Source organism: Sinohyriopsis cumingii, chromosome 3 (genome assembly GCF_028554795.1).
Source record: "Sinohyriopsis cumingii isolate HCF-2022 chromosome 3, ASM2855479v2, whole genome shotgun sequence".
Taxonomy (NCBI): Eukaryota; Metazoa; Mollusca; class Bivalvia; order Unionida; family Unionidae; genus Sinohyriopsis; species Sinohyriopsis cumingii.
Window position 1 is genome coordinate 110,205,997 of NC_142963.1, and position 229,842 is coordinate 110,435,838.

A 229,842-nucleotide genomic window follows, 5' to 3' on the forward strand; every position below is an offset into this window, starting at 1 on the left:
AATATAATGACTGTATATCTAATTAGGCATAATATAATGACTGTGCATATATTGAGGAATAATATAATGTGTGTGCATCTAATTAGGTACAATATGACTGTGCATCTAATTAGGCGTACCATTTTGACTTCGCATCTGATAACTCTATATGAGAATACCAGAATTTGTTCATATTTTAATAGTAATACTAATTTGTATCAAGTTGCATTTTTATGCTGAAGTGATTCTTTATGTATTCGTTTTCTGTGATTTACGAAAGAAACAACCAAACAAACAAAGACAAAATAAGTCCATATCAGAAATATAATTCGTAAGAATGAAAGAAAATCTCAACTTTAGAACAATCTCTGGTCTCGCATTGTTCTAAGCTTTAGAACAATCCTTGTATATAATTTGAGAGTTTACGCATATGTTAACATCATACAGACTAGAAATCCTCTTTAAGTTTGATAATTTGCAGTCTTCTATGTTGCACCATCTGCTCCTCCACCACCCCACCGGGCCCCGAGTGGCCGAGTGGTCTAAAGCGTTCGCCGTTACGGATCACTGCCATCTCACCTCTGTCTGCGCCGGTTCGAGTCTCAGATTCAGCCAATGTAGATATGTGAGAAAGCATGCCAGTAGCTTCTCGTGGGTCGGTGGTTCTTTCTGGGGTTTTCCCGGGTTCTTCCTCCACCATTAATACTGGCCGCCATATATGGCCTATCGTGTGCTGAAAAATGGCGTTAAACCCCACAACAACAACAACAACAACAACCACCCCACCACAGGATGGAGTGTATCGTACGATAGTATCCGTTGGTTTGTCAGATTTTAAGTTTGCGCAAAACTGCTTTATTTGCAGAACCTACTTATTACCCACACTTTGTGGTTGACTTTCATTTTGGATAAGAAAAAAACTTGTTGATTAGGGAGTATAAAGGTCACGGTCGTCTTGCATATAAAAGGAAAATTGTTTCTGCTCGATCAATTTAGTCACGTTGGAAAACATTAGCGTAGTTGACGTAAAGAAAAACACATGCAACTGGAGTGATGGAGAAACTAACTTAATTGGGAACAAATATTCAAGAATTAAGGTCACAGGGACCCGAATAAGAACTTCTTGACTGAGGGTCAAAGGTCACGTTAACGAACAGAAGAGTAAAGTTTGTGTTGAATAATTTTAATTGCAAAGCAAATGATGGCAACACAGATTGTAGATAATTTGCTGTTATGGGTAGGTATGACGCTATAGTTTGAGGGGCTTAGGCACCACAACGCAAAATGAAGAAACATACCTTTTGCATTATAATTTGTGCTATACAACGTGTTCTTTCAATAAGCCTCATAAATGATTTGCCTTTCAAAGCTAATAAGTCAGGCTCAAAATCACCTTTTTACCCCGTTGCTACTACAGTCATGAGCATTCCCTTCTTGTTTCCACATACAGAGCTGTTTTTGATGGTAGTCGTCAAATGCATCTTTTAAGATGCTTTTGTTAGTGTTGAGGGGATGGGAATAAAGAAAAAAAAACATCATCGATATGCATACAAAAGACAGGCGAAGAACAGAAGACAGCTCTTTCTTTATAAGAACAAACAAAAAGTGTTTGTTCGCATCATTTATCCTTTAGCTCAATGGTAGATTGTAAGAAGTTTAAGTTTGCCCCATGTTGCTAACTCGGTCTCATAGTTTGAGATATCACGAGCACAAAATTTGAACTAAAACAAAATATCCATACATTTTGTAATCTCTATAACTGTAGTCACAATAAAGGTAGAATTATCACAAATTCAGAAGTAGAATAGTACTATTCACCGTACATATTATCACAGCTTTAGCTGATATCTAAAGACTTTTGTGAAATTGTGGAATCGTAAGTTTTGTGAGCTCAGATGGTGTCGTGCCTACAGCGCAAGGTCTTCTTTGCCTTTGAATCCTGTTATATGTATGGTCATAGAGTGGGAAAAATCTGCTCCTCTTTCCGAGTACAATATGTTTAAGAATATGCTCCAAAGGCTACCACCTGTAGCCCTTTTATATGTGCTCTATGACACAACTCAATACATTTCTTCTGTTGTGTGAAACATATTTTCTTCTCATAAAAAGAAACAATCAAAATGAAGACCGTAAAGTGAAAGTCAATATGGATAAACACGGCACACCTCTGAATTCGATATATAAACTCATAAAAAAGAGAGACATCTATAGGAGAGGATACAATTATGAATAAAAGAAGGCTACAGCCTCCACGGCTCGAGTAAATCAAGTACATTAATTGGTGTATTCTACGCGGAACGCTGATATCGATACGTATACTCAGTAACAATTGACACCGCAACCACACTGGAAGAAATAATAAATGTCATATCAGCAAAGGCTCCTGGATATTCGAAGACTCTTGATTCCCATCCTGGCTGCCTGATTCACTGATTCTGTCTATGACAGTGCTATCATCATGTTCAAGAGACATATTACCCCTTCTCACACGGATAGCAGAGATCAAGGCCTCACGTACCTCCATAAGCCTCAAAAACTCCTCCTCTTCAAGGCCACATATCTTCAGGCTGAGTGATTGCAGCTCTGCAGCAGAAAGTATTTGACCAATTAAAATGTTATCAATGTAACGAACAAACAAAACAATGGAAAAAGAATAAGGAATTATGATGTTGGAATTGTGTGAAGTGTGAATGAATCCACACAGGGGTGATGTGCTTTAGTCACGCATAATCAAACCATAGAGTTACATGATCCATAAGATGAAAAAGCCTTTTGATTCTGGCAGACCTGCAAGGCCCTTTCACCCCCGAGGAATCTTAGCTAGTAAAATTATAAAATTAATGTACATTTTCCTTCAATGCCAAAACAAGCCCATATAATTTACTGTATAAAGATTCAAAGACAACTAAAACGCAACGAAGTATGTTTTTTATTCTATATAAAGAACGATCCTCCTTATTGGTTGAGGCCCGAGCCATATGATCCCCTGCCCATCACCAGTCCCAAGTGTGACAGGTAAGATACCTTGCAATTTCAATGCAAGCAACCTTTACTGTAAGACCCTCAGAACTGATTATGCTGTCACTCTCCAAGTCTAATAAGCCTTTGAAATTTGATGAAAATTCGGTCCATGTAAGTTGAGTTATTATGCAGGAACAAACAGTGTTATTTCACATCAACTGACCTGAGCCTTATTAATCAAAGGCTGAGTAAGTCTTATCCTCTGAGGTGTAATGCAGTTGTGAAGTTGATAATGGGTGAGGAACCTTGTGGAAATTGGACTTAATATTTAAAACCTAAAATGACAATTTTAACTTCTGTACACTTAAGTTTACAATCTCGATCAAAGAATCAATAGGAAGGTGTGGCTGCCTACGCATTGACTACCAATGAAGTTTAATGGCAAATGCATCCAGGAAGCTTCAATTCCAATCCACCGTTTCGTATATTCCACATTAATTAAATTTCTAAACAAAAAGTGTTTCGATTTGGGACTTTTGAGATCCTATTTTCCTTGAAGCAGAATCTGGGGATGATTGTATTGCCGTGAATCAGTTGTATTGAAGTAATTGATATGTACCATATGTTGCGGGTTGCAAGCTCAGTATGAACTACCAGTGCGTTCCAGTGCAAAACTACGCGATAAGAGAGTACGACAAGCTTCAGGAAGCAAAAATGTGTGATAAAATTTAAAATTTTGTCCGGTCAGATTTTCCTATTTTTTTATGCAAAAGGAAATGCAAGTTAAGTTAATTAAATCTTCACACAAAGACCAGAGTATGTTTAGGAAAATTCCTTTTATCAAAACAGAGACAGAGCAAAATTTCCGAATTTCGGCAACTTTTTAAGCACTTTTGCTAAAGTGCATTGAAATGGGTTCAGAATAAATCTGTCATATAAATGCTATCAAATCACCAGCTACACTGATATACTATTATTTGTATCAGACGCACAAGGTCCATGTTTTGCCGTTTTCGTTGGAAAAATTGAAAATCAGCCGTACGACATGCACGTCAGAAAGCTAAGTTTGAAGTAAATTACGTTTTTCTGCGAATACGTGCCCAATCACATTAGGTTAGGAATATTAGCCTGCTACCAAGCAAACAAACCTCCTAAAGACGAAAATCGTTTTATTCTGTCTTTTTATAATACACAAAGGGCAGTGGAGGACCATCTTGCTTTCGATATTCTATCAACAATCGAAGGTTTAAACTGTTTGTCTCGCAAGGCTGTCTGGATAAAAGCCAAGCGTGCAGAAGAAAAAGTTCCGAACAGGGACGGAACATCCACGAACGTGGTTGCTTCTGGAGATTGAGTTGGTTGGCCGGGATCTTCCTGTGAAGATATACCGCTAGATCAGATTTGGTGGATCGGTGACCCCGGACTTGTCCCATCTGAAATGGGCTATCAGAATCATCTTGCAATTCTGACCCTGTAACATTTGGAGTATTTTCGGTACAAGGACCGTGAGAGGGTAGGCAAAGGCCCATACTCCCTCTCAACTGATTGACAACGCATCCACAGCCCAAGCTTCTACGTCTGGAACGGGAGAGACGAAGGTGGGTAACTTGGGATTCCACCTCGTGGCAAAAACGTCAAATATCGGACGTCCCTAAAGTGCATTAATCCGAGTGAAGACCGATTGATAGAAAGACCATTCCGTTTGAAGGACGTGACCTCTGCTGGATAGACTGTTGGCCAAAACGTTGAGTCTGACGGGAATGTGTGTGATTTGTACGTTGATATGGAGGTTGTCGCACCAACATAAAAACTGCCAAATCAAAACACACACTTGTCAGACATAATAAGAAAGGCTTTACACACGAGAAGATCTTCCCAGAAGTAAAATGCTTTACTGACAGCCTTCAGTTACATGATGTTGATGTACAGAGGCTGTTCCCCAGGCTACCACGTACTGCTGACGGAAGCAAAGTGTGGCAACAGGTGGGCACCACAAACCTACGCACTGACGCCGATGCGTACTGTTATTTTCGCCTGGGGCTTCTCCAGTGGAATGTCCGAGGTCAGCCAACCTGGGCTGCTCCACTGACGTAGGAATGATCGAATCTCGTGCGTGATCATGATTGCTTAATGGATCGAGGAGACTTTAAAATAGGTGCCACTGTTCTAGCAATGCCATCTGTAAGTGGCGCATACAAAGACGACCGAGCGGGATCAGGTCCGCTGCCGCATTGAATAAACCGAGGCGCTGCAACATTTCTTTCGCTGAAATCCGAGTCTTGGTGGAAACGGACTCGATGTGTTCGACAAATCTGGTAACGCGAACATAATGAAGATTTAACAGATTCCGGATGGTTAATAACTCCATGCCCAGATAGACAAAGTTCTGAGATGGACGGAGGTTTGACTCTCCCCAATTCATTAAAAAGCCTAGATGATCTAAAATATGAAATAGATCGTTCCTGTCTTGAAATAGGAATGAATTTACCATGCATTTCTGTTATCATGTCATTCAGGTAAGCTGCCGTCGTTGTAGATGACGTCGACCGGAACAGGAAGACGACTCAATCCATAATCTGGCTGATGTTGATGCTAAAGGGAAAACAGTGAATTCATATACGGTTTCGCGGTAAGCAAAACTGAGAAACTTGCGGAATATGGGGTGGATTGGAACGTGAAGGTATGAGTCGATCAAGTCGAGACTGTTGGCATACCCGCCTTTTTGTGACGGAGAGGTGTATTGGCGGACCTCGCCGTCTTCATTTTGAACTTTGGAGGGGCATTTAATCTTGAGGTAACTCATGTCGATGATGGGCCTTCGCTAGCCATTTGCTTTCCGGATTAGAAACACCCGTGAATTAACCGCATGGATTGTGGTTTTTGCACAATCTCCACCTCCTGTTCTGAGATGAACGACTGTATTTCCTGTTGGAGGAAGGCGTCCTTCCCCAGATCTTCTGTGAAGAGGGGAGAGAAGAAGATGGGAGGGTGTTGGATGAATGAAGCCAGAAGCCTCTCCGAAATGACCTGGACCCCTCCATTACGAGGGAAGAGAGAGAGAGAGATTCATTGAGCTCAAAAACTCAGGAGTCGGCCACCCCCGGGTAGGCTGCCTGCATGCCTTGAGAAGGGTACGTCAATGCTTACGGTTTGGAGGCTTGAAAAAAGTCTGTTTCTTCCTGCCTCTGTACGACTGCCTCCTAGGTTGATTAGGCTGTGGTTTCCTGGCATTGGGTTGGGATCGGTATTGGTGTATATCTGACTGAGGAGATCCCCTGTCTGGGGACCGATGAGCATCCATACGCACTGGCAAGAGATGAGAGGGTCTAAACGCTTGTACAAGGAAGCGGAGTGTTGTAGGGGCAGTTCCTGAGCCGCCTGCCTCGACCTTCGTCGATTTGGCCTCCAAAAGGTAACGGAGTTCCAAATGAAGTCGTCCGTAAATCAAGTGTAAGGTGCAGTTGTTGATGTTGACGATATATATCGTCTCGTCGGATTAAGTCTAAACTGGCCAAAGCTGTCAAGTCATTAGCAACAGTAAGGTGAGTTGGTTGGTTATGGACCTGAGCGATCCTGGCCGTTGCTTCCCAGCCGTTGATATTGTTGGATTGCTGTGCGAGCCTGAATATTGCCAGTGAGGCCAAACATAACACAGACGATGTCACCATGATGTTACCAACCAGCTTATACGTATACTGGAACACGTTCATATCCACTTTGTATTATATGAATTCGACACGTTGGCGGCTACCAAATTCTTGTCGAGAGCCAGAAGGTCAGTACTGAAGGCGCTGGTGTGTGTCTGATACCAGCGAGAGGAGAAAGTCACAGGAACTTGGCTTTCCGAGAAGAACTCGTTAGAGTTCCCCGGGGGTGGTCTGGTCGGCTTCTGACTATGCATAAGTCATGCGGTTGGCATCGACTACTCTGGCCGGTCGTATTTGTCACTAGCTCTCCCTTGAGGGTAGGCTGGGAGTAATCGAAAGTCCGGCATAGCTGGCACTGTCGGCTGGTGTGAAAGGTGTGTGGTCTGCCCGGATGCTCTCAGGCAATAATCGGTACTGGCTACTGCGAAGGCCTGGCTTAACTGACAGTGATAAGATGAAGACGACGCAGCTAGACGGACGGATCTATCACTACGATCCCCGTATGAACTTTCTGATTGGAAATTTTTAATAAAATAGTACCCATGCAGCAACGGTTGGACTGCAGGAGACAGCTGGGCTGCTGGTAATGTCAGAACGGCCGGTAACGGTGCGTCCATATTAAGAGTTGGATCCAACGGATCCGGCATTAACCTTATGAGCCCAGACTTACTGGCCCGAAGGCCATCCTCGGGCATGCGTGGGGACGTACTCCCAGTGGACTGTCTAAAATTGGACGAATACTCCCCTAATGCGTCCGTAGAAGCAAGAAATCGAAAAGGGGAAAAATTACCCAGGTGTAAGGGGTTGCGTAGTAAAAGCCTGTACCAGACGTCACATTTGTTCTAACGACGGCTCTAAACCCTCCTTGTATTCTCTCCGTCTCCTAAAGTAGCTGTGGCCGTGGGTTGCACCCGACCAAATTTGGAGGGGAGGGGAACCAGCGTCCACCACAAGGCTTGCCACGGAAGTGGATTTGGGGTGAAGGCTGTGGACGTTTGTGCTATCCTTTCTTGATTTAGACCTCCTTGCTTTTCCCTTGGCTGCTCTTTGGAGCACTGCTGCCCATGTGTTATCTGACCGCGTGCTGCACATATATAAAGGTGACGGCAAAGAACAATGTATGTATACAATGCAGTCGTCAAGAGTATCCTCCCTTGTCTTGAATTTCTCGCATTTCAGACGTTTGGAAGATATTTCGCTGACACAGCACGAAAACAAATATTAAAGCTGAAACTAGTAATGTATTTAATTACTAAGACGCTCAAACACTATCATAACTAACAGAGTAGAGAAAGTTTCGAATCAAAAAATTATGGCCCTGTTAGTAGTAGGAGGAAATGGGGGTCCTCGGTCACCCATCCCCTACGTGGTGTAGGTGAGTGAGGAACCTCACAGAACTCTACTGCTGGGTTATGGGGTTCTGGCTTACCTGCTCATAGCATCCTCCTTAATTATTAGAGAGTTGCTTGTAGTATAGATGTATATTCCGTGTTATCCGTGGCATGTGGATAAGTTGGGTCCGAGCAAGGAGAGTTATGGACCCGAGTTGAAATTAAGTGAGGCAGAGTCGAAGGCCTGCTTGAAGCGTGCGAAAGGGTTAATAGCGTATGCGAATAAGGATCTGGGTTATGTGCCTTAGATGATCTATTGGGAGGATAGTGAAGAAGAGGAGAACAAGGAGTGGGTGAAACATAGTCTCAGTCATCAGCGCCCAGTGCAACGCTAAAATCAGCAGTATCACACCAAAACTAAGTTGAAGCGTTTTCATTTGTCGGAGCCCCAGCGAAATGAGTTTCATTGCACGCTGAACAAAGTGACTTGAGTGCAGTTGGTGGATCGTACAAATTTCATCAAATTTTAGTATGTGTTTAAGAGTATTTATTGAGAAGATGGGTCTTCACAAGCATGCAGTGAAATGTAAGATTGTTTTTGGAAAGAGTTTGATGGAGGATTACGATAAGATTATTTCTAAGGCGTTGTCAAGCTAGTCAGTGAAGCAGCGGGAATCCATGACTTAAAATGTTCAGGACAGCCAAACCACTTGACGAGAGATTGTTTCTCTTGGTATAGAGGACTTTTTCAACTCGGAAGACGTCCTGAGTGGTTTCTTGTAACTCTTATTCGTAAAAAGACCCTTGGATGGGTTTTCCTGAGGATTCTTAGAGGGTGTAGGTCATTGGAAAGTTTTCTTCAACGGTATCGACGACGAAAACTTCTTCCGTACAGTTGGGAGAGTATCCTTTTTCGAAAGTGGATTTTGGTCTGCTAATTCTAACGCGATCCCATACTTTGAATTTAATGGAGTTGGAATAACTGATGTTGCAAGCATGCCTACAGAAGACAAGGATCCCTGGGCGAGCTAGCAGTTGACGAGAGGCTGTTGACATTGGTGATGTTGAAAGGTAAATCTCCATTGTACATTCCATTTTGTGTCAGGGACGTCCCAACACTGAACTCCAAAATAGATTCGATGGAGGTCCATGCAATTTTCAGCAAGAGTGATACGACTCCAAAGGGTAGAGTAATTGGCTTCTATTTTAATGTTGGCTGAGAAGTCTCCGTTGACAGCGATCATTCATGAGATTTCGATGGAGATGTCGTTGATATTGTACCCCAGCAAAAGTTCGTAATCATTTTTTTAGAAACGCGATGACGTAAGATCGATTATTGTTGGCGGTGACGTTGAAGAAGCTATTCCAGATTTCGGCGGAGAGGAGAGCGATTTTGTACGACGACAGCTGTTCTATTTCCTGGGGAGGATAATACCTCACCGTGGAGGTGACCGATATCCTCCATATCGTCTGTATCAGGTCCTAGAACAAAATGCGATGCTGTTCGGAGGTGACGAACCCTTGATGCGGCAGATGATTGATGATTTTGAAAATCTCGTTATCGATGTCGACACCAAACACTACCTCCCCGACGAAGTCTTTTTCATTTGGACAGATGTTTCTTCAGTTCCTTTTTTCATTCCTTCAGTATGTTAGGACAAGTATTGGAGATAAGGAAGGCGTGATTCTTCCGCGACAAATCGTTGGTAACCTGCTCCCTTGCTTTACTTTTCATATCTCCAACAAGGTGTTCTGTGCTCATTTGTAATTTTTCTGACTGACGTGTTTGAGGGTATATTTTTCCTCTAGAGTAAGCTCGACATGTTCTCCTCCAACAGAGGCCTTGATATATTTAGCGATGAGTTTTTCTTATTTCTCGAATGTGAGGGCAGTCTCTGTGGGGATCTCTACTTCTTTGAATCGAGCGTCCTCTAATCCTGTTGGAAAGAGGGGGCGAGTTGAGCGCTCTGTAACTCATGAGGAGTGGCAAAGTAGACGGGCATCTCATCATGAGAAGTATTTAAGGTTCGACGCTTTCCTCCGCTTGTTCAACAGCTGCGAGTAGGTCAGTTTCTCAAATTCTGTCTTCATAGGAATGAGTTCCAGATATTCCTTGTCATACGTTTTTCGTTCCTCCTTGATCCATTTGTCCTGTTCTTTTTTCTTCTTTTCCTCTGGATCGACATTTTCTTCGCAGATGATTCTTCCTCGGGTTTTCTCGTGAGCGTTGAAAGACGTGACAATTCTAGAGCGCCCCTTTAGTGCTGTTCTCTATGCATGCCTTCTTCTTTCAGTGCATCTTTGTACTCTCAGAACTGAGTGACAAGACTTTTAACATGCGTTCTTTCTCAGGTCCATCAGGCTTCGTACTGGCTGAGGTGAGATTACTCTGAGTGATTGTAATGAGTACTCCAAAAGCCGCCTGACCAGTAAAATGATTTTGGTCGGGGGGATGTCGTAGTATTCACTATATCCTTGAGTATGGGAAAATCGACCTCCACAAATTTATATAGCCACACGATATTGGGTTTGCTGGGTCGTTCCCTAAACTTAACCGTGTTGTGATGAAGTCAATCGTGTCTTTATTTTATCTCACGCTGTCTTTCTTGATCCCTGGTTAAGGCCTTCCTCTTTTCCCTCCTTTCTGTGGCTGCTTCGGCTTGCGCGAACATCTCGGGAATCAAGCTTCGGGTGGGAAATTGACAAACTCCTCCGATAAATGTTGTTGCCGTTCCTGAGTCTCTTTGATCGTGTTCAGGAGCTGATCTTGCTTGTAGGTGGATTTGGCTTCGTCGAGTTTGGTTAGGATGGGCTTGAACAATTCTCCAGCCACATTGCGCTGAAAGGACTGTTGTCCCACTTTATCTGCGATGACGCGTTGACGTAAGGACGCTCACTTGTCGATTAAAGTCTGATAGACCTCATCGAGCTGACGACGCGTGCCGACTTTTTCGATAGATATGGTGGTTATACTAATGGGGCAGGTAAAATTCGTCAAATCCTTTGCGATGGCGATCAGGAATGGTCACCGCATCGCGATAAAATGTAATGAAATCGTGTGGGGAGTCAGAGTCTCTGCGACACATCAGTCTCTAAATTGGGATACGGAGATGCCATGACAGTGGTTTCTTGTGATATCCTCGATGTCTCGGTTATCCAGCCCCGAAAACAGCACGAAGGATCCCAAGTTCATCAGATAAATTTGGGGACGTCGTAGCAGGATTGTTCATGTTTTCTCTGTCGATTTTAATTTCGTCAAAGAGTCCATGTTTTCCACGGGATAAATTTCCTCTGGATCGGCGATAGTGAAGATCTCTTTTTCTGCAAGGGAATCTCCAACTTCGTTCAGCGTGTGGTATTTGTCCTGATGAGGATGAATGATTAACCAGCTGACAAGCTAAAGTGTCTTCACAGGCTGTCTACCCGCGGATTATGATGTAGCGTTGACGGGTAAATACCATAAAACGGGTTGAGTCATTGCGGGAGATGTTTCCGTGATGGGTCAGGTGACTAACGATCTTTTCATGTCCTATTTGCCGACGTCCGGAACCACCTGTAACATTTACAGACGGGGGGGGGGACTCAACCTCAGATCGACTATAATCTATCATTTGGGGATGCTGGATCATTCATCTGCGTCGATGCCAATGGAAATTATAGCCCGATCAACATGCATTCGGTTGAAGGGTTTTGCTTGAGAAATACTACGAATCAACGTCTGCTGATCGTCAACAATGCCATCAACTTGTACAGGATCACATTCGATGGAAACGAATACTTTGCGTGGATATCAAAGCCATATCGTGTGCTCAGTTAAAATCGCTCGGAGGTACCAATCTGTCTCTGACGGGTGGAACTCTTGCAGAAGACCTCGCCAAGGGAGCTTTTAAGGTAACGGGTTTACCCACGACGGGAACACCCTACCAGGACAGTGCAGTCAGTTATGAGCAAGTGACGGGCTATGCACTGGCACGTGCAGGAGAAGCCATGACAGGAGATCTAAACATGGACTACAATATAACTTTCATGCAGTCCACACCCATCAACACCATCGACGTCGACAATAAACTGTGCGTCGACGGACGCCAAGGCAAAAACAATGTGGGATTTATTCAGTCGCTGTCTGAAACAATGAATAACAGAAATGGCAATAAAGTCTCTGCCTCGTAGGAATGCTCAACGCAGCACAAAGCCTATTTCGCTTTTTCCTCCAACGTATCTCTGGCTAGTGCTGCCAGCGAATGGCCTCCCATCGGTGTCACTTCTTATTCTGGATACAAGTCCAACTTCCTTTTCCATGTCTATATAGAAACTTTACGTTCGTCAACGTGCGAGGGGCTCGGAGAGAATCCTGCCATGGCATTTCGAGGGCACCAAGCTAGACAGTACCACCGATGTGATTTACGTCAGCTCTGCTGACATTGGATTGACGACGTTAGAATGTTACGTCACCAACACCACGTTTAAGTTGTTGTTGTTCAAGGGTTTAACGCCATTTTTCAGCACAATATAGGCTATACATGGAGGCCAGTATAACTGGTGGAGAAAGAACCCTGGAAAACCCAGGGAAGAAACACCGACCCACGAGAAGCTACTGGCAAGCTTTCACACGTACCCACGCTAGCTGAGCCTTGGACTCGAACCCACGCAGACAGAGGTAAGATGGCAGTGATCCGGAACGTTGAGCGCTTTAGACCACTCGGCCATGTTTAAGTACTCCATCTTTAAGCTGTTAGCGCTGACCGCGGATCTACTAATGATGGCTTAAGCTATTTTCAGATCTTTACTGTCGACGATCTTGTATAATAGACATGGAAATCTTGCGCGTTCCCACAGAATTGTACCAGTTGCTGTTTGACGAGGAGTACAGACAGGAAGCGTCTAATGCAGGCAATGAGCAGAACGTGCTAAAGCAGACGATGGAATTGCATGGAGCGTTACACGAGGTCAGAAAAGCAGGTCATTTATGTCCGAGAGTGGCCTACGAGCATTGGAAAGAGAACGACATGGCATGGTCTCATGTGTCAGTGGGAAGCACGAGGAAGGCATAGCTCCGAGAAGCCACTGATCGATAAAATGTGGTCCACAAATTATGTAACGATCGAAAATCAGAGCGGTTAGTCAAAACCATCGAAGACCTTGTCCGGAATATCATTCAGGAATTACATTCAGGTCTCTTGGATCTCATCGTGAGCGAGGGCTAAGTCGAATGACGGCAATTTGTGCGAAAGGATGAAGCCAACAAAAAAGATCACGATTGCGTGGACAAAGTCGTCTCCCGAAAACGCTTTCGCGGAGATAGAGCTTTGCGTGGGTGTATCAACAAACATACGTATTTTCAGGAGGTCGGACTGGAATACGAGGACGTAAACAAGATCATTGCGGTGATGACACTCGACGACCGCGTAGCTGGAAGAGATGACGATGAAGTTTTTCACGATGATGCACTAGTGTTAAAATAACAAGGCTATGGAAGCAGTCTTTAACGTGCTCATGTTCAGCGTGTATGGAAATGACCGAGCTTGGTGTGCCTGCGGATTCCTACACGTATTTAAAACAGTTTCAGCCCGAGGAAATAGAACACATGTTGAGTGATGTGTTTAAGAAAGGAATTGTTCTTCCACAAGCACACTTTGTTTCCTGGCTGCTGGATACAATCAGCGATCGAGAAAAATATCGACATAAATACTGCAGTACGTGGGTTCACAGAGACAGAGCAAAGCCTTTGAAAAAGTTCATATCAACGTAGAATAAAATTGCTCTGGCGTACTATTTTCTCTACAGATATCACCGAAAAATAGCGTTCGAGTAGGATAGGTTACACGTCATAGAATCACAACGATATCCGGACCATGTGGAACTGAGAGTGACTCATGATATGCTGTCGGATCTGGTGAAATCAAATCAGCTGACAAAAATCACTCATGGCTTAAACTTATATCCGTTGTGGCTGGTGGGTGAAAAGGTATCTGAGATCAACGACGATAACGTGAATGGGCGTATCCAATTCTTAAAAGAAAACTTACTTGAATTACTGAAGGGATTAGTCGACAAAGATTGATCCTCGACTTTAACCACATCAAAGAAAAAAATTACCGACAGAGCAGCATCGTGAACTAGAAACGTACTAGCGCTATTATCATCGAAGACTCTACGTCTACAAGCACGTGTACCGACGTTACAAACGCATGATGAGAGTAATTTCGATGATTCCGTTTAACGTGATGGCGACCGGAACCATTTCCACGGAAGCACTAGTCAATATGATGTTGATTTTATCTGGAGTTGGACTTATCATGCAGACCCTGATTAAACGTCTCGAGCCACGTCTGGAGGCTAAAAAGAATATCACCAAGGAGGCTATGCTGGCCCATCAAAAAATGCTGAACAAACTCCGATCCTATCTGCACGGGGATCCTTTGGACGTGGTGTTATTGATCAGCGAATTCAGAGCCATGCACGACCTCATCGTAGACATTGTAGGCGATCAATGTACGACTCTGAGCCGATTCGGAAAAACCTACGATCAGAAATATAAAGATGAATGTCTGACGACGAAGAGATCTTTGTGACCGACGTATCTTACATCACCCGAAACTATTGTCGCCGTCTCGCAGAATCACGTGTCCGTAAACATCGAATTGACGCTGAGCAACATAGAAGGAGCATAGCGTGTGCAGGCCTTACTGACAAGAGAGAAACGTGCGGACCTGGCTCAGAGGGGTATCGTCAAATTCTACTACAACGAGAATCTGATTCGGTAGCACTGCATGCAAAGTCTGAACGAAAAAAACGCTAAAAATGATTTTAAAATTTATCTAAATAATATAGATGGAGGATGCATAAATGGCCGAGTATGACGTGGATGATATGCGATACATGACCTACGTCATAGTGGAAAATAAGGAGGATCTCAAGCAGGCCATTGTCAACGCGTTCCATCTCAGCATTGACATAAGCGTGAATCTCACGTTGGCCAAAGTCGTGGGTATAGGATTAGATCTCGTCCTACTCAAGGTGGCACAACAGAAAACACTCTACGACACGGGTACGCTCAACATGACATACGATATAAAGCTTTTGTTGAAGCATTGTATCTCCTGCATGCATCGAGAAGAGCTCCTCAATTTGCTGTATCGATCCTCATAAAATATGGATTGAAAACATGGTTTCTGGCATAAGTTTTTGCTATCTGTCAGATCTTATGTCCAAACTGCACAACCGATTATCCGATGGATCTCCGTTGAGATGAGAGGCGGAATAGCCAATGGAAATAACTCCCCGATGAGTTTCAAACACAAAACGCCCTCACTCCATGGACAAACGCGTGAACGATGGAACAGCCAGTCGTGCTAAACCACACCACATATCTGATCTTCGTGCGTATGTTACGCACCTCTCCTTCGTTCCCCTCATAACGATTATACACGGGATGTACTTTCCACTGCGTCATGCTTAACCTTAGCCATAAACAATTTGAACAGCTATGAATGGCTTTTGGATTTCTGGGTCGTTCTGGTTTTTCGTAGTAATATTTAATCGATTGGATGTTTCGTCCTCGACAGCGCTGACATATTTGGAGCTGACCTCGAACGCCGTCCGGACAGCCCAAGCAGGGCTGTCATGCTTAATCAGAGCATAGTGCTACACAAAGTATTCTCTCGTGCAGGACCTGTTGCACTTCTCCGTGCTACCCTGAGGCAGCCACACACACTTCTGTGTCCCATGCGAGGGCGATGATGCTATATAATACACATTACATTTTTATGTGAAATAAAACAAACAATTAAAGACACAACCACAGTATATTATATACCATCTCTATCGTTGCAAGGATAGATCAAAATTTTATTCTAGTAACAATGAGAAGTATATCTGATCCCAATCCAGGAAGAGATTTTTTCCTTCGTCATGATCTGTCTCGTCGATATCTGCTACTCCGATTCCCTATCCTCGATCCAATGCCACTCTGCACGAAGTCATCGAACGCGTCCGAAAAGACGTCGAGGCAATGCCCCGTCGAAAGGACAAGGTAGTAACAGGGCCAGAGATCCTCACCACGCAGCAGTATCTCAAAAACACTGCGAGACCACAGCAAATCACTCAAATGAACCACCACCGCTCCCCAAAGAACTTCTTCGACTTCATCACGACTTCCTCAGTCGATCCCGTCCAGCTTCTATCGATCCACAGCCCTTCAAAGACAACACGATAATATCACACGTCTTCCACCTCCACGACACGTTAAAAAGGCGTACGGAGGAACTTACAAATGATTCCTCTACGATCATTCCCACATTCTTCAACGAGGAATTGATCCAGCACTCCTGCAGCGACTTCTACACTTTACTGTCCAAGCAGAATCAACGCGCACACACCGCCATCAGACTCAGATTTGCCTTCCACGTTCACCTGATGAAGGAACACAAAAGCATCGACGTTTGGATCAGAGCAAAATCACTCATCGTGCATCGCGATGACCATTTCAATCGTATCGTTCACATCGCCTGGTCGATTATCTAAAGTTGTCTCGAAGATTTCGAAAGTCAGAATCCGCTTGGATTTTCGCTAGAGTCAATTCCATCTCATTTCAAACTGTCGAATTCATCCCGTTACGCGGAAGTAAGTACGTCCCACTCCCCAAGCAAATCCTGGCTACCAAAGCCTGCATTAACGTCAAAAACAACGATGACTACTGTCTTGTGTGAAGTATCCTTTCCGCACTCCATCCCTCAGCGGATAATGTCGATCGCGTCTCCATGTACAAAGCCTATTTTGATAGCATCCACACCAATGGAATCACCTTTCTAGCGTCGAGCAACGACGTTTCTCCGCTAGAATCGCTCAACGAGGGACTCTCCTTCATTGTCTTCGGACTCGATGAGCACAAAGGGGGCGATAAACAGTTCGTCCTCTATTCACTGATGATCTCCAAGACAGCCTCACAACGCAGCATCAATTTACTGCATTACCATCACCATTTTGTCTACATCAAAGACTTTAGCCGATTATATCGATCTGAGTACACCCAACATAATAATCATGGGGTATTTCTGCTATCGCTGCTTACAATGCTTGGCTCAATCCCAAAGACTGCAGAGACATCTCTCGTCGGGGTACTGCCAAGAACTACAAGTTCAGATGCCACGTGAAGAAACACTACAGTTCGAACATCACTACAAAAAAAATATTCTTGTGTTTGTCATGCCGTCTTTGACTGCGAGGCCATCCTGGAAAAAGTACAAGGACCTTCTTTTTATCCAAACTATTATTTCACTCAAGTTGAACACACGCATATCACCTGTTCTATTGGGTTTAAGGTATGCTGCCCTGTGGATGAATCCCTGTCGTCAGCGTATCAGCAGTATCGGGGTGAGGATTGCATTCCATGGTTCTTTGAGCAACTCGCCGCAAAAGTGAAACGCATTCGGGAGATTCAAAAAAATCCAGCCCCTATATTTTCATTCACCTAACCACAACTGCAACACCACAAAGAAGCGCAGCAGTGTCACATCTGCGAAGACTGCTTTCAACCCCACGATCGCAAAGTCAGAGACCACTGCCATATCACCGGTTACTATCGAGGAGCTGCTCATGCTGGTTGTAACTTACACTGAATGGATTCAGACTTCCTTCCCGTCATTGTCATTAATCTACGAGGATACGATGGACACTTCATCGTTGCAGCCCTCAGCCATCCACGCGTCAAATCAATTCATGCTGAAGTAGGAACTCAGATATAAAGCATTAACAACAACTTCGAAAAGTATATGTCAATCACCACTGGACCTTTCCGATTTATCGGCTTCTTCCAGTTTATGTCCATGTCGCTGAAAGAACTCGCCAAACACTGACCTCGGTTCACCCACCTCGACAAGGAATTAGGACATCAAGCCGGCCTTCTCAAACAGAAATGTGTTTATCCCTACGAATATATCAATTCCTCCTCACGCTTCGACGATACCTCGCTACCCCCGCAAAAAAAAAAAAAAAAAAAAAAAAAAAAAAAAAAAAAAAAAAAAAAAAAAAAACCATTTACACTGATCTCAGCCTGACAGGAATCATTGATGAAGAATACAAATACGCCAACAAGATATGGAACGACTTTGGTTACCACACTCTCAGAGATTATGGCGATGTTTATCTCAAAACTAATGTGATCCTACTCGCAGATGTCTTTGACAATTTCAGACGTACATGCTGCCTCACCAATTACCAGCTCGATCAGCTCTAGTATTTCTCCTCACCCGGACATTTCTAGGAAGTCATGCTTAAACCCGCTGGTGTGACCTTAGAACACTTCACCGATTGAGACATGTTCATGATCACTGAGCATCTGCACCATCAGCCAATAACATGCCGTTGCAAATAACAAATATATGAAACACAACAACCCTAATCAACCCTCCACCTACATACTCTGCATCGAAGAACTCGCAAAATAGATCTAAAAGAATGATGGATGCGCCTTTACGAATGCAAAATACGGCTGGATTATCGGGGGATGAACTGTTTGACCTATGCTCTTTACAGCAGCTAAGCTAAAAACTAGAGACATATAACGATGCCAAGGGAATGTAATGGGCAAGAGTTACTTTCCTTTGACTATTTGAAATAGACAGAGTAAAACGATGGTTCTCTTTTAGTAGAGCTGGATTCGTGACGTAACAGACCAATATTCCTAACGTAATTTGATTGGTGAACGTATTCGAAGGAGAAAGTGAAATTTTGTTTTAATTATGGAGCGAAACCTTGACTTATCGAGGATTCACCATCACAATTCCAGTGTCGGCTACAGTGTCCATGTTACATTCTAATAATCAATAGGGAGATGATCCTGTCCAAAATGAAAAGACAACCTATGAAATTTGACGAAAATTAGAAAAGAAAACTTGATATATCGTACAGAAAGGAAAGTCAGGCCAGTAACCTTGATCTTCGACCGAAGAAACCCCAAATCATAAGGTAAGACACACATATGATTTAGAAAAAGACCTCAGAAAACAAAAAGTTATATTTTGTAAACATCTTCTTCTATAGTCTGACGTGTACTAACAGACATACACACATGAATATCGCTTTAAGCAGCTGCATGTTTGATCAAGGGATTAAATATAAGTTCATTTCCATCTTCAGATGTTGCAAATCGGTGTTGAGAGCAGAGCAGCTGAGACTCTAGGCGGTGACCTGCATCTTTCCAAAATAACGGGTCTCGTGCTCACGTCTGAGTACGCATTATTATCATACGTGTTTGGTTGCATGTTCAACAGACTCTGGTGATAACTTTCATATGGACCGATGGTATGAATACAATACTGCAAGTTTGTCATTCTCTTGTGTCATCCATGGGCTATGGTCACTTTCAAGTAAAAAATATTCAACGCTTTTTAAAAGTGATTATAGAAGTTCATTACTGTTCTATTCAATCTTATATTAAAATAAAGAATAAAAAAAGAAATATAAATTATCATAATTTGCTTAGCGTTATCTTAAAAAGATAGTGCTGAAATCTTCAACTGAAAGGCTGCTCCGTTTTGATTAACAGTTCTACTTAAAATGTTTAAACAAGTGTCTTTGAAATTTATAGAATATTCACCAGCAGATTGTTTTATTTAAAAGAAGAAAATTGTATTTTAAGATTTGGAGACTGATGTCTACAAATCGAGTTCAAATATTTTGCATGGACTGAATTCCAATAGAGCGATAAACATTATATGAACATAAAAAGCATGTGCTAGTTACCAAGTCTGCGATCTGTTTGCAAAGAGCAGATAGACTGGACAGTGGCCACGTTGAGACGGCAGTAGAGGGAGAGTTCACTCAGATGAGAACATCGTTTCAACAGGTATAGTAGGTCATCGTCAATGGACACTTGTTTCTCTAGATGTAATGTCAACTTCTCTGTGTAGACCATGAACAAGAAGAAAGAATAAAGATAAAACTTTGGAAGGCTAGTCAAGTAAGATAAACGTACTCACTAACTATTTTGCCATTCTGCATAATTCACGAATTTCCCCGAACAAGGCCATTATATTAGGCTTTTCTCATCCTGGCATTGTGACAGTCTTCGTTCCAGTCAGATTTCCCAAGTAAATACGACAAACAAAACGCCATTACTTGATTTTGATGGACACATTTGTCAGTTATAAAAAGTAGGAATGCTTATTTCTCACATCCAAGCATACAATCATGTACAACCCATGAATAAACATGGGAAGAGTTTCAATCATCTTTTGTCGATAACTTAAGATTTTGAATTTTTATTGATATTGGGCATCAAAATGGAATATAATTAACTATTAACCGTTTTAACAACACACTCATCGAACTTGATAAGGTGCAATCAGTAAAATCTGATTAAATTCTGTCAAATATGCTTTATATGGAAAATTGTTTAGGAGTGTTGTTTTTTATTTCGATACAGATTGTCATAATTTAAACACTTTTGAAATTCTTGAATCCTTTCTATCGTATATGCTGAAATAACTACGCTTACATGCCACTTTCTTCTGCTTTACTAGATAACTTTGTAAAGGTCCCTTATAAATCTAAAAGTATGACACTAGGAAAAAGTTACTGGTAATCATCCATCTTTCTCCTATTTCTGCAGAAAGGGAGTGAATAGTATACAAACCGCAACCATTCTAATCTTTCTGCAGGAATAAAGTGACTTGTAATTACCGTCCAGCTTTCTAATATTGCTGCAAAAACTCGATTTCACCATACATATGAAACGTACTTCAAAATATTTAGGATTTCATATGTGGTCAAGTAGTTGGAAATCATTTTCCGCAAATAATTTTGCTTGAAACCTGCTTATATTTCAGAAAAAAGCGAAGCAATTGGAATTGGTAACATATTCTTACAGCTTAGAAATACGTCTCCGATTTATAATGAAAGCTTACAATATGTCAAATCGACACACGTGCAAATAGAAATAAAAAAAGATGAAGTGCAAAGGCATTAAAATGAACAAGAAAAGTTGATAAGAAGGTACTAAAATGATATAGATTTTACAGATGCATTAAAGAACATGATGTTATTAGGCCTACTTTAAGCTTTAATGAATTATTGCAGTGCCAAGTTCATATATGTCATTTGATAACAGATACAAGTACAAAAAATGTTTAAAATTGTCATTACTTTTTCCGCATATACAATCTAGTGTATTAATCAGGCGTGAACTGAAAGGTATTCGCTTAAAATGCTGCTCAGTTTTTAATAACACATTGATAACTTTCGCTCTCTTGCCCAAAAGTGTGTCAAGAAATAATTTATTGTTCTAGGAGACAATTTAAATCTACTCACTACTGTGCAACTTCGTTTATCCTGCTGGCAAATTGTTCCACGAGTATGCACTAGTTGGTATAAAAGAATTCGTTACGAAATGTAGCTTTATGAAAAAGAAACAATGTCCTCAATATTGCCTAAACGATATTACCCGATGGCTTCTACGACATTTCCTGGAAATAGCATGGAATCGCCATTAAGAAATGTAAACAAGGTCTTTAATTACTGATTTTCCCTTGTTTGGCTCAATATAATGAAACCTGTCTGCAAAGTCTGTTTTGTATCTTAACTTGGTATTTCTGTGATTATGCATGCGGGTTCTACTTATAATCTTTATAATATCATTCAAACTAAGTCACCACATCCATCACACATCCTGCTGATGTATTGCAATATATTAGCAATCGATTTCAAAAATAATTCTAAATGAATCTCTACCTGAGTGAGTTAATCAAAGTTTACCTTATTACCATCAAAAAGAGTTCTGGTAGTTGCATTCTCAACCTATTTGTGAGAGAAATTAAGTCTGTTTTCATAGTATTACATTTTCAGTAAGATATTGTCTTGACTAATCATACAGTTTCTCCAAATTATGATTCATTACCTCGTCAATTTCAGTCACATAAGGTGATATATATTTAAAAAAATGGTCTTCCGTGGAACAATTGGCAAGACGGTTCACATATTCAGCAATAAAATTAATAATATAAGAGAGCAATGGCGACAAGACTGGTCCCTGCATTGGTCGTTTAAACACAAAAACAGGAGTCAATAATTATTACCTTTTCTCTGGATTGGACGGGTAGCTCTTAAACCATTAAGGTTAACAATTGCTTATTCCATTTTCTCCTGTTTTGAATAGAAGACATCGATCTAACACCCTTTCATGTACCTTAGAAAGAGCAAAAAACACCATACAACTGATTTCATTCCTTTTTCTCGGCAAGCAACAACTATCGGATATTTTTTAAAATTGAAACACAGTGGAATTAGACGGTAGAAAGCAGTTGTGGACGTCTTTGTTTACAATCCATTCGAGTAATTTTCCAATACAGCTTAGAAGTGATGTCGGTCTCTAACTGAATACTATACACTTAGCACCCTTCTTAAACACCGGTTTCTTCGTTACGGATCACTGCCATCTCACCTCTGCCTGCGTCGGTTCGAGTCTAAGATTCAGCCAATGTGGGTATGTGAGAAAGCTTGCCAGTAGCTTCTCGTGGGTCGGTGGTTCTTTCCGGGGTTTTCCCGGGTTCTTCCTCCACCATTAATACTGGCCGCCATATATAGCCTATCGTATGCTGAAAAATGGCGTTAAACCCCACAACAACAACAAATAAACACCGGTTTGATATTAATTAGATTTCACGAACTTGGAGAGATTCCAAGGACCTAATACATGAATAACATAAAACTGGAAGAACTGAAGATGTAAATAGTACAATAGATTATGACTGATAGGACTGAGACCACCGTCTTTATTAGCATCCAAATATGTAACAGCATCGTGTTCCATATTCAAAGCAAAAACAGTACTTTCTTTAAAACTCCAAATATTAAGATCATGCTAAGTCTGATCTTGGTATTTGACTTTTAAAATTGACAAGAAGAGCGAGCTGAGAAACATCGTCTTTGCAGCGTCTTCTGATTATGCGTCAGTCTGGTTGGTAATTGGAAATATGGTATACAGTCTGTAGATTTGGTTGGTAATTGGAAATATGGTATACAGTCTGTAGATTTAGTTGGTAATTGGAAGTATGGTATACAGTCTGTAGATTTGGCTGGTAATTGGAAATATGGTATACAGTCTGTATATTTGGTTGGTAATTGGAAATATGGTATACAGTCTGTATATTTGGCTGGTAATTGGAAATATGGTATACAGTCTGTAGATTTAGTTGGTAATTGGAAATATGGTATACAGTCTGTAGATTTAGTTGGTAACACTGGTCAACAGTGAAATCATTACTGACTTGAAAAGGCCCTAATCTGTAGTATTTTGGTGTGCCGAACACGAATATAACCGTGAAAAATTTGTATTGGCTCTCGTTTTGAAGATATTCATATACCTCATTTTCTATGTTTCACTGTGTAAATTTCTCCAGTAGGACTGCAGCAACATCCGGAATAATGATGTAACATTGCATAATACCATCATGCTCACATCATCCACAGTTGATTGCATCATTTTCTGATGCAATGCAATACTAATGCCATGCGGCTGCTGAAGTAAGTTGACGTCAGCAGTGTACTATACATGTGTAGGCCTATTATACTAATGCCAGGCGGCTGCTGAAGCTGACGTAAGCAGTGTACTATATAAAGCCCAATCAGATAGGTTCAGCATTTAAAATATTTTAGACGTTGTGCGAGACAGTTCAAGCTACTGTTACATAAAACTTATTATTTTATCCATTTACGTACAATAAAGAACAGTAATGCCTCGAAAGTGTGTTAATACCGCGGACAATTTTTGCTATATTTGTGGGGAAGTGACATTTGCCAACCAGAAGAAAAGTATCAATTCTCAAGTGAAGAAGGCATATCATCTTTACTTCGGATGCAAGGTTGGTGACCAAGACAAGCCTTGGGCTCCGCATATATGCTGTGCTACATGTACAACACAGCTTTCACAGTGGTTGAATTGCAAAAGGTCATCAATGCCGTTTGCAGTCCCAATGGTGTGGAGAGAGCCAAGCAACCACCTAAATGACTGTTACTTCTGCTTGGTTCCTCCTCTTTCCGGCGGAATAACGAAGCGAAAGAAGTCGAGAATAGTCTACCCAAACATTCCGTCTGCATTGAGACCAGTTCCACATGGTGAGGGACTTCCTATTCCAGAACCTCCAGCAGAATATTCTCTTGATTCATCTGACGAAGACAAAGGTGAGTCGACCTGTTCTTCTCCTGGTCCATCAGCATGCAGTGATCCAGATTTTCACTGTGGTGCATCATCAACCCCACACAGAATAACACAGGAAGAACTAAATGACCTGATTCGTGATTTGGACTTATCAAAGAACAAGGCAGAATTGCTAGGATCAAGACTCCAACAATGGAATCTTCTAGAAGAAGATGTCACAATTACTGCATATCGAAAGCGCCACCAGCAATTGGAGCCTTTCTTCAGAAAGGAAAGTAATCTGATATTCTGTTCCGATATTGAGGGCCTCATGAATGCTTTAAAAATCACTCATGACCCACAAGAATGGAGACTATTTGTGGACTCTTCGAAACTGAGTCTCAAGGCTGTGCTTTTGCACAATGGAAACATTCTTCCATCTATTCCAGTAGCGTATGCTGTCCACATGAAAGAGACATACGATAACTTAAGGCAGCTACTGAATTCCATTAAGTATAACAAGTACAGCTGGCACCTCTGTGGTGATTTGAAGGTAGTTGCCCTTTTAATGGGACTGCAGCAAGGATATACAAAATACATGTGTTTCTTATGCGAGTGGGATAGCCGAGCAAGGGAAATGCACTACATGAGGAAGGAATGGACTCACAGGCAGAATGTAGCCATTGGAGAGAAGAATATCCAACACCCAGCTCTGGTTGAGGCTCAGAAAATCTTGCTACCACCCCTTCACATCAAACTAGGTTTGATGAAGAACTTCGTGAAAGCCATTGACCGGACTTTGCCAGCATTCCGATACCTGCATGAAAAATTCCCTCGACTCAGCGAAGCAAAGATTAAAGAGGGAGTTTTTGTGGGTCCTCAGATTCCAGAGCTTTTCAAAGATGACCGGTTCAACAACTTGCTGGAAGGTGACGCGAAACAAGCATGGAATGCTTTTCGCCTAGTTTCTACAAACTTCCTCGGAAATGTTAGGGCAGAAAACTATAAGGAACTAGTAGAAGACATGTTGATGAAGTATAAGAAACTTGGCTGCAATATGTCTCTAAAGATTCACTTCCTTCATTCCCATTTGGATTTCTTTCCTAGCAACTGTGGTATTGTTAGTGATGAACACGGCGAACGTTTTCATCAAGATATCGCAACAATGGAACAAAGATACCAGGGAAAATGGTCCACTACAATGCTGGCTGACTACTGCTGGACACTCCTCAGAGATGCTCCCGAACAGCTGTACAAGAGACAGGCGAAGAAATCTAAGATGTAGTCAATGACTTGATTTTTTATAGGTAGGCTATTACAGTTGACCTTTTACTATTGGAATGCATTTCGTTATGTAAACATTAATTTCTTGCAGATTACAAAAAAACTAGAGCCAATTTTGCAATCTGACTGTCATATTCGTGTTCAGCACATAAAAATTGATAAGAATTGACTAATTTTATTTCAGTAACATGACTTTTGTAAAAATTTGTTGTCCAGTGTATAATTGGAAATATGGTATACAGTCTGTAGATTTGGTTGGTAATTGGAAATATGGTATATAGTCTGTAGATTTAGTTTTAGTCATAAAATGACTAATTGTTTCCAATAATTTATCAAGACAGACATGTTTCGTTTTTCTTTCCAATAATTATATTCCTTTTTGAGAAATAGATTACAAAAATAAATAAAATCGAAAGCATGTATCTTGCTGCAAACAAATGTCCATATTTGTAGAAACAGTTCTGATTCTTAATTTCCAAATATAACAGAATTTGTACGAGTCTGAAATTGTACATAGCTTGTAACCGGATTGTAAAAAATGTGTACGAGTTTCAAATCGTATATCGCTTGTAACAACAAAGAATCTAGTTTAGAGTGGTGAGTGGTGTGCATGACAGACGCAATGCAATTTGATTTTGTTTATCTCAGCTAGTTTTATGTCTGTTTGTTTGCTTTTTTATTTTCATTAGGCTTTAAATAGTTTTGCTGGACGAGAGCTGATTGATGACACAATAAAGCAATTGGCATCGGAATCGAACCCGGTTCTGCTGAGTACGAATCCAGCATTCTTACCACTGAACTATCGCCCCCCCCCCCCATTCTTTTATTGTGCATCAGAGACGCAGGCGCGACCTATGATGTGCGGGCTCCAAGGCAGCAAAAGCGATGAGCGGGGGGCCACAAGCAATAAAAACTGCATTGCGGAGTTGATTTCCTGAAAGCGTGGGGCCCAGCATTTTTAGCTAGTTTGGGCTAAGCCTGCTTTAAGGTGATTTGTCTAGTTGCTTTAGTTAGTTTCTGATGGACACAACAAGTCGGCTGACTCGGCCTGGTCTGAGAATCGAACCCTATACTCATGTGTAGGAACCCAGCACGCTGCCTGCACGTCTGTACTCCACAATACATCATCATATTTGTATTTCAATATTGTGATGATTCGATATCCTTGAAACTAATTGTATATCCATAATTACTTTACATACCTAGACCGTTGTTCTTATTAACTAATTTTACATTTTTCATCAGATTTATATTTGATTATTAATTGTAATCCCTATGGAGTATATTTTTCTCCAATTGTAATACTCCAATTGAAATGTATTAGTCTTGGATTTATTTCTTTTATGTTCGATTTTACTGGAAGGGGAAAAACTGTGTGTAATCCAAAAAAGGGTGATTCTCAAATGTCCTTGTCATTTGTTATTTCCCTTGTTTTTTTATAACGAAGCAGCAGAGAGGTTGAAAAATAAAACTTCCTACAAAAATAAACAGTATAAGGTCAATAACGCCAAAACGAAGCATCTAACTGAAACCGAGAGTTTCTCTAATTGGGTTAGTTTAATTTGCTACTTTATCTTTTGTCGTTCGTGTTTTTAAAATTTGTATGTGCGTTCGTTTACCCGCCGGACGTTTCATTCAGGTTGCACACTCTGCTGCTGTTAATGTGTAATTAAATCATTATTATATCAGTCTCTAAACCAAATATTGTATCAAGACATATACGATATCGCAATCAAGGATCGTGTAAATTTCTTGTCATAAATGAATAATGTCCATATCTCCTGAACACCAAGTCTGATGAATATCTTGTAGAGAATGTGTATCGACTCCATTAAACACAACTAAAATATTACAGTTACCTCTAATCACTTTAGGTATTTGCGTATATCGCTGAGTAACATAAATCACGTCTGTATTTTTGTCTGCCTCGAAAAAATATTCTTGCTGGATTTGATTGTTTGTCCAGCATTACATCATCGTATACTACGAGATTATTAATAAATCCATCAAGGTAGTCTACAGATGGGGCTTGATCAATATCGGTGATAAAATCAATACTATCATTACCATCTTCGTCCAATAATTCTGCGTTGTCATTAAAATCTTTAAGCACCTCATAATACCTCTGATCATCAACTGACGGAGCTACTAAATACAACTGATCCAATCTGAATCATCTCATTATCAGATTAAGTAATAATTGCGTCTTACCAGACCCAGATGGACCTATGATAATTGCTGATAGAATTTGGTAGAGCTGGATGATGTTTTACTGTCTCTTGCTTTCGTGTCGCTGAGAAATCAATGATATCCATGTTATACAAATTTTATAAATAATATGGATTTATATTGTGGTCGATGTAGAGTATCCACCCCCACAAGTGGATAAACATCAATAATAACAGAAAATAAAAAGCGTGCACTTACAGGAAAGTGTGAGAAATGTGGTACAAAAAAAAAATATATATATATATATATATATATATATATATATATATATATATATATATATATATATATATATATATATATATATATATATATATATATATATATATATATATATATATTTATTTCGTCTCATATGAAGACAGGTGGTGATATCGCTGCTTCGTTATGAAATTCACCTGGAGCTCCATGGACTAAATTCCCAGGAGAAACACATCTTCCTATATATAATTACTGTGGTCCTGGAACTCGACTTGATATCCGATCTGACGAGCGAGATCAACCAAGACCTGGAGAGTATCCAATAAACTTGATTGATCAAGCATGTCACGTTCATGGTGTAGAGTATAAAAATAAGGATTTACAACAACGACATAGCAGACGTGAAGTTGAATCACTTGATAAATTCCACAAAAAAATAGATCTTACAGAGAATCATTAGCAAAATGGTTGATAAGATTTGCGATGAAAGGTAAACGAGTATTAGGGGCCAGTAATTAATCAACCGATTATTAATACTATAATGGAATCGATTTAGTATAGCCCAAGAGGATATTGGAGTGGTAGAACAGCGGTTAGTAAACTCGCTGATGCAGCAAATGTTACACGTTCTGTTGCTGAAAAATGGTTAGCACGACAGGCAATATGGCAAAGTTACCCAACAACACCTAAAAAATTCAGCATGCATATTTTGATATCAGCACTCTTAATGAAGTTCATCAAACAGATATTTTGTTTTTACCACACGATACTTTTAAAATTTAGACGTCAATCACGTACATACAAATACGCATTGACTGTTGTTGACGGTGCAAGTAGATATAAGGAAGCAGAGCCGTTATCAACTAAAAGAGCAGCTGAAGTTTATCTGCTTTTGAACGAATTTATCAACGAGGACCTTTGCGATGGCCACAATTACTACAGGTTGATCCTGGCAAAGAATTTCCTGGTGCAGTACCATCTCTGATGAAAAAAACAAAAAGTCAGAATTAGACTAGGATATACCGCAATTCATCGTGATCAGGCAATTTTTGAACCATTTTATCGAACACTTGATGAGCGGTTATTTCGATATCAGTATGCAAAGGAAATAATTCAGAAAGATATGAGACCTCGCGAATGGATTGCAAGATTACCAAGTGTGATAGCTGCGTTAAATAATGAAATTACTAGTGCGATTGCTATGAAACCTACCAATGCCATCACACACAAAAATATACACCAATACACCGACATGACTTTTTAAAACAACCAGTACTAGGTAATGTTAATGTAAGATATTTATATGAACCTGCTGAACTAGAAGGTGGTAAAAATGAGCGACTGATCCTATTTGGAGAATTACGACAGATAAAATTTCTAGCGTGATAAGATCCACGGGTAGACCTGCAATCTATAGATTAGATTCAACTGCTCCTAAACTTGGATTTGTACAATTACCACCGCATTCACTTTTATAAACTATCAACTCGACGTCGATTACATTCAAGACAGGTCAGCATCACATTTTCGCGTGTATGACCAAGACTAGTATTAATTCCGTCTACGGTAAATTGTCTTGGATTATTATTTGAATACTGCCACAACATTCTGCCGTTGCTTCAGCGTCATGATAAATTCAACATCGAGATCAAAGTCGTGCTTATTTTTTTGGCACACTGTTTATAGTTATCTAATTTTTTTCTCACTATATCATCGTTAGTTTCTTGAATTTGATTATTATTTTCTGTAATGTTTATGATAACCCCCCGTAACTGAAATATTCTTCTGACTCGAGACACTGCGAGATAAACTACGTTTGACCATTCGATACGATCATCGACGATCCAAACATTTGTATCCGAGATGGTTAATCCTTGTTATGAATGAACCGTCATTGCGTATCTTAGCTTCCATGGAGTTTTGTCCATAGTTAACGCGCTCTCAACAACAATGACAGGAACTAAACCAATATCATTTGATACAAGATTTTGTTTCTCTGACGATCCTGGTATATCAACTTCAATATTTTGTCGTCGCGTATCTGCTGGTCGATAACACAATGGTACGGTTGGATTTGAAAAGTTTTCTTTATGTAACTGAAATAATTGTTGTTGAAGTTTATCACGAATTATTCTTTTTGTTACTATCAACTATCGAATCATTTGGTTTCCATAAATTCAAAATATTGTTGATAGGGGTTTCTGAAATTATTTCACGCATTATTTCACATTCAATTTTATTCGGTTATAGTCTGATCAAATTCTTAAACTCTCGCAATTCTGGATCAAGCGCTGAATGATCATCAGTTATTTCTTCATAATAATCCACAAAATTCCTCAGCCATTTATGTGGAGAAAATCCAACAAAAGGCGGCGGTTGACCATGATCGCCACACATTATTAAAGCAGTATTTTTGTCAATAACCAATCAAGAAATATTTTTAACGTTTCTAATGAAACGGTGCATATTTCATCCCAAACAATACTTCTTGTTCTTGGAATATATTTCTCGCCTATTCGTTCAGGAGTCCATTTATCTCCATTCATTCGAAAGAATTTATGATAAGTGCATGATTTAAAATTACTTTCTCAAATTTCTCTTGCGAGTCTGTGTGTAGGTGTTAATACAACCATATCAACATAGTTTGAAGAACTCTGACGAAATAATTTAATCACACGAGTTGTTTTACCAGAACCGAAAGGCTTATTAAGATAAACTATTTTATGTCTAACTACAGGATCAAATACAGATGGTGCTGATGACAATTTTGATATTTGATTATTTTTGTAACAAATATCCTTAGTTTCAACGTCATCGAATTCAGAATAATTAAGTATATTTTCTTGTTTTATTCTTCATTCACCCCATGATGTATAAGCGCCGATATGTAGTTGTTCTAGCAATCCTGCATATATTTATTGACATAAAATGAGTCTGTCGCGACTCTGACAGCAGACTCAGAAACTCTTTTCATCATTGATAATAAATTTGTCGAAACATACGCGAGGATTGAACATCTTAAATGAGTGTACTGCGGTGACTCACCCTCAATATAACTCACAAATTGTACCTAATTTAATTCCGTCTGATGAATAACAATTACTTCGCTTATAAATGTGTTTCTATTCGTTGCATCAGCAATTATAAAATTGAGCTCAGCATCATCTATAATTAATCTTGTACAATGTCGTTTATGATCATAGGATCCTCCTTGTGTAAATTTACCGATTATTTTTCTACCAAGATCTTTTGCAATTTTATTCTCGAGCATATATAGTAATAAAACAGGTGACAACGACATTTTTTCTGAAAAATGTTTGCCAAGCCAGACATAACAAATTGGATGAAGATTTTCGACAAACTTAAAAGATTCATTACAAGAAAAGCCAGTCAGGTCAAAATCTGGTAATAATCCATTTAGCGATACTCTGGTCATCTCGTGTGTTGGATGTCCAAATCGGTCAAAATATTTAGAACACTCTTCTATTCCAAGAAAACTTCCTGGATAACATGCAACCATATCAACCGAGATAACATCCTTATAATTGTATCTGGTATTCCACAATCCACCGTGTCCGTATTCACAACAACTCGATATTATACCATCGAGAAAATCAAACCGAATTGGTTTCCACGAATTTTCTCTCTAGCCAAATGAGCCTCGACTCATGGAACGGTAAAACAATTACTCAGTAATTTTGTTCAGCATCATGGGTATATTTCAGTGCAAGATTTTTTTTCTTTTCTTCATGGAGAGATTCTTTGCGATAAATATCTCCATTAGTTCGTACAAACTGATCATAGTTTCCATCATCGGAACTCTGAAATAACCATACTGATACATGATCAATTTTACCTAGTTCGTTACAGAAACATATCACCGTTGTGAAATTTAACAGTCCGATCTCGTGGAAATATTCTTACTGCAGATGTCAAGGCATGCTCATTATGATCTATAATATTCATCGGAGCTCCTTTCGATTTGTATTTCCATTCGAATGCAATCCCTTCGGTTTTCGTTCTTACTCTTCTTTCTTTCCTAATCCAGCAACATCGTTTATTGTAGCTCCTTTATCCATGACTGATTCATCCCATTTGTTTATTTTTTTTTCTCGCCGCTGACCTGTTAAACCGTTTCCACGTATCTTGTTTGTAAAATGTTCTGTTACTCGCTCGGCAACACAATTTATTTTCGAAAATTTCATCGGCTTTAGATCATCAACGCTGGGTTTATCATTTAACGGATAAATATCATAACTAAAAGCGGTTATAGGATATGCTCGTTCATAATACGATTTGTCAATACCAGTCAACATTCCTGTTTTGGAATTTTTACTTAATACGGTGATTTTGCCTTTATGAAAGAGAGGGTCACGTTTCTCACTGATAATCCAAGTAGTGTCTACTTCTTTAATGAAATTTACTCTGAAAAAATATCTTTGACTGTCGATGTAATTAATAATCGTCGCTGCTCTTTCATCGTTCATTGTAGAATGGACACCATCGGTGTTGCGTATGATTTTAAATGCTGACCACACATGAGCTGCGCCATCTATGCGAAATTCTTTCTGAGCATCACAAATTCAGACGGTTTAATCTTAATCGGCATTATTCTTCCATATTATAATTAAGACAAATATATATTTAAATTAAAATTATATATATATATATATATATATATATATATATATATATATATATATATATATATATATATATATATATATATATAGTGTACGGAGAGGGAGTTTTGGATATAAACCGTTTTTGAAATGTGGTGTTGGAGTTAGAGGAAAAGTGAAGTTGTGTGTGCAATGTGATGGTAAAAGATACAGAGACCTGAAACAACACTGATAATAATGATAAAGTCATAAAGAGTACTGAAGATTAGATCACCAGATTTTCAAAAAAGTCATTTAGACAAATATTATTATATAAATGAAGCAAAAACATTTTTGTAAAGCATCCTATCATCAAGAATTGTGAGACATCTCGTGATGGTGTAATCAGAAATTGTCGACAAAAAGGACCAGTCGGTTATGTTGACAGTACTTCTTGTTATCTAATGGTTGGTGTTGATAGGAAGAAACAGTATTGCTGTCATAAATTTATTTACGAATGTTATCACTGAGTAATCGAAGACGGTCTTGTGATCGATCATGTTGATTAAAATCCCAAATATATTATTTAATAAATTTGCGAGTATTTCGACAGAGTCAGAATTTTCGATTTGGTAATAATAGAAAATTTAAAACAATTCCAAAGAGACCGGTTAAATTCATCAATAAAGAAACTGGTGAAGAAATAATATTTCAATCAATGAAAGCAGCTGGTAAATATTTTTATATGTGTATGCCTTCGGTGAGCGCGTCGCAGATAAAATATACAAATCAGCATTTTCGGCAAAATATAAAATATAAACAAAAGATATCTTTTCAGTGTTGTTGAAGAGAGATAATTCTGTCAGGCTCAGTTCTCTCCGGTAGAGTAATTAAGTAGTTACCTCGCGTGTTATTGCGTAATATCTATACGACTAATTAAGATTTTATTTTTTGTGTCATCGTAACTCATTATATACAATAATTTAAATGCATCTGTGGTAATTAATACAACACAGTTCAAGAAAATATTTCATTTATCTCTGTTCACTCACGAATACACTTCAAGACTGACTGTGTGAGAGCGATTCTGGCCGTCTTTTATAGCAATGAATACGCCCACGCAGAACATTCAAGAAATTATGCAGTTTCCATAATAACTCAGTTACGTGATTTCCTGGAACATTATGAAACATTCGCCAATGCAAAATGACGGAACGTTTCAGAAGGGATTTCCAGAATAACCTAGTCACGCGATTTTCTGGAATGTTCAACGTAGGCGTATTCATGACATTAAAAGACAGCCAGAATCGCTCTCTCACAGTCAGTCTGGAAGTGTATTCGGGAGTGAAAAGAGGTAAGTGAAATATTTATTTAGTACTATAAAGGATGTGTTTGTGCTATACTACACAATTATATTATATCGTTTTGGTTGAGGAATATAATTTAAATATATATTTATTATATGATGAACTACGAAAATATCAATGCTATTACTATTGCAATTAAAACATTAAAATTTGAAAATATAAACAAATATCTAATGAGCTAAATCCTGAAAAAAATTATTTACGATTCTGAATCACTACAACAGAGGAAATTTGAAGATAGATATTCACTACCAGCAGAATATAGGTTCGTTAATCTCATTCAGCAAGCTATGTTCCAATCCTTGGAGACAGTGAAAGATACAGAAGTTGAGAAATTCGTATCTCTCTAACACGCAATTAAAACATTTTAGATCAGAATTAACTAACGAATACTAAATAATAATAAAAATCTTATTAGCAGTCGTGAGGCAATTGAGAAAGAGTATGTCTGATAGTGAAAATGAAAGTAGTGTCAGTAATTGTGAAAGTGAAAGTTATGGCAGCGATCGTTTCAACTTTTTATGTTACAAAGGATTATAAAAAGATTTATTTCTGATAATAATATTTATTTATTTTATTTCTGATAATAATATTTCTTTTATGCTAAGCAGTGAATTACTTGATTTTCTAATTAAAATAATATTGATATTTCACTGTAGTGAAAAATTAATAATATTTGTTCACTACAGGAACTACTTTTGGGGGTCAGAACATACTTATCTCCCTTTGATTTTCTGTCGGTGAACTATTTTTTCCTTATGTACATGTTATTGTTTTATTAATAATCCCTGTCTATTATCACTAAAACTTGTAGTTTGTTATTCTAGAAATATCAGTTAATTTTTTTATCAATCTGATGAACTCATTTTGTGTGCAGGTACACATAGCACAGCAGAACATGTACGGTAAACAGCTGACATTACCGTAAGAAATCTGCTAATTTACTGTGTCACAAACAATCTCGTGGGTGAAAAACTCTAGTATTTTCAATCTCGAAAAAAAAAAAGGCAAATGCAACAAGAAACCAGCGATGTAAAGCAAGCAGGACCGTTCCCGAGCTCTCCTTCCCACTAATGACAGCCAACCATTCAACTGTAGGGACCTTTATGGACCCACAGATTGAGGCCAAACTATCAGGGTTCCTTGAATCCATAAAAGCCTGGGGGAGGTGACACCATCCCCTTCCCCAGGAACAACTAGCAGGCTGCGGTGCAGTCAGAAAAAGTGGCACATGCACAATTGTGCGAACGCTACTATAATTAAACTCAACAACAACATCGTGGCTTCGCCACTCGTGAAAATACTGAGTTTTTTATCCACTCGATGAAACATATCCGTTATTCACTCGTTTCAAGCAAATATCCTCTATTTATTCTCCTTCAGCCTTATAATTATTACTTTAAGTACCACATATCCCCATCAAATTATAAAATCAGTCCAATAATTATTATTTGTTATGTATCTTTTATCCCAACAAATTTGATAATCAGTGAAGAATAAGATTTTTATTTTTATTATGATAATATTTATTATCATTTCAGAAAATAATATTTTTGTTAAGTCTGATAATATTTTTTATTTTTTATTTCTGATAATATGTATCCTGATTCAGATTTATTTCTGATAATAATATTTTTTTTCCTGATAATATTTATCCTGATTCATATTTATTTCTGATAATATTTATTTTGATTCTGAAAAAAAATATTTTTTTATTCTGAAAATAATATTTATTCTGATAATAATATATTTTAATTCTGATATTTTTTATTCTGATAATATGTTTTTATTCTGATAATAATATCTATGAATGATGCTGATTTTTTTAATAAAAATCTGATATTCTCATGAAATTTAGTCAACATTCATCGTTTCTTCACTGATTTTAGTCGATTTGTTGGTAGAAAATCCGTTAAATTACTGATTTTCGAAGTGTCATACCCCACGTAGTTCTCTGATTGACTTTGATGACTTACTGATAAATTTGCTAATTTTGGTCAATTTTTAGTAGAAATTTAATCAGAAGCAGATATTTTTGTTTAACTTCAGACTGTGTTTAAGAGAATTTATCAATAAATCATCAAAATAGATTAGAAAAGTGCGTGAGGTTTGACCCATCGAAAATCAGTAATTTAACGGATTTGCAAAGATCATTCGATAATAATAATAATAATAATAATAATAATAATAATAATAATAATAATAATAATATTTATTCTGATAATAATATTTATTATGTAGTTTCCTGTTTTTAGTAGGATTTTAATAATTACGCCCAATCAAATTTGAGAATCTGTGAAGCTCCTCTTGCCACACGAGCTCGAAAGCGTATATCAATGTCAGATTGTCTAAACAAATCCAGATATTCCAGCGAAAAGTAAAAGAGCGGATATAAATTTATAAAATCTAGTAAACCAGTGTCAACATTTTGATCACGTCCCAAGTATGACATCAAACGATGATATGCAGGTGTAACATGATTATTCTGTACGTTCATTAATATGTCCTCAGCTCGTTCTTGAGCCCCGTTTATCCTTAATGAAACTTCAATAACACCAAGTGTGTCAAATATCATTATACTGAGTGTTTGTGAATTTACTCGTGAAGTATCTTGGAAAGCAATCAATATATGTCTTGGTGCAGAAACACCTTGCTGTGATGCAATATGCCAAGTAAATAAACCATTAACAGTACTTTGTACACTATCTGTAGTCATCGTCAACCATGACAATGATGATTTACCACCTGTGTTTATAAAAGAGAACAGCCATTCTTCCTCAACAAGTTCTTGAGTCATTACTGGCATCCAAGGCGAAAGTTTTGTTAATATTAATTTACCAGTCTCACCAGCAGGTCTCCAGGGTGCATCGTCCTCATTAGCCTTTCTTACAACTACAACTGTATGCTTGGCTCCAACAATGACCTTTCTAACACCTCTACAAAACCCAAAGATGTGGGACAGCAAAATAAAGCATGAAAATGTTCTGTTTCCATCTTTCAACATTGATCAACGTATTGCGAATCCTAAGCTGAATTCGGGATCAATGTTAATAATCATGTTTTCTACATCAGCGTCAGCGTTTCTAGCATGGTTTCTTGGTCGTTCTATTTCATATTGATTATTTTCAGGGTGGTCAGAAGTGTCTTAAGCAAACACTGTTGACGGACCAGCCGATCTTGTATAATCATCTGAATATAGACCCAAAATGGTCGTGGTAACATCGACGTCTTTCTGAATTGACTCAATATTTCTTCCATCGATGATATATGTAGCGATGTCGAACAACACCATAATACCATTATTAACAAAACCAACACTATCGTTAGCTCCATATTCAGTATTATCTGTCTTCAGAATTTCGCCTTCTACTTCAATAAACGTTACAGCGGGTAGAACATATATACTTGTATCCTGAAATTTCAGCTCAATTCGATCACGCTAATTTGGTTGCCGTGCGTCATAAGAATACTATTGATAATCGAGCACAGAATCATCCTTGAGAGCTGGCTCATCCATATCAAATGCGGGATCTGCATACGCTTGAACATTTTATCAGAATTGTTATCGTCTAACACAAAGACCACTTCCTGCTATCAGACTAGCAGTTATATTTTTTCTGCTTCACCAGCCAACTCTGTTAGTTTTTGATTTTCAGCTTGATTGGTTATTTTACTGATATTTGCAGGCATCACTTCAGTGCTGGGTAATTTAACTGGTCGTGGTTTTTGTCGTAATAATCGTGCTAGTCTGTCCTTGGTTGCCGAGAATTATTTACTAGCAACAGCACAAATACCTTCATCACGATAGCTTTCATTCCCATTTGCTTTGCAGTCAGTATTGCTTTTGGGGTCATCCTTCTAAATAGACGCTAAACAACATCTCCGAGTCCAATTCCGTAGTATGTTTTACATACTGGTAATCGTGAATTTATCACTCAGAACATTATATGTCTATGTTGAGTATTATGTACGATCATTTTATTTTTAGTCAATGTATTTAATTATTTTCAATCATTGTGATAATTATCGACGATTTCATCGATCAGGTAACCATAAGCATTAATGTCCATGATACCGCCTGTAAATAATCGTTGACAAATACCAGCTGCTTCATTAGTGATTTCTGGGAAATTATTTCCGGCAGGTGCAAACCCCTCCCCCCCCCCAAGTTCTAATCGTTCAACACCGGCAAGGATATTATTGGGACATGAAGTAATAAGACCACTTCCTCGAGTAACAGGGGCCCCGAGTGGCCGAGTGGTCTAAAGCGCTCTCCGTTACGGATCACTGCCATCTCACCTCTGCCTGCGTGGTGGGTTCGAGTCTCGGATTCAGCCAATATCGTATGTGGCAAAGCTTGCCAGTAGCTTCTCGTGGGTCGGTGGTTCTTTCCGGTTTTTTTCCGGGTTCTTCCTCCACCATTAATACTGGTCGCCATGTATAGACTATCGTGTGCTGAAAATGGCGTTAAACACTACAACAACCTAAAAAATCCTCGAGTAACAAGACCACGTTCGGTTGCTCCTTCTTCCTCACTTGTTGCTTTGTCTGCTTCTCCAATGTTCCTGAGACTGATTTCCATTTTGCTTTATATTTACTTGGTGAAGAATGTAATTCCCTTCTTTGTCTAATTTCTTCAAATTCCAAATCTTCTTCTTCTTCTCTTTCTTTCCTTTCTCGTTCAACCTCTTTAAGTTTCTACTTCATTTCTTTTTCTCTTTGTTTCCTATTTACCTTTGCTTTTTCAAGTTGCAACTTCATTTATTCTTCTGTTTGTCTCCTGTCCAGCAATGATTGTCTAATATGCTGATCTATTGTCTGGTTAAAAATGTTAAAATTATTCTTTATCAGATCTGAGTAGCAAAGTATCAGAATAGATGCAATATACATCCAATTGGCAGTTTTTAAAGTTTTAACATATTCGGATTTTACATATGTATCTCTATCATGATATCCAAACGCAACAATATCAATTACTTTATCTGAGTTTATGATAGCGGCAATACCTTCAAGTGTAAATTTTCGAACTCTTGGCAGAGGTTGTGGTTGAAGTTCATGTTGTGGTTGAGGAGATTGCTGGGGTGGTGATTGAGCTGCTTGAAGATGGCCAGCAATATCTTTGGTTTGGCGTTATTGACCTTATATTTTTTATTTTCGTAGGAAGCTTTTTTCTTTAAATTTAACGTTCCAGAAAAGGGTCTGTTCAACCTCTCTGCTGCTAACGGGCAAACGGTATGAATAAGTTCAAGGTGTGTTACTGAGAAGAATATGACATGATCAGAATTTAATTTCTTTGTATTCCACAAATATATAATCAGATGGAAAATGTGTGAGAGTGAAAAATGGTGTGCTAAAAGACAAAACAAATTGATTACGTAGCATACTAACTAATAAAAAGCGTTGAATTTCAGATACGAAACTACATCTGTTCAGAAGGTGATTTCTGTTTTAAACAGTGGCGTAGCAAGTGCCCAAGCAAACATTTCAAATTCCTTCATGGTAATTGTGGTATCTTCCATAGAGATTGTGCTCAGAAAACTTTGGGCGGCCGCTAGAATAGACATGTATTCGATTATGTACCTGTAATGAAATTGTGTTCCGGTGCTGCCGGACACACCAGTTATGTTATAAATATTGTTCCGACAACAGATCCAATTGGTGTAAGATAATAGTTGCCGTAGCCGCAATTTCCGCACAGCCAAGGTCATCGGATTTTGCTGAGGCGAGTCCGCATATAATATCACCGACAAACACGCGCGTTTTGTATTTTGTAAGTAATACGGTTTTCTAACTTTTTTCATCTCTTAACTGTTGTTCCGATTCAATTATTTTATCGCGTCGGTAGTTTTGAGGGTCCGTCAAGTTCTTCTATTAATAACGTTACCGAAGAATTAATATTCACGGGCAGAGCTTATCCGGACGCGTGGCGCTCTGGTGCAAGACGCACACACACTTGCAACTAAGTATTTTTCTTTACAAGTACAATTGCCATGCAATTATAAAAATATCTTCCTGAAAGAATGAACCGGACTCGCTCGCCTTTAAGATGTAACGTTGAGGCCTTTCAGAGCCATTTTAAGAGGATGGAAAGAAATCATCGATTTGTTAATCTTAAGGGTTCAGTTTTCTCCTTTAATATTCCTTGAACTTATTTCCATGAGGTTCTTACGAGTATTGGCAAGGGTAGTTCTGACAGCACCTGGGCGGCCTTTCCAGTCACATAAGAATTGATCCATTCCACTGACACACAGGTGTCTCTGATCTCCTCGTTCTCAGTGAATTTACCCTGGTTTTTCGCCATGCACCTCGCGGTCTCAAATAAGATCGTTGATGTCCGCGTTGGACGTTTGAAGTCTTCCAGTTCGATTTTCATTGGTTCCTGATGAATGCTGAACCACAGAGAAAATTCAGACACGCTTAAATTGTCAATCATCATTATACCACGAGTCTGTCCGACACCCAAACGATTAATATTTTGAAAAGCCATATGCACGTGTCTTAGTGTGCTGAAAGTTTCTTCGGTACGTATTTGCCATGTGAACTGCTGAATGGTGTTTTTTATCGAGTCTATAGTGAGCGCGAAAAATGTCAACGTTGACGTTCCTCCAGATTTCATAAACGACAACAAGCATGATTATGTGACCAGTGATTGGGTTATCATAGGCACCAACAATGTCTATTTAGACCTGATAACTTTACCATCATTGGCGCCAAAATCATGATAAATTGCATTGTTGTCATTGCCATTTCGGTTTAAAACGACTGTATTCTTGGCTCCGAAAATAACTTGGAAAACATCTCTGCAAAACCTGAATGTCACTGAGAGGAAAAGTATATGAAAACAACAACGAGTATCCATGAAATTGTACTCGATACTGCAAACGTCCTATGGCTAGCGCGATAGTATATCCAATGTGTGACATTCGGTCGTCCGCGTGAATTTCTAAATACATTTCGACGAAACGAGAACTGTTCTGAGCGACGACTGTCAAATATTAACCGCGTCCTGTGGATGTTCAATTAAAGTAGCCGAACAAAATGTGGAATCGTGTGTGCGTATGAAAATGTTCGGATCATTCCGTGTCACCAAAGAAATCATGTCTAATCTCATCATTGATTGAGTCAATCATGTACACGCCCGTGTGAAGCCCAACAACATTACACGTACCTTCTAGACCACCCTTTGTCGAGAACACAGTTGATTTATTATCGTTGAAGTCCCAACGCGATAAATTCGCAATGATACTAGTGCGAACTCGTGTGCGCGTGATTCTGTCTTGGTAAACGGTGTCGGAAAAACATTGTGTTATTCAGGTTTCGTTGACGAGATTGTAATTATCGAAGTGACTCCCGGTGATATATTTGCAAGGACGCGTCTCAACGAGAACCGCTTCTGAGTCCATCATCGGTGTCATATCGATGTCTTCAATAAGTTCGTACATTAACGCGCATAGCACCTTTGATTGCATGATGTTATGGTTGCGCAACTGCTTACTTCTGTCGCATTTTTGTAGGCGCGAATAGAACACAAGAATGTTTCCAACCGATCAACAACTTCGTTGACCTGCTGTTTGTCTAGAGACACGCATTTAAACCATCTGTGTTTAATCTCTCTCTCTCTCTCTCTCTCTCTCTCTCTCTCTCTCTCTCTGTATGCGTCATCGACAATGAGCTCCACGTCTCAAGCAGGTTTTACCAAGACCATACTTTTGGTTGTTTCCTGGGAGTGTTTTTTGATCGGCAGAGTCTTCCATGCGGAATAATATTCTTCTTCGAGAAAGAGATACTCTGGTACTTTTTCCCAAGATATTCGGATTTTTAAAAAAATATTAGCCACTGTCATTTGGCCGCTTCTGCACATTATAAATTCCGACCACATAAGAGAATCCATTGGTTTTTTAAAATTTCAACCCACACACATCCTACTTATTTATGCCGTCTGCCGTTCCGTGTGTTTATAAGCTGGGCGCGAGGCACCTGGTAATTCGTGCTTCAGCATAACTTTTACCAAGAAGTCGTTAGTAAACTTTAGCACGGCAAAGTTTTAGAGATTTATAGATTATCTGGCTTGCCCATGCATCAAACTATCGCGGTTATGTTGGCAACTCCGATGTGTACTTGGGTGGTGGTGCTGGTAGAAACTTACTGACTTATTCGTTGTCTATGATACCTTTTGTGATGGTGGTTATGGGTTTATCTAGGCCTTCTTTGATTTGCTATGGTAAGACTTCTGTGGCCGCAGCCAGGTCGTGAGTCTTCTCGCATAATCTTTTCCACTTGTGAGGCAGTTTCTTGAGCGGCGACGCAAGAGCTTCCGTTAAATCCCCGATTACATCATAACATGGATGGTGCAATAACGTACAGCCGATTCCACGTTGTTGTTGTTGTTGAGTTTAATTATAGTGGCGTGCGCACAGTTGTGCATGTGCCACTTTTTTCTGACTGATTTTCCCAGATCCGGCCGGGTCAATACTTAGCGTGCTAGTCATATTAGGAAACACGTAACCTTTTCCGTCTGAACCATGCTTGGATGGATGAGACTTTGACAACAAAGAGAAATCAATCACGATAGAATCGGACCTTGTTCTCTTTCGAGATGCCATGTTGAAGGCCGCCCACCAGTCATATACTTTTGAGAGAGTGACGCATGTAAGGTGAAGTTGTTTGCATTTGAAACATGCAAATTGGACATAATATAGGCATACTTCTATGCTACTTTGATGTAATGTGGCTGACATTTCTTTGGATATTGTACTTGTTCAAATGTATACATGATCTGAGCACACAGCTAACTAAAATGACTGTTCCCTTGTGCTCAAATAAATCGTTCTGAAGTAGTCTAATGTATGGCAACTATTAAAATAGGGATAGTGAATTTTGACAGACGAGACAGTACAAGCTTCTGAAAGTGCAATGAATGAATTACCAAATATATAGAATTTTTTCTAACAATTTATCTCTAAAGTTCTGGAAGTGAAAATGACCAAGTGTATCTAGCACTTTTATGAAGGTGCACATCTGGAGTAAGGTCAAGGTGTATGCACTATAACCCATATTACACCCATGAATCATACACCAAAATCAAGGGAATGAAAGGTTCTTTGAACAATATCTGAGATATACAAGGCCTTATTTAAATAGCTAGCATAACCAGTGAGGTGACCCCTGTAAATTTATTTTTCTTTAAAATTCTAAATATGCAAAATACGAAACTGTAGAGCGCCACCGTAAAGTCAATTGTTGTATAACTTACTATTGTGCCTTCATATTGTATGCGAAATAAGTTTACATTTGTGAGAACCTCCGGTTCTATAGGGAAAAGCCGGTGAGATCGCTGTTGATTTAAAGAAACTTCAGTGAGCACGGTGCAGTTGTTGGATTCATTTCGCCGTAAACTGGAACGATTTAATAAAGACTTGAACTGAGTCCTTAATCTGATATACGATTGGCGGTTCAGCTGCTCCATCACATCTAACCATTCTGCTTGGAACTTGTGCTGCAGCTTGCGTAGAATTAGACGGGACGGTACGTGGTTATTGACAGGAACGTTCAAGCATTATATAATTGGGTGTTTTAATGGTAGCATATAATAGTTCACTTCAAAACTTTAATAATGAATTACTTAAATGTTGCCAACGTATATCGATCTGTTGTTATATTCAACTAAGTATGCCTCCGATTTCACAGCACTGCATCCATAATATTAAACAGTTGTATATACAGAGGCAAATTGCTAGAGGAAGACACCGGGGAAAACTTCATAACACATATTCTTGTGAAGGTGTTTTGTCGTCCATTGGCGCTAGCGCCTCACACATCATAATCACAGATGCACGCATGTGGCAAACATCTTCAGTGCGGAAAACAAGTCACGTGGGAGTGGGGGTTCTGGGCTTGGAATTAAAATTGGTAAGCCTGTTTCAAACGCCCCTTATTCCTCTGTTACAATTAATGTCATAAAGAAAGAAAAAACAAGTGTAAGAAATACTGTATGAGGTATTCAAAATGGACTTCAAAGTTATTTTTCTATGGCAATATTCAGCACTCTCACCACCAGCACTGATACCCACATCGCCACAAACACACACACCATCCATCAAATCCTCTGGAATGTCTTAAACTTTCGAGTAATTTTAGTCGTTTGCTTGCTTGACATTATTCCACTTATTTCATGAATTTGATGTGAAATGACCACTTGTGTAAAGCTGTATATGTACAGTATTTCATATAAATATATCAGTTCGCACATTAATAATATTTACTACGTATCTGCTGGCACTAACGAAATCTTTCAAGGAATCAACATAGAAACAAAAGCACACCTAGCTGTATAATAGTTCTTATTGCGTGAAAAACAGCTTTAAAACTGAAGTCTTTAATTGCATTATTGATGAGAACATTCTTTATATTTGCTTTTGCAACAATAGTTACATTGGAAAAAGAAACACACATTACACAATTGAAACTGTGCCCATATTGTACGTTAGCTGTATATCCCTGATTGATTGATTGATTGATTGATTGATTGATTGATTGATTGATTGATTGATAGTGTTACCTGTACATCCCTGTTTTAATGCAGATTGACTGTTTGACTGATAGTGTTACCTGTACATACCTGTCTTAATGAAGATTGACTGATCGACTGATAGCATTCAATGGCACCAACAGTAGACAATATATTGCAATGAAAAACTTAAGTTTTCCACGTTCTACTGAAGGGTATTAAAATGGTCTCAATAGCTAAGCACCAACAAATGCATGAAAGATCACTCGTTTGAATTTTTCTTTTCTAAATCTATTGATTTAACTTGCATAACCAAATTTTACCGTACATGACGATTGTGTCTTTTAATTCCAGACCGTAATCTATATTTATAATATGATACGTAAGGATCTAACAGCAACTCACCAATGAGAGAAAACACAATACAATATCGAAAACATGCGTAAGGCTGGCTTGATGTAGATATTTCCCATCTTTCAAAGGACCCCAGGACAACATTCCGTGCCAGTATAAGAAATACGCTTCATCTAATTCAACCAACGACCACACCTAAAACGATGGTTTAATATCATGGGGCGGGGGGGCTTGCTTGATAGTAGTACGATTCATCAGTGTACTTCTTAAAGCCATAGATCAGTATTCATTGCCGTATAATACAAAAAAGACATAACATCTAATACAAACAATTATTCCTATCTTAACAGTACTAAACACTTATATGTGAGAATACTGAGAGAATTCTTTCTACTTAGAAATTAGGGAGGTGCCATTTTGCAAAAATAATCCATGCTACTATAAGTAAATTATGAAGCCTGCTCCAAGTTATTGGACAATTACTTGGTCTGAGGGATATCTTTCCGACACCATTCCCCATAATCAAATAAATGATCACTAAAATCTAACAAAGGTACAAACGGAATCGTACATAGAAATGGCACATGTCGTACGTTAATAATAATAATAATAATAATAATAATAATAATAATAATATTATTATTATTATTATTATTATTATTTGACAACTATTCATACGTAGTGATACCCATCTATGAGACCGATACAATCTCGCCATTACACGTCATTGCCATTTGGATTACTTCAGGATTTTCTGCATTCAGTCTCATCCTCTCTGAGCCCCCTCCCCCCCCCCCAAAAAAAGTGGTTAGTTCTTGAAGAAGAAAAAACAAACCAAATAAAGACAAACAAAAAACAATGCCGCTCAGACTGAACCCTATTTTAGGTTAGAACTGCAACTTTATTTATGGGGATGCGCTGCATCGTTTTCACATACATTGATTATTGAGAATTAAAAAGCAAACACTCACCTCGAATCCATCGTGTTTTACAAGATGGCTGAGTCCGATTCTAGTTTTGTCCGTAACTGTATTATAGGAGTTGTTTTGCGAAATGATTAATTTACTACTTCAGTTGCTCTGATTTCTTCAAACTCTTCGACCAATTGTTGCAGTTTCATGTCACCTAAAGCCATTGCCAAAATGCTAGAAGCATCCCACATGCCTGTGACGTAGAATGGTGAGATTGTATATAGACGAGCGTAGCAAACCGAAAGATTAACTTTATCCATACCTAGAGAGCTGGCGTAAGTGCCTCCAACATGGCGAAGAATCTTGCCCAGCTCGTCCTTACGTGGAGACAGGTCGGACCACGAGGAAATATAGCATGCCTGAATGTTCATACCAGCCACGAGGGCGGGAAGGGGGTCATTTTCAAGTGCGCTGGTATAAATATAGATTCCTATTCGTAAATCAGGACATCTGTCATGCAGAGCTTTCCATGCTTTAGAGGAAATAACTTCTCCAAACAAACGACCCTCGATTATGACATTGAGCTGTTTGAATTTGCCTCCTAATGTCTTTGCTAAGTTCTTCAAGATATCCTCCCTAACATATTTATAATTTATATGCAAAAATCTGATTGCCTGAAATCGGTTCAAAGCATTCACGTATCTAATATTTTCGTATGGTATGACACTGGTGCGGAAAACGTTTTCCAGGAATAATATTTCTAGTGTAGTTCGTGCAGAGTAGCGACCAAGAGCTTCCAAAACTCGACAACCTTCTATAAGAGTCAAGCGAGTTGATACCATATTGATCGTCTTTAACGTTCTCTGTTTTCTAAGCAAACGGCAAATAGCTGTGATCAGTTTGTTTCTTGAGAGAACAAAGGGCCAATATCGTTCAAGATTGAGTTCTTCGAATGAAATTGAATCAAGATGTACGTCTGTTCTCTTCATCAAATGACTTAGATAGGTGTCTGCAGCCATTGCTAGATCTCTGCAGGTTCGAAAAGATAGACCAGTGAATCCGATTGATAATTTCTGAAGTTGCCTGCCAAACACTCGCAGAAATGTAATTTCATGGCATGCAATTTTATCAGCTACGAGTCCTTTAAATATTATCTTTCTACATCTCCACAGAACTGGCGTCTCGAAAAGTCTTCGCCAATTTTTGCAGGCAAGAGACATACTGAGCCTGTCATTATCAGGCAAATAGGAATAAACTTCTATAAGTGCAATATCTGGTAAATTATCCCATGACTGCTTGGATGCCATATTGAAATTGAGCAGCACTAAAGTGACGTCAAAGTATGACGTCATGCTGACGCGCGGCTGATGCAGGGCTTTCCCAATATTTGATTCAGTGAGGTGTTCTCGTACCTCGTTTATTTCGAACTGAGTTTATCATGAATAGAGGTGCCAAGTTGGGGTCAAATCAAAGTAGCATTTTCGAAGATAAATTTTATGAAATTTTTATGTTTTTATAATTATCAGTATGAAATCCTAAGTTATAAGATATGTTCAAATTTTCAAATGACACAAATTACAAGTAAACGAATGTGTGGAACATCTCAAAGGTTCTGGGAAGGTTATTACATACAAAATCACTCCAATGAACAGAAATATTCATTAATTCTCGGTGATTTTAATATATAAAAATAAAAAAAATAAAAGATAAAAAATAAATAACGATCATTCACTTGTCGATACCTGCATACAATACTGAATATACACGAGAATATAAGTATGAGAGAAAAGATAGAAGTAAATTCGATGAATAACCACAGCTTGAGAAGTGGTATTAGGCGAGTTTTAACATTCAACACGCTTTAGAGATAGAAGGGTATTTGCACGTAAATATATGGTGTCATGCCATGCTTATAAGCTGAATTTTTTATAAGTAAACGAATGTGTGGAACATCTCAACGGTTCTGGGAAGGTTATTCCATACAAAATCACTACATATTATTACAGAAGGTAGGGAAAACTTTTACGACATATTTGTATAAGACAATGTACCACAGACAACGGAATATTCCGATGAGGTAGTGTTATAAGGAAACGTACAACAGAACAAGGAAAACTCCAATGAGGTAGTATTATAGATAAACATACAACACCTCACGGAAGATTTCAGTGAGATAATTATACGTGGAAACACACTACAGAACGTGGAAGGCTCCCATAATACAGCGCATGGTTGAGGAAGCAACCAGTATTTTGGGCTTCCAGATATTAGTTGAAATCGAAAAAATCTATTGTTGTAATTCCTAAAACAGTCGCACATTTCAACTACTATCAATCACTTTGGAACAAACGGGTTTTGGGTCAGTTTTAGGGATAGTTCTTGAACTTGGTATAAATAAAGCTTAGTATTTACTACAACGCATTTTTGCCGAAGCAAATATGAATTTAGGCTAGCAATCTATACTTATAAGCAATAAAAACTCAAAAAGGCCTAGAGAACACGAACAAGAGGGGTCAATTGGGTCAGTTAGAGGAACAGCCAAAATCCCTCTAGGAAAGGAAACGCGGCAAGCAAGATTTATCTACCACATCATTTTTACAGAGCGAAGCGTTACCACACCAGGGGCTAACATCGCAAGCAAGTTTTTAGCGGCAACGAGGGGACAACGAGGCAGGTCAACGTCGCAAGCAAACCTTAATGGGTCGCTTAGAGACCAACTACTTTGGCGTATTTATGGTCCACATCGTATGTAGTTGCACACCAACTTGTGATTGTGTTACACTACAGCATCAGCAATGATAACATCTCATTCCTTTGTTAGCTTCTATGCAGAAGCATTGAAAGCTGTGGTAAGTTATGCGTAATTTTAATGCAGAGCGCACAAGCATAGATTAAGCCAACTTGTAGAAACAGGACTTGCATGGGGTACGGCGAAAGCGCGTGTAGCATCTATGTCCGCTGTAATGACTGCAGTGGATGCACGGAGCGCAAAAGACTGTGGAGGACTGCAAAATCAAGGAGAAGATTTAATCTGCAGAATGTTGAAGGCTGACAGCCACAATCATGCGCATATGCATGTGACAGCGCAAAAAAGATTTCCTTCAGTTTAGGGAAGTGTTCCGCACTAACTATATCCACTTGTCCTCAGCGACATTTGTGTACCAACCAATTTATTCCCATTAGACAAAATCACCACACTAACAACAGTCCACCATGGCACACGCTATGCAAGCGTAAGAAGAAGCAAAAGGTGGAATTCAATCAACTCACAAGGTTGGGGACAAGCCATCTAGCCATCGAGGATCATCGCCAAGGGCGCCAATCACCGACGTCAGTGTCTATCTCATAGAATGAGGCCTTAACTAGATTACCATGCCCAAGAACGCGAAGGGCGTTGGAGGAGCTGTAAGCGCAGATTGTGCCAGCAATGCTAGTGCAGGAGATGGCGCGGATGAGGCTGATTAACCCCTGATCACAACGGCTAACAGTGCTACCGGCATATTGAAGCATATTGCAGCAGCCAGACTGGGAGTCACTGGACCAACGACGAGAACTGGGCGCCTCGAAGAGGCGTGTCAGAAGGTCAACAAACCCGGTGTACGTTTGCTGCGCGAACACCGTATGCGTCTGCAATGTAATCAGGCGTGAGCATGCTGGCCACCTACAGGAGCCTAAAGTGCTGACGTTTGTGAAAGAAGCACCAGAGGGATATGCAAACGAGGATGACTCCAGGGTCTTCCTTACTGTTCAACCCGTATGGTGAGCGGCTTGAGTAGCTCCTAGATTCGGAGTATGTGCGATATCAAGTTTAAATTTGCATTGACGAAGTTTGAAAAAGCTTCGAACGGCGTCGTCGTTGACAACGGTCTCGCACTTCAGCAGCAAAATTTAGACGGAGCTTGTCTCGTGGGCCTTCTCTACAATACCTAGGAACACAAAGAGCGCTGACCCAGCGCGTGATGATGCCTAAGAAACAGAAAAATGCCAATGCTTACTCGGCGAGTAGCATTAAGTCGAGTTTTAGGTAGGAGTTGGTAGTCGCTGCGATTGCTATATCTAGCAGTCATGACTGACGTTCTCTCCACGAAGGTGAGTGCAGAAGGCCTCGATAACGTTTAGTTTCTTTTCAGCGTAGCATTCAAAAAGTCCACGTACTCTGTTGTTGTTCCCACATGAAACTGGGCCCTCCCTATACTCTGACTTCTAGGTTGCTTCTCGGTCACATCATATATTTGGCCCAGTTGCATCAACATATGTTTTTCTTTAAATTTATTAATATGTATCTATTTATTTTACCACTGTCAGGCGACACACAAAACCAGCTCATCAACTGAGTATTTCTAACTATATGATGTTTCATGTGTTCGCATAGTAACGTCTCATTATTTTGTAGTTTAGAATTTTCAACCTTTTCATAATCGCAGAACTGATTTAGTTTTGATGTCTTTTATGTGGCCTACTTTAGATACTGAGGTATGTCTTGATTATTAGGGGTGCTAATTTCCTTATCAACTGTTCTGTAATTTGCGTGATTTGAATACTTGTATTGGGTCAAATATCCCTTAAAGCAAAGAAACCATTGCTGGAGTCATTAAAGAATATTATTTGAATATTTTATTTTCCTTTTTGCAATTTTGAAATGTTTTTATTCGTTGTGCTATCTTCTGAAATTATTTAAAACAGACCTAGAAACAACTTGCATTAGAACTGTTCTTTATTACTGTTAATCAGGGAAGTAAATCGTAAAGGGTAACAACCACGATAATATGTATCCCTTAGCCGTTAATCATCTTGTGAAGGAACAAAAGACAATCAATTTATTTTTGATCTACTAAATTTATAATTAAGAGGTTAGAGTGTTGTCTAGTAACCCCTCTCCCCACTATTTTAAATACAACTACCATATGACAACTGTATACATTTAATGCCTTCTGGAAAGAGAACAAAAAAAAAAGATCTCAGGATGGTTCTATGAAGAGCAACACAAAGAAGAAGGAACATCAAACCAGTATCTGTGTTCATAGAATGTATTATGACACATGCCCACTTCAAAAAAATCCAAATGTACACAGTTTAAAAAAAAACTGAATATGGAAAATGGTAGTGTGAGTTCAAAATACAATGACTTCATGTAAACGTGGCTGGCAAATTTCAAATTTCTGTATTACGTGGATCTGGCTTTGTTGACGAAGAAGGTCTATATAAAGTCTAATAATGTTCCACATTCAAAAACATAAAAATGCAGTAAAAGCATTATGATCTGGGACTATGCAAACTACTATATCTACGAAGATTCATGGCTGAAGGCTAAACACTCTTCGTGCTACGTTGCTGAAACACACACACCGTGTTGTTTTTTGTGGGTTGTTTTCTCACAAACTCAAAGTTAATATATTTTAAAAGATATAAGAAGACTGAACAAGTGCCATTATGGTTTGGAGGTCAAATAAGGTCATTTCAAAATGCAAACTAATATACCCGCAATGGTAAAAGTCTGTAAGCTTATGAGCTTTAGTGTTATCTTTCAAAATGGATGAACTAGGGTTGTTTGTTTGGGGTTTTTTTTGTTGAAAAAATTGGCATTCATAAATTAAGTGGAAAATGTAAAGATGAAAATCACAGGTTACTAGGTATTTGCATGATATAAATTACTGAGGTAATTATACTTGTTTTCTGCACACAAAATCTGTCAAAATGCTCTCACGGGGCGCTGTAAAAGAAATGGAATGTCACAAAAGTCATTAAACGGAAGGCGATCTTGTGAGATATCTGAATTTCACAACCAGACTTGGAATGATGTAAAGATTGTTTAGAAAATTAGATGGACGAATGAAACACCTTTTCTTTAGTGTCCATCTTTCCATCATTAAATTTTCAGCGATGAAAAGATGAAAGAATCTTTCTTCCATCTGTAAGGTTTCAGTGATGAAAAGATGAAAGATAGAATCATTTTCCATCTTTTCATCTTCCATCTTTCAATATGAATAGGAGACAAGATGGAATATGGTGGCGTTTGTCATACTGTCTTCTTCCATCCTTCGATTTTCAAACATTGAAGATGAATTGCTAAGCGTTGCATGGATTACTAGTATCCACTGAAGCAAACAAAAATGTCAAACGGAAGGTAGACGTTGGCTGAGGTATAGGATGACTTATGGCAGGGGAAACAACTTGCAAAGTAAACTTTGTTTCCGAACAAATTAATTACCCCTATTATTAACTGTTAATTGTAGTCATGGAGACTTAGCTCAACACTTAATGGAGCAAAGGGTAATCGAGTTCCAAAAGAAGATGGCCCAAATGGAAGGTGCTTTCCAAAACTTTAACTCAAAAACTTCTCAGTAGTAGTAGTAGTAGTAGTAAAAATAGTAGTAGTAGTATCAGCAGCAGCAGTAGTTATAGCTGTTGTTTTGCATTATGAATTAACTCGTACTACCCACAACAATGAACAAAACTTTTACACAGGGCAAACTCGTTTCTTTTAAAAATTAAAATCTGTTTTGTTTTTCATGACATCTTGTTATCACTACATATTACTTTTTAGTTATGTGACTCTTACCACTACATATTACTACTTCGTTATGTGACTCTTACCACCAAATATTACTATTTCGTTATGTGACTCTTACTACCACATATTACTTTTTGGTTATGTGACTCTTACCACCACATATTACTTTTTAGTTATGTGACTCTTACCACCACATATTCATTTTTGGTCATGTGACTCTTACCACCACATATTACTTTTTGGTTATGTTACTCTTACCACCACATATTCATTTTTGGTTATGTGACTCTTACCACCACATATTCATTTCTGGTTATGTGACTCTTACCACCACATATTCATTTTTGGTCATGTGACTCTTACCACCACATATTACTTTTTGGTTATGTGACTCTTACCACCACATATTACTTTTTGGTTATGTGACTCTTACCACCACATATTACTTTTTGGTTATGTGACTCTTACCACCACATATTACTTTTTGGTTATGTGACTCTTACCACCACATATTACATTTTAGCGCTGCCTTGAGATTTGCTTTTTAGAATGCTATACATCTCTTTTGCGGAATAATGCAGAGAATCTCAGTGACTATACCAGTAACAGTGTGACACAGATGAAAACTCTAAACCTGCGGCAAAATGTACGATTTTGTCAGTCACTGATTCTCTCTTTTATTCCAATCCAAAGCAGCGGCAGCAGGATATCAATTAATGTGTGAAAGATACGACAAAAAAGGACCCCGGCGTGATTTCAGCATGTGATGGGGACTAACAGAACAAATATACAGGATGTGAAACAACACACACACACACCTACATGCATGCACAAACACAGAATATATGTATAGTATATACGCTGTATCAATGATATACCACGAGATGTATAAATTTTTCATTGAAATGAAACGAGGCTTGCCGAGTTTCATCTGAATGAAAAATTTATACAACGAGTGATATATCATTGATATAACGTACATACCATACATATATTTTATTTATATCACATACAATACACATATTTGCCCTTTGAACGGATTTAAAATATGCTCCAGGCAACTGTGTATCGACCGAGTGAATGAACGCCTCAGATCACTGCGAGTGTGTCCGCTACAAAATGTAGTTCTATGTATTTTCTTGTTGTTCACAATCACATGTGCAAATTGATAAGTTGATTGTTTTCTTTTTTAAAGTTTCTGTTTTTATTCACATTGACTGAATCAATATGAGACACACTTATGATTTAATTGGCTTTTTGTATTGGCTTATATGTAATGTTTTGGTCTATAATATTGCTACAAAAAGATTACAAGGAGACTGTTAAAAGTACGACTTTAAACTAAAAGAAAAATGAACTAATGCAATTATTCTTTGAATGGACAATGCATTTGTTTGTTAACGATGCATGTTGATTTTTTTGTATTTTTAGAGTTTGAGAGTTTGAGAGATAGAGAGATAGAGAGATAGAGAGATAGAGAGAGTTCTACAAGTTGCAATATCTCATTTTAAGCTGAAAGAGTATTGGTAAGATGAAAATTTGTCGGTACATTTTTGACCCCCACATTTTTTACTTGACCCCTAGTTCTGACACCAAGGTTTTTATAACCCTAAATTTTACAACCCTGGGGGATACACTGTTATTAATACTTTTTATCGTTATTGTCATGCGTCATTAATGATTAATGAGTGGAAATTCATCATTGATCTATAGGCCTGCAGTTGAAAGAATATGTATATATGTGTATTATTGCGCCATGGACGGATAGTATTGGTATATCAATTTGCTTTATACCAACACTTTAAATCACACACACACACACACACATATATATATATATATATATATATATATATATATATATATATATATATATATATATATATATATATATATATATATATATATATATATATAATTCTTGTAAATTGACGATAAACTAAAATCCCCAAAGCATTGATCCAGCCAAATCAGTGCCTATCTACTCGTCACTTTGCAAGTCAGTCCAGTCTTACAGATGAGAAAATAAAATTACAAATCCAGAATCTTTCTGAGAATTAGTATGGCACAATTTGTATCGGTAGTTTCAACACCCATTTAAGTACAACATTTCTACTCCATCCTTTGTTTCAGAGTCCAGTGCTACAGTTCCCCATTAATTATTGAGGCCATTATGAGAAAAATCACATAAATCACCTGCAGTAGCAGAGCTCTTAATTATCTGAAAGTTCTCTATCGACCTCCTTGACGTATGGCGTAGTACAGACATGGCTGCCCAAGAAATGGTCCCAATTTTCAACAATAGGTTAAGATTTATGCCTTTAGTCGAATGCAGATTTACTAGCGTTAATGTGTTTGGTGGTACTGTTAATGTTGACGATATATTCTCACAATGGTGGCATAACCAGCTTTTAAAGAAGGGAGTTGTTCTGAGGCTGCTCATGGTTAGTCCTCGACTGACGCCGTTCATACATTGAAAACGTTATTGTAACAGCTAGACGGGTCAGATGATATCAGTATTCCAGTATTTGGAACACCTCTGCTGCAGTCACAATGTAATGAGCCAGTACAGAACATTTCATCGAATAATTCGGTTGTCTCGTTATGATTTCGAAATACCAATATCATGTAACGTAAAAAGAACTATTGCATGTAGAAACAGAGCCATAAAGAGTAATCACGGGCCCTGGGGTAAGAAACACCTGGGCCTCTCCAATTTCTTGTTCAAACATTTTTTTTTCTTTAATACAATGAAAAAAAAAGTGTTTTTAGTCCCGGGCCCCCTTATGGGTCCGGGCCCCGGGGATACATACCCAGTTGCCTCCCCCTCTTGTCGGCCCTGTCTATAACTAATCAGTAATTTTTTGATCTGGTTCGGGCAACGTGACTCCACTTCGGTGTATGATTCCTGTTACAGCAGTAACATAAACTTCATTACTATTATGTAGCTTTACGTATTGATTATGGATGCGATGTGAGTTTGATTTTTAACGTAGCTTTAACAATTTTTCAGTCATATCGCTACGATGTCTGCAATGTGGCAGTTTATAGTGATGTCTAGCACTGGGGCATCACGCCGCAGACATGTAGCATGATGTCCAACCCAGCCACATTACCCTGACACCAGGCCGACCAGTCCTAACACTAACCTCTTAATGCTGGACGCCATGCGAGGCAGGTGTTAGTACCATTTTTGTAAGTCTGTGGTATGACTCGGCCGGGGATCGAACCCACGACCTCCCGCATCCGAGGCGGACGCTCTAACCACTAGGCCACCGGAGCAGTCAGAGATAGATAGATAGGAGTAGTTCTTTACATATTAAATAATTTTCTTAAATACATTTCAATGGTATAATCCATTTGGAATTAAATTTCTTCTTAATAATTTATATCATTTAATATCGATACACATCTCTCCATTGGTTCAATTATTTAGTGGCATCCAGTACGATTACCCCACTAGAAATAAATCTTGTTCTTGTAGTTGTTGAGTCTTAAAATAAAAAGTTACCCATCGTCGCAGGAAATGACACGAAAATCGCTTAATATTACGCTTTTAAATCGTGGGAATAATTTTTAAAATTCCATTAAAATATTAATGGTTAATTGACCAGCAAAGCATTCCGTTTATATGGAAATTCAACAAGCCAATGCAAAGTCATTGAAACAATGTATAAATTTCATGTCAAAATTATTTTATTATCCTTGGTACATTTTAAAAATAAAACGTCAATCGGGTTCAGTTTATTGGACAAAATCGTCACCTGTAGGTTGTATTACAACAATTATTTCTGTACTCAGAGATAAGTTTACAGTTCTGATAGATTTTAATCAAGTCTTATTTAAAATATGAGCTGATAGGAAATTACAACGCAACACAACGGAGAGAAAGAAAAATACCAACTCACTGACCCTGTGGAAACAAATGAAACAAGTATTCATCGCACAGACTTGCACTAGGGTTCAGTAAACACGCCTCCTTAATATATCGGCCACTGACTGATGAACATTTCGACTTGGGTAACTCGATTCTTGTCTCGGTGTGACGTATCGCTGAGACCACACCCCCTTACTACAAATATTACTTGGAATATAAGGTGCTAATGTTTGCGTACTGTAGACATGCGAATACTTAACAGTATAACAGTAACACATACATTCACAATGAGGAACTGAAGACACCGGCCCACTGATTCAAGTGCATTCTAGTACAGATCCTTAAATACAAGTTGCAGACTTCCAGCTTCATTGGCGGTGTATATTAGGGAGTTTCAACTTGGCATTGGTTATTAAAGATTTGAAATACTCCGTCCAGTCTGTTTCAAGCGCTAGTACTGTTTACATAGACATTTGGACAATCGTTCGACTTTACCTGTGATTTTGTAGTATCACTGTGTTATAATTTTGTTATCAAGCAGATCTGCATAACATGATTCAGAGAACGTGTGTTATCATTCTGTTTCTACATGTGACATATATAGTTCATAGCAGCAGCAGCAGCAGTGAAACAAGGCGCTATGCACGTGTGGGACTTCTCAGTGATGCTCCTAAAATAGGATCTATACCCCATAGGACATCGACGGATATTTCCATGGACCCGTGTAAAGCATGTAAGTCTCTCTCTCTCTCTCTCTCTCTCTCTCTCTCTCTCTCTCTCCCGAGTGCTGTGTGTGTGCATGTGTATGTTCTCTCTCTCTTCGGGTGTGTGTGTGTGTGTGTGTGTGTGTGCAAATACAAAATTCGAAACCCGTGAATTACATAATCGTTTAAATACATATTTCAAAAGGCTGGTCTAGATTTTAGTTCTTCGCATGTTTATTTTCCATTGATGTTCATCGATGCGTATGACCATGACATTCGTTGATTCTATTCAGGTTTTTATCAGCGCCACCGTATGGAGAAATATTCATTTATAATGGAATGTTGCATTCTAGATCCAGAATCAATCTGTGACTGCATGGTACACTGCATTCCCGTACTACCCATGTTACCTGGCATATACAACCTGAGGTATTAGGCTAAAGCCAGTGTTATGTATACATTACCAATCTGATCATTGCAGAGCAGGGTCTACCCAGTTTTGCAACATGTTAATGTGTTCAGGCAATTTAACACAGTAATTTACAGTAAGATTTCGATATATCGTATTTTTACAGTGAAGTGCGGTAACGTTATTAGTAAGGTGCAAATACATTCTTGTCGGTACATGATAGCTTGATTGGCTCATATTGTATGCCCGGAAAATAAACAAGAACATACTACATTCGTATCAGTGAGGAGCAACTTAATGTTCGCATTTTCCCAGGCGTATTGAATCAAAAACGGGACTAGGTTCATGTTCGTGTCAAATGAGCCTCTAAATAAGATGCAATATCTAGTGTAGAGATTATGTTGAATGCGTACTATTACGTTGAAGCTCATCCCAGTACTTACGTAAGTCTTCACAACTTCTCTTCCAGAAATCGTACACATGTAGCGACCCAAGCACAGTACTTACGTAATTCTTCACAACTTCACTTCTAGAAATCGTACACAGCGAGCCAAGCCCAGTACTTACCTAGTTCTTCATAACCTCACTTCTAGAAGTCTTACGCAAACAGTGAGCAAAGCACACTGCCTACGTAATTATTTACAAGTTCATTTCTAGAAGTCATACACAAATAGCGAGGTGAGCACAGTACCTCCTAATTCTTCACGCCCTCACTTCTAGAAGTCGTACACAAATAGCAAACAAAACCTAGTACTTGGGCGATTCTTCATAACTTCACATCTAGAAGTTGTATACAAATAGTGAGGCTGGAGATAACGCATCAAAACGTCATGTTAATTAGCAAAGCCTGCCAGTAAATTTCATCGAAGAATCTTTTTCGTAATCATCTTAAAGAATTACACATGATTCAAGTCATTTTCCGCCTCATTTCTAATGTAATGCCAGCGATGTTTACACTTATAACTGACTTAGTATAGCAGGAAAAATAGGGTAAAAATCTCGTCCTGCTGGAGATAGATCATTTTGTTCGTCAAAGTCTGTACCACGTAATGTACATAGTAGAGATAGATTTCGTTTAAACAGCACATCGAAATAGAAATTTTAATCAAGTTGGAAAGTTTCTTTGCTGCAAGTCTTTCCGTCCTACCCTTCCTAATCCGATTTTTCGTTTTGACACAAAGCTTTGTCTTCGCTCTGACACGAAGCTTTGTCTTTTCACCTGATGGCATTCTAAACCCCGTCCCTGTCAGTTGGTTTGGTCGATTCCATCTGCTTGTTGCACACGAGTATTTGAATGTCCCGTTCCATGTGTTGTACACGAGTATTTGAATGTACAGGAGTGCTTGAATGCCCCTTTCCAGCTGATGTACACGAGGATTTTAATTTCCCTTTCCATGTGTTGTACACGAGTATTTGAATGTACAGGAGTGCTTGAATGCCCCTTTCCAGCTGATGTACACGAGGATTTTAATTTCCCTTTCCATGTGTTGTACACGAGTACTTTGATGTCCATTTCCATCGGCTGTATACGAGTTTTTGAATGTTATTTCCAGCGGCTGAACACGAGTATTTGAGTGTCCCATCCATCGGTTATACACGAGCATTTGAATGACTGTTTCAATGTGCTATGAACGAGAGTATTTGAATGACGTTTCCATCGGCGACCCGAGTGGCTGAGTGGTCTAAAGTGCTCACCGTTACGAAACATTACCATCTCACCTATCTGCGTGGGTTCGAGCCTCGGGTTCGGCCGATGTGGGTATGTGAAAAAGCTTGCCAGTAGCTTCTCTTGGGTCGGTGTTTTTTTTTCTGGGGTTTTCCCGGGGTTTTCTTCCACTATTTATACTGGCTGCCATGTATAGTCTATCTTGTGTTGACTAATGGCGTTAAACCCGACAACAACAACAACAACCTTTTCATCAGCTGTACACTGATATTTGAATGTCCATTTCTGTATGCTGTACACTAGTATTTGAATGTACCTTTTCATCTGCGGTACGCAAGTAATGTCCCTTTCTGGAGGCGTGCGCATTGTATGCAATACTTTCAAGGAAGGCAATCATTGTTTTTATTCTGATATTGCAATAACTGAATTCAAAGTCCATCTTCCACTCGTAGAACTGTTAGTATGGAGTCTGTGGATGGCAATATTCTGATTTTAAGTTGATATATAATGAGGTTTCATGTGCATGTGAGTTTTATTAACGGATCTACGCATTGTACCATGTATTATCATCATGAGCGATCGGTGGATTGTGTGATTTGTAAGCGTCTTTTTTTAATAATAAAAGTACTGGAAGTACTAGTTTCTGAAGGTTAGACGATGCGGTTATTTGGTTGTGTTTTCGCTGGTGGTGAGGACGGGGGTAAGGTTGGCGACCCTGCGATGTAGTGCTATAATTTATAAGAAATAATTTTGAGGAATTAATATTTTCAACTCTTTGGGGAAAAAACAACATATCACCTTATTCTCAAGACTCAACACTCACCATTCTGTAGTTAATGAAAAATGGTTATAAAACGGGTACTGTGACAAAGTCAGATATTGTGGTTTCCATTTAATCTAATTATTTTCTTATAGTTTTGTACCTATCTATGTATTGTTAGTTTTTGGTCTCCAATTTATTAATAATTTTTTTAATTTTATTTTTATTCTGAGCGGATGAAAACCTTTTCAAACAATACAACATATACTGGACTTAAAACTTACCTGCTGAAAAGTTTGCTGAATATATTCGTTCATCGGAAAAAATGTGATGGATGAACCATTCGCTTGGCTAGAAATGTCAACAAACTTTAATAAATCTAATAATTATGTTCATTACAAAGTTCACAAAAGATATTAGGCGCTTTTCCAAATTAGCATGTTGTTGGTAATTTATTGAGATAAAAAAACTTACAAGACATGTTTCTAAAAGTATTTGATAAATTCCTTTTGAAAGGTGGTCGGCCTGCTGGTGAGGTTACTAAGCAGAGGACGTTTATGTTGTCACTTCAAGCATTGTTTAATATGTTTATATTGTGACATATGCGCTCGCTAAGACGCAATCATCTTCCATGAAATATGGTCACGCATTTTTGCTTTGTTACGACTCTATAGTCTTAAACTAAGTAACAGTTAAGTTCTAAAACCAGGAACTTTAAAATTCAACAAATAACGTCTTACCCTTGAATAAAAGAAGAAAATTTAAAAAAGAACTTACAGTATTGTGAATTAAATCCCAAATAGTCCTCAAAGTTTATGACAAGTCCAAATGTATGAAGTTCCAACTGAATATTGCTCGTATTTCAAATAAGTTCCAATATTAAATGTGTTGATGTGCCTGTAGTCTCGAACGTGATAATGCGCGAATAGCCTGGAGTGTGATGATTTGCTAAGTATTTTGATGTATGACAATAATATAGTTGAAAAGTAGCTGTGTCTGAATTCACTATAATTCCAAATTAATGTTTCTGTCAAAGAATATTATTTATCAGCACTTTGCATTTCCAGTGAATAATAATTTGAATAAATAACTGTATCCAAATGAAAATCTGAACACAACGATAGTATTGATTCTGCTTCATAATGTTAAGGCAAGAATGAATAATTTTTCAAGTAAACAACATTATTTAAAAAGCTAAGACACAAAAATAGAACCAGGATCAAAAGTTAATTTCCAGAATATTCTAAGATGTCAACAAAATAAGGTGTAGTACTAAAATTATAATAAGGAACATGACAAACATCAGGTAAACCAGGTATTTTCATGGGGTAGGAATACAAATGTCCTAGACTCAGATTAAAATAAACATGTTTGCCTCCATTGATGATGATCATAATCTTGGCTATGTATTATGTTGTTTATAAGATCAAGGTCAATTACAGAATGCAATTATACATAACATATAATCGTGGAGAGAAAAGTCAACAAACTATACAAATTAAATGTACATAACATCATTAGGTCTGGCTTTTACTCCAAATCCAGTGGCGCGATTGCTTGTAGTTGATCTCCATATTGGTGCCGAAATAAATCAGTCTGGTTTCGCTGGGACTCGGTGGGTCGAGGTCTATACAAGTTTAGGACTAATACGACTTAGGATGACTTCAAAAACAATAAATAATCTATTAGCCGAAATGGTAAGGCTTTTCCAATTCTTTTTAGGTCAGTAAATGTTCCAGTTGTAGCTCAAAGCAGTAATCTAGTATTATCATTTACAATGCTCCAGTGGCCTAAGTGGTTAGAGCGTCCGCCTCGGATGCGGGAGGTCACAGGTTCGTACCCCGGCCGAGTCATACCAAAGACTTATTTTTTTAAAAAAAATTATACTAGCAGCTGTCTCGTTTGGCACTCAGCATTAAGAGGTTAGTGTTAGGACTGGTCGGCCTGGTGTCGGGATAATGTGTCTGCGTGGGGCATGATTTTACATGTCTGTGTTATTATGCCCCAGTCCTTAGACATCACTATAAACTGCCACACTGTAGACAAGCTTAGCGTCACCTTACACCCAGAAAAGCATCCCAAACCTCGTAAAGTGACGACACGCTCAACTAGCTTGATCTTCCCAACGTTTCCAGCGGCCGGTGTTATCACCCTCCCCTTACGGAGGCCCCGCACTTGCTCGTTGAACACGATACAAACATTTGTGCGTCATCTACTGGTTGCTTCATCCCGTCTTCTGGCATTGTGCGAGAAGAAAAGCCAATGGATATATTTAGCTATTATCTGCCTCGACCTTGAATCAAACTTTACGTCTGATTGTAAATTTTATACCCTTTTTGAACTAGTAGTACAGCACAATTACGCTCCCAGCTGGGGCTAGGCTTGTTGTGTATTCATTGGAGATTGGTCTGATTACAGCAAAGGTCAGTTTTACAACCAACTGTCGGCCAGGTCAGCCGATGATCAGGAACCCAATTGCGATCGTAAATGTCTGGGATGGTTGTAACTCAACTTCTATTTAGAAACATCTATTTATATAACACCTCTGTCTTTGTCTGTCTGTTTGTCTTTCTCTTATATATATATGCGGTATTTACAAATGTTTTCAATAGATTACATCTTGTAATTGGCATTTGCATTTTCTGCTGTATAATATACAACAAAACGCTTATATTTTAACAATCAGCAGCTACTCAGAGTAGGCCGATAATTCAGCCCCTCACCAGTGATGGTATTGACCGGCGGTTTAGTGGCTGATATCGCATATTCATTAAAACCTGCAAAAATCGGCAGCCAATCTTGTCTGCATACATCGGTGTACATTTTGTAGACTTACTGGAATTTCTCGCGGCTGTGGAGCTACTGTCTGCTGAAGGGTTGTTTTGGTGACATTTACATTATATTTCCGGAGGAATTTCTATGTTTGGTGACTTGTAAATCCACTTTGAATTTCGTGCTAGATATGGCTGTTACCAAATGCTGATAAGTGTCTGAAGTGTACGAAGATGTGTTCCGGAAAGATTCGCATGCAGCAAAATTGCACATGTTAATGAACAGGTGACATCAGACCTACATATGGTCCATCAGGATCAACACATATTTGCGGGGTTGATTTATCGGACTAATATCAGAGAACAAAGCATTAATCTAACATTATTCTTCTGCATTGCGCGAATCATGGAGCAAATCAGATGATACCGTGCCAACAACAGTCTTGTATAATCCTGTGTTGTGTTTTACAATATTTTGCTTAGTATATAAGTGTATTGACTCCTAAATATATTTGCTTGGTAAGAGAATGTTTATTATTAGTTATTAACGCGTGAGTGAAATAATGTGCTATGATTTGATTCCCCACCTGTTATGGTACTTCGATTATCGCAATCAAGGAGATGATCGACCATTGTGTAATTGTCCGGATCGAGCAAACAATAAAATTAAATATGAAACTAATGGATGGATGTAATAACAGAGATCTGACAACGTTATTGAATAGAATAGCACGAACTCCCTTTTTTAAAATATAATAATTGAATCAATTACATTAACAATTTATGCAAAATGCAATTATCCGTTCTCTTATACCAATAAAATAAATGTCATCACAGAATCGAGCGACTGATCAAACTTAAATTGCCGGCATGACTACATAACGCGTTTGCTTCCTGTCCTTTCCTAATCACCGTGGGTGACAGGTCAGCATTGCCGTATATCTCTCTCTCTCTCTCTCTCTCTCTCTCTCTCCAACCTCTTCGGGTCCTCAACCGTAACTTGGTTGCAGTCTGCACCCCTTCCCACCGTGTAGTACAGGTATGAAGCTATTTTTCCCTTTTCAATGAATATAATACGCAACCTAAATATTCGTCTCTGGCGACGAACAATATTCACACTCTTGTTATGTCAGGTACCGTCTTATCGTAACGCAACATAACGAAATTAATGTGGTTAGTTCGTAACCTGATTCTGACACACAGTCGTATGATCTTGTAATTTATGTCTTTTTCCTAGCTGCTACTCCTATTCCTAACTGGAACCATGACATAACTAGACCTCTTTGATAACTATTACGTTCCACTGTAGGCTGTAAATTACTAGCTGCACTAGGTCGGTCGATACACGGCGATTTTCATCGGTTGAGGAAATTTACAACTTAATTACATAAATTAATTAACGGACTTCACGTCTTGTAGTAACTACAGAACTGGCTAACTAGAGATTCATTGACATATACATAGTCAAATAAATTGTTAGCATACATGCTACATATCCTTTACGACAGATAATTAATTATCACAGTTCGTATCAGAGTAATGTAAGAAATTCAAACAATACTTTCTATTACTTAGAAACCACTATATCTGAACACATTCATATCAATGAAATATGATATGACATTCTTACAATACATAAACCATATTACATTCAAGACAACTTCTGAATTCATCGAAAATTTAAGCATGAATTTAAAACGAATAAATTTAACAAATAATTACAAACTTACATCAGTGAAGATATTATATGTGATTGAGACAATTCCTTTGTGCCTTTTCGCGACTGTTTAAATGCATCAGAATCTGTCTTTCCGTATCATTCAGCTTCTTCCATACATCATCCCTCGAATAATTGTAAAGAGAAAAACACTTTTGACTGATCTTTGAGCCAGCTTCCCCTTCCACAGAAAACTTGGGCTATCGAAATTTGCAAGGAAATTACTTAACACGTTGAATTTCATATGAGAACCCCCCCCCCCTTGTTTAGCTTAGTCAATCGGGACTAAGTTTATGTTGCCGCCATAATTTTAACCCATATATCGAAGTCAGGATAATTATCTCTAGACCGCCTTTATTAATAACTATTCTGGAAAATATCATTTTATGATACTTATTTAAAATGGCCCAAGATTTCCCAAATTTGTTTCTAGCTTGTCTCTGTCATTTCCTCTACATGACCTTACGTTAACGTCTCTTTCGGACCGTATCCTTGCGGGTCACAATTAAAGTCCAACTATACTCCCAAACAGAGCACATCCCAGCTTTCACAGGCTGCAGTTAATTGCGAGCCTAGTCCATACGTCAAAATATATGGTTACTTGTCACGTCGGCCGCGACAAAATGTGCTGCAAGAACCTCTGCAAAAATTTGGCACCATTATTTTAGTCTTATATTAGTGTTAAACATTTAATTAATTGCTATAAAAATATTTTATTGATCAGTGGTGTCATATCAGTGTTTAGAAAATGTCGTACAGTACAATATCGGAAATCAAAAGAAGTTATACTGTTTTAAGATTATATAGGAGAACCTGAGTAAATAGCGTTTGCAGTATAAGACATTTTTTTTTTACTGTCATGATAATGTGATTTTCATACGACGAACTTGTACATTTATGGCAATTAATGTTGAAGTAGTTGATAATAAGGAAGAATCTAATGTTAAATGAACATTATTGTCCTGTTACTTTTCTTGTTATAAAGTTTAGGATATATTTTAAATCGATAATAGGAAAGTCGTGTCCACAAGCTTTACATGTAACTCTGAATAATGCTTTCAAATGAAATATGAATGAATGCAAACACGGAAGAGGCACACTTGGCATAATCTTGTATACGTTATAACGATAAAATCGGTACTGATTTGTTCCATTTCGGTGTTAATATTTCATCTCAATAATACTCTCTCTCTCTCTCTCTCTCTCTCTCTCTCTCAGGAACTTATAAATGTCCAATTATATTATTATAATTGTCCACTATGTGTTCGAGATGCAGTAGTCGTCTGGTGCCAAACAGAGTACTGGACTCTTGATGGTCGCCGTGGCCGATGGTAATATTGATCGCATCTGGGATGTAATCTGCTGCCTTAATTTTACGGTGCCTGCCTGCCAGAATGAATAGTTCCTTGTAGATGATCAAGTGTATTGAGGGAATTATAAGGCGTCCAATTCTCATTGTGTTCTACTATCGAAGGGTCTTATTTAATGCTTACTGACCGTCATTGGTTTTGGGTTAGATACGCACAGATCTCTGTAGTTTGTTTGGCTTTGTCCACGCATAGAACATATTGAACTTGCAGTTTTTCCTGTAAGCTTGATGGACACTGTTAATAAGTCCAATTTCTTTGAGAATCTGACTTTATTTTGACACTTGGCAACCAAACAGAGTGTGAAAATAAACTAAACAGCGGGTTATATATACCCTTGCTGCTATAAATGTTAACCCTCCTTTAATCGCATTTTATCATTAACCCTACTCCGTTACAGGTGATATTATGAAATTCTTTATTCATTTATCTGTCTCTTTCTACATTCGTCACGTGTTCCCCACAGTTTGATGAATTTTATCAAGCTTGCCAACTGCTTTATTGCAGTGATGATATGATGGATGTTCAAAGGTACCATTAACTTTTATGTACTCTTCCCCAGATGCGCAAGCGAAAAAAAACCCCCAAATATATCACGATATTAGTTGCGATGGTGTTTGCTAATATTTTTAATAGATATATGTAAAAGATCGAAAACAAAACAAACTATAAGAAAGAAATATGGCAGATGTTGGGACAGGTCAAGGTATAATAATTCTCACCATCCATCTGCACACAGACAGACACATGCAATCATTTTTAAATTATTCATCTTATCGTGAATATTTTTTTTACAGAAACATACAAAAACTATGCAAGCAAAATGCTCGCATATAAATAAATGGAGAGAAATAAGTGAGGACTCCAAGTTATAGATAATTGTTTTAGCATTTATGAAACTTATAAATAATTAAATTTATAAATTTATAAATAAATAAATAAATACAAATGTTGTGCCCGTTTATTAGGGTGTCCGTATAAGGAGGTTTTGTTACTACTGGAATGTCTATATTGGGGCAAAAAATGTAACCAGTCTGCAGATGAGGCCAGGTTACAGAGCGTTCGGTTTCAAAATGTTTCACTGTTTTTTTTTATAGTTAATGTCATCGATATATGTTTATATACTTAGGCTTGAAATATATATTCGACCTATTTATTTCACCGCTCCGGTGGCCTAGTGAATAGAGCGTCCGCCCCGGAAGCGGGAGGTCGTGGTTTCGAACCTCGGCCGAGTCATACCAAAGACTTCTTAAAATGGTACTATCAGCATCCTCGCTAGGCGCTCAGCATTAAGAGGTTAGTGTTAGGACTGGTCGGCCTGGTATCAGGATAATTTGACTGGGTGGGACATCATGCTACATGTCTGCGGCATGATGCCCCAGTGCTAGACATCACTTTAAACTGCCACACTACAGACATCGCAGCGTTATGACTGGAAAATTGTTAAATCTTCGTTTGAAATCTAAATCACTCACTCACCCTATTTATTTCAAAACATTTTGTGTGCAGTGTATTTTCGAGCCATTAACTTGACGATGGGAACATTTCGAAAGTGCTCGAATGCCAATTGAAACAGCATACCTAAAGCTGACAACAGAGTGAAAATGGTTAATCGCAATGAAGAGAAATTTGCAGATAAATCAAAAGATATCGCCATATAAATATTTATTCTTCTAAGAACACAAACCCACACACTTTATACTGCGCTTTGTACTGGAAACTCAATTTTAAAAGTACACTCGATATCAGTGTACTTCCCTATCGGCTAGGTTCTACTAATGGACCTGAGTCCAGAAATACGCACAGTGTAGTTACCTCTTTTCGTGGAATTTAAGCATTTGCAAATTCAAGCAACTGGAAGGGTTGAAAGATCCATTTTTTAAAAATAAACAAAACACTGTTTCCTAATTTTCTTATCTGTTTCAGCGTTATGTTATGAATCTTCTTTGTGGTTGCTGTTGTTGTGGGTTTAATGCCGTCTTGCAAGCTTTCTCACATACCCACGTTGACTGAGCCTGAGACTCGAACCCACGCGGACAAAGGTGTGATGGCCGTGATCGGTAAAGGCGAGCACTTTAGACCACTCGAGTACCGAGGCCTCTCTTCCTGTGTAATATAGGGCATTCTAAATCAGGGATTTCAAAGCTGAAATGTTTTGTATAACAGATTTTGTATTTAGTTAACATGAGAATCTGAAGGTGTTGTATCAAGCACAAAAATGATAAATTGTTACTTAGGGCGAATACAACTGATTCACTCATAAGAAACAAGAGTCCCTGAATTGGACTGGCGCTCTACTGGCTGCAAAAGAAGAATTTCCATGAATTCAATATAAAACAATTTCTTCCCTTTAACTGCTGAGTGTTGTAACCATATTTGATAGTCTTCAGCGATAATATGATTTTCAAAATTAGCTGGTGTGGTGACATATTGAACGTCAGTTTGGAACCATTTTCACTAAGGACCAATAAGGTCTCATAAGAAGTCTTCTGGTGGAAACATTATGTGGATATGACTTTCCATTTCGGAGTAATAAAGATAACAAGATTTTCAAAATGGATGCCAAAGCAGGTTGACGCTATTTTTATTTTGTACCAACTAAACATTATACAAAGTCTTTCGCAAGAGTACAATGTGGATATGACCAGAAGTCTAGAAAAAGTAATGATAACAAGACTTTCAAGATAGCGATTGTGGCAGTCACATTAGAAGTTGGATCGGCGCCATTTTGATTTACGACCAACTAAATATCGTAGGAAGCCTTTCAGTGAAGCCCTCATGCTGATACGACCATTCATTCAGAGGAAATCGTGATGACAAAACTTCAAGTTGGCCACTGTGGCAGGCACATTGAGCACCACTAGGACCAGCTAGACATTATAAGAACTTGTTTAGTAAATTCCACATCTTAATATGACCCTAATGCAGCAAAGATTAGTTATAGCAATAATTTCAAGATGGTTGCTGTGGTGGCCATATTGGACATCTGAACCAATTTTTATTTTGGACTAGCTACACCTCAAAAAGAAGTCTTAGGTTTTAAAAAAAATGTCTATCGAGATATTACTTTTCGTTCAGGAGAAGTAGCGATAACAAGATTTTCAAGATGGCAACTGTAACGGCCATACCGGAAATCAGATCGGCACCATTTTCATTTGAGACCAACTAGACAATATAAAAGCCTTTAACTGTAAACCGCATGTTTATATGACCATCCATTCAGGAGTCTATTTAGTTCACTAAGAATCCATTTAGAAAGACTTGGATTTGACAATAATATATTTTTTTGAGACAACTAAATTTGTATCACTGTTCCCAATGGGGTTACAAACTTTGATTCCACTGAATTTTCAGGTTCGTCATTTGTCGATTTTTACATAAAAAATTCAGTTTTTTTTTCTTCAAAGCTAGTTGAAAACATTACACTAAAGACAATTAAGTCAGTGAAAACCCAACAAAGTTTATCTTCTGAGCAATATTTCTTGTTACTACCTGTTCTGCTTCCTTTGTTTTTCTGTGCTTTTTTTCTTTCTTCACAACATGTATACTAAGAACAGATAATTGGGAATATTGATGTAAACGTTATAATGCAGACATCGGAAATGTATGTGTACCATCAAGGGCAGGTTGCTTCAGCATAGTCAGAAACAATTTAGGACACATTACCTATTTTATTCCTCTAATATTTTTTGTTACCAAAAATGAGTAAAATGCCTTGATACAGAAATAAAATATATGAGAAAGTTGAAAGTCTTCACCCACTTTGGAGACGAAACCAATTAGAGACCTGATTTTTTAATCGAATTTTTACGCAAAATTTTGATGTTTCGATTTTTTAAAGTATCCCGCTTCATTATTGGTTCTTAACATTTGATAAAATTATATATTTATCAATAAAGAATCATGGAACTGATTCAGTCGCATTTTCGAAATAAATAAATACATAAATTAATAATAATAATAATAATAATAATAATAATAATAATAATAATAATAATAATAATATGCTTTGTTGGTGTAAATCATTAAATCAAATAAGTATCGTATGCTCTGTCCAGTGTATTGTCCTTTTAAAACTCTTATCCTTATGCATGATCGTGGGGAGTAGTTATTTTTTCTTCTTAAAAATATGCAGGTTATTTTATGATTTATTTAAATGTGAATGGGTCTCCACTTTGAAATTCACTTCTTAGGTGTATAGCGTTTTGGTATACATATGAAATATACGAAATTCGAAATATTCGAAATATAAAAAATACGAAATTCACCATTTAAATACTATTGTTAATATTACTTTTTCCCTTAAATATACCTTTGCATCCCAACATTATATTCCCTCAATATTGCTACCAAATTATGCTATTCTACCATGATTCTAATTTAACTGCTTTGTAGTCGGATTCAATATCATAACCTTTGTGGGTTGTAAGCTCGCGAGAAAAATAACAGCATATTGTGCATTCTTAGAACGAAGAAGGCGTTGATAATGCACGGGTAATAAACCGACAAGAAAATGTCTTCAAAAATGTATTCTCGATTTGTAAATGTAAGTGCTATAAAAGTTGCCACATGCATAATTTACATGCAGAAATATGTATCTTGATGTAAATACCGTGTAAAATTGATGAAAAATGGGAAGTGTGATTAAAGAATTCATACTAACAAACGGTACATATAGACAAATAGTCTTACGAATGGATGAAGTTTCATGGAGATAATATCGTAATTGATTTTTGAGTTATACTCTGGAAACTGAAATGTGAATGATGAATGGTTTGATAACTTCACAAACGGATGAAAACGTTCAAAATATTAAACTGAAGAATTGTAGACAACGCACATTAATGAAACAACTACCAAAGTTTATATAGATATCGTAAACGGCTTTGGGTTTTCCCCGGTAAATGAAGTATGGATGGATGGACGAATGCTTACAAATGTATTAATCTTGTTAAATTAATTTCTTTTAAATGAAGAACTTTTACGAGCCAAAGACACATCTGAAACACTATTCTATTACATGTTTCAAGTTGAAGTGAGATATCTTCTACGTTTGTGAATTTTGCTCCGGAAACAAAGTGTGAGTAATGTGTGGTTGTTGCTGTTATTTGTTTAGCGCCATTTTTTAGCAGATGATAGGTTCTACATGGCTGCCAAAATATTTTGATGGAGGAAGAAACCTGGGAAAACCTCGGGAAGAACCACCGACCTACGAGAAGTTACTGGCAAGCTTTCACATATCCACGAACGCACAACAGAGGCAAGCTATCAGTGATCTGTGAAGGTGAGCTCCGTTGACAATTCTGCCACCCGGAGCCCGATAATGATGATGGAAGAACGGATGAAAATGTAAACAGACGAAAACATGAAAATATTGACAGTGTTGGATGGTGAATAGCAAAAGACACAAATTCATAGCAATATCTTCACTGGTTTTGGAATTTAACATATAGAAGCCTAAGTTGGATGGACAAACAGATGCATGAAAGTGCTTAAAATATTACGACCGAAGATATGATCATAACAAAATGTACACCTGGTCTAATATTTCGTTATATGTACCAAGCTCCATTTAGATATCTTAAACAGCTTGAGTTATGCATGGATAATTAAAATATGAGTGCTGGATGGATGGACAGATAAATGGACCAAAACATAGAAGAATATTAAAACTGGTGAATTTTGGAGAGAAAAACCGGTACATATGGAATTCTAGTTTAATGTGTGTTCAAATTTCATGCAGATAATGCTAACGGTTCTGGAGTTATGTTCTGGAAACGACAGTGACAGACGAAGCCCATTGTTAGAACCTCCGCCAAGCGAAAACTGGCCACTTGAAGATAAAATGAGCATTCATATTAATATAATATTTACATAAAGGAAACTGATACTAGAATGTTCTTTTCGTTCTTTGGTTACAAGCACAATGAATATAACCCAAACAATCACTATGTATTACGTCCATTTGGTATTTCAGTAAACTTCTGGTGGTTTTGTATAGCGGGCAAGTGAGCGCAACAGACGGCACGGGATGAGTGTAGCACCCTAGATTAGTATATTCTCATTTTTTTCTCCGTTAACTTTGCATTGTCAGAATTGTCCAATATCTTACGATACTGAACTCGCGCTTAACTTCATATTGCACTCATAAAGGAACTACTTTCTGTTGTAAACAAACAATGGACGCAGACGCTAGCACTTTTGATTTGTAAACAAATCATGTACTGTCGCGTAGTAGGCTCTTTACGTTTTGGTTGATTAAATTTGTTTCTAAATGAACTAAAGCAGATCTTTCGTGGACTGCCACATACCAGCTGCTTTGGCACATTCTGCGTTAACTTTTTTGATACAATTTTCGGATTTAAGCTAGCTATACATTAGAGGCTAGACAGGGTCCTTACAAATAACATGCAAGTGACAATGAATAAACTTGTCTTCTTTAACTAGCAATAAGAATGGCAAAAACGTATGCTTAAAGTTTTACATCCTGAATTTCTTCAAAATGTACTTTCTTAGTTCTGCAAATCCGAATTACATGAGCCATGTCACAGGTTCTTAATCTTGATTACACATTTCGAAATTGTACTGTAATTTCGAATATAAGTGCAATTACATCCTCCTTACTGTACTCAAAATGAAATTAGCATTAAATTCCATAGCGTCTTTTTGATAATTGTAATTTAAAGACTTCGGATTTTTCCCACGATGATTTCAAACATTCGATGACAGAAACAGAAACACATTTGTAGATGTCAACACGCTTCTCCCTCGCTTCTTCAATCCGATGTATTTCATGTGGAAGTGTCACATATAAATCCAGTCCATAATCACGAAATTTCGTAGAATCGAAAACAATACCAAAATCTTTTCATTCCAGATCAAATATAAAAGTTGTTGCAATTCGCATTCATTCACAATATTGCTCCAAATTTCAATTTTGACTAGACACGCCATTTTCTTTCGAAAGTTATGTCGAGGGCGTGACTAAGTTCAAATTTATCTGGGCGGAGTTTTGTGCGCAGTAATAATGTTGTTGTTGTTGTTGTGTAATGATGAATCTGCGCTTGTGTATTTAGTTTGAAATACGGCATGCATTTAGTTACTTTGTTTCTTATAGTGTATTTTGTTAATATAATTAAGCATTAGATAGAATAAGAAAATGAGCATACAGTATAATAAAAAGGTTACTGCATTTGTATGGGAAAATATTAACTCGTTTTGTCGGATGGATACATTGCACTCCCAAGGTCGTGCAGTATTCCATTGTAAAAAACTCGTTCATATTTTCCCATACAAATGCAGTAACCTATAAGTGTTCCAACACTTGAAGTCTATGTACGTGATACGGCATCTAAGAAGAATAGCACTGTGTACGTGACCAGTGTGCTACAAGGCTGAGATCTGGCATGTTTATTGTCCCAACAATATACAAAAATGAATCCAATTTAACATTTTCCTTACTTTAATTAACAAAATATTCAGCATAACAATTTCTCTGAATGATTCAAATATTTTTTTTAAACCTTTGTTTTTACAGAATTAATATCAGCTAAAGGAATTTCATCAAATAACTCTGTCCAAAAGAGAAAAACGTGCCCTACAGTTTTTATATCACTCTTATTTGTGCAACTTCTGTAGACTAATACTGATTTACTGTTTGAAAGCTACCAGAAAGTGTTGTTTCCAAGATAGTTTGAGAATTTTGGTTTAAATTCTTTATTATCTGTTGTTTACTTTGGGATCCTGTAAAAAAAAAGTTGTTTTCGGTTTGAATTTCTTCGTTAAGTAGTAGCATCAAGTTGCAATTCTAATCTCACAGCGCAGGTACGGCCATTATTCCACGACAGTCTATGCATTGTATTCTAAATAGTTATGGACGATGTGCTACATACATACGGTATCGATCTCAAAATATCGGCCTTCAATAATTTTGGGTGACCATAATGGTCCTCAAGAGTGTGATTAAAGTCCTTGTATTGGAACTTTATAATGACATGCATATTAAACAATTTTTCTGCCGTCCACTTATCCCAGGCCAAATTAGAACTTGAACCACCGAAGAATCATTGGCGTGGCTATTGTCTGCGTGCCGTCGGTTGATTTATGACTAATTTGTCCGCGCTAATTATTGGCTCCTCGAAGCATCCGCCACGGAAGGCGGCGCAGACATCGTATGATATTTTCTATGTTGCCGGCATTTTTAGGTCCGAGTTTGATTGACTTTAGAAAACTATGTGGTAATGCTATAGCTTGCCGAACCAAAAACTTGTACGTGCTTTATTGTAATAGGCATGGTTCAACAGTAATTGGTAAGAATAGGTATAGTTGTTTGATCAGAAGTCAGTGCGAAGTATAGGCTTGCCGCTACATTTGCTGTTTTGGGTGGAAAACGATGCGTTTGATCACGATAAAATCTTTTTCGTTGTTTACAGATCTCATGAGTCTGGCAATATCTTCGGTTTTACGCAGGCTTTTGTTTTTCACTTTTACTTTGGCCGATATGTTGCAGATATGCTAATACTGCAGCAGATGTTTGCGTAAATAATTATAAAATGTAAAACATATATGACAGTGTTGTAGTTCCGGTCACTGAAATATAGCCTGTACATCTCTGTCAATATCCATTCGTACAGAGGTTAATCATTTACAAATAACATTGGTTAGAGACATGTATCCACCATTGTCTCTCCATAGTACAGTGGAATGAGTTTATGGAAATATTAAATGCTGTCGGCCTCAGACTCATTATCCAAATATCGCTGGTTTGTTTCGCACCCAGGCCAGCTCGGATCAACTGCATCGGAGTGTCTTTTGGAAATGCTATTTTCTCAGCGTTGATGAACCAGAATAGCCAATGATGTACTTATAGTACCGTTGAAACCAACATCTACATGTCATCTTTTTTAAATATCTGGATCATAGCAATATATCGAGTCGCTTCATAATTAAATTTGCATTTACCTTTGTCATCAAATATAATTCAAAATGTTATGAATTAAAAATATTTTGAAATTACAATGTAACACATATTAACCGCATGTCAAACTACTAAGTAATGGTTCTATGTCGATATTTATAAAGCTTTGTAGATCTCTTTGCAAAGTTTACGCTAAGAACATGTTCTTAACAGATCGAATAGATCTAAAATGCAACTCTCTCTCTCTCTCTCTCTCTCAAATTATAAATGGTGGGTTATGATTTTTTTAAATCAACTGCTTGAAAATGTATGAATATATATGTTTATGTGTTATTGCTAAGTAGTGTGAAATGCGCAAGGTAATGTGACTCGGGAATTCGTCACTCAAAATTCCTTTATGGTAGCACCAATTAGTTTCGTACAATTGGTAATGGGGTAAATTTTTGTTAGAAGAGACATCCATACGTTATTTTTCTCTCATTATTTAGAGCTGTGTCCAGAAGAATGATTTCGTTGTTTTATACGGGGGGGGGGGGGGGGGCGATTGTGGTGCATAAACACATTTATACTAGCATAGTAATATATTAAGCTTTCAATTATAATGTACATGGGTGGCTGTCCATTTTCTCCTAGCTCTGTTTTATGTGTTTACCATAACGTTCATAGTGATTGATTATGTGAGAAATTTGTCGTTGTATTGTTCCACTTTCCTTTCTCTTAAAGTAATAACTGATATGCAACTGCCATCACCTTATATATATATATATATATATATATATATATATATATATATATATATATATATATATATATATATATATATATATATATATATATATATATATATATATATATATATATATATATATATATATATATATATATATATATGTGTGTGTGTGTGTGTGTGTGTGTGTGTGTGTGTATGGGTGTGGGTGTGGGTGTGTGTGCGCGCGCTTTGGGGAAAGGAGAGTTAGCGTGATTATAAAGGTGGTAATCATAGCCTAGAAAGGTCAGATTTTTTATGCCAAATCTGGTTCGATTTCTCCATTCCCTTACAAGTTGGAAACATTATACACGTAGCTTCAAAGGCGAGAAAGACAGCTTCAAACATGGCTGTTTAGTTGTGCTGTATTATACTTAAATTTCTGAATATCCTGTCGCAACTTACCGCATGGTATTTAACTATTTGTCGAATAACCTTTGTATATTTATGTTTGATACGAGCATCTCTTAGCTTATCTATCTATCTTTCGTTCTAATACCCATATTATACCTACGCTTGAGATAGGCATGGCACCTGTATGTCGAATGGACGTATAATCTATCGGAGAGGTTGTTTCTCTAATAAGAGAGATGTATAATGAGATGAGACTTTTTACCAGACGCATACATAGTTTCAGTTATCAAGCCTAAAAATATAGACCTTGAAACTGCTGGAATATTTACAATGGGTTCAGAAGATTCAGTCTAACCATCCTTTTTTTATGATGTGAAGTTCAAAACTGAGAATGTTTAGCCTTTCACCCACCGCCACCCCATAAATAGTTTGATGAACTTAATCGCATTGAAATATAGTTAGAATATACTTTAGAGTTAACTGGAAGGAATTATACATTATAAAACACAATAACAGACGATGTTCATCTTAAAAACATGATAAAATAAATCGTTTAAACATTTTTCTAACGCATTAGAAATTATCTTAGACTTATTAACATTTTCTAACGCGCCTCAGTATCAGTTTAAAGCAGTAGTTGCGATACCAAACGTGTTAGAAACTAACGTGATAAAGATGGTAGTTCTGTTAATCATAATTACATTATTCTAGTAAATTTCTGAGACGTAAGGAATACTTTTCTAAATCGTTGGAAGTAAGTTTGATTGTGTTAGGGCCTTATTGTAACACATTAGTTGTACACTTTAACGCGTTCGTAAAAGATATTTTATCACTCTGAACCTTTTGTGTTTTTCTAATTGGATGATATGGGAGACTGATGCATAGCACCTGGCCGTATAAATTTTTCCTAATTTGAATAACATTGTTGACCGATATTCCAAAAGAGGTGAAAATATAAAATGAACACCAGACATGGCAGGTAAAATAAAGTGAATACTTACTCTATTGTCTCAAGTAGCTCAACCTAACTGACATTAGTGGTTTGTTAGATATCTTGATATTTGTGTGTGTGCACCGCAGGACGACTGGATAAAAAGAGATATTTACTTTATTGCAGTATCTTATGACAACATTAAATCTTCATTAAAAAAATAACATCTATCATTCTTGCAATTTCAACCTAACTACTAATGGTTGCTATGGTTTCTATCTCCGCATGCAAAATGAAGTGTTCCTTTGTGAATGAAAGCGATTAAGATATCTGTTTGATCGTATAATCTTAAAATCTCGTAATGCTCATTTCTTTATCGTCTTGCGTACTTATGCCATTTTAAATTACTGACGTCAGAAACTCATTAGAGCAAGGCAAAGAACACTACTCAAGATATCTTTATTGTGATCCTAAAGGCACACTTGCTTCCGCAGATATCTGTCAAAATAACGGAACAAAATACAGGGGACAAAAGAAAAGAAAATATGCAGAACTGAAAGAATGGTTAACTGTGCAGTCTACCCACACACTACAAAAACAATCTAGAAAATAAATTTCCGTTGAGAAAGGTCTACATAAATCACATAGATGACCAGTGGCAGAGAGACGTTGTTGACATCCAAGCATGTAAAATATAAATAGTCCAATATCGTTGCATCTTAACAGTAATGGATGACTTCTCAAAATACACTTGGGGTGATAAAGTTAAAGCGACAAAAAAGGTGGTAAGTTCCACTTGTTATGTGACCTTTCTTGGGTTTTCTGTATCAACGAGATGATCGACCACGGTTTTATTTACCAGATAGAGTAAATAAAACAACAAAATATGAAATTATTTAATGGAATAACAGAGATCTGTGTAGAGATATAAAAAAGAACAATACGAGCTCCCCTATATAAAGTATAGCAATTTAATCGATTTCATAAACAAAATCAAACTGATCATGACATTTAAATGATAAACTTTCTCTTAGAAATGAAATTAAAATGTTTATAAGATATGCAATTATCCGTTGTTATATCGATACGATTTTTGTCATGAAATCGAGTGAATGACTGAACTCATTTGCTCAACATGCCTGCCTGATCTGGAGGCTTCTGGTTCGTCCAACTGAACGTTGGTGACAGATCAGAGTCGCCGTATTCCTTTTCCTCATTCATCTATCTCTCCAGCCTTTTTTGGATCATAAACCATACCGTGGTTTTCTGCTTTCTTTTCACACTGCGTAGTGCACATATGGAGCTATTTCCCTTTAAATAAATACATAAATACGCAACCTAAATTTTTGTCAGGCTTTCTTCTGGGATCAAACAATATTGCCACTCTTCTTACGACAGTATCATCTTATCGTAATTTAACAGAAACTGAGGCTAATATGGGTCGGTTTGCTGCCTGACAGCTGATAAGCACGACCGTATCACCATAAAATGAATGCCTTTCCCTAGAGGCTAGTCGCTTTCCTTACCCGACTATGACATAACCTAGACAGAATAAACCGTACTACGCCCTACTGTTGGTTATTATCACTAACTGGAATAAGTCGGTCGGCAGGGCCAATTTCTCGATTAAAAGAATTCGCAACTTAATTAAACAAATTGTCTCTGGATTTTCTCCACTTTGTTTGTTTGTCCGCTACTTAATACAAAATTAACCTCGCCTGTCTATATCTTTAACGGTTATCTCAATTAAGATCAGTCATGCCCTAGCAAGAACATCACCCACTCCACCCCACATCGTAGGCTAGCGATTTATTGCGGGCCTAGCCCCGATGTCCATGTTCATTAATACATGTCACGCTCTCAGTTATGGTGGAGTAATCATCTTTCAAAATTCAATGTGTTACTCAAGGAGATGATATAAGATGCCATATATATATATATATATATATATATATATATATATATATATATATATATATATATATATATATATATATATATATATATAAAGAAAGAAAGTGTTAGAATATACATTCTGATGAGGAGAAAATAGTTATTCAACAGAACGTTAAATATTTGATAGGAAAAGAAAACTCTGAGCAGTTTTTCAGTTTACCTATATACAAAAGCGTTTACTGTCGAAAAGTTTAACAAGACTAGAATGTAGAAGTATTTTAATGATAATGAAACCAGAAAATGGTTTGACGTTTTTCAAAGCTAACCGAAGATTACAATAAAATTCATCACACATTAATAGACATGGCTCCAATTGAAGCGAGGAAGGCAAAGAGAGAAAAAGACAAGGGTCATTTTATTCAATTATCTGAGAACTCATACGTTTTGAACTACTAATTACAAAATCAGTGAAACAGACAGGAAGATCAAAACATGAAACAATGTTTGCATAGGTAGATCTATCTAACTTTTGTAGAGAGGCAATATTTTAGTTGGGCCATTAATTTATCTGATATAGATGTTTACAAACATGAAACCTTGAAGGGAGAGCATATTGAGGGCATGTCTTATGAACAAAAGCTATGTCATTATAGCTGATGACAAGAGGATAAATACGGAGTTGAAAAGATTTTTTAAGACCATAAGAATGAAAGGTAACCTGTATGTGAGACTAAAAGTATGTGATGCTTAGTGTTACAACTGGGAACCAACAGAAAACAATATTCCGTTAATATCAGATTCGGAAGCACAATACATAGATAGCAGTAACAAGAAGCATTAAGCTTTAAAGACAACTCTTTTCTAGAACGAAATATGTGCATAAAACACGGTATTGGAAAATGAAAGAAGATGATACACACACACCCCACACCCCACAAAACGTTGATTTTCACTATACTTCAAAACAACTGAGAAAAATAAAAAGACAAAGACAGCAAGCTGGTCAATAAGAACTTGAACAACCTGCAGGGTAATTAAGATGATGCAATGATTAGAACATTAAGATTTCGTCCCCGTAAGGAATAGTAGCTATTCACACAAATGCTCAGTGAACTGGGTATATTTGACAAAATGTTTACTTGAACGATTCCAAAAACCTTCAATCGCTAGGACATACGACCGAAATAACCAAAATCATTTCGTGTAGGAATTCCTTTTTACACGATATCGATAAGTTAACGCCAGTACAACGTTAAGAGTATGTGGATACACACATGCTGAAGATTCTGTTTTCACAGACATCTGTAGTAATTGTAGTAATTGAATTTTAACTACACAAATAAATGGTTCAACCAGTTGCACATCCGGTTTACCTCATTCGCTATGCAACGACGAAGGAATTACAATTGTAAAATGTTACGAATGCAACATGCGTATCTAATTAAATTAAATGAAAAAATGAAATGGAAATTAAAAGAGATGCAAATATTGCGTGAAAGAAACGAGAATAACATGGTATTACAGTGGAAGAGTTGCAAATCAACATAGTATTTCATGTGAATGTGAAAGTATTGTAATAGAGGTTGAATGTTTTTACACAAGAGAAGCAAATTTCATAGGGATATATGGGTTAACAAACACTATGGCTGTATTGCAGATAAACTTAGTCCAGAGTTTAAGAAAAGTAAAGAAAAAGTTAACGATACAGAAAATTCCCTTGTCCTGCTTGTCATTTACCGTACCAAGTCCACATATCAGATGTGAAAGATGCAGATCACACCGTGACATAAAATATTGACAGAATCAGCTAAACTGAGCAGTGTGAATGGCATGATCGGGATTGTCTAAAAATTGCATCTAATAGACCAAAAGAAACCAGAGAGAGAGAGAGAGAGAGAGAGAGAGAGAGAGGGATGTATGGCCTTTAGAGATGTTCATTAAAGCAGAATAATGGCTTAGATGAACAGTCAATTAAAATATTTTATTTACCTCTTGTTGGTTCGTCATTTGGCTTAGTTTCTATTCAACGTTAATTTCCATACGCCAGTACGTGAATGCCTGACAGTTCAGGTTCAGTGTACAAGAAACTAACTGTGTTTAAATCATAAGTGTATCTTATGTTGATTTAATAAATGTGATTACAAATAGAAGCTCGGAAAGAAAACAATCAACTTATCAATTTGCATATATGATTGGGAATAACAAGAAAAATGGTAGAACTATATTTTGTAGCTGGCATACATGTGGGGATGTGAGGAGTCCAATCACTGGGTCAATACACGGTTAGCAAGAGCATATCGTAACTCTATTCAATATGCAAATATGTGTATTTTGTATGTGATATAAATAAAGTATATGTATAGTATATAATTTTGTTTTTACTTCATCTAACATTTGGCTGATGCTGTATCAATGATATACCACTCGTTGTATAAATTTTTCATTAAAAGGAAACTCGGTAGGTTTATTTTGCCTGTACTGAGTGATATTATGATATCTTTCAAACATTCATATTCAGCAAGACAAAAGAAGGCATCCTATAAATAGAACACGTATAATTTTATCACTTACATCTGTAATGGCCACATTGAAGGTTTCATTAATTGATATTAGCGTGTTTTCGTTTACGTTGATTTTGTTTTTACGTCATCTAATATTTGGCTGACGCTGTGAATCGTTCTTTATCTGCAACGCTCACAGTGTTATGTATTATTGTTTCCTGTCATTGTGTTGTTCAAGCCCGTAAATTTTGTCTTAAACGTCATCATCTTTTTAATGTCTGGATCGTTGTTTGATTTTGTTCTTAAAATCTGAGATTGCAAAGCACCATGGGTTTTTTTCCCAAAGATTTTCATTTTCCCCAAAACATCTGTGTGTGTGTGTGTGTGTGTGTGTGTGCCCGCCCACGCGCGCGTGCGTGTGTGTGTGATTTGGATTTTTAATGTAGCTTTAACAATTTTTCAGTCACATCTCTACCATGTCTGCAGTGTGGCAGTTTACAGTTATGTCTAGCACTGGGGCATCATGCCCCATACATGTAGCATGATGTCCCACCCAGTCACATTATCCTGACACCAGGCTAACCAGTCCTAACAATAACCTCATAATGCTGAGCGCTAAGCAAGGGATGTGTTAGTACCATTTTTTATAAGTCTTTGGTTTGTCTCGACCGGGTTTCGAACCCGCGACCTCCCGCATCCTATGCTGACGCTCTAACCACTAGGTCATCGGTGAGGTGAAAAGCATCTGTCTAACTGATTATAAAAGTTAGACAATATCAAACATTTTGCATTCACTGATATTTGCTGCAATACAGTCTGATTAAGATCAGATCTCCACTGTCCTACGCGATGTTCTAACAGCGAACTCGTAGGGGTCAAGTTTTGGTCATCCTTGAATCACCCAGTGGAAATGCAGCTTTCGTAAACCTGAAAGTGAATCAAATTGTTTGGCAGACATTGATGCTCTTTAGCTATTGTGGCGCTCTACTTTTTCGTATTTTGCATAGTTGAAGATTTAAAGAAAATTAATTTTCCCGGTTTTCCTCACTTTTTATACTGGCTATTTAAATAAGACTTTGTATATCTTGGGTATTATTCGAAAGACTTTTAATTCCCTGTGTTTTGATGTATGATTGATGTGTGTAAAATAGGTTATAGAGCATGCAGCTTTTGGCCTTACTTCAGATGTCCACCTTTCAAACAACTGCTAACTCCGCTTGGTCAGTTTCATTTCCTGGACTTAAGATTAATATTGTACAAAAAAACATTAATAGAGCCGATAATTCTTTTACATTTGATATATTTGATAATTCATTCATTGCACTTTCAGAAGCTAGCATTGTCTAGTCTGAAAAGTTCCTTTTCCCTATTTTAAAAACTGCTAAAGACAGTGTACTTTAAACTAAATTCGGCTAATTGTTGAGCACAAGGGAGCAGTAATTTTAGTTAGCTTTATGCTTAGGTCATGTACGATTTCCACAAGTACAATACCCAAAGAAATTTCAGCCACAGAACATGAAAGTAACATAGAGGCATACCAACACTCTATCCACTGTGTATATTACAAATGAAAAACGTAACCTTACACCCGCCACTATATGAGAAATTCATAACATGTGTTGAGCGCCTTCTATACTGCTAAGTCTTCCAAATGCGAATATATGATTTCATATGATTGGCTGATAAAATTATCGAATATGATAATAACATAGCTCACTAGAACTTGACTCACTAAGCTGTCGCTGTCAGATTTTCACAAAGTTCAGTGGAGACCTGATTTTAATCAGATTGTTACAGCAAGTTACAAGCATACTGAGATTGAACACTATTAAGCGGATAAGTATTATTACGTTGACATAAGTGGTCAATAATAGTGTGGTGGAAGAAGCATTGATGAAATTGGAAGAGGATAAAACTCGTTATCTCATCTGGAGCAAACATTTACGAGAGAGAGAGAGAGAGAGACGCATTTAAAATGAAATAAAAAAAACGGTTTCTCGCAATAGTTTACAATTAACCCTGAAAAAAAGAGCAAAAGTTTAAAAGGAGTCGAAAATGAATTGACGCAGAAAAATGCGAAATATAAGTATTGCACTGGCACATATACTGGATAAATTACATTTTTTAAAATATAAATACAACTGAGTTTAAATAAGAAACTAAACAATGGTTGGACGTATATTTCGGTTCGATTTTGTCATTTTACTGGGTGTAACCTGATGACATTGAAATGTTAGAAAAAACACCAGCCCTTACAAATCGGTATATTTATCTTTTGAAACTCGCTGTCAGTCTGAAGAAACCAAAGGGTTGCGGGAACTTTTTTAAGTTCGAGACATCACTTGAGGAATTTTCGATACTTATGGATTTAATTGTTTCATCGTGTACACGAAATATGTGATTCACACAAATATCATTTAAATTGAAAATGTAAGACTTGTAGAAAACTTTTGAGTGCTTACACATTGAATCTAAATCTGATATAATAGACTTCAACATATACGTATCGGATAACAGTGAAACAAGATACTTTATGCATGAAAAATCAATTCAGAAAATGAATGTAATTTGCATAGTATATAGGAAATATGGGCATCTTTTGTATGTGAAAAATTATATATATATATATATATATATATATATATATATATATATATATATGCTCTCTCTCTCTCTCTCTCTCTCTCTCTCTGTGTATATACAGTGAATCTCTCAAGACCGAAACTTTGGTAAATTGAAATGTAACAAAATCACATCAACTCTAAAACCAGACAGAACGTCCAGTACCAGATGTCAATTGTAATCTAAAATGAAAATCATGCAACCTAAATTTAATTCCCGCAGGTGGCCGGTCAATTATATTTACAATGCCTATGGCTGAAGCTTTGCCAGGCGGACAGTTCTTGTACCCTGGCATAAACCTGTCAGTAATATCCATTAATGTAAGGTGAAGATGTAGGTAGGTCATTCTGAGTATACCAGACAAATAGGCCAATTGTGCTTTTTAGTATATTGGAACTTGTTACATTTTTAATTCACCATGGGGCCGATTGGTTGGTTGAGGGAGTGAGGTAGAGGTCTGAGCTGAAACGAGATACGAGTCGAACCCGTGTACATCACGTGTTAATGGTCATGTCTTCTCACCTCTAATGGAGGACACTTTGATTTTGTACTGTCAATCAGACTTTCTCCGTCACTTTTATGTGGGCAAGACAGATCAAGAACTAATGAACCTAACCAGACCAGATTAAATATTTGGATATCTTAAATGGATTACAATGCTTGATTAGGTTCTGGTGAGTTTTGCACGATTCTTCGGGGGGGGGGGGCTCATTTTTGAGCTTTTCGGACACATACATTTAATTTTAGATGCAAAAGCTGTGCAATCAAGTGATATGCCTACATGAATTATTACTTTGATCACGTGACTGGATTATGACGCCACTACAGCATTACAACAAATTCACGGATTTTTAAGAACTTTCTTAAGTTGTAAGTTTGTTGCAAATCCTTGCAAACATCATTAAGCAAAAATCCCCGAAATTTAAAAAAAAAAAAAGTTAAATTAAAATTTTGTCGGCATATTTATAGTAATATGAAAATTTTCTGGTTGCTCTCAAAAACAACTCTCTTTTCAAGCTACATCAAGTTTCGTGAACTTCCTCATAAAAGTGTTGGAGGAGCTAATGCGATAGATAGACAGAGGAACGGACAGACAGGTGGTGGCGATCTCAATATCCCGAAGTTATTTCATTAAAAGTGTGGAAATAAAATATACAATGCCAATTATGAATGTCATCAAGTAAAGTCTTCAATTACAGAATAAGACAGAGTTTAGGCTAAAAGAAATAAGAAGCACTTTCATCAATATTTTAAAAATATAAACATAGTACATTTAAAATGACATCCATTTTATTTCGGCGAGTCTTTGGAAGCAAAAGAGAGTGTTTTGTAGCTAAAGAAATGTTTCCAAACAAGCTTCAGATCAATCTTTAGTGGTGGTTTCCAGCCTTTGGAAGGGGTCAGTGGATGTTTTCCAAATCCTCAACCCGAGCGATAGCATTCGTATGATGCTTGATGATTACGGTGTCGTCTTAGCGCAAGCAAACATGAATGTATTAGATCTCAGAAGAAAACTGAATTTAATCACAAAGTTGATAATAGGATCCACAGGTAATCTTTGCCAAGCTCCTTTTATCGTATCCTTTGTCTGCACTATGGGTTACTGATTATCCATATAAGCTATTAAAACCTTCCATGTCAGTATTACGGAAAGGCCCTTATCGAAACAGGGATATACCGTGTATACTCGCTTATAAGTCAAGTCCAGCTGCAACAACAAAGATCCTGATCTGCCGTAGCATAATGCGCCTGCGTTTCCAGGTCCATATTGTTTTTGTGTTCTACTGATGACCCCCATGTGCTAATATTTATACTTTATGCTCCCCCTGGAAATACCATGCAGGCCGCCTGTTCCCCTCCCCCTCTGGAGGTCTGTGAACCACAAAATGGGAGCCATTTGCTCTAGACAAGGGTTGTTTTACACGAGAAAGATAAATGGTCCCCATGCCTTGACATAGCACTTTCTTCGTTGTCATTTCTGTCTGGGAGCTAAGTATGATGGAATAGTCACTCAGTACTGTTGTAAAATGAGCATTGTCTCTCCACTTCCACCTTTTGTTTTGAAACGAGTTTTCGTTGTCAGCAACATCAGTTCACCAACTCAATGAAAATTAGCAATTTACGATAACTGTCTTGTGCAAAGATATATTTTGTTTCAAACATAATGATTTTTTGTTTATTGCCCACCCTGAAAAAGACCATCATACCAAAATGTTGGACAACATTTACAAGAAACCGATAAAGAGCTTATTTTCCTGAAAATAGTGCATTTTCTTTTACAGAACCTTACTGTGAAATATAATTGACAGACTTGAAATAAAATCGACATTAATACTGTCTTCATTGTTGTCCAGTTCAAAATAAACTGTTATAGTGAATATATTTTGAAATTGTTTTAAGTTTGTACTGCAATAAACTTGAAAGAGAATATGATATGCCTAAATTTTGAGGAATATAACAGTTTGTAAACATCCAAATCTGTCCAATCTGATCAGGGGTCAAATTTTATGTCTGGAATTTTTCAGCAAAGTATGCATGAATCAGGCATCCAGCAATTCAATACTCCTGCCAATCACCCTGAAAGCCAAGAGGCTTTAGAAAGATTTCATCAAACTTTCAAAAATAGGATTCGGTCATATTGTTTAGATACCGGAAAAGATTGGGACGAAGGTGTTCATTTACTGTTGTTTGCTGTTTGGGAATCACTTCAAGAATGTTTAAGAATTAGTCTTTTTGAGCTAGTTTTTGGACATATTGTCCGTAGACCATTGAAGTTGTTAATAGAGTAACTTCTTTCTTACACAGTTGAAAAGAAAGTGATACTTGTTAGATCATTAATACTCATGGGAGACGAAAACAAAAACAGCTTTGCTATAGAAATATGTTAAAGGAGTCTGTTGATAGAGATATGCATGTTAATTATGCAGTCATTTTAGTTGTACCTGTCTCGCACAGTGAGGATTTAAGTGATGGAATGCAATCGTATTGTAGTGTCTTTGATGTGACCAATCTTCGCAACTCATAAATTATGATTGATCTGGACCAAAAACTTTCACATCTGTTGCAGTAAGAAATAAATGAACTAAAACAGCTATTATTTGAATATGAGCACGTGTTTCCAAATTTTTCCACACGAACAAATAAAATCTACTATAACAATGAAATTGTAGATTCAACACCTGTGAAACAGCATCTTGTTTGCTGGAACACTTCTCAATTCGTGCGATAAAATCTGAACAGAATCACATATTATTGTTTTGCAGTATTTCGAGTTTTGGGTGAAATTATTTAATTCAAATCATTCTTCTCTGAAAATGCAAAGTGCTTAAAAATAATATATTGGACAAAAGGACTTGGATTTATAATGAAATTCAAATAAGGACCTTTTCTTGGATTGTAGTATTGAGATCAGAGAAAAGACAGTTGGCACATTGACTCGATCAAGGCAATCACAGGCACTACAACACCTACAGCGCTGGAAATAATTTTGGAATACCACTAAAGTTTATTCAGAACTTAAATCATTAGGACTTGTGTTCGAAATTTTATGATTATTTGCCATTTAATTCGCAATACCGAATTAAAAAAAAATATATGTTTTCATTTTGGATTCTAGGGAGATAAATTATTTGCTGAATTTTACAAAACGTTTTAGTTTTCGTTCTGCAATAAAGAAGGGAAAAAGAAAGAAATACATTTATTTGAATGGAGAAACGATTGCCTTGCGCCCTTTTGGTCTCGTGCTCGATAACGCTTGAAACAGAGTCAGTAATGCTTCGACTGAGAGCGTGGAAAGAGTCTTTTACTTAACTGTAATAGAGACAGCGAGAGATCATCCATACTCAGTTCAAACAAACGAATAAAAATTAAGGAAACAATTTTAAAACATTTTTGCATGCATTAATTGCTAAGTCACAGAGGCAATTTAACAAAATTAACAGATAGCCTCATGTAACTTCTATTAGTGATTCGGTTTTTTCCCCTCCAGCTGATTATACTTTGTTTCACAAAATAGCAAAATTTCATATTTTTATATTGTCTTTAATCTCAAACCTGTACTTTTTTCTTTCCTAACCTTTAACAACTGTAGCCACCCATCCACTTCCCTATTCTTGAAGTAGTAAAATACAAAAATTATAGTTTATGGGGACGAACCTTATTAACATCGTTACATAAACATGCATTAAGATATGATACTATGTCAGTTTTTAGCTCACAATGATGTTGCCTTGTAGGTATCGCTTGTGGGTCTCTGATGCCGACTAGTAACCACGTTGCCCCACAACGTTTTAAAGTCGCTGACTGATTAAAATGGCATTGCTATATTCAAATGCCTTAAATATTTCTCGTTTTATTTTATCACATATATAATCATTATTTGATGACTCGTCGTATATTAAATGTTATTAATCACACATTTTTATGTTCATATTTGTTGATTTCGACCTTTAAGAAAATAGAAGAAGAAAAAGCAATTGCCTTGTATGTTTTTCTCTCAACCACTTCCAAATTTAATTACTGTCATTAAGCTAATTACACGAATCATCCGAACGTCAATTCTAAAAATGTTCTGACCACAAAATAGAAACAAATGAACATACAAATAAATTCTAGATTTTCTGGGGTGTTTTTTTGCCCGGTCGCATTTGTTTCGTTTATAGATATCATTTATATCGCTCCGATTTCTCGTAATATTTTAGCGCGTGCTGGTCGTAAACTAAATAGCATAACGATAGTTTCCTTTGTACTCTGTTTGCTAATAGCGGTTTGTTAAAATTTGTAAGCAAGCTATATCAATCAAAGGCAAAATTATCTGAGTAATTGTATAGAGAAAGTATACCTAAAGAAGAGTTCGACAGTCTTTTTCCGACCAACCAATCCAATATTATTGCATAAAACCGGCAACAGTCTTATTGTTTAGGCAAAATATACGATGTGCAATTAAGAATTCCAAACTTTTCTTTCCATTCCAGTGTTACTATTTGTATGAACTGGTTTCACGACCTTACATTTTTTTCAGCTACCCATGTGAGCGGTATCAGGCGAACGAGAGATTCTTGTTTGAATTTAATGTGGCTAAAACTTTAGTAACTGTACTCCCCCGTTTAAATCAGGTAATACCATTCGTAACTTCGAGGTTAATTCTACGGATCATACCTCGAACGTATAATCACGAGGAACAGCTTGGTTATTTCTGCTAAAATATGCGTCCGATACATATATTCCGTTTACCGGAAATATGTATTCGGCCTGCTTTTGGCTACTACAGCGATTGGATTGGATTGACTGTATGCTTGACCGAAGTGCTATTAAAGGAAGAAGGAAAAAAAAGTTCGATCTTTCGTAACTTTTTTGATGAATCTTTAAATAGTCAAAGTGGTCCGAATGGTAACTATCGACATACGTTTGCTGTACGATCCGTAGGATTTACCTCGAAGTTGCGAATGAAGTATGATAGCCTCGCAGTCACTCCTACAGTCAATCCAGTCGTAGAAAACTTTGAGGTAGTCGGAATATATTAAGGTTTCTTTGTTTGAAAAAAAAAACTTCTGGTAAACAAAATATATGATATTTATGTAATTATTGCACTGGCATACATCGACGTCAATGTGCGAAGAGAACGGTTAAATCATAATGGTTTTAGGTTTAAGTCTGCTTTTATTATCTATACGTAATCTTCTGGACAAAATTACGTTAATTATTTTCAGGCAATCAGCGACCTTCATTCTTTAAATATGATATTTAACAATCCACCACACATAGTCTGCTTCTGTAACTTGTAAAATAATGACTTGTCTCTGACCCAATTTTTCCCCATATTCGCCTACTCGTGACAATGTTAATGTGGATTCACCTGAAGGAGAATAACTGGAATGACAGCAACAGATAAATCCATTGTCTTGACGCCGGGGACAAGTTGTTCATGCTGCCGTTTCTCCAAGTCCCGATTAGCCGGGCACGAAACATTTTTCGCCAATCTAGCATATGGCTTTTTCTTTCAAACGAGTCAAAACTGTTGCGCGTGGAAACGTTCAAAGCGGATGAGCTGGACAGGTCGTAAGTTGAGCCGAGAAATCGCAGGGTGATCTGGAGCTATCATAGGGTGAGCTAGAGAAATAGCAGGATGAGCTGGAGAGATTGTAGGGTGAACTGGATTGATCGTAGGGTGAGCTGGAGAAATTGTAGGATGAGCTGGTGAGGACGAGTTGGAGTGTGTGTGTGTGTGTGTGTGTGTGTGTGTGTTCTTGTTTATATTAATAATACAAACGCTATATCCGAAAATTACAAAGAATTCACGAGTTAGCTCTACGAGATTTAACATCGCCTCCACTTAATGAGATTTAAATTACCGAGGATGATTTTTATATTGCCTTAGTACGTTTAAATCCATCGAAAGCATGTGGCTCTGACTTAATGCATCTTAACTTGCTGCAAAAAATTGAACAGTCAATTAAATATAGACTATGCCGCTTATTCAATATCTTCCTGCAAACTTCAATGTTTCCAGATCAATGGAAAATGGCAAACACAGTGCCTGTGCATAAGAATGGTTCTAATACCATTGTGTCCAAACTATCGTCCTACAACTATATCTTTATTATTGACTTTATCTAAAGTTTTTGAGAAGTGTATAGATAACTATTTAAACATTTATATTGTACAACACGATATAATTTGACAAATATCAGTCAGGTTTTTCACCGGCTGATTCGACAACACATCCGTTAATAGACATTTACAATATAATTTGTTCTGAGCTAGACCAAGGAAAGGAGAATATAACCGTTTTCTTCCATATTAGCAAGGCTTTCGTCAGAGTCTGGCACGAAGGCTCTCTAAATTAAAAAGTATTTGTATTCATGTAAATCTGGTATTTTGGCTCGAAAGTTAGTTAATGCAAAGAAGACAAAGAGTTATCATTAATTATAAATCGTCAGATGGTCGATGCATTAATGCTGGAGTCTCCTAGGGGTCTATTTTGGGACCACTATTATTTGTAAACTTCATCAATGATATTGTATAGAATATAGAATCATCAATCAGGATATTTGCTGACGATACAGCATTATGTATAATATACGATAACCAGATAGCAGCTGGTGAAATCTTAAACACTGATATTCAAAAGATACTTATACGATCCAGACGTTGGTTATTTACATTTAATTCAGACAAGACAGAATCAATGCTAATAACACAAAAATGGAACCAGAACCACCATCATATATTATGTATGGCCGAAACAAACCTGCAAGAGGTTTCTCAGCCCAAAAATCTGGGCATTATACTATCCAGTGATGCCACTTGGCACGCACATATTAAATACATTTCCGACAAAGATTTTGAGAAATTAAATTGTTTAAAAAAGTCTCAAAATCAAATTGTATCGATTATACGTGGATAAAATGTACAAAACTTACATTCTTCCAATTTTTTACTATGCTGATCACATTTCGGATAATTATACAATGAATGATAAATAATTCATAGAAGAAAACAAATGTCGAGGCGATGAGAATAATAAAGGGTGCAACCAAAAGTGCATCTCTTTCACAACTGTACCATGAAACTAGCTGTAAAAGCCCAAACTCTCGCCGCAATAAGCATAAACTGCTTCGGTTATTTAAAATGTACCACGGACTAGCTCCGGTATATATTCAAGACGTGATTCGACCGTTATTTACAAAGCATGAGACCTACTCCATTCGATCTTCAAACGATCTTCGACCCCCAATGTGAAGAACGACCTTGTTCTACAAGCCATTTCTACCCTCTACAATTCGAATATGGAACGTGTTGCCCGTTGATGTGAAAAACAACCTTTCAATACATAATTTTAAAGCCTACTTGAATCGCAATAAAGAAACCACTCCAAGTTACCACTATGCTGTGATAGAATGTCTCAGATCATGCATGCTACGCTAAGAACACATTTTAGTAACTACGATTTATATACGAATCACGTATCTAATAATAAGCATTGCTCCTGCAGTGAAATTGAGAATGCAAAACACTTTCTTCTAGACTGTTTCAATTATTCAGTTCTTAGAGATCCAATCTTATACACACTCCTTTTCGCTCTTACGATTGAAACATTATTATTCGGCAACCCTATGTTAACTGTAGAAACACAACACAAACAGTGTTAGCTGTGCAACATTATACTAGGATGACTAAGAGATTTATTTAATTGACTGAACTCACAACCGTTCGAATCGCAATTAATTAGTTCTTATTCATTGTTATGCTTTGTATGTAAGTGTATGCATATTTTCTGTAAAAACCATTGGTATCGGCATCGAGATCCTTGATGTTATATTTTCTTTATTACAGTTGTGGAGATAATGCCAATAAGCTCGTGTTTTCTACTGAATCCCCCATATCAATGTTTGTAATAGCATTGATAAAGTTTCTCGAATAAATATGGCTTAAACTAAAGGCAATATCACGGACTATGTTCCTTGTTTGAATTTATTTTGCGCACACCTTTTTGCCATTAGAACGGTAGTTTCATTCTAAATTTGTTTATACAGAAAAAGAAATAATGATGGCGTCTGAAAGGTAACTACTTGATGTACTATGTCTAGTGGATACTAATGAACTTCGATTTTCATTGTCTATCCCACGATCTCTCCAGCTCATCCATTGCTAACCATTTGCCGTGCCATACAATACCGTGTGATTCCGTAATCAGTAATCATCACTGGAATAACTTGTAATGCACGTCAATAACCATTATTTCTCACCAATTTGATCCCACCCCGTGTCCCTTGTCAGTCTTTAAATCAGCAATATTTTATTTCCCTGCGACCTTACCGCTAATCCTCCCTTCAAGACGAAGTAGCTACCGCAGCTGACATATATTAAATCTAATGCGATATTGCCATAGCTTTCTATCGTTATAACGCTGTTGGTTATCTTATTTTCATCGTAGTTAGTTTGTTACCGGTTCTTTAATTTGATAATTATCCAGAAGACAGCCAATATGATCTAACGTTATAATGATTTAATAGATTGGCATCGAACGATTTGATGGCTTGGCATGTAAACGTTAGAAGATTACGTTTAAGTTAGGGCCATCTTCGTGGCATAAAAAGTCGGGACAGCACATTACGATAATGTCAATGAAAGGTTGTTAGATATTGGTGTCTGAAAATGCCGTAATTGTTCGTTTGTCCATGATCTAATCATATTACACTTTGATTAATGTTTATAAATGTTTGTAAAGTAGCATTTACTGTTAGTCTTCGATATCTTAGAATTATTTTGTATCGTCTTCAAATGTCTTTGTCAGAGTGCACTTGCACATTTCTTTTCGTCATGCAGAGACTTTGGGCAAGAGGAAAAGATTGGCTGGGCAAGTAGATTTGTTCTTTATTTGCCCGTGAGCAAGTTACAAAATATGAGATCTCTCAAGCTAAATGTACTAAAACTAAATCACTGATCAAATTTTTACTTTTGAGCGAGTTTTTCAGTTTTCAACCAGGGACGTCATGATGAAACTGTGTGTATTGATAAATCTACACAGTTAATATGCAGCTGTAATAATTCCCAACTTCATAGTTACATGATTATTATCTTAGGCTACTAAATAGTGGTTAACGGGTTTGAGCCCTATCCAGAACAGCTGTGGTCGGATGTCGTGGTGAATCTCTATGCAAGGCACTTAACTTCGTTTGCATCAATCCCCCACAGCAATCTATGTTTTGTGGGCTACACCAAATGTGCTCCAGTTGGCGAGGTAATTCGTGTCTATGACTAAACATCTTGTTTAGCAGTCATGGCTGTCTGAATATATAACCATTAACAACTGCAAAAACTTGAAGTTGCTGCACATCTGTGGATCAGAATATCTTGCTCGAAGGATGCGCAGATGTAGCGTTATCACATAATGCATGCCTAAATGTTTTTGCACTATCTTTCATTGGCCACTTTACACTCGCTAACTACCATCGACTTAATTGTTATATTCACTTGTCCACCCACCCACTCCCCGACACACAATCGCGTCTTCAAGTTTGAAACTGGTACCTTTTGGAAAACAAACAATCAGGCGATATTCGAAGAAAATCACTCTTGCTAATTATTATACATAAATACAAATATGAAACATATGGGTTGGTATGTAGGTAGGTCTGTGTTTATCAGTTTGTTTGCTTGTCCGTCTGTCGGCTGCTGTATGCATTTATGGATTAAATACTGCATATACAGTAAAATAATATTTTTAATGGTATAGAAACTACACGCATTGATAAATTACATGGATTTCACTTACCAATGTCTCTATTCTTCAACGTCGTATTGATTTGAGGAAAAATAACTGTATTTTTAAATAATGCAGAAAGACAAACGACAAGTAAATAGTCTTGTCCAAGTTGATGTTTTACATATAAATTTAATACTTTCAGTTTAGAATGATCTATTTCAAGGACATTTTCCCATGTTTCACCAACGACGCGGATGAAAGAAATTCCTTTTTGAACAAAGATATCATTTTACCAGTGTATAAATGCACATAACTAGAGCATGTCTCGCATGTTAAGAGACGACGAGACCCGGATGACAAAGACATAGTTTCTTTCAGATACAATATCAAAGGTATGTTTTATAAATTTACAACGACTGCGTACAAACAGTGCTCGATTTGTAATGGTGTCCCCCTTATTTAACTTGCTAGCGTAAAATATATTTTTTTAAACAAGTATAGAACGTAGACGCCCACCAAAAGTACATTGTTGTCAGGAATATTTTCTGCATTGCCGATGTGTTTGGATACTATTATCATTGCCGATGTTGTTGGATAATATTATAATTGCCGATGTGGTTGGATACTATTATCATTGTCGATGTAGTTGGATACTATTATCATTGCCGATGTGGTTGGATATTATTATCATTGCCGATGTGGTTGGATACTATTATCATTGCTGATGTGGTTGGATACTATTATAATTGCCGATGTGGTTGGATACTATTATAATTGCCGATGTGGTTGGATACTATTATCATTGCCGATGTGGTTGGATACTATTATAATTGCCGATGTGGTTGGATACTATTATCATTGCCGATGTGGTTGGATACTATTATAATTGCCGATGTGGTTGGATACTATTATCATTGCCGATGTGGTTGGATAATATTATAATTGCCGATGTGGTTGGATACTATTATCATTGCCGATGTGGTTGGATAATATTATAATTGCCGATGTGGTTGGATACTATTATCATTGCCGATGTGGTTGGATAATATTATAATTGCCGATGTGGTTGGATACTATTATCATTGCCGATGTGGTTGGATAATATTATAATTGCCGATGTGGTTGGAAACTATTATCATTGCCGATGTGGTTGGATACTATTATCATTGCCGATGTGGTTGGATAATATTATAATTGCCGATGTGGTTGGATACTTATTGGTCCAATGTTTGACTCATAAAACTCGAGATGCAGTAGAGTGAGTAGACTGTTTTAAACTCGACTGTTCGATGAGTTCATTTATTGTTTGTTTTTTAGCACGTTCTTTTGAATTCGAACCCTTTGGCATCAGTCATCCAGAGCAAAGTATGTCAGGTGTATTTGTTTCTCTTAGAATCCAAGCAACAATTTTATCACCAAACAATGAATCTACAGAGTATTAGGACAAATTACTGTAACTGTCTAAACCAACAACAAAAAAAAGTCTGTCAATTATGCCATGATGTCTGATGACTCTTGTACATACAGCTGGTTTGCAGCTATACCAGTGTGTTCTTGGAGTTACATAATGAAATTTATTTTACACTTCTCAGTAAAAAAAAATTGAGAATTGTTTTCCATGGTAAAGAATAGGTTTTTGAAAATAGAAACGTCAGCTAACATTATGCAGTTTATTTTCATGATGAAAATAACATAAAATAAATAGTTTAGTTTGCAGTATGGATTAATACGAAGACTGCAGATGCCTCGAATTTAGTACTTCACATCATAGACAGTGGGTAGTAGGTATTTAATCACCCTTATTAGATACTCGCTAGACACGTTAAAAGCAAGCGGCCATTTGACTAGCTTCATTGCTTTTGAATTACATTAGGTCAGGAGCAATTTAAATTATAGTTATTTTGGGACTAAATTAGTGCCTTTATATTTTGTTCTTTTGAGTCTTGTAAGCTTTACTCTCCATTTTGCCATCAATGGGAAAGGTATAGAATGGCAACCGCCCCTGTAGTTAATGGTACCCTTTGAGGACTAGATCAAGCCCAGATGGCGGATTCTGACTACAACAAGCAACCAAGAGCATTTTTCAAGATTATGGCTGGTCGATTTTTTTCTTTTTAAAGTGGGGTGTACTGAATAACCTAATTTAGCGTAACAATCTATGGCCACAAAACGGCAGGCAGTTGATTTAATACAAACGTTTTGGCTTTTAGTTATCCGTACTTACAGATCTCAAAAAGGCTTCACTTATCAAATTGTTTAAAAACTTTTTAATGTAGGATTCAATTGCAACTTGGAAATCTCATATTACAGAATATTCGTACTTATTTCACCTTTAACTTAATTTAGGCTTCTCCAAGTCAAGGCACATAACGGCATCCACAAGTACCCTTATCATGACAGTATAAGAAACCAAATGAGAGTATATTGTGTTTCTGCTAGCAAAAATGCAATCAAAGTGAATGATTCTTTTCAACAACTGACTCACAGTCCATGTGGATGCTCTGACAAAAATCAACACAGTCTGTTGTTTTTTTTGTGACTATCGTTTTAGCTTACTCTTCTGACAGTTTGAACATGTTGACATGAGGTTTTTACTACAAGGACAACACATAATTGCAGAGGACACTTTAAGTCCCTAATTGAGTCTATAAATAGTAATTAAATAAATTGTAAACCAAGATACACTAGTCTGGCTGAAAACAGCTGTTTTATACTTAAAATTAGCGCACATACACAATATTTCTTTCTTGTTTGGAGTGTAATGAACTGTATCTATATCTTGGATTTTAACATCACCACATGTCGTAAAGCATGACTTCATGTCGTAAAACTTCAATTCTAACAGCGTGGTTTCATTACGAAATTACGATAAGAATGAACAATGTCCTTCTATTCCATTCATCAAACAACAATAGCATGGGGGGGGGGGGTCAGGGTTTACAACATAACTTAACAATTGATTGATATTCCAATCTCATTCCCTTCCCCGGTGTAAATTTCGTGTACTTATGACTTTTTAAAGAAGGTATTGTATTCATGACGTCATCTAAGTCTAATAAATGTTTGAAACGTACGTAAATTGGAGTTATCCCGGAACGTTTTGGAAATAAGCATTCGCTAAATACGCTCGAAACGTTCCAAAAAATGACTAATGACTAGCAAACAAATGTTCCCTATTTTTTCTTTCAGACTTTATACTTTAAGAAAACAGATGTTGCTTACGAATCTCAACAGCCAGTCATGTCTATGAGAAGTCAATTACTTATGATAAATACATTATTGTTTATACGATTACCTCGACACAATCACATGGCGTCATTTTTTATTCCATATTTCATCCATGTCATACACACATAACCTAACAGCAATAACAATTTAGAGGCTGATAAGACATGTAAAGAATACTTGCATAGTGCTTTTTTAAAAGTTGCATTATCCATTATTAACGGAATTGCCAGATTTTGGCAATTATGCTCGGTAGTAAGCTCCTTTTGTTACGCCATGATTACCGGGAAAAATTAGTTCTAGGTTTCAAACTTGTTCCAGACGCTCTGTAATATGTCAACATTAATCATTCCCATAAAATCTATAGGTAAAATTACTCTAAGCAGACAATTATATCAGTCTTCATTGCAGATAATGATGGTGGGTGGCATCAAAACAAAATCTAGGCAGCGGCTTATTCTACAGTTACGATACATGTCTGCATTTTCGTTTGAAATTGCTACACGTTGTATTCCGTTTACTCAGTGTATTCCGATATATGCAAAACAAAAGTTTGGATAACATAATATAATATCTTATAATATTTTTTGACAAATCTTTCTAATTATTTGTAGTTCACCTAGCCATAAGGGACAAGGAGCTCATGTTACGGTCCTTCGCTCGTCTGGTTAGAGCGTTCGCCTCGGATGCGGGAGGTCGTGGGTTCGATCCCCGGCCGAGTCATACCAAAGACTTACAAAAATGGTACTAACATCTGCCTCGCTTGGCGCTCAGCATTAAGAGGTTAGTGTTAGGACTGGTCGGCCTGGTGTCAGGATAATGTGACTGGGTGGGACATCATGCTATATGTCTGCGGCATGATGCCCTAGTGTTAGACATCACTATAAACTGCCACACTGCAGACATCGTAGCGATATGACTGAAAAATTGTTAAAGCTACGTTACAAATCCAAATTACACACACACACACACACACACACACACACACACACACGCGCGCGCGCGCCTTCGCTCATCGTCCGTTATAGTTATTTACAATTTCTTTTTAAAAGAAACTCAACAGAATCTGACCTGTATGATAACATCCTGGTATGAAGCTCTTTAAAACGACTCACATGATGCATATCCGCCATAACATGTAACCGCCGTTACTAAAGATATTTGAACAGTTAAACAACTTCTATTTTTTTAAATTAAATTACGCATCAGAATTTAACGCATTAACTATCGCTGCCGTTACAAAATATTGAAAAAACGTTTAAACGACTTTTCAGAAACCACCTAACAGTATTGGAACAAATTTGGTTTAAAACACCACATGAGATGAAACACTGTCACATTTGTTCAATTAATTCCGATCTAATGTGAAATATGACCGCCAGTAGTAAAAATATGAAAAAAGATTTGAACAGTTTTTCAAATTCTACTCAAGAGAATTTGACTAAATAGGAATGAAGGCAGACAAGCAGTAAGCTCTTCACATTTGATCAATGTATGCCCGTCCGCCATTAAATGTGGCTTCTAAAAAAGAAAACATTTAAACGATATCTTCTAATAAACTGCCCAACAGAATTTGACCACAGAAAGCCTCATGGTATAGGTAACTGTAAATATTGTTTAGCGGATTCGCCATCAAATATGGCCGCTGTTACTAAATAAAAAACAGAGATTTTTTTTCCTCAAACATTGCTCAACAGAATTTGAGAGAAAATCATTCTGGCATCAACAACTTTCAATTGTATTCAAATGATGTCCGTCCATCATCAAATATGACTCCCGTTTCTAAAACCAGATGAAACGTTAAACGATTTCTTCTAAGAAACTATTCAGCATTAATTAACGAGATTTGTCAGAAAACGTGTGTCACTGAGGTCTTTCAGATTTTGACAAATTATGATAATATGGCTTTAAATTTGACAGCCATTACTAAAACATCCTAATCTTTTAACCACTCGCTTTTAGAAACCGACTCACCAGAATTTGTTCAGATTTTGACAGAAACCATTGTGGCACCAAGTACTTTAAGCTTTATTCATATAATACTAATATGCCATCCAATATGGCTGGTGTTTCTTAAAATAGGAAGATCTTTTACAACTTTCTATAAAACACCACTTTATGGACTTCGGTCAAATTTGACAGAAAACGCCCATGCTTGAATTTTCAGATTTATTTAAGTAATTGTGTTAGGGTATCACATATGGCTGAGTTAGAAACAGCAGAACAGCGTTAACACAACTTTATCGCACAAAAATAACAGAAATTTACCAAGCTGGACACAGTGTGAGTTGCAATAGGAGCTTTCAATATCAGGGAAATTATGCTCAAATATATATGATAATAGAAAAACTGGAGAAACCTTGACACCCATGTTTTCATAACATAAAGAATAAACATCGTATAAAGAAATTTCATCAGAAAGCATCTTTAAAAATAGAAAACCCTATAAAATACTTATTTTAAAAATTACCTCCGCTAAATAGAAACAGACCAAAATTGACAGAATGTATCCTGGCATGGCTATGGACATTTTTCTAATTTGTTTGAACATATAATAACTATTCGCCTTCAGATATGTCCGCTTTTATTTTTAAAAAAAACAATGAAAATATCGACTTTTCCAACACCTCTCAACAAAATTTAGAGAATTACTTTTTTCATTCGGAGACATTTCCGGTCGGCCGCCGTGCTGCATCTATAAGCAAGACACATCACTCCTACTGCCCAGCAAAAACAAACTAATGTCACCACTCAAAACATCTTAAAATGGGTTTGGCCCAACTAAGCCAGAAATGTTATTGTGCGTTCGTGATGCACACCAGAAAACGCCTTGCGGGAATTTACCAATAATGCAATGTTAGCTCACCTCTAGGTTGGAGAACTAAGGGCGTATCTGACCGCACACCAATAATTTTATCTAAGTATAATATCTTCTTTACACATTTAATTATGTCCCAGAAAAGTGATTTTGCCGTTCGAAGAATATGTTTCTTGTAAGAACCATCTCCTTTTTTATTTGCGGAGAAGTATTGCTCAAGTCTTTGCAACATTTGTAATTCTTTGACAGTTTAAGAAAAGTTTGATAGCTTTGATTAAATAAATCTGACAATTCCTTGTCTTGTCATATAAAAGTGCTAGACACATTTGTTACGTATGCGTTATCACATGTATTGCGTGTAAGTTTATGGCATTTCATGTATTCAGTGCCAATTCTCACATATTATTTTTAATTTACATTTTTAAAATTGGAATTTCTTACTGAAACACTTGAAAATTGAACTACTTAGAGCAAAAGTCCCATGACCCAAGAAAATCATGAAAAATTAGGCTGTAGAGCCAGTTTGATCAGATAGTGGGACTGACTAAAACATGCAACCTTCTGGTCACATGTCCAGCTTCTTTACCAGTGAACTGCTGAAGCTTCCTTGGGTGCAGATCTCAATAGGTTCCAAGTTATGACCCCAGAGGAAGGTCCCCAGGAGGTAAAGATGGACCCAGATATCAATATTGACTGCACAGGTTATCTGCCCTGACAATTGTTACTCATTATTATTATTATTATTGCTGTTGCTTCGACTGCCATTTCTATACAAAGGATGATATTGCAACTTATTGACGTTCCTGGTCTATTGGTGTGTCAACAAAGAGCAAGGATATGTGGTTGTATTTTGCTGTTCGTAAATGTAGTTTGTGACGACGTTGAAGAAAGATCTTGCCATGAGAATGAGTTTCCCTTCGACAATACCACAACCTATTTAGCTGAGAGCAGACTGGGCTAGCAATTATTGTATTATCATACAGTGTCTGTGCGGGATGGAGCAGATTAGCGAAGGTCAAGACTCCGATATAAATCTTGCCCTCGTTGTGCTCACAATAAGGAATAATTATCCTATTAGAACAGCGGAATTACTGGTCTTAAGGACGACAAGTTGTCATCTGTCCTTGCGATGTTATCTGAATGCTGTTCTAAATATTTTATCAGCATTGTAAGTTATTGACAGAGCAATAATAGTACCGTACATATTAGCATAAACATCCACCAATGCAAGCTATAGTAGAGCCGGAGGTATTGAATGAAAGGACTGTATCACAATGGTAATACACACTCACACTCATCGGTACTTCTGCAAAGATTCGGTGCATTTTAAGATGTGTGAATTTTTTTCTTCCTGAAAATGATATAAATATTTGTCGGTTCTCAAATCCAGCAATGCTACAGGCTATATAAGACTGATATTTCTTAACTAACTTTGATTATGAAGAAAACGCAGTGGCGTCACTAGGGGGGTGCGGACCGCACCGGGTGACACCATCAGAGGGGGTGACACCAAAATGACTGTCTATAAAAGTTTGGAATTTTTGTGCATGAAGGAGGTCCATGGGGCGAGGGAGTGATACCATGAGTAACCGCACGTCACTGTCTATACAATTTTTGAATTTTTGTGCAGGAAGGAGGTCCATGGGGGTGACAACATGATTTACCTCACTGGGTGACACCAACTCTAGTGACGCCACTGAGAAAACGATTTTTTTTTCCTCAGAAGTTATTTCCAGCTGTTATTAATGTTGCCGCTGCTCCTACTCCTTCTTAAAATTTGCACGATGCTGGCTCCAAAGACTGGTTACAAGTTACGAGTATGATATATGTTACTGGTTCATTCTGTATAATCACTTGCGAAAAAATTGAGCTGTACTTGCCTAATAACAAAAATATATCACCTTCATGCTCATTAAGTACCCCGCTAAGCAAGCAGTGCAGTTCCTACACCATTTAAATATTCAGACATTGGATGTATTCCTTTTCTTTGCTTGCCTTCATAGTCCATCACACAAGCAAGGATGTGTGTATTCAAATACTGTCTCTACTCGCTTATAAGTCGAGTCAAACTGCAAAAAATATCCTGATCTGCCGTCGCATAATAAATACGCTTATATATCAGCGTATATCTTGCTTGTTTATCTGATTACTTCTAACAAGCTGCACAGACCCAGATCTGCCGGTTAATTATGCGACGGCAAATATGGGTCTGTGCAGTTTGTAGTTGAGCTGGTCTTATAAGTGGGTAAAGACGGTATTGGATTTTATATATATATATATATATATATATATATATATATATATATATATATATATATATATATATCGTTGAATACATGATGAAGAATATAATTCAAAAACCGAGTACGTGAAGGATTCCCAAAAAGTTGAACTGTTGGGGCCCTTTGCCATAAAATAGATGTAAAATGCGTTATCGAAGATACTTGTATGGCTGACCTCCAAGTACAGAATGTCACTCATTCTCTAACTGACGTTAGCGATAGCAATATCCATCGTCTGTCATAAGCAATCGCATTTACCGATAACTGCCATCACACCACTGTCCGCACAGGTTCGAGTTTTGGGCATGGCCAATTTGGGTACGTGAGAAAGCTACCAGCAGCTTCTCGTGGGGCTGTGGTTCTTACTAGTGTTTTCTCTTCTTTTTTCCCACCAGTTATACTTGCCGCCATATATAGCCTATCTTGCGCTGACAAATGGCGTTAATTTCATAAACAACAACAACTGTTTGTCATTCTCTTTTCACGAAGAATATACAGAAAAGTGAAATCTAGACTGAGCTATTTAGAATTTTATACTGTCATACGGTATGATCGTCTGTATATTAGTATTCCATATACCTGATAACTGTGATAGATCCATGTGATTCCATATACCTGATAGCTGTGATAGATCCGTGTGATTCCATATACCTGATAGTTGTGATAGATCCGTGCGATTCCATATACCTGATAGTTGTGATAGATCCGTGCGATTCCATATACCTGATAGTTGTGATAGATCGGTGTGATTCCATATACCTGATAGTTGTGATAAATCCGTGTGATTCCTTACAAATGATAATTGTGATGTGTCACTGTGAATGAACGATTCTTGGGTCACATACTGGCTTGTTTTTGTTTCCCATTTTATATCTGCCCTATGACAAAAGAAGCCTTCTCGTCTTTCACATATTTTTAAAAATATTTTTTTCTGTTTGATGTCTGTTGATCTTATTATTTTAAATAAAAATATTTATTCTATGAATGAGCATGTCCAGTTTTCATAGGAGTGGGACTTTTCTAGCTGGTGCAGGTTGGGGTTGGGCCGTTATATGCACCACCGAATAACCCTCTGCATCCTCTAGTCTTACACACGAAAACGAAAGCGCTACTGAGAGACCATTACTTAATGTTCTGTCACTGAAGGAGTTAGCCTGTGCCCCCTACAGCCTTCGGTAGCCTTAACCCCCAAAATCATTGTCCGTGCGCCTTGTTTAGTTGCATTTCATTTTCGAATTTAGTGCTTGAACTGACTTGTAAAATGGTACGTCTCTGAGAAAGACAGGACAGCCCTCGGCATTGATATGCCTTTATGTGAGAACACTGCTCATAGGCTTGAAACCAACGCCAAGAAATAGTGTTCACTGCAATGTTATAGCAGATAAAACATAAAGAAAATAGATAATCGGCAACAACACAAAAAGGCAAACAAAATAAAAATCCCTAAGAATTAATTAACTGCACTGACACAGAACAACAAAACAAATGCAAAGAATTAGTTCGCTGCAATCTCGAAACAACAGTGCCAATAAAAAAACAAAAACAAGAAACCTTAAGAATTAATTCACTGCACTGACATAGCACATACCATCAACGCTAATACCTAGTTCGCATCACTGTACTAGCACATGAAACAATTCCAAATTAGGATATGTAGATATTTAAATGCCAATTTTGTACATCTTCTTACTTATATGATGACTAAGCACAATATAATCTAATTGTGATCCAGTTAATATTTCAGTTACCCTTCATTACATATGGATAATGCATTATAGGTATAGCACAGCCATTCCGTTGTGTTGTGTAAATTTATAGCCTAGTGTAGTGACCTTCCTTTTCTGCAACAGACATAATCGATTGAGGTTGGTTGAGAACAGTTGGCAAACATTGGTATATTTTCTTTCTTTTTGCCACGAATGTAAAGACCCAACAAACAATGATGCTTATGTGGTAAGAATGGGACGTATTCCTCAATCCAATAATTTAAGTACTGATGAAATTGAGATTTTTGTTAAAAGAAAACAATGACGTAAATTGATATGCACGAAAAATAAATGATTTCACAGTAATAAGCAAAAGTGAGCAATGAATGGACTGGTTCAGAAACTGATAGAAATCTAAAGAAAACGCCTATTAACAGTTCAGGATCAGACGGGTGCACTTTCACGCTTTTTTTTATACAAGAAAATTAGATATGTAATTTTTATCTGAGATGAGTTCGGTTTTTTTCCATATTGTTTATAGGAAATTTCATCTGCTCAAATGGTAGGAATAGTAACTTTCTTTCAAAAAAAATGTAATAAACCCAAATAATTGATTCCTAAAACACCATAAAACCTATTTCCTTTTTAATGTACACTTTAAATTTTTCCTCAGCATGCCAAGCTAAATATTGAAATATATTTTACCCATTGGTGTTGAGACTAGTTTTATTTAAGGCAGACGCATTGGAGAAAACATTCGTAACGCGCATGATTTTCTGTATTATACACAAATATATCATACTAGAATTGGACTCATAGTGTACTCTATAAATGTAGGGCTCGATAGCATGGTCGTTCATTAACAAGGTTTTACATTTTTAAATGTGTTGAAAAATTATTTACATTTCTTGGATAAAATTGTTGCATAAGATTAATCTCTAGTTATTACTAATGGACAATGGTCATCGTGGTTTGAGGTCAAGACCCATGTAGACAAAAAGATTCCCTCTCTATGTATGCATTTGTAAATAGTAGCAATAGCTTGATTGCAATTACAACATATGTAATGTATGTAAAAACCAGGAATTCTAATTCGCCGGGAATCATTTGGAATACAACTTACAAGATTTGTAGTGAGTTCTTTGACATCTATGGCACTTTGGCTAAAACCTTAATCATAGTTTAAAATTCTTATGAAAAGCATAACATATAGTAAATGCAGTATTAGATGGAACGCATTTTATCTTAAACAGCTATGCATTAGGAATACAATGTATATAAGAAATCAGTTATAAGAATGATTTTATATCTCGGTAAGTGCCTTCCTAATGTTTAATTATCTTTTAAAAGTTCATCATTCTATTTTCACCAACCTTTACCTTGCATGCAATCTATCAAAACATATACTTTATGTATTTAGCGCTCACTGTAGCCGTTTGTCTTGCACGCAATCTGTACGAACAGATATATAATATGTTTAACGCTTAACGTAGCCTCTTGTCTTGCACGCAATCTATCAAAACATATATATAATGTGTCTAACGCTCACTGCAGCCATTTGCGAGTATTAGCAAAAATAAAATCTTGTGAAACCACATGTAATAAAATTTACAATCTCAGAAAATCAAACATCTTTGTCGCCTAAGTCTTAGGACGAATGCATCTTCGACACAATTTACAAACATTACAAAGATAAATGGGAGGGGCGTACATTCACCCTGTCGTATTCCACTCTCTCGTGCTTTGTTGCCAACGATTGTATTCATTCCTCTTTGATATCAGTTGTAATGCAAAAGATTTGTCAATAAACACTAACTTGAACCTTCAGAGTCCTTAACAATTTACATGTACAAGATTTGCACATAAACAAAAACTTCGACCTCCGGAGTCCGTAACAATGTATTGTACATGGCGGTAAATAGAAAATAGATATGAAGAAACAGCATGTTTTCAAGGAAAAACCTTCAAATAGAAACGACGGGAAACCATGGATCATCAAGAGTTTTATCGTATAATTTTTGCCGTGGTATTTTCTTTGTGACAGAAAAGTACCACTTCAATGACTAGTGTCTAGAGCCTACTGTCATCAAAAGAAAATAAAACATATATCAGGGATTGCAAACGAATAAATATCGTGCGTTAAAATGCAGCGTTACCGATCAACTGAACGAGACGTATGTATAACACAAAAATGTTCCTAATATTCGTGCGCTATATAACAAAGTTTTATATTGGTGAACAGTACTTCATTGCAACCTCTCCTAGTACTTCCCATGCACTTTCTACACATGTTCTCAGTCTGATTATATAATTATTAAATGCCATTTTATATTCACTTTTTGGTATGTTCTTCATCCAATGAAAAACTTCACTTCCAGCTCCATGGCTGCTTTAAAATCGTCTGCCCGTAAGCGAATGTTTGGTAACGAGAATCAGACAAAAATCAATTGGAGCTAAACTAGGGCTAAATGGACGATGTGACAACGTTTGAAAATCGGATGCTGCGCTCCTTCAAGAAAGTCCGTTACGACGCCATGTTTATGCGCCGGTGCATTGCAGTAGATGGATCCCTCAGTACGCAGACGGGTGTTCCGGTAGTGTTCCAGAAATTCTGGCAACACATTTGAGGCACGCGAATGTGCAGTAATACTAGCTGAGTCATGCACATGTACATGGACGACAGGTTCTATTGCACCGAAATATAGCATTGCAAGAAATCTTTACTGTCCGACTACTTTGAGTGATTTATGGTCTCGGCGCGTTTTCTTCGTGACAAATTTTATTATTTTCTCTTCAGTAGGGTTCCGAAATGTAAATAAACGTTTCATCACCTGTAACAATCTCATGCAAACATCTCTAGTCACGCTTTCCTATTTGGTGAGCAACTGTCTGGCGATTTCAACCCGAGTATGTTTTCATCAGCCGTCAATAAACGCGGAACCCATCTGTTTTTGAATGATTTCTCAGTATCGTAAAACAGCTGACGAATTAATGCCTGTGATAATAGAAACATCCACTGTCTATCGCGCTTCTCTGACCGTTGCCCTCGCTCCAATCACAGATAACGGTCTTATAAAGCATGTGTCATCTTCCTTGGATTCGTGACCAACTTTCAAATAAACACCTCCCCCAAAACAACCTAACTGATACGAAAGAAAATTATATCAGCAATCTTTATCCAAGTCGGCCTTGATATGTATCCGAGAGTACCCCAAGAACGTCCACATTATACTGTATAGTCTTTCCACATTAGCAGAATGGATAATTTCGACCTGTCAATCAAACTGGGCACACTGACCAACTGAAAATAGGTATCGATTTCACTGCGTAGTTACGCATGCCTATGGTGAATATTTGCTCACAAACATGAGACCACGCTTGATAACTCTCGTATTACACTGCAGAGGAATTTGAAAGTTTACGCAGAAAATCACTGAAAATTTATTTTAAAAATGGTTCGCATTAATAACATGACTATCGTTACTATGAAAGGATTCAAGAGGGATTTGGTATTAAAAAAAAGATTCACAAAACCAAACACCAATATGAAAAAATGTCTGCGGTGGAAGTGATGAATTTTTTATAACCATATTTCATATATAAATACACAAATTTGTTTTAAAATAATGAAATTATTGTTGAATACAATTTTATACTATTTTGTATACTTATGTTCAAATTGCATTACGTTCAGTAAAGAAACTGTGTGTATACGTGTTATTTACTTCTGTATGTTTATTACATTGGCTTTTTTTCTTTCTTTTAAAACTTAAATTCTGAATATTGGAATCCTGCATCATGCTTCTTTAGTGATACTTTTGTTAAAATTTTCAAAATTGATCATTTATTTGTATCTGGTGTCGGGGCCCCGAGTGGCCGAGTGGTCTAAAGCGCTCTTCGTTATGGATCACTGCCATCTCACCTCTGTCTGCGGCGGTTCGAGTCTAGGATTCAGCCAATGTGGGTATGTGAGAAAGCTTGCCAGTAGCTTCTCGTGGGTCGGTGGTTCTTTTCGGGGTTTTCCCGGGTTCTTCCTCCACCATTAATACTGGCCGCCATGTATAGCCTATCGTGTGCTGAAAAATGGCGTTAAACCCCACAACAACAACAACAACAAAAGTATCTGGTGTCAAGTTGAGAAAACACTATCCCATGCATAAAATTCTAGATTGGCATAAACCTGTTCATATCTATAATTGTAAAGTATGATTTTGACATCAATTACTTCAAAAATTTTCAATTTAATTATTTTGAATACAGTGTTTATTATGGAAGGTTTTTGGGGAAATAAAAATTATGATGAGGTGAAATTGTAATAAAATATTTATTTTGTCTTTATTAGGTTTGAGACTATAAATCAGCTATGTCCTGCCATTTATATAAACATTTTTCCTCTTGATTTCAAATAAAACTAATATCTTAAAAACTACTGTTTTTAATAAACCTGCAAAATGTTATGACATCCAACTGAGGATGCATGTTAACGCGGCGTAAAGAACGTACAAAATTCCCTTTAATCACTCAGGCAAATTTGTATAAAGCGTTTATTTATTTATTGTAACTTAAATATTTGTTTTCCAAAAAACAATGAAATTGTTACATGTAGATAAAAAAATACTTGTTCTATTCTTATATGATAATTATACATATATAATTATACATATACGATATAAATAAAATAAATACATAAAGAAAGCTTTATTTTAATTTTTTTAAAGTATTAAAGCCATACTAGAAATTCTGATAATTAATAAGTATCCCTAACTTTGCAAGAACAAAGAGATTTTGTTGTTTTGTCCTCTTCTTGCAAAATGGTGTCATCTATTTTGTCAGATGGTTCGTTCTTCTGACAGATCGTCAACAACATGTTGTAACATTGGCTTGATTTGCGTCATTAAAAAGTATCATTTCATGCATATATCCTTATGTGGTGTATTTCATGCCTTTCTTTAACACAAAGAAAGTATCCTGCAATCAGGTAGGAAGGTTTCAATGAATCTGTTGATGAGGCTACTGGATCCGCCATTTTCACGAAAGTTTGTGACCCTGAGCAACAGCAAATAAGTGGGCGGAGCTTATTGTTCGATATCGAAACTATCCACTGTTCTCTTTCTGCGAGATTTTGATATCACTGCCATTTTCTTATGTTATTTCACACGCATATATCTGCAGGTGTCCAGCCTTCTGCATAAGCAGCTGCAGCTGCAGCTGCAGATTATTTTACAGAAAAATACTTTGCCGATTTTCAGTAGAACTAATTATACTACACCTTTACACACACACACACAGACACACGTGCGCGCACACACGCGCGCGAGTTCTATGGGTTAAATGTTTTCCCCTGAGCCCCATAACATTATTAAATTCTGTATAGGTGCTTAATTAGTCCTACGAGACTGGACTACACACGTAATCGGAATAAACAAATGAAGTAATAGAATACATCACAATAAGTAAAAGAAGTCAATGAAGTAAAGTCAAAGTAAATGATAATATGTTTACGATGCGTTTTTCATTTCAGTGTGGTTTTCTTGTTTTCTTTTGCAGATGCTTTTGATGGGGACATTCCGCTATCTGAGGAAGAGTACAACGAACAAAAGTATATTGCAGAGAAAATGAACGCAACTCTTTGGGAGTTACAAGTTGATGACCCTTCGACTTTGATGACGGGTGGAAAGGGTCCTTATTCACATTTAGATAAGCTCGCCGAAAAGCAAAGTAACAAGGAGAAAGATGTTGAAGATCCGGAACCCAAATCAAAACAAAAGCATAAAAAGTGTATAAAGGGGTAAGTGTAGCTTTAATTTATTAATTTCTTTGTGGACCAGTTCGTAAACATTCTACTCAATGAACTCCTGCACTCATCTGCTCCTAATCAGTGTTAAAGGTAATGCGATGCATGGTGTGAGAGAGCTTGACATATTGATGTACACTAAATGGTTGACAATCAGTGGCATGAAGTTCATTACCTATGGCTACTTTACCACAACAAGATAATCGTGCATCTCTACTTACAACAAAATTATTAATGACCTTCGCTGGTTTCTCAAGAAAGCCATTTTAAGTTACGGAGAAGAAAAATGAAATACTTTTATGATGGGAGTACGCTAGACCAGCCATCAGTAGTACCGCCCCACTGAGGGGTTGCCTTTCTAGACGAGTGCAAGTATTATCGCTCAATTGAAGGATGGCTTCAATAGAGGAGAGCCAGTATTGCCGTCCCACTGAGGATGCCTTTCTAGGCGAGCGGCCAGTATAATTTTCAAACCCTGGTTGTTGGTGAATAGACCAAATAAAACCTTTGACATCCAGAGATTTTTTTATGAAATACAAAACAAATGTCACTAGTTTTATATTGAAATAGCTTCTTTAGGATGTTAGGGAGACTTTCAAGTATTCGTGTTCATTTTTCACCATAAAGCTCAGACTCAACGCTTACAGTTTAGTGGAAACAAGTGCTAGATTGTACTACATGTCAAAACTGAACCAGAACATACAAACAAGTTGAATTAAAGTGCCATATGCCACGATAATGATTCAACAAGTTGAATTAAAGTTTGTGCCATATGCCTCGCTAATGATTCAAAAAGTTGATTTAAAGTCTGTGCCATATGCCACGCTAAAGATTCACAAACTGTACGTGCATTTATAGAAAGATCTCTTGTAAAGAAATTTATGTTTGATATTTCTTTTTTTCCGCCTTTTCCAACGGCAATAAAAGCGACACCAATTTTAGTAATAATTTCAATATATTCAGAGGAGCGTATCGACAGTCAGGTTCAGTCATTTATGTACTATGCCAAGAAATGTTAGTCATTTGTGACGGAAACGAAAAGTAGTTTGTTCCTTGTACTTTTGAATGCATGTGTTCAACTTAACTTGTTATGGCCATATGTTAAAATTTTTTAGCTTTATCTCCTTATATTCTACAGACTCAAAAATGACATCATCGGTCCAAATGTCATTTTTATCTTTTCTTTTTTTCTTTAACGTATAATTCGTAACTGATTTAGAAATTTACCAGCTAATGCCATTATCTATTATCCGTGGTTGCTTCTGGGCGCTGATGGGCAATAGACAGTTCTGAAAAACCAAGAGCTGCATCCACTAACGCTACCTGGCTTGTATCCAATAATTACAAATCGTTTCCCGCCGTGATTTGTGTAAAGACAGCTCTTTGCTTGACAAGTCAATAGTGTCAATGGTATCGGCTAGATCTGAGATTTGCGTTTATGTAGGAAATAAGTCATTTTTATTTTCCGTCAAAGAGACAGGCATCTGAACTGGTACTTAATATAATAATAAATGATTTTAGAAAAATTATGTTTTGTGCTGTTCGTGGTTTATTTGCCCAAGCCAACGGGCTGACAAGTATACATGAATTAAGCTGTCCTCGTTAATGATCAGATACCGCATGAAAATAACGGACTCTCATTAAAATGATGTTTTGATTACTCTGCACATTTTAGGAAGGCATTTAAAATGTATTTGTTCCTCTGTTGGACACTGGCAGAATGCTTCCAAGTCGTCTCTACCAAAACCCGTTTTTCAATCTTACAGTGACCCATACTCCCGTTAAAGGGGCGACTGTACACTTTTGTAATCTCATTTCAGGTATGAGATAATAATTATTTGCAGTAAAACCATGCTAATGATTATAATAATATCGATTAAAATATAATGACCTCCCTTATGAAAAAGTAAGATTAAGTAGAATCGACATTTAAAGAGGCACATGTAATCCCCTATTGTAATGTTCGTGGCGCTGCGTGATGTTGTTTTATTATTATCCCCGTAATAGGTTGACCACTGGGTTGGGTAACATCATCCCAGGGTCACCTTACAATTAAACATTTCTGGTTATCAGATAATCTTGGAACAATACATATAGCGCACAGAAGAGGCGAAAACACACACACACACACACACACACACACACACACACACACACACACACACACACACACATCAAGAGATTGCACAAAGTGTCCAGTTGTTCACTTCTTAACATAATTCCTTGTTGAGCAAATGTGCGATAATTGGGCAATAAGGTGCACACAGTTTAGTAAGACGGTAAAAAAATTGTGAAGTAATATTGAAATCATAGCACAAAGTTTAGTAAGACTGTACAAAAAGTGCATTTGTCATTGTCTCATATGTTTATTCTTTTCCCCAAAAAATATTAGTGACAATTATTCTACGAATTAATTTAAATTAAAAACAGAGCAACTATGTTAGTACAAAGATTCGACCTGCCATAAATCTCATACCACTCCTCACTACTTATATTTTTATTTAATATATTTATCCATATTTCTTGCCATGCAGTGTGATGCCTTTTTGCCTTTTTTTTATAAAACAAATCTTTGTAAACAAACATTTTTCAATGAGTTTTGTTTATACAAGTTCATTATTTTATCCTACTGCTTATCAAACATGTTGAGAGCAAAATGTTTTTTGATTGCATCTTTCTATGAATTTGGCAATTTGGATAACAAAGAAATAGTACTTCAAAAATCGTCGCATCCAGCATTTCGTTTTATCATTTCAAAAGATAATAAACGACAGTGATCACTGTATCTTTAAGAACTTTGATTATGGCTTCTTTCAAGGATTTTTTTTATTGATAGAACATTCTAGGTGGAACAAAATTATATATATAAAAAAAAACAACTCGGGGATAAATACTCGTTTGGACCTTGCGGTTCCTTTTCCCAATTCAATACTGCCAAAATTACATCTCTCCAAAAACTGTTTTTACTGAGCTCACCAGATTCTTCTAATTTTCTCCTTCTAAACTCTAAATATCCGTTATATTTCTGAATATAGTAGTATTAACTAGGTTCTGCCAAGCTCCATCCTCGTTTTCCCGTAATCTTTTAACCCATCTTATCTTCATGTACCATATTTAGTCCTCCTTCATTCTCCGGGGATTCTAGAATATCGCGTTTAATTCTCTCTGATTTTCCATACTATACAAACTTAAATAAGATACGACTTAGTTTTGCTTCAAGTTTTGCTGATGGATTTAGACATGCTGATAAAAGTTCTATGTCTTTATGCAGAACAAGAGTTTTTACAACAATTACTTTACCTATCACTGAAAGATGTCTTTGATTCCAGCTTGCCAGTATTATGGGTTTTTTTTACCTTCGTTAGTTTCTTCCTATAATTAATTTCCACCATTTGTTATAAGTCGGGGTGGGAGTGGAAGAAATGACAAGGAGTGTAAGTTAGAAGTAGACCAATTTAGGTTCATCTTGGAACATATTCTTTCACTGGAAAATTTCTTACTTCCAATGCAAATAGAGTTTGTTTTTGTTATGTTTCATTTAAGTCCTAATAAACAAAAACAACTTGCAGGATATTCATAGTTGATTTAAGAGAATATTGAGACCCATCGAGAAGAACCAAAAGCGTCATCGCCATACTGACCCAATTTAAATTAATTGACATCAAAGATGAGTCCACGTACATCCACATATTGCTTTAAATTTAGAACTAAAATCGTATTCCTGATAATAAACAAATCAGGGACAAGAGGATCCCCTTGACGACCTCATCTTTCAAGTCAATAAAAATAACATATTTCCATTGTTTGTTAACAACTTTTAGAGTTATTACAAATGAGCCTAAACCAATTTCAAACAGAATCACCAAAGTTAAGAGACTGTAAAGCATTTCCTACAAAGCTTCAGTTAATTTAGTCGAAGGCTTTTTCAAAGTCTGTTATTAATAATAAACCATATATATTTTCATTCTCTAATTGATCCATTATATCCTATAATAGTCGTATTTTCTACGACGTGGAGTTGTCGTTATTGCCAGAGAAATGACTTTCGATAGCTGGCATATTTTGGAAATAGTATGCTTGAACTGTTTGTATCAATGTTGACTGTAGTATACCTTATACTGAAAGTCGGCAGTTAAAGTGATAAAAATACTTTAATGTACACAGTTCGTGTAAAATATTAGGATTTATTGATTTTCTCTTTTTATCATTGTGATTTATTACTCAAGTAAATTCATTCTGTTCATTTTCAACCTATATTACAGTTTTTATTGACTTTATCTCCCATGGATAAAGGTCAGAAGAGAACATTAAAGCATGTAATGCTGGGGTCAAACTAAACAATAAAGCACGTACTTCTTTTTTGAATATAAATACAGGTAGTGAGACTAAGTTCTCATGTTTTTAAAAGCGCAAAACCCGTGTTCTCTTTGGGTCTTGACTGTTACAGTCCCACGCTTGCGAATTTTCATTGAAACGATCAGACTGAAACTGCCATAACAATATTTGAAAATCATAAATGGTTTGAAAAACTTGCATTATATAGCAGATATTTTCTCGCTGTAAATGTACAATTTAAGATATTTTGCCTCGTGGCACTTCTTTACAATGGAGCCTTGCTATTGTTCATGCGGATAGTTACTTATTGTGTTTGCTGCAATCGGCTAGTAGTTTACTGTCCTCCAAATCTAACCAAGAAAGATACATGATGCTAGGTCTCGTAAAATAGTGAATGATGGTGATCCGAGGAGTGATTGACAATGGGAACCCCAATTTGAATATCTGAATAAGAATATCGATTACTACCCAGAATAGATGGTGGTATTAACATGAGAATTTCACTAAAACCACTCGTATGATTCTCTTTGGTCCTAAATGAAAGTGGTGCCGATCTGACGTCTAATATTTACGCCACAGCATCTATCTATAAAATCGTTTTATCACTTCGTCAAATTATCGGAAAGTTGTATTGACATCGGGGTTTCTCCACAATCTTCGTATTATGTCTGCTTGAACCTGAATGATAATGGTAGCTGATCTGGGGTCTTTTATGGCCGCCATAGTGTCCAGCTTGAAAATCTTTCCATAATGCACTGGATCCACGCATATTAATGACGTTATCTCGCTTATGACTGGCTGAGCTTGATAACACTCTATAGACTGTATTTTAAATACAAACTTGCTAAATCAACTTAAATCATAAAGATCATGGGTATGTACACTTAAGAACAAGATCCATCCGTATTAAAGCGGTGATTTTATATCAGGCTGGTTGAGATTGTCACTCTGTTGCCAGCTATTTTTTTTATCGAATTTAGGACATGAGCTTATAACCTTAAGATACATAACGCGTTTTTTTATCATATCATCCGCTAGATTTATGATCTTAGTAATGTGGTCTTGCATATGACTGAATGAACGTCTGCTTTTTTTGAACACTTTGAGAATGATTTTAATGGGATCTTGATATAAAAATATTTTTATTAATAGACATATGCCATAAAAATCATGGTTGTGTATGATTATAATTGAGGCTCGTGCATATGTATGATATGACCTTGCATTTGATTGGTGAGCTTGTCAAGAATGTACCAACTATATTTCTGGTCAGATTTGATAAAATCTTGTTAGATTGTCTTATGTTGTCAAGATATTCAGTGAGTTTGATTATGAGCAGATATGCACACGTTGATGGGTAATCTGAATGTAGTCAACTTTGGTCGTATTCTTTCAATACATTATAATACATTAGCCTCCTTAGTGAAAAGGTCAACTGAGAATTTATGAGTTATGTAAGGTCAGGCCCACTTGTACTTTTTGATTTTCTCGGTTTTAATAATATGCTGTTACACATTCAGGTTGAATATTTGTTTTAAATTAGTTATTGAGATTTTGTTAGAATTACCATGTAGAATGCAGTAATTTAAAAAATCTTGTTAACACAGTTTAGACTGTACTTGTTCAACACAACTTTTGAATGTTAAAAACATTTCAGATTCGGAAAAGTCCATCCGTTGAGACTCAGTTTTCACGAAACTTATCTTTAATTAGCCACCGTTTGGAAACTACAGGAAAATTTTGAAAAACGAAATAGCCTTATTTTCACAAATGACCACGAATTTGCTGGTCATGCAATTTATAGAGATATACAAATCTGTATCAATCAAACGAGAACATAGTCCTGTTGATATGTTTTGTTAACGTTGGTCAAGGCTCAGACAGTCTTCAGATGTTTAACGGATGTTGAAAAATATAGTTTAATAATATCCTTGAAATAGTTTTTCCATCCATTCTCTGTTTTTATTGGCTGACACTAATTATGCAGATAAAGCATTGGCGGCTTCCATGGGAATAATTGGGTCAGTATTTCAGCAAACAAAAGTAATCTCTTTTAAGTGATCTTGGAACTGGTATCCATTCTGTTGAACATGGAAGACAAATCAAGTCTATACAAATCAGATGGGTCACATCTGTTTACATTATTTGGCATCTGCTTCACCCCAAGTCGGTGGTGATGATGGTAAATATTTCATGATGACATCGCAGCACATATTCGAATACGAATCGAATACAGAATGCGAATATTCGAATACGAATCGAATACCGAATACGAATATTCGAATACGAATCCAATACAGGCTATGAATATTCAAATACGAATTGAATACAGGTTACGAATATTCGAATACGAATCGAATACAGGATACGAATATTCGAATAAGAATCGAATACATGGTATGGATATTCGAATATGAATCAAATATAGTCCTCAAATATTTTAATAGTACATCAGGTATTCGTTTCAGCACTAAATTTAAACTCGCAAAGTCCAGACCAGTGATTTTATTGTTCTCCTATTTACACTAACAGCAAGACACCGATATAGCTTACAAATATAATGCATCGCGTAATATAGCCTTGACATAATTGCTATACTTAGGAATTGTTGGAAATATTTTGTTTTGTTTTTATGGGTGTTGTTTTTTTGTTGTTGTTTTTAATGAAAAACACTTGAGTTGGGTGGTTTTAGGGCAAAACTAAATATTCTACCAAGAAAGTCGGACAGAAAATAGGTTTGGGGGGGGGGAGGGGCTCTTAAGGCTGCACTTTTCATCTTATCAGTAGCCTAACACCAAATAAAAACATTGACTGTCATCATCTACAATGACGGCCAATGTAAGCACTTCCTCCTGTTGCAGTCTGTAGCGGGTTCAAGCTTTTAGCTTAGACAGGATACGGGTCTGCCCTGGGGAGGCACAACTGTTGGCAGTTTGAACAGTTCTGACCCTTTCAAAACAATGAATATTATATCAGGCAGTAGGTAACTCTTAAGGTATTTTTTAAATATAAATAAGCAGTTTGTCTAACTAAATGTCTGGTTCCTAAGTCTCTCTCTCTCTCTCTCTCTCTCTCTCTCTCTCTGCGGAGTTATACTCATTGTATATAATTTAATCAGGCATGGGTTTTGCATCAATTTCAAGACATATTGCGTTGGCTTTAGTACAGGTCTGTATCAAACAGATAGACGCATATTATCATCATCTCGCTGCAACTTGGAAGCTACTGCCACTCTCATATACTTAACAGATTGATGCATGTTATCATCATTTCGCTGCATCTTGGAAGCTTCTGCCACTCACATAAATTTAACAGATTGATGCATGTTATCATCATCTCGCTGCATCTTGGAAGCTATTGCAACTCACATATATTCTTTACGAGCGGCTATGGTTTTGGAAGAAGAAAAAATAATTCACGATAGATTGAAACATTGAATTACACTGATGAGTACAGTCCAAGATGGCGTTTGTTACGTCGTTAATGATAATTTGAACTTTGCAGATCAAGGAAACAAGGAAAAGAAAAGAAAGCATTTAAAATACAGAAATATAGACCTGAACTTTTCTGAAAATTTCTTTCAACATATGCAAGTCTGCGAGGTGTGGTTAAATAACTTTGAATGGTGATCTGGATATCGTATATACTTACTTGTAAGTAGAGTCCAGCTGCAAACAAACAAATAGCCAGACCTACCGTCGCATAATACGCCGGCAGATCAAGGTCTATTTTGGTTGTTCTATTTATTACATTTAGAAAATTGTATCAACCTATATCTGCCGGTGCATTATACAACGGCAAATCTGGGTCTGTGCAGTTTACACTTGGGCTCTGCTTATAAGCGGGTATATACAGTATTTCAAGTTACTGAACATAGTAAAAGACATACACTGATAGTTGCTTATTAAGCAATGGCTTAAAAATTGGGTCGATATATATATATATATATATATATATATATATATATATATATATATATATATATATATAGATAGATAGATAGATAGATAGGTAGATAGATAGTTAGATAGATATATGTATAAATTTGAATCAAGAGTGCGCGATTTGAAATGTATTTTTGTTTGGGGAGTTGTATTCCCCATTGTCTGGTTCAATTGTTTTGATTTTTGTCGAATCATTGAAAATGGTAAAATGAAATATTCAGACTTTAACATGTCTTATCAGTCAATTATTGTGTCGGGAAAAGGTTACATGGTATCTTTGTCCTCATGCTAAAGTCACACACACACACACACACACACACACACACACACCCGACGTTTAGAAGACTCCCTCGGTCATAATTATAGGACAAACTTGGGGAAAGGACAAGAGATGGGCATTGATTATTTACTCAAGAGGAAACAGTTTATAACGAACTGACCAAAATAAAGAGTATTTTAGTAGGTTATCTTTTATTCTTGAAAACTAAAACAGGTTTGTTGCGAGATAGAATTACTAGACAGAGCAAAACAATAACATTAGTTACAGACTGCACACTCCTTTGTAAAACCTGATCGACACGTTACAGGTGTTATAGAAGGATTGCAATATAAATTAGAAACGTAACTCAGTAACGGTACATTGGTTCTGTGTCTTCTTTGAACTGGTTTTGAGTCTCATTTAAAGGCAAACATTGGAAACTGATTTTAAAGAATAACTCAGATAGACATTTTGTTATTACTGAAATAGATTAGTGAAATAATGCAACATCATTAGAGGTATCGATGCGTTAGACAAAACCCTTTATAAAGAGGCAAAAAACAAAGAATTCCTTACTTACCCATTCACCCCACCCCAGAAATTATTCCCGGCTGTAATTTAACACCCAGAATATATCCTGATATGTCTGAAGTTTGACAAACGTAATGGTTAATTTCCTAAGTAGCTAGCGTGTTTAGAAATCACAGCACAAATTAAGTTCCTTATTTCCTTTATTCCTGTACATTGTTGACGTAATTCAGGGCATGAGTTATACCTTGTGATGCACCTAGACTATTTTACTTATTTAGGGCATTAACTCTGGCACAGCATATTAACAAATATCAGCATTGGCTATTTGCAATAGTTGCATTTGAATGATTGGATTTTTTTTGGTGCAGGTGACCTTTCCAGAACCAGACCAATCAGACCCGTTTGCTTTGACATCCTGCGATATGATACAAAGTTTCACAGTACAAAATTTAAAAATAAAATAAAATAAAAATTAAACCAGCCTATAACTGGGTTAACATAAAATGGCAATCGGATCGTCCTCGGCGGTTTCTGTGAGACAAAACTTTCCCTTAGATGTATGTTGGCGCAGTGATTTGCAGAAAAATCCATTCGCAACTTCGAGGTCAGTCCTACCGATCTTACTTCGAATGTATGTGATAGTTCCCATTTGGACCACTTTGGCTATTTAAGAAAAAACAGATTGACCGAAAAGTTACGACTGATTGAAATTCTTATTTTTATTTGTAGCATCTCTGTCAATCCCCCAGTCGGTCTAATGCAGAAATAACCAATTCGGTTCTAATACATATGGATTTCTCTTTTGCCGAGAAATTTCCGGCAACAAAATGTACGATTCTTCTTTAAATTACTGCGCCGACATACATCCGAGGCAAATTTTAGTCTCGTAAAAATTTCCGAGGTGGTTCCCCAATGAGACTTTCTCCACTTTACAGAAGCCCTAATATATTCTGACACCCTCGGCTATCTCTACGACTGAGTTATATGTATGATGGACCGATGTTGGGAATGAAAAAATAGTTTCATACATTGGCAACTTCTCTGTCAGTCCTTCTTTCGTAAAAAACCGAGGTGGTCCGAATCGGCATACATTCGAGGAGCAGTATTATTGACCTCGAACTTGTGAATTCATAAAATAGATGTTGTAGGGTATTCAACATCATGATTGGTTGATAATGAAAAGTAAATGCGTGTAAAAACATCTTTGCACAGCTAAACCTATCATTTATTCAAATGCGATGCACTGTCGGCCGTTTAAAAAAAATTAGTTTATACTTGGTTTAGGAAACCTGATAATGAAAGCAGGTGTTGAGCAGGTGACACATGGTTCAAGCACGTGTAGTCTTAAACTATGCAGTAGCTAGTATGGTTTTCTTAACAAAGACGCACACATCAGCGATGGTTCTATGCAATAGGTTTGGTCCCGAATATTTAGAAATAAAATAAAAAGATAGGAAATGAAGCAGTGCCGTGTGCCCAAAGCTGATTGGCTAAAGTAGCGTAGTGTATAGAAAGTGACTCCACTTTTATATGCCCAGCAGTTGCGACTTAATTTCGAATTCACAAACCCTCTAAATCTGAGGCTGAAACTTTACTACCTTCAGAATTAATGACGATGACAGAACATTTTAAAGTACAAGTCTATATTCAATACAATATTTTGTCACATATTTTGCCACATGGCGTTTACATTAGTTTTAAAATCTGTAAAAGAAAAAAATATTTAAGCCAAAAATAAGTTGCCAAAGTCCTTTTTTGAAAACCCTATAAAATTGTTTAAATTTTAGGATCTGAATCCATAGTTTGCAAGTCTGGAAACGTTCACTTGGCTTTATTTGAGCAACAGTTGTCTTTCTGCTGTATATTTTTTTGTACTTATGGTAAACTTTTATGTTCTTAATATTACATTTTCCGTCTTCTGTAAAGATTCCAAGGGCAATCCCTAAATTGCTCAATTACCGGTGCCTTGGCCAAATTTTAGTGCCTTTACATCCAAAGAAATTGTCCTTAGTATAGTAGTTATAGGATTGGTATAGATTTGAAGGCTGATGAAAACTACAGAGCATGGACTTGAGTGCACGTGTTCACCTTTATCGTAACAGTGTAAGTTACAGTCAGTTCGCTACTTCAGCAACCCATATAAAACAATTTAATGACTGTAAGGCGAAGAAAATTTACATTCAATTTTCGCACAGTTGAATAAACCTTATTATTTAGAAACCATTTAGCGCAACTCAGTGATCTAAATGCTTCAGAACATCTTTTTCTGATAATTATATGTTTTGTTATATCGGCTTTATGAGGTATTTTTTGGTTATTTTTATACAATGACGAATGACGAATAGTGCAACATTTGTACGCCCGTCCTTTATTTAATAATAATAATAATACTAACAACAACAACAACAACAATAATAATAATAATAATAATAATAATAATAATAATAATAATAGTAATAATAATGATAATGACAACAACAACGTAACTGAGTGATCCTTTATTTATCTATGATAAAATATTAATAAAATATATAATAAATCATTTTTTCTTTCAGTAATGATAATAATAATAATAATAATAATAACAAGTAACTGAGTGATCCTTATTTATCTGTGATAAAATATCTAATAAAATATATAATAAATCATTTTTTCTTTCAGTAATAATAATAATAATAATAATTATTATTATTATTATTATTATTATTATTATTATTATTATTATTATTATTTCTAGAAAATGTACTTTATTCATCTGTAGGATCATTGGATGTAACTTTTCTTCGCTGAAATGGGCTTCATAAAAGCTCATAGATAAAACAGTCATGCACGAATTACTTTTTTAATGTCCCCTGACTCATATCTAGTTTTATAATGATGTCATTGTTTCTGAGCATCTGCACATGGGACCCCTGTCAAACGTTTAAATGATTTGTCCTATTTTGCAGTGATATACTTTGTAAAGAGCTACAAAAGAAAGGGAGAGAAGAAAAAAAGAAGGATAAAGAGAAGAGAACAAGAATCAAGCTGGAAACTAAAAAGAAACGTGAAATGGAGAGAAAAAAGCGGCGCCAGGACCGAAAAAGGCTTGCAAAATTGAAGAAAAATGTACAAGAGGTAGCTTCTAGAACAAAACGAGCCGCTACAGCGCGCCAAGAGAGACTGTGGCCATATGGCGTCATTCCTTATGAAATAGATGCCAATTTTAGCGGTAAGTTCGATAGTTTAATGTAGCATCTATGATCAAGAATTTATTATACATCACTGTAAACTGCCACACTGCAGAGATCATAGCGATATGACTGAAAAATTGTTAAAGCCACGTTAAAAATCCAAATCACACACAAATGCACATAAACAGACGCAATTAAACATGAGCATACGTAATATTTATGTTTCTTTGAACTCTTTTCTCTTTAAAAATAAGTCAATCACCTCACAAAGCATTCAAAGTGTTTCTTTTCATAGTTCAATTTCCATTTATGGCGACCATCTTCACTTTTCTTCTCCCGTCTAATTGAAGGTGCTCACAAGGCCTTATTTAAGCTGGCAATGAGACATTGGGAAAACTACACCTGTGTGACATTTGTTGAGCGGGCTTCGGAGGAGCAAGACTACATTGTGTTTACAGAGAGGCCTTGTGGGTAGGTATATAATATATAATTTATACATACGGGCTGCAACAGGCTTGACGCTCGTATCAGGTAGATTAAAACATTTGGTTTACTCAGGTCATCTTGCCTTACAAGAGTCTAATTTCGTCACCATGGAATTTCTCAAAATGAATCTGGGACAATTTTGGAAATACAGTTCCACTTGTTATTGGTTATAAATACTTAGTTCTAAAACAAAAATAGCAAACTAGAAGGATTTTCTTCGCTACCAAAGACAAAGGTCATAAAGGATAAAAACATTGTCACCTCCTCGAATGAGTCAGATAGCTGTTTTTGATTGGTTGAATGCCAGTGATGACGTCATTTTGAAATGACCAATGCCATCGATTGATACGCTTTCGGCTCTCGGATATGGTTGGACAAGATATTAATAGTGTGCTGCAACTTTATGCCAATATGTTTTTATCGACAATGTTTAGATGGACTGTCATGCAATTTCATTGTAAATGCACAAAGAGTAATATATGCAGAAAGCCACATGCTAATGATTATCTTTCACCAAACTCTTTAGTTCAATGAATTCAGGCACTACACAACCAGTGAAACTGACCTAATGTGTCAGTATGTTGATTAATGATGTCCGAGAGGCTTCTCTTTAAAGTCGCAAGTTCCTCCTCTACATACCTAGGCCGATAAATCAGCCCTTCACCCGTGATGATATTGATTTTTGGGTGAGGGGCTGATATCACCTATTCATTAAAAGCTGCAATTATCTGCATCCAAATCTGGCTGCACACATCGGTGTACATGTTATACACTTACCGGTATTTCTCGTGGCTGTGCAGCTACCGTCGGCTGAAGGGTTCTTTTGGTGACATGTAGATTATATTTCCTGAGCGAATCATATGTTTGATGACTTGTAAATCCACCTGGAATAATACAACCATCTGTCCTGTGGCCATTTTGAATTTCGCGCTTGATATGGCTGTTACCAATTACCGGTATGTGTCTAAAGTGTACGAGGGTTTGTTCCGGAATGATTTACATGCAGCAAAATTGCACATTTTAATGAACAGAAGACATCATACCCACAACATCGTCCATCAGTATCAACACAGATTTATGCGGTTGGTATATATCGGACTACTACATACCGAGTCAAATCTTGCCCAGTCTTCCTCAGGGCTGTTTCCATTTGAAACTTTGAACTTCCCACGTTTCTGAAACCTTCCTGTGAAAAGGTATATGGATCAAACAGTGAACGGCCCAAAGTTGGACTGAATTGTCTTTTTTTAAATCCATAATTACAAAATAGTATGTGAAGTTTTCTTGCACTGAACTATGGTTATCTCTCTGTAAATTAAAGTTGTCCCTATATTTATGAAACTTTGCAGTTCACAACATTTTCTTTTTTTAAAAATCTTTTCAGCATGTATCCTATTGTTTTCAGCTTAACTTTTCCATCTGTCGGCCAAGATTTTTTTCCTGCAAAGTTTTGTATTGCTAATGGTTACATTTTGGCATTCATATCTTTTTACGTGGTAAAGTTTGAACAAAACCTCTCCTGTTGAGTGAGACATATACTGTACACAAAGCTTGCACCAATATATTGCAGCTACAGGGTGGTATGCTACATGGAGAATTACTGCAAAGTAAATAAACAAACTTCAGGCTACATGTTTAATTACTACCTTTCACTAAACAAATCCCCTCCCAGTTGCAGACTTCACGAAGACATTTTGATATCCTATTTAATTCAGTATCGTAATTTCTTCTGGTAGAAAAATATATGGTCATGTGTTTAATTTCTGAAAATTCTTTTGTCTGAAAAGTAACTATTAACACGTACTACGTGATTACTACATCATTAATCACACTCAATTTCAGCCTTTTGCTGCAAAATTTAAATACGAAATAAATGTGCCTAGCTGTTGAGTCCTGGAAACGGTTATCAAAATTTAAGTATAAAAGACTGTATTTCCTATAAAACTGCATATAAGCTACTACTGTTAATTAGAGGTCTTTAGTAATTGTATATTGTATGTGATATCTGTATCAGTTTAAGCCTGTATGCTCTACGCTGAATAGCCATCTATAGTATAAATCAGATATGTCGTAAAGGCATTCAACGCCGATTATTTTATTAATGGGTGTCTCGTTTTTTTATTTGATTTTACGTTATTGCACTTTATTTGGAGCCTATATACATCCATATTCATGTGAAATATAATTATTTACCCGCCCCGAAAAGCACATACGGCAAAAACAGGGTTAAAGTATGTTGACGTTTTTGGACGAAATCAACCTAAAGGCGTGATCCAGTACAATCCAGGTTGAATGATGTCGCACGCTGTGATGTCACAATGAAGCTACGGATATTGATAAACAAATTCCCACTAACCTACTTTGTGACGATTAGACTCGACATGTTCTTTTCTTGACTCAGTTTCGTACCTGGCGACTAAAGTAAAGGTCCATAACTATCGATAATTTTCTGCTGGAAGTCTCGTTATGACAGTTAAGTTGCTGAGCATTTGATAATCAGGACTGAATAGACTTTGGTCGAAAAAAATTAGTATTAAATTTTTCAACAGCAAGTTATGTAGAATTTAAGATGAGTAAGTGCGCATGTATGACCTGTATGACTCTTTCTTCACCCAGTGTACAAAGAGATACATGTTGTTTGCACCAAGTACCAGGCCAGAGCTCAGTCTGCGAAACAAATGAACCTTTAATGTCCGTAGAGTAGGGAGCCTGAGGGGTGAGTGATGTTGGGGTAGTGTAAGCCAACTGTTTCTGATTTCTTTTGGTTGTCTTTAACGGGTCGCATTGATTGGGATTCACGTTTTAAGAAAGGTGCTACTTTTGTAGTCTAAAACAATACAGGAATAATCTTTACAGCACACAAAGGCCATTTTGTTTGATATTCAGTCCGATTTGTAAATGTAATCTATGAAATCAGATTGAGATCATGGTCAAAGTTTATTGTGAATATTTGGTTAAGACACGATTTGCTTTGTTCGAACGTTTGCCAAAACAGGATGGAAGAGTTTGAGTCTGTGTTATTTAATAATCCGCATACAGTTGTTCAAACGTTTGCCAAACATGATGGAAGAACTTGAACATAAAAGATTCACAGTCCCTCTCTGTGTTACGGTAAATGCTTGACTTCGTAACCCATATACAGTTGTAGTCAGGCTCAATACTTCGTATGCCTCTTGCTTTGCATTACTTTATACCACGACTTCGTATAGCGGAGTGTAACGCAGAGATCATACGAAGTAGGGAACCAGACAATAAACATTTGTTAAAACGTTAACCGAAACAGGAGAGAAGACACTGAGCCTAAATTCAAAGTCCTTCTTTGTGTTACGGTAAACGCTTGACTTAGTAATCCGTATACAGCTGTTATTCCAACAATTAAGTCTGTGCTCAGTTCTTTCAAAAAAGAGTTTCATGAAAACCGAAACTCAGATATAATGTGTTACTACAATATTTCAGTATAGCCTTCGTTGCAAAACAACACGGACCACTCCGGTGGCCAACTGGTTAGAGCGTCCGCCTCGGATACGGGAGGTCGTGGGTTGCATCCCCGGCCGAGTCATACCAAAGACTTACATAAATGGCGCTCAGCATTAAGAGATTAGTGTTAGGACTGGTCGGCCTGGTGTCAGGATAATGTGGCTGGGTGGAACATCATGATACATGTCTGCGGCATGATGCCCCAGTGCTAGACATCACTATAAACTGCAGACATAAGTAGCGATATGACTAAAACATTGTTAAAGCTACGTTAAAAATCCAAATCACACACACACACACACACATACACACAAAACAGCACTCGTCAAATCTGCTGGAACCAATCGAATGATGTAACAATACATTTTTACTAATCGCCTTCAGGGAGTTTTGCAACAATAAAAAAAACCCCACCATAGTCGTATAATTTCTATATTTACAATTAAGCTGATATCATATAACTGCATACATTTAACGAGCATGATCTGGTCTGAGAGTGTAAGACTAACTGATAAAAAGAGACACACGTCAAACTTCACAAATTCCGGTGTTTTCTCAAAACCAGTCACTTCTATCTTATCATTAAGAGACTGCCGTCTGAATGCCAGATTTACTTGCCTCCGAAACTGAAGAGCTTGACAACATGTAAATCTACGCACCTTGGAAACATAAGATTTGACAACGGACGTCCTTCCCCAAAAATGAGCAAAATTACATTTTGCAAGAACATGTGTTAGCACATTTTCACAAAGAATTTTATTTAGTTTAATTTATAATTTATGCATACATTAAAATGACCTTATCAAGCGATGAAAATAAAGAAAGTAGTGGGCCAAGTGTTTCGAAATATTTTGTTACTCTTAACATACAGACGTGTCCGCAGAGCTGTTGGGGTAGGAATACTATCCAAAATTGGATAGTAAATCTCCTGATAGCAGAGTCGCTTATTTAGTAACCATGGCGCAGAGTGAGATACACATGTCAAGGGCTCTTGATTGTGTCTGTTCCAATAAACTCTCAGTTTGTTCCCTGCATGACTTCATTTCAATAAATTTATTTGCCATTAAATATAAAAGAGCAGTGGGTTGTGGACTACACAGTTTCACAACTAATCAAATTTCTTCTTCGTTACGAGTATCTTTCACAGACATCTAAGTACAATGGGCGGCACCGACCATGTAATGAATGCTATCAGTGGCGCAGCTAGGATATTCGGGCCGATGGACCCCTGCCTAATCAATAGTGTTAAAAACTTATTCTTGGGCTTCATTGCTTTGCACACTCTTGGTGTATGGAAGCTACTCCCCTGAATGTTATGAACATCAGACCAGTTACAAAAACAAAATCACTAGACGCCCCGATCCTACGTTCTCAGAGCCGAACATTGATTTGATATTGAAATCTCATGTCACACGCAGGCGGCATATTAGAGCAACGTAATGCTTGCAAATATTTGATAGTTATTAAACGTTTCAGGGTAAGAACATGTGACAAAAATGGGTTGTTATTACTATCGTATGATGTAAAACAGTAACTACACAATATATTATGCAAAAACACAATATTTGCAACTCATTATATATATACTTACATACACATACATGTCCGTTTAAATGCACGGTGCGTCATGCATATATATATATATATATATATATATATATATATATATATATATATATATATATCCACTCACACATGCATGGGTGTGTACGCACATATACATACCCATACATACATATAAACATACATATTTATACGTACATAAAAGTACAGACATGTATTATGGTGCACATTTCGTTGGCTATGCAATTTGTTTGTGGCTGGCAATTACATAAAGTTTGTCGTAATTACGTCAATACATTTAGCAAGACTTATTAATTTGAATAATTTATGCAGGAGAAAGTTTACCAATCCTTATTACATTAGGAATTGTACAATAATAAGTTAATAAGAATTTACAAAAAAGGACAGACATACAAATAATGAAATTCATCTGGTATCCCTATTGTACACGATACATTTTCTGTTTTGTTTTGGTATGTGGTTGCTAGTTCTAAAACTTATCAATGGCAAGTAAACATGTCTTTTTAAAGATATCAAGTACTTCTTAAAGCTTAAGTCTCATTTGAATAATTGGTAAGTCATATCTTTCAATGTAACGTCTTCTAATCTTGAATTCCATTCATTTCATTGTTGCGCAACGCACGCTTTCAGAGCTTGAGGTTTACATATCAAATGCTTGATAGAGCAGATCAATTCTTCCATCTGAAATCAAAATGTTCAAACCATTTGTAATGCCAGAATGTATATCACTCAAAACGATGTTGTATAATGTTCTGGAAATTTAGTAGCATTTTGGATTTATTATTAAGATCGAAAATCAAATCATACAGCATTTAATATAAATGTCAATTGGTTTCCTACTAAATTCTGAATACAGAAAAGTGAGTTGTTTGTTCCTGCTTGGTTTTGTTATATATCTTAGGAATTCAGGGTGAATATTTTTCATTTTGCAGGGTGTTTTCCAACCCCCAAACTTAACATGCGTAAAGCAGCAGAGGTAAAATTGTGTGATTGAACAGTTGTAATTGTAAATCTACTGGAATATGCAGATTGGTTATTCTTCAATAGATTAGATGCAGGACTTTTTCCCCTTGTTCAGTGTTGTGATTTTAAAGTTTTAATAATCGTTGCTTTGGGGGAAAACCCCCCACCTAGGTATTTAAATTCCTCGCAAATAGAAATGGTATTTCCACCCAGTTTAAATTTAAATTGAACGCAATACGCGGTCCAAAAAGTATTATTTTTGTTTTTGTAAAATTGACATTGAATTTCTAAATGTTAGTGTATTCGAAGAAAAGATAAAGGTTTCCTTGGAAAGTCTGCATCAGTTCCGAATATTACAATGCCATCTGCATATAGCAAAATCAATCGTTTCAAGTATATTTTGGTGTCAGAACCTTCTGTTTATGTTGCAATTCCTGCGCAATAATTCTCTTGCAGAAACTGCTCCATGTCAATCAAAAACCGTGAAAATGGAATCGGCGAGAGAACCTTTACGTAGGGAGATACGATGGATAAAATGATCGACTTTTTAGCTGTGCCATAAATATTAATTACTCTTGTCTATATTTGGCATATTTAAAAAGCTCGAAAAAAAAAACGTTTTTCTTACTGCGTGATTCTTTTTCAGATGTTGTTCTTTTGTTGGTAAACGTGGGAATGGAAACCAAGCCATTAGCATAGGCAAGAACTGTGATAAATTTGGTATTGTTGTCCATGAATTGGGACATGTTATCGGCTTCTGGCATGAACACACACGACCTGATCGCGATGATCACGTACAGATTAATTATAAGAACATCATGCCTGGTGAGTATAATTTTTTTTTTTTATTAAAACTTCTCGTCATACATTAGAAAACATTTCAAATGGATAATTTTTGAAAGTGTGGAGAAATTAGTTTTGTATTTCTTTAAAAATATTTTAAGCATAAATTATATCTACAAACATGTGTAACTGTCCAACTGTAAAAAGGAGGCCAAAAGACAGGTTGGTCTAGTTGCAGATCTCCTGGCGTTCATATTTGTCCTCATCCCATCATCAGGATGAGGTACGGGATATTCAGGCCCGGCCTTACGATGTGCCGGGCCCAAGGCAGCATTCTTGGCCCAAGGCAGCAAACGATGAGCGGGGCCTCCAAGCAAAAAAAAAATTGCATTGCTGAGTTGATTTCCTAAAAGCACGGGGCCCAATGCAGTTGCCTCGTTCGCCTTGCCCTAGGGCCGGGCCTGGGGATATTTTGTTAGGACAAACCTCTGCAGTCCACATGATTTAAAGGTGGAGTCTATTATGTAAATACTGGTCTTACACAGTCACTCCTTTAAAATACTCATCATCCAAATATGAAGAAAAAAAGATCCTCTATGAAACAGCCATCTGTTTCAAAAACACATTTACTTTTCTCTGGTGGTGGCCTTTAAATTCAAATGTTTACACAATTATATCGGAGCCCAAAAGTTCGGTTTCAAAACGCCATTGCATTCACTTCATTGGGAACCAAAAGGAATCTGAATACCGTTGATGGTTACGGTTTTCGACACACGAAAATGAAAAAGCCGTCTCCGAATTTGCTTTTAAGTGTGATAGTTAGTCCAGGATCCCTCTGATACATCTGAAACAGATTTAGCCTTGGATCAATAAGACACAGACGACCGATTGGATTCCGGAAATGAAACCATACTAGAACACGCTGATCACGCGTGGAGTGTCGTTGCTAACTGCTTTCTGATAGTTGATGATGAACGGGAAAACTCTTAGCTACATTTGTCGGAAAGTCACTCGGGAAGCATTTGCTTTAATCACTGTCTGACCAGTTGCGTTAGTAATATGCTGTAAATAACGATAGTGTCAAAACACAGGGAATTCATTACTGGCAACGCACCCGGCGGGACCCCATTACGGCCTCTAGAAATGAGAGTTGAACTCCCAAAACTGTAGTCCATGAAAATGTGCCTGGTTTTCCAATTTCTTTGAGACTTATTCTGTCAAGTTCAGACGATATTATCAACATTTCGGTTAGTGTCTGCTCCCTGGTGCCCCCTTAGCGAGGTATTTTTCACACACATCCCCTGGGTTCCGCGTTAATATTGTGTATCCATATGCGAACTTACACCAGTTTCACTTGTTCATAATGAAAATTAAATAGCAACTCAAAACGAATTTACAAAGAAACTGTATATACTACAATTTGAAAACAACTGACGGTAAAGCTATTGTCTGACTTGAAGTTCTGTTTCGGCTGTCAATCTCAGCTGAAGTTACTTGTGCATTTATTGTCTTTCTCTTCCTCCTCCTTATCGCTATACACCAACGCTATTACACTTACTATCGCTATTACTACTGCTATCACTACTTCTATAACTAATCAATACTACTACAGCTACTACTACTTCTATTACTACTACTCACTGCCAATACTAATACAGCTGTTGTTGCTACTACTACTACAGCTATTACTACAACTGCTACTACAACTCACTACTACTTCTACTACCACTGCTACTACTGCTATTGCTGCTACTACTTACTACTACTACTACTACCACTATTATTAGTACTCACTGCTACTACTGCTACTACTACCGTATTACTACTACTACTACCCACCACTACAATTACTACCGATGTTACTGCTACTACTACTAGTTGTATTGTGTTTTTTGGTTGTGGTTGTGGTAGTAGTAGTGGTGTGTTTTAAGTAGTATCAGTGAATTATTTTTTATGGAGCAGGTACTCGCATGCTTTAATAGTTCTTCCCTCTTGTTCTACATTTAAAGGTGAATGATTTTGTTACTGACTGTCATATTATTAATTTTTACGAGTGCTAACGTAGTGTGCGCAGAAATCAGTCGCATGTCAAATCTAAATTACATCGTGGAAAATAGGACAGAATAAGTGCCCATGTGCGCAACACAGTTAATGTTCTTTATTGTTACCAGACTAAATTTACTGGCATTAACCCATTCTTCGACTGTAATTGTATTAAAAAAATCTAGGACTAAATATGACTTGAATTGGTAACTAAGTCTAAGTTGTGGGCTACTTTGAAGTGAACTGCCTCAAAATTTAAAATGTTATTAAGAGTTGTTTAAAAAGGAGGTGGGGGTATATGGAGATGTATTTTTCTGACTTTGGAAGCATATCCCGAAAAGGTACAAACAGCAGCAAGAAATGCTAAGAAAAGATTCAGAAGTGAAGACACTGGTTGAAGAACAGATCACCACCATGAAGTTTATTTAAAGGTAACCCACTCTACTGGGTCTCTCAATCAGGTTCAACTCATTCGCTCCAATGGACCTTCTTAAAAGCTGAAACTAAATACAATTGTGTTTGGTTTAAGGTTCTTTGACTCGTTTATCGTTAGATAAACTAAGTCTTTCGTGCCGGGCGTCTTCAAACCTAACCTCTGCATACCTATTGGAGGCTGTACCTTCACCAGAATACAAAGCTTGCTGTGTCTACTGGCAATATAACACATTCTTGACGAATCTATCGGCTTTCTCCATTTGAGACAGAAGTTTTCTTTTTACAACTTTTAAAAGTAAATGTAAACTAACCTAACAAGCTTTTCTGTTGATGTACCAGCAGAGAAAATCTTGCATTTACTGAAAGAAGGTGGTTTATGTAACAGCTTGTGACCCTACAGTTTACCTATATATATATATATATATATATATATATATATATATATATATATATATATATATATATATATATATATATATATATATATATATATATATATATGTATGTATGTATGTATGTATGTATAAACACTTTTAACATCGTTACGTTATATCTTGTTTCTTGTTTGACAAAATGTTTACGTTTATTTGGAACGGTTTATACTAACAAAGCTTTTTATGCAAATTTTACCTGTACGTTTTTGAAACAACTTTTAATCGACTCTAAATATTCATGATTGTGCTTACGTGCCTTTCAATCTTATGCATACATTTTACGGTATGCCATGGCCATGGAAAGTTACATTAGTACCAAAAGATATCTGTCTGTCTTTGTCTGTCTGTCTCTGTTCTCTCTCTTATATAATTATAAACATCGCTGAATTCCCCATTTCAGGGCAAGAGTACAATTTTAACAAACTAACGGAGTCGGAGGTAAATTCATTGGGTGAAGATTATGACTATGGCAGTATCATGCACTATGCTCGAAATACTTTTGCTCGGGCGACGTATGTGGACACAATCCTGCCAAGAAAAAAAACGGGTATGGTGGTGAGACCGGAAATCGGGCAGCGAGTCAGACTGAGTCCGGGGGATATACGGCAGGCCAACAAGCTATACAGATGTCCCGGTAAGAATACATCCAGTCTTTTTTATAGTGTCTGTGTTGGGATCTAGCCTGCTACAAAAAAACTTCAACAGTTTGGCACCACATTTTCAGATGGATTCTCAATTTGGTGATCATAATTACTCCTTTTCCTGGATCGTATCAGTTCAATCGAACAATTAACTCAATCACCACCTTCTCAGCCTCACGTTTCTGTTATGTCATACTCCATTTCGTTCATTATTTCCATGTAAGCTCTGTTTCATTTTTTTCCAGTTGATGCAAATCACCTCCACTTGAATGGCTGCTTAGTGTAAAGGCAATCGCACACTCCACGAGAGTAGGCGATTGTTTTGCACATAAACTCAGGGTGAATGATGTTGAAAGATTCACTTCCGAAAGTTTTCATTGGCGGGGCTTTTATCATCGATGAAATATTTTTTAACCAAAGAAAAAATTGTCGCGTTTTATCAATGAGAATACATTCCAAAATGGATCTATAAACTTCCGGACATGAAAATTTTGTCATGTCCATATGCCAACAGCCGAGCCAGACATGCTTGCAGAAGATGTGCATTATCATGACCACAGATGCATGACACAGGCACACTTTCATGACCATTCTCGTATGACAGGGACATGCTTGCAGACGGCATACATCATGACCATTATTGCTTGACAGAGATATTCTTGCAGAAGGCACACAATCATGACTATTTTTGCTTGACAGAGACATGCTTGCAGACGGCACACTATCATGACCACTCTTGCTTGACAGAGATATTCTTGCAGAAGGCACACAATCATAACTATTTTTACTTGGCAGAGACATGTTTGCAGAAGGAACACATCATGACCATTCTTTCTTGACAGAGACATGCTTGCAGGCGACGCGCTATCATTACCAATGTTCTATGATACATGGGGTATATGAACTTGAAGTATTGACATTTTCGATTTTAGGATAATTTCAACATAAGACAAAATTTCTGTGTTTGATCAGAGAATATTGTTTTACCGACAGGATGGTTAAAGACGCAAATATTACATTTCTGTCAGGTCCATAAGTTCGCTACTAAAGTGGTCACACATCAATGCACGCAAAGGGTGCAATATCAAGTGCAGAGTAATGGTTTTATGCTAGCTAAAGCCAGTCATGTTACTCTCCACCAGAAATAAATCTGGCATTGAAATAAACGAATATTTAAAGAAGTTTTCTTTCGATTTAATAGGTATTCAGTAGTATTCAATATGCAGAACTAGTAGCGCCATTAGTGACTAACATCCCCACCATCCATGAGCAGTTTGGTTTAGTTTTGGTGTTGGGAGGACTGCTGCTAACGTCGCTCAGCCCATTATATATATTGCCTCCTAATTTAGTCAGAATACATGCCAGTCTAAACATTTGGCCATTGAAAACTATTAGATCATAACAAATCAGTTTTGTTGATGTGTCAAACAACTGGCGTCTCGTGTATAGCTGTAATAAGACGTATTTTGTTCTTACAGATGTTCGGTACAGAACCTTTTTCCGACCCAGACATAAAGTTAGATGAATGAAAATGCTGTATGTTGAACATTAACTGTTGAGATTAACTGTACAGGGGGTTCCGATACTTGGTAGAAAATCGAAGCAAGAAGAGGTTCACTGCCTGAAACTTGGCGATTACACGCCTAATCTTTCAAGTTAAATAACTGGTACTTGGGGTATTTGTGTAATGCATTGCAGCTTTATAAACTTGTTACGAATTTCTCGTCAGTCATGCCCGCCGTGACTGAAAGTATAACAATTCTTAAAGACCTCAAAAATGAAACCTTTACTAATTTTAGAACAAATTTAACAGGTATTTCAAGCGTTTAAAACTTTGGAACTATTAAAAACTTTTATGTCGGTCTATATCAAGCATGGCGTATGTTACTAAGTATTTAAAAGACAAAAATGAGAGACAAAATGTTTGGACAATCACTTGAGTACTTTAGATACGTTTTATACAAAATGGTGTAATCCAACATCAAATAGAGCGCTGTCATTAAATGCAGAGAACATACATACATGTGTATACTGAAGATGTACACTATCATTTTGAATAAAATTGGAAAATACAAGAATATCCAAACATCAAGACTTTTAATTTTGCTCAAATGATATCAATCTCTGCAATTTAACCTAGTTACTAAAAATAGATTCTTCAGCAACTTCCTCTGAAAAAAATGATGTTTAGACCTTTTGATATATTGATTCTGAGAGCATTCTGACATCAGCAGTGTTTAGAATTGTACAAACAATGCAGACCGAAATTCAGAAGAGGACCATTTTGTTAGAGAAAGTTGAAATCCCTTCCGCGCAGGTTTTCTTCCAATAATAAATTTAATCTGACAGGCATAATTGTAAAAGAAATAACTTAAATATGTCATCAAAGGTGGCTATGTTATTAAAGGTTATAAGAAAACTTGAAAAAAGTTTTAACGAACGCTCCAAAATCTGTGAAATCTTCAACAACTTGTAACCGAAATTTTGAATTTGATTGGAATCATTATGGCATTGAAGTCTGTCGCACATAATTACCTAAAAAATTGGCATCGGTCAATGTAGTCGGTGAAAGATTTCCGAATATATCCGGTGATGAGATTTTTTTTATGGAACTTTTTTTAATTTAGTTTACGTTCATTTTACCATTGTACGTTTAGATGTGAAAAAAATCAATTGATACATATTGACTCCTGGATTTGATGTTCTCACAATCTCACAGCAGCGGTGATTAGCTTGTGTAATGTAATTGGTGAGCTTTTGGAGGCTTCGCTCATATAACTCGTATTATATTTGATGCATTGACTCGTTGTTATTATATACATATAAATGATACGTACATATAAATGATACATACATATAAAAGATACATGCATATAAATGATTCATACATAGAAATGATACATAGCTACAACTAATCATTTTCAGGCAATCATATAAGGACATCTATATGACCTAATAGCATCTTCCAATTCCGCATCATCAGTCCGAAAAATTGGAACTTCTTGATGAATGCACATTAATGATCAGGGCCGGATTACGATCCTTGTAGCCCATGGGACTCTTTTTTTTAATAAAACGACTGACACTGACATGGCTCTACCTCTCTGCATTTACACTTTTCACTAACATGGTTTCATAGTCCTTACTAGGCACCGTGCCTATTGGATATCACGGCCCTGCATTAACCCACCCACTCCCCATAAGACAAATGCACACTTCTGCAAATATTATTTGACAGGATTGAAACGCACTTTTTTTTTTCTCCAATAAATATTCAATTTACAAATTTGTTCAGGAACATAAGTCCACACATCTTTCTGGCAACGTTAAAAGGTACACCCAACTGCACACAAAAATTATTTTTAGTGGAGATTGCGGATCTTCTTTGAGTTCCCCATCTTCTTCAGCCGATTTGAATAGTTAAAATAGCATCTTCTCATAAATGTTTATGTGCCTCTTCCAAAAGGAATTCGAACGAAGGTTCAAATCTTGGATACTGTCTTTAAACAGAGTAAATTCAACATTATCCAGAAATAGGACACGATTAAAGAACGCCTTTTACTGCACTTAGTGACCTGTTATTTATTTTCTTACGCTTCAAAGAAATGTTCAAGTAATTTACTTTCAATAAATGTTATTCTTTAAAGCTATGTGATAAAAGCATAATCAGAATAGCGTGTTAACCGGAAAGGCAGTATCATCTCTAATGCACTGGGGGAAGTCAACGGGTCTCACTCGACTCTTCGCGTCTCCTTAAGATCTGCTAATATCAAATATACTCGAACTGCTACAGCTTTCGCCATCCAATATATTAATAATGCATTTGTATTGAATGACCTACCATGAGATGTAATACTTTTAACTTCTGTACTTAATCACATAGTTGCAAAGGTATTAATTTACATTAAAAAGATTACACAGTGGGTGCAATTTAACGTTGTAGTCTCCTTAGAATCAAATATTGCAATTGATGAATGAAGTTAAAACCACCATGCGTCAGATTTTTAAACAGATTAAAGAGGTAAATAAATGAATACTTAGATAAATCAGTACAGCATTGTATTTGCAAATGAAAAGAATAAATTTAATCCGTTTTATATTAAATTTGTTTTGATATGCGACATTAGTGTTCGAGAAATCCCCCCCCCCCCCATCTCTACACTCATCCTACCTTTCTGATCTGTTGCTCGTATAATCTTATGACAAGGTTTGGTAAAACTACTACAGCATGATTGAAGCAGGTGTAAGTAAATTACATTGGATACAGGTCAACATATGTGCAAAAGCTTTTAGACAAACCTAAGGTCACCGTACCTCATTAAAACACGTCCGTGCTCACACCCCAAAGAAATTGTTCTCATAATGTTAAAATACTTGTATTCATTCCCAATGGACTGTTGAGCCACAAACCGGATGTCCTACGTATTCAAAATGTTCTGTAATGCATATTATTCGCATTATGTACAATAAAAAATGAACTTCATAACATCAATAGTATCACATCCTAGAGGCAGCAGATTACGGCATGTTTATAAGTTTTTTAATATAAAATTACATTTTGGATCAAAATGTTTTACGTTTATGGTTAAAATCAGCTATGGTCGTACATGATTTAATATATTTAGGTAAGATGTTCCATATTAAAACACTACTGTGTGTAAAACTTTTAAACATATCTGTCCCGTGCTTTGGGCTACTTAATTGAATTTTTGTAGAAGAGTGGGTGATTCGACTTGTCGTCGTGGAAACTAATAGAGTTCTATCCGAAATCGATCACACGTGGATTTCTGACGATGGATTTGACTTTGAACGGCAGCAGCGGGGGTGAAAGTGTAGATAATACTGTATCAGGTAGTTTTGAACGTTGCACATGATGACTCGTTCATTGTATTTTACCCTCTTGAGTTTTGAAAAATTAAGTTTCAGTGAATGCTAAATATTTTTCATCGAAATAATTCTAAGTCTATTCTTTTTTCTATGTTGAATGAGATGAAAGGTAAGATGAACTATATCCTTAAATATCGGAACGATAATAAAAAAGGAGGTTACATCAGACACTTGTAAAAAGTAATTGTTGAATTTGGGGTTAAAACTGGTAATTCTTTTAAAATTAAATATTTGCTTTTTGAATAAGTTAGTTCTATTTCTCCAGTCTATGCGGAGAGTTGAAATTTTATACTTATGTTTTTTTTTCTTCATATTGATTGCGATATTTATATCCTCAGTCCGCCATTCTGTTATTTAAAAAAAATGTTTTACTGTCTTTTCTTGGAATTGTTCATGTTTATTCAACAATTGCAGAACTAATTTGTTCCAAGAGTAACATTATCTAACCCATTTATCAGAGACCAAGGTCCTTGCAGAATAGATTTCTTGATAAATCTATACTTAATGAAACCTTTTGTATTAGAGTTACTTTGAGATCGGTGGGTGCGTTTTCTAATAAGCGATGCATGATAGTGGTCACTAAGACCAATACATAGTACTATGTTTGTTATCACGTCCAGTGTGAAGTCCATATGAAAATTTTATTTCGTTTCCATGTGTAAACAGATGACATGTAACCGGATCAATCAAACGCTACATGGCCTTATGGCTGTTTATGGTAACAACTTTATATGCTTCACATACCTTCGCAACCACCACCACTACTACAATAATTCTACATTTACTACTATCATTACTACTACTGCTGCTACTACTCTCTTTCTCTCTCAGCACTACTGAATAGAGATCCTTTCTTAACAAAGAAGTTATGAGTTAAGTGGCAATGTTACGTATATGTTTTCTTATCTTCAATGCAACACGCACTTTTATGAGTGTAGGGAAATTAGCCACATGAAACTTATGATGAAGTTTACCTCTTTTTTGCTATCTTCTCATCTACAAAACTTAGTCTGACTCGAAACTTCAAACTTCCATGTTTTAAAGCTCATACAAAACAGGTGTTCTGATAGTTAACATAGATCGATATGATGTTGGACATGGTCCAACGAATCCTTTTAATAACAGAGGCTGATAAAGACAGCGGTGATTGGCTATGGTTAAAAGAGATAGAAAACATTGGCACAAACATCTGAAATTGATAGCTTGACATTTGGACATCAACTCGGTCTCTGTTACATAAACTGATTCCAGATTGTCAGTGCTCAAAAGAGTCAATGTCAAATGTATTTTTTATCATTGCTCAAAAAAATCAATGTCAAATGTATTATTACTAGCCTCGTTTCAGATAGGGTACAACTCTGAATGAAGATGACCATTATCTAGGCTACATATTAATTACAGTATATAAAAAAAAGAAGTAAAGAAAGTATTGTGTATATGTCAATTATTAAATGATATCATTGGAACACAATTAATAAATAAAAAAAGTGTACTGTCTTCACTCGTTTATAAGACCAGTCCAGCTGCAAACTGCATAGACCCAGATCTGCCGTCGTATAATCTGTGCAGTTTGTTAGGTGTAATCAGTAGAACAAACAACTCAGACGTGATCTGCAGGCGCATTATGCTATGGCAGATCAGGATCTTTGTTGTTTGCGGTTTGACTCGATCTATAAACGAGTATATACTGTGTTTTTTTAAAGAATCAAGATCTTGGACTATCGATAATCAGCAAGGCCCATGGACTATCAATAATAAGCAATGTCCATAATAAGCAGTGTCCATGGACTATTGATATCAAACAAGGTCCTTGTGTATTTATTATGTGTAACTATAAACGGTATATTTCAGTCTGATCCAAATTGGGATCGCAAATATGACTTCCAAACTAGCCACAAGTTCATCCAATTAGATCCGAGATTATAGTGTAATATGCCTGGATCTCGCTCATTATTGAACCCTTTCGAGGTCTTGATGATGCAAGCCCATATTTCAAGTTTGATCAAGAAAGGATCGGAAATATGGTTTCCAGTGGTATCATGCTCAGCCAATCAGATGCAAGATAGACGCATTATCCTATGTGTATCTTGTTCATTCTCAAACTTGAACAAAATCCATACTTTTGTTAGGATCGGTTTGATCCTTACTTTCCTCGGTCTGGATACAGCTTCAGTTGTTAAAACCAGTGAGCTTATGAGAGAGAGAGGGAGAGAGAGAGAGAGAGAGAGAAAGAGGCAGAGGAATTTCATTTTCTTCCAGATCTGTGAGCTCTGCTGCATCAGTTCCCTGCACTAGGTTAACATATGTGGGGCTATCAGACCATAAATAACCCTGCTTAAACCAAGTTACGTGAATTTTATTCTTTATCAGTTTGCCGGCATACGAGCATTTGTATTAACAAAAGCATTTCGGAGTACAAAAAGTCCTTAAATTAGTACTACAAGTAAGAACAAGCTGAACAGCTGACCATCAGTTATCTGAGCTTGAAAGAAATATATCAGTTAGATTGACTGATTTATTGTTTGATTGATTGTTCCATCCAGTGCATGATTTTCAAACATACATTTTGATGTGCCAAGCTGTTGAATGCTTAAGCTCTCTGTTAATTTCAATGACGATTCCATGTTTTATCAATGAATATCTACAGTTTTGGAAAGCTTCATCTATTAAACCAAGAAAAACTCAATTTACGAAAACAAATTCCAGTACTCTGGTGCCGTCCATTGGAATTCTCTGCTGTCCGTGTGTATAAACTGCAAGAAATATTAGTTTGCAAGAAATTATACATTGAACGTGCAATCACTAGCTAGTTTTAAGTTGAATAACATTCATTATACTGATTAATGATTAACTGTTTAATTGAATTGAATCACCCTCTAGTAATGAACCATTATTACTATTATTGTTATTATTATTTATTATTATTGAAATAATAATAATAATAATAATAATACAAGTTTGGTGCTTGATTAGTTAGCTCAAGAATTTACTTTATTTCTATTGTCATATGAGTAAACTATATCCCAACCTATATTTAAGTTGTCAACAAATTACATTAATGATATCTACTTTTGTGAGCAGATAAGGAAATATTTCATAAGTGAAGTGGAAATATTGTATAGTTACGAGTAGCAATATTTGGAAATACAATTTTTTTTCGTAATGAAAGCTCTGTTTTGTTATATCTACTAAAATAAACGTGTATTTTCTTTTCATTATATCTCTCTGCCGGCAATAACCATTAACTGAATGGATTCTTTCCCCATTCTGCGCAAAAGCTGTTAACGGCTGCATTACTACTTCGATATAAACAATTGTTTTCTTAATACATTAGAACATTGACTTTTTATATCTTTATGTCGTACATGATATGGCGGGTTTTGTGAATTTTTGGGACTGTTTTCTAGTACGGATTGATACGTTTAACACTGCTGGGTGGAGGTACTTTAGAATCATCACAGTGCAATCGTATGATACAGGCTTTAGAGTGTGACATACTTAAGGTGGCGCTATACAGTGTTCGCAATTCGCATAGGGTTAGAATTTTAAAGGAAAACAATTTCGGGTTTCCTCTCTATTTATACTGGCTATTTAAAAAGACATTAGGTATTTTCAAAGAACATTTAATTCCCTTTATTTTTTGGTGTATGATTGACGGGTATAGTATGTGTTATTGATTATATATCTTGGCCGTACTCCAGATGCGCACCTCCCAAAAAACTGCTGGCTGCACTTGGTCATTTTCATTTCCTTGACTTCTGAGGTAAATTCTTAAAAAAGATAGGATACATTTTAAAAAATACTTTTTATAGATAATTCATTGCACTTTCAGAAGCGGTGTGGTCTAATCTGGCAAAATTCATTTTCCCTATTTTAATAACTGCTACAAACACTGTACTTCAGACAAATTCAGGCTGATTATTTCAGCACAAGGGAGCAGTCATTTTAGTTAGCTGTGTGTTTAGATAATGTACAGTTTCCACAAGTGCAATATCCAAAAAAATGTAACCCATAGTACGTCAAAGTAGCATAGAGGTATGCCAACATTATCTCCATTGTGAATGTTCCAAATGGAAAGAACTTTACCATACATACGTCACTCCCTCAAAAGTACATAATATCTGGCGAGCGCACCCTAAATAAAAGATATTAATGATCGTGAGTTCACCCATTTAGAGTTTCGTTCTTTGTTTTCTTGATTTCTGCATTCAACCTGAATTCCGTGGTCTTGGCTGCTTGGCGTCTAATTAACAGACGCTGCACCAAAATTGAGATCGGCAATTAATTTTGGTTGGCAGTTGACGCTGATCTATCCCAGATTTCTACATGGTTTTCAGACATGATTATCAGTATGACGAGAGTTAAAATAAATAATTAAACAAGTTGTATAATTACTTAATCAGGTGTTTTGCCCTAAAATCTTGTATCGTTTGTCTTAAAGCGAAGCAGGTACTATCTAAATGGTTGGCACTAAACATAAAATAGAAAAAGGTGATGTAAGTCCAAGGCCATTTTCAAGATTCATGTGCAAAACTATTTAAATAAGTTTGTACTTGAAACCATCTTGTTGTTTGGAGTTTGCATTAGGCATTGTTTGATAGTACCTCCACATTGCTGACATAAATCAACAGTTTTAGTAGGTTTCAGGATCTCTTCATGGTAGGGAGGGGGAGAGAATACGAAAATTTTATTAGTCTTCAAAATCGAAACACAAGTTTGTCGAGAAATTGATTAGGCCAAAAAATGATACCACTTTTATCGAAACAAATATTTAAATAACAGTCATACAGGCAGATATGTTTCCAAAATGGGAAAAGAAAGTAGTTCCAAAGTTTTCTTCACCAAAGTTGCGATGCCCCTTCAATCAAAACTGAGTCTCAATTAAATTTTCTCACATTATGAAATATATAATAAATGAATATATTATCTCTATACTCTTCACGAAAATAATATGTATAAAGGAATCTGTTTTGGGTTTCACAAATTTCGCATCAGTTTTTTTCTTTTTAAATTTTGCACGTCCTTCCATTATGTCACTGAATTAAAGTCTATGTCAATATTCGTTTCAGTTAAATATTTCCTGTTGTTTTGTCTCATGTGCTCCTTAGACGGAAATTCGTTTGTCATGATACATTAGGCTGAGGTTAGTACATGATTCTACGTAATAATGTACCAACTCGTGCGATGTAGTCATCTGGCGTTTTGTAATATCATATTTGCTGCAGCATTAGGAGGATCGTGTTAGGACTGGTCGGCCTGGTGTCAGGATAATGTGGCTGGGTCGGACATCATGCTACATGTCTGCGGCATGATGCCCCAGTGCTAGACATCACTATAAACTGCCACACTGCAGACATCGTAACGATATGACTGAAAAATTGTTACAGCCACGTTAAAAATCCTACTCTCTCTCTCTCTCTCACACACACACACACACACACACACACACACACACATCTTTTGCTATCTGTAAGAATCTTTCATTTGTCCCCTACCAAATAATTTGGATCTGTTTTGCATCTTATCTCCGCATGGTAGTTGGTGTGATCACATTGTTAATACTGCAGGATAGTGTCCAGAAACGTTGTCAACTTCTTCTTGAAACCCTGGTAATTTTCATAGCTTTATAGGCATGCGTTTTAACTGCCGCAGTTTTGTTCCGTAGGTCGTTCGGCCAGATAATTTCTTGCATCGTCTGTTTTCCGGGTCACATATTTTAATTATCTCATTTGCATTCATTTTTACATGCGGTTGTTCTATGGTTATGCACTTGTTCACTGGTGGAATGCTATCATTGTCATGAATATTTATACAAACTTTGCATCAAAACGTGCACGCAGTCTCTGTACACTTTTTAGGATGCCCCGATGGCTGAGTGGTTTAAGACGCTCCCCTTTACAGGTAACCCACATATTTCACCTCTGTCTGCTTGAGTTGAAGTCTCGGCTCGGCCAACATGGAGAGGTGAAAAAAGCTTGTTAGTAGACTCCGGTGGGTCTTTTTCGGCCAAATATACTGTCGCTTGGTTCATCCTCATTTGTCATAATTACTGCACCAACAACCTCGTGGGATGTATTTCCTCGATTTAATGATATGACACTGTGGTATATTCTTTCGCTAGCCATGTTGTGTATATGGCAGAACACTGATTCACTTTAAGATTCTGTTTTGATATATTTTGCCAAAAAAGTCTTATATGTTCGCTCTCTCTCTCTCTCTCTCTCTCTCTCTCTCTCTCTCTCAGTGGCTTCGTTGATTCTGTACGCTTTAACCTGACTTGCTATATTGCAACCATTTCTTGGAGTGTGGCAGTCAAAACTGATGTTTCTGTGTACAATGCTGTAGTAAAAGAACCAAGGGCCATTCGAATTTGTGCAAGATGTCTTCCACCTTCATCTATTTAACATGTGTAGACGTGTCCCATGAAACACTGAAGTGTTTATCATAGATTATTGTAAGTTACGCTACATGTCCAGACCATGTAATAGCTTCTAAAATACAAAAGGGAGCTGTATTTGTTGATTTTGATTCCCATGCAAAATCCATGTTGAGCATTGGAATTTTGCTGATGGTACACATATTTATTGACACAGTATGGTGTACAGAAGCTGTTTGCTTGAAAAGGAGTGTTAATATCAATTGAAGCAGACTCATCCCAATTATTGTGCCGATTATCGTCCTGATTATTATGCGATTATCGTCCCAGTTATTGTGCCGATTATCGTCCTGATTATAACTATAGTATTACTGATGCCTAATATTATTTTCCACAAGATGAGTTTTGTACTATCCACATTTTTACAAATAAATTTGGTTTCTTTTTGTTTGTCGGTGTTTTTACATAAAGGCTTTTGATTCCTGTCACAGGTTGATATTCTTATACTCTCTTTCATTCATTTTGGATTGTCATACTACTAGAACATGCTTGTTTATTATTTTGAATTCTCCCATCTTTTATAATCTCACTTACGCAGTTGGTAGGAATCTAGCACAAACAGCATTGTCTCTTTAAGTGCATTCAGGAAAGCGAAACTGAATTGCATGACCTCTGTGTGGTCCAGATAAATACAGTCTGAACAGTGCTTAACTATAAGCTTCAAAGATTGATGCATGTTATGTCATTGTTGCTAAACATAATTAAATAAAGATGCTACACTAAGATTTCCAACAATTTAAAGATTTGCAGCTGGCTTTTTAAATCAGTTTGTTATCCAAAACTGATCCTAAGCCCATAATAAAAACATTGAGTCAAGGCGCCAAAATTGCAACATGCAGATAAGTGGCATTTAGTCTCACAAAAGAGCAGTATTGTATTATTTTAGGAATATTCCTCTGGCATTTTTGGGATCTACAATATTGCATTGAAGACAATAAACGGGAAGATGATAGTTCTCAAGATCCCCAGATGGAGATAAGAACAACCAGTGTCATGACATGGTAATAGAAAACAAAATCTGCCTGCCCCTTTAGTTAGCCATACCAATATAGATGATGATGATGATGATGATGATGATGATGATAATAGTGATGCTAACGATGAGGATACTACTGATATGGAAAGAAGAGGAAACAATCAGTCACCACCTGATATAGAAATATATGACTGCAGACGTTGCTTCTATAAACACACACACACACACACACATGGTTTGGACCAGTTACTGCACTGAACTGACGGCCAGTGGGGCCTGTGCAGAACCAGAATATTTGGCAAAAGAAAATTTTGACTTGCAAACGGAAGAGAGAGAGAGAGAGAGAGCAAAGGAAACATGTGGCACGAGATAGAAGTTGTGTTTTAAACAAAGTCAAAATACCGTATCCCGACCACCAGGATAACCCATTAGGTCATACATTGGTTTAAACAGATACAAATTGTCTGTCTTCACAAGAGAACTATTTACAATAAGATTTATTCACTAATTTAAATGAACGGATTATCCAAGAACACCCTTTAGTTATACATCATGAACAGCTATTGGCCATGTGCTTCTGACAACATTGGCTGTATTGATATCACATGACTGGGTCACGTGGAAGCATCTGATTCGGGTTTAAACATTATTTAAAGTGAAAATATTTGCATAGTCAACTGATAGATGCGATGCGCTGACAGTGTTAGTAGTTATTATTCATGTACTTACATATTTGACAGCAAGATATGAATCATGCAGAAGGACAAAATATCTATTTCAAATGTGCGTGAATATGGTTGAAATTGCAACCATTTCATTTATACGCTCTGCCAACTTCTTATGCTCCAATCAGGTTCGTTTTAAAAACAAAAGAGTATCGATGGCTATCGCGCGCTCTCACTAAATTCTGCATTATAGGAACAAAATAATCTCAGCACGTGGACGTTCAGGGAATTTAACACGGATGATGACAGTGAAGGGGAAGAAGGGTATGTATTCCATATTGTCAATACATGGACTATTGCTGTACGAGGACTGAATAAAGAGAAATTGCTGGTTCCAGTTCACTTAGTCATCATATTTGTGTTTAGACAAAGAATTAATAGCGGTGCGCATCATACACTTGCCCTGTCCGTTACATTGGATGAAAATTTATCATGTATGTTTTATGCATATCTAGTAACTTGCACATTTCGCGCAAACTGTATGACGGAAAGTTTGTTCCGCGATCGGAATGGAGATCTTTGGGGATTCCGTATCGGCAGATGATGGTATTAACAAACGATTTTACTACCGTTATGTGATCTTGCGCACAGACACTAACTCTACATATTTAGTTAGGTACCAGGTGAAAGCCAATACGTATATGTTTTAGATTATTTTGCAGGTTGAAAAAGCTTAAAATAGATGTAGAAAGAGAAAATGAAGAGATTGCTAAGGATCGGCATTGGTTTTACGTTTGCTCTTGCAAGACATCGGATTATATTCCTTTGTCTAGATGTTTCGAATGCTTTGATCCAGTTTATGATATTGGAGTTCAGTATATGCCAGTAGAATTTTAATAAGGTATTTAGAATGGAGGCCACGTGTTCCAATGTACAACCTGTATGAAGCTAATCATACGTTTCCTTGAGAACGAAATCATGCATAGATTACGGAGCACAAATCTGAATCCGTATCTGCTCCTTCCGAATATTCCTTTTATCCTGAGTGTACAATTGAAGTATAACCTGGTCTTGTACAAATTATGAATTTTTTTTAATGTCTCGTCTCTTTTTGCTGTCTTATGACGCTTTACCTCTCTTAAGTAGTTTCTGCACCAATTTTCTGATCTTTTATCTTTTCTCAAGCTTATTATAGATAACATTTTTTTTTGTTAATTGTTTAACCAAAGTTATTTCTGAGGAGATATGTCAACAGGTGGGTTCTGAATTATCAAGCTATATGCGAGTGTTGTCACTAGGGGCCTGTGTTCGTTGCCAGTAGTTTCGTAAGACGGCAGCTCGCTTAATTACGAGCAAGTGCTTGGCGGATCGTGTTCTGCTTAAAACCACCCGTATTTAGGTTAGGGCTTCCTGGACAGTATTTAACCTCGAAACTGTAAGACTACAGCAAGGTTTGCAACTTTTCTTACTGGTTCTTTCATGGTCAGTGCCATTATAAGGCACAGTTGTGGGCATAATCCTCGAAAGTAGAATGCTGAAGGTAGCAAACAAGATTTTTTACACCGCGAATTTTTCGTAGAAGGGGAAAAACATGAATTATCAAGCTATATATGAGTGAACAACTGATTTAGTATCTGAGTTATTTTGTTGGTACATACATACATACATACATATCTGAGTTATTTTGCTCTGGCACATCTTTGTCCTCTTCGAAAGTATAACATTTGGCTCTGTAGTGATAAATATACGAATCTGCTTTCTTTAAACTTTCACACTCTGGCATGAGACTTTTCGGCCTTTTGGAGGATTTCCGAATATATGATCTAATTATGTCGTATAGCCAGCCTGCGCTAGCTGGTGTTCGGAATTAGTCGGCCTTCTTCACACACACACACACACACACACACACACACACACACATTAGAATCATTTGACGTCAAAAAAACCACCGTTAAAAGGGGAAAAGTAAATGTTAAAGATACTGACCGAGATATGAAAAATGTATGGCAATGGAAATGGATTTAGCAGGAAATTGACGGGGAAATATTTGGACAGATTTTACGAAAAGTTAATGTTCTCGGAAAAGCGTACTGGCTGAGGACCATATCTTTCCGTCTACCAGTTGTCGCTATAGTCTATGATAGGGACTCCACGAATATTTACGTATTGTGTATATCCTGGGATTATTTCGGGAGGTACATTTAAAGGTTTCGACATCGGTTAATTCACATGACTTATGGACAGAGTACGTTATTTCTTATGAGCCATTTGCGAGATATTAGTACTGTCGCACTCGGCGAGAACTGCTCCTTTGACAGTGCTAAAGGATGTTTGAAGGACGTAAATTATGCACACACACACACACACACACCACAAAATGAAACATAAAATTTAAAGACAATCAGTAAATAAATAATATTAAAATTAAATGATAGGGGATTTGCCCCTCAGATGCTAACTGGGGGAGCGCCACCAGACATTCTTCTAATTTAAGACTTGTTTTCGATTCAATCTAGTGTGATGTCTGCGAAGTTAAGTGGCAATTACTTTAAATTACGAAGTTCATGGACTTTATTTTCTATGTTAACCTGTCACATCGACATAGTTGCTAGTACCCACGACGAGTGTTGGCTGGTGAAAATGACTTTAGACCCAAAATCTCATTAATGAGTAATTTACTTTTTATTCTGTGCACCGCTGTATCTATTTTCTTAGAACTATTTAACACCTCGGGTAAATAACAAAAATAAAAAATCGCAGGCTTTTTTCATCAAGTCCATAACCGTTCCATATTTATTCCAGAAATCTTTACCCAGAATAATCTCTGTCCCTAAATCAGGTACGATGTAAAAATTAACATCAAGAACTAAACAACCAAAAGTATAACAAACTTTCCAGTGATAAGAAACCTTTCTGTACTTGCCATGACAATGAAATTTTTATCTGACATCATCAATTTCCACTGTACCTATTTTCCCTGAAACAACTGTACATATACAATTACAGGGACGAGCAACTGTTTCAACTTACTCGTCTCAAGGACGAGTGCTTGGAAATGTTTTTCTTGAGTCCTACTTTCCTAATAAGTGTGCATTTTTCCATGCACATGATTATATGCACTGACACCATCACTGTCAAAAGGGCTGCCAATGTATATGATTGCTGCAACACCGAGAAGGCGTCCCACGATGAACTAGGCAATTGAGTGTTCCTTTTGAGGACAGTTATGATGGATGTGATCAACCTCACCACCAAGGTAGGGTATCTTGGCTTTATTCCGCTGCTTATCGTCTCGTTAATATTCAACACTTTCGGTTGACCTTGTCCGGTCTTCTCAAATAGTTGGCATTCTTTGTTGATCCTTTGTTGTATTCTTTGCATGGTAAGTTGGTCCATGGATTCCAACAACTTTGTTAGGGCTGTAGATTGTTATTTTATTTCGTCCAGCACTAGAGACAACTTTTTTTCTGTATGGGTGGACGTTTTACCTATGTTGACTTATTGAATAAGCGGGCGGCCTGAGCGGTTTTATTCCAGATCTTGGAATTCTGTTGAATTACATTCGCAACAGATGGGAGAAGGTCTCAAACAAATCATATCATTGGATCTTTTACGGATATTTGGAGAACACTCGATTCGTTTCGAAGTCACTGAGGTAGCGTTCCAGAGATACTCTATGTCACATTCTCTTGCCATATATATATATATATATATATATATATATATATATATATATATATAGAGAGAGAGAGAGAGAGAGAGAGAGAGAGAGAGAGAGAGAGAGAGAGAGAGAGAGAAAGAGAGAGAGAGAGAGAGAGGGGGGGGGAGATGGCACAGTTGCATCAACTTACCATTAGTCTTGCTAATGGAAACTGTTTCACATGTTAACATACTTATTTAATGTGTTTGAGATCATAAATAAAATAATAATCGAACAATTTCATTTTTGGGGGGACTTCTTTGTTATCCGTCAGATTTTCACCAGTTGACCACCTATGACCAGAAACGTATCCATCGTGTTTCTCATTATCCTACTCTTCACAGTAAGTTCCCCGGCACTTAACTGGTTTCACCTGTATATACCGTTGTTGTGATCTCTGTAAATACAGGTGTCAAAACAATGGGTAGAACAAAGTGCATGGGGCGTTCGCGTTTTAAGGTGGCAGAAGATAAATATGTTACATGTCTCAAATATATTAAGTGCAATTTGGGTCATACCTGCGACATATGCACACGATGGTCGAAAAATGTGGGGGCGATCGTCTTGACCAAACATATTAATGGGAATCTAGAGAGCTCTGAAACGTACCACAAGCGACATGTACTCCATCAGTATCGCTGTTGATGGTACTTCAGTTAATAGCTTCCTGTTAGTACCGTCAAGACAGCGAGCTTACGATCAGATCACACAGTCTTTTCATACATGTCCTCGCCTTTACGACCCGAACAGGATTTTTGCAGCATTACCTCGATTGATGATAGTACCGTCTTGGTACGGCACATCGTCTAAACCAGAGATACGTATTCCAACACTTCCCAGTACTCTTTCCAGGAAAGCCAGTATTGGACTTTGGCATCTGATGTTAATTGACTATGGACAACACCAACTCTGACACTGCCGCAGTCTACGCCTGAGGATCCCGGGACTGGATACGGTGATCGACTTTCCCAATATATAAACAGTCCTGGCTTCATGAAAAAATATTTCCCAACATCTGGAATTGCTGATCCCAGCACCCGCTCTAGTTCAGACTTCCAGCAGCCAGCAGAGAAAAACGAATGGCCTCTATCAAATACAGGCCACCATACATATTGCGTACCAACACCGGGCAGTTTCAGCAACTGTCCTTGTTCCATCACGAACCGGCACCGTTAGTGGCAACGTTTTAGTGCCGGACACTCGGTACAACTCCAGGACCATCTACTATTGTTCGCTCCGGAACGTCTAGAGGCGACAGTGTCTCAATATGGATGGATCACCAGTCTACTTCATCTCATTCTTGCCTGATTTCGCTTGCTTCGTCACAGGAATAACAGAGGAGACGTCGATGTCACCCTGTTCTTATGTGTTCGAGGACTGACGCTCATAGCTCTTCTATGCGGGATCGGACGATGCACAGAGGAGACTCATTCTTCGGCGCATCGAAAAAATGTTTCATGTCTTCTGCCGCCCACGTTTTGTCATCCTGCTTCTACGACATTGTTGGCAACATACAAGTATCCACATCTATCGATCTATTGGCAAATAAAAACCAGCCGACATTCAAACAGCTGATGATTTATTACATTTTTTAGATGAGCTGCTTAAAGACACAAGTGTCTACAGACCATTCTTTTCGATTCGTTTCTGCTACTCTCGTGCTGTTATAAAAATTCTTTCTTTAAGATGCCGTCACCTAATTTTCGAAATGAGGTCCCAGTCATAGATAGACACATTATAGGCCTGAAAGTTACAAAATCCGACGTCAGTTGGTATAGACCAAAAGTACTTTCTAGACAAACAACAACTGGCTCGAAATGTCATTTCAGCAGAATATATTATTGCTGTAATATCCATATCTTAATTGCAACAATTCGAACAATGCCTGGACCGTCCGTCAGTAGCCTCGCTGGTCCCGTTCAGGGGTCATTCTTGTGAACGCGATAGCGCAATCAGTGCTTGACAGATCCATAGCAGAATCAGTGAACCTACAGCTTACGGAGAGAGATGCCTTTCTTTTACCGTCCGCTTTCTTTAATAACACAATAACACCGTAAAGTCATACTTAGATTACAGCCACTGTCGTTCAGCTTGCTCGTTCATGTTCATGTATTTATAGTTCGGAAACGGATTGCCATATAGACAATCTTTGCGCAGGACCAACGTTCGAGAGCTGTCATAGTTCCACAGTAGAGATCAGAGAAACGGGAAGGACCCCTGCCGAGGACACCTCAACAGAAAAATAGCCATACAAGTCATCAGACAAGAACAGTTTCTGGGGCCACAGATGACAAAAGGTGTGGAGATTAAGATCGCGTCTGTGACAGTTTCTTTCTCCGTCGGCCTCTCTCCCGTCTTCTCGCTATTCCCGGTTGAGGTTGAGGGGTCAGGGATAAAGATTCAAACACTTCGGCTCGAAACGGGAAAGTCTCTGACAAATCATCTCAGTGAGCCTTCATATTACGTTCAGTTCCCTCCCATCGTCGTCAAGAGCTGCCTTTGCTACTCATGTCCCATGAAACCCGTACATAGCACTTGGTCTACAGCAAGAGATAGAGTCTCCTCTCAAAAACGGCGGTAGATATGGTTCAAAAGGCAGACTCACAAACAATTTACTCCACGCTGTTACTGGTGTCAAAGCCAATGACAGAATTCGGCCGGCCACAGACCAAACTCCCTTTCATTCGGGCACCATGGTTCAAAATATAGAAACTGGGTTTGTCTCATCTCCTCGCAGGAAGGAAATTTCACAATCAGTTTCGATCTTCAAATGCACCTTCATATTCCAATCCACAAGCCTTCTTGGAAATTCCTGTGGTTTTAGCATTCAGGAATATGACGTATCACTTAATTATACTCCATTTCGGGTTTAGACATCGCTAATTCTCAAGAATTATGGGCAGAATCAGTTATTCGTTGTGGAACCTCTTTCCTCGTTGAGCCCTTTACTTCAGGTGGTATATAAATCGAACAGAGCTGATGAGAAGAAAATTTAATTTATTTCTGGTGTTTACAGAAGGAAAGAAAGATAATTCAGCTCAAGCTCTAACGTCCTGGATATGATTATTCACTCTGATAATACCCAATTAGAATACCCAGCCTCCCCATATTTTTTTTTACGTTGTAAGACATGCTAGAGCCGTCAACTCCGGTGGTAACTGCTGTATGGATATGATCTTGCGACGTTCACTTTGTCCATGGAGATATCACTCTTGTCAGGCTTTCGCCAGGGTGAGCAGGGTAAGTATTATAGAATACACAATTTACTCCAAAACAAGGTTTCTCCAAGTCTGGAATTTTTATATCCATCTTACTCCAGAACGTGGTTTCTCCAAGTCTGGAATTGTTATATCCAAGAGACTGGATCGCCATTCCGAAAGCCAGAGAATAACGAAGGCGGAAAATTAACATCAAGGTCCAAATCCATGGTTACTATTTTCTTATCAGAATGCAAATTCGAATTAATCAGTTCGTGCGTATGCAGAGTCTGTGAAATTTGATCCGCGAATCATCACGTGTAATCCTTAAGTTAGCGGATTTAAAATTCGTGTTGATATACTCCAGATTTCTTCACAAATGCTATGTACTTCTTGTTACTTGCATGTGTAATATACAAACAGCTTAAGTAACTGGCTTAACATCTGGGCATCAATTCAATCCTTGTTGCGTTTACTAATTGTGAAATGATCAGTGTTCAGAAGAGTGAGTGGCGAGCGAGGAATCCGTAATAATAGATACAGGTGTAAATCCGTAACAATAGATTCAGGTGTGAACAGAGAAAGGTCCACGTCTCTCAGCGAAACGTTCCTTACAAATATGGACTTTAAAGAATAAAATGGTTGAGTGTAAGTTTCAACTGCAGTTCATGTTTCATCGTCTTCTTGCTAGGTTAAATTGAGTGGAAGACTTTTGAAAGCGCACCTGCACCGCAGTTTGACTTTAATACCTGTAAATGATCATACTTTCAATGGAAATTACTTGATTTGTATCTAAACAGGGTTAGATCTTGACTGGCAAAACTTAACGTTAGGTAATATGTTCGAAAGTTTACACTGTACACAACGACTTGCACGTGATCAAGATGGTACATTATTCATTAAGACAAACAACCTTATCGCTGAGCCTGTTTTAAATGTATGAAAGAAGATTGATAAAGAAACTTAGGTAGATATATTGATATATTAAATATTTACATTCATTCTACATATACGAAAGGCTTCTTACCTAACATAGCTACAAAGATCCATGTGCATAGGGATGGATCAAATGTCGTGTCACTTTCAATCTGCTTTCATGTTAGAATTCATTGCGCGTATATACAACCTCGGTAATGATTTGTCAGAATCTACAGGTGTTAGTAACCTTCTCAAGCCTTCCATTCCATAACTGCCGTCAATCCAACAATCGCTGCGTATTCAAAGACAGTATAAATGCTGGATAGAGTGTATTCAAAACGGAGATGAAGTAAACCGAGACCAACGTTTTCTATCAACGTCGATCTCAACACCGTCTCCACCCCTACCTTTTTTATTTTCGCCGCAATGTTTGTATATCATCATATGTATATACACCCATGTCAAGTTTTATAATTCTGTGAGCTGTGGTAGAAAACGTGTTCCTTTGCTGTTTGGTAGTAGAAAACATGTGTTCCTCCGCTAACCTTTTGGCCTTCGAATATTGATTTCCATTGTGCTGAAATAGCTTTTACCAACAGGAATAATCCAACCATGTCTCCTTCCTTTCATAAATTTCTAAACCCTTGTGATTTCCAATTTTCATCAAAATGTTGAATTGAAATAAAACATGAAAGACGTCAAGTACTTAAACGTCGTTTTGGTAACGAGGAAAAAGGTTGCCTCAACTTAGTTGATACTCCAGTGCTCTTCATTTTCTTTTTGTCCTTTTCATACTCAATTTTAAAGTTGGTATCTAAGTTTCAGTAATAAGGGATTTATGGACTTCGCATTATATACAGGTATACAGACTAGCTTTCCATTGTATCGATGCCTCACTATTTTCTTTCCTACTTTTAAACCTCTACTGGTCGCAGACCCGAAAAGCTTATGGAGTGACCTGTTATCGGTCATCCGTCGACCGACGTCAATCAGTCAGTTAGTACAAGTTTGTTATCACTATTCCTACTAAACTAATTGGACGATTACCATGAACTTTACATTCGCATTCATCCCAAGGTCTAGGTAGTCCTAAATAGTGTTGATTATACATCCAATATGGCCGCCACAGCAGCCATCTTGAAAGTATTGTTATCGCTACTTCTCCTGAATTTATGGTCAGATCAAAATGAGGGTTTACTAATGACATTTAGTTGGTTCGAAACAAAATTATGAAAATATAATGTCCAATATGGCCTCCACGGCAGCCACCTTTAAAATCTTGTTATCACTACTTCTCTTGAATGGAAATACCTATCAACTTGGAATTTTTACCAGAAGACTTCGTATGATGTCTAGTTGGTCCTTGATAAAGACATCCAATATGGCCGCCATAACGACTGCCTTGCAAATCTTATTGGTACTCTTATTAGTTGTTATCGCTACTCATCCTGAATGGATTGTCATTTCAACATGGGGGTTGCATTAAGAGACTTCTTATGGTTTCTAGTTAGTTCTAATTCATAGCAGTGCCAGTTTGACTTCCAACATGGCCACCACGTAACCATCTTGAAATTCATGTTATCGCTACTTCTTCTGAATGGAAAGTGATATTGGCGTGGGTTCTAAATAACAATGGTACTGCCTAGATATCCAGTATAGCCACCACAGTGGCAGTCTTAAAAAGTCTTTTAATCACTACTCTTTCTAGATTGATGGTATTTTCAGAATGGAGTCTGTATTTTAAGACTCCTTATGATGTCTGGTTGGTCTTCAAAGAAGTGGTGCCGATCTGACATTTTGATATAAGCACAAGAGCAGCTATTTTGAAAATCTTACTCCTCCTGAACGGTAAATCATATCAGCATAGATTTTTTACCAGAAGTCTTCTTATGATTTCGAGTTGTTCTGAACTACACATTGTGGCGATCTAATGTGTCAAATGGTTGTTACAACTGCCATCTTTAAAATAGTGCCGCTACTCCTCTTAGATGGAAAGTCATATCAATATTGGGTTTCACCAGAAGACTTCTTATGATGTTTATTGGTAATAAATGGAAATAGTGCCTATCTGACACCTACTGTAGCCACTGTACCAACACAATCTTGAAAATCATGTTATTGCTACTCCTCCTAAACAGAGAGTCATTTGAACAGTGGGTTTTCACCAGACGACTAGTTATGATACCTGGTTGGTTCTGAATGAAAATGGTTCTGATATGGCTGCCACAATGAACAAGTTGAAATTCTTGATTCTATTTCTCCAGAATGGGTGGTTATATATACGGGTGGAGGGGGAGTCACCAAAAGTCTTCGTAGGGCTGACTAATTTGTTGAACTGAAACTGGTGCCAATCATTCATGCCAATATGTCTTCCTTAGTGGTACAGATCTTACATCCCAATATGACTGACACAGTGGTGCCGATCTTACATTCCCAATATGACTTCCTTAGTGGTACAGATCTTACATCCCAATATGACTGACACAGTGATGCCGATCTTACATTCCCAATATGACTGACACAGCGGTGCCGATCTTACATCCCAGTATGACCGCCACAGTGGTGCCGATCTTACATTCCCAATATGACTGACACAGTGGTGCCGATCTTACATCCAGTATGACCGTCACAGTGGTGCCGATCTTACATCCCAATATGACTGCCACAGTGGTACAGATCTTACATCCCAATATGACTGACACAGTGGTGCCGATCTAATATCCCAATATGACTGACATAGTGGTGCCGATCTTACATCCCAATATGACTGACACAGTGGTGCCGATCTTACATCCCAGTATGACTGCCACAGTGGTGCCGATCTTACATTCCCAATATGACTGCCACAACGGTTAATTTGAAAATCTCACCGCTCATGAATATCAGAGATGGTTTCAGTGTTCGGCATTTAATAGGAAGAATGGTAATATTATTGAATTTCTGTAAATTCTTTACGGATAGTAGAACGTCAATCCTTTCAAGGGACGTTTGAGGAGACAAATTTGTATATATCGTGGTAGTTTTATTCTTTTGCAATCCCAACTGTGCTGAATTACGTAACTATTGATGGAATAACAGATTGCCAATATCAATAAACTAATTGATGCTTTTAATGGTAAATGATCTTTTGTTCTTCGCTAAATATAAATCTAGCTTTTTCTGTTAATCATGTTCTTTCTTTATATTACTCTTTGTATATTCATTCCGTGCTTTGTAGTAAACAAAGCTGTACGTAAATAATCATTGAGCTATATGTAGTTACAGGACTTTATGATTTTTGAAATGCAGAATTAAAACAAAGCACTAATATGTGTGTGTGTGTGTGTGTGTGTGTGTGTGTGTGTGTGTGTGTAGTTAATCACAGTCAAGCCTCTCTAATTATGCTTATTAAAATTAAAAATTATATTAGACAGCATTGGACTAACTATTGCATACAAGCTTGGTTCTATGGACATGCTTTACATAGGGAATCTCTTCGCAATATTTTCCAGCTTGCGGGAGGACACTGCAAGAACCCAGTGGTATTTTCTCCCATTCTCCCAAACCGGCTAAGGAGGAGCTGTGTCGGTGGAGAATCTCAGCGACCCACGGAGAAAAGATCGTGCTTAATATAACAGCCCTCGACATCCCCAAGACCACCTCGGTGACTGGCATACAGTGTGATAGCGACTATCTGGAAGTCAGGGACGGCCACTACGTTCTGTCGCATCTACTCGGTATGCAAACACTACTGTTATCAGATCATCGGCATCACTCAAGTAGTGATAATAGTAAATATTCAGCAAGTGAACAGATACAAGACTGTCAAAGAAGGGAACGTGTTTCAAGTCAAGCAAGACCTAGCCATGTCTCAGAAAATAAAAAAAGGACCTTCATGACTTGATATCTAATTAGGATTTTGTCATCTACTTTATCTGTGTTACCATTTCAGAAACTTGAATTTAGATAGAATTTACGTTTTTAATGTAAAACTGTTATTCTTCATTGACTTTGTCTAATTTGTTAACTGCGTCCAATAACTCGTTTGCAGACATTTTTCTATGACATTGCCAGCGAATTCAGTAAATACATCTTCGATTTTGCACTGCAAGATAAATGTCCCTGTTGTGGGTTAAATGTTTGAATGAAAAGTGATTGCGCAGTCAACTAATCCTATCGTAATTGCGATTGCTTTATGTGTTACAGGCCGATTTTGTGGAGACAATATTCCTCCCAGTCTGATCTCCTCGGACAGCCGGCTGTGGATAGAGTACCGGACTAGCAAGGGGCAGGGAAAGGGATTCGAGGCTAAATACGAAGGTATAAATTCAGCAATTAATGGAAACTTTACAAACACAAAAGTAATACTGCAGATAAAATGTTTACTACATGTAAATTAATTATGTAAAATATAGTTTTAACAACTGAATAATTGTGAAAAGAAAAACTTTTAAAATACATCGGTATATATGAGCCTTGCTACTCCATTAGATTTGAAGACAATTATACAATTCCATTTTTAACCTTTTTATATAAAATTTACAATGTAAAACGTTTTATCCTTACTCTATTACAGTATGTTAAATTTAATCTTGTTGACTCCATCTAAAGGCCAGTATTATACTGAGAGCAGTAAAGTATGAGGGGAAATCGACGTCCTACTTAAAAGAGGGGTAATCGTGGTAACTGAGTGGTAGAGCGTCCGCCTCGTAATCTAAAGATCGCAGGTTCGATACCTGCCCAGAGCGGCTGCCTCAATCTTTCCTTGGGAAAGGGACTTAGCTCCCATTTCTTTATCGTGATATAGCCAATTATTGTGTTAAACGTGTCCTTAAATCAACATAAATACTCTCTCTCTCTCTCACACACACACACACACACACACACACGCACAATCAACGTAAACACATACACACACGTGCCCTTAAATCAACATAAATAAACACACACACATACACACAAATGCGCCATTAAATAAACATAAATACGCACTCACACACACACACACACACACACATTCCCTTCAATCAATAAAAACACGCACACTCATGCATATAAGAAAAAACACTAACAAAGACTGATTAACAGACAGTCTGACCTAGTACAGTCAGAAGTTATATGCCTTCCTATGACAGCTTCAGACAGTCCGTCGCATCCAAACTTGTGTAATTTAATAGCGTTGTATTATAATATATACATATACTGTATTGCTTTCTACTTTAGATTTGTATTCATCCTGATGGAGATACTGGACACGCTAGCATTTTTGTCGAGTGTTGAGTGTCGCGATTGTCATAAAAGTGAATCATGGTTGAAAATTTATAACTAAAACAAATTTATCATAATCCTACGAAGAAAAAACGCGCTAATTCAAGAAATTTACCTCTGCCACGTGAATATTATTCCTTAAGGAAACGTTTATGATTTTGAAATGTTCACGGAGGCCATTAAATGAAATGATTAGAATATTGCGTCAGACATGACTCAAGTAAGCTTATCACTGCATGGAAAGAATCATTCACTTGCATCTTCGTTTCAAAAATGCTAAAAGCCAATGAACACTTGCTACCAGTTCAAGCTGCTGTCATGTGCTCCGTACCTACCATGCCAAATTTCTGAAAGGAATTTGATACAAAGCAAACGACCTGTTTTTGACCTTGCAGTTCAAAAGATTGTTTTGAAACATATGACGGGAATTTAAAACACAAACTTTAGCTAGAAATAATTGGTTTGTAAGATAGAAAACCTTCTTTACTAAGAAAAGCTAGCAGTCATCTGGAACTGAAATAAACGATTATTAAGTCTTTGTAGATAGTGAGATTGGCGTGGTTTGAGTATTTTGTGTAGAGTGCTGACATTGTTTATGGTAGATTTCGACTCTGGCCCTCAATTGTATGAGTGTACTCGCTATTAAAAGCATTATCTCCATTATCAGTGTTTCGAAACTGTGCCTGATGTTAACCAAAAACAAATTGCAACGGTTCAAACGTGTCTACCATTAGAACAGAAATTTATCGCTAATGTAGAATATCTGCACCACCCGTAGAGGCGTCATGAAAATTAACAGGTAGTCTGGATTTTTTCAACTAGATATAACGTGCAATGCGTCATTCCTCATTAAGGAGATTATTTTCCATTTCTTTGACCGTGCCTTAAGAACTACCGTTGCAGGAGCGAATGCAGAGACGCAGGAGGTGGGGTTGGTTGAGAGCAGACCCCACCCCCACCCCAATAAACGTGGAACAACTGGAATTTTACTTCGAGAAAATTGTACTCTTTATATTTCCATGGTTAAAAGTATGCTCTGGAAACGTTTAACATGCAGGCGGTTGGAGGAAGGGGTGGGGGCGTGACTTCGCCATGAGCTCCCACCAAGAGTAGTTACGTCCTACAGATCCATTTCCTACTTGCTTACTCCCCTCCCCCACAATATTCCTTGATCCGCCATGTGTTGTGACAGTGACATCAGGCCTGTAGGAAGTGAGAAACTTTTTATTCTAAGACAGTGCATTGGTTACTAAAGGTTCATTTCTTCAATAATCTTAAATAAGGGACCAACCATTGAATGTTGAAGATAATCTTAAATAAGGGACCAACCATTGAATGTTGAAGATAATCTTAAATAAGGGACCAACCATTGAATGTTGAAGATAATCTTAAATAAGGGACCAACCATTGAATGTTGAAGATAATCTTAAATAAGGGACCAAACATTGAATGTTGAAGATAGGTGGTTGCTTCATAGTGGTAGCCTTTAAGACAGGCTCAGCAGAATTCTCAGGCCCACGAAATCAACATATACACACATTCTAAGAAAACTCTCATTCCAGTCTGTACTCTTGAATTTTGTTTCCAAAAGTAATATGTGGACTGGTTTACAAAACAATTATTGTGATACTTCATATAATTTCTTTTGAAGATATTTGCCATCTCAAACACATTCTGTTTATACCTTCGTCTGCTGCAGACATCACAGTTTAGACTAACGTGATCTTATGCTCCGATTTCTGCACTTATTTACCGAACATTTAATGGATGTTTCATATACATTGATAAGTTTTGGCATTATTCCTGTTCTTTAATTGCAAAGACTGAATTCGTGGTGGAGAAATATGGCTTAGATTGTAGTTCTTTTTCTACACAGAGCTCAGAAAATTATCAAGTTACGTCAGTTTAATTACTCCGGGAGACTGATGTGGCACCGCAATTTTTCTTTTTGCACGACAGTTATGAATGTTAATTAATATTTACAGCCACTAGATAATAAACTGCAAATTTATGTATTTGATCTTGCAAGACAAAAGCTGCAATTCTTTTTAGAAGGGGATGAGAGAGGCTTTAGAGTCTAACCGCTTACGACATGTTCAGCCAATAACTCCGTTCATATTGCTCGCATAGACTGTTGGTTTACAAGTACACATGGTTTTAATCGGAATAAATCTGGTTTTTATAATGACCTTCAACTTTATAAAATGGGGAAATGGTGATAGGACTGAAGAGATATGCATTATAATAAGGGAAGAGGGGTTAGGATTGTAAAGGTGCATATTAATACGGAGGGGTTATGACTATAAAGATGCACTGTTCCTTGGTTTGAGGGGTTATAATGTGCTTTAGATTTAGAAAGTGGAGTTAATCATTAAGTATGTCAGGAATTAATTCTATTCGATACGCGTATATAGTCCTGAATATACACAGGAATTAATTATATTCGATACGCGTATATAGTCCTGAATTTACACAGGAATTAATTATATTCGATACGCGTATATAGTCCTGAATATACACAAGATTATAAGTATAAGAGAAAGAGAAGAATATAAATTGGATTAATGAACAGGTTCGATTTAATATTACAGATTAGGTATACATATATGATTACAATAAAATCAGATTAAATAAACATACTTTATAACAAACAAAATCACAGATTAAATATTCATATTTGATACCAATAAAATCACAGATTCAGTGTTCATATTTGACAGCAATAAAATTAAAGATTAAATATTCATATTTGATACCAATAAAATCACAGATTAAATATTAATATTTGATAATAATAAAATCACAGATTAAATAATCATATTTGATAACAATAAACTCACAGATTAAATATTCATATTTGATAATAATAAAATCACAGATTCAGTGTTCATATTTGACAGCAATAAAATTAAAGATTAAATATTCATATTTGATACCAATAAAATCACAGATTAAATATTAATATTTGATAATAATAAAATCACAGATTAAATATTCATATTTGAAAGCAATAAAATCAAAGATTAAATATTCATATTTGATAATAATAAAATCACAAATTAAATATTCATATTTGATAATAATAAAATCACAGATTAAATATTCATATTTGATAACAATAAAATCACAGATTAAATATTCATATTTGATAACAATAAAATCACAGATTAAATATTCATATTTGATAACAAAATCACAGATTAAATATTCATATTTGATAACAATAAAATCACAGATTAAATATTCATATTTGATAATGATAACACTAAAATCATTGATTAAATAGTCATATTTGATAGCAGTAAAATCAAAGATTAAGTGTACATATTTAATAGCATTAAACATATGAAACACGCTTAATTTTCACCGCTCTAGTGGCCCAAGTGGTTAAAGACTTTTTAAAAATAAAAAATGACACTGGCAGCTCCCTCGCTTGGCGGTTACCATTAAGAGGTTAGTACTGGTCGGTCTGGAATCAGGATAACGTTTCCGGGGGGTGGGGGTGGCATGATGCTACGTGTCTGCGGCACGATGCCCCAGTGCTAGACATCACTATAAACTGCTACACTGCAGACATCATAGCGGTATGACGGAAAAACTGTTAAAGCTACGTTAAAAATCCAAATCACACACATACACACATACGTGCACTTCATTTTCAATTTGATCGAGCTCACAGTTTGAAGAGTAAGATAATCCCTCACGGTTAGTGTAAATGACTTCAATCATAATATCACCATCAATATAAAAAAAAAAGTTGAAATAATTTTATCCAATATATAAAATCGCAGGTATTTTCAATCTCATGTATATACTTCTTTAACTCTTTCCTAAAACACAATAAAATCCGACCGGATGAAATGTTTCCCTTTTGAAATTAGATTTTTAGTGGAAAAGAAGGATTCAGTAAATTGATGTTATCTAAAACATTTAATTTTGTTTCTGCTTGTTTCAATAAATCAAAGTTATTTATAAAGACAACAAAAAAATCTGGTAAAATTAGTTTATCCTTTAAACTACAAATATTTATAAACCCTGCTTCAAAGACTTCTTTCGCTTCAAGGTTTTCCTTTGAAATTGGCAATATTTCATTCCGTTGTTTGTTTTTTCAACGTCAATAGTACGAATGCTTTTACAATTAGAACCAGTCGTAGTAGTCTTAAGATAAACATTTTTTAAACAGATTATTGTTATTGCCCTTATTCCTTTTATCCATTGACCTCCCTAAGCGTCATCCATGATAGCTTCTGCAGTCGGGTTGTGATTTACTAGTGCAGAAAATCAGTTGATACTACGGAATGATGATGTTCCTGACTGATAGACGTGAGCACGTGCTTTTCAGTGCGGTTTGGTGTCGGTTATGTTGCTTTAAATAACACTGTCTCTAATGAATTTGGGGGTCACTATGGTAGTGTTCAAACCATTGAAAAGTGCGGAGATGCTTCCTGGAATGTTGAACATATTCTTCAGTGTCTGTATTCGCGGTCAGAAGGCCTTACTCACAAGATTAACTTTATTGCTAGGATTCCGTTTTGCTTCCTGAAACCGGGAAATGACAATACAGTTCTTTCATTAATTTATTGAAGGTACCGTTCTTTCACGCCAAAACGTATTTCCAAAACGTAGTTTTTATTTGGGCGGCAGTTCTTATCAATTCTCTATTAATAAACCGCGAGAACATCGCTACAGTGGCCTGTGTTTTCATGTTACATTTGGGCTTTTTGGGGTTTTCGAGTTGTCTAATTTACAAGGCGATAAACCCACGGATATTCGATGTTAGTTTTAATTTTAGTTATTCTTTCATAGGAGACTTGAAGATTGTGTTAGTAGCTTGAGTTGGGGGCGGGGGCGTCTAAAACTTGCACTTTGAAGGTTTTGTTCTTTTCCTCGAGTATATATATTTCGCTTGATAAGTATTTAAATGTCATTTTGGTTTCTACTCTCATGCTGAAATTAGTCGAATGAAGTTTGTTTGGTTTTTATTTCTTTTATTACCCCTTGAAGATCTTCATATTTGGAATTTACGGATTCTTATCAGCAAGAACGAAGTCAAGTTCCGTATTTGAGATTTACAAAGTAATGTGGGATCTGTTTTCGTGTTTGATTCTGCATTGATGCGTCGTTATTATTCTCATCACTTTTAAGACTTTTCACTTCACTGGTACTGAATACGTTTGTATCATGCTACATATAGCTATTATTGATCAGGCTGGCACGTTTGGTAGTAGCCTTGTCTTGGGACAAAGCATTTCGTCCTCAAGAATTGGTTACGATTCTTTAATTTTTCTTTTCTGACTTTGTTTGAAGCTGGACTTCTTACCCATCTTTTGTGATCTCCTTTAAGATGTTTTATTTTCACTTGAATGTATGTAATTCTGACGATCCCATATTCGAACGATAAATTTTTGAATTTTATTGTCTGCCTCGTTTTTAAAGCTTTGTTGATGTTACACATACACGAAAATACAGTTTCTCTAGCAGAGGTCAGCTGTCCTAAAATAAATAGTTGTAGCTTACCTAATGAGTGGCCCTTGTTTCAGCAATTTGTGGCGGTGCAATAAACAAAGAGCAGGGTCAGTTGACGAGTCCAAATTACCCTGACGACTATAAGCCCAACAAGGAATGTGTCTGGAAAATCACTGTCCCAAAAGAGTACTCCGTAGCAGTCAAGTTTCAGTCTTTTGAGGTTTGTATGGTGTTTTAGAATCGTGTATGTATGTATGTATGTATGCATGTATGTATGTATGTATGTATGTATGTGTGTTATGTATGTATGTATGTATGTGTGTGTTTGCGTGCGTGCGTGCGTGCGTGCATGCATGCATGTATGTATGTATGTACTTGTGGTATCTCATTCTATCACCATAAAGTAAACTGACTGGTTTGCGTATCATATAATAAAAATTAAGTATTTCATTATAAATTTAATTCCCTTCAGATCGAGAATCATGATAACTGTGTGTACGATTACCTGGAAGTTCGTGATGGTCACGAGGAGAGCTCACCGCTGATTGGTAAATTCTGTGGCTACAAGATTCCCGACGACATTAAGTCTACTGGAAATAAGCTGTATGTGAAATTCGTATCCGATGGATCGGTACAGAAAGCAGGATTTGCCGCCAGTTTTGTGAAAGGTATTTTTCTATGTTTCATCTCATCAGAATACGCTGGTAGGGTACAGGTAGTGGGGAAAAAAAATGTATTCTATCTTGATAGAGAAAAATAGCAAACACATAACTTAATGTTTGTCAATTTTGGGAACTATTAGAAACACGTGTTAGTCTTTATATGTTGATACAAACGAGTTATATATATATATATATATATATATATATATATATATATATATATATATATATATATATATATATATATATATATATGTGGTTTTTTATACATTGGTTGTTGTTGTTGCTGTAGTTGTTGTTGTTGTTGTTGTGGGGTTTAACGCCATATTTCAGCACACGATAGGCTATGCATGGCGGCCAGTATTAATGGTGGAGGAAGAACCCGAGAAAACCCCGAGAAAAACCACCGACCCACGAGAAGGTACTGGCAAGCTTTCTCGCATACCCACGTTAGCCGAATCCTAGACTAGAACCCACGCAGACAGAGGTGAGATGGCAGTGATCCGTAACGGAGAGCGCTTTAGACCACTCGGCTTTATACATTGGTAAACATGGTTAGCTCTTTTGGTTCCGTTAGCGATTGTTGACATGACCACATAGCGAATGCCACTTTTGTCATGCTCTCAATATATGGGCTTCAATTTGTCGTGGATAAAGCCCCGTTGTTTTAAAAAATTGAGTAAATTTTTTAAAAAAATCATCATCTTATATATAAACACCCACATTTTCGCAAGTTTCAAAACTCGCGGCAGCATCCCAAATTCATTTCTTTTGGTGTTATTTTTATGTTTAAACTTTCATTTAAACTCGCTCATCCCAATTTTTTTAACTTGTTTTGAATACGTTTTTTTAATGCTGGTCCTTGGACGGGCAATCAACCAAGTTACTAATAATTTAATTCGCTGTTGACTCCGGTGTCACTTGCACGAGCTTTTATTATTGCCTGCGTCACTTTTCACTGGCTTAATACTCTCAGTTCGTCGAGGCTAATGAAGTTTTGTCTGAAACAGAATCGGGTTAAAATTAGATCTCCAAAGTCGTACCTGAAGATCTGATGAACACCACTAAGAGGCCATGTTCTGTTGATCTTACAGTTCACCAGACAAATCAGAACTTTTTTTTAGTTTTGAAAGTGACACGCGTCATTTGGAACATATCGTTATTAACGATAACTCTCCCTAACTCGAATTAGTAATGCTTTATCTGATTGGCTAATAAAAGTAAGTGGACTGAGATTTCCAAAGGTCACGAAAAGACGACCTTTTATCAGTGTCTGTCAGATCTGCATACACGACAGTGGAGACTGATTCTAATCAGATTTGTCTGAGGCTCGTAAGATACGCACTGATGTGCCTGCGTGGAGAAAATGAACCCCAACAAACCAATTAACCTCCATGACGATAAAAAAAATACAGAGAATTTTACAACTTTAAGAACAATCTTACGTTTGTGCCTTTGGACGTATGATTGAGATTATTGTTTTGTTGATAATGAATCCACTCGTTTTTCAGAGTATGACGAATGCGCCACGGACATCCATGGATGCGACCATATTTGTGTCAATACACTTGGGAGCTTTAAATGTGAATGCAAGATTGGCTATGAACTTCATTCTGACGGCAAAAAGTGTGAAGGTAACTTAAAACGGATCTACTTTCTATATGTATGCAAATTATTTCCCTTCGTTCTGAGCTTTCTATAGTTTTTATCACAGCGTTTCAAATGCCTCAGACGAGTAATAACGTAGGAAATATGAATAATAAATATTTGAGAAGGGCAGCCGTTTGGGGACTGTAAATACTTTCCTCCTGCTCTGACCTGTATAGAATTACACTAGGTTCTTACATTTTTATGTTTCTTGGTAAGTTTATAGGGTCCAGCCTCATCCCCCTTTACAATTCAATGGAGTTCTTTTCTTTGATGATGGTGAATATCCCACCCCGTCGTTGATTGACCATATACTTCGTCACTTGACTCCATCCTCTTTATTCTTTATAAATGATAATGTGCAAGAAAAAATGCATGATTTTATATTTATTTAAAGTGAGTATTATGAACATCCAACGCAAGAAGTACTCAGGTCTTGTATACACACATAAGTACATACATTTACATACATAAAGGTACGTTATGTTTCAATAACTTAATGAGTTGTAACGATAAACACGATACATAGATTTCAGCAAATTATTTTACGTATAATTTCAATGAATTTACTGTAATTTCTTCTCGTGTAAGATGCATGTGGTGGTTACATCGACCAGGCGAATGGGACCCTACAGAGCCCGTCGTTCCCTGAGCTGTACCCGCCAAACAAGAACTGTGTCTGGCAGATCGTGGCGCCCAAACAACACCGCATAACACTCAATTTCACCCATTTTGACCTGGAGGGTAACAACGTAAGTAGTTAAGCAAGGAACACGGGGAGACATCTTTCAGATTGACATACTTGATATATTTTCGGACTCCTTGATACCGACATTTCATTTGATCACTAAAAGCGCTTTTTATATTTACACACAAAACATTGACACATATTACTAGGGAATCAATGAAAAATTCTATCAATTGCTAATGTTCAATTTTCCCATTATAAACGTTTGCACGAATGTTATAGTTATTTTTAATAATAATAAAAGTAATTGAACTCGGTGATTCATGGAAATACAGATTGATATCTATCTGATCATGCTTAGAATTTATTTATTTACTCACTTGACAAAAAATAATCTGATAATAACTTGACCGCGCTTGTTGCAGCCGACGCATACCATTATGTGCTTAATGAAGGCAGTACTTTTCAGGTGCTCCGAAAAGGCCGTGTCCGTGTCCAACTAGTCAAAACCACTGCATGACTAACTTTACTAGCTGTAAATATGGCGACAATCGAGGCAGATGCACTTTTAATGGTACCGAGACAAGTGGTTAGTTTTTGCAGGGAGCACGATTTGAAAGAATGGCCTAACTTCCGCCCGTCCGGCCCAAAAATGGGGGAGGGGAAGGAAACGCCACTGATATGAACTAAACGTTTAGTTGATTGTGAGGAAATGTAGTTTTGGGCAAGAGGTCTTCTCGGCAAACTTCTGAGTGTTGTGTATTACAAAGATTGTGCAAATGAAACGCTGAATAGCGGCATTTATTGGATGTAGGCACGTTTTGGTCAGTTAACCTTGTCTTTTGAAAGCGTTACATGGCAGCTATAATCTGGCTCGTCAGTAATGCTGGATATGGCATATCAGCGTCATGTTTGCTTAAGTCCTTGCCGCAGTCGACACCAACGTTTCACCCCATTTTGCCACACTCTGGTCGCTATAGCCAATTTTTGCCGAAAGATATCGAGCGTTCAACTTGGGACACCTGCATCTTGCATTGGGCAGCTTAAGTGGATATATAACCGGACCTTTCATGATACATGTGTGTCCCCTTTTGAAAACATTCAGGTTACTCTCAACATTTTCTGCCACGATGTACGTCAACTTTTGAACCTTAGGTGGACAAAGACAGTGGTGAACGAGACACCATATTCTTTGAAGCGTTTGATATCTTAAATTTAATTTTATCTAGAAAATGCAGTCTGAATGAAAGGAATATTATCAACTTGAACCTGATTTATCTTATTGCTGCACTGAAAATTAGACAAATTTTGAAATTCGTTTTGATGTTGTTGTTCTGGTGTTTAACGCCATTTTTCAGCACAAGATAGGCTATACATGGCGGCCAGTATAACTGGTGGAGGAAGAACCCTGGAAAACCCAGGGAAGAACCACCGACACATGAGAAGCTACTGGCAAGCTTTCCCACGTACCCACGCTAGCCGAGCCTTGGACTCGAACCCACGCAGACAGAGGTGAGATGGCAGTGATCCGGAACGGTGAGCGCTTTAGACCACTCGGCCACTCGGGGACCCTGAAATTCGTTTTGAAGAATCGTCTGTATATTTTTTTGGGGTGGTGGTGGTGGTGGATTGGGGGGTGGGGCGTTGGTGCGTTTTTTCTTCTTCTTCACGCACACGAAACAAATTTAATCAAATACATTTAAAAAGATTCAGAAGACATGCGTTATTCATAACTGAAAAGTCCATTTATTGTTTATTTTTTATGGAAAATTTATAGAAATATAAAAATGATCAAGATATAAATAATACGTGTATGATATGATTTAATCCATACATAACATTTTTTACTTTACTTTCAGCAAGATTGCGAATACGATTCAGTGCGTATCACGAGCGGTACGAGCCCAGACGCAGCTGCCAATGGGGTCTTCTGCGGATCCACTCTGCCGATGCCAATCACGTCTGAAGGGAATACATTACGGATCGAATTCAACTCGGATAACTCCGTCCAGAAAACCGGCTTTAGTGCCATGTTTTTTACAGGTGGGAAAATTGAAGCCCTTTCCATTAAATTCTTCGTATTACTCTCTGATTCATTTCAGTTCGAACTTACGAAACCAGAGTATGATGATACAAGAGAAACAAAATGAACGAAAAACGTTTGCGTGACACGCATAACGTCATATGGTTATTAATGAAGTAAAGATTTGATAGATTCACACTGTGATGCCTAATTCATATGGTTATTAACGAAGTAAACGTTTTATAGATTCACAATGAGATGCGTAACGTCAATGGTTATTAATGAAGTAAAGACTTGATCGATTCCATTGAGATGCGTAATGTCGTATGGGTTCTTCGTGAATTAAAGACTCAGTAGATTCACACACGTAGGGTTTTTTGAGGAAATTTTTAAAAGTTTGAATCGGGATCAAAAAGGCAATATTAGACATCAGCTATACAAGTTTTGCAATTCTAGAAGACACAGGCGCTATGGGAAAGAAGGGGTTGATGAACTCGGAGCACATCACAGTCTGTGGATAAGCAATTGGTAATAGTTTTCATGTGTCGGTGCAGGTGATCGAACTCTAGTAAACGGATATTCACGCTTCTTTACTATGCTCTCCCTATAAAAATAAGTTTTTCATGAACTTGTGTGGTTAACCACGGTTCCGACATTCGTTACCGAGAGGATTAAACATCATGAATTCTATAAGCTCAAATTGTATAAACTGTAGTGGTAAATTAAAAACACTGATATAAATGTTTGAGGCAATATTTTAAACATATTTCATTAAACATTTTTATTTCTTTTCACAGACAAAGATGAATGTGCTGTGAATAACGGTGGCTGTCAGCACATTTGCAAAAACACAGTTGGCAGCTACGAATGTGCTTGTCACAATGGTTTTACTTTGCATGAAAATCAACACGATTGTAAAGAAGGTAAATATAATATTTTTACTGTATTTCACGTGAATCGTAAATCTCCAGAATTAAACCGACTAGTTTGTTCGAAATTGAAAATATTATTGGCTTTCCTAAGATAACAGGCTAACATAACTTCAAACTTGTGTCATGTCTAATATAAAGTGTACATCTTCTGGTTGTTCAGGTCACCACATTATCTTCGTAGAACAGGTATCTACATTGAACGTTGGTGGGAGCTAGAATTAATAAATCGCTGATAAATTCATCTTTTGACTGTAATATCATTTTGACATTAGGTGGCTGTCAGCACGAGATTAACACCGCAGAAGGCGAGATTAGCAGCCCTAATTGGCCCGAGTTCTACCCAAGTCGGAAAGACTGTGTTTGGCATTTCACCACAGTTCCAGGCCATAGAGTCAAGGTCATATTCCAAAGCTTTGAGATAGAACAGCATCAAGAGTGTACATACGATCACATTGAGATATTTGACGGAGACAGCATTAATGACCGCAGCCTGGGGCGATTCTGTGGCTCCAAGGTACCACATCCAATCATATCAGGGAGCAACAGACTATACATGGTCTTCTACTCAGACGCGTCAGTTCAAAGAAAGGGTTTCCATGCCACGCACACGACAGGTAGGAAAGATTTATCCTTGATGTTCCTGTTTGGCTTGTGTCATTTCGATTTCCTTGAATGATATTCGCGTCTCTCTCCGTACTCCGTCGTAATTATACTGCGTGCTTCCTTGCTCTGTCGAGGTTTATTTCTGCATATGAATCTAACGAAACATAACATACATGAATCGGCATCCACTTACCCATGTAGATATTGCTAGAACTAGTCAAATATATTTAGTGTCTTCACAGAACACAATTGTTTAGAGATTAAATCCCAAATTCTATGACAAATGTGTATTTTCTTGTCCTTGGAGACAAGGGTGTAAACGCTTTACGAAAATTATCCGGCTAACAAATGTGGGTAATAACCATACAAATGAAATTAATTTATTCTTACCAATTTCCTCACATGTTCAGTTCCATGTTTTTCGGAATTGGTCTGTTTATATAGATGGTACGTTTTCGTATGCGGTAAACGCATAGAACTCGCTAAATGTTTATTGTCTCTCTTGCTAAGAAAATCGCAAAGTTTGGGCTGTCCAATCTCGCTAGCCATTCTTGTTTCGCTTGGAACGTTAAAATGCTTAACCCTTGGTAAATGGCAACACTACAGAAGTTTTTTAAACTTTTCGAATCCATACATCTTCATGTATTTTATAATTAAAAATATTACATGTTCGTTTATGATGAGGGTTATTTAAAATGCCATAAACTTCGAAATGCAACATCTAGTTATTGTTTTTAATGTTTAAATTATTTTTTTATACTCCAACACCCATCCACAGAAACAAGTTTGATATAAACTTGTCGGTTTTCTTTTTATTGATGCTAATAAAGTCCATGACTACCAGGTTTATTTTCATGTTATGAGCGTATAAAAGCAGGCAAGTGGTGTACTTGTTGATTCTTTAAGTGTTGCGTCATGGTGACGAGGCGGTATACATACGCTATTACGGCAAAGCAATGAGCAGTTTGATATGCAGAAAATAAATTTCGTATTTAAGTTGCATGAAGAAGGTAATTGAGATTAATTTGCACCCATAATTATTTTTACATTTCTACACCATTTTTGTCAGTAAATTTGAACATCCTGCATGTGTGCGATTATGACCTGTACCTCTGCCACACAAAAACAATGAACAATAAAGCAAATAGGATTCCAAAAATGCATCATGAAATAAATTGAGATAATGGAGAAAAAAATTCACATGCAAATTAAATGTATTAATTGTTTATTCGGGTGTTTCTAAGGAAAATTGGATACTAATTTTAGTTGTCTGTAATTCCATATTACAGGTTTTGTTTGTTATTACTACTTCTTTACGGTAATTGGAAGATAAACATCTTTGTACAAGCGATTCTCATACGTAGTTTTATGTAGCACATCTAGCCATAAAGGCCATGAAAACGTATTATATGGTCTTAGGTCCACTCACAGTTGTTATTTACAATTTCTTCTGACAAATCGCCGAACATAATTTGACCAAATTTGACAGCAAGCATCAGGTAAGAAAATTTGTTCTTTTTTTAGATGATGCGTATGAAACATGGCCGCAGTTACTAATAATAGAAACACACACACACACACACACACACACACACACTGAAAACGTTTAAACGATATCATATAACAAAACCGCTCAGCAAAGTTTGGTGCTGGTGAAATTTTAAACCAAGCATACTGGTATATATGGCTTTCATCTTTCTTTTTAACGAATGATGCCTATCCGTCGTTAAATATGGACGCCGTTTCTGCAAGTAGAAAACCCTGAAAGATTTATTCTGAAAAACCACTTCGCAGAATTTGACCAATCTTGACGGAAAACCATTCTGATATAAAGGCATTTCAGGGTTATCCAAATGATGTCGTCAGATAGGCCACTGTTACTAAACATATGTTTAATAAAAGAAAACATTAAGTGACTCCTCAGACATTTCTCATCAGAATGTCATCAAATTTGACAGAAAGCATTCTGGCATGAAGGGCTTTGAAATTAGCATATATGATGTTTCCAAAAAGACATTCAAAAGGATTTCACAGATTTGACAGAAATCAACTTGACATAACCAGTTTTAAAGTTTATCCAAATGATACCAATTTTGCATCAAATATGATTGTTGCTACTAAAAATAGACAAATTTATTAACTTCTTCTAAAACACTGCTTTACAGAATTTTACCAAATCTGGCAGAAAGAGCTCTAGCTTGAAAACTTTTCACGTTTCTAGAAATACCCATTCACCGTGGCCTTTTATGTCCTTTACTGAATATAGAAACACATATAAATCCTTAAGATGATTTGATAAACTTTGAGAGAAAGGATCCTGGCATAGAGGCTCATTAACATCTGGCACACGATACTGATGTGCCATTAAATATAGATCAAGATATGCCGACTGGAAAGGTCTAAAAAAGCATATCCAGCTAACAGCATAGGAATAAATTCTGAACAAGAATGCAACATAAGAATCCAGATATTTTGGCCTATTAGGATGATATCAGACAAGTGATCTATCTCCAGCTTTCCATGGCCTTTTGTGATGAAAATGATATAAGACGATACATGGAAATTGTGTGTGTGTGTGTGTGTGTGTGAGAGAGAGAGAGAGAGAGAAGGGGAGAGGAATATTGAAAAATCCGTGCGTGTTTCCTTTTCACGTCATGTTTTTATCGCGCCAATGCATGAGCTGACGTCACATATATAGACTATTACGAATGTCAGACGTCAGGTGATGCTGCATAGTCTGTATTCAGACAACTGGATATTTCTAGTCAGTATATGAACAACTTGTCAGACTCAGCACGTATGTTATGTGTCTATTTAACCGTTGCTGTGATTGGATAAATGCTTAAACTTTTTCATTTATGACGTCATAGCGTGCACTCATCCTCCATACGCTGAGCTTTACATAGATCGGGTAAAGCATAGCAGCAGACACCAACATAATATTTGTCGATGTTAACTTCATTTTAAAGAAAATAAATTAAATCACTACATTCAGAGTTAAGTAAAATAAGAGTAAAAGAAAATAACCCTTTTAAAGCAATATAAAATTCAATAGCGATCGGTTTTCGTTTTAACAGAAGTAAATTATTAATCTTTGTTAAGGAAGTATCCAAGCGGAGCTAATCTTGTTGAAATACATTTATAACTAATTCTGTATTTAAAAAAATCCAGTATAAATATCGTTTTATAGTTAGTATGTAATTCTAAAAGAGTGACCGGTATAAGATGAAGTTTTTTATCATTGGCAACATGCACAGTGGAGAGAAGGTTGGCATACCTCTATGCTATTTTAATGTACTGTGATTAAAATTTCTTTACAGGCGGTCATTATGGAAACTATGTGATATCTAAAGCAGACATCTGATAAAAAGGCTGCACTCGTGTGCTCATCAGAATATGGCTAAACTAGTCTATAGTATAACTTTAGTAGTTATTAAAATAGGGAAAACTAATTTTGTCAGTTTAGACAAAAGTTATCGGCTAGTTTTTCTTCCAATTTACCTTTGAAGTCCAGGAAGTGAAAATTACCAAGCGGAGTTAGCAGTCCTGAGACATGCACATCTGAAGTAAGGCTGAGATGTATATTCTATAGCCCAAACCACAGCCATGATCATGCACCAAAATAAAAGGAATTAAGAGTTATTTTAACAATACCTGAGATACACAAGGTCTATTTTAAAAACCAAGATAACTAGTGAAGAAAGTCTAAACATTATTTTTAATTGAAAATCAAACTTTATGCAGAATACGAAACTGTAGAGCACAACGGAATTGTTAAAACAGTCTCGTTCTGTAGGAAATGCGTATAATCTAGGGCAGACTGAGTACATTCATGAAGTATCCACGTAACCGTTACTTTGATTGGATGTAGTGTGTGTGTGTGTGTGTGTGTGTGTGTATTTGGTGTAAACCGAGGACATTCATGAGATTACACACCAACATACCGAGGACACACCTCCAACCGAGGACGCCCTCGCTTGGAAAAATGGTAAAATCTTGCTTCTCCCAACTATTTTAGCCTAGAATAACGTTAAATCAATATTTGTAGGAAGGTCCCCATTTACACCCTTGGTACTTGTTTCGCGATTTGGAGTGTATCTTTCTTCCAAAGCTGGCGATACACACACGCCCGAAACCATGTCCTCGATTGCCCGGTGGAAAACATGTAGAGATATCTCCGATATCAAATTACACGTTGCAAAAACGTATTATCGCCCTTTAGATCTAAGCATTGGGTACAAACTACTTTGCTAAACAATAAGATAAGCTGGTACATATAACAGTCCTTGGTATTTTATTATCAATATTTCATGTATGTAAGACAATATTGTTGGGAAACTCACGATACATTCATACCATACACGTCCAATCTACGATATGTACGAAAGAATTACATCAAAATGCTATTGGAAATACGCATGAATTCATTGTAGAGTTGTACCAAAATTGCTAATTATCCGACCCATCTGTAAAGTTAAAACGACCTGTTTGCGGCGAGATTTTACACACGTAAAGATATTGAAAAGACATCCTTGATATGCAAAAATTATTTTATGTTTATTAAAGGAGCTATATCCACCACTGTTTCGTTATTTGCCTACTTAGTATTCAAACAGGACAGAACATATGTGAATCAAGTGAAATATCACGTTAAGGTGCGATCGAATTATCACTAACCGAATTGAAGTTACACCCAAAGAACTTCAGTAAATATATAGAAAGATAAACATATTATACAGAAGTCAAACATTTATCATCAAGATGATCATTCCCAAAATGAAACATTTAATTACAGCAATATGTTTTTCATTATCGCGCTCTTAAGACCTGCCACTAAACGTGCAAGCAATCATAAATTGTTGAATGCATTCAATGTTCTTTTAAATGTATATACATGTACTTGCTTCAGTTGGTGATTGGATGACTTTGCTGAACATATCATGAATTATATTTGTATCGATAGTTCTTTTGTAAACGAAGTCTTATTAAAACAACACACAACATGTAAAAACAAGGCGTCAATCTATATTGCTCTTCCAAATTTAAAGAGGTTTTTAACAATAGCCAAAACGCTCAGGATGTTCTACTGGACCAACTGGTATTTATAACTTGACAGAACATTTATTTAGAGCTGCATTAGACTGTACTATTCTTACTCATTTAGTCTTTTTTTCAGTACGTTTTATACAGAAGGCGACGCGGGAAAAAAAAAAACTGTGTCAAACTTCCAATCAGCGATACAAAACACATTTACGTGGTACCTTGAATTAGCAAATTATAAACTAAGTGATTTGGAAGATGAACCAAAGGAATGTTGTACCATTAAAGTATATTCTTATTCATTCATGGCTCCAAAACAATAAAACATGATAAACTGTTTGTAAAAAAAGTATTAGAAAATTATCCCCATCCACTAACTCTATACATACATATACTGTCATAGTACCATGTACTTCAATTCTGTAGTTACTGAACTTTAAAGCTATTTAGGAGGTTTCAATTCACTTAACATAGATAAGTTATTGTCCTTGTTTTTAGTCTATCATTATTCTTTGTGTTGAGGTTGAGATAAAACACTATACATATTACAACAGAAATAATGTTGTATGCATCATCGATTTATTCAACCAAAGTGACTTGAAAAATACAAAGTCTCCGTGAAATACACAAAATGGGTAACACAAACATTCGTTCTTATTTTTAACATTACATATGCACATGCGAGAGAGAGAGAGAGAGAGAGAGAGATTCGTACGCGTATTATGCCACGAAGATATTACTCTGTTTTGTCAAAAATAGAATACTCATTGCCGATAAGGCGAGTTTCCTGACAAAAATGCTCAAATCCAGCCAAATAGTATTGCTACAAGCCAGGGGTATTTGCTTTTCTGAGTGGTGTCAACCCCTGGCGCGATTACGCTAGAAGTCATAAGTTTACCCCAAATTTCCAAAGACTTCTATACAACTTCATATGTAAATTAGAAAGCCTGACATGTCCATTCTATACATAAATTTTTCGCTAATCAATGCAAGACCACAGATCTCAAATTTGCCAAATACAAATATCTATCAACCGCACATTCGCATGGTTTCTCTTTATAAACTCTCTGTACCGTCAGCAGTCCACGCCGTAGAAACTGTACAACTATCCTCTAACACAGGAAACTATTTTTACTACGCTACCTTAGGCCAGTCAATTCATGGTTTCAAAGCACATTTCGCCAGTTCAACTGCGTCATATTTGCCACCATATCGACATAAACGGTATCTGCCAAGTCCCTTCTTGTTTATTCCTTTGTGTAATTTACCGGTCTCCTACCGTAAATACTGCCACTGCAGTCACACCACCAATGTACACCATTAGGTTTTAATAGGAACTATATTACTAAAGGGACACTCATGCGGTTTTGGCCTGAATTCACTAGAAGTCAACCATGGCATCATGGAAACTCACTAACACTTCAGTCCGTGACGATTGTTCCTACTAATTGGCTAATGATTTCGGGCTAAGGAATATTTCCATTGCACCTAGTTCCAATGATCAAACAAGTAATCACACAAATCTAAAAATCCTTAAAACGGGGCGCTAAAACCAAATGCGCATACTCCAAATTTATTACAATATGATCTCCAAAGCGGTGGATTAGTTCGAAGCGTGTTATGTCGTACTAAAGTCAAATTGCAGGACAATCAGTCAATCAATAAATTCATCAGTCAGTCAATAACAAGATATATATTCAAATAATAATGTAATTGCCCTAAAGAACAGTTGTAGACGAAACCCTTATGGAGGTTACAGTTACTTAATACTAGTATATGATTTAGATTTGATTTTAAGGTACCTTTAACAATCTTTCAGTCATATTGCTACGATGTCTGCAGTGTGGCAGTTTATAGTGATGTTGAGCATTGGGGCATTACGCCGCAGACATGTAGCATGATGTCCCACGCAGTCACATTATTTGGACACCAGGTCGACTAGTCATAACACTAACCTCTTAATGATGAGCGCCTAGCGAGGCAGCTGTTAGTACCATTTTCATGTCTTTGTTATGACTCGGCCTTGGTTCGAACCCACAGCCTTTCCGCATCAGAGGCGGACGCTCTAACCTCTAGGCCACATGAGAGGTCGTATTGATTCTGAAAACTAGACTAGATATGCAAACATGTCCTTGTTGGTCATAATGTACCAATGTCCACGGTCTCCGTGATTTTGTCAAATAGTGTCCGTCCTAAGTTTGCATGGATTATTTAGAATATTTGTGCAAACGTTTGCGACCTCGCTTGCATTGCTAAATTTCATATTCCTTAGAATTGATAATACAGTTCCCTCCTTGATACATCACCATTTGCTATTAATTTACTGCTTCAAACAGTATTTCTTTTCGCTCTAACATCACCAGAACAAATGTCCTCGGTACGCGGTTTCATATGCAAGTCCTCGATATCCACCAAATGTAAGTGTGTGTGTGTGTGTGTGTGATTTGGATTTTTAACGTAGCTTAACAATTTTTAAGCCATATCGCTATGATGTCTCCAGTGATTCAGTTCATACTGATGTTTAGCACTTAGGCATCATGCATCCTACATCTAGCATGATGTCCCACCCAGTCACACTGTCATGACACAAGGACGACCAGTCCTAACACTAACTCTTAATGCTGATCGCCAAGCGAGACATCTGATTATATCATTTTTATAAATCTTTCATATAACTTGCTCGGGGTTCAAACCTGCGACATTCCGCGTCCGAGGCGGACGCTCTTCAACTTAGGCCACCGAAGCGATGGATTGAAATTTGTTAAAAACGTTTTTATCTATGACATCATATTGTTGAACCATACCTTTTAAATACATAATGGGACAGCCTAGCAACAGACAACAACATAACAAGAATGGTCGACGTTAAATTAATTTTGAAGGAAATAAATTAAATCACTTCATCCAAAGTTAAATAAAATGAGAAGAAAAAGCAACTTTCGCAGCAATAATATAATTATTTTGGCCGTAGTCCGGTTTGATAAAAATAAAGGCATTCATCACATAACTTAATACCTATCGGGAGTAAATCTTGATTAAATATTTTTTTAAAAAAAATAGGAGATCCCTTTTTAAAAGAGAAAAAATAATAACCATAATAGTGTCATTCCGTCTGTGAGAATGATATACAGTTGTATGTATAGTCTAGATTCTGCTTAATGTCGGTATCTATGGAATGCTATCGGACTTTGCACATTGATTCAGCAAAAGCCATTGGTTGATCACATGGTAAATTTCTATGACATTCATCGCAGACGAGAAAAATCTAAAATCTTGATTTTAACTACATTTACTGCAAATTGTTTCAACCACTTGCCTTATCGCTTATTGTATGTAATGATATACATGTTGTTATAATTAGGATTTTATTTTTGTCTCGCATGTAGGTCTTGACTTTGTCTCATATCTAGATCTTGGCTTTGTATCGTATGTAGATATTGACTTTGTCTCGTATGTAGGTCTTGACTTTGTCTCGTATCTAGGTATTGGCTTGTGTCGTATGTAGGTATTGACTTTGTCTCGTACGTATGTATTGACTTTGTCTCGTATGTAGGTCTTGACTTTGTCTCGTATCTAGGTCTTGGCTTGTGTCGTATGTAGGTATTGACTTTGTCTCGTATGTATGTATTGACTTTGTCTCGTATGTAGGTCTTGACTTTGTCTCGTATCTAGGTATTGGCTTGTGTCGTATGTAGGTATTTACTTTGTCTCGTATGATGTTCTTGACTTTGTCTCGTATCAAGGTCTTCACTTTGTGTCGTATGTAGGTCTTGACTTTGTCCCGTGTCTATGTCTTTGTCCCGTATCTAGGTCTTGACATTGTCTCGTACCTAGGTCTTGGCTTTGTGTCGTATGTAGGTCTTGACTTTGTCCCGTGTCTATGTCTTTGTCCCGTATCTAGGTCTTGACATTGTCTCGTACCTAGGTCTTGGCTTTGTGTCGTATGTAGGTCTTGACTTTGTCCCGTGTCTATGTCTTTGTCCCGTATCTAGGTATTGACATTGTCTCGTACCTAGGTCTTGGCTTTGTGTCGTATGTAGGTCTTGACTTTGTGTCTTTTGTTGGTCTTGACTTCGTCTCGTATGTAGGTCTGACTTTCAAATTCTCCTACTTTGTCGACTTGTGCACGAGCTTCTTTTAATACTTTTAGTATGTGGCGGACAGCTGGTGGCTACCAACACCCAGCAACTGTTGTACTCCCATGCCAAATATGGCGACCAGAACTATGACAACAAGGTAGAATGTGAATGGACGGTGGAAGCTCGAGAGGGATACAAAATACGCTTCTACTTCAACGCTTTTGAGATAGAAGACGAGACAGACTGTGGGTAAGTTCTACTCTGCAAAGAACGAAGTATCTTTTTATGTGATTTTGTCCTAGAATAGGCTGCTTTTCAATCCCAAAATTACATTGCAGTAAGTCAGACCATTTTCATATATTTTTGCACAAATCAGCACTGAACATCTCGAAAATCCACCCTTAAAGTGTGAAATCGTTGACAAACATGACGGTACCTCCGTAAAATTTACTCCAAGAATCGCCGTACGAAATGATAAGTTTTCAAACAAAAAATCGCAATATGCTCCACTGTTCTTTGCACGAGAATGATAACTTTTGAACATATTTCAAAACGGATCTTTGCTTATGATGCTATATGGTCATCCGAAAATTTCATCAGGATGGACCTAGTATTCAGATTAGCACAGACGGTAAAGTGATCAGAAATTCCACAAAGGTCTCGAGATAGAAACCCAAGGAATATATTATTTTTATTTCATTGCATTCTGATCTGACAGAATCAAGTGGAATCGTTTTACTCTTTCAATAATTCAAATCACATACGGTTTTCAGTATGTCGCTTTTTGTTAAAAAAATATTCAGAAAAATGGGATATAGTATCATTTATTTTTCTGTCTGATAATATATGTAGCCCTGTAAGAAGTGTGTTAGTGATCTCGTTCTCAGTTTGCCGTGATATCGACAAAGCACCTCTAGATATGCCATCAGTTAGACAAAAAGCATTCGGACCATTTCTGCTATTCTGCGAGATACAAATTAGCCTCGGATTTATGTTGGCGAGGTAATTTGCAAGAAAAATCTTACATTTTGTCCGCCAGAAATTTCTCAGCACAAAAAATTACCGTAATATATTCGGACCATCTCTGCATTTAATACTTTTTGAGTGACTATATGATTGATTGAGAAGTTCTGAGTGAAAAATAATTCCATGCAATCGCATTCTCGATCAATTCTTATTTTGTAAATATGAAAATTGCAGCTGTGTGCATACATTTTACGTATGATCCGTAGGACTGACCGAGAAGTTTCAAATAAAGCATAGATTATTATCCTCGGCCATTTCCATCGCATGCCGGAAAAAGATCACAATGAATAAATAATGTGCCATCACTAACAGCAACTCAAGCAATAGCTGTAGACAATTGAAACGGAATATTTCTTTAATTCATTAATTGCACAACTGCAGGATTGCCATACAAAATTAAATGTGCAGATATTTTATTCATTGTTGAAATGTTGAATGTTATTTTTAATATTTATCATGTTATAATACTGTTCTTCGCACATCTAGCTGGATGTTCGTCCGACGAAACATTACCAGTTTGGGAAATATCACTAAGATTACCTCCGAGCGGCTTTCAAAGGATCGATTTGACTTGCATGGGAAAAAGACTAGGATCTTCCGACTGAGGCATAGCTCTGTCAGTGACGTTCCATCATCACATTGCCTTGTCCTTTTGCATTTATTATTACTGTAATTGACCATCCATGTCATTCATTTGCCTGTAGGGTAACCTCTTGCAGCAATGAACCTGGTGGCATAAATTTCTTCAAACTCACACATGAATCCCTATTTCTAATATGATTTTTGCAAGTCTGTGCATATATATATATATATATATATATATATATATATATATATATATATATATATATATATATATATATATATATATATATACACACACACACACTTGCCTATCATCAGAAAATTACAGCATTACTTGCACGTTTATGACCTTCGTATCTCCTCTGTACATAGTGACCTTTTAGAAACACTCTTTTTTACAATATGGAAGATACATATTTATTTAAAACGAGGCGGTTTGACTTATTTACAGGTACGACAATGTGGAAGTGTTAGATGGGCAACACGACACGGATCCTCTCATAGGACGGTATTGTGGCAGCAAGGTAAGCCAACATGCTAGATCTACAGGTGTGCCCGATTTACCAAAGACTGAAATCATTCATATGAAAGAAAACCTGTGTGAGTGAAGGTGAGGCAGTTAAAGGCGTTGTTTAGTTAGGCGGATATCGGCGTCTGTGGCTCGTACAAATTATCATATAAAATCTTGTTCACGTTTCTAAGTACTTGCAATGTTATTGTTAGTTTTTGGGAAAATATTAATCGCGATACTTTTTTCTTAATTATTACTTACCTACGTAAAGTATGTACATTAAATATATTACAGGAGTCATATCGCTTGCAGAATCATGAAAGGATAGACGTCAGTTAGTAATGAGAAAGAGAGGTGTTTGTGACTTTCATCATAATTTTTTTGGGGGTTGTGAATTTTACCAGTTGCGTAATGAGGGTCAATGGCGCCCGGGGCGACGATGAAGGTTCAAATGGGTTTTCACCCCCACCCCCCAAGACCTATGGCGCCCATGGTATTAGCGCCCCAAGACCTCTCGCGCCCGGGGTAGGGCAACCGCCCAGACCGCCCTCTTCACGTTGTACGCTGCTGAATTCTACACGACTGTTATCCTGATTGTAGTTAATGGCACTTGTGCTGTACCATAGTGATCTTGAAGATAAGTTTATTGGCACGATAATTTATTTCAAGATAATTTCATGATGTAAATAATGACGCAGATGCCATCAGTCAGGGCCAACTCTAATAGGATCTTCGGCCAGAAACCAGAACATTGCCAAGCGCTTAGGTGCAATATCAGGATGTAAAAATCACTATTGGTAGTATTGTGTATGTTTTGTTATACGGACATGAAAATGTGTATTTCCTCCTCCCCCTCCCCCTCCTCCTCCTCATCTTCTTCTTCTTCATCATCATCGTCGTCGTCGTCGTCATCGCCATCATCATCATATCATCATCATCATCATGTAGCAATGAGCTCCCAATAAACTTAATGATATCTTGCACAGTATCGAAAAACAGGCCGAATTAATGACCCGAAGTTATTTTCTTCCTTAAGACGTTGGATAGAAAAACATTGTCAGGGTGTAGGACAGAAGTTTAAGGCAATACACGTTTGAATAATCCGAATTTGTTTCGCTGTTTCTAAACTGAGAACTAAAAATGTTTTCGTTTTAATCTTGAGTAAGGTAAGAAGGCGTTTACCTCGGAGCAGCGATGAACTCTTATGGAAAGTGCAAATCAAATTGTGCTTTATTACTAACTATTCAGGGAAATGTAAAATTTAGTATGTTTAATTTTTCTCACTACTTACTGGTTATGGTGCTGGCATATATCCAGCCTCTCTAATTATCATGGTAACGAGCAGGTACATTTGAAGTCATGGTTCCCTACCAGCTTGATGATTAGTAAAACTGTATGAGCTTGAGCGTTCACGTTACTGATTAAACCTGCGTAGAAGATCTTGTTTTTGCAATAACGCATAGTCACGTTACAATGATATTAAAGGGCACGTGGCCTAAATTACATTTATTTACATGCTTTTGTCATGGTGCTCTGCAAAAGATCCTCGTTAACACCTGTTCCTTGTAAAGTTTACTCAGTTCATTTCCTGCACTTTGGGATTAATCTAATTAAAACGTAGGTAAGAAAATGTAAAACTCCACCATTTTATCGAGTTTTTACTGAAAGCATTAATGCAATAACACCAGTCCTCAAAATTGGAGCATAACAGAACATAAGCTCTGTTAAATTTAGGTTGTGAAAAAAAATGCTTGGTTTTACAAATATATTTCACTTGAGTATCATGATATCCCAGGGCTTTAGGACCCCTGACATTCTTACATTTACTGATGTTATTATTATTATTATTATTATTATTATTATTATTGTTGTTGTTGTTGTTGTTGTTGTTGTTGTTATTATTATTATTATTACACTATATTAACGAGAAGACAATAAATAATGTCACACTCCCTCGTCTCCAAGATTTTGAGTAGTAAAGCTTCCTCAGTTTCAAGATATATCCCAATGAAGTGGCGCAAGATTTTTAATAATGAGCATGTTTGAATACTTGCTTTAAAGTTAACTTCTTTCATCTATTTTGAATATGGATTCTAAGTAGTATATAATTGATCAGACCTTGGTCACTATAACCCTAGTATCCACCATTTTATTTCTATTTTTTAAGGTCAGGACCCTACTCCCATCCCTCATAAATAGTATTGTTAGAAACAACATTCAGCGCCCCACCAAGAAAAGATTTGTACACAATTTTCCTGACCACAGACCACTCCAACCCAGCCCCAATTTGTTTGTTTTTCCTGGGCTACTATAACCCAATGCTTTTTCACGCGCAATTTTTTTTTATAGATCAACGCTCAATGCTATTGCAACTAAAATAAAGATGAGATTAGCATACTTTGTTATTGTACCCCCTCCCATACATAGAAATGTTATTTCAAAACAACTCTGTTATGGTATCCTCCATTTTTTTTCCTTCAATCCTGGACCTTCACCCTATGATATTGCACATACCCTCAAAATGAAAACATTTGAGATCAGCACATCATGCTATTGCCCCTATCCTCAAAAAATTTGTTTTTAGTATTTCACGACTACACTCAACTACATGCTATTGCAATGAATAATGTTTTTGACCGACATCTTATGATTTTGCGCCTACTCGAAATTTTACGACAGCCACAACCCTATACTGTTAAAATGCCTTTTGAGGTCAATATCCTATGCAACTGTCCTCTTCGTTTAAAAAATTGGGATCAACATCCTATGCTTTTGCACCTACTAAAATACCAATTTCACGACCAACAAATTTATTTTTACGAACAATATCCTTTGCTTTTTTTACCATTTTTAGCTGTACAAGTCTTAGACCAGAAGAGCGTATGGCACGGCCTGTCTTCCGTCGTGTGTTGTTTTGGCGTCTGTCCGTCCGTTAACACAAGTTTATTATCACTGCTTATCCTAATATACTTAGAGGATTATCATGAAATTTTACACAAGCATTCAGCACATGGTCTACTTAGTTCTAAATGAAAATTATACAGCTCAGAAATCCAATATGGCCACCACTTCAGCAACCATTTGTTATCGCTGCTTCTGAATAGAAAGTCATGTCAGCATTGGGTTTTCATCAGAAGTTTTCTTATGTTATCCAGCTGGTCTTAAAATCAAGTTGTGCCCATCTGATGGTCAATATAAACAATATAGCCGCCATCTTGTTTATCTTTTCACAACTCCTCTTAGAGAGAAAGTCATGGCAACATTGTTTATTCACCGGAGAACTTCTTATGATATCTAGTTGGTACTAAATGGTTCCAGTCTGACATCCAGTATGGTCACCATGACAGCCAGCATAACAATCTTATTATTGCTAGTCCTTCTAAACGGAAAGCCATATTGACATGGTGTTTTGACCAGAATTATTAGATCTAGTTTGTCCTGAATGAAAATAGCGTCAATCTAATGTCAAGTACAGATGTCATAATGATTATACTGAAAATCGCGACACTAATTTTCCTGAATGGATGGTTATATCAGCATGGGATTTTCATAAAAAGTCTTGTAATGGTGTCTGGTTTGTCCTTAAAAGAAGATGACATAGATCTCACATCCAATCTGGCTGTCAAAGTGGCTAATCTTAAAATTTCGACACTAAGTATATCAGAGATGGTTTCAACACTCAACAGTTAAGAAGAAGAGATGGTCTTTTATTGACTTCTGGGGAATTCTTTTTAGTCAGATGAACGTAAGTCCTCTTCTAGGGATTCTTGGTTTTACAACACTCAAGTCTTTTGCACATGAAGTTTTACAACCCTACGATCAACCAAACATTTTGATGTATAAATAATGGACGTAAGATGATTTTGTTTAAAAAATTCAGAATAATTTTTTTTCTAAAGTATGCTTTAGGTGGTGATGGTATATTTGTGTTAGCTAGTGATATGGTGTTGAAAACTAGGTATCATTATTGGATACAGGAACATTTTAAAAAAGTTATCAGTTGTATTTAATCCAGCAATAAATACTGATATAAATACCGATATTATTAAGAATGTAATACTAGCACCAGTCTGTAACAATTAATCAAAAAAGGGACAACAAAATAAAGGAAGCAAACACCGGCAAATTAATAAACGGTTCATACAGTCATGAATAATTCTTGAATTTTAGATGTCTTGAAAATTTCTTCCATTTTAAAAAAGTGGTATTATCTATGAATTCTTTGCAAACTCCGTGAATTGTCACCCATATCCTTGAATTTCACAGACGGAATAAAAGTGTTAAAACTGAATAAGTTACATGACGTTTTAAATTAAGAATTTTTGCTATATACCCCCTCGTAACAAAATAAAATTTAAAAAGTGGGATAAATTTGGATGGATCAAATGACTTTCGACGGGAGTGGTTACCAGATGTAGTAGTGTAGTCGCGTACTAGTTAGTTATGGGTTTTTTGCTCTAGATTTTCTACCAATTTATGCAGTGATGGGAAAATGGTTCAGTTTCCATTGCAAATCTATATAAACTCTTTGAAAATCAACTTTTTGTCCCAGAGAAATAAGGAAATGGCAGTCGTCTTGTAATCTCAGATGCACATCCAAGAAATGAAACAACGCGGGATTTAGAAGACATATGACCAACTTGTTCACTGCTTTCATGAAACTAGTATATAAACGGGTATAATTATGTCTGCAGTGTAGGATATTTCTTAATTTACTTTTTGAAATAGGTTAATATCTGTTTACATTTATTGACCTTTTTTTTCTTATTCTGTATCTAGTAAATCAAAACTTTTGTTACAACTTCAAACATTTAGTTAATTAATGCTACAATATGCAATCCAATGTGATTTGATAACAAAGAGACAGTTTGTCCAGCCGTAGCTTATTAAACGGCTCATGATACCAGGCAGCTCTGTTATTACTTTTTAACTAACTCAGACAAATAGTTTGCAATATGTTTTTCGCTCATCTTTTGACTTTGTCCGGGACTCTTACTCTGTGCTACTCTTTCCTCCATCATTAGCTCGTGTTTCCCCTCTTCGTCCTGTTAGAGCTTTTACAAAATATGCTATATGAAGCATATGCACTGCATCTATCATACATATAGCGATAATATAGGAGCGATTTTTACACAAATTTCCTTGAGCAGTTGTTTTAACTTGCTAAGTATTTGTAACTTTTCTTCGACTTCAACATTTATGTTATTAATAGGTTCTCGAAATTTAGTTTCTAAATGTGTTAAATGTTCAACTGTTTGCGCTCTTTTGCTTTTAGCGTTTTGGAGAAGTTTGGCTGTTTAGCTTTATAGCTGAATCTATTCATTTGCCATTAATCTTGTATTTTCCATTATCTCCTCGTCAAACATTTCATAGTCTAATTTCATTTGTTCTGATTTTGAATGAACTACTTCAACATTATTCACAGGACCTTTAAATTCCTTTTTCTTGTGGGGTAAATAACCTAGTTGTTGGTAATGATCTAAAATGGATTCGACTTCTCATACTTGCTAGTTAAATGGTTCGTTTGATTTAATTCCCGGTATTTCTATTTAATCAGGAACTTTAATTCGCTGTCCGATGGTAACTGTTGGTTCTAGCGAGTGTTTGCATTATGTTACTTCAAAGGCAGGAACCATCTCATTATCTTAATGTACACGGTTTACAAATGTTTGACTTTTTGGCTTATATATATTTTTTTTTTTTTTTTTTTTTTTAACTAAGGCTTGCACACACTTAGAATTTTGATGTTGACATTTTATTGCACTTATTAAAATCGACTTTCCACCTACTTCAGCAATTTGTAAATTTGTTGGTCCATATTTTTCATTTGGATATAATATAATTTTCACTATAGTAGCCATCTTGAAAGTCTTGTTGTCACTACTCCTCTAGAACGGATGACAATCTTAACATGGGGTTATCACTAAATGACTTCTTATAATGTTTAGTTCGTCCTAAGTGGTAATAGTGCCAATTCCATATGCAATATGGCCGCGATCGCAGCCATCTTATTTTTATAGCTATTCCTCCTAAATGTATGATTTGAAGATGGGGTTTAAAAAAAAATAAGATTTTGTATAATGTACAATTGTTCCTAAATAAAAATGGCTCCGAGCTGAAGGCCATTATCGCCGTCACACAGCTTTCTTAAAACTTTTGTTATCGCTACTCTTCCTGAATGAATAGTCATCTCCACATGGCGTATTCATCTCAACATGGGGTTTCATTAAAAGGCTTATGATATCCAGCTAGTCCTAAATAAAAAATGTTGATAATCAGACAGTCAGTATGGCCGCCATGGTGGCCATCTTTAAAATATTGTTATCACATATCTGCTTGAACAGAAAGTCATAACGACGTGGGTGTTCACCAGAAGACTTGTTATGCTGTCCAGTTGGTAATAAATGGTGCCGATATGATGTACAATATTGTCGAAACAACAGCCATATTTAAAATTGTGTTATTTTTACTCCTTTTAAATGGAAAGTCATATCTAGAAAATATTATTATCTCCACTCATCACCAAATGGATGGCTATAATAACATAGTTGTCTCCAATAAAGTTCTTATAATACCTAGTTTGTCCTAAAGGAAAATGGTAGCAGGCATAAATCGAATATGGCTGCCGTAACGAATGTTGCCAATACTCCTTCTGAATGGATGATCATTATGAGACGGATTGTTCACCAAGTCCTAGATGAAAATGCTGCCAGTCATGCATCTAATGTGGCTGCTTCGACGATTGCCTTACCAATCTTGCCACTACTCCTCCAGATTGGATGATCATTATAACATGAGGTTTTCAATAAAATACTTCTAATGATGACTACTTTGTCGAAAATGAAAATGGTGCCAAGCTGACCTACAGTGTGGACATCTGCAGTTAATATGAAAACTTTGTTATCTCTGAAGAATATCAGATATGGTTTCATGACGTTACATTTGCATGGAGGAAATAGTCTTGAAATCCTGGGGATAAAATATCGCCCGGTAGCGCGTCAGTTCCTTCGAGGGACTGTTGTTTAACTAATATCGTCAATATTTTTAGCATAAGACAATGTAATATGTTGATAGACATTATAATTTGTTACTCTATATTGTTGAAGAGTTTCAAATTCATTATTCGATAAATTATCACACATAGTATCTTCATTTGTTGCATCATGAGTTGTTTTATCGTTATCATCTTTCATGTTATCTTCAGACACATCAATATCATCAAATCATTCACTACCCCACCATTTTTAAAATATTTAAACCAATCAAAGCAAGTTGAAAATACTCGACTTTATACTTTGTATTATTGCCTGTAAAATTTTAACTCTTGTGAATTATGTCAACTTGTTCATATTTACTTATTTATTTACGTGCCTTGTTGTGCATATATTTCTAAATTCCTGAAAAATTCACATAACATTATAATACATGCATGGCCTATTTGTCATCAAGACCTCCAAGCGTTTTTAATTTAAATTATTTCATAACATTTGTAACATACTGGTGATCTTCATCAGCAATACCTGATCCTCCTGGGGTCGAATACAATTTTGCAATTAGTGCTCATTCAGTTTTCTTAAATCTTTTAAAGGCATTCATGTACTCATTTTGATAAATGTATTATCATATAGTACCTCCATGTTACAGAAGCGTTTCATGGTTTCCTTGATTACATTTTTAGCGAGCTATTTTACAAAACTTTTGTTAACATCTTTTTCAAATCTATTTTCAAGAAAAATCATTACTAAACAAAATATATTTTCCATTTTTATTTGGTATTATTGAGACTTTGTTCCAGATTTTTTATTTTCCTCATTAGATAAAAATCATAACCAAATAAATTATTAATTGAAGGTGCCAAAAATATCCGGCATATTTGGAATTTAAATTTCACGCGCTATGTATATTTTCCTGTTAAGTGATTATTGTATCTTGCTTTATGATTAGTTTTAGCTTTGTCATTCTCCTTTTTTTTTCTAACGAAAATATTATTTTAGCAGCGTTTCTTGGTCTTAGCTTTTCGTATACATGTTTTGCAGTTTCTTGAAAATACGCGAGAGATATATTTATACAGTCTATTAAGCTATAAACTGTAGGCTTATGGACTTCATGAAATTATTTTAAGGTAAGGGCAAAATGGTGATGGTATATATTTTACTGCTTTGTTGTCCATTATGTATTCGGGTTCTGTTTATGATTGCTTATTGGCTCTATGATTATTTAAAATTCACAATATATAACGTAAGGAACTTTTCGTTGTTGATAACAGTTGTTAAATTTAACTACATAACTCTTTTCAGGCATTATGTCTGTTGTGCTTTTCAGGCATTATGTCTGTTGTGCTTTTCAGGCATTATGTCTGTTGTGCTTTTCAGGCATTATGTCTGTTGTGCTATCTAACTGAATGCATAGTTTTTAATGATCTTGTGGTGATAATGCAAAATATCCAAAGATTAAGACAAGATTCATTGTTTTCATTCTACAAATCAAGTTTAAGCTCGCAATTAAAAAATTCTTTTCCTTCGTCAGACTGTACATTTTTGTCGTTTTCTCTATATAATAATTTCTGGAAATGCATTAAATATATCATTTTCCTTTCTAGTTCAAACTATTTTCCAACATACATATCTTAGCATAGTCTAAATGCACTTATATCTATTGATATAACTTGCTACTGGTTAACTATGTGTTAACATAGACCCTTTTAAAAGAATATCTTTATTTTCGTTTGCTTGCGTAAAGTATTTGTAGATTATTCAATTAACCATTCATTCAATTCAGCGTATTTTATCTTCCTTTGGTCCGGTTTAATAAGCTCCCACAACTGATTGATATTTATGGGTTTTTGTATAGAAAAAAGACCTTCAGGATGGTATTATAAGAATCTTAAATAAACCTTCTTTGTCATCTATTTGATTAAAAAATTTATTCCATTTAAGTAAATATATTTCATATTTACTATCTTTTCTATAGCCTTTTAATTACATTTAAATTTTTAACAAAAGGCCATTCTTTTTTTTTTGTCAACCAATCTGTGAGAATGCCCAGGTTTAAGGATTTTGGTTTATATGACTATCCTTTGGGACAGGATTGGTTGCTTTCTTACATTAAGTAGGTTGGACTGTCACTTTGAGTGATTGGATCATGTACTTGACTCTAATCCCTATCAGAACCTCTAGGTTCTTGAAGCCACAGAAGTTATAATGATGTAATCATTTAATTAGAGGTGTTAAAGTGTATAAGAAGCTTGAATCATTTGTAATTTAAATTAATTTCATCTTGTTCCCTTGACACATTGTGTGTTGTACTTACAACAAACAAAAATAACATGCATGCTTAACTAATAGACAAAGAGTTGTTTATCTTTAATGGATCTCTAACAAATTTTTTTAGTTTAGATTGTCATCATAAATCCAACAGATTTTCTATCAAACCACAGGCACAATTAAAGGCTTAAAAATAAGAGCTTTCATTTTAAGTTTACACAAAAATCTGGATGGACTGGCTGCTTTGTCTAATGTGAAATTAGATAGTATCGGACTGGCAGGCTGGCAGCAATTTTGCATGCTACCTATGAGGATGCCTTGTCGCATAACACCAGTTTTTTACTTCCTGATTTGGACGTTGAGATCAAGAAGTCAAAGACTGGCATTAAGTGATAAGGCCTAATTGGATAACATCCTTGTCCAAAGGTAATGTATTTAAAGTTAAGTTGTAATGCCTGTACTGCATTGTTTTACCTTGAACACAACTAACTCATCTCAGAATGCCTATTAGTGTTTATTATGCATCTGCATAAGTTGAAAGTTCTTTTTACACCTGTTTATTTGTTAAGTGTAAGAAAATTGTCCACAGTATACATGCAAGAATATAACATACAGACAAACTATACAAGAAATTGGGCATGCATTGAAAAAAAGAATCATTTAATGGATTCAATATTTTATTATGTCCACAGAGTTTTATACCTAGTATAAACAAATCTGTTGATTTCTGCAAACACAAAGCTTGAAATGGGATTCCTATCTTTCAGATTCCTCCTGAGATTACATCCACTGGGGAACACCTCCTGGTCCGTTTTCGATCAGATGATACAATCAACTGGAAAGGCTTCTCTGCAGTCTACATGGAGGGTGATGCCATCTTTGATGGCCATGGAGCTGTTAAACAATTGCCCATGCCATACCAAACATAGTTTACAATAAGGTTCCACGGCAGTCATTGTCATTTTAACGTTTTAGATTCACCATAAGCTGATAGAATAAAGAAACTGACATCCCCACGGTTTAACTTGACAAATGCATATACCTGAACTTAGAAAAGTTTGGTGTGGAACAGATATGGGAATAGGATGGTATCTTTGTTGTGGAGCTCAGTACCTGAAGGTGACAAGAATTATTTCATATACTGGCTTGTGATTCTGATTTTCACTGATGAATATGGTTGAAAATTTGTGACAATTACTTATGGACAGCAGATTCTATGAAGAAGACCTTTGAAACCAATGCACAGATAGTGAATGAAGTACTTGGAATGAAATATATGGTTTATTATTTGATGGTTTTGATATTGCAGGCTTGATAAGTTATGGTTAAAAATACCTCAGGTATACAAAAAAATAGGGTTCACAATAAAATGTAAGTTGTCCAGTTTTTGAAGTAAGTAAACTTGAATTTAGAGAAGATTTTTTTTTCTAAGTTACTTAGTTTCTTGAAGAACTTAGTGTCATACTGTACATACACTGTATGGTTCTAGTGTCATACTGTACATACACTGTATGGTTCTAGTGTCATTCTGTACATACACTGTATGGTTCTAGTGTCACACTCTACATACACTGTATGGTTCTAGTGTCACACTCTACATATATTGTATGGTTCTAGTGTCATACTTTACATACACTGTATGGTTCTAGTGTCACACTCTACATACACTGTATGGTTCTGGTGTCATACTGTACATGCACTGTATGGTTCTAGTGTCATACTGTACATACACTGTATGGTTCTAGTGTCACACTCTACATACACTGTATGGTTCTAGTGTCATACTTTACATACACTCTATGGTTCTAGTGTCACACTGTACATATAATATATTGTTTTAGTGTCATACTCTACATACAATGTATTCTAGTGTCATACTATACATACAGTGTATGGTTTATTATGCAAAATCAGTTATGTGTGAATCTGCTCAGTTACCCATTTCTGTACCTATTTCTCATGTATGTATTTACTCACATTTTAAAAACTAAATTCAGCATTTATGCTGTATATTACACTGATTATTATATTGTAATTTGCATTATTTATTACCTTTTTGGAAAAAGAGAGAGAGAGAGATTAAATTAAAAACAATATTAGTTCCATCAGTTAGTATTGTGAGAAAGTGAGTTTTGATCTGTTGACTTATTCCTTGTTCATTTAAGGAAGCATCCTCATTGATTTTATATCTTTTTTAACAAACTTTTAGCATATATTAAAATATTTCATTGATTTTTATGTGCATTGAGTTTATATTAATCATCTTTAAATGTAGGACTTTAAATCCCATTATTTGAAATTATCATATTGGCATGCTCTGTCTCCATGCCTATAAATTGCTCCTGCGTATGTCATTTAGGCAGGTATTGTGTCCAAACTGTTACTCTTTGAAAATTTAAAAACTCAGAATATTATTATGATGTAATTACTTTTGCCATACCATTACGGATCACTGCCATCTCACCTCTGTCTGCATGGGTTCGAGTCTCGGATTCGGCCAATGTGGATATGTGAGAAAGCTTGCCAGTAGCTTCTCGAGGGTCGATGGTTCTTTCCGGGGATTTCCCGGGTTCTTCCTCCACCATTAATACTGGCCGCCATGTATAGCTTATCGTGTGCTGAAAAATGGCGTTAAACCCTACAAGAACAACAACAACAACAACTTTTGCCATAATTTGTTTCTTCATATTGTGGTAGTTCTTTACATTTGAGCATAAGTGAGACATGGATTCCTATTCAGCTGTTGTTATTTCTTGCAATCATGGTGTCTCTTCTGTGAGCTTTTATTACATTGTTGAACCCATTAATAATGTGAACCCTCTCCAGCCATTTTATTAGAACCTCTCTTCTTGTCCACTGATATACAAGACATAAAACAACAAACAAGACATGATTCTTCTTAAAATCTGCTTGACTAGATATTATCAATGCTTATCCATGAGATCTACAGTTTATGCCTTACTAGCTTGGGGTTGAGTATTTGTGTTTATTATCATGTTGATTCATCAGCTACACCTGCTGGCCTTCTCTGAAGACCCTCTCTGACAAATGCACTTGGATGTAGGAATAAATATGTTTGTTCAGTGGTAAACTTTCATTTTTAATGAGTATGCATTGTATATTTTTTATATGTTACCTCAGCAGTAGAGGTACATGGTAGTACTGGTATACTGGTTTACCACTGTCTCTTTTACCAGTGGTGTGTACCAATATACTTTTTCACTGTATCAATACTTTGTGAGTTTCCATCAGTAAGCAATGTACCCCAATTCCCAAATAATCTTGTGGTGAATTTAATGATGTTGGCAGCATCTTTTCATTTTTCATGACAAAATAATTAAAAAAAATAATATTTGTCTTACAAGATAGTTATATTTGTAACAAAAAAGTAATTTGTTAATATTACAAATATTTAATCACATCTATGACATGTGTCACCTATGCTAGTGTGATGGCTAGATGGGATGCTCTAAATGATATTCAGGCCAGATTCTATTTTTGGATAAATTTTGGATTAAAAACAAATTTCATTTTTCAGTTATTTACTAGCATCTGTTAATGTGTTAAGTACACATATTCCTTTATAAGACCTTACATTATCTGAAGATTGTCACTGGAACATTTTTTTCTATTTGAATTTTACATAATTTCTCAAGATCACTAAATATTTTCTCGTTTGGTGAATAAGTGTATTTTATGTTTACTGGATCTCTTATATACTTCCTTGGTTGTGGCATCCCACTCAAAGTTTCCCTACCGCTGATATCAATGTTGCTGTTGTTTTGGGTTTAACACCATTTTTCAGAATGTGATAGGCTATACATGGTGGCAGCTATAACTGGTTGAGGAAGAACCCAGTAAAACTTTGTTAAGAACTTATGACCAATGGAAAGTTACTGGCAAGCATTCTCACATACCCACAATGGCTGAGCCCAAGACTCGAATCCAAGCAGACAGAGGTGAGATGGCAGGGATTGGTACAGGCAAGCACTTTAGATCATTTGGCCACCTGAGTCTCCTATTATATCAGTAGTGCAGATAGTAAATTTTAGGTTCCAGTGTTACATCTTGTGTATTTTCCAACAAGCACTCTAATGTCAGCATGCTGTCTTTTACATAAACTCAATAATCCCATTTTCATTACAGATTTGAGATTACAAAATGCACAACATTTAACATGCACATAGCAGATTCATGTACCACAAGGTATTGACAGTCAAAATGTTTTGGGGGTAAAATGAATGTCATGCCCTTGCATCAGAACAATAAAATTGTTTGTCCCAAATATAATTGTGATGCACCATGACACAAATCATGGAATGTTCAGAAATACCGTGATACAAATTTTTTCATGGTACCAAGCTCTGCTCTTCGTGATAACTGTCAAGAGCATGTCAAGCAGATTGTAAGAAAATATGAATTTCAACAAAAAAAAACTAATACAAAAACAGCATAACTTTCTGGTTTTTATCAGCTAATTATTGTACATTGATTTTGAAATCATGGAAAGTATTTCTTATTTATTGTTTCATGTCTTATATACTGTTACAGTAGCTATGTAGGTAAATATGCTGGTGGGTGGGTGGGTGGATGGTGGGAAGGTGGTTGTGCAGTATGTAACACAATACTGGCTATGAGATGCTAATTAAAAGTTCAAAATTAAAATTTTACAATGATTAAAGGTTCTAATAGGAAGATAAAAGATCTAGTTTTATGAATAAATGTTTATTCAATAGTAAAAGTTCCATTTTAATTCCTGTACTTCCTCATATTTTAGTGAAGTTTTAGAAACTAAAACATTTTTTTATATTTAAACAGTAGTAATTTTAAATATTTGTATTTGAATGAAATTAAATAATGCAATCTTGGTCCTCCTATCAACTAGAATTAATTACAATGTGTAGTTTCTGCAGTGCTTATTTGAATCAGTATGCCCCAAATACATGGAGTTATTTGTAAAATGGGTATATGAACCCCAATGAGGCAAACATTACTATTGTCTTCATTTATTTTTGCTAAAGATAAATAGAAGCTCTATTTTCTGCTACCTAAGTAATTTCATTTGAGAGCCTTGATTTTAAAAGAATCATTCATGCAAGAAAACCTACTGGAGCATTGCTAAGACAGAAGTTGGTACATCATATTTCCTCTCTAACAGGTTTCCTAATTCATCCAAACAGAATTGATGCCAGCTATGGGAATTTAAAGGAATAGGCAGCACTTAATTAAAGTTGTCTGCATATTAATTATTTGTTATCATAGATCAGTTCCAATTATAGCTTGGGGTAGCCCAGTTACACCGAATGGGAGTTACAGTACATTATTAGGAGTCATTTGCTGGAGCATCTTCATATATGTATAAGTGAAAATAATTCTCTATTAATTTGAGGTCAAAGCATCCTCTCACTGATCTGCAGTGATCCTATGTAATCGGAAGAAAAGAGGTTATGATGTCAATTAGAATAGTGTCATATTTAACATTATTTAATTAAACGATACATTAGACATGTTGAAAATAATTATAAATAGCATTTTGAATGCTATCTATATATCTATCAAATGTAATAAAGGTTGTATTGGTAAAGATGAGACATGGGTACCATACATTAGTTTTTCACAATGATGTGCAGTTTAGCTGATGATCATTGTTGTAGACTTTTAAAATAAAACTGTTGCTTTAAAAAATTATGTGTGAAACAATGTTATTTTACCTTTAATAAAAAAGAAACCCTCTTCAGATGGTTGTTCCAGTCATCCTGAACAGCTTTGTTCATGCACCTTTTTTTATTATAAATAAAAAACGGAAGCAAATAAATGACTGAAACATCATTCAACAGTTTTTAATTATGGTTCCACATGAAAATCAAGTAGGATTATAGCATCGGGTGTCTATTTAGTATAACTTTTTGTTTGTAATTTAGCATAATTTTGGAATAGCACATATGAGCATGATGAAAGAAGTTGCCATTGTGGGGTTAACACCCATTTTTCAACACATGATGGGCTATACATGGCAGCCAGTATAACAGGTGGAGAAAGAACCTGGGAATATCCCAGTAAGAACCACCAACCTATGGGAAGCTGCTGGCATGCTTTCTCACATACCAATATTGGCCGAGTCCAAAACTCGATCCAACATGGACAGAGGTGAGATGGCAGTGATTGATATAGACAATCACTGGATCACTGGGCCACCCAGGGCCCTGGTGATGAAATGACAATTCATGAGAAGCTGTTGGAGTAGCTGCACACAGGAATTATTATACAGTATAGTAGCTGTAGAGGAACACCAAAAAGGGATAAAACTTTGGGAAAAAAACACTAAAGCTTGATGACAAACAAAATTGAAATATCAACCTCATATCAATCATGTCTGTTTCAGGTTAGTTCATTATAAATTGGGACAAATTGCATACACGAGAATTATTGTATATTGGTGCATTGAACATCAAAAAGAAGATAACTTGGGAAAATGCATTAAAGCTTGACAATATGACCATGTTCATGTGCTGTCAATAAATATTTGTTTGATATCAAGTGATTAAAAAGTCATAGGGCTAGTTGCCACACAATAATTATCCAATAGTATATACTTTTAACATAAAGGGGGCATAACTTAGGGAAAGTTAATCGAAGCATGATGACAGAATGATATGCACATGTTCACCTGATGTCAGTGATGCCTGCCAAGTTTCATGGAAAGATGTGGGAGTAGTAGCATGGAGCTATGGGGTGTGTGAACTATAGACCAGGGGTGGGCAACCTATTTTACATAGCATGCCACTTTTTTCCAGATTAATTACAACATGAATAAGGGCATGCCACCAGTAAGAGAGTAACACTGTTAAGGAAGGATTTACTAGAAATAGAAAATACTCACTATAGCAAACAAAATTTACAATGGCTAACTTCCCAACTTTACCTTGAAAATAATTCAAAGTCAGGCAGATACATTTAGGGGACTAAATTGTTTACAAACCAAAAGACTCAAAGGGAGAGGATATAGAGGGTGTGCTTTTTGAACAATATTAATTGTCTTTCATCCTACAAACAAGATGACAATTACAAAGTTGATCAGAATCAAATGAGAAACATATGCACTTTTGAAACTGAAAGCCTATCTTGTATCACTTTACAGTTGGGAAACAGGTGAAAAGATTATTCCATTAAAAACTATGCTCAAATTAGCATACATATGTGGAACATTGAACATTTAGAGTTTTGAAAGATAAAAACTTTGTAGAATTTAACAAATATGAGCACCATAGTGCATTAGAAGATGAAGGAGTTAAAATATGCTGGTTTGTTAGAATGTGAACAAGATAAATAGAACCTTCTTTCAAATTTCATTCAAAATGGGACAGCAGAAATTTTCTCAGTAAATTATGTATTTTTCCTTAACAAAAAATTTGCCATGACCAATTTCAGCCATCACAACCCTATGGTTTTATGCTAAGTAAAAGAAAGGATTTCCCTAAAATAGAAAGTGAAAAATTAAAAATAATTAAAGTATGGTGAATAAAATCCTAAATAGCCCAAAACGTTATATGACAAGTCCAAAAGTATTGAGTATTCCAAATGAGTTCCATTTGTATTCTGAATGAGGTTCAATCTATTGTGCTGATGTGCCAATAGTCACAAATGAAATAATGCCAAATGTCTTTAAATGAATTCAGAGTAATTCCAAAACAGATACTAGATCCTAAAGTCTGAACACTTTTGTAATTCCAATGAATAATTGAAACAAATAAATTAAATCCACACAACTATTTGACAACACTAAAGCTGGCGTTGATGCTAAGACTAACTAATTTTCAGTAAATCTTCCCTTTCCATTGCAATTTTCTTTCATACCTTTATTTCATTCTTTACTGAATAGATAGAAGATTAGTTGTTGCCACTGCACAAGCCTTAACTCTTTGTATTTAGAATCAGAAACATTGTCAAGAAAATTAATTTCTGAATCTTCTGTTGAAAGAACTTTTTCTCAAACATTTCAATGGTCCATGGACAGTGTCCAAAAACAAGTTCATAAAGACTGAAACCTAAAGACTCTTGAACTGTTTCTCAAACAGCAAACAACAACAAATGAACACCTCCATCCCAATCTTTTCCTGTATCAAAGCAATACAACCAAATCATATTCTTCAAAGACTGATGAAATCTTTTCAAAGCCCTTGGACTCTGGCCTGTTGAATGCCTAATTCATGCATAACTTGCTGTAAAATTCCAGACATTACATTTGACTCTTGATCAGATTGGACAGGTTTGGGAAGGTCAAAAGTGTAAAACTAAATAAATAATAGAAAGAAAACTTTATCAAAGCTTCTACTATGGTTTTAGTTTTATTAGTCCTCGAAGGAATAGCCTCTGGGAAATTCCTGGATGCACTCATTATCGTCAACAATTATTGGTTGCCTAAAATAGTCTTTGATAATGGACAGACACAAGCTATCATTATCCTGCTAAATGGTTCGTCAGATGCAAGAATAGGTTGCAGATGAGACTTGGGTATCTTTCTGATTCGGGTTTAATACCATTTGAAAGTGTGACAATATTTACAGTATTTAGAAACATTACATTTATTTTCAGCCAACAAAAATGATTTAAGACCTTGTGATAATTCTTACTAACTTCAAAATTAATAGCCAAAGGAGTTTCATGGGCTAGAATAGGAATTTCCCGTCGATATGACTTAGGAACAATATTTGATGGCTCACTGACCAGTTTTCACCAGCGGGTACCCCAGGTGGTCAGCATTTTCTCATAAGGACCCCATTTTATCGCAAAATAACAAGCTGGTACTTGTACGGCTTCATTTTCGCTGTAGTCCTCTGAAATAAACAGGAGACCTCGTAATCTTGTTCCTTTGAGACAACTAGTGATTGTCTTTTTTCGCCCTGGTTGGAATTGTGAAAATGAGAAGTAAAAAGAGGATCACTGTGATGAATTTCTCTTGCTTCATCAATACTAATAGCAAAACTGACCTCATCAAATGACTGACCAATAAATGTGTCATCTAAAGGAATAACTTCCTAATTAACATCATTCTCAAGAGCACTCTTTATCGTAGCTCTAGTAAGCGCACAAGCTGGATATAAACCTCGGATTCAATATCAATAGGACAAATTTTAAAAAAAAAATCCAAACAAGGTTTGTCAGTTACAAGTATACTAACCACAACCTTATCTCCAGTTTGGTCATTACCTAGTAATAAATGAATAGCCTCAATGGGCAAAAATATTACAGTTGATATAGTCACGGATCCTGAGACTAAGTCTGATGACAAATTAACACAATGGAGAGAACATTAACAAAGCCGCACTCAACTCCCCGAATAAAAACACTTTCACTGGAAGAAGACTTCTCATAAAAAGGCAATGTACTCAATAAAAAAGACTGAGAAATTTCTGTTTCTTTTAATATTTTAATAGGGATAACCTTTGGCAAAATAGCCTACAAGTAAAACGGATCCTTTCGGCATGAATGGTTCGTTTTTATCCACAATAAAATGAATGGGGTTTGTTTGACCCGACAAGGTTATTAATTTCGATACATGGCATAAACCTTGACCTTTTAGGAATAAGAGGATATCATATTGGAATAGCTCTGTCTTTATGCTGTTGCTTATTTTTCGACTTGTAGCAATCAGAAATATAACGTCCCCTTTCTTCTTGCAATAGCTGCATGTAGGAAGAGATGATGATTTTTTTTATCAGTCTTGTCAGAAGTTTAGTTCCTAAAAGTTGTGCAAGTTTTCAAATTTGGAGGTACTCGTTTGAAATTCAAATGTTTTGATTTTTTTACAAAAGAAAACTGCGGAGAAAAATGAAACTTTGTGAGTCAAGGAATAGTTACCAGTTGCACTAGCAGCATTTTCTTACGTTTCTTTTTGTCATCAATGTAGGTCTTGACGTCACTTTGGACTCAATTCTTGAACTCCTCATATCAATTTTCCCGAGATTATCATAATCTTAATCAACCTTCTTGGCTTTGCACTACCTATCAAATTGTTGCTCTTCCCCCCCCCCATGCAAACTAGAAATGATTTTGTCCAGTTTCTTTTCTGCAATTCCTTTTGACCATATGCCTTAGGTATCAACTCATAAACCTTCAAGATACATTCATTAACCACATCATACTGAGCTCTTTCTTGTCCTGAGAGTGAAATGTAGACTTCACGAGCTTTGCCAATAGCTACACTTTATAGTAACAAAGTCCAATGCTGTCTTGCCCATTTCCAATTTTCAGCAAGTGTCTCAAAATAAGAAAAATATTGATCTGCTCCTGGTAACATCAAAACCTGAACTTGTGTGAAAAGAGAGAGAGAGAGAGAGGGAGAGAGAGAGAGAGAGCTCTACAGCCAGTTCTAATTCTTTGATTTAAATTCCTTTTCCCTTTCGTCTTTTTAATCTACATTTGTATAATCATGAAAATGTACACACATTATATAGATATACATAACACAACACTTCCATAAAACCTTCATTGAGAAAGAGAAATTTGCGAGAAATCAACCGAAATTTATCCTATATGTGATGAATTGTTACAAGACCTGCACCTAGATGAAATACAAGCCATCACAACTTTCATTGTGTGTATACATCATAAAATCAGTTGTCACAGATCTTTTATTTGATATCTAATACTGATTAATTGAACTACTGCAATAAATGATACGTCGGAGGAGGTGCGTCCTGAATGAACAACAATACTAATGCCGAGTGGCATTGTCATTAAAATGGGTAATGCCGCTGGATACATCTATAATTGGATACATCAACAATTCACAGAAAGCTATTAACTCGTTTCAGTTGGGGTAAAATCATAACATCAATACCAACATGAATCCGCCTCATATGCGGGAGGTCACGGGTTCGAATCTTAGCCCCCGGCCGAGTCATACGAAAGACTTATAAAATTAATACCATCAGGTGCCTTGCTTGGCGCTCAGCATTAAGCGGTAGGTGTTGGGACAGGTCCTACCTTAGTTGTCGAATCCTAACAAGAAGACAAGACGCAACTCACCATCGGTGCCTAAAAAGTACGCACACTAATGGACAGTACATCAGCAGATAGACCAGAGATAAGAACAACTCGTTGTTAGAGAAATGGCTAGATTCAATATCCACATAGCAGCCCGGAGTAAAATTTGCCAAGCTATGGAAGAATAACTCATCGAAGTAGTAGCCGGCTATACCTTCTTCTGGATTGGCAGAAGTAAAGAAAGAGCAACATGAAGTTGGTGTTGGGTTTACCATCAAATCATTGCTAGTCAGCAAGCTGACAGATCTTCTTAAAGGGCGTGAATGATAGACTAATGAGTTTGGAAAAAGACATGCAACTATCATCAGCTCATATGCACCCACCATGACTAATCAGATGAGATCAAGGATAAATTGTATCGTAGAACTACCAAATGGCATACAAACTCATCATCCTTGATGACTTTCAATGTTAAAATTGTCACTGATCCCCATACATGGCCAGATGTCATTGTCAAAAATGGTGCTGGCAATTGCAACAACAACCGACTCCTCCTACTGAAGAAATGCTCCGCTGAGCACACCATCCTAATCATCAATACACCTCCGTCTCCCAAACCGCAACAAGACATCTAGGATGCACCCATGCTCCAAGCAATGGCATTTTACTGACTACATCATCGTCTCGAGAAGATACAAGCAGGATGTCCGAGTGACGAAGGCGAAGAAAAATCCAGAATTATGGCGTGCCCAGAGGCTCATAATCTCCAACCTCAATAAGACCACAAAAATGCCATAAACGCTTAACCTATCCATATTGAAACAGGAGAAAAAATGGGCATCCTTCAGAGGCTCTGTGTACTCAACTGCTTCCAAAACGTTTTGTCCCATACCACCGCATGTAATCATCAAGATTCGTTTGATGAGAACAATGCTGCCTTACAGAGACTTCTGTATGACAAACATAGCATACAGAATGTCTGCTTAGAAGAAAACACTTCATGATGAGGCAGCCTTCAGCAACACCAAGAGGGCTGTTCAATGCAAACTCAGAGTTACAAGACGCATGGCTGAGCAATAAGGTTGATAAGAATCAGGCATACACATACACAAATGACATGAAGAACTTCATGATGCACTGAGGACAATCTACTTTTATCTAATCATCTGCAATACTGAGTGCTGACCCTCTTCAATACTGAGTGCTGTTTACTGACTTAGAAAATATACTTCAAAGATGGGCTGTACACTTTTATCAACACCATCCTCAATCAACAGTCATCTATCAGCTAAGAGACAATTTATCGACTGACCCAATTGGAAATCAGCATAACACTTGTGGATCCTCCGAAGCTGACTGAAACTGTGAAAGCAATTGAACTGCTGTCAAATTGTTGCAGACCCTGCTGTATCCTTACGAAACCTTGACGGTGTACTGACACCATGCCAAGAAGCTGAATGATTTTCACATGGGTTGCCAGAGAAAACTGATGATAAAATTGCAGGACAGGATTAAAGACCCTGAGTTCTCACACGGGTTAGCATTCCAAACTTTCATAGGCTGCTGCTGAAATTGAGGTTAGGAGGCCACGTCACCAGGATGTCAGAAGAGTGACTACCAAGGAAACTCTTCTACATCAAGCTGAAGGAGGGGAAGTAATCTCTTGGTGCTGAGAAGAAACGCTTGAAAGATTCCTGAAAGTCATCCCTAAAACACTTCAAAATTGACCCTGGGTCTTGAGAAGATCTCACACGGGATTGCACGACTTGGCGGAGCCTCCTCCATACTGGAGCTTCAGACTTTGAACGAGGAAAAATGACAAAGGCAATATAGAAGCGCGAGTAGCGGAAGTCGCAGAACTGCAAAACGACCTCTATTGATCAAGCAAACCCAATCACCATCTTCCGCTAAGTGTTACACAGACAGATCAGAGCACAAGATGGCTTGATCATCTACTCACATACTCACAGAAACAGAACTAGTTAGTGATGTCATGGTCAGTCTCGAACCCTATGGACTAACAGCAAATTGAAAATTATATCAAATTTTAAAGCATCGTCAACTTGAATTAGACTTTGTCTTGGTATTGTCTCTATATCATCGTCATTTTCTTATGCAGAATTTTCATATTATTTTTGTTTTAAAGTTTTTGCAATTCTCCACTATTTATGGATAAGTTTCAACTGAAGAAAAGAATTAGAATTTATAGAAGACACAAATGGCAATTATATAGTACCGCTAAATGCGAATCACCGCATGAGAAATCGAAGAGTACAATTGAGTTGAACATAACTCTTACAAACTGAATATGCAAAGAAATATTCAAGTTTTCTTTTTCCACATCAATCAAACAATGAAACAAAGCAGGAAGATATATAATTAATTTACAATAATATATACAAAAGCAAAAAATATTGAACTCCTATACATGTGAAAGTGCATCTACAATTAAATTTTCTTTCCCTTGATGTGCCGAATGTCCTTGCAATTCTTGCAATGTCAAACTCTGACGGAACTCCTTTTTTAAATTATTTGGTTGATGAAAGAAAGGGGGTTTTCAACAATGAATGCTATCGTCGGAGAAGGAGCTGAATTAATATACACTTCAAAGTGTTTTAATGCCAAAATTAAAATCAAGCATCCTTTCTCGATAGGGGGAATAATTTCTCTGCTGCTTTTTTAATTTATTGAGAAATAGCTCACTTGGTGATTCATGCCATTTTTAGCTTTCTGAATTAATACGATAGCCTACATCATTTGCGACATCAGACAGTTTAAATAGTTGACTGAAATTTGGAGCTGAAAGAACTGGTGCACTTTTATCCTTGGTTTTTAATTTATCGAACGCCACCAGACATTTTGCAGACCAGTACGACTTGGTCCTCTTATTCAGTAAATAAGTTGGTCAGGGTCTCAGCAATTATAGAAAAATGTGTACAAAATTTCCGATAATATCCAGCCATACCCAAAATTACATCAGTTGCTTTTTCTTGATCGGCAAAGTGAGTAAATAGTCAGAATTTTTTCCATCTTTAAGACTGTGATTCTAATTTTCCTGCAGGCTAACGGTTACGTAAGTTTATGACAGTTGACTAAAGGCTTTGTGATACAGACATCGGATGGCCGGCCGTTTTTTTTTTTTTTGTTTGTTCAGTAATTAAATAGTTGAGTCGGCTAGTCGCTTCAATGGGATTAAACTCTTTGTGTCGCCAAGAAGGTCAGATTTATGCGTTCATAGTTACCTGTGAAAGATTCGTGCTGAAGCCGCGAACATCAAACTAGGCGTACCAGCCAATCGGAATTAGAGAAATTTAGAAACCTACCAGTAGGAGGAGATAATTTCTCAGACAGACAAGGGATCAATGAAACATCTAGCCATTACCTGGGTAAAATTAATCAGTTGTTTCCTAACGTTTGAAAGGAACGGAGGATACAAGGAAGCATCCAAGAAAATCTAGGGAAACGACCACCCCGAGCGAGAGACTCATATAACAAGGGAAAGAGGAATTGATCTGGGAAATAAATAGAAAACTTATACATATCTCAGCCTAATATTTGTGTTGATTTGTGGAAATAGGAATTTTGTTTGATTGTGTATAAAAACGTATAGCTATTTTATCAGAACATGGAACATAACATATCGTAGAATTTTTAGAGAATATAACATTATAGTGTACAGTAAAATCTATTAGAAATTTCATTGGGATGTGAATTTTGCATTTATAGGTATGTAGACTAAAAATTATGTGAAGTAGACGGATTGGCTTTTTATGTATATCTACGTGAGTATTTATACGTATAATTGTATCATTTGTATCACACGGGCAATGTGAATGATTACTGTAACAATGGTAGATTGCTGTGTCAGATTTTAACATTTAGACGGTGTGTGTGCGTTACGAAACTTCGTTAAGTAAAAATATTATTTGTATGTAGAGCAAGGCGTGTATGGAATGAGATATTGTTAGTGTACGTGAGAAGGGCCTGGTAAAATGTTCGCCTTTATCTGATGAGAAGTCCATTAGAGTGTGGTAGATTACAAGAGGAGTATTGGGTGAACCGGGTACGTCCCTTATATTTTCAACAGGAAGCTCCAGGGTCCCCGTAGATATGGCACTAAACTCTCAACAGAGGGAAGGAGGAAGTACGAGGATAATAAAAGGAGTAGCGTAGTACAAGGAGTGGCATAGGAAGGGTGCAGGAGAAGGAGAATAGTACAAGGAGCGGCACAGGAAGAGTGTAGGAGAGAAGGAAAATGGAGAATAGAAGAACGAATACAATTGAGTACAATGGACTATTCACTGGACAGAGACTCTCTCTCATTAGGACGTTAACTCTCATGTGATGCAAAAAAGAAGGCATTTGCTAACAGGCCAAATTAATGTATTAATGTATGTGTTAAGTATAACTGTAAGAATTATTTCCAGAAATTGCTTTAATAGTTTTATTTATTATTAATACTGATTAAATTATTATATAGTTTACCTTTAGTTGTTCATGTATTTAGGCTGTCGGCATTGCTGACTGGGGGCTAGAGTGTCATTCAAAATTTAAATATCCACCATTCTACCGTATTAATCACAATACTGCCGAGTGGTTGTGACACACATATCAGAGATAGCTTTATCCTTAGCTTCTACGGGCTTGACTTGACCATATCCCACAATAAATCCTAAAAATGTGACACGAGCTCGGCAAAATTCACTTTCACTTCAATTAATTATCAAATTTGCCTCACTTGGTGAAATGAAGAATTTCCAGATAGTTTCCATGTGATCTTTCCCGGAATGGCTACATATAATGAGGTTATCGATGTATGCATGACGGCCATCTATACCATATGTTATCATGCTCATTAAACACTGGAGTCGAAATTTCTTTTGTTTTAAATCAAGTGGAATCTGCCGGAATCCTTTAAACAGGTCAAACTTGGTGACATATTTTGTGTCTCCAATTCTGTCAATACAGTCATCAATTCTTGATAATGGACACGAGTCACTCTTGGTGACACTGTTCACTTTACTGTAATTAGTGCACATAGGGAAAAAATTATCTGGTTTCGGCACAAGAATACACGGCGAACTCGTTACTTTTTCTTGGTCAATAAAATAATTTTCCAACAAATATTCATTTTTCTTTTTCAAACATTCTTGCTTGAAAAGATTCTTCTAAGGATGCTGTTTTAGAGGCTTGGAATCTACAATGTCATCATCATGACAGATTATCGTTTGTTCAAGTTGGAGCATCTGGGAACAAGTACTCATAATCATATATTAACTGCTTTAACTCATTCTTCTCATGTGGCTGTAGATGTGAAAGTGTTTTATCCAAATTTGTTAATATTTCCGAATTTTTAAGATTGTTTAATCTGAAGTCACTAAAAATCCGGCTGTACATCATCATTTAAGTCGTCACTGTGTGGGACAGGAATAACTAAATTTACTGAATGGTTTACAGAGCTATCTTGAGCAACATACTCCTTTTACATATTTATATGGCAGAGATGTTTCAGTTTCCGACTCCAGGGAGTATTGATGAAGTAATTTAAGTCACTTGCGTTCTGTATAGGGACCATACTACCTAGCCTGAAGAGTACTTTGAGGTATGGGTAAGAAGCTAGAACTTTATCAGGATGAAAATGTCATTCTTTTGTAGTTTTCTCATCCCTTACTTTCGTTTTTGATTGGATTGACTGAAGATTATTTCTCACAAGCTTTCGCCAATTTGTATTTAAAATCAGATATAATCAAGTAGATCACTCTCTGATTCATATGTTAAAATAAGTTTCTCTTTCAACAACTTCAATGGTCCACGAACAGTGTGTTTAAAAATAAGTTAATGAGGGCTAAACCGTAGAGACTCTTGAACTGACTCCAAAACAGCAAACGAAAGTGAATGAATACATTCGTCCCAACTTTTTCTGGTATCAAAGCAATATGATATATCATGTTAATTAAACTGTGATAAAATCTTTCCAACCCCCAGCATTCATGATGATATGCAAAGGACTTAAATTGTTGGATATCCAATTCATACAAAACTTGTTGGAAAATCACTGACATGAAATAGAGCCTTGATCAGATTGGACAGATCTGTGAAGGCCAAAAGGTGTGCAGAACTTTATTGGGGCTTTGACTCTAGTTTTAGTCTTAATATTCCGCAATTGAATTGCCTCTGGGAATCTTGTCGACGTAAACAAATTTAGTCAGCGAGTATTGGTTCCCTGGCGTGGACTTACGCAATGGGCCTACACCGTTTACCATTATTCTTCTAAATGGTTCGTCTAATGCAGGAATGGGTTTAACATGAACTTTACGTATCCTTTTGATTGGGTTTTCCAACTATTTGACAAGTGTGACATGATCTACCTTATTTACAAACATCACATTTAATTTTCCGCCAATAAATATATAAGATCTAAGTGACTTGACAAGGGAATTTCATGGGCTAAACTATGAATTTCCTGACGACTTAGGAACACAAATTTGATAGTTCACTGACCGCTCGTTATCAAAGGGTATCATGCTGTCTCCATTTTCTCATAAGAACCCCACTGTTTACAAAATAGCAAGTTGGTACGTTTGCAGAATCAGCTTTGTAATAGTTATCTGAAACAAACAGGACCTCTTTCTTACTCAACGTAAAGTGATTGTTGAGTGTTTCCCTGATGAGAAATAAGATTATAAGTGGTTACACGAGGATGACAATGCACAACATCTTTTGACTGATAAGCAACAGTAGCAAAGTGACCTCATCAAAAGCCTGACCAATGCATGTGTCAGGCAAAGGAATACTTTTCTGATCAACTTCATTCTTAAGAGCTCTTTTTGCCATAGTTTTAGTAACTGCAAAACCAATGTGTAAATCATGGATTTTCAATAGGTTCAACAGTTTGATCCAAACAAGGCTTGTCAGTTACAAAAATGGAATAATCAAAACCATGTATCCAACTAATTCATTGGCAACAATAAATGAACATCCTCAATGGGCAAAGAGTTAACACCATCGATAGTCACTGGTCCTGAAACTGAGTCTGATGACATTTTATATTATGAAGAGGAATTTGAATAAAACCGCGATCTACTCCCTAAACATGTACACTTTCAGAAGAAGAAGTCAGACAAAGACAAAGTTCCTGATATTAAAAGACTCTGAGAAGCTCATGTTTCTCTTCATATCTTATTAGGGACAGGACTGGCCGAATTACCAATAAGTGAACTTTTTGACATGAATGTCCCATAATTTATCAATAATAAAATCGGTTTTGTTCGACTCCACAAATGTATTGTTTTCAATACATGGCCATGACCTTGACCTCTAAGAAACTATCGCACTTGTAACGGCCCTTTCTTTATTCTGTTGCTAATATTTTACTTTAAGCAATCAGAAATAACGTGACGTATTTTCTTGCAATAACTTCACGTAGGAAGCAATAAGGATTTCGGATCAGTCTTATAAGACGCTTGATTCTTATAAGTTGTGTCACGCTGAAATTTTTAAGTAAGCGCTAAAGACTGAGGTCGTTTCTTACTAACCATCTGCTGAGAGGAAAACTTACAGACAAATGAAACTGAGTCAAGGAATAATCATCATCTGTACGAGCAGCATTTTCCAAAGTGTGTATCTGGTGTTCATCAAGGTAAATCTTGACGTTCTTGAACTCTTCGACTAATATGGGTTGTGTTAGTTTCTACTAATTGTATCAACCATTTTAGATGCACACCTGGGATATTGTGGATACAACTACTGCGGGCAGGGAACACGGTTTGGTATACAACTGAACGATAACGGACCTATGCCTGGTGGAGAACCAGTAAACCGCCTCGATGATGATATTTCCAACATGATATCGCGTATTAAACATCAAACGATAACCATGCGTATCAACATGACGACGTATATCTCATCCATAACTTACATACGATAAATCATCCACTTTGAGAAAGAATCGCCAGGCGGATCATCAAAGGAAGCATGAGGACAAATATTTCACATGATGGTCGCTAGCGTACCACTCACTGGAGGCAAAGCACATTGATAGGATGAAGATTGATGTTTGTTAATAATCGCACACGTCAACGTGACGATGTGGATCACATCCATGACTTAAATGCGATAAATCCAACACTCAGAGAAGAATCGACAGACGGTTCATCCAAGGAAGCACGAATTCCATGATTGCACTTGTTGATCACTAGCTCGCCACTCACTAGAGGCAAACAAGGATGTAAAACTCGCCAAGATATACTACAGTTACGCCGTTATTCGAAAGGTGAAACTGCTGTTGAAAACATAGCGACACGACAACGGTTGGCCCCCTCAGAAATACACGAGCGTGGCGTGCCAAACAAGCGTTGAGGCAGATTTATGTATCAAGAAAAAGTTCACGTGGATGGTTGAATGTGAGAACGCACAAAGGAGACCAACATACTGATCATTTGTTTCTCCCAAGTGATCGGGTACATGCGCGTACATAAAAATATGCACTAATCGTCCTAGACGTTGCCAGCTTGCAAGGAATCCTAGTCGCTGACGCCAAAAGATTCAATAAGGGTAGCATACGAGTTCAAATTCATTAATGTACGTTTGCCGCTAACATAGCCATTACTTCTGCAAGTGGAGCTAAGCAAATAATTTCTTGAAGATTGAGACGTTGCTGATTCCTTGTGATCATGTAGCTATGTTAGCATACCTCGTGATCAAGCACTTGTGGAAGGATTAAGTTTCACACCTGCTGAACAATTATTTGGGCACCAGTATGCGTAAAAGTTGTTACTTGTTACTGACCCGGCGCAATCCACTGATGCATTTACCATCTCAGACCAAGATGACATCACGGGACAACTAATGCGATACCACCTGATGCCATTAGAGGAACAAGCGCTCTTCCTTTCAACCATGAAGCAAAGCATTGGTTCGAAAATAATAAATCATTGCCACGAATATACGATTTATTTTGGGATTCCATGCGTGCCTGGATGAATTTCCTCAGTTCCGTTTTAGTTCGATTACTGAAAAGCCGAGTGTCCTTCCGGTACAAACTTATATCAAACTCGTTTACCAGCGATTCCTTGCCCATGTCAGCATAGACGTCAAAGGTGGTACTATTCACCAGCAACGAGTTCACAAGTGTGTACAGTATACTGACGTTGTCACCGTACCACAGATGATCTTGTCATAGTAGTATTTGTGCATTAGTTATTTGGATAAATCCAACACAGACGTGCCAAGAGAGATTGGCTTTGGCGGTTTTAACTTCGATCTTTTAATGGGACAGCAATAAATCTACCATCAAATATCTTCAGGTACTCGACCGACGGATCCGACATCAGTCTATCGAGTTTTTTTGTCGTTCGCTATCCCAGACAAGGCTTACTCGAATTCGTTTTCGTAGACTCTCCATGGTTTTTTTTACAAACACATTATTGTTTTTTAACCTAAGGAAGCCTTTCTCATATTCGTTAGATGCGACCGTGCGAAGATCTGTATTCATTTATTTATAAGGCGATATCCAGGCATGTTCCTGAAACCTTAGCACCGCTGGATCAGTGACACACACGTCTCCAGCCGTAGATACAGCTATAAATTACGCACGTGGACTACATAATTAAATTTCTTGCTCAGGCTAAGTTCAAGTTTGATGCATTCCATAAACTTGCATCTGTAATCATAGGCAATTCCACACTGAGACAGTGCCAGTCACTCGCGAGGCATCGACAGCGCCTCCAGTTGCCATGATGATTTTACTCCAATTATTGTTTATTACCACATGCGCGAAATCATCCCCAGTAAACATACCAAGTAGTATAGACTGCATCATTGCCCGCCATTCTGGATATTGATGTCCAGGTATATGTGGCTGTTTGGTTCGGCAGAATCGTATCCATCCGTGAGCGGATTGTTGGCAAACGTGTATTGGTGACTCTTCATTGAAATGCCGCCACACATGCTGAGACCTTGGATTTTATGAGTTCCATGCCATTCCCAGCAACGCAAAGTAATGCGAGGGATAAAGCGTGCATGGTTTTATCACGAACGTGAATATTATAACAACCAAACGTTTACAAAACAAGGCAGTTGATTTTTGTCAACCTTGTCTCAGTTGCTCATGTACTTGTACAGGTGTATTTCTCTGCAATTGAGCAAACCGAACGTTTCTTTATCCGCATCACCATACTGGCAAGTAATATTAAATCGATCATCGCTTCCTGCTACTACGTTACTAACGAGTTTGTCAAGGCTGGAATTCGGGAACTGCAAAAATTGTGCTCATCTACTTTTATGTTTTAAGTCGTGGTTGTGAACATTATTTCTTTGAGAACTATATATACTCTGCTGTCTTACACTGTTGCACTCTAATTTCTTACAGTCAACAATTGTGTTCAAGTCAGTGTCAATTATAGCGATTTGAGTCTTCCACGACTAATGTCAAACAATATCCAAGAAGATTTGGATGTTGTTTCAGACTAAATCCCCTCTCAAAGAATTATGCATACCTCACAGCTTTAATTGACACTAACAGTTCACCATCAGATTTTACTTTCATTTTGGTGTGCAACTCGAACTAAGTGCAATGTTTCCCTACTTAGATGAAAAATATAATTTTCCGCGAGTGTGATTCGAACCCGTGAAAGTCTCAATGAATTAAACAGCATGACACTAACCGGTCAGGGCACGAGAATTCTTATGTAAAAGAAATGAACTCATATGAAAACATAACAGTGCAAGTAAAAATCAATGTGATGCACTCTTATTTGTCGATGTGAAAACTACGCCATTTTTTAATTACCATACCATCACTTACTAATTTGATAGTGTACATAACAATGTTAAAAATAATGTACGTCGTCCCACAAGTTCATCACATTAGCAGCAGAGAGGGTGAACAGACCACTTAGGGGAATGGTCACCCTTGTGTTTTACCAAAAAAAATAGTGACCACTCATAGAGGTCAATTACCACGTCTACGATTATTGTTTGTCCCAAACAGAACCGTAGACACCCCTCTCTGCTGCTATCAATATTGGGAATCATCATCTGAATCATGGGAATCTTCATCTGTTTCATCTTCATCTGAATCTTCGGAATTTGTTCTATGTTTCAAGTAATATTCAAGTTCTGATGGTGGTTTTTCTATTTTTGGATTTATGTTCTTTCTGCGTTTATAATATATCATCAAACTTCTGTATTCCTCTTTTGCTGATATTAATTAAATTATTATGTTATAATAAAAATGGTACATCCAGAATCTCATACTGCCAGAACAGCTCGAGAACGATTAGAAGCAATTAAAAAATTTCTTCCTGTCAAAGACTCATTTAGAAAAAATCTACAAGCGCAGCAAGAAGCAAAAGTTGAGTATGAGGAGGACACTAAAATACTATTTAAACCCGTCACTGCAGCTACTAAGAAAGCTGCATCGGCTGTTGAAAAAACTATATGGGGAGATATTGCGGAGGAAGATGAGAAGAGGAAAAAGGGTATTTTTCCGGTATTAGAACAAACTGCAGTGCAGGCTGAAAAAACAGCAAGAAGAACCAAACAAACAAAGAAGATTTTACGAGATCTTCCAACTGGCATAGCTGCAGCTCAGCCTCCACGTGTTGATGAGGAAATACTTGAACGTATTGGAGCACTTCGTGCTGAAGTCGCTGATGTGAGAAAAAAACTTGCATCTGAACCCAAAACAGTAGAAGAGAGCTTAAGATTAATTGCAAGATTTAACGAAAGAGTTGTTGAGGAAATTAGAAACACTGAAAGAGAGAGATTACCTGAGATGATATCAAAAAATATATCTAATAAATCTAATTTTTTAAAACCCTTTTATGGAAAAACAAATGATGATGATTTCATTAAATGGATATATCGCGTATATTACAATAAAAAACAAGCTAGAGGTCAAGAATTTAAAAGACTTAAAGAAGAAGTAGAAAGATTTAGAGGGGGACGGGAACAACCAAAACAAGGAGAGTCCTCCCAGTATCAGCTTCCTCCACCTCTGCAACAAATAGAACAACAACAACAATCTTCTTCGCCACAGCAAAGGTTGTTGTCGAAAATTAAAAAGGCTAAAGAGTCACTTAAATCACCCTTCTCGAAGAAAATTTCTGCACCGAAAATGACATTTACACCGACAGGTTCACCACATGGATTTCGAGAAGGTGACTCACCCCCCGACACCACTGAAGTACCTACTCCGGTAATGCAACCACCACCCCAAGATGAACCTAAAACAGGATCTGGTTTATGTCCTGATAATATCATCAATGACGTGTCACGGTTAGAGGTTCTCATAGGAGGAAAACGCGCTGGAAATAATTCACCAGAAATAACCAATGAAGCAGCTGATATTTGTCGGCGACTATTTCAAGGTGGTATCATGGATATTGGCGTTTACCGAGAACTTATTGATGAGCTCGTTGATGACTAGTTGTTAGATAAATGGTAAATAAAATAAGATGATTGTGCATGATAATCATCGTAAACCCACACAGGTTAGAGCGGTAAACTCACGATTACCAATCTATAGTGTTATTTACGGAGATGGACTTGGTGATGTCATTCGGGGATTATTCACGAGGATAGCTCCAAAAGTAGCACCTGTAGTAAAACAATTATCGATGAAGGCTATTGATATTGTTCGTGATAAAGCTCCTGGTGCAATTGTCAATGTTGCTGGTAAGGCGTTCTCGGCGATCAAAGAAAGACTAGCACGATTATTGCGACGAAAACAACAACCACCGGTGAAACTGGCAAGTACTGAGGTGATGCCCGCAGACGTAAGTAAAATAATAAATCAGGCTGCAAATCAAAAACTAGCGGCGATATCTGAAGAAGCAGAAAAAAATATAACGGCAAATTTAATAGCGGGGAGCGGTCTTCGTCGACGATGATCATCATTTGGAAAAATGGTAACTATAATAAAATGTTCAGGCGCGAATCAGACCCAGCATTTGATATGGAGGCACCTGTCCTTAAGTACGAGTCAGTACGTGATTATCAATTTTATTCTTATGACGCAAGACTACCAAATCAGCGGGGGAGAATCGAATTACAGGTTTATGATACAAGTAGATATTTCTTGCCCGCTGAGGCGTTTATTGAAGTAGAAGGTAGACTTGTAACGAATGTTGTAGCTGATACGGCATATGCTGCTAATTTACGTGTTGGTTTTGTCAACAACGGGATTATGGCACTGTTTGATAGCGCCACATACATGATTGATGGAAAAAATATTGAATCAATTCAGAAGGATGTCGACGTTGCTACAACAATAATTGGTCTGGCGAGATATTCTGACGACTTTACAAGATCAGCTGGTCCAACAATGATGTTTGCTAAGGATATCACCGACAACGCTGATCATATCAGGTATGCTAAAATACGGACACCGCAAGGTACTGCAGTTGATCCACAACCAGTTGACTTTGAACACGCAACCAGACCAGCTGCTGAATTTGATATTGTAAAAGGTGATAGCGCGACTTTCAACTTAGGATTTGCAACACGCCAAACAGCGCTGTCGGGAGATAATAGAAATTTTTCGTGTGCAATTCCATTATCTCACATCTTTGGATTTTGCAGAAATGTTAGAAAGGTCATCTTTGGAGCTAAACACACAATTGTGCTCGTAAGAAAAGGTGATGATAATGATGCAATCTGGCGAGGTGCTGGTATTGCCGATGGTAAAGTAAATATATCAAAACTTTCATTGTGGATGCCAGTAATGACACCATCTATTACTGAGGAACAAAAATTACTATCTTTTATGGATCAAGGCGGTAAATCATTGCTATCATGGTTAACAGTAACCACAGATGCTGCTCAAAGCAATATTAATGGTTTATTTACATGGCATATAGCATCACAACAGGGTGTTTCTGCACCACGACATATTTTTATTGCACTACAAAATATTAACCGGATAAATAATCAACAACAATCACATGTGGTATTTGATAACCTTGGAGTTAGTGAAGTATCCTTACGGCTAAATGGACATAAAGAACCAGCCGAGGATATACAACTAAATTTTGTTCAAAATCATGTAGCGCGCGCATATCATCGTTTGATGTCATTCATGGGACGTGATCAAAATATAGATACCTGTTTGCAAATATCACAACTAGATTTTACAGGTCTATATCCGATTTATTATTTTTCACTAGAACATCTTGATTTATCCAAACAATCTGTTGTTGATATACACTTTCGAGCTCGTGTTACTGCCCCTCCTCCTGATATACCCGGTCCACCAATTGTTCGCGGCGCCTACAAAGCAATCGCGGTCATACTTAGCGACAAGGCCATGTTACTTGAAGGTGGCAGTGGTCGAATGAGGGTCGTTGATGCACCGGTGGAAAATCTTTAATCGTGTTATTTAGAAAAATATATTTTATATAAAAATGTCGTATGGTCATGTTAATGTTACTCTGACCCCGGGTCAGGTAAAAAAGCTTCAATCAAAAACCGCCAACAAATGCGGAACTAAAATATCACTAAAACGAGATCAGATTAGTGGTGGTCCAAACAAATTATCGTTGACAAATAATCAGATTAAACATTTCAATAAAGCCCTAGAATCAAAAACTGGAGTTCAATTCCATCTCTCCCCGAGCGCCATCAAAGACATGGTTAAAACGGGTGGTATATTCCCATTTCTTGCGGCCATTCCGGCATTACTAGCTGCGGCTGCTCCAGCCTTAGCAAAAGCGGCCGCGTTAGGTGTTGCTGGAGGTGTTGCTGGAGCGGCGGGTAAAAAAATTTTCGAAAAAGCTACTGGTGGACGATATAACAAAAAAAAGGGACGCGGTCTAAGATTACCGGGATCTCGTTGGGGGAGAGGCCTAAGGCTTCCAGGGTCATTTCGTTAGACGTTCCAGCATCAAATTTTGATTTACTTGATGCTGCTAAAAAATTAAAAATATCCGCCTTTAGAGGTGTTTTTATGCGAGATCAATTACCGAAACAACCAAACAAACTAGAAACAGGTATTATTAATCTTGACAAACGTTCCGGACCTGGTACTCATTGGGTATCATACGCGATTGATCCGCGTGGAATTGTTTATTTTGATTCGTACGGGTTAGCTCCACCTGTTGAATTTATCAAGTATGTCGCACCACTTCACGCAACAACTAGCGGTTATAAAGTTTGGTATTCAACGCTACCCACACAAACAATGACAGATCCACCAATATGCGGCCGTGAAGTAATTAATGTACTCGACGCTATATCAAAATCATCCAGGCCGCCACATAAAGTCGTGCACGATTATACAAGCAACCGATATGTTGCGCGTAAAGCATTTTAAACAACGGATCTTATATAATGGTTGATATTTACGGAAGATCTTCTACTAGTAAGAAAATAAAATCCGACGTTGATCTGTCAAAGTATGCGACTAAAGATGACCTCGCTGATATCATGAACCTTGCTGGAGTTGACCCAGATGAAGTTGTTATTTTTCAAGATCGATATGGTAAACTAAAAACCAGCAATATCAAATGGAATGATATAGTCCGGCGAGTACTCGGTGCAGTTGCAGATAATATTCCCGTGTTTACTGACGGTGGTAGAATCAGAGATTCAAGTATGTCACTTAAAACCATCAGAGATGAAATTGCAAAAAGTGTTGCTAATCGCGTGAGAAACACCGGTGACACGATGACAGGTGAACTTAACATGAACGGGAACAAAATAGTAGCTGTAACAGCTCCAAAATCTGACAACGACGTCGCAAACAAACTATACGTCGACGACGTGGATGGAAAACTATCCACGCTACGGGCCGAATATGATGTTCACGTAAACGCGTTCACAAATCTTCGCAGAAATTTTAGAAAAATTAATGAAACCGCAGAAGATTTTTTTGGTAATCCGTTGGTCGCTGATATAAAACTCGTTGATATCAAAACTGACCTAGACACGATCAAACAAACACAGCAAGACATCGTAGCGGGAATTCCTGAGATTGTCAACAAAACAAATTTGATTAAAATTCCAGCTGGAATAACTCCCGGGCATATCACAAACATCGTATGCACGGTATCATCGGGATTTGCAACATGGTCGCAGCAAAATAATACTATCAAATATACCGCAACAACCACTGGCGTGTACAGGCTGTCTGTGTTTAGTGCTGCAAAATTTAAAATATTTACAATGTTTCCATGGCGTCATTCCACCGACAGGTTTTCCGGGGTTGTATCTGTTGTATTAAATATCGGAACCGAAGAAATATTTATCCTGGATGCAGATGATAAGACATTAACCGCAACATCTTACTGGTGGTGTTTGGAATTTGTAGCTGAAACACCTCAATTGGTTACTGCATAAAAGTATATATGGACGGTGCACAATACAGATACAATCAAGCACGTGAATGGCAGGCGACGCTAAAAGATCAAGTCGATCAATATACAGTAAAAGTAAAAAAATATCGACGACGATTGGTTATCGTTGATGTGATTGTTTATTCAGTATCCGCTGTTGTTGCTGGAACCGGTGTAATATTATCAGCGTTGACAACGATGGCACCAGTAGCTGTAACTATTTGTATTTCAGCAGCAACAACTATTGCAGGTGTGCTTAATATCATCACAAAAAAAATATGTACTTGCACGAACGAAAAATTATCCGATTACAAAATAAAATTACATACAGCGACGGTAGCATACTCGAAATTATCCTCGTTGTTATCAGCGAGTCTCAGTGATGGAATTATATCTGATTTCGAATTTTCAATGATAACCAAAATATACGATGAAGGTATTAAAGATACAAGTATCAATAATGACAGAATTACTTCAGCAGATCGTGACCAACACAACTCCGCCAAAGATAACGATGATCTCGGTAAGTTCAACTAATCCTGAATTTAGTGTTAATTTTCCTACTGCAATTCCAGTAAAAGAAATAGCACTAGCACAATTACGAGTATATTACAGCTGGCCAAATATCAGATCAAAATCATTTCATGATACACCAGCAAATAATTCGCTTGTATTTACTAACAAGAACAAATCCGATGGAACACCTGACTGGGTTGTTGTTGGAATACCAACCGGCAGTTACCAGATTGAAGAGATCAGTGAGGAATTTGCGCGTAGAATAAAATCAGTAACGGGAAAGGAATCAAAAATATCAATAAACGTTCATGAGCCGACGTTGTCCTCGACGGTTGAAATAAACTCGCCTGATTATGCCGTTGATATTTATCAATCTTCAATCAGATCAGTGTTAGGATGGCCTGAAATTCCCCCGGTGCATGAAGGACCACCAGAACCGAAAAAGTCTGATTATGTCACGGATAGACAATCATATCATGAAATTAATCCATCATACGGGGAAAAACTACGTATTTTTAAAAATAAATTAATATTTAGCCATTTTCTCTTTCACGACTCCATGGAGGCATGGACTTTTCTAAGTCGGGAGGGGGAAACAGGACATGTTTTTGGTCTTCATCGAGGTGATATTATTGAATATTTTCAGGAAATCAATCAAGAATGTAAAAAACAACTAGATCAACTGAATCAATATTTTAACGAACATATTTTTGACATATCAGCGTCATCGCGTGAAAAAATCAACACGCGTGTGGAAATATTAAATCAGCTTATATCAGATATGGAATATTTTAATAACCGAATAGTTCAAGCGATGGTTAGTTTAGGATCATTTAAAAAATTTGATGCATATAAATGGTTAGAAAAATATAAATTAACAGAAGCCGATGTACCGAATTATAAATTCCCCGGGTATAGTGTAACCGAGTTAAGAAAATCTGTCAGTGATGTCATTGATGAGTTTTTTCCTAAAATACTCCATGCATGGAGAAAACTAGCACCATATCCAACCGTTCTCAGACATGATAATGATCCACATGGCGGCGGAAGACACGTATCCCCGCGGATCGTTAATATAACACCGACGGTCGCGGTCAATCTGGTTTGTGACGTAATCGATGGCAGCTATCAAATAGATCTCGGAAGATCAAATCAGGCTCAACAAGGATACATCCTGTACACGTTCACACCACAAGTTCCCCCTGGAAATTTAATCGTGCAAGAACCAACTAATCCCGTGTATTTGCGGTGTCACAATAATATGTTAACGCGAATCAATTTTAAACTCACAGACCACCTTAATCGCTTGATTGACATACGTGAAGAAGAGCTTGTAATAAATCTGTATGTAAAGTCGTAAAGACTTCCGTCGTAAGGACTTTTGTCGTAGATCTTCATGTGGAGGAGGGTTTTACACGCGAGGATTTCTTAACAGTTAGAAGAACATTTGTAACAGAGATCAGACTCAAATTCGATCAACTTAAAAAAATATTTTATTATTACTGGCACAAATTTGTGTTTGGTACAAATTAATCGGCCCAGGCAACTAAAAAAGCTAGTCGATGAAAGTAAAATTAAAATTTCTATCACAAAAAAAAATAATATTTATTAATTTTCCTGATTTTTACTGAAATTGTACAAATTACTTGATTTTGACTACCAACTACCCCCTCAGAAACATAAAAATGCACGAACTACTTGATTTTGACTACCAACTACCCCGTCAGAAACATAAAAATGCACGAACTACTTGATTTTGACTACCAACTACCCCGTCAAAATCAAGAAAGTTCTAACCTTGTCAAATTGTTCCTAACAAATTTTATTTATTATAAATTAATTTTATTTATTAATAATATTATTTTTACTGAGATTTTTATCTTTTTTTTACTAAAATACAACGAAATTGCTCAATTTTCCTGATTTTGACTACCAACTACCCCGTCAGAAATCAAGTAATTCGTGCATTTTTCTTTGATTTTGACTACCAACTACCCCGTCAGAATCAAGTAATTTGTGCATTTTTCTTGATTTTAGTAAAAAAAAATAAATTAATTCAGTAAATAAATAAATTAATTCAGAAATAAATAATTTGTAAAATTAAGAAATTTGTACAATTTTATGTTTTTGATGGGGTAAATGGTAGTCAAAATTAAGAAATTTGTACAATTTTATGTTTTTGATGGGGTAAATGGTAGTCAAATTAAGAAATTTGTACAATTTTATGCTTTTGATGGGGTAAATGGTAGTCAAAATTAAGAAATTTGTACAAATTTGTTAAATTTCAGTAAAAAAAAACAAATTACTAACCCATCAAATTCAGAAATATTATTTCTGATCAAAGATCTCAGTCATCTTCAAAATTACTACTTTGGATCGTTTCACCAGTAACGGGGTTACCTTGGATCGTTTCACGATCTAACATTATTTTTCTTAATAGTCTTATGCGGGTACTAATCGTTTTCTTTGCCTCATACTCGTGGGATAATAACGACTTAATTCTTTCTACGGCGGTAGAAAGAGGAACGAACTCCTTCACATGATCATCTTCTACGGTAGCTAGCGACTGAAACATTGCCGATTGAATCCGTTTCATGAGCCTGTATTCAGATGATAGTGTGTGTGTCCCCATGGTTTTACGTTCTTGTAAAATCTCAAAGTCAGAAACTATTTTTTCAGGATTAAGTTCATCAGATATATTAATTCCATCTTTTTTCAATTTTTTAATAGCGACAATTACATCATTGATATTTTCATGGTTCATTATATAATATATAAATCTTTAAAATAAAAAAAAATATCCCAGAACCCCTTCGAGTTCGTCGGGATGTTTCTGGGACAGCACAAACATATAACTTAATTAAGGTACGCTCAGCAAAAACCCACCCATAATAATTAATCCAGTGGGTGATACGAAAAATAGGTATCAACCACAAGTCAATATTGTGGGTGAATTTTGCTGAGCGGAGGGGTTCTTGCGGTTCCCCCCACTATTATAAAAATCGCAATTATGCGCACCACCGACAAATTGTCAGCCATGGGGGTTTGATCCTGGACCGCGAGCGCCACAGTCCAATACCATACTGATCGAGCTATCAAACATTGTTACGAACATATGTTTCGGAAGTTAATATATAGCTAAGGAACCAATATTTACACTAAACAGCGGTTTCTGAATAATAACAGTTTCTGTATTTGTAGCGGTTTCTGTATTTGTAGCGGTTTCTGGATAATAACAGTTTCTGTATTTATAACAGTTTCTGAATAATAGTTTCTGTATTTATAACAGTTTCTGAATAATAGTTTCTGTATTTGTAGCTGGTTTCCTAAGCAGACCGAAAATCAATAATAATAGTGGCATTAATGCACAACTGCAGGTCAATTACAATGAGTAACGGTTTCTGTTTCACACACAGCTTCCTACGGATCAATAATATTATCATGTGTTGTATGATGGGAAAATATTTAAAAACTATAAATAATACTTATGAGTCTAATGAGTTAGGTTCGTCGGCACTATACGATGTAATTAGTTAAACTGACTAATTACGATCATAAAAAACCAACCATCTACGAAGAAAACTATATATTACAAAGTAATCTCCCTTATGTAATCAAAAATTCAGTAGTGTATGGAGGACCTACTGTGACATAAATTAAAAAAATTAATTCAATGTGGTGATGATAGTTAATAATGTGATGATGATAGTTAATAATGTGGTGATGATAGTTAATAATGTGGTGATGATAGTTATTGATACTGAAATGTAATTTTCTGTTTATATTTTTTCGAGAAAGTAGATCTGGTTATATTATCTGCGACGTATTTTACCACACGCGAGTCAATATCAAAATATGTCGCAGCCGCGTTCATAGACTGAAACATAATTTCTTTACCGGTTTCTATGTTTGTAGAAATTACCGCCCTCTTTCCGATTGTCTTACATCTTCCTGTATTACCACATGCAGAGTTCACGCTTCGAGTGACAACACGAAGGTTGTGTAGGGAGTTATTTTGAGTGTCCCCGTCAATATGATCAATAACAAGACCGTCTTTGATCAAACCCCTGTGACACTCGTATGTGAAACGATGACAATGATAATTTTTCTTTCCAACTACAAATCTAAGATAGCCAGTATTAGAAACATAACCAACTGGTTTTTTTAACTTGCAGTGTCTGATGATACCATTAATATTTGATTCAAAGTTTGTTATGACAGGATGTGGGACAAATATATTTTGCTCCATTATAATAATATTATATGTTTAAATCATTGTTTGTCTGAAATCTTGATATATAATCCCTCACGGATTTTATAGCGTTTTCACCGCTATTATTTTTTTTGTCATAATATCTTTTAAGCTCTCTGAACCGTTTCCCGCCACACTTTCCACATAATTCTGTCTTTCCTCGCACTCCAATACCACACCGTAGACATGGTATTGGTCCTAGACTTCCTCGTCGTATGTTTTGTGAGTGCATCCAACAAAATTCCTTTCTACAGGATTTGTTGCATCGATTTACTGAGCCGATCATCAACCATCTACATTGGGACATTGTATATATATATAATTTTCTTTATTTAAATATTTGTTTTAATTATATGAACGAGTTTGAGAGATTATCCCAAACTAGGCCTGTTAAGTATAAATTCAACCTTGACAGATTATCTTCTGACTTGCCAGTACGAGATCTGGTTGATCCGAAAAATAAAAGTTTGATCTCGAAAATTCATGACGCTAAGAAAGAATTTTACACGGATGGTGCATCTCATACATGGTCAACGTTCAAGATTATACGCAACACTGGCAAAGTCAGTGTCGACAAAGTCAAGGACGCTGTCACGGACGCCACAATGAATGACAAACGAGCGGCAACTATCATTAACTACATCGCTGAATACGAGGGCAATCAAAAATATTTCTTCAGAGTAAAATTTATTGTATTAACAGAAACAGATAGTTGGATTATCCGTGACAAATATGATCCTGTCCTTGGTAATAATAAAACTATCATATTAAGTAAAAATTCCAGACCGGGTCTATTGACTGGTATTGATAAACCGTATTATGAGCGAGCGTATCCTGTAACAGCAGTTATTTATGGAATTTATGAGATAAATAAAAAACCCAACGTTGATAAACTAGCGCCGATGAAATTTTCAAGGTTAAATTGTGTAGCTGAACGAGTAATAGAACACTTTACAAACGCGATGCGTGGAAATGGATTAACTGATTTAAGGCGTGAAAAAATAAACTCGTGGGCTGATTCAGTTAAGGATACCGGTGCTACAATAAAAGATGTTGCTGAGTTAGGAAAAATATTAAAATTTCCAATAACTGTGGCGACAATAACGGGAGAAGTACTGTACCAGTCGAAATATAAATCGAAAGGAGCTCCAATAAATATTATCGATCATAACGCGCACGCATGGACTAACGCAGTAACAATATTTCCACGTGATCGAACTGTTAGATTTTACCCCCCAGATAATTCTGGGGCAGATAATTCTGTGGCAGATATGAGTATGTTTGATTTTATCAACGAAATAAGTAAAACCGATCCTGTATCGGTATGGTTATTCAAAAGTAATGAGGAGGGTGAATTTGATCAGTTTGTCAAACCGAACGGTGAAATATATCGCACAGAATCCCTCCATGACGAGATGAAAAATCTTGCGACGTTTTTACAGTGCAAGCACGCGGAAAATACTGACAAATTACTAACTAATTGTTTTACCGTTCCATCTGTTGCGGCTCATTTCGCCAGAGAACGAAATTCATGGAAACCAACACGATTTGATTTACTCGAGGACGTACGCGCAAGTTGCGTCGAATATGGACATGGCGGATTATGGAATACCAAATACAATTACAATGATGTTATTTCGGTTGATATGGTTGCATGTTATCCAGGAAGTTTTCTGGGATACGGAGATTGTTCTGTGTACTTTGAAAGATTTGGTCACCCTACAAACGAGATGACGCGAGTGGCAATTAATGGACCATTACCTGATTTTGATCTGACTGGATTCGCCTGTATTGAGTCGTTCGAGTTTAACGAAAATCTTCACAAGATTTGTTATGTTTGGTTTGGCAGACATTTTTGTGAAAAACGTTGGGCACCTATAGTTTTGTTGCGATATATGCTAGATTGTATGATACTGACATCGTTGGTGGTCAGTGAGGCAATTATATCATATCATGCACAGACCAAAGTTTGGTTGCCCATGTCAGATTCTGAAGTTATCAGCGAGTTTAAGGAAAAATATCCTGATATTTCCGAAGATGATATTCCTAATAAACTCAAAACCGCAAAAGATCTCGGTAGAAAAATTATAGGTAAATTTATTCAAGGTGGTGCATATGATTATAAAAGACATCACGCACGATTAATTCTAGATGATGCCGAGTACGATTTTATAATCGCTGATACAACGGCGAAAAATACATTTGTAAATCGAGAGAGTGTTTATTTATCCGACGGAACAAAATTAGGTACGATCGTTAGTTACATAAATGACGTATCCCCGCAATATACTCATCTAAGATCTTCCATGTTGGCTTATGTTTCTATAAATTTATTATCGATGATTAATAGATTTCCTGAGACCGCAGTCAGAGTCGCAACAGATTCGTTTTATATTTCAAGTAAATATTTAGAACCTGTTATGAAATTTACAAGTAATGATGAACGATGGGGTTCGTGGAGAATAAAAAAGGAACTATTACACAATTACACAGAATCAGCAGATGTTCCAATGAGAGATGTTTATCGTGAGGGTAATAAAATATCAGAAATGTCGAAAGCACCATCATTGAGTGATCCAATAACCAGATATAAGACAGTATATCTCAATGGACCTGGTGGATGCGGCAAAACAACTCGAACGATTAATGTTTTTAGAAATTCAGATATAATCGTGCTGACACCCACACATAGACTTGCACGGGAGATGAAACAGCGGCAAGTACAATCGTGTACGTATCATAGTTTCTTCCGATGGCGCGGAGATACATGGACTCCTGAACGGATGGGAGAAAAATATATACCTAAAATAATTATTTGGGATGAGATATGCACGGTGTCATTGGATACATTAAAAATGTTTCTTGATTGGTTGTTGACGAAAAATACCGCCATAATAATGTGTGGCGATCATGGTCAACCGCCGCCCTTTGTTGGACCATCTCCACATGATTGGTTAAAAAATTTCGTTGATTATTACGAAGAAATAGATGATGATCATAGAGCTCTTGATGCAAATTTGAAGGAGTTTAAAAAATTAATCAGATTACAATCAAACAAAATTCAGTGTGAAATAATACGTGGAGTGATCTCAGAGACATCAATGAACGATTTTTTAAAACTATGGAGACCCACCGATTTGATCGTAGCAAGTAGAAAGATAATCAGAGACGCTTTACAACAACAGTTATTTCAACTGCATAAAGAACAATATTCAGAATTACCCGTTCCGTTGTGTTATAGACCATCAGATACACGAAAACAGAATATTAATGTTGATATTCCAGGACCCTCGACAGAGTCAAGGAAACAGAATCTCGTATTAAATGATATTGTCGCCGTTGATATCAGTGTAGTCGAAGATGCATTACGCGCTGACAAATCTCCATGGGTGTTGGGATACGCTATGACAATCCACTCGTCTCAGGGATTAACTATTTCTGATACACGAGTCTGGATTGTAGACGATCGCATCGAGTGGTCAAATTTAGTTTATTTAGCGGTATCGAGGGTCAGAAATATATCTCAATTACGTAGAATCATAATTCCTGAAATCGTTGATAAATTTAACATCATCGATGATGATATAATAAGAAAAAAATTAATCGGATACAAACAATCTGACAAAAAAAATAAACGTGACTTTGATCTTGATGTTGAATTTATTATTGAGTTAAAACAGCAGCAGAACAATCATTGCGCATGTTGTAATTGTATAATGTTATGGCGGTATTCGAGTAATGATTCAAGACAATTTACCGTAGATAGAAAAGATAATAGTCGCGGTCATACACGAGAAAATACCATGTTAACCTGTCTCGAATGTAATCGACGTAGAGGCGCTAGCGCCTTGGGTGCTGGCACCCTTGGCGCTAGTTAAGTGATCGAAATCACCGAAGTGATCGCGGCGGTAGTTGTGTATCCGCGGGAATTATTTGTAGTTGTTCACGCGTAAATCCACGTTGAGGAGCAGCAGAATCTAATCTGTAGATTGCAGGTCTGGAAACGCCTACATTTCTTCCAGTGGATCTTGTCACGGTAGATATTTTGTGTGTGGTAACACTCCAAATAGGATCAGTTGCTCTCGCGCTACCACCTTCAAGTTCACCAGGCTCATATAAATATCTGACTGTGACATCACCTAATATTTTTTGTTTTCCAGCATCTTTCCGTTGTGTTGGTATATTTTTTTTGTGACCGCGCTAATGGGTTTCATGTTGGTTGTTCGTGTGATCTCATTATTTAATGCAGCTATCACGTTTGGTAATCTTGCAACCCATTCGCGAGATCTTTTATCCTGAATAAATTCCCTCGCGTATTGATATCCAAATAACCGTTCAGCAAGTGTTCGATTAAATCGCTCAACAATTGCTTGATCACGGTGAATTGCAGTATGACCTCGTCGTATTTTGGTATTATGTTGTTTCATCAGCGATGATACTGGACCAAGAAATTCCTTACCAGGATCAACCTGTAGTAGCTGTGGCCATCGCAGACCACCTCGTGGTCCACCACCTCGTTGATAAATTCGTTCAAACGCATCGGCTACTTCAGATGATGTTTTCGCTGATAGCGGCTCTGCTTCTTTATATCTACTTGCAACATCAACTACGGTTAGCGCGTACTTGTAAGTTTTTCCACGCACAGTATCATGCGGTAAAAACAGAATATCAGCTTGATGAACTTCATTAGGAACACTGACATCGAAATACGAGTACTGAATTTGTTTAGGACGTGGTAGATAAATTTGCCATATTGCTTGTTTAGATAACCACGTTTTAGCAGTAGAATGTTTAACCGATGCTGCATCAGCGAGTTTACCAATTGCTGCTTTGCCTCTCCAGTATCCTCTCGGCGAATAATAAATTGATTCCATTATTAATTACCAGCCCCAATCGCTAATTTACCTTTCATCGAGGATCTTACTAACCAATTAGCTAATGATTCTCTAATATTTTTATTTTTTATAGAATTTAATGAATGAATTAATTTTACATCTGCAATATGCCTATCTTGTAGATTTTGACTTTTATAAGCTACATCATGAGCATGACAAGCTCGATCAATAGCATTTATTGGTTCCTCGCCTGGTTTTGGTTGATCTTGATTATCGAGCCTGATATCGAGTCTGGTACCAGGACCGCAATAATTATATCCTGGTAGATGTTTTTCTCCGCTGTATTTAGCCCATGGAGCACCTGGAAACTTTGACATCAAATTAGCAATATCACCACCGCGCCTATTAGGTAAAAACGAAAATTTCTTTCTACCGCACACAGAACATTTTCCACCGTACGCTATTTTTTTATTTTTTGTTATAACTGTAGCTAAATCAGTAGTTGGAGTTTTAACTCTACAGCGTAAACAATATAAATTCATGTTATAATATATACGGATATAATTGATTTCTCAGCAACTCGGCAACGAGAGCCAGTTAAGCATCATCCTGCGCTACCGAACTCCATCAGAATGATTATCATAGGACCATCTGGATCGGGTAAGACGCAATTATTACTTAATCTGATAATGAGATGGTTGAAATGGGATAAGTTGTATTTAGTAGCACCATCCGTTGATGATCAACGATGTTATGATGTACTTAAAGATTTCAATGAAAATGCGCGATTACTGGATGAAGATAATGATGTTATAGAGTTTATAACCGATATTGATGAAGCACCATCCGTAGATTCCATAGACGGATTTATTAATAATTTAGTTGTATACGACGATGTGATGCTAGATAAACAATCAAATCCAGCCAGAATATTTTCCCGAGGGAGACACAAAAATACAGACGTGATCTATGTTACTCAACGATATACACAAATTCCGAAGGTGATCAGAGATAACTGCAACATTTTAGTTGTGTTTAATGGCGTAGACACACACACGTTGCGAAATATTCATCAAACCTGGTGTGGTGGTGACATGGATATAATTAAATTCAAAAATTTCTTCTCACGAGCGCAAGCTACTCCGCATGGATTTATAACAATAAATTTACATGATCCAAGAACAAGATATCGTGTGGGTATTGATAAAATATTTGGGTAACAGGGGGTGATGATAAAATTAAATTTAATTAAACAGATATCATTAATATAATGAACAACTGTGCGTGGCTGCGTCAAGGAACAACAGATAAATGCAACAAAAGGTGCCGTGGAGAATATTGCAAGAAACATAATTATCTTATAAAGAAAAACCCTCATGCTGGTCCACGAAGATGTGTTGGATGTAACAACGGCGTTAGAGGATTATATCAGATTTGCAAAAATTGCGGTGGAGATCGATACAGAAGTTTGATGATATATTATAAACGCAGAAAGAACATAAATCCAAAAATAGAAAAACCACCATCAGAACTTGAATATTACTTGAAACATAGAACAAATTTCTAAGATTCAGATGAAGATGAAACAGATGAAGATTCCCATGATTCAGATGATGATTCCCAATATTGATAGCAGCAGAGAGGGGCGTCTACGGTTCTGTTTGGGACAAACAATAATCGTAGACGTGGTAATTGACCTCTATGAGTGGTCACTATTTTTTTTGGTAAAACACAAGGGTGACCATTCCCCTAAGTGGTCTGTTCACCCTCTCTGCTGCTACATTTTATCAATGTTAAAGATTTTGGCATACATAATCCCTTATGTTTATTTTAGCTGTCATCTTTGGTTAGAAATGCTATGTCTCAAATATTTAAACAGCTCATTTACCAACAAGAATTTTATGTCAATTTATATGGACGGCTTACGTTAAGAAATTTTCAATATGCTCTTTGAAAATAATGGGACAATGCAGAA

At 36.7% G+C, this 229,842-nt stretch overlaps 2 protein-coding genes across 2 annotated transcripts; one reads left to right on the plus strand and one right to left on the minus strand.

The window, feature by feature from the left end:
• Window positions 1-761: 761 nt before the first annotated feature.
• LOC149803566 (F-box only protein 39-like) lies at window positions 762-46,811 on the minus strand. The gene is made up of 3 exons (XM_089953304.1): window positions 45,827-46,811; window positions 19,661-19,819; window positions 762-2,562 (listed from the first exon to the last, which is right to left on the minus strand). Exons 1-3 carry the CDS (start codon window positions 46,809-46,811, stop codon window positions 2,345-2,347), a joined length of 1,362 nt encoding a protein of 453 aa, XP_089809430.1. The 3' UTR covers window positions 762-2,344.
• Window positions 46,812-56,101: 9,290 nt separating this feature from the next.
• On the plus strand, window positions 56,102-193,176 carry LOC149803567 (tolloid-like protein 1). The gene is made up of 18 exons (XM_089953303.1): window positions 56,102-56,625; window positions 109,059-109,299; window positions 121,323-121,585; window positions 121,898-122,018; window positions 128,704-128,882; window positions 132,153-132,386; window positions 156,664-156,888; window positions 157,358-157,471; window positions 163,960-164,105; window positions 164,358-164,553; window positions 166,059-166,181; window positions 166,786-166,946; window positions 168,742-168,925; window positions 169,703-169,828; window positions 170,110-170,451; window positions 179,631-179,808; window positions 181,622-181,694; window positions 191,712-193,176. Exons 1-18 carry the CDS (start codon window positions 56,445-56,447, stop codon window positions 191,871-191,873), a joined length of 3,249 nt encoding a protein of 1,082 aa, XP_089809429.1. The 5' UTR covers window positions 56,102-56,444; the 3' UTR covers window positions 191,874-193,176.
• Window positions 193,177-229,842: the final 36,666 nt, after the last annotated feature.

Excerpts from the sequence above, each read along its gene's own strand:
- LOC149803567 (XM_089953303.1), top strand. The coding sequence starts at position 56,445 with ATGATTCAGAGAACGTGTGTTATCATTCTGTTTCTACATGTGACATAT. Across the intron at positions 128,883-132,152 it reads TTATAAGAACATCATGCCTG|GGCAAGAGTACAATTTTAAC; the intron begins GTGAGTATAATT and ends TCCCCATTTCAG. Across the intron at positions 169,829-170,109 it reads TCAACACGATTGTAAAGAAG|GTGGCTGTCAGCACGAGATT; the intron begins GTAAATATAATA and ends TTTTGACATTAG.
- LOC149803566 (XM_089953304.1), bottom strand. The coding sequence starts at position 46,811 with ATGGCATCCAAGCAGTCATGGGATAATTTACCAGATATTGCACTTATA. Across the intron at positions 19,820-45,826 it reads CACTTACGCCAGCTCTCTAG|AGAAGTTGACATTACATCTA; the intron begins GTATGGATAAAG and ends TGGTCTACACAG. Across the intron at positions 2,563-19,660 it reads GCAAACAGATCGCAGACTTG|AGCTGCAATCACTCAGCCTG; the intron begins GTAACTAGCACA and ends TTTCTGCTGCAG.